This window comes from Aquila chrysaetos, chromosome 18, assembly GCF_900496995.4.
Source record: "Aquila chrysaetos chrysaetos chromosome 18, bAquChr1.4, whole genome shotgun sequence".
NCBI classification, from domain to species: Eukaryota; Metazoa; Chordata; class Aves; order Accipitriformes; family Accipitridae; genus Aquila; species Aquila chrysaetos.
Window position 1 is genome coordinate 25,926,575 of NC_044021.1, and position 281,849 is coordinate 26,208,423.

Consider the following 281,849-nt stretch of genomic DNA (forward strand, 5'->3'; position numbering starts at 1 on the left):
ACTTCTTACAAGGTCAGACAGGGCTGTCACCCCCTTTTCTGCTGAAGCATCACTGGGACCCCTGAGACAGGCTGAGGAAAGCAGGTTGTAATGTTACCCCCATCAGCACCAGGGTGTGATGCTGAATTGATTTCACGTGTGGACATTCCCACACCCTGTGCTGTCTGTAATTCTGTGCACTGAGCTTGAAAGAGCTACAGTAGAGGATTTTGCAGGAGCACGCAGGGAGGTTAGCTGTTCTGTAAGGGAAGGAGGAGTTGTGGTTTCTTGTTGGTTCCAAAGGGACCTCTCTGACTCCCTACCATCCTACCACCGTATCCAGTGCTCCCAGCAAAGCACACACAAATGGAAACTGGCCTTCAGTGCTTATCTGGGTGCTGTGGAAAACAGAATGCAGAAGATCCATGTGAAAGGTGGAACTATGTGCAGCATGCTGCACCGGAGCAGCTGGCAGCTCTGAACGGTGTCCAGCTTTTCTGCGGTGTCCAGCTATTCTGTGGAGGAGCAATGCAAGACCTAGACCTTTTTTCTGGTTGTTTTTTTCTTCTTCTTTTTCTTTTTTTTTTTTTTTTTACTTTTTAAACTTCAGGTTAAGCACCAGGTTAATTAAAATTAAATTGTAATTATTTTTAATGGAGACCTGATTCTTTTGCAGAAGTGCAAACCCCACTGTGGTTTCTTCTTGATTTAAAGGAACCTTCTGTTGTTATAGCTTGCACCTACAATTCATATAAAGACAAATCTATCAGCTTGATTTCTAGAAGTACTCATTCCAATAGCTGAAATAGATCTGCTGTATTTTATTCATCAACCAGCCCTGGAGTTCTGATGGCTTGTAAGATTTTAATCTCTTCTGTATTTGCCATGTATTACCGTCTTCCTTTTAAAGTGTATCAAAGCTTCAAAATAAATGGATGTTTTCAACCAAAGCCTTCCCCTTAAAGATGGAAGAATCTTACTTGACTGATACTCTGATTTCATTCATTCAGACTGCTACATTGGTTTCTAGTGCAGTTAACTCTTTTCAGCCTTGCTCTGGTGCTTGTTTTGGTGATTCGTTTGCTTTATACACAGTTCCTTACCTGAATTAGCACATGTTCTTTCTCAAGTGCACCTGACCTTTGTGTTGGAATCATGCTGAAAAAAAGTATTCTGCTTTGACAGGGAAAGCTAATTTATTTTTAAGGACTGGGCTATTTTTTTCTCTGTCATATCCTCGATGAGTATTACTGTTCCTCTTCAGTTATATGGGGGAGTATAAAAAGCCTCCCTGGCTCTGATTAAAATGACAAAAAGTGTTTTTTCCAGGGAAAACCTCGTCTTTCTAACAGCGCTCTCAGGCCATTCTCTGATAAGCGAGCTCCCTTGCTGGCGTGTGAGCACAGCGTGTGAACTCAGCCCCCCAGCAGCCCAGACGATGCATGGTTCGTGATCTGTATTAAGTTGAAGGGTGCGCAAGAAATTCCCGTAGCCTGCAGATTAATGTTAGAGGTGGGAAGCAACTACTGAGAGTTCTTTAACACCTCATTGATGGTGCTTAACCATTTCAGTTCCCTGCTAAGCTCTAGCAGCTCTTCAGGATAAGTAGAGGCGTTAGCCCTCTGAAAGGATCGGCACAAACAGAATTCTGGACACATTTTCGCTGGGCCTGACTTCAACGCTAGTTCAGTATCCTAAAAACTGCATGTTTGGTTTTTTTTTTTTCAGTCTGGTCTCCTCCCCCTTCACACAGCTGTTCTGTGTGATCCCATCTCCCTCCCAGCTCTTGTCGCTGCAATTGTAGGAAAAGAAATAGCCAGCTCCCCGGCCGCGGGCTCTAGCTCCAGAGCGGAGGAGCGAGAACTGAGGGTGATGACTGGGTGATGACTGGCTGCAAGCGTAAACCTCGCCGGCCACGGCTTGGCCGAGCTGAGGGTCTGCCAACTGTTGAAGGATTAAAGGTGGATGGTTCCTCCTGGAAGCACGTAAAAGCACTTTATTTCCCCCGCCTTGATCCTTCTGTGACTCAGAGTGAAACCCTGCCGTACATAGACAACTCTTCCAACTGTGTGAACTGAAGGAATTGGGCATTTTGCAAGAGCGCTCAGTGTTTTAGGGAAATGGGCTATAAATGAGTGCAGGGAATTGTTATGCATACATTTTAAATGTAATATAAAAAAACCAACCTGTTTTTGCCTCATTACCATGTTGTAATAATGGAGTCATGACTTTTCCAAGAAAAAAAGAAGATATGATTCAGCTGACCCTGGGAAATAAGCTTTTATAGTAAATTGGAAAAATAAAGCTGGATTTCACAATATTATGTTATATAATTATATCAGTTTAGTATAGTAAGTGTGATTTGCTTTTGTCTTTTGAAGGCAGCTGTCTAGTAATATAATACTCTGTTTGTCAGCAAATGAACATGTATTTCCAACACAGACTCTAGATTAAATCTTAAAAAATGATAACGTGGAGTTTGACCTCCATAGTTACTGCCTGATAAAATATAAGTAAATATGTTGTTTAAAGTATGCAGTAGACAAATATATAGGCAAAAGACTTCAGATATTACGGTGATAGTGTTTGCGAAGAATATTAGCATTTACTGATCATTCCTATCATTGCTGCTGTTATTTTATATTAACAATTCTTTAATTATGTGAATGCCAGAAGGGTAAATTCACAAATAGGAAAATCACTTTACATATAACTTAGTGGGACAACAATGTCTAAAACCTATTTTAAAGAAACCATGACAGACATCGTTCATTCAGCAGTCTGCCACAACAGGAAATGACTTCCTCTAATACGCAATGAAATAAATAAAGCTCAGATGGTTTGTTTGTCTGCATTTACTTTGCACAGTTCTACCAGTAAAACAGGATGTTTTCTATTAACATTGCTCCAGGTTTCCTGGTAACAATAGCACCAAAATAAGGACCAGATTTTGTCTAGGTGAAATTCACTCCTCCTGCATAAAGCCCTATGCCTAGAATCTGCAAAGAAAAAAGCTGAAGTAAGATGTGGAAGCTGCTAAATTTACGTGTAAGCACCAGGCTGCGATCCGTACAAGCTTACAGGAGTTAGGTACTCAGCTTCCACTGAAAGTCTGAGGAGGTGAGCACCTTTGTTCTTAAAGCTTTTTTGAAAATTCCAGCCCTGTAAGATGTAACGGCCTCCCATTATTTGCTCAGGGACAGTATGTATATATATATATTTATATATGAATAGTGCCTTGGGTATTCAAAATCTATGCAAATGAAAAGAAGAGCATAGAGCATGCAGCTTCTCAACTGTGAAGAAGCAGCAGCCTTGCTGAGCCATACTGCCTATGAGACAGGCTGCTGGATCTTCCTCATCGACCACACTTGACTTGTGCCCTTAAGTGATCTTCAGCTCAGCCAGAAAGACAAGGGGCTGCGAGTTAATTGTTGGCAAACTTTGAACCGTGTGGGGTTCAAGTGGAAGGAACGGCTTTAAGTCAGCCGCATGTGCACTGGATGTTCCACCTAACTGGAATGCGGTTTGTGTTGAGGTATGTTTTCCTTGGCTATTTTTTCCTGAAATGTGCAATTAAAAAAAATACAATATTTACATCATTACAAATGAAATTTCAGTGTCAGCTTTTCCTGTCATAAAATGGAATATTCCTATGTGCAGCAGGTGAATTATTTTCCTTGGGGATCAGATACAAAACTGTTTTCAATGCAGAGAACAATAAACTGATTACTACAGCTATATACTTTCTGATCGAGAAGTTTCCCCGTCTTCAGCGGTGATGCTTGTCCCATAGCTCCCATATCAGCTGTGTGCCAGGCTTCACAGTAGTTGCTAACCAGTCGGATCCCATTTGCAGTTGAACCATGCCATATTACTTTTTGAGGCCTGAAAGGTAATGTTAAGGAGTTATTTCCTGAAAAAGTCTCTTTTTTGCTTTATTCAACTGCACACCTGTATGTGTGGTGGTGACCTGTATTTCTGCTTTCCTTCTGCTTGAAGCAAACTAGTGGGTAGGGAAAGATGAAGATAGAAAGGAGAGGAAGAAAAGGAGAACACAACCTGAGATCCCATTCATAGGCTATCAGAAATGGAAAACAAAGATGGCATAAGGAAAGGAAGACATTTTTATCACATTTCTAGTAGCCCAAGATACTGCTACTTGTACTATCTGGTAAAAATAAATATCATGTAAAACTTATAAATGGTAATGTAAACTCACCAAGATGGATCGGTCATGATGTTCCTCCCATCAAAGGAGTATATTGGAACGTGAATGTTGAATTGTCCACCATTTCCATTAAATATAGATTCCCAGTTGTTGAAAAGTATTTCTCCCTGTTAAAATTTCAAAGCCACTTTTACAAACAAAACAAACCCCAAATCCACGTGACTTTTATAGACTTATCTATACATCTAAAACCTTATCTGCATTGAAGAACACTTAGGATTTCAGCTTTCACATCAGTTTCTGCATGATGCTCCTGAACAAACTTTTCTCATCTATCATCTCTAATAGCAATCTGATCCACGCCTTTGCCTCACGGTTGCATCTCTGTTCTATTGTTACTCTATCCAGCTTGATCATCTCCATTTCCACTGTCCTTTTCCTCCTAACTGTCTAAAGGGTTGTTTGAAAAATTGCTTCTAACTACTGTAGCTATAGAGAAAATATAATTTGTATTGGAACTTATGTTGAGGTCACAATTTTGTGAAAAGTGTTGCAAATGTTCAAGGCAAAAGCTTTGCATCAGGCTACCGCTCAACCTGCTTTTGAGTTTTGCCAAAGTTGAAACAATATTGTCTTTACAAATTTGTTTCCAAGGCTCTGTGTTTGCATGCACTTCAGAGTAGCATCCGTTCAGCGTGTTCCAAGCATCACGTGTTATTCCTGTAGGTTTCTTTGGCCGTTTGTTCTGGGAGCCAGCCAATGCTACAGAGACATGGTTTGTTTTCCTCAGTTTTAGAGTGTGTCTGTTTATGTGAGACCGCAAAATGACTCATGCTCAACTCTTCTCAGTTTCATTGGGGTAAATCCAGCACCACTCCCAAGCACAGAATTTGCCTTTATCTTTAGAAATGAGAAAAATAGGCATTTTAGCCTACTATGCTCTGTGATCATACTACAAGGTAGAACACAATAGCTATCTTTGAGAAATGAGGATGCACTTTCCCTGCTGATAGAAACAATATCCAGAAAGCCAAACATTGTACTGTCAGCAGTCTGCTCAAAGTAGGCTATTCTCATAGCTTTATTTCTACCATTACCCTTAGGATATTGAAAAAAGCAACCCTTGAAAAGGCAAAGGAAATGTGAGACAGTCTGTAACTTTCTACTTTATCGCTCCTTCTTTGGTTCTTGAACCTGACTCCGAAATACGAAGCAAAGCTGCTTCTTTACAAAATGCAGTTTGGGTTGAAACTTTCTGCTTGTGCCATTTTCCAAGATTTTGGGGCACCTACAGCCTATCCTAATATAACAAGTACTAAGCACTCATTTTTACCTTAAGATTGACTATTGGTAAATGGTATCGGTCTGTTTTTCTGACAACTGTGGCCAAATCTTGCAAATGTGATGAGAGGAAGGCTCTATAGGTGGACGTCAAACCTGCTAGTTGGGCTTGTTGAAAACACTGAAAATCTGCTCGCATGTCACCAGAAAATGGCAAGTTTAAAGCCACCAGATGCAGCTGGAGAAAAAAAGAAGAAAAGCCACTGGCTTTTTTTAAGTTTATTATACTAGGAAGACATATATTGGAAACAAACTAGACCCCCCCTCCTCCTGCCAGCACAAGAACTAGTACCTTCCATACCAGGTAGGAAAGTTATTTGCTGCCCTAACATTACATTTCTTAAAGCTAGGAGACCCACAGCAGAAATACCTATTTTTTCTTTCAACATTAAGGAAACCATGAAGATTATATACTCCTAAAAAATAAAATTCTTTTAAAAGTAGCTAATATTTTTCAGCAGAAGTCTTGGAGTTATCACACAAACAATATCCCAAATCTTACAAGTATGGAAATAAGTAGTAACAAGTGACCATATACTATTTAAAAATTCACTGTTATCAAATACAAGAAGTAGCATGCTTAAGGCAAACAGTACAGATGCAAGAACTAACCTGCATTTTTTATTTTTGGGGTTTTTTGGGGGTTTGGGGTTTTTTTTTTGTAGATATAACTCAGTTACCTTGCTTTGTCTAAAAATTTTAAAGTACTTTAAATGAAGGCTTAGATTCTAAAACGTCTATCTAAAACAAGAAACACCATGAAGACAGAAAATATTCTAATGAATATTTTAATGATTTAATTGTAACAGTATTGTTAACTTAAAAACTACCATGTGTTGTAAGTACAATCACTAAGTGAAGAGGTGTTCCTAACTCAGAAGCAGGATTTTTTTTTTTTTATTTTGTTGAGATAGGAAAGGGGCTAGGATGATGAAAATCGATCTGGAGGAAAAAATTTAAAATTGTCTCTGAGATGTCTAAACCAGTTCAGGAAGTGTAATTGTAAATTTCTAAAGTAATATCTGTGAATTTGAAGAGGAGATATCACAAGTCTCCCTCAAGATGCAAACTGTCATGTTTCAAACCACAGCTATGCAGTTGCAATACAGATCTCATACTTACTGCTGGTTTTCCATTGTTCATATTTGATACTGGAGTCAGTGCTGGAAGAGACTGAAATCCCTGTTATTTTAACACATGCAAATAGATATGTTAAACACGTTACTCAGATCAGAATTTTAGACACTCAATAATTTTCTAAATAAAGCAAACATTGAACACTGGAGAATCTGAAACCGTCCTGCCTCTGAAAAATAAACCCAACCCGTGCAGCCAGAATACTTTATCCATATATCATCAATTTGGTGTGTCACATAAATGTGTGTTTGAAAGCTGTCCTGGCCAGAGTTGCTTTGCTAGACCCATTCCCAGTGCTCTGCCAGAGCTGGTGTCCGTGCCGGATCACACCTGCAGTCCTGCGTGGAAGCAGCCTGCTCTTGGCCAGAGCAGAAAACCAGTTCAGGAAAATTAAAACTGAAAGGGTGAGGAGGATGTGGAAACCGAAAATGTAGTTGGTGGGAATATTTCTCTAGGCCTTGGTAATTCTGTTTCCTAAGCGATTGGCATGTCGAGACCAGAAGGTCGATGATCTTCAGAGCTGTTTCAAGAACAGCAGTTTTCTTCTCTAGTTACAGTAAGTATGAGTAACAAGCCGCTGACTGTACTGGTTGGGAAACTCGTGTGGTGTCAGCTGGAGGCTGCAGACAATTTCTTATAACACAAGGACTAGACATTCTCCCAGTGTGCTAAGTGCACTTCTCTCTGACCTACTCTAACTTTTTTTTATTTCTTTCTGGCCATCTTCCTTCTTGCTGCTTCTTCCTAGCACTCTCTTGCCCTTTCATTATCTCAGCAGTCAGATCAATTAACCCGTCATCGATGAGACTGTTCTCTATCCCCTTTGCCACTTGGTTTTCATCCTGTGATTTTTTGGGACAGACAGCATGGTCACATGCAGGTTGGTACAGTAACTTGCAGAATGGTGTCAGGTACAAACTAACAATTGAGGCTTTAGAATAGACCCTCGGGCATGCTGTCAGATAAGCTACATGCAGGTGATGATGATATTCCCTGAATACAGGACTATAATCTTTTAAAGAAAACCTGCTTTTCAGAAACACTTTTCTGAGTTTCCTTGAAAGGGACCAGAGCTTGATATGACTGACTTCAGTGTTACGGAACAGAATACTGTTGGGTTTGGTGTTTTATTTTTTTATTTTTTTTTTAGGCAGCCTGCTTGGTTCTGCTTTTTGTAGATGCTGCTTTGTCTCTGTAGTGTTTGGAGTCTCAGAAGATAATGGAAACAGATGAGTGGCTGGCACAAACCAATTTACAAGCTTATGTAGTGGTAGGATGCTTATTTTGAACTGACAAGTCTCAGTGGAAAATCATGTTGTGGAGGGATCTGCCTGCAACTTCTGCCAAATGTATTGCCCATTTTTGCACATCTAGACTCAGTTTTTCACAGTCCAATATTTTGTACTTACATGGCTTGATATGGCTGGAGGAGGAAGGCTGTCAGCAGGGATAGGAATTAGCTCACCAAGCTGAAAGAACGCAAAAGGAAAAGCAAACAAAACCATATCACCAGGAGCTTCTGAACTAAAAAAAGGCATCTTTGCACCCATACTTCTCCACCCCTGTAAAAAAGATCTGCAACTCCATTTTGAGTAAGGGAGTTGGAAAGGATTAAGACGCAGTGGAATAGTACCTGCAATTTTCTCCATCCATTTCGAACACGGATAAAAACCTCACTGGTTTCACTCAGATAGATTAGCGTACCTTCTACTACAAAATGAACTTTTTCCAACATACCCTCAATGTTTTGGAATGTCGTAACCTGTCAAGTAGGAAAATAAAACACGCTTCATCAGATGCACAAAACATTTTGCAAGTTAAGTTGTTAAATTGAAGTCTCATTTGAACACATAAATGTCAAGGCTTCTTCTGCAGGAAATGCTCATAAAGTCAGTTTTATATCATTTCATACAAAAAGCTTCCGTAACATAAATATCTTGCTACTTTGGCATAGTGGCATCATCATTCTCTGGATTGTAGTAGAACTACACCAATAGTTAATTTTGCAGAGTGAAAATCATTGCATCTCTACGTTGTAGAGTTTAGCATATTAGATCAAAATGGCAGAGTTCAGAAGAGATTTGATAAGGCTTATAAATATCACACATAATTCTAGATACGTTTGCTTCTGTTAGATTTTTCTTAATGTTGTTGTGATCTCTTTTCTTTAAGGGTGTTTTCTTCCATCCCTTTAATTCTGTTTCCAGATGCCGCTAGTTTACACAGCAAGTATTTTTCAATTTCTCTTTTATAGATCAACACGAGGCTTAAATTAATGTCTTTCAGATACAGATGTTGCACCTATTACCTCTGTCTTTGTGACCTGAAGACAGGAACACAGTCCTCTCTAAGACGGTTGCTTCTACAATCTGTTTGATAATTGCAGTTAGTGTAAAATCAGGGGCAAGTTTCCTGAGAGTGTATTTCTGGACACTTGAGTGTCATTTCTTTCTCATTTCTTCAGTGTCAGAAGGCATATTAATGCTTTCTGAATCATGCAGACCCTACTATAGATTTGCATATTGTTTTTTAATGCTGATTTTGACCTAAGTGGGCTTGGATCTCCTACCTAAGATGGTAGCTCCCAGCCTGTAACTACAGTCCTCTACCTTGGGGCACCAGCCTTTGAACATCTGTTTCTCCCCTGATCTGTAATCATTGTGAGGTCCTGAATTTCTATGAGAAAAGGCACTTAGCAGAGGTACGACACTATGGTGGGAAGGCATTAAGAAACTTACACTCAGATTCTTGCTAGTTCATTCGATATGAGGTAGATGATCTGAAAGTCTGCTTGTTTATTAGTGCATTCTCAAATGATTGCCAAACATATCCAGCGAATTTGCTTTTCTACCGTAATGTGAGAATATGGAAAAGGAAAAAATTGCAACGAACCCCCTCTGTTAGCTTGATTTTTTTTTTTTTTTAGAAACTACAAATATTTAATTTAGAAATTAGCAAGACAGAAGTCTTAGCTGTCATTTTTACTGCATGGATATCTGGGATACAATTCTGATTTGATTCATGCAGTAAGGAAAGGAAACAATTAAATTTGTGTGTATTCTCTGGCACAGCAATTTTTAGATTTTCTAGGGAAATCTACAGTTTTATTCTTAGAATCAAATGACCTATATTACTGGGTTTTAAACTGTTTTTTTTTCATGGAAACTGGGCATTCAGTAGTTATTCTAATATCTCAACATATTAAATTGCCACACTCTGAAAGAGACATTGCTTTGAACATGGACTATGCAGCTTGCCGTTACTTTAGCATGCCATCGATCTTTGCATTTGTTTGAATAGGCTGTTACTAATAAGGCAATGGACAGACTTCTCCTCTCGTCACTTTTCCCAGCTTATATGGATTCCCTGCTGAAAAATTATGAGGTTCAGAAAACCGGAAAACATTCTAATGAACAAAAACACAGGACGGAGCTTTCCCTCCTCTCCCAGTGCTACCAATGACCACCAAAAGATTTGAAGCAAGGTTTCAATGGCAAACCTCCTTATTTTGCTGTCTTACCAGATTCCTGGTTGCAGGTGGCCCTGGCTCTCCAGGAGGACCTGGTGGCCCAGGCATTGCGGCTGCTAAAATAAAACAAGCATACAATACATGTTGAAGGTCATCTTTTTTGAGAGAAAAGGTGAGTGACATAAAGAAAGGACTTAGTGCTGGCGTCCAGGAATAGTGGGAGCTTTAAATAGCCATAGGCCTCAAAGAGTCAAGTTCTGAATAGCTGTGTTCAAGCCAACTACAGAAAATGCATTCTAAGGATTTTTTTAAAAGCAATGGTGAGACTTAGTCTCTTCTCTGTTATTTGGGAAGTTAAGGTCAACAGATTGCAATCTGTTGTAGATACTCTGCAAATAAAGAACCAGATTCACTTAAATTGACTAGAATGCTCTTCTGCTAGCTGCTAATGGTGTGCATATGGAAGAGGAAGAACTTTTAGCTCCTGCCCATATAGGCTTTGAGGCGGTCATTGTATCTTTTGCTCTAGAAGGAAAGAAAGTGAACTTTTCCTTAGATAAAAAATTCACAAGGGTAAGCTCAGCTTATGTTTCAAAGCAGCAAAGAATTCTCCAGTGGTATAACTTGAACTTCTTAGACTGTGGTCCACAACTTCTAGTACCTAGTACCTGTCTTTACTCCAAAACTGAATTTCTTCACCTTGGGCTGAAAGTCCCTGTTTTCTGGAACAAAAACTCCTTTCTTTTAAGGAAGGAAAGAAGGAAAGAGATGGAAGACTGAAAGCAAGCATCTCGTGCAAATGCATATCATTATAATGGAACTCTGAAGCTGTCCAGAAGAAAGAGCTTCTACACACGGATCCTGCTGAGCATCACGGTGTGTTCCAGCAGGGCTCTGTAGCTGAGATCTGGGCATATCTTGTATTAACTGTTAACCATAAGTAGAAATGCCTTCTGTAGAGGAAAAGAGAGATGCAAAGCGGGGGCAACAAAAGAGGTCCAGGGGTATCCAGGAGAGTACACTAGCATACTGCTGGGAGGGAATATAAAAGCAAGAAATCTGATTAGGAACAATAAGGCATGTTGAGAGGTAGTGTGACCTGGAAGAAAGAGGTCTGATAGTTGGTGGATAGTTGTCAAACTACCTAAGCATGGGGAAGTCTAGCATGTCCTAGCCTGCTGGTGAATCTGCAGTACGAAACATGCACAAAGAATTGCAAGGTTCGGCTCCTAACCACTCCCCAATTCCTACCTTGCTGGGCACTTGAAAATGGTGTTCAGCTGCTGTTAGCTATGCCAATAGTGCTGTAATCCCAAGCATGGACAGAATTGCTCTTCAAAAGTGAAGCAGAAATGGAGGAATGTAGGAATATTCTCTGAAACCACCCTTTGGAGAGATTTTGGTGAGCACATCTGGTAGCCCTCCCCACAATAACCAAAGTCCCCTCATCCACAGCTTACTGGATACAGGAACTAAATGGACTGAAGGAGAGGAACAGAAGATAAGCTAGAGGAGCGTATCTTCTGCCTTCATGATTTTCAAAGGAATCAGGATCACAGTGACCCTCAGTGAAAGTGGAGCTATAGATTCTCTGCCACCCCTGCAAATACATTCAGTGAAGAAAAAGTATCGACTATCTTCTCTTTTATTTTATCTTTCCACTTTGAAGTAGTTTGATAGTCTGAATAAAGGATTGTAAGATACATTTTTAAAATATAGTTTGAACCATTGAAGAGTCAGTAAAGGCTAACCCTGAGAGCACCGCTGCATTCCAGAGCTTGCATTTTACTGATCTGTAACTCTTCAGTTAGGAGGCTGCATCTGTGTTCATAACATTTAGTAAAATGAACATCCATCAGTGTGCTGCCTAAAGAAGCTTCTTACAAAGCAAAGAGGAAAATGTGTAGAAGAATGGTGAAGACTAATGGCAAAGAGGATAAGTGGAAGTATAGCGATGGAGTACTAATAATAATTTGTTTTGTCTGACTGGGTCTTTTAGCTAATATTCAGAAGTGATGAATATAAATTACACAGGAAAAGGCCTGAAAGCCTTTATGGACTTTATGGATGCTGAGGATCTGTCCATATTATGATCATCAGGGGCTAATTCAGGTACAGGCCTATGTTCCAACATTGAACATATTAGGGATTTCTTCTTTCTCAAATATTCTTCAGAGGATGAACACTTCTGATAGACACTTAATAATATTTACTGGATGACAGGTTGGAAGTCTCACCTTGTCCCTAGGCAACTGTATAAACCAGTCTGACCAGGTTCAAGAAATACCTGGAGAGAACAAATTGGAGATCGAGAGGTCTGGTCCCCAAACCAGCATACTGGAGACACAGGTCTTGTGGGGAAACAGACTGATTGTTAGTTCTCAGAAATGGACCTGCCCAAATTTTAGGCAGGACAGATCTGCATTATAGCCTCTCTATTCAGTTAACAATTCCCTTTCTGTTATTATGCTGTCTTCAGCTGAGATTAAGGAATGTTTTGCTCTGGTTTTACCTGGCTGCATTCCCATGCTGGTCACAGTTCCCAGAGGGAGGAATCAAGGGTTGCTCGCTCAGGCAAACCTCTCGAGTAATGTCAGAGGAGCCCAGGACCCCATCCACCAGAACCTACTCTAAGGGCTGGACGTTAACAGTATAAGGCTTGTCACTAGCAGACCTGTGACCCAAGAGGAGTCAAAAGCACAAACGTCTTGAACTGTGACACTTGGTTTATAGCCATGTATTGCCTTTGATGCAAGTTTGAGATAATCCACCTGAAGCTCCAGTGCCACCTTGTTAGCAAAGTTTGTCCCCTGATATGACCATCTGTGTCACGTTTTACTTCTTTTCTAATCCAATAAGTTGAAAATTATTAAAGGTACAGTAACTAACCCTCCCAAAGTTTTGTTTCTATTTGGTGTTTGCATAACGACTAGTTTTTAGAAGCAATTCTCCAGCAGTTTCATTCTGGACCTAACCTCTACTGTGGGTATGCCTTTATACAGAGAATCATAGAAACATAGAATCATTTAGGTTGGAAAAGACCTTTAAGATCATCAGGTCCAACTGTTAACCTAACACTGCCAAGTCCACCACTAAACCATGTCCCCAAGCACCACATCTACATGTCTTTTAAATACCCCCAGGGATGGTGACTCAACCACTTCCCTGGGCAGCCTGTTCCAGTGCCTGACAACCCTTTCTGTGAAGAAATATTTCCTAATATCCAATCTAAACCTCCCCTGGTGCAACTTAAGACTATTTCCTCTCATCCTATCACTTGTTATTTGGGAGAAGAGACCAGCACCCACCTCGCTACAACCCCCTTTCAGGTAGTTGTAAAGAGCGATCAGGTCTCCCCTCAGCCTCCTCTTCTCCAGACTAAACAACCCCAGTTCCCTCAGCCGCTCCTCCTAAGACTTGTGCTCCAGACCCTTCACCAGCTTCGTTGCTCTTCTCTGGACACGCTCCAGCACCTCAATGACTTTCCTGTAGTGAGGGGCCCAAAACTGAACACGGTACTCGAGGTGCAGCCTCACCAGTGCCCAGTACAGGGGAACAATCACTGCCCTGCTCCTGCTGGCCACACTATTTCTGATACGGGCCAGGATGCCGTTGGCCGTCTTGGCCACCTGGGCACACTGCTGGCTCATATTCAGCCGGCTGTCGACCAGCACCCCCAGGTCTTTCTCTGCCGGGCAGCTTTCCAGCCACTCTTCCCCAAGCCTGTAGCGCTGCGTGGGGTTGCTGTGACCCAAGTGCAGGACCCAGCACTGAGTGTTGTTGAACCTCACAAAACTGGCCTCGGCCCATCGATCCAGCCTGTCCAGATCCCTCTGTAGAGCCTTCCTACCCTTGAGCAGATCAACACTCCAACCCAAACTGGTGTCATCTGCCCACTGACTGAGGGTGCACTCAATCCCTGCAACCAGATCAGTGATAATGATATTAAACAGAACTGGCCCCAATACTGAGCCCTGAGGAACACCACTTGTGACTGGCTGCCAACTGGATTTAACTCCATTCATCACAAAGCATCTTGACCCCCACTAACATCTTCCCAAATTTAGCCAACTGCTCAATTTGATAGATTTTGCAAAGCTCTCAAGGCAGCCTGTCTCTGTTATGTAGACGTCTTCCCAGCCATAACAAGGTTTTTCATGCAGTAGTGGTCCCATGGCACTAGTCGGTGAAAACTTTGCAGAGAAATTGTCCCTTTTGTGCTCCCAGTTCCAACACACCCCCCAGGAGAAATGGGTAGAGGGCAGGAGGAGAGAGGGGAGCAACCGGAGTGGGTGGGCAGATGGGAGAACAGGGATGTAAAGGAAGTGGCAGTGTGTGGGCGCATGCCTATGCACTTGCGTATACAGTGGAAAGCAAAATCACACCCTCTCACCTGAGCCATATATTGCAGGGGGTCCTGGTGGGCCTGGTGGGCCAGGTGGGCCAGGAGGTCCAATTTTTCCATAACCTGGTAAGCCGGGCAGGCCAGGTAATCCCGGAGGTCCTCTGGGTCCAACAACTGAATCCCCTTTTGGTCCCTATCAGTGATAAAAAGTATTTCTTTGAATGTATCGGTTTCACTGCTGCAGGGCCTTCATCTCTGGTGGCAACGTTTTCTGAAGGCCTGCCACCAGACCACTGTTGAGACATGAATCTGTACGTAATTTTCTTCAAGGAGGCATGGATATTAATGGAAAATTAAAAATCTGACCACATACTAAACTATATTAAAGAATTTAAGTTTCAGAAAGCTTTCTGAAGTTCTCGCACCTATTCCTGAGTAGCTGATATCTGCAAAACTCTCAACAGTACTCTCAAAGTCCTGGATCTCAACTCCGCTCATGCTGAGACTACTTGCTTTGATGCGCTTTTGATAAGAGTTTGTTGGAAGGTACATGGTGGAAAGGTTTAACATAAAGTGTGTCTATGCAGGTGTATGTCTCATGATGAATGTTGTCTTCTCCCTCCTGTGACCAAATGTCAGCTCGTATCCCTTGAGCTCTCCAGCTGCCAGTCTTCCAGATTAAAAAGGCTCCAACTCTCTACATTTCCAGTTTAGCAGTGTGTCCTCAGCCTGAAAGAGGAGGGCTCGTGCTCCCTCTGCTCAAACTGGCCTGCATACATGGAACAGTTTTTGGACCCTGGACTAGGAGAGCTCGGTCTCTGATGGATCTCAGTGGTGCCAACCATCTCCTTCCTGCCAGTAGAACAGTTTCTAAACAGGGAGATGGTTCTCAGCAATGTGGAATAGTGCCAGGGGGATTTTTGAAGGTGGGCTTGCTAACCTAATATTCGTTTTCAGCTGTGACCCACCCATTCATGCTCCTTGGCACAGAACATGACAACAGAGTAATGCAATGTACACATTTGTTGATAGATCTCAGGGATAAACTGGTTTCCAAAGGATTAGTGCATTTGATTCCAAAGCAGCTGTGGTGGCAACTACCAGAAGGTAAAACAACTAGGTAGACATTAGGCAGTGGCTGAATTTTACAGGAATGATCCAGATGGGTACACACTGGACTTTTTGTTCCTGGTTTTGGATTACTGGAATAGAAAATTAGATTAATTATTTAGATGGCCAATAATATTCAAGTCAGCCTCTGTCTAACTTTATATAGCCTATTTTGGCCTTTATGGGCATATAGGTAGTAGTACTTATACTGCCTTGATTTGTAATGCTATTAATAGCATGAATCTACATACTGATGTATTGTATTAGACAGCTGAGCATAACATTGCATCAATTTTTCATAGCAAATTAATTGTGCACAGCAGTGAAGTGTCTGTGTTTACGCCTGGTACAACTCTCTCGTATTCACCTAATGGTTAGCATATGAGTTTTTATATAGTTCTTAGCATCATCTTGATGTTTGTCTCTTTTTAGTGCATTCTAAATTAAAGCAATGGGTACCCACAAACATTCCTATTCTACAACTTGTGTGACTTACAACCAGTCCTGGTCTTCCAGGTGGTCCAGGAGGTCCTGTCAGAAAAAACCCTCCATTTGGTTCTCCTTTTTCTCCTTTCGCACCAGTGACTCCGTTGTCTCCTTTTTCACCCTTTAAAGAGAATACATTTTAAAACATTGAGCTGAAGCGAGATCAGGACTCTATGCACTGATCTTTTAAAGCTACATGAAATCTCTGAGCTTAATAAAGAAAAGCATCTGCGTAAAATATTTTTGACATCACTTCCTTCTTCCGTGACAGGGAATGAAAAGGAATGCTTTCTCTATGGAGGCTGCAAGGCTCTCTCAGGACAGGGGCTGGAGGAGGTGGGCTTAGGTGGAGGCAGAGAAAATGCCTCTGTTGCTCTTTCCTGCTATTCTACCCAGCAAAACCTTGTTCTGTGCTGTAGCTGGAGGCAAAGAGAAAGTCAGAGGAAGCATAAATCCTGGCTTTCCGCTTTTCTCCATCACTAAGGACAAAGCAAAGCAAGATTGACATGGAGTGGACAGATATTTAAACGTATGTGGCAAAGTGAAGATTACTGTGTATAGGTAGAGAGAGGAGGGCAGGGGTGTGTACCAGGATAACGGAAGAGACACCACACAAAATTGTAGACACTTTGAACTGCATGTCTGCTCCTGTCCTTCACTGTTATCACTTAGTTTGGGGAACAGAGTGATAGGTAAGAAGAAGCGTTTAAATGGTAGGTTATTATCTCTCTGTGCAAAATGAGCCACAGCATTTGTAGGTTCCTCCTCTCATTATTTCCTTCTGTTTGTCTGCTCTTTTTTTCCTTCAACTTTTTTGGGTCTACTTTGTTTCCCCTTTCTGAGAAATAAACCTGTGAATAGAAGAGGCAAAGGGCAAAGCAAGAATGGCAGGTAGCTGCAGAAAGCCAGCAGAGATGGCTATGTATAGGTCCTCCTCTGACTTCTCTTCTTTTCTGTTTCCCAGTAAACAGGACTATAAAGCTTTCTGTATGGCATGCTATTTTGCAGAGATGAAGGACTAGATGAAAAATGAGTTCTTTGTTGCTAAAGCTGTAAAGCTACAGACACTACTCTATAAAATCAAAGAAGCCGTATCAGCTCTGCCATGCATGCATGAGGCACTTTATGTCATAGGAATAACTTAGGTGCACTCAGCCAAGCAGAAACAAAATCTGAAAACCAGAACGTGCTAAGTGTCCTTCAAGGAAACTGACAGTACACTGCTTTTGGTGGCATCGTTAAATGATAACTTGATTCAATTTTTTCAGATCTACTGATAAAGAGCCTTGTTCACTTAAAAACATTTAAAATAATGTTGCATTGGTATTCATTTTTGTCACTTGAAGCAGTCAGAAGAATAATGGAACAGAGAGAGACCAAACACATCAAGATATGGGTATACTTTCTTGTAAGAGATTCCAGGAACAGTAGTTTCCATCACTTTAACTTAGTTTAGTCAATGTGCTTAAAAGATAAATAGTATTACACAGAAGTGATTTCCTGCCCTGCCATGTGTTAATTGTTGCTAAATTTTTCTAGAAGTCCTTTAGGTAATGGATGTCTCTTACCTGAGCTGGCCTGGAAACAAAAGCATTCATTTATGGCAGATAATTTATACCAACTTATGTTAGGTAACAGTGAATTATGACTCACTTTAATACCACTGGGAAGGTAAAAAGCCTTAGTAATAAAGTTTTTTCAAAAGTAATCTTTATATACTACTGACATCTGCTACCTCTATACTTGTAATAAACTTGTCTATGCAGCTGGAGTTTAAGAAATTAATATCATTTGTAATTGCTGATGCTCTTATCTGTTTTGTATATTTCAACATGCTGTACTGTTTTATGCTTAATTCATAGTGAAGTACACTTTAAAAAAAGCTTAACAGAACTCAAACACAAATGGGATATAATTACCTTTATGCTATTAATAAAGTGGCTGAAATATGATGGAGGCAGAGGTGGACCTGAAAAATGAAGAAAATACAATAAAGTACAATAATTATCTGTAATTTTCTTTTTAAAAGCACTGCTTTGGATATTACTGGTTTAGGAGCTTAAAGGAAAAATATTTACAATAATAACATTAACCTTTAAATCTAACAGATATTTTTAGTTTGGTTTCCTAACAAAGCCAGGCTTACATGTCCCATCTTGTCTGTCACTCCTTCACCTTAATAACTTCTGAATCTGATTGTGAATTTCAGACAAATTTGAAAGCAAAGAAGGCTCAAAGATGAAAAATTCCCAGTTCTCTGAAAAAATGGCAGCTGGGCAGAGGGTGAAAGAGAAACATCCAAATTAACACCTTTGATGGAAGCCCAGGTAAAAGAAACACTTTCCATAAGTTTTGCCAGCAGTGGGGTGGCCAATCAGTAGTTGTGTTATCTTTCATGCAAGGGCAGTACCATAACTGACAAGAGAAAGAAACAGTGTTACTGCCATGCTACTGATCATAGAATAATTATTTGTTTCTTGACATTTTTCTGCAACAAAAACCAGTAGCAGTATTAATGGTTATACCACCTGTGGTGTGTTGTCTGTCAATGGTGGTCAGCCAAAGCTGTCAGGCCAGCACAAAAGGTCTAAAAAGCCTTCAGATAGTCTCTGTTTGGCATACGCTTGGAAAAAAAGACTGTTTTACAGCTGCCCATAACAGCTTGATGCATTTTCTTCAAATGTGTTCTGAGTAATTTTTCAGATCTTTGGGTCCAACCCTATGCAAGCCAGAGGACTCTGGTCTCTGTGTGCTGTCTCAGATACAATTAAGTCAAATAGAGATTGTATACATCTGCACCCTGGGACAGAAATGTATTCCTTCTATGGCAGCTATTTTGATTTTATTCCAACCCTGCCAATTATAGCTCACTGCAGTGATTTGCTTGATCCATGTGAGGGGATGGGGAACAGCCAGGTGGAATGGAATGGTAGGTGTCCTTCTTGGATGTTGCTTGGCATTAGTCTCTACACTGGGCAATGTCTGAGGTCTTTCTAGGATGACCAGCAAGCAGACTACTCTTGGGCAAGTTACATGAGGAAAAGGGAGATCACCATTCAAAGTGGAAGTAAAAAATCTAAATCAGGCATTTTCATTTCAGTTTGTTTTCAGATATTGCTGAAGTGGACTAACAGCGCTTTGCATGTGCATAATCAATGGCAAAATCATGCGCTCCCAACAATCATGAAGTCACAGAACTTTGGTGACCTTTCTTTTAGAAAACGGGAAGCTACACTGCTTTCAGATCTGGGATCTGATCTAGAAATTAACTTAGCCTCTGGAGCAACAGAACTCACTTATTACCAGAGTCAATGCTTGCCCAGCGAGAAGCCATCTTTCTCCACCTCACTGATTTTCCTTTAGCTCCATTCCTTCCAGGATTCACAGAGAAAAGGGTGAAGCTTCTTCTTCATACAGAAAAGAAGGTCTCAGGACAAACAAACAGGCCAAAGCATGGATTTGGAGGAGTGTGAAAACTTGTCTATAATGCCAGGTTGGTATTTTGGGGAATGACCCGGAGGAAGGCATGGGGTTGACTATGGTCAAGGGCCAGCACACTGCAATAAACACTGCATTTTCAATTAGCAGATCTTCAGCCTTAGGCAATTGGGTGTGAGACTATGATATAGTGAAGTTTCCTCCTCTATTTCTAAATGTCTTTTGTTACAAGGCTCCAGACTGTGTTCCTCCAGCCAGAAACACTGGGGTTGCGCTGGAGCATTGCCCATGTGGTTGGAACACAGCACCTATGCTCTGGATACTTACTACACCTCCCTCTATACAGAGTAGCTAAATAAAGTGTGGCCTGCCATTTACCCACTTTTTCTGTTGGCTTCATAGTTTTGGATGCTATCAATTAATAGAACCTCTTTGTAAGGTTGGAGAGGAGACATTCTGTGAAAAGAAAAAATAAATCCACTGGTGGACAAGTAGCACAGTTCAGAAACATTTTCTGATTGCTGGAACTCAACACATATTGTAGTGGAAGGAGCTTCAGCCCTCTGTGCCTCAGAGAAGGTTTTGAAAAATTCCTGTACTTTAATCATATTCCACTACCCTGCAACTTACGGCTTGTGAATTTTCAGTGTCAATGATTATGTGGATATCTGTGAGACCCAGAGAACTGGTTTGTGTAAAAGAATATTTTAGCAACCACATAAACAAGCAAGAACCAAAAAGGAATATTTTTTAGAGCAGCAATGGAATTGGTCTTAGTCAACAGATTTTAACTTCACAAAATATTGAAGCTAGTCAATCTGTTTGGATTCAGTTGGCAAACAAATGAATAGATCTATGTTATTTTATGAGAAAGGTGAATTCAGTTTTCAGTTTAACCAGAATTCTTGTGTTATTTTCACTATCCTTCACTAGCTGCAGTTTTACAACAAGATGATAAGCATAATCCTCTCATAATCCTCTCCTTCTGAAGCACCTGAAATCATCAGTTATAGGCAAAAATACTTGTAGGACATTAGTTTTCATTAAATATGGAACCTGAGAAGGAACGGACATGTTCGTGGTGGATAAACCAGCACAGAAGAGAAGATTTTCTTTATTTCTGTTTAGGAATGCTTATTCCTTCTTCTATTTACAAGTTTATTGATGACTAGGAAGCACTAACCACTTATTTTAAGGCACTGGATATTAATCAAAATAAAAATTAATGAGCACAAGAGAAGAAAATGGATTTTAATAGAACAGATGTCCTCTTAAAAATAATCAAAATATCATCTTCAGTCAACAGAACTGTGTCTTTGGAACAAAGACAGATATATCCATATAGATGTAGTTTCGTATTTATTATCAACACATAAGAGGACAAAGATTATAAATATGGTACAGCAACATTAATTTGATATACTGCTGCTTCTATTTCAAATTATTTCTGGCACTGACCAAAGCCTTACCTCAGTATATGAGATTTCAAAAAATGTATAGAAAAGGAAGAGTTTGTAATAGCTATCTTTTCAAACGGATGCTTGCTTCTGTAACTATTTTTGAATGTTTAAGAATTAGCAATGTGTATCAACTTTTTGATACAGAAAAGTAAATCTTTGGTAAGGAACATCTGTTATGATGTTCCTACCATCAGTGAATTGGTATTTTTAGTTCACACAGACTTTTCATGATTATCACAAATAAAGCATAGAATATTAAGAAGTTGGTTGACATGGAAATCGTCTTGTTCCAGTTCCAGCTGGAAGTGGGACTGTCATCAAGAAGTGACTGCCTTGAACTCAGAATGCAGAGGTGTGTTACCCTGAGATGGGAAGCACTGGATTTTAGCCCAATTGGCTCAGAAAGACCGACAACAAAATGATGTCTCAGGAATTGAACATGATGTCCTTCTAAGATTTCAAAAAATCTCTGACCAGGCAGTTACATTTCAATATCTATTCTTGCACTTAACACTTCCATAATACTTACAAATGTGCTGTACAGATAGTTCTTTTCAGAAGACATTTTTGATAACGTTATGGGCTTTGTTGTTCTGTGTGTCAGTTCAGCAAGGAACCTAGGTGTACATCTTTAGGCAGGTAAGGCTGCCAGGGTAAGCATCAAAGTACTTTGCTGAATTGCTTTTTAAGTTAAACATGTATTCCTTTTCAGGATGTCAATGCCATATCAGATTTAGTGTACCTGGTGGTCCTGGAGCACCTCTGTCTCCCTTTTCTCCTTTTAAGTCTGCTGAGCTGCGCAGCCCCCAGGAATCTCTGTTTGCTTTAGCACCTGCCACAAAAGCATCACAAATTCGTGAGAACTTGCAAACAGCAGAGACTATAGCAGTGACAATCAAACCACCCAAGGTGAGAGCAGACTTTTCCATACATGCGGGGCACGTGGCTCCAGTCCCTTGCTTGTCTCACTCTCCTCACGAACATTGAATGGCTGCCTCGTTGTCCTCTCTTATCAAGCCCAACACGTGCAAGACAACCTCTCTCTTTCTTACAAGTCAATCTTTCACTCTCCCTTCCCCAACCACCTAGCCTAAGACCCTCTGAACAAACCTGTTCTCACTGCAGTTGTGAATTTCACTGGGGCCAGTGTAGAAACAGTTCTTGAGTTATGGCTCTGCATTTGATACCACATCTTCTAGTACCTCCAGACTCCAAAACAAACCAATAAATGATAATATCTGCAGCTGTGAATGTCAAAAATGTTATCATTTATTGCTCCTTCATGTCATAAAAGCATTAATAATGAAGAAAATGTTCTCTGAGAACAGAAATGCTTTTAGCATAATTTTCCATCCAGGTGAGCTAAGGGTAGAATTACACCCAAATACATCTGGATAAACCTATTTTTCCAGATATTATTCAACTTCCATGCTAACCTTACCCTATCACATAGCTGGGTAAAATGACCCCTGAGTATTTAGACTTCTTAGGTCTGATTTCTCTCTTTGTTCTGCCTGAGTAATTGCTAATATCTTTGCAAAATTCATGTAAAATAACATCATTCTGCCACAGTAACATCTTATAGCCACTTCCTTCAGGCAGAAATGCCTTTCAAGTTTAAGGGGAGGTGATCCTATTGTGAGTTATGGGCAGGAAGGGTACTGAAATACAATGACAAGCAGATACAAGACACATCTCTTGAAGTAATTTTTAATGGTTCCCTGCCTGTGATATCCTCAGCCCCTGTGGTCAGTTGTGGTCTATGCTGGGAGTCAGTGGATCACTAAGAACACTGACTCTTTTCTAACCTCATCTGATTACATTTGTGAATTTCACTGGGGCAAGCACAGAAACAATCTGTTGCTTGGGTACCTAGTCCATGCTCCATGACCTGGTGCCAATTCTAAATAAGATTTTATTGGTAAGAAATAAACAAAGACTTTATTGGTAAGAAAGCCTTAGTTTGAAAAATAGTTACAGCATTTTTCCTTCTTCTAGTTGTGCAGAATGGCTACAAATACAGAAGAATGAGATGGACTTCTTCCCTTTCAGAGCCCCAGGTTACAACAGAAGTTTCCAGATAGTTCCTCTCTGCCCTTCTCTTTCATCTTTTCAGTCATGAGAAGTGAAAGCTGGTCATCCTCCCATGGATATCCCCGTGATCTGTCTGGTGACCCAGCCTCCAGCTGTGAGCCCATGGTCAAAGGCCTATTGACAGAGCAGTGGGGCCTCATTTTATGTTGCTGATTAAACTGTAAACTCTCCAGACTCCTTTGCAGAGTGATGGGAACAGTGTTTTAATTCCCAGGAACATGGGAACTGGGAAACAGGTTCAGGCTGTATGTTAGAGGCTGCACTACTGCTTTTTTCCACAAAATTACACTGAAAGTATAATAAATAGGCAGGAATAAATTTTTGTTATAAGTAGTTAAAGAAAAGGAGGAAGACCACCGACTTTATTTCCTCTGTGATCTTGAGAAGACCTCCTTCTCCATTGTGTACTACTGGATCATAAGAAAAGCACTGAACCAGAGATGCAGGCTTGCCTTAATTTTAATGCCTCGTGCGCACCGTAAGTGACCACTTTGTGCTTATCTGGTGGAGTACTAGCTCAAGAATGGAACAGTCAGACCATTACAATATTCTTAAAATGGCATGAAAACTGTACATAAATGGTGACTTTCCCTCCTTAAACCAAAGAAAGAAGGGATGCATGCTGGAGTGACTTCAGTGTTTACTCTTTGGGTTGAGAATTAGTATGCATTTAGAGAAAAGAAACTATAATGTTTAATTGAAAAAAACCGACAAGTTTTAAACAAAATTGTCATAGTCAAAATCCTCACTTTCAAGCTTTTACCTAGGCTGAAAGTCTAAAAAGAGCAGAATGTCCTTTATCAGCTTGGAGTCAACTCTTAGAACTCTTAGAAAATGCCTTGAACCAAGAACTTCGGGTTCTCTGTGGACATTTATTCTGTTACATCATGGTTTCTTTGTTAAAAACAAAAATACAGACAGAGAAATTTTTTGGAGTTCCTGTGTACAGGGGGACACAAGCAATTAGGAGTCTTTGAATTTAGGAGCAGCACTGGACAACCTAGGCTTTATGGACTTAATTCTGTGGACATAGCCCTGAAGAAATGTGGACAGTTTGCCAAGCACGAGACTTTGGCTTTCACTTGTAAGAGATGAGTTAGTTATTCAGCGGTAAGGATTCAGAGAGGAAGCTCAGGGCATCATTGTACCCCACAAATTTGACCCTCTATTGTCGTGAAACCCCCTTCCATTCAGAGGAGTGAAAACTAACAAAACTTCTCCAGCCTTGTGAGAATTTCCCCAGGGTCCTCATGTGTGGAGTTTCTCATCCTCCTTCCCCATTAGTCTTACTTCCTTCTTTGTCTGCCTGTCACGTTTTTGTCCTAGCTACTCCCGAACCCCAGAAATTATTTTTCTTTTCAGCAGGCCTCACCTTCCTAGTGAAGGAGGGGATGAGAAACATTTCTTCTGTCTCACCAGAAAAATCACCACCCCCTCACAGAAAGAATCTTTAATAGCTTGTTTCTTTCCCTCAGCAATATTCTCTGGGACTCCAGCAGCCAGCATGTGTTGACCCTGCCTGTGATAATTTTCTTTCAAGCCAAAAGATGGGAGCTCTGATTACAAGCTCGTGGTTTTTGTGTATCAGTCACTCAGAGAAGGGAAGTGGTTTCGACACCATCAAACACTGGAGGAATGAGACCACCTGGCTGCTTGGTGGGATGGAGTATCAGGTGGACTTTAGAATTTGCATCTTAGGAACACTGCCAGAGCAGAGAGTAATGATTTGTCGCAGCCATGTGTGACACCTCTGCTCTGACAGAGGACTTCTAAGATTAGATCTTGCAGAAACTGTATTGCATTGCTCAATTTATGAATCTTAGTCTTCAAAGTGCAGACCTAAGCTTTTTTTCTTCTCCCTCAAACCCGGTTATGCAATAACCAAGAAAAAGCAAGAAGAGCTTAACTAAGAAAAAAACAAAAAAAACCTTATTTAAACCAAGGTATGAGAAAAGAATTACTCACCATGGACATTAAGAGCTTCTTGATTTACAGGGTAAGGAGTGCTCACCTACAGACAAATAAATCTATTAAAAATTATGCATACACATTAACCAATGGATGTGCATTACTTGGTGTGACTGAACAGCCTGGAAAATTTGCATGCTATCACAGTGAATATTATAACAACAGTCTGGGATTATCTCCAGTTTGTCAAGGTCCGAGTATTAGCTGATCAAGCTTTTTTCAGGATTGTGCTCTTTAACATGCAACATGCTCTCAGGAAGAGGGTAACAACATGCATTTTGGAGGCATCAGCAAATCCTACTCTCAGTCATGCCAGTGAAGCATCAGAAAACTCATTCTCCAAGAACAATTCTGAATTCACATCACTGCATTTGAAAGCAGGATTTGATTTTTGACTGTAAGATAACAGACTGTGTTTGTAAATTTTTCATCAGACCATGGCTATGCCTACTGTCTGATGTTGACCTATGCTCCAGATGCATTGAGACCATAACTGGGAGGCAGAAGCTATTCTAGTCTATCCTGTTCTGATACCAGCCACCTGTAACAGCGGGCATGCGACTTACCTCTACTGCCCGTCTTCAAAATAGGGACAGTGCAGGAATTAAAATGTGGCACAGTGCTTGCAAATGGACAGATCTTAGTACTAGCTAGTACTATTTATATGAATCTAAGCAAGCGTATGAAAAAAACCTGAAGGTGCTGCATCTGGCTAATCCTGTAGTATTAGCTCTTAGAAGTCTTACTCACATGGATAGCTCCATTAACTTCAGAAGTTCAGTTCACATGAGGAAAACTTGTGGGGTTCAGTCTGTAGTTCTTTACTGATATTCATTTATGTAGGCATGTACAGCAGACTTCTTATCTATACACTTGGATAGGTTTAGGAGATTATTCACAAATGTAGGACAAATCTGTCTAGCATACTCAGGTGCCTGAAGAGGTGTTTATAAGTACAGGTTTCTATTGTGCACATAAAAGTTACTGCTATTATTCACTGATTGCAACCTTCTTGAAAAGTGACATTCTATTATTATCTGAAATTCAGCTAAAATAGGCTTGTATTGTTTGAATCATTCCACAGAGAATCACAGGAGAGTTGAGGCTGGAAGGCATCTCTGGAGACTGTCTAGCCCAAAGCAGGATCGACTACATCAGGTTGCTCAGGGACTTGTCCAGGCAGGTTTCAGAGGTGAGGCTGACTAATCCATATGTGATTATGGACATATGTGATTAATATACAAGAATGTTATATGGTGGGAATGGGAAGGTTTAAGGGAGGAATTCAAAGAGGTAAAAAGCTGATGCCTGGTGGTGGTAGGCTGAAACCATAGAGATGTCAAATTACCATAGAGTAATGACTAGTTATCATTAATTAACAGAAAGATCCATAAGCTGGGATACATTTTTCTTCAGCAGGAAGGGTAGGGTGATGATGAGTATCAATGCATCTGGTATACTGCAAGTCGAGAGCTGCTTCTCTAAAGCAAGTGAAAAAGAACTGGAATGGAAATTGGAGGAGCGGGCACAATACTATTTTGAGCTATACTGCTAACAGAGAAGTAGAACAGCCATACTGCACACCACAGGATTCAGGGGAGGTCTGTGGCTCTCAAAGACAGAATTCTTTCCAAGTACCTAACCCATGGCTTAACAGTACAATATTGCCCTAGGGAAAGTACTTTCAGCACTGAGCTCTGTTCGCAGTTCATTGTAGGATGTATTTTCCATAATTCCTTAAACAAAAATGGCATCAGGGTGTTCCGAAAATGTAACCCCCCCATCTCCTTTCTTTTGATGCTATGTCTGGAATTGCAGGTTGTATTGGGTTTGTGTGGCAAGGTTTTGGTAGCGGGGGGGTTACAGGGGTGGCTTCAGTGAGAAGCTGCTGGAAGCTTCTCCTATGTCTGACAGAGCCAACACCAGCCGGCTCTAAAAGGGACCTGCCGCTGGCCAAGGCCGAGCCCATCAGTGATAGTGGCAGTGCCTCTGGGAGAACATATTTAAGAAGGAAAAAAAAGTTATGGGGCACACAGAAATGGCAGCTGGAGAGAGGAGTGAGAACATGTAAGAGAAACAGCCCTGCAGACCCCCAGGTCAGTGCAGAAGGAGGGGGAGGAGATGCTCCAGGCGCCGGAGCAGAGATTCCCCTGCAGCCCGTGGGGAAGACCATGGTGAGGCAGGCTGTCCTCCTGCAGCCCAGGGAGGTCCACGGTGGAGCAGATCTCCACCTGCAGCCCAGGGAGGACCCCACGCCGGAGCAGGGGGATGCCCGAAGGAGGCTGTGACCCCGTGGGAAGCCCACGCTGGAGCAGGCTCCTGGCAGGACCTGCGGATCTGTGGAGAGAGGAGCCCACGGAGCAGGTTTTCTGGCAGGACTTGTGACCCCGTGGGGGGCCCATGCTGGAGCAGTGTGCTCCTGAAGGACTGCAGCCCGTGGAAGGGACCCACGCCGGAGCAGTTCATGAAGAACTGCAGCCCGTGGGAAGGACCCACGTTGGAGAAGTTCATGGAGGACTGTCTCCTGTGGGAGGGACCCCATGCTGGAGCAGGGGAAGAGTGAGGAGTCCTTGTCCCGAGGAGGAAGAAGCAGCAGAGACAACGTGTGATGAACTGAACCCGTAACTTCCCCGTCCCCCTGTGCCGCTGGGGGTTAGGTAGAGAATCCAGGAGTGAAGCTGTGCCTGGGAAGAAGGGCGGGGTGGAGGGAAGGTGTTTTGAGATTTGTTTTTATTTCTCATTACCCTACTCTGGTTGATTGGTAATAAATTGAGTTAATTTTCCCCAAGTTGAGTCTGTTTTGCCCATGACCGTAATTGGTGAGTGATCTCTCCTGTCCTTATCTCGACCCACGAGCCCTTTGTTATATTTTCTCTCCCCTGTCCAGCTGGGGGGGTGGGGACTGATAGAACGGCTTTGGTGGGCACCTGGCCTCTAGCCAGGGTCAACCCACCACACAGGTCCTTTGAAGGTAACAGGGGCTTTGTCATTCCCTTTGGAAAGCAGGGGCAGAGCTTCACCTGCTGCCATTCCTGAGATAATAAACGTTTATATGTGAATAGACTGCATTTGAGGGTCAAATAAAGAACATGATCTTTCTTTTCTGATGCATCTTTCATGCCACAATGAAATACGTAACAAGTCTTATTTTGGACAGGGAAATTGAAAACACCTAAAGACTTAATAACATGGAGACAGTATTTATATATACATCTGAAAAATGTGTGTATATGTATGTATATAACATTCAGCTCCCCAAAGCAACTCTTAAACTATGGAGACACAGGCTTTGAAAGGTATTAAAAGGGTTAGGACAAGCAAGTAATCAAAGCACTTTAAGCAAAAGGTTCTAGTGCTTCTAGTTCTGTTATATATTTTATAGATGGCTAATTTTGGGTATCTAAACACTTGAAAATCTGTTATCTTGAAGACTAGGTAAAACACATCTCTGGTGCAAAGCAGAAGGCAGGGGGAGAAAAGCTGCAAAACTACCGTGGTTATGTATATAGCTACTGTGGTTATGTACTGTCATGGCCATGCATTTTGCTAAGGGCAGATTCTGTGTGTGGCTTACTGGCATTTTGCAGTGAGGTCTGGGAGAGACTGGGAAAACTGTCTAGTGAAAACAAGAAGGGAAGTTATTTTAATGAACATAGGTATAATATGGCAGATAACACACCAAATAGATCTAATAGACATGACGGGACAAAGCCTAGAAACAAAACCCAGCACCTGCGGAGCGGAGAGCCCGGCTTGCTGCCTGGGAGCTCTCACAGGTCTGTCAGCAGGTCCCACCCTGGGGGGGGGGCAAAACTCTTACATGGCAGTGGCTCCGGTTAAGAAATTTTTTTCGTATGCACACAAGCAAGGTCACCCACTGTAAACTGTGTGGCCTGAAACAAGTTTTGATGTTTCCCTTTGCAGACTGTTTCTAGAGCAGCACATTTCTGCTGCAGAGAGAGATCAGCAACTCATGCCCAGTTGTACTTACTCCTTTGATATAAACTATACGTCCTGGAGGTCCAGGGGGCCCTGGGGGTCCAGGCAAGCCAGGAAGGCCCTGGTAAGAGAAAGTGAAAGAAAGAAGATATTAGATCGTTTCATACGCAATACAACTGAGCCTACACAAGGAAGGCCAAGGGGCTCAGAGGGCCCCATTTAACCAAGAAGTTTTGCGTTAAATGGCTTGAGGGGAGACTGAGCATTCAGTTCCAGGGACGAAACTGTCAGGTGAATTTTAATATTTAACTTAAAGCAGTCTCTGGAGAACAAAATGGTCTAAGGCTTGTTTTCAGGGGAATAAAAACCCAAACCAGAAATCCCAAAGCACTAAAAATTGAAACTAAATTAAAGGCAGTGGATCTCTCATCCAAGGAAAGTCAGGTAATCCGAGACTGGTCTGGGATTCTCAAGACTGCTGAGATTCATATATTTTCAAGTGCCAGTCAGATAACTACATGCTAATTAGCACCTTCAAGGAACCCTGCTAGACTGGAGGCGTGACTGCCCTTTACAAAAAAATATGCCAACTCATTACTGTGTCATTTAAAAACCTGGCACCGTGCCATGTCCATCTTTCACTCCACATCAATGCCAGCTTCTGTGAGGTGACACATGTCATCTCATCAATAATTAGGGATCCATTACATTTTATCTTCCCTGAGCACTCCAGGAAGGACTATTAGAACATGCAGCCTGTTTTTTCACTTGTTTGCTTTAATCTCCCAGCCTGATGTACTTCATCTGGTTAGACTTGCTTTAATAGTTTTTGTTTGGTTAAGGCAGGCAACCCAGAAAATGAACCTTGACACTGTTTGAAGATATGGAGGAATGGAAAATCTACTTTAATATTTTCTGCTGGTGGCTAGTCATCTTTTCTGTCATTTTCTTCCAATTAGAATTTTTCTAATTTGTCTGTTTTCACCTTCCAGCAACTAAATTTCTATTTACACCTTTCTCTAGAGGTGTAAGCAACCTTTAGTACCTGGTCTTGCTTTCTGTGAAGATACTTAGGTACTTACCAATTCTCAGTCTCCCTGTCAGTCAGATAAAGCAGTATCATCATCTCGCTTATATTTATTTTCCAGATAGACAACATACTTGTGTTTTGCAGTTTGTGTGTCACATATTTTTTTTTCTTTTAAACAAAGTAGAACCAGAGGACTCACACCACAGAATTCATTTACAAGAAGTGCTCTACTGAAATACAGTGATATTCACTAGATCACCTTTTCTGATGCCTAGAGGATCCCTACCTTAGGACTTCTATGCTAACACAGTAAAATACCCTTGTCTTTTTTTTTCAGCGTATCTCTGATGCAGATGAAATATTATTAGCTGCTGTTGTGGTATGGGTAGCAATTTTTCTAGCACAGATTGCCCGGTGACATCAGAACGACCACACAAATTACTCTGCTATTGTGAAACATACTGCTTATGCTCAGCAATGTTTATTGTTCTGTAGTCCAGTCTTCATGTTTGCCATGAGACCACTTGTATGAAGTCTTTTCATAAGAACAGACTTGCAGCACCAGGACCTTGGTTCATCACTTGCCATTCCATAATTACAGGCTGTAGGTGGGCATGGATATGCTATCATCTATGCAGTGGTCATTATTCTGGATACATGTATATGGCAACGAAAGCAGGTAGTAGGTATTAGCAAGTATCTCCTCGTTAGTAGAGTAGATGCCACTTCACTATGATACGCTCAAGCACTGTTTGTACCTGTGCTAGATAGCTAAAAGCCTGTGGGAGTATCTTCACAACACGAGGGGTCATACTGATGGCCTGGATCAGGAAGTCTTTGATATATAGAAAGAATTGGCAATTGCAGATCATTTGCTATTTGAAACAGTTATGCTAACAGTGAATCACACATGTAACTGTTACACCCGGGAGCTGATACAACTATGTATATCTGCAAGAACTGTCCAGATGGACCCAGAAGTTGACTTTTCAATGATTGTTACCAGATAGGAAAAGTAGCAGAAACATATAATTATTTCTAGATCATTTCAGGTTTTTAGTCATGTCATCATTTTAAAGGAATTCATATAAATCAGACTTGACTTAAGATTTTAACAGGGTTTTTTTACATAAGAACTTACATAAAATGCTTCACCTCGATCACCTTTCACACCTCTCAGTCCATTCAGTCCTGGGCGGCCCTGAAATAAGTAGAAATAGTGTAGTATGTGTCAGAAGCAAGCTCCTCCATCTTTATTCCACTTGAAAGCATAATACATACTGGACGTCCTGGGAAACCAAGTTCTCCTTTAGGTCCAGTAGGTCCTATTGGTCCCTGGACAAAAAAGAAAATGTGATTATGGAGAATATATGGAACATATCTTTGACATATATTGGGTTATTTAGAATAAGAGGCACAGTTTTATATTTGCGTTAAAAATCAGTCTGTGATTGTCTGCGGAGAATGCACAGAATGTCTGCTCTACTTGCTCTGTTGAGTGATCTCAGAAGCTGAGGCCTGCATATCACAGTCAGCTCTGGCTTGGAAAAGACTGGTTATCTGAAATGAAGTCTGAGTTCTCAGCCATTTGTAGAGTGTGCAATTCAAAACTGAGTCACCACGTATCAAAGGAAGATTAAAGGTATCAATCGGTAGAAAAAAGGCAGTTGGTGATATATGCTTTGTGAATCTCCTTTTTGTTTGCTTTGGTTTTCTAATTATTTTTGACTCAGACCCTATGAGGAAATGTCTGTGAACCAGCCTGAGAATTCATATAGTGCCAGGCTTCTACATGCCTCTTGCCAGCCTGCGTATGTGGATTTATGGGGCTGATAGTTGAAACAGAACAGATCCTTCTTTATACAAGAGTGACTGACCCATCAGTCCTCACAAAGTGGTACAAGTGACTGCAAAAAGAAAGGGCGAGCAGGCTACCTGGGAAAAGTGGTCCAGGCCTCTGGATGATCTATGGCTGGGTGTTTGCAAGCATGCAACTTCCAGGCAACCAGCAAGTGACCAACAAAAAGCAGTAAACCTGACGATACCACCAACATCTGCTGTCAGCTTCCTGAAACTCAGCAAAACCACAAGGGTCTAGACAATCTCTTTATGTATGTATCAGCCTTTCTGGTTTCAATTCCTTTTTTCAGTCTGGTGAAATGCTAAGAGTTACCCCTTCTTACACTATTGGTGAAATAATCTCTGTCTATAGATCTCATGCAGATACTATTTATAGGTGACAACTGACGTGTTTCATCCTGAGAAATCACAGTACTTTCAGTATGATTATTGTAACAGACTTTCTATTGCTACCTGCAGTATGGTGGTGAACACAGACCTACGCTGATGGAAGAAAGACATTGGCTATTGCACTGCTTACCACAATTTCACCACATCACTTTAACAGTAACAAACATTTGTTGGCATTGTGACTGCTACTTCAAAGGATAACTAGCAAACAATCAAAACCCCAGAGGAAATCCCCATCTTGCCACTCACTTGTTCTTGATTATTAAGGAAAGCGGAGGCTAAGAAGGAAGCAAGTCTGTGGCAGAACTGAGTCTCCTTATTTACAGTCTAGTTCTGTTGCTGTGTTACGTCTCAGTTCAAGGCATAGAAGGAGCACGGGCAAGTGAAGAGCTAGAAAGGTTGCAAGAAATAGCCTGAAATTTATACTTGGATGATTTGCATACTCAGAGTTTTGCATCTCATCTGATCAGCAGAATATTGACACGGGAATACCATCTGGATTCAAATACCAATCTCTTACCAATCCATTTTACGAATTAAACTATTGCCATATTGATAGAATTTTCAGTTAACAAAATCTTTTTTTTTTTTGAAACTGGCAAGTGTTTGCCCTTGCCTTTATGTAATATCATTTCATTGAAAAGTCATGTACATTCATGGAAAATTTATATGATGATGATGATGATGAGATGATTTATCTTAGCATCAAGCTGAAATTCATGGATTAATTGTTGCAATTTTTATCATGCCAAAAATGAAGACTGGATTAAAGATGAAATTCAGAAATGGTTAACATGTGAACATATTGATTCATAACATCATCACTGTAATCAGAATTTAAAGCTCACTAATGGCAGCTGAAGCTGTTCGAAGATGGTAGGACCTTTATTAGACTTCTATTTCATTTCCTGTTTGAAGGTAATTTCTGCCCATATGATCAAAGCTAGTGCCTGTGTCTAAAGCAGGCAATAGATTGCAGGTGACTGGCAGATGTGAACTTCAATATTGTGCCCCCAAGCTTTCAAAATGATTCAACCCACCCTTCTGTGCTACCATATCCAATAATGGGGTTTGAAAAAATCCAACATGTTGTGGGGTATTTTTCTATTTCACTTTCTAGTGTTTGAGCCTTTAAAGAATATGCAAATCTGAGCTTTACTGAGCAATGAAGATGATTGGAAACACACTTTTTTATTAGTTTAAATAAAGAGAAGTGTCTGGATCTCATGCTTTAACTTGGACTTTAAATAAACATCAACAATGTGAGAGTTGACTGTGCCAGAGCCACCTTTACTATTTGTCTATCAAAGTGCCAGCTCACCCCTGACAGATGTCTGACTCCCTGAGACAGAAGCCAGCAGTCACAGCTAGAAGTGAAAGAAGGAAGCGAGGAAGCCACAGGAGACTGCTTACCAGAAAAGGAAATTTCATTTACAACAGCAGAGAGTCAATTTGGGCAGACTTAACACTGTGGTTCTTACTAAGGGCTCCTATTCAGTACGGTCTGCTTCACTGACAGCGAACAGCATAATCGAGCAGGTAAAAGATTCTCATTTCCCTTGTGGCAGGAGGCTGGATTCAGTCTCTCTCTTCTGCTTTTGTATTAACAGTACTAACCTCCTGACTATCCCTAGCTGTCATCTGCCAAACCACCACTTCTCTGTAGCTCCTTCTGCTCCAAGCTGCTGTGATCCTCTCTTCTGTCCAGCTGAAGTCTTGAAAAGGAGCGGAGCAATTATCAGGGAATTTTTTTTAAATTTTGGAAACTCATGTATGAGTTCATTGTGCCCTAACAGCACAGAGGAATGATCAGCATCTCCAGCTACCACAAAGCTGTTCTTGGGCCGAAGCCTTACTTTGTGCAAAGTGGAACAGAATCATCGTAAAGAAAACTTTGATAAGTTATGCCACAGAGGCTCTGGCCCAGCACTCTGAAGTCTGCATGTTTTTGCTGCACAGGACTCCCACTGACTACAAAGGGATTTTTTTCTATGGGACGACACCAAAATGAATCATCCCCATTAGCAGCGATGATCAAACAAGAGTTCTGCACTAAGAGGAACTGGCTGAGCAAAGTCTTGAGACGGGTTCTGTGTGCCAAATTCTCCTGCAACGTAATCATTCGCACCAGTGCTGGCAAGAACTGCCTCTGAATGGCCTTGTCGGCATGCTGAACTGTATGAAGCATCTCGTGGCAGTACAAAAGGAGATGTAAACACAGAGTTTGGGGCTGATAGAAAAAGGACATGTCCTGAAGGGTGCACAGCGATAGGATGACAGGCAACGAACACAAGCTAGAACATGAGAAATTCCAAATAAATACAAGGTTAAACTTTTTTTTACCCGAAGGTTGTCAAATACTGGAATGTGCCGCCCAGAGAGGCTGTGGAATCTCTATCCTAAGAAATGTTGAAGACTTGACTGGGCAAGTCCCTGAGCTAAACAGACTTGCTTTGGGCAGTGGTGTGGACTAGATGATCTCTGAAGTTCACTTCCATTCTAAATTATTCTATGATTCTATGTTGTCCTGGTTTTGGCTGGGATAGAGTTAATTTTCTTCCTAGTAGCTGGTACAGTGCTATGTTTTGGGTTCAGTATGAGAAGAATGTTGATAACACACTGATGTTTTAGTTGTTGCTGCGCAATACTTACACTAAGTTAAGGATTTTTCAGCTTCTCCTGCCCAGCCAGCAAGAAGGCTGGAGGGGCACAAGGAGTTGGGAGGGGACACAGCCAGGACAGCTGACCCAAACTGGCCAAAGGGGTATTCCATACCATGTGATGTCATGCCCAGTATACAAACTGGGGGGAGTTGGCCTGGGGGGGATCGCTGCTTAGGAACTAACTGGGCATCGGTTGGCGAGTGGTGAGCAATTGCATTGTGCATCGCTTGTTTTGTATATTCCAGTCCTTTTAATAGTATTGTCATTTTATTATTGTTATTATTATCATTAGTAGATTCTTCCTTTCTGTTCTGTTAGACCGGTCTTATCTCAACCCACGAGTTTTACCTTTTTCCTTCTGATTCTCTCCCCCATCCACTGGGTGGGGGGGAGGTGAGTGAGTGGCTGCGTGGTGCTTAGTTGCTGGCTGGGATTAAACCACAACATACATTGAGGTGAAAGGATAGACTCATCTTGCAGTCATACAAGGAGGAGAAAAGGAACTCCCTTTCTGGTAAGTGAGGCTATCCCCCTCAAGGTATTCTGGTACACAGTAATTAGGAAAGCAGTTACCCAGCACACACAGTTAGCCCCTTTTAAAGACCACAGAAACTGATGGCAAAATCTCCTACACACCTTGATGCACAGAAACAACACCACCTACTAACATTCAGTTGGGCACAACAGAGACCAGGCTACATCAAAAACAGAAGCAAAGAAACACTCAATATCCTTGATCTTTGGAATACTAGACTAGAAGAAATTAATTCCTGCTCTAACACTACTGAATCTGGGCAATTATTCTTATTTTTTAAGTAATTTCTTGTGCTTTCATACAACATTCTGTGTCCAGTCAAAAATATCAGGCCAAGTACCTGAATGGCCTCTAAATCCTGATTTTGGTAAGTGGTCTGACTCTACTGCCTGATCTGCAGCTTCCTCAGAATTCAAGGCAGTTGCAAATTATTGGCACCGACCGAAATTGAGCCTGATGTAGTCAGTTGTTTTAATGTAAATCATAGAGTTAGAGAATAATTTAGATTGGAAGGGACCTTTAGAAATCATCTAGTCCAACTCTTGCTCAAAGCAAGACAGACTTCCAAGTTAGGTCATGCCGCTCAGCACCTTGTTCCACAATCCACCATCTCTCTGAGCACCTATCTCTGTGATTAACCACTTTTACTGTGAGTTTTTTTCTTTATATCTAATTGGAATTTCCCTTGCTGGAACTTGTGATCATTGTAACTTGCCTTTTTCCTGTGCACCTCTGAGAAGGACCTGATGTTTTCTGTTCTATAATTCCCTTTCAGACAGTGGCAGGGAGCAATCAGAGCGCCTCTCAGCCTTTTATCTTCAGGGCTAAACAAATCCAGTTCACTCAGAGTCATAAGTTATGTAAGTTTCTAGCTCTGGTATTTCACTGTCTGTTTAGATAGTAACGGATACATTTGTGCTACTAGAATTTAAATTCTGAATCAACTCAGTAGTTTACAGCACCAGGCAGGTAACAACCACATCCTTTTCTGAAGGGCATTGATCATCCTGAAGCATGAATACTCCTTATCGTCCCTACTCAGAAGGAATGAAAAGCTAAAAGAAACTACCTTTACATTTACTATTATCTGTAAAACCAAAGCAAAAAAAAAAAAAAAAAGAATCCACTCATCTTTGGAAATCTCTTACCATTGGTCCCATGGGTCCCACCACTCCTGCTTCACCCTGTTGAGGACAGACACATAGAGCAATGACAAGGAGAACTCCTGCAGTATCTAGCAGACGTGGCTGGTAACAAGGCCACCAAACATTCTGGAGGAACACAACACAGTATTAGCTCACCTTCTCCCCTTTTCTTCCTAATAATTCAGTTAAAGATCCATCAGCAGCAATGATAGCTCCTGGTTCTCCCTTTTCACCCTGCAATTATCAAAGTTATTTTACAGTGTTTACAAAGGAATTCTCAATGAATCAGAAGAAGTCAAAGCAGCATTACTGCAGTTTGAAGCATGACAGATTAGTCATTCTGTGATATCAAACATAAAGTGATATCAATGTGAGTAGGGTGAAGCTTGGTTCTGGAGGAGAAAAGGGCTGATCTTTCTTAAAACATAATAAAGTACACTAAAAATATCTTGCTCCTGTAAATCTCCCTAGGATGAACAAGTACTTATTCTTTTAAAAAGACTTTCAATTGCTCTCAATAGAGTAACTATGTGAAATGTGCTGTGTTCACAAGAGATCTCTGCCAAAGGCAGACAGGCGATTGGTGTCTTCTTGTGCACCATCAGCTTAGATAGTGGTCAGGAGATCCTGCTGGAAATGTAAAACCTTGATAGAACACTAAATGTCTTGATTTTACTATCAGGAAAGCATGAATCGTTCTATGTGGCTGGCATGATGCAGCCTTTAATGAAAGCCAATTCCCAGCATTCAAATTATGACCCTCTGCATTCCACTTCTTCAAGGGGTAATTTCCATTGAATAATGGCACCAGAACCATGAATTACCATTCCTCAGTGCCAGCGCATGGTTCCCGCTCTGGATCTTTCAGCTGTAACTCTCCTTCTCCTAGCTCAGGCAGCTTGGTACAAAAGCCTTCCCAAGATCTCTCATGGAAGAAATCTGGCTTGAAACTAACAATTGCATTGCTGATTAAAACTCATTTGCATTGCTGATTCCACTGAGCAGGAAACGCTATAACTCAGTTCCTCTTGTAGGTTCTTAAATCTTTGGAGTCTCCCTGAAGATACTTCAGATACTTGGGAGTCTCTCTAAGGCTTGGCTTCACTGACTTTATCTTCCGTGATTTTATAGGCCTGAGGCTGTGACAGAAGCATCTCTTGATCCTTAAAGCAAAAAGCTTCTAGGTCTCTGTGCGGCTTTGTTGTGGTTCCCAACTTCATCACTCTTGAGCACAACCTGGTGTTCACACCTCAGTAACATCACTATGTCATTGGTGGGTACAAAATATAATTGCTTCAAAGTTTTGACTTCCTTCCAGTGTGGACAGCAGAAGCAAAAAAAAAAAAAAAAAAAAAACCCAAACAAAAAAACCCACAACCCAAACTAAAAAACACCCAACTGATTTTAAGGCTGAGCTTGATCATTTTATGCACTCCATAAAAGAACAGGAATCCTTGTGACAAAAGGGGACTGGTATTTATGGCCTGAGATGTTTCCTTCTGAGCCATGAAGATGCTGTTCTTCTACAATCCCACTTCAAACCATAATCAACCATTTCCAAGCCTTCCTATTACTTGTAAGAAAGTGAGGTCAGCTACTTACAAAGAATAAGCAGAAAGTGTTTTTGTTTTTTTTTTTGTTATCCCCAAGATTGTAATAACTTAGATGTTCCTCTCCCCTGCTTCCTGCATGTGGATGAGAAGGGGAAGAAAAACGGAACAGCTGCAATATTTACAAAACAGCAGAGTCAGTCCTCAGTCACCTCTCAGCAGTGCTACCAAATAAACACTGTTGTGCAGAAATAAGAGAAAGGACCCTAAGGAGAGAGCTCGCCAAGTCTTATTCTTCCAATGGGAATGGAAAACTGCAGTCTTCATTCTGCAGGCAAAGCCATCTGTGCCAAAGGAGGAGGAAAAGATTAATCTTTTTTTGTTTGGCCTTTCGGTTAGGATCCCAGGGTGTCAGCACAGACAACCAACTTGCAAGAAGAGGTTACCTCATGTTTCATGTTTATGCAAACTTATTCTGATAAGTGCATACTGCACGACAGAATTTCAACACTGGGGCAGGAACATTAGCTCTCAGGAGTATTATATCAAAGTATTTTGTTTAGCACTCTTTCAATTTCCACTTAGTAAATTTTTCACATAAACTTATTAACAAACCAATCCCTAGTAAAATCAGAATCATTAAACTTTTAACGTCACTAAGTAGTTGTCATCTAACACATTTTGCATCATGTACTTTTCCCTATGCATTTTCTGTTACCTGTTGTCCTTTGGGTCCTTGTGACCCAGGCAAACCAGTATCACCTTTCGGTCCCCGAGGGCCCTAAGCAAAAACAAGTACATAAATCCATGGTGAGATCTGCTAAGAATATGGAGCTAGGCCATTTTACTAGATCTAATTTTAAATAACTGGAAAACTTGAACTTGAATCACTCTGGTTGCAATCTAAGAACTCTTACAAGACTAAATTGCTGTCTGAATCAAAGTATCCCCCCAAACAAATATCATATAGGGAGAATCTGTTAAAAAGAACAAACCAAAAGCTCCCTGATGTTTATCACAGTGTAGATGATACACATTCACAGAGAAACACGCAAACATTAGTAAGAGTGGCAATTCAGCCTAAAATTCTCTATTTCCTCCCTACTCTATTCTCTCTCCCTCCATGATCATTCAGCCAGGCTGACTGTCAACAGAATTTCTGAAGCTATATTTTTAACAGTACTTTAAAATTTTTTAATCTGAAATAGAGATTACATATTTGAAAATGAGATGATTTCTCTTTCTGTTCTGTGGTGACAACATTCTGCTCAGATAACATTATGTTTTACAATCTTCCATTATAAGTGCATTCAGAAGCATTTTTTTTACCCACCAAGAACTAAATTCAAGTCTACATGATTTCTGCATTAGTGAAGAGATCAAGAAAAGACCTGAGGTAAGAACAAGAATGGCATTTTCATGTCTGTAGAAATTCTGTAAATGACAGAGAGACTAAGAATTCATTATATCACTTTCTAAATGTTATCAGCTCTTTTTCAAATGAAAAGTATTTTTAAGGAGTTTTTTCCCCCTTTCTTTGGCTTCCTATGCAGTCCACAATACCCAGGACTTAGTAAACAACCTTCTGTAGAATTTGGGGCAATTTGCCAGCATTTTGTCAACATCATTTGTCAGCTTTCCCAGTTTTCTCCTTAGTTATTCTCAGGCAATAGACAAAGGATCCTGAGACCATATGCACGCGTCTGAACTGTAAAACAATCATAACAAGGGAAAATAATTCTATCACATTATACAGAATATAAATATAATAGTATAAACAATACTATATGAAGTCACAAGCCAGATAATGTTTCTATGGTGTGGCAGCCTGAGCACAATAGGTAAGTAACATAGTATAAGGTATCTTTGATACTATGGCTGTGCAATACTTCCATGGTGGCACTGGTATGTTATTATAAAAAATCATAAATGGTTCCTAAAGGATAAAATAAAAAGGGTACACCTCATAGGGCTTTACTGTACTCTGTAGTGGTGATAAAAAAAGCCTAAAGAATAATACAATGACACATACATATGAAGATAACTTTTAGAAGTCCATTTGTTCCATTCGTTTCTCCTGGCATAGGTCTTTTCCTTAGGTAGTAATTTTTCATCAGAGTCAATTACATTTAGATTTAAACTACAGGACTGATTCTGAGATAAGCAGAAATACAAGATGTGCATATCACAGTATGCTTCATTTCCGGCAGAGTTAATTTCTACCATAGCTGTTGATTCCATAAAAACCTACAGTCTCCCATATGAAAATTTATTAGACTTTGTGTAAATTCTGTACAACATAAATTTTTTAAATATTAAACTATATTGAAAAATACTTACTTAAATCCAAGGAACATAATACTTACAGGAAATCCTGGTAGACCTGGCTTGCCATCTGGCCCCTGCAAAATGCAAAAAACTCACCCCCTTACAAACACATAGTACAGACTTGCAAAACAGAGTATGCATTTTCCATGTATTGCATAATTTGTGAATATTAACTGATCTGAAACTGGATTAAGAACTTCATTCAGCCAGTGGTAAAGTTGTGAACACTCCATAACGCCCTACGTGTCTAAGTTTTTCTGGGACATTAGCATTTACTTTCCAAAACTGGAGGGACACAGACCAGGAAACGCTGAAGAAAGGTGACATTTTCCACATATGAAAGGCATGCAACCATAATTCAGCCTCCTTTGAATCTTTTCCAGATTCCAGCACAGAGATCACAGTAGCCCTCCCACCTTTGCCATTTTGCTCCTGGTTGTCTGTGGATAGAAAATAGAGTGTGCAATAGGCTGTGAATAGAAACATGGATTTGGATTTCTACTGGGCATATTTAAGATTGCCCCACTGTGATATCTGCAGCGAGACACTTCAGTTCTTGTTCAGATCCCCTGGCTGTGTATTGCCCGAGGCACTATGAGCCTCCCTGTCTTTCCTGACTAGGGTGAGCTTACAGACTGAGGTTCAAAGACCTTCCCAATTGCAGCCGCGCTTCGACCTGCAGGACCTACTTCTTTCTGTTGGGACCGTAACTCTAACAGCTATTACAAACCAATGCATTGCTGCTGGGCTCATGAGCCCACTCATCTATATTGTTTTGAGAACCTGTCATCTAAGGCTTGAATGGCGACTATCTGCAGCAACAGAGCTTCACACAAGAGGACCCATCCTATCCTGGCATCCTATTATGTCCAGGGATTAGGAGAATCAGGTTTTTAGGAAACACACCAAAATGCTCTTCCATGAAAGCTGTTTTACCATAAGCACAGCTGGATGCAGCCACAATAATGTGATGTCATCCTACCATGGGACAAGTGGAAAAGAGGCATGCTAGGCTAACAGATAAAGGTTAAATGTGTTATTGGAGCTAATGCCCTTCTTACCAGTTCACTGACAGATTTAGTAAATATTTGTTTTGGGACAGTTGTATTAACAAGATAAAAGTTTTTTCAAACTATGGCTATGTAGAGTGAAATTCTGCTATCATCAGGTACACATGTTCTCATCTTCCTTGTTTCATCAGGGATTGAATGTGAGGGAGAGAACTGGGCTCACAAACAAGAAGACAGATAAAATAAAATACACAAACAACAGTCCACAAATGAAACTAGCTGTGAAGTAAGATGCTTCCTTTGGGGGGGTTAAAATTTTGCAAGGTGCAATATATTGTAGACTTTCGAGCAAGTTTGAATAGACTCCACAGCCTGGAAAAGGTAGCTTTCTCTTTGGATCCAGTCCTAGGAATTTGAAATCATTACCAAGAAGCATTCAGAATTTCAGATGTTTGACTGAACTATTTTGCAGCTATACTCCTATCTGTGAAACAGAATCTGAAATTTCACATCTGTTGTTCTCTCATGAAATTTTCAGCCTTTCCTCCACAGTTGTAATTGCTGCGAGACTAAACTCATACACAGGAGCCTAGCACTCCTAGTTGCAGTCTCAAGCAGAACTGAGCAAAATACTTTATCCCAACATTTTATGGCTTGAAAAACAAGCATAGAAAAAATATGGAAGAAATGCTATGTAAACCTTGGTCCCCATTATTTCATCAGTTCCCCATGTCTGTCATCCTGAGCATATAGTTCAGATTCAGAGCTAAGCCAACTCTTTTCTTTCATACTAATGTGTAAAAGCAATTCATTCACACAGAATTCAGTTTTTCCCTGAAGTACTTCCACAGAGTTTAGTGCTGAAGTTAGCAGGAACACAATTCTAAAGCATAGGGAACTCAGCTCTAGCTGATACTTAAAAGGAGACACTGAAGACAGAGCAAATCTGAAGATTTAATAAAGCAGCATATACTCACTGGAGGCCCAAGCAGTCCTTTAATTCCAGTAAAGTTAAAAATTCCATCTGTATCATTGAGTAGTAGCTAAAAAAGTGGTTAAGGAACAGGTTATTTCAAATACCAAATTGATTATCTAGGGCACACATATTTTTAGAGATGTATAGACAGTTAAAGCATCCCTTTGTAACCATGGGGAGAAAAACACAAATTAGGCCACAGAAAAGGCTCTCTACTTCTAATTTTTGTTATACATCTGGAATAACAAAACCTAGCATTTGTTTTACACTTCATATGTAAGGATCTCAGAATGCTTTCAAAACTTCAATTAACTGACTTTCATTTTTAACTTGAAAACTATGACACCAAATGTTGCAGCCTGAAGTAATTTCTCCTCAGTAAGATAAAGATCAAAATGAAAGTTTTACACTCCAATATGTCACTGCCATTCTAAGATGGTGAATCTGTCTGACCACACTCATCCTGTTGTAGAGTTGAAGTTATAATTCTATTCTGGACATATCTGCATCACACCATGCAGTGCCATGCAGCAATTCCTAAGTCAGCTCCGATCATACTGCTGGGTCTGCAATCAATGAAATGAGCTTGGATCCCCAAAACAGTGTAGTCACTTGGATGTGGAGCAGCACCTAAGCTAATAGCTCCGAGTCTCCAGAAGCCTGAACAGAGCAGTATAATAGCTATGCTGTTATACTGCTTCCTATCCTGGAATTAGTGAGCTCAGCATTAGCTCAGACATTTCTGCATAATTTAATCACAGAATCAGGATAATGGAGGTGGACAGGGACCTTTGGACATAATCTGGTCCAACCCCCTCCTCAATGCAGGTCTAATTGGATAAGGTCGCTCGCGGACTTGTCCAGTTAAGTCTTCAACACCTCTAAGGATGGAAATGCCACAATTCCTCTGGGCGACCAGTTCCAGTATTTGAGCATCGTCAGGGTAAAAAGTTTTTGCTTTATCTAATTGGAATTTCCCATGTCCCAACTTGTGTCTGTTACATCTTATAGTATTGCCGTATACCTCCAAGAAGAGGGTGCCTCCATCTTCTCTGTATCCTCTGATTAGGTAATTGTAGACAGCAATAAAGTCTCTCCTTAGCCTTCTTTCCTCCAGGCTGAGTAGACCCAGTTGTCTCAGTGCTCCGGTCCCCTGACCATCTGGGCAGCCCTGCACAGGGCTTGCTCCATTATGTCAATATCTTTCTTGTACCAAGGATCTCACAGCTGGACACGGTACTCCAGAAGCAGTCTCACGAATGCCAATCGTGACTCTCTGAGTGCATCAGTTAAGCCATTTTTCCACCTATTTCATCATCTGCTTATCCACTTCATAGGTCATCAGTTTGGTGATAGCAAGACCATGGGAGACTGCATCAGAAGCCTTGCTAAAGTCAGGGTTTACAACATCCAGTGTCCATTGCTTGTCCACGGGCAAGCAATCATTTTGGTCAGGAATGAATTGCCGTTAGTAAATCCATGTTGGCTGCTCCCAGTCAGATTCTTGTCCAGATGTTATGATTAGACCTTCATTTTGGTTTCAGATAGCTACCTTTCTGGTTTAAATAGGTGTTCCCAATACTATATCATATGGTCATACATTAAATTCAGGACAGACAATGTGTAAGTGCTTGTTCCACATAAATGTTGTAGGTGAAAAAAAGATCCTTACTCTGTTTTTGTCATTTGTTTCATTTCTTTCAGTCCAACAGTCCCATTTATTGCGTGACAGTTTAGTCTTGTTTTGGATTCAGAAATATGTACTGAATCTCCTTAGAGGCTTGAACTAGTCCACTTGTTTAGCAGGCAAGCCATGTCATCCATTTCAATATAAGGCTCTGTGTGCAGCAGTATATTCCCATTCAATGTAATGAAAATCTTCTGAATTTTGCAAGGCCAGGGCAGGGCATGCCTTTAGGCGCCAGGGATTCAATTAGCACATGAATAAGCATGTTGTCACTGAGGTATTGTGAAATCTGAATGCCTCTTTTGCTTGTAACCATGTGCAGATCAGTGCTATCAGATCACAATCTTTTGCAACATTTGTTATGAATACAGTATACAGGAACTAAGTTTGAAGCTACCCCTGCTTTGCATAGGAGGTTTGACAATATGGCCTCCAGGGGTCACTTCCAATTATCTTAAGAGTCTCTGAATACTATTTTTCTAATCTGGGATGTGAAGGAGGACACAAAAGAGGACAGACCTGCTTGGTCACACCACATATCCTATCCTATCCTATCCTATCCTATGTCAACTGAGCATGGCAGTATATGGTCAACTTTCTGTACTTTGAGGTCATGTTGGTATCATGATTCATGCTGCTAAAGCCTGTCACTTTTACTGGGTGCTGCTACCTGCTCCCTGTCCTCATGTTCTACAAAAACCACCGGAAAACTGTCAAATAAAAAGACAGTTTAAGTCCTGCAGGCAGCACTCCATCTCCCAGCCTGCATAAGCTCTGCTGCATTTGCTCCGTGGTAGTATGATGCCGTTGATCCCACTGTATCCCCAGCTCTATATGGCCCAGAAAGGGAACAAGACATGGGCTGTTACCTTAATGACAGTAATAAAAGAGTCCAGCTGCTGCAATTGTTCTGCTTTACCTACAGCTGGTGGCAGAAATCCAGGAGCCCTGGGTTTACACTGCCTTTTCATTGTGGAATTACTCAGTATTCAATCTTTTGGGGCTCAATCCAAACTGTACTGAAGTCAGTGGAAAGAATCCCAAAGGCTTTGCTGAGCTTGGATCCGGCACTTTGTATATTTTATAAATAGAGTTTCAATGCAAATGGAAATTGCGGTTGGAAGTCAGAAAACTACACAGTACTGAGGAAGATATGAAAATAGAGGGTACAAGGATGATGATTAGAGAAAAAGATTGCACTCTTCACAAGCTGCTCCAGGTATATAGATATTTATCTTCCTTTTTGGATGTGCAAGCAGCTTTAATAGCAACAATCCAGCAATGTAACATTTCAACACATTGAATCAGTTCAGAAAGTGCTGACTATGAACTAAGGACAACGTTGTTTTTCTTATTTTCTTCACTGCTATGAAGAGGAAGAAACAGTAGGTTTTAGCATGATTGTTTGGGTTGGGTTCTAAGTAAACCTTCAGCCTTGTATCCAAATGGCATGAATATGCCCTTATTAGAATTACAGAAAGAACATAGGAAACACAAAATGTTTCAACATTTGCTTTACGTCCCCAACATTAAACTTTCTCCAGGCCTTACATGCAGTTCTTGTACCTAAAATACAGATGAATAATGGCAGCAATAGATAATAGTTTAAAAGTTTTAAATTTAAATCCAATAAAATTTCTCTATTCAGAATTATTTCTGTACTGTATCCAACTAAATTGGAGCGATAAAATCGTAGCAACAATTAATATGGTTTACTGGTTATCATCAATCCATGCATGAGAATGCACTGAGTATCAGAGGCTATGCTCCAGAAGAGCAAAATAGCTAATATAGGGTAAGGAATATTGATTTTAGTATTTTGGAAGGTCAAACAGCAGCAAACTGAGGGACATTGTTTTTCAAACATGGCAGTTCGGAGCAGACTTCCTGACCGACAGCAGGAGGCAACAGAAGAGGCAGAAAGGACTGCAAGCCTCTGAGACCCAGGGTGTTGGCAGGTTCTGCAGAAGCCTGGAAATGGCTAGGTTCCAGTGCAGACCTCCATTTTATCTTACTGTGTCTTTCCACAGTGTTAGAAGTGGCTCCTGAAGGAATCGAATCCCCTCAGTTCACATCGGGACCAGGTTAAATGAGGAGGAAACCAAGGTCCACTCTTCAGTGCAGTTCAATCAATGTGCTGTTGGCCAGGTACTGGTGGGGCCTGGCCCTGAGCCACAGCTGTCCACGTCAGACCTTAATATTTCAAAAAATGCTGAAACCGCACCAGCTCTTTAATTTGTTTTATTTTGATCAAGAAGCTTAAAATCTGTTTAGTTGTAGCCACCCAGCCCTTCGTAAGAAAACTTCCTTCCAACTCTGGTAGACTGGACTTCGGTAGCCCAAGAAGTATTGTTGTCTTTGGCTACACAACAGTTAAATGAGTGAACTAATAGACCCTGACCCAGGGAGTGATCTCTCTAACTGCCCTGTGGTTTGCTTAGATCACTTCATTGATCTCTGCTGCTCTGCCCAGGTCAAGCCAATATCCACATTACAGCAGCTGGTACTGGTATTTACTTTAGTTCTGTAATTCCAACTGCAATTGATAGGTCTGCTTGCAGTAGTTCTTTCCATATCTGAAGCTAACTACAGAAGATGAGACACTGAATCAACAAAATGTATTTGCATAATTTAATCTTCTGTCTCAGCAAACGTATAGTAAGCAAAGGTCCTGTTCTTATACAAACATTTGTGAGCTAAGTAGAACTCAGTGTCATACATAGTGACACTTACACACACACACACACACACACACACATTTAATTAACTGTATCAAAATCCAGCACACCAAGTTCCCAGAGAAATCATCTGGTAAACAATATAGAGGATTGGAAGCATATGAGGATAGATGGCTCTTGCTGTACCCCCCCAGAATACCTGTTTGCCTACATTGCTACATACCTACATTGCTACAAATGTACATAAAGCCACATATACTATGCACCCTACTATGTAAGAGAGCTTACTTCTTAAACTCCAAGGTATTTAGAGAAAGAAATGGGTTTCTCTATGGGTTTAAAATACACCTAACACAATACAGCTTCTACCAGGCTCTATATGTTTCTGTAATGCATGGTGAAGGTTGTTCATGCAGAAGTTCTGGAGAATTCAAAGGATGCATGTTAGGTTTCTTCAGACATACCTACACATTAGATAGACATACGGACTGTGACGATCACAACGTGTAGGAAGCCATGCAGCCTCCAGCTAACTAGCGTCATTAGTTTGCTATGTCAGCTTCAATAATCTTTTTACATCTTATGCATACTGTCCTCCCTCTGAGGCTCTCCCAGTGTTTTTTCAAGTACTAATGAGCTAAGGAGCAACACATTCAGATTCATTATTATTGCAGAGCTGTTTAGTCACTGATAAGAGTTAAGGCCCCACAGTGACGCCGTGGCAGCTGAAACCAGGACACAGGGCTGTGAGAAAGAACATTAATTTTACACCAGCATTTCTGTCACAGCTATTGAGGAACTTCCCAGCACTCCAACAGAAACATGATAAAGTGTAGAGCTGGTGACAATCCTGCTTTGAGCAGGACTTTGAACTAGATGATCTTCAGACACCTTTTCCAACCAACACTTCCGTGAATCTATAATTCTGCTCATGCAAGATCTTAGGATCTTGGATCCTAAGATTCTGGGTGGATACCCAGTAAATTCAGTAAAAAAACCCAACTCTTTTGGGACTGGTTATGTGGGCTGCGGGATGCCAATCTATGCTGTATTTGCTGTCAGTAGCAGAAGCCTAAGTGAAAGCCTAGTTGTTTCAGTCAACAAAAAATGTTACGTGTAGCTCAGCTTCATGATAATGTTGGTGGCCAGGTCCTGCTAACACAGATATCTCAGCTGGGCATTTTCCCTTCTTGCAATCACAAATCACTTCTTACTGCTGAAATATGCATTCCCATGGATGAGTCTTGCTGTTTTAGGCACCTTCAGCTCTCAGAGGTGAAGAATTTCCTGCAGCCACTCACAGCTTCTCCAGTTCTTAATGTCATATCAAGACAACCACAAGGATTTTTGTTATCAGCTTGAAATGGGATTCATCCTAATCTCTAGCCTTCATTACTGCTAACTAGTATTGTTTTTGCAAAGGCTGATGTACACAAAGCAAAACTGACTGAAAGCATACATGCAGCTAAGGGATATTGGACAGTTTTTATGAGTTTCTAGGATTTTACCCCTCGGTACTTTTGGCTGTTGCTTCCACAACAGAGTCAGTGCTCTGGTTTGTATAGCGGACACCTGTCAGAAAACACAACGTATCTCTCTCCTACATACTGCTGTGTCTCAGGTGCCTTGCTTTGTTAAACATTCCCAGTTTTGTATTTCTCTGTTGATTTTTATTTGGTGTTCACAAGTCCTGCAGAATCAGCTGGAGAGTTTGTGAGAAGCTCTCAATATGACCCCATAATTTTCCTATGTAAGCTCTTCACCCACTTCCCTTCCTATTTCATCTTTTTAAAACAAATCCATTTGATACAGAGACATACTGAGATTTTTTTGTTTTGAGGACCTATGACCTGAACATCAACAGCAGAATTGCCAGTTTATTAATCGCCTGTGCCCTCTTCTCTGTAAGACGAGTTCCAGAGAGTTTAATGTTTGGCAAACACGCTTACCTCAGGTATTGCTATGATTGGTCCTGGTGGTCCTGGTGGTCCAGGCGGTCCCACAATACTGTTCCCGTCCTGTCCTGGTTTACCCTATTTCAAAAGCATTACAGGTGGAAAACCCATTTACTAGGTACTACATTTCACATAGGTTTCTCAGAAAGAATGAAATCCACACACTCTCACCTGAGGTCCTGGGTCACCCTTCTCCCCTTTTGGACCCTGCATGTGATTAAAAAAATGAGCATAAGTGATTTAAAAGGAAACATTGTGAAAATGTGCTTTCTCTAGCTTCACAAAAAGCACAGCAGTAAAATGCAGGTACAGAAGGATCGATCCCCAGCTCTCTCAAACCACAGACAGGGCCAGCTGATTTCAACTCCGACTCTGAGGATTTGATGTTTAAAAGTATTTCCCAGCATGTTCGACAGAGTTCACAGATGACCAGAAGCAAATGGGCACACAACATTTCATTAGCTGGGGATTAATTCAACAAGCCTTTCTTTCCCTGCACTGAAATCAGCCATGCCTGGCTGCTCCTTCTTTTTTTCAGCATTAACCCCCTCGGTTGTGTCTGGCATTGCCCAGTGGACAGGGCAGGGGAACACAGGTGAGCTAAACAGTCATTTGTCAGGCAGGTTACTTCTAAGCTCGATCAGCCCCTTGATAAAACTCACTGTGCTGAGGATGGCATGATTGAGAGGAAGGTGGCAGGGAATGAGCCGTGGGACTTCCCAGCTAAAGAGCTCTGTAATCCTCACGGCTCTTAAGTGTGAGAAATACATTAAAATCACCTATGAGCCTGTGGGCTTCCCTCTAATTAAAAGCAGAGCTGATTTCTGAATAATTAAAAGCAAAAGGAGCATCAGAGGATCTGAACTAGCCTCTGGAGATGCCTGTATCGCTTCTGACTGATGAGGGAGGCGAGGAGAAGGGACAGCGCTCCTGTGTTTGGTGTCGGAGGTAACGGCTCCAGGTTCAGCAGGACAAACCCAGGCCCAGCTGTCCGCACGCTGCTGGGAAGTACTGTTTTAGGGCTCCTGCTGAGCCTTAAGACATAGGTTTGGGAGCCAGCGTGTGTTAGGTAGTCACAGATTATGACAGCCCTACTCACCACATCTCCAGGATGTCCAGCGATGCCAGGAAAGCCTGGTTTTCCATCCATACCCGGCATTCCCTGCCACAACAAAGACACTGTTATTCTCTCTAAATTGTATTCAGTTCCACACGAGCAGGAGGCTACCACTCTTGGGAGGGACACGGTACGGTTCTGAAGGGACTAGGGGGTAGGTCTGGGGGGCTCCATGGAGTCAGCATCATCTCATTAGTCATCTGCTCTCTCCACTCCTCCTGCTGTTTCCCCCTCTCCGGAGCAGGTTTGTTTAAGGCAGCTTCAATCATTCTTCTCCGCTGCTCCCACCTCCCCTTAGCAAAAGGGTGAATTGTGTTGCTTTCCCCCAAGATACGTTTTGTGGGTTATCTCCACCGTTCAGTTACGTGACTCTCAGGCTGGAGGAAGAGGAGGGAGAGGCGTGCATGTAGACAGGCGTTGGTATGTGGGGTGAAAAGTCTGATAGCCCCTGCTCTAGTTTAATGCAGGACTGTATATTACTGCTAAGAATCTGATCAGTTACTCTATGGGAGAAACAGGAGTATCACTCAGTAATGATAATGCAGTTTGCCCACAGAAAAATGGATAAAGGAAAACTGAATTCTTAAAGGACCAGATAAACAGTGAACTACATTTTTTTGTATCTGTTTTTCTCTGTGTCGTATCAAAGAGCAAAGGAAATGACACAGAACAGCCTAACAAATAATCCAAGTGACATATTAGCCCTGCCTTGTTTTAGTAGTGGGGCTATTTTTTTTGTTTGTTTGCTTGGTTGGTTAGTGGGGTTTTTTTGGTGTGGGGTTTTTTGTTTGTTTGTTTGTTTTGGGGGGAGAGCGTTTTGGTTTTTTTTTTAGGAAAACGTTGTTTTGGTTCTTTTTGTTCTGCTTCAAGAAAATATTTTGGGGCTTTTACAGCAGATAGTACCACGAAAATTTAGTACATATAGACAATTCTATTAAAAGGTCAGCTCAGTAGCTGTCAAAAAGATAAACTGAATACAAGAAATTATTATAAAAGGGACAGGAAAACAAGAGCACAGAACATTACTATGCCACTGTATATACTTATTGTATGCCCATAACTTGAATTCTGTGCACTGGTTTGTTCACATTTTCCATCTTGAAAAGGATCTAGTGGAATGAGAAAAACTTCAGAAAAGGCCAATGGGAATAATGGAAGGTACAGAATGGCTTCTATATGAGACATGATAGCGTAAGCTATGACTCTTTAGCTTGGAAAAGAGACAAATGAGGAGGTGGGTGAAGAATATTGTAGAGCCATCTAAAAGTAGAGAGTGGTTAGGGACTCACACTTCTAATAGAAGAAATAGTGGGCATCAAATGAAAATAGCTGGAAGAGGTTCATGGGATGTGTAGTTAAGTTGGCAGAGTACCTTGCCCCAAGGTCTTGTAAACTGCAGAAGTTTGCATGAGTTCCAGGGGAGACATCAAGTTCACTTGAAGAGATCTAATTGTGGTTCAGACACCATTTCTAGCTGAGAAAGTCCCTGAGTCACAAATTGTTGGAGTCTAGGAGGTCACTCAGGAGAACTATGATGTAATACTTGCCCATTCATAAGGTCAAATTGCATCTAAGCATCTGCTCAAACTGCATATACTTTTGACATTGTTGGAGACAGGATACTGGGATGGATGGATGTGACCCAATAATACCACTGAGAATTACCTAATACTCTACAGGAGTGTCTTAAAGAACAACAGAGTATCAAAGCATCCAGAGTCAAATGGTCTTCTCTGCTGCATTTCTGGTGTGATAGAAGAAATTCAAATTAACAGTTCATAGGACACAAAATCCTCTCTCTTCTTACGCCTTTCTACAGAACCACCAGCGTAAAAGATTTAGTGTGTCCATGTCATTAAGAAAGTATATTCTCACTGTTATTTCTGGTTTTTGTCCGTGATCAGCAAAGCATGTACCTCAGGAATAAACACGCAGTTTATTAAGATAAAGTATAATTTCTGAAGCACTCTAATTTTCATTTTATAGACAAGTGCAGGACAAAAGGTGTCTCTGAATGCTAATGGGATTTAGGCAGCTAAGCAACTACTGGGATTTAGACACCCACATGACTAGTCAAAATGGTACTTGGGACGTAAGTCTCTTCAGTGCTTGTGGAAAATGATATGTATCTATCTGCAGCAAAGGTAACTGGGCAGAGGAAATAACCTTGGACCAACAGCATTTCTGCAATGGAATGCTGCCATTTCAGGCACGTTGGTACCTGTAGATCAGCTTCCTGCTATTACAAATGCTGAATAATTTCACCAATTGATTTTCCTAATGAAATTTAATTTTGAAGAAAAGATCCAGGATAGGTAAGATGTTTTACTGTAAATAATGCATCCAGAGACATCCTTATTTCTAACTCCCTCCATGTTTTAAGAATGTAGCTCATTGCTCACATATAAGAGGACTAAGATCTTTTTTAATCTGAGGATTGAAGAGATTGATTATTTTTAAAGACCACTGTAGTCACTCCACTTAAAATATATGCATGTGTTTGAAATGTATCTGTCACATCAACAATAATAATTACCAGAACAAGAATGACAGAACAAAGCACTTGTATGTATAATAATTAAGAAAAGAATCTATAGTCTCAAACAGACTAAAAAGAAGAGTTAAACAACTGTCCTATGCATCAATGCATCAGCTTTAATTATCATGCTGACAAATATGTCTGTGAAATGGCAACACTCAAAATATGTACAGCAGATGGAATTTATGGCAAGCAGAGTCCTGCTACATTGTTGTTTTTTTAAAAATAAACAAGCAGATGCTGCTAGAAGACTGTGATAATACTCTTGTAAATATTCAGCAAGCAGAAGGGTAGATGCATAATTGCTTTTATCTTGTTTCCTAGAGCAACTCTTGATTTCAGTGCTGTCCCAAATGCAAGAGAAGCTTTTGTTTTATTTATCTTATTTTTAAATCGTATTTTATTGATTTTATTTTATTTTATTTATTTTATTTTTATTTTCTATGAGTCCCAGCACCACCCTCTGCTGGTTTGTGCCTGCAAAAGGCACGCAAGTCAGCCAGGGACTGGCAAAAAGCAGCACAGATACAAACAGAAGCTTTGGGTGGGCTCCAAGAGGAGTCCAAACCAGAACGGACAGGGGTAATGATAGGGAAGATTGGAGAGGAAAGAAGGGACTCCAGCTCCATTCCTTTCAGCCCTAACACCGTGTAAAGCAGCGTAAACTGGCAGGTTTCCCTGGCAATGGGACCTCACATCTAGAAGCTGCGCCGATCCAGAGCAGCAGGTCTAGATTGCACGCTGGTGCACAGGGTGAGTTAGACAGCTAGGACAAATTACAGCTTGGGAGGTCCAGGCTGCACGTTAGGGAAACTGTCTTTCCAAAGAGGATAGTGAAGCACCAGAACGAGATACCCACAGCGTTTTTGGAACCTCCCTGGAGGTATTTAAGGCTCAGTGAGACAAACCCATTGCAGATGGGATCTAGCGTTGGTGATAATACCACTTTGAGTGTGAGAGTGGACTAGATGACCCCTGGAGGTCCTTCCAACTACCATTTCTACGTTCTTGTCCCTCCCGAGTGGTCAGGTGTGGGTTAGGAGGAGCCTGGCTGCAGGATGATGGGCAGGTTCTAGCACAGAAATAGGCAACAACAGCGGCCCCTGTGCTGAACACCGGGTGGGGGTCGTGGATGGCTCCTGAGGCCTCTGCACAACATGGCGTGGATCTACTACCGCACCACAGACGTGCGTCGTGGGGGGAGTGCTCTGGTGCGGGGTGCTGGCTACGCACCGTGATATTAAGGAGCAGGGGGGCATGCGGAACTCAGTTTTTTATATAAGCTTTGCTGATTTTTCATTTTTGTTCCGGTGAAAACGTCAACGGCCTCACAAAACACTATGGCATCATGCACCTGAGGATTTTAAATGCATTTTTAACCATATTTTAAACAGAAGCAACAGGTTACACTGGCTGCTGATAATCACAATTCAGCTGAGAAAGGGTTCTGTTTTTCCAGAGAAGCCTCCCTGGGCTTTAATATGCTGACAGAGCAAGAAATGTTCATTGTCTCCTGAGTGCATTAAGAGAAGAAAGGAAACTAAGAGGAAGAAACTACTGAGGTTTTAGATCAAGATAAATGAATTTCTCACCTTTGAACCTGGTGGACCAATGCTGCCTCTTTCTCCCTGAAACAGAGACAAAGTAGGGCTCAAATATCAAAGTGAACAGTAATTACGAGGATTTTAAACATGTATGATACCTTCCTTACAAATAAAGGGACTGAATGTAGTAAAATGATTAGCAAAAATAGGGCATATTTTTTGGTAAAGTGATGCTCAGCATACATTTATGAATTGGTTCTGGGGGTCTAATCTCCCAGTTGCCACCCACATCTTAAAGTTTCTGGTCACCACACCTGATTTTTGCTGAGCATCTACCAAGCCACATGCCTGAACCTTCATTTTGGTGTCTGAAATCAGCACATGGTAACATTCCCCAGACCTAACAATGCCACCATGACCTCATGCCTCCACAAACGACCCAACATCTTCCTTCGACACAGTTAACTCAGCCTCCCCTACAACACTGCTCTCCTCATCTGCCCAGCCACTGCGTCATACCACGAGCAATGTGACAAATGCTGCACTGTTCCACCTTTGGGACTGATTCTGCAGTACTCTAGATCTGAGCAGATATGATTCCTTGATTTCATTACAGACAGACAACATGCAATTTGGTTTATTTCATTTGAGATAGAGAATGTAAACATGAATAAATCAGCAAGGAGCTATAGCCATTGCCTCAAATGTTATGTTTATGCTTATTGTCTTTTAGGAGTGCTTATATTCGTGAACGCATGAAGACTGTAGAATGTTTTTTAATGAAAACAGTTTTTCATAATAATAAAAGTGAAAGCAGAATTTGGATCTTTACTTACTTGCTAAGAAAGAGAGAAAACTTTGATCACAGCAGGCCTTCTCTAACAGCTCTACTAGTCTGGGGTATTTGAAGGATGAAGGATGTATGAAACATAACTGTACCTTAAACTGCTCATGATGTGTTAGCTCTTGGTTTTTGGAAGTGGGTGGTTGTTGTATTTTGCCACTGTTGCCTAGTGAAGTCATTTATAACCATGAAAAGTGGGTGTAAAATTCATCCCCATGAGAATGATGGTGTATTATAAGCACTTTATATTAATTTTGCTGTGGTGTACCTGATTTTGTAAGATATTAGGCAATAGTATCTTCCTTTCTGTGTCTCCATGATCTTGGGGATGACTGACTCAAGATTAAACAACTAAGATCTTGGTGTAGGTGGTGGCAAAGTCTCTTGGCCAAGGCTTATGACTATCTTTTCAGTTCCAGTCCAGTTCCTAAATCCTAGGAATCATGTTACCTCCATTTCTGAAGTCTTTGTGAAACAGTATTTCCACGATATTTTAGAAACAAAATCTCTAGTTAAGGGCAGAGAATAAGTTTTTAACAAAAAATGTATTTTCAGCATGGAGACTTGGCACCTGCTCATGTCCATTGAGCAGCATCATGTGAGAGCACATCTATTCTAGCCAGTCCTTTGCAGTATCATTCACTAACACACGCTGTGCAAATAACTTGATTTTTTTCACTCATAAGTAATGTTGTCCTCCAGCATTAACAGGAGTAGTACTCAGAGGAGGGACTTTTCCCAGCCCTATAAGCTGAGCTCCATAGACTCTAGACACTGGGGACTGGCCAGATCTTTGATTGCTGTTGTTCTATGAAGCAGATGCATGCAGTTATTGCTGGCAATGGGCTTTTGGAATAGTCAGTGACCCATTCTGTGTGTTCAGGTGTAAATTTTAGGAAGAGAGGATGGGAGCCCCCACCTATTTTTTAAATTTCCTGCTCTCTCAATGTTGCTATCATTTCCCAGGGCAATGAAGACTTAGAATTTCTTTAACTCCACATTTAAGGTGCTGAAATGGTGTTGTCATGCTGTACTATTAACCTGAGTGCTACTCGAGATTTACATAGGAATAGAAAAAGCCTCTTCCTGTCTAAGGCCCCATTCTGTGAATCTGCCCTTTTTTCCTCTGATTTTTCACCTCTCCATTTTTTCCTTATGGCTTACTTAATCAATAGCAGCATCAAAGTGGAAAAATTCAGTCACTACTGAGCTCAAATGAAAACCAAGGCAAAGTAGTCATGACATCTCCCTTCTTCCCCCCAGCACCTTCCAGAATGTTTCCCTATCACTTTCTGGGATCATGTCAGCAGGTCCCTTCCTGCAGCTTTCTCTTTCAACAGCATACAGGTAACCTCTTGGAAACCAGAATTATGTATAAAAGAGCGACAAAGAGAAATTGCCAAATGTCCTAAAAATATTAAACAAAAATGCCATGTTACACCAAGTGCCTTGGAATGTAACGGCCCAGCTGGTATTTACTCACTGTTCTGGTGTGGATGTGCAATAATTCTATTAATACACATTCTGGGTGGATACCCAGTGTAAATGGAAACAAAATTTGTCCCATACTTAGTCAGTATATGAATGTTAAACCAAAGCTGTTTTGTTAAGGCAAATGCTGGGAATATAGAAATAAAAAAGATATGCCAAAGCAAAATAGGTTAGCTTTCAAGTGTTCCTTGTCACATAGGGTACCTTTGGTCCTAATGGCCCACGCTGTCCATGTCTTCCTGCAGAACCCTATAAAATTACACTGAATTTACTGGTAAATCCACACAGCATTTCATAATAAATTTTTTCAGGAAAAAACTGATTCATAACCACAACTGTTACAAAAACAATGTCGGAGACCAGTAGTATCAACAGAGAGTAATAAAATGTAAGCATTGTTTTAGATTTGTTGTTCTATTAAATACTGCCTTGCTCTGTATTATCATGCAAAGATCTAAGGATTTTTCTTCTTACAAAGACAACTTTATCTTGTCACTGCATACTAAACACATTTTTAGAAAATATTAGAAATAAAATTGTCCAAGTGCATTTGTTGCAAAGGATTGCTTTCAATTGCTTACAATTTTTTGAATTTGCCTCCTTGGCTAAAATTAAGATATGTTACCAGTTCAGAGGCAACATGGCATTGTCTTGCTAGGTTTAAAAGTAGCTTGAAACAAACATATGGGGATGCAAATTCCTCTCTTGTCTTTATATGGTGACATCAGTTGTAAAGTACAATTATAACCCTTTGATGGCAAAATGAAAAACAGTTCACTATTGATCATTTTAGAAAGTTAAATGGAAAAAAAAGAATTCAACAAAGTGATTGTCTTCCATCTGGAATATGAGGACAAGAAACTAATAAACCAAACACCAACAAAACTTCACACTGGTCTGTGGAAGAAAGAGAATAGAAACCCTGGAAATGATAGCTGAGCCTACAGACAAAATAAATTTGATACTTCTTCTTCAAAACATAACCGCTACTTTCTCATAAAAGATTAATAAAAAATTTCAACAGATGCAAATATAGTGCAGATAAATGTAATTTATTTCCTAGCAGCTGCTTTGAGTTACAGCCCTCTTAGAGGCATATACTCTGTTTTCACTTAAACACAATCAGGAACCTCTGGAGTTGTCATATGGTGTAAGTGGCTCACAATGCTTTCATGCAGTACCAGTAAGGATGGTTTTTCATGGTTACAGGAAAGTTCTTATGTGCCTTCTTTACTGACTCAAACTTTGTGGAGTGACTAAATAGTAACAGGAAAACAAAATTCCAGGATTTTGTTCAGCTGTAATAAGACATTTTTTCAGTATTTATAGCTGAGTGACTTGGAAACAATGCCTGTTATAAAACCAAACCTGAGAGTAAGGCTGTCATTTAGGCAGGTCAGAATGGGCAATTTTGGCACTAGTTTTGGACATCTCATTTTGGATACTAGCTGGTTTCAGCTAATGAATTCTATTCTTATTTTTGTAACTGTTTTTTTTTTGTGCCACTTTTTTAGCATCTAGGAAAAGATATAAGAGGGGGCAAAGGTCTCCAACATATTAAACTGACTCATCTATAACTTCAGTGACTCACAATTACTAGTACTTTAAACCAGCACAGTGAAGAGCTTCTCAAACTTGCTCCTGTCTCCAGCGTTCAGTTCATTTCCAATGATTCATGGAATCATAGAAACAGGGTTGTACAGGGCCTCTGGAGGCCATCTAATCCAGTCACCCCCTTGAAGTAGAACCATTGCCAGCTCTGGATCAGGTCAGTCACGTCTCTGTCCAGCAAAGTCTTGAAAACTTCCAAGAACACAGCTTCCACAACCTCCCTGGGCAAATTGTCCCAGTTCTGCACCAACCTCCTAGCGAACAGGTTTCTCCTAAGGTTTAGCCTGAACGTCTCAAGTTGCAAATTGTGAACACTGTCCCTTGTTGTACCACCTGGCACTACGAGCAACAGTTTGGCTTCATCATATTTGCAATTGCCCCTCAAAGACTTGTAAGCAGCTATTAGATCGTGCCTTTGCCTCCTTTTTGCCAGACTAAACGATTTGAGCTCCTTCAGCCTCTCCTCACCGGTCATGTACTCAAGTCCCCATGCCATCTGTACAGCTGTCTGCTGGACTGTCTCTGTCTTCTCCACATCCTTCTTGAAGTGCGGTGAAAAAAAAATGGATGCAGTATTTCAATGCAGCCTCACTAAGCCTGACTAAAGGGCTATAAAGGTAACAACTCTGTATCTGTTGGCAATGCTCTTTCTGATGTATTCCAGCACAGGGCTTGCCGTATTTGCAGTGATAGTGCACTGTTGCCTAGTATTCAATCTGGCATCTACCATAACGCAAGATCATCATCAGCAGCACTTTCTCCAAACTTGGGCAAAAAGACTTATTCTTTCAAAGCTATGCTTTGAAAGTTTGAATATTTCTTTCAGAGTGAGCACAGGGGCAGGACTTCTGAAGACCAAACTAGAAGAGTGCAGGCAGCTCTGGGAGGAGGAATGCTGGGTAATTGCCTGCTTTGGGGAAGGCATCATAGGCTGCAGTTTTGATGTTATTGTTAAGAATGAAGATAAATCCAAATGATCTGGTAAGTGGTGATGCATTGTATTCCCTTTTCCCTACTTGGTGTTTTAAAGCAGCCCACACTAGCAAAAATCTCCTGAGACATGGTGATGGAGGAAAAAACATCCCTTCCTCTGGGACATTGCTTCCACACTACTGCGAACATTTTTTTAGTTTAAGTGGTATTTCAGATTATGCACATTTGACTGTAAAACTATAACATTTCAGTTTCATTAGTGTATGTAATTCATCTTCATATGCAAAAACAGCATCTATTAGGGTAAAACAAGAAATAGAGCGCTAGATAATACAAAACACTCTATTTCATCCGTTAGTCTGTCAAAAATATACCAGAGCAGAATCTGAAAGTCATCAGCTAACCAGGTGTCAGAGAAATACCATTCAGATTCTTTGGAGGACACAGTTATTGTAATGTCATTCTAGAGCAACTGAATCCAGTGCAGTGCAGTGACTCCAACTCTATAGCTGACTGGGGTTATGCATTTCCAAAAAGCAGAGAGGAAGACACTTCTGTTTTTGAAAAAAAACCCCACCAAACCCAACAGCAAACAACACTCCCATCCCCCAAAACATCCACTTACCTTTGGCCCTCTTGATCCTGGAATTCTGGATTCACTTAACAGGCCAATGCTACCTGATCCTTCCATATCCTAATGGAAGAGAAAAAATGCTACAGGATTTAAGAATTTATCTTCTTTTTTTGTCTTTTTTTTTTTTTTTTCAAATGCTCTGTTTTCTGGAGTCCTGTAAAAAACTGGAAAGCTACTGAACACAAATATTTTTATCTTCTCTCATTAACCTTTTTTTGACCAATGCATGATGTTCTGGACACAAGCTCCACTCAAATGCAACAAGGGCGTGTTGATCTTCCTTCCAGAAACTCTGGTCTTTACAGTCTTGCCAGTTTGACACCATTTGTCCAGCACTTCACCATCAGGCAGAAGTGAGATAGCATCACAGTTTTAAGTATGTGCTATGTTTAAGCATGCTGTAGCAGTATTTTTTTCTTTAGCATTTACCTGCCACCTGGCTACTGAAATACTGTAATGACTAGGAAGGGATTACATAACTGATTTAAGGCAGGGAGAACTTGCAGGCAGTTTGTTGAGAGCAGCAATCATTATTAAAAAATAAAGGTCTTTCCTAATTCTCACAGTTGAATGCTGAACTCTTGCCTAAAATACGGCTTACTGAAATGAAATTGAGCAGAAAAAAAAAATGTTCTATCACAAAATTGTAGAATTAATTATGTTGGGAGGGGTGTCAGAGGTTACCTAGTCCAGCCTCCTGCTGAAAGCAATGTCAACACTGAATTCAAATCAGGTTGCTCAAGGCTTTGTCCCCTCAGGTCTTGGAATCCTCTAGAGATGGACATTCTGCAGCCTCTCCAAGCACCTGTCCCAACACTTGGCTGTCGTCAAGGTGAAAAATATTTTACTCATATCAAGTCAGAACCTTCCCTGTTTCAATTTATGACTGTTGTTGCTCATCACTCTGTGCACCACTGTAAGGATCCTGGCTGTGTGTCTTCTCAATAACCTCCTTTCAGGCATCAGAAGGCTGCTAAAACACTTAAGCTTTCTCCAGACTAAGCAAGCGCAGTTCCTCGAGCCTTTCCTCATAGGTCATGGGCTCCAGCCCACTGACCACTGTTGTGGCACTCTGCTGACTTCAGAAAGATCTCTGTGAATTGGAAGACCTTGAGAGCAGCATCCCTATTTCCTGAGGAGATTTTCTAGGGGTTCAAAAGGAGACTACACAGAAAGCAGCAACCTCCCTCCAGCTCTCGTTGTTCTGACCGCGACATTCCAAATCCATGGCAGAACCAGGAGCTGCCAGTTCCAAAGCAGCTGAAGAAATAAAATTGCAGGCAGCCACAATTATCTGTTTTACCCCCAGCACCATTCCAGCCACATGTTCCTATCCCTTGCCTTGTGCCTAATCTAGAACTTGTCAGATTGTGCTTCAAACCATCTGGATGAACCATGCCAGCAGGAAACTGCTCACTTGCTTTTAGCTGCAGTTTTAAATGCAGCTGTGCTGGGTTGTTTCCTTTTTCTGAAAAAGGAAAATCTTGATCTTTCTTCACTCCACTTCCCTGCTCACAGCCATATAGCCTTCATTTTCAACATCAGTGCCATGTGTTGAATCCTCTCACTTTCCTGTGAGCCACTTTAAATCACTAAAATGGCAGAAAATACATTACTTTTGGGGGGTAGGATGGTTCTCTAAAATGTTAGTAAATTAAATTGGCTTGTGGAAGGATTGATGGAACACTGGATGTTAGTGCATGTGAAGGGCACTCATGTGCCAGGAATGGCTGCAGATGGGAGGAGGAGCAGGAGCAAAGCAGAATCTCCACCTCTTTGTGACAACAAGCCCTTGTATCAGCTTATCATGTTTAGAGGGCTCATACTCCTTGCCTACTTAGCTTTCTGCTAGTTAGGGACTTGAAATGGCTCAGATTACCATAGGTCTGACGCACCCTGGAGATGGTGTAGGGAAAGGGTAGAAGACCTAGTAGATCAGGTTAAGCTGCTATGGAATGACAGCCTAATGCTGAAGTTATGGAAAACATAAATTGATCTGACTCCAGTCAAAAAGAGAGATCTTGCTCTTTTGCCCTTTTCCACCAACTCCATGAGAGCAAGAACAAGAGAAGCAGAAGGAGTGCACAGCTGGAATTGGGTCCTTCCTTTCGGGGACCAAGGAGGGAGACATTGAGTCATCAGGTTGGCTCAAGTCCTTTCACTTGAGACTGAATGTTATTCAGACTTTCATTTTGTTCCTCCATCAGCTATAAGTGTATCAAATATAAACAGAAAATCTGCTGATATTCTGTTTGGCCTGTTTAACCAGTCACTATTTAGGGTAAACCACAAGCTGTGTTTCTGAGTCCTTCTTTCCCTTGCCTCCACTGCATCAATTATTTTTCCCTTTAAGAGAGTGCTTGATGCCTGCTTTATATAACACACCATCGCTTTTGACATCTGCATGTTTTTAATGGGTTTACCAGGTACCTTCTGCAGCTCAAACTGTTCTTTTGGCAAGCATAAGTGCCAGCAAACCCCATGCCATTTGGTTTTTGCACATAGCTGACAACAGATGCTAACGAGTGCTAGCAGGAATGTTTTGCAGAAACAGCCTTACAGCAATAAACAGACTGCCAACCAAAAGGTAGCGTTGCCCTAACGAACTGGCAGACCATGGTGCTGCCTTAACAGATGGCAGGGGTGGGCATCCAAAAGATCAGCTAGAACTAGGAAGCCTGTTAACAGTAGTATTCCTCTCAGGGAAATGACAATCATGCCAATTCTGTTTGGACTAGATGGAAGTTCAAGATGAAGCCAGTCAAGATATTGTTGCTGCAGTTAGAGCTGGGATCCTTCTGTGTTTGTGTCCATAAAAGAGGGGACTTCCAGTTTTCTCTCTCTCCTGCTCATCTACTAACTTTGTTCCTCTGAGACTTAGGTATCAGAAGTGGCAGAGTTTGGTCCTAAGTACCTACCTGCAGAAGAACCCTTTGGTGGCACAATGAGGCAAAGTTGTCTTCTACTCAAATAGTGTGAATGGATGGGGAAGAGTGGAGAATCTCTTAACGCTGGATCCCCAAGGGTCGCAGAAGATGGCTCTAAGTCAGAGAAGCCATCATCCTGGGCTAAAACTCAGACCGGGCCTAGGATGAAGATGTGGCTTACCAGTAGTCCCTATCTCATTCTGAGACAAGTACATATTTATTCAGGGGAGACTCTGTACCAGCCTTTATAGTGTGCCTAAGTTAATGCAATGGAGTGTTTGTATGCTTAGACTTTATGCTGTTCCTTGCTAACAACTGCAGGGCCAGCAATTAAGAACTTGTGAACTGCTGGAGAGATTTTTTTGTCCCATTGAAATCCACTGACATCAGTGACATTATTAACCAGTAGTTTATATAGTGCAGTATTATTTAGTCAGATATCAGAAATCAGAATGTGTCTTTAAACAAGCATTAGTAGTCACCTCTGTACTTGGAGTACTCAAAGTGTCTCTAAAGAAAAGATTAATACTAAAGGGGTAGTGTAGATACTAGGAGAAATATGTGTAAGTAAACCGGTATCTTTTAAACACCACCAGTTTACTGCAGCAGTTCTCCAGATGGCCAGTAGTTTTGGTCAAACATTGCTTACTTCTTTGATGAAACTGCCCTCAGTTTCTATGCAAATTTGTATTATATCCCAAGACATAAAAAAAGACAACTCTGGAAAGACTTTCCTGAGCCAAACAGCTGAATTAGGAATGAAAAATGCATGGAAAAAGAAAAAGAGGTAAGACTCATATGTGAATATTGATGTAGGCAATTTGTCAACCTCTCTTCACAAAGATGTTAATGCAGCAGCTCTAATTCTTGAACCTGAGTGTGCTCCCTTTGCCTTTCTGTACTGCAAAGCCACTTTCTGCTCCAAAAAGATCATCTAAATGAGCAGTTCTCAAATGACATGTTAAACTCAGCTTGAGCTGGCCAGATCTCATATTTTAAAGTGATGAAGGTATTATTTTCAGAAGCAGAAAGAGTAGCATCTGCAATTTAAAAACTTTTTTTTATAGAACATTTTTCTTCTGAGTAGAACAGACCATGAGGTCAGAAATGTCCAACATCTGTCTCTCTATTTACACATTACATAAGTGACAAGCCTAAACTAAACTTGTGATTACATAAGTGACATGCCTAAACTAAACTTGTGGCCTGAAGAATGACAGCATGGGAAAAGTCATAGCTTAAGGGGGACCTGCAGTTCGAGTTTAATGAATACTGTCAGCAATCTGTGTATATTTTGATCATTGCTCTAAATTATTTACATGAAAAAAAGTGCTAAATAAGTTCTCCCTTGTAGTACAGCATTTGAGTATTTTATATTAGCAATGATATAAGCATCAAACCCAGCATCCGAACACTGTTAGTACTGAATAGTTTCATCAAAATTGCCCAAAGAAATGCATTACTTACTTGGCCTAAGCATGGCCAATTAGATGGTGAAATGTAGAAAGAATTTTGGCTACTCCTAGGCAAATTTCAGTCTAGAGCAAATGGCTCTGTCATCAATTCAGCCTTAAATAGCTGTGAAATACACAGGTGATTACACTGTCCCTCCTCTGAAGGAAGTAGATCCATAGCTACAGCAAACCCCATAATAGCAAAATACCTCAAATCCCAAACTGTAGCTCAGTCCTGGGGGTCCAGGAGGTCCAGGGGGCCCAGGGGGGCCAGGAGGTCCTGGTGGTCCAGGTTTCCCAGGAGACCCAATAGCACCAGCTTCTCCTTTGGGGCCTATTGACCCAGTGATTCCAGTATCACCCTAAAATAAAAGGTCAGTCTATTGGTATACTGAACATGCAGAAGTAGATGCAAGTAAGTAGAATCACAGACTCATAGAATGGTTTGGGTTGGAAGGGACCTTAAAGATCATCCAGTCCCAACCCCCCTGCCATGGGCAGGGACACCTTCCACTAGACCAGGTTGCTCAAAGCCCCATCCAGCCTGGCCTTGAACACCGCCGGGGATGGGGCATCCCCCTAATCATCTTCGTGGCCCTCCTCTGGACCTGCTCAAGCAGGTCCACGTCTTTCCTATGCTGGGGGCCCCAGAGCTGAAGGCAGTACTGCAGGTGGGGTCTCACAAAAGTCGAGTACAGGGAAGAATCACCTCCCTTGACCTCCTGGCCACACTTCTTAGAGAAGTACTTTGGCCAACTGAGAAGCCAAGTTTGCTAATTTCATTAGGTTTCACAATAATAATCTTTTAGACTTCTCAGCCCTTTTCAGTAACGTGCTGTATTAGAGTGATACTGTCATTGTATAAAGACCCTTTTTTTTTTTTTACCTTTGGACCAGTGGAACCAGGAAGACCTTGATCACCCTGTAACAGAAAACCGATCCTAATTACTTACAGTAAGAGCATTAGATAGGCCACAAAAACACATTTATGATATTTTTGCTTAATTAAAATACCCACAGATTTCTGTGTTGCTTAATTTGATGTCATAGCGTCCTGTACATGAAACATTAGATCTCTTAGTTAAAAAGAAAACTGTAATTCAGGAGTTATAATAACAAATGAATACTTCTGGTCTGGTATGCAGACAGGATGCAATCTTGTATTTCAATTATTGCTGCAGATTTTAAAGGTCTGGAGCACTCAGAATTAAGCATTGCAGGTCACATCCTCATGCTTCTGAACTTGAATGTCAAAACTCTCATGGGATATAACGGAAGCGGAAACTGATCCCACACAAGTTGTCTAGGGCACTGTTCCAAACAAAGGATATGATGACTACTATGATTTTAAGGCTCATCTGCAGCAATCGAGCTATTTGATTTGCTTTTATACACTTAGACACTGTTTTTTCCACTTCTAGTTCATGGAATAGACAGAAAGTCATGGCATGCAAATACTTCTTTTCCAAATTGCACTGAATCTAATGGAACTAATCGTTGTATTAGCAACCTCCTGTCCTTACTCATTCAACAGAAATATTGCTTGAGTAAAGTCTGAAAAAAATGAGTAAGCATCAGGTGTGAAATGATAACAATGTTTTCTTCCAAAAGTAATGGCAAAAAGCCACATCAAATTTCACTCCAAGGAACAAACTTACTTTACTTTCAGTGCATCCTGCAGTTTCTCCCTGTAATCTCTGGATTAATTGGGAATAATGATTAAAAATAGATATTGCAATATAGACTAAATCAAGGTTTTCAGACAAAAATGAATAGTAGAAATGGAAAAATCCTATTATCCCAAGGTGCTGGGGATTGTATTGAGCAGGTGCAAATATATAGTGCTTCATTTCTAATTAAACTTTTATCAGATATAAACAATGCAGAAAACAGTGTTTGCCTCAGTGAGGCAACACATTTGCGGTTTTGTCCTTTTCTTTGAGGATTATGCCCTTTTTTAAAGTTTAATTTTTTATTCCAATTACTTCCCTTCCCACATCAGTCTCTTCCTATAATATGTGATTCAGGTTCAGTTTACTTCAGCTAGACATCTTTCTATTCTTAGACTCCTTTATGTAAAACACGTACCATTGATTACAATGGACAGAAGTTTCCGATGCCTGCTTTGTAACATACATACTGCATTTTCTGGATAGCTGCTAGTTCCCATGCATGCTGCAGTTTTACCAACCTCAGGCTTTTGAAATCACTACTCAGATCCTTCAGTCTCCAGAGAGTATTTATAAAAAAATCTTGTGGTTTAAAAAATAAATAAATAAATATCAATATTCTGGCCATTTAGGACTTGCCTTTTCATTTCCCTTACAGTATGCGAGCTTTCAATATACACTTGGGAATCTACTTCCGAGTCCTTGTGCATGAAGTGTGGCATAGAAGCTCACTGGAGGATGAAATTTTCCTGTAGTCTTTGTGTCTGTCTTCTCCACATCCTTCTTGAAGTGAAGGTGCAAAAAACCGGATTCAGTATTTCAAATGGAGACGCACTAGCTTTCATTAAAGGGTTATAATTATATCTTTCTATCTTTTGGCCATGCCTTTGTCTCCTTTTTGCCAGATTAAATGGTTTGGCCTCCTTCAGCCTCTCCTCATCGGTCATGTACTCAAGGCCCCTGGCCATCTCCATAGCCCTCTGCTGCACCGTCTCTGTCTTCTCCACATCCTTCTTGAAGTGGGGTGCAAAAAAAAAATGGATGCAGTAATTCAGGGAAACTTAGAAAGAGTGGCAATTTTGCAATATGTAGTTTTTTGTTCTATGGCAACACAAGAAAATCTATCTGCTGGATGTTATGATCCCTTGCTTTCATTTACGTATTCCCCACTCCTCCCTTTTTGCTGGCCATAATGCTCATCTGATCATGCATGAAGCCAACCGGTGCAGCAAGTCAACAGAAAACTACGTAACCCTTTGCTGCCAGGTTAGAATGCTGAAATGTCTCATCAAGGGGTGAGAGAAGGCTGGAACTGCCACTAACGTGGGGGTGGGATATCGTAGCTGGGGCAGCAGCAGTGCACTAGTCAGCAATTAAGAGAATTACTGGCTGCTGCAGAAGTGTACAAAACTTGATGTGTCAGTGGTCCACGGAATCCAAACTTCAGTAATCCCAGTTGCCCTGGTATACCCATGCATCAGAGGGCGCGTTCTGCAGGGAATATGCCGTCACGCTAGTCTGGACTAGCTGGAGTTCTTTCTTTCCCCCTACAAACTCACCTGCGTAAGTCCAGTCGTGACTGGCTTTTTACTGGCACATCACAACAGAGTAGCTCATATTGCATTTTGAATATTGCATGCTGCAGAAAATGAGACTGTACCCAATAGGGAATTCTGGATTTCTGAATATGCCTTTTGAGATGTGCTCTAATAAGCCATTAGCAGCTGGATTCAGTTAAAAAAAATATTAAAGCTAGCCAACACTGTGTTGCAGGAACAACTATTTATGGTTTTTACAGCCTAGAATTGACAAAGATTTTCCACTGAAGTAGGAGCAAGACAGAAATTTAACTTACCTTTTCTCCCTTCTGTCCTGGTGGGCCAACCATGCCATCAAGACCTGGAGGACCTTGAGGACCCTGTAGATGATAGAAAATCTAAAGCAGGTGCCACTTGAGAGCCCTCTTCCTAGCACATGCATGTAAGTATTTTGGACCAATTGATGATACAGCATTATGAAAGACTAATGTGTAGCACCAGGACCAAACACCATTAAGTTCTAAGATTTGTATTTGTTTCCTGAGAGTTTGGCTTTGTATCAAAACAATATTTAAATATATTTTAATAGAAAATGATATCAAACAATTGCAAAATAATAAAAAAATATAAACCAACATAATGTAAATATAATGTTAGCATGCAAAATAATGGTGCTATTGAAGCAGGTTTTGACAACACTACTACAGATGCGATGGGGTTGAAATCCACATGCACTCCAGCTGTCCACACTTTTGGCAACCTCAGTGCCAGACAAGAGCTAGCTGAGAAAACGTTGGTATTGACAAAGTCAGAAAGTGGCCCAGGTTTTCTCTGTGATGCCTCACTTTAATTTTGCCTTGAAAAATATATATTTAGTTCTCCACCCAATTTCCTGCATTGTATCCATGACTTAGCATGCATTTGAGTGAGCAGCCAGGCTGGGAAAAATTGGCATTGTATGGTCAACCAGTCAGTCACTGCAGGTATTGAAGTCCAGCCCACAGTAATTACACATGCAAGAAAGGGAACAATTACATGCGTATTTGCATGCCCTATGTTTTTAAAATTGGGCTGTGAAAGCCTTTAATTAAATTTACAGGTGTGTATTCTGGCCTCTGAGAATCTTTTATCCATTTACATATTCAACTATTTTGGGGAAGGATATAAATGGTTGCAGAAGGAGATAGAAAACATCCTTTTTCTCTGGTGTTTTCAGAATGGTCACAAAGGCCTCATTTTCCCTGCTGTCCTTATTTTTTACCCCGTTTTTGCCCTTTGGATGCACTGTATGTGATAGAATAACTAATAGATTCTTTTTAATATTAAAAAGATCAAAGTATTTTCAGTATGTTTCAAACATTTTCACATTATATTTTGCCATGATGACATAGACAGAAGAGGATTAGAAGAGAGGTTGGGCTAACAATCACTGTTCTAAATTTCAGTCACTATTTCCACTATACTGATTAGCAATTTTAAGTTTCATTGCTCTGAAATTGCTTGTTTCCTTTACAGCTTTTGAATAGTCTCTCTTATGTAGCTAGCAAGCGACACCTGGAGATTTGCTATTCACTTCAGGGTGTGTTCATGCATTTGTGAGCTACTTAAAAAAAAAAACAACATAGAAAATATCCTTATACAATGCCACCAGGCAATTTAAGTTCATGTAGCATTTAGAAAATATGTATTTAATCAGATGAATATCACATCGTTATCAGATGCAACGTGGAGCAGTTAGAGAAGCGGTATTTCCTGTTACAAAAGGCAGCCTTTACCCAAACATTTCCAAGATGTTTCTCATGAGAAGAGATGTATCACAAACTTCTTGATTTAGCAACGACTTAAGCCTGCACACAACTTCAAGTAATTGGCTCGTCTTCTGAAATTAGAATTCGCAACTGAAGACTTTTAATTACACAACTATTTCAATGTGTTACTGAAGGAGGATTCCCATCCAAAAATTTCTGCTGTGAATATATCTCACTTCATTTATCCAGAGTCTGCAAATGCATGCAAATCTTTGGAGAGCAGGGCTACAGTTTCTTAGGTCATCTGAAAGTGTGGGAATGCACGGGTCTGTACTGTTCATAGCTGGAGTTTTCCTTCAGCAGCCTGCAGATTTGTCATGGTCTGATTCTTCTGAAAATGTACTTTAGTAGTCTGGTTAACATTTAACTTCTACTTCTTTAATTGATATGTTTGCCAGAAGTTATCCTGAAAGTGGACAACAATGATTTCTGTTGCATCAGAAAAATGACTGGCTATAAGTAGTTAATATTATAGCCTGTGGAATCCTAGGTTGCACAACAGGGAATACATTAATCTTTAAAATAGAAGATGAATCAATACATATTTCTCCATTTTCTTTGAATTCTTTTTACATTATGACTTTCAGTAAATTTTTAACAAACTGTCCTAGACCATTCTAGTTACTTTATCTTCTACAGGTATAGAAATGGCTACAGTCTTGATGTTGAAAGTACATTTTGAATAGAGAAGATGCTATTATAGAGGACCTTTTAATCTAACACTGCACTTTGTCAAATGCAGCAAATAAATCATTAGGGTTACTGTCTATTTTACAAGTCTTGCCAATGGATTTTCTTAAAATTGCAGTCATAATCATCAATACAATTTGATCTGTCCTGGATTCAAGAAAAAAAAAAAAAGTACTGTTGGGAGCATAACAGTTAGATGAAATCTGGCCAGCATTTCAGGCTTCTTTACTTTAGAGTGCTGTCCTGATTACAATCAGTACATGCAGAGAATAATGGCTGCAGCAAGGCCAGTATGATTTGTTGTATCAGTATAAATGGGAAAAGGGGAGGGAAACTGAGGCCAAAAGCATGTATTTATTTTAAGAGAATCACACTTCTGCATCTATTTGGTTAGTTCATGAAAACCTATCCCAATCCATCCTACTCTATTAAAGCTGTTTTGGGGGAATTTTCCACCTTCCAAACTTCATGAATCATTCTTAGGCAGGCTAAAGACCATATGCATTTAAAGTTATTGTCTCTTAATTTCTTATGATATGCTCCAAGTTCATATGGGTTTTGGTTTTGTTTGTATCTCAAGCATGAAAAGCAGTTGATATTAATTTTGATCACTATATCTCATGTTGAAGCTGACTGACTGAATGTGGTTACTATTTTTTTTTTTTTACATCTTTTTGCTTTTCTGTTATTGATCCTAGACTCTCTTTGCATTTTTTTTAGAATTTTTATCAAACTATAAAATATATCCTCTTTTGTGGGAAAATATGCCTGGTCATAAAGCAGACTGCTTCTGATAGTAAGCCTTAAGATGCTAAGCATCTCCTTTTTACTGAAAAATTATTATCAATTTTAAATATACTAGCATTGGGGAGCAACATTGGTCTGTATTAGAGGACAGAAGACCTCCACTTATTCTCTGAGGATACTGTGGTTCTGAAGATACTGTGGTTGTGAGAAATGTTGCCAAAGTAGGCATTTTCACGACAGCTCTCTGCAGGACTTTTTAGAACACTTGTTACTCTCCTATCTCCCAGAGGATGTGATTTTTTTTTGTTTCAGCCAGTCATTCAGTGACTAGATATGACTAGAAATAGCTTACCTTCAAACAACTAAAATACAAATAAAAGGAAGTAATTAACTGAAAACAAGAAAGACTGGTCAGGCGCTGCATTTATGTAATAAAGCTATGCCTTTTTCCAGGGCATGTTCTAGAAGGACTTCTGTTCATGCTTAAAGTGAGACAAAAGGTACAATGAAGCATATGCTTAAACTACTGCCATGCCATGGTCTTTAGCACTTGCTGTTCTCTTAGTCTGAAGTATTCACAGCACTTAGTGGGAAATATTTATGGCACATCTTAAAAAAACCCCACTTCAACAAGTTTGTTATTACTCTCTAACAATGTTGTAGTCTTGAAATATTATTGGAAGTCTAGCAACGTTGGATATTCTCCCCACAGTCAGGGGAGAATCTTAGCTTTTAACTAAAATAACAAGTTTCTAGCCTTTTTGGTTACAAATGAACAAACCCACAAACATGAAAACATGTTTGTCAGAGATATTAAATTTCACAATCCAAACAGCAAATAAAAAGGACTCAGTCTCATGAGACTGATCTCGTGGATTCTCAGCCAAGCTTATGGCTTTAGGGAAAAAATAACTTGACAATAAAGAAACAAATAAATAAAGCAAGTAAGCAAGCTCTGTCCTGGAGTCAAGTACTGTGATAAAGACAGTAACCTATCCAGTGCTGGTCTGGTCTGTGTTCATGGGTGAGCTTCTCATCTCCTTCTTCTTTCACTGCCAGGGAGGGAGGGTCTGGCATATTGTAAAGGAGTTTGAAGACGACTGGCTGGGTCGTGGAAATTTTTCCCCTTTGCAATCAATGCAGAAAACATCCAGGAAGGACCAACAGGCTGTGTGTACAGCAGCATAAGCAGAGCATGGGGAAGGCATGCTAGGAGTGTGGCCACTGTGCAGGACACTGGAGAGCTGCTGTCAGTCCACCTACAGCTCTTTTCAAGTAAACCATGGGCTCTTCAGGCTTTAATTCCTTGATTAGAGTAATTAAGAATAGGAAAGAATGAAAAATGATTTCCTGCTATCATAGCCCTTGGGTTGTTAATGGCAAGTTTCCTAACAAGTAGTAGGGCAAGTGTGCTCTCGATACATCCTTTTGTCCTGCTCTCTACATCCTCTAGACCAGACACTTCTTTCCTTCCCAGTCATCAGAATTTTCTTGCAAGGAAACCAAGGATGTGGGTGGAAATGCATTGCAGATAGCTGGGCCCTATCCCTTTACGCTGTCAGGATATGACAAGGTCAGCAATCTAAAACACAGAAGTACACCGAGGCCCTACAGCTTAGATATGTTTAATGAGATAGAAACCACTGGAGCTCCAGGCACATGTAAGGCTTTTCCTTGCAGGATATGTCAGGAGTGCATTAAATTAGCCTGTGCAGGTTGCCACTCTTGCTGTAGCAGCATGAAGTTCAGTGCAGGGCAGCCTTGTCGGTTTTGTGGCTGGCAGGCTCTGAGCTCCACGCTGCTGCATGAGTAACGTTGACTATTTCCATGCTTACCCGGAGTCTACAAGAACTGGCCTATGCTACTGTAACTGCAGGACAAACATGTCCTGAGTGCATCTTGTTGCTGGATCAGAGGCTAACACTGTAAATAGCACTGAGAACCAACCATCGAGAATGCAGAACACAATCTTACCACAGTTACTGCATAAAACCATTGAAAAATCCATTGTTAATTTCTAGAAAGCAAAGAATAACAGAAGAAAAGACAATGTTTACAATATACTAATTTAATAAATGTTTGATATTTATTTTCAAATTTAAGTCAGTGACACATTTTTAAGGATCTGGACTCCAACTGCTATTATGGTTGTCACAGCTCCTTTGCGTACACAGACAGGCCTTTTCTGAAACATGTCAGTGAAAAGCCTGGGTGAAAAATACTGCTTTTTGAGCCTACTTCTGTGGGACCAGGTAATTTCACCTTAGTGAAATATCTCATTACCAGGCCAGAACCACTAACTGCCTTATCAATCACCTGTAAAATTGTAAAACAAAAGGACACTTCAGTTCATAACCAAGCAAATACTCAGAACACAGCCAAAGCACGTGAGTGCAGCAAATGCTGAAACTGTGTGTAGCTCAGCAAAATAATAGTCTGTGTACAGGTGCTACATCTTCTGCACTCTGTTTATCACAGCTTTAATTTAGTGAGGTTCATAGGGATACAATTTATTCCAAGAAGGAACACTCAGAAACTTTGAAGTCCAAAAATTACCCTGATTTCTGACCTGTGTTGAGTGGACACACATCTTGCAAGGGCCTAAAGCTTGGGTGAACAAAAATTTGTGATGCTTACACTTTCTTGTAGCCTGAGAGTATGAGACCCAGCTCCTGACAGAAAAGGACTGGTTTTCAGGATAGGGCTCTGACGTATTGGATGGAGGTACCTCCTTGCAGCACTAAGTGAGATATCATATATAAAACTCGGGCTATTCTCAGCGTTTCCCTACTGGCTAATTAAGGGTACATACATCCTCAGCTCTTGGTTTTCACTGACTTCCCATGCACGTGCTTCTTGGATCTCATTTTAAAGATTTTCAGGTGCTTAATTTCTCTCTGCACAAAGGATGGTGCCTTCCACCTTGGTGGCCAGACACTTAACATTTACCATACCCACCTTTTTAGGTTTTGTATTAACTCCTGATAAAAACCAGCACAGCTGAGATGCAGTGAGATCTCCTCTTTAACATGTCTCACCAATAGACTTCCTTGATATATGCTACTTACACCTTGCCAGATACAGCAGTTGTGCCTGTCACGGTTTAACCCCAGCCAGCAACTAAGCACCACGCAGCTGCTCACTCACTTCCCTCCCGCCCAGTGGGATGGGGGAGAGAATCGGAAGGAAAAAGGTAAAACTCGTGGGTTGAGATAAGAACAGTCTAACAGAACAGAAAGGAAGAGACTAATAATGATAATAATAACAATAATAAAATGACAATACTAATACAAGGACTGGAATATACAAAACAAGTGATGCGCAATGCAATTGCTCACCATTTGCCGACAGATGCCCAGTTAGTTCCTGAGCAGTGATCCCCGCCCCTGGCCAACTCCCCCCAGTTTATATACTGGGCACGTCGTCACATGGTATGGAATACCCCTTTGGCCACTTTGGGTCAGCTGTCCTGGCTCTCAACTTCTTGTGCCCCTCCAGCCTTCTTGCTGGCTGGGCATGAGAAGCTGAAAAATCCTTGACTTAGTCTAAATGCTACTCAGCAGCAACTGAAAGGATCAGTGTGTTATCAACATTCTTTTCATGCTAAACCCAAAACATAACACTATATCAGCTACTAGAAAGAAAATTAACTCTTTCCCAGCCAAAACCAGGAGAGTGACCCACTTTGAAGGTAACGTGAACGTGTAGATCAAATCTAGTCCTGAGAACAACTGCTACTGGCAGATGGTTGATAGGGAATAAGGGAGCCATATTAGTAAATACAGTTCCAGAAAGGATTCACAGAGCTGATTAATGTTAAAAAAATGGTTTTCTTCACTGAAGAAACACTTCATTGAGGATTTATTAACATATAGGTAACACTCAAACTTTTAGCAACCTTTTTTACAGTAGAACTGTATTTCACATGTCCACAGGAATAAGTGTTTCTGAATAAGCTGAAGAAAAAGAAGGAAGATAGTTCCTGAAAGAGGAAAATTCAATTTATGCTAAAAATTTCCTGCAGATTATGTAAGTTATTTAGCAAACTTCATTTTCCTGAAAGCACCACAGGAAAAATAATCCTTAGCCTTTTTTAGTGTTGTTAAAAGCATCCCTACTTTTTATTTATTCTGGTCCAGATTCACCAGTATCTGCCTGCCAAATGTACATCCTGCTGTGGATTAACGTGCCTTGGTTAACTAGACATTTATTTTGTTATTTTTTTGTAAAAAATGTGCATAAAATCCAAGCTTTTCAATTAAAAATATTCTGCAAAATTATTAAGAATTATACAGACCGTAAGCCTTAGAACTTAGTGTTGTAAGACAGAAACAACATTAACGTTTGTGCACAAATGGATACTCACTTCAGGGCCTGGTTCACCAGAAGCTCCATCTTCCCCTGGTGACCCAGGAGGTCCTACACCTGCATCGGGTGCTGGCTTTCCTGGAAGACCAGGCAGTCCTGGAGGGCCTGGTGGCCCAGGAAGACCCTGGATAAATCAGCAGCATTGTTAGAAACGGCCCTAGCCAGGTTCATTTGTGTATACATGGAGCAGGAAAAGCTTGCACAGACTGTTCAGGTTCACAAAACTCTCAGCTTGGGCTACGATCCCCCATCTGCTTCATTAAGAATCAATTTTAGTTTCACAGATCCACTCCTTGTATAGGGTCACACTGACCTCCTCCATCCTCGCTCTCTAAATTGTGCTACCTCATGGCATGCAACAGCAAGCTGGAAGTTAAAAACCAAAAAACTCTGTGTCAGCTCCCTGTAACCCAGTAAAGACCTTAGAGGTATTCCAATGATCAACCTAATGTCAAGAAACTTCACCAAAATTAAATCAAGGGATTACCGAACAGAGGGAAGTAGGTAGTTTTTTTCTCTGCTCATTTAAAAGTGTTTCTTCATGTTATTGCTGAAGAACTGAGATTCTGTACTCAGGGTCAAGACCTGACTGTCTTAGTGCTACAGCTTAGTGTTGTAAAAATGGCCTCTGCTCCAAAGTTGTATCCTGTGTTCACACAAAAAGATCTATTTAAATTGAATAAAACAAATTAAATACGTTACTTTAGGAGAAATAGTACATTTGCAAATATTCTCTCTCAAGTGCAAGTCCATCCTTTTTACTGATTGCATTAGCAGGCAAACATGGACAGTTTGAAATTTTGGGGCATGGCACTGTAAGGCAAGAACACTTTAATTCTGACCTAGGGTCAGCTACAGGATTCTTTTAGGAAGATGGTCACCCTGGATTTTCAGTACAGTCAACAGAGCCTTCTACAGGGAGCCATTCCAAGCACTCACCCATCTCAATAACTACACAGGGCATCTAAAGAGGCTATTCTCCTAAATTAGGCAAGATAATTAACTTTCAGCACAGGCCAACTCCCTCCTGAAGAGCCTTGGGAATAAGTATTCAGCACTTTGGAGGAAAGAAGAAACAGAGAAGAAGTCTTGAGGCAGAAATCAGCCTGAGAGAATGAAAAATATCACTAGAAGTGTTGCAAAACAGAGGCCTCAATGCTATAGCATTCTGGAGTTCATAGGAGACAGGCATCCAGGGAATTCATTCCTCAGAAAGCGGCAGTATTATTCATGAAACGGCTTCTAATCGAAGGGTGGAAACCCTCCATCCCAAAGACTGCATAAAAGATTATTTCTCACTCCATCTAGATGGATCAGGAAAAGCCTTCTCATTTACGCCTCTTCATCTTCAGCCACTTGGCTTCTCATTTTCCTAATATTTGACCTTAACTGTAATGTATCACCTGATTCATTATGTATCTGACTGGTTCTGTGGATGGAAACCCACATTATTTGCAACTGCAATACCTATGTTATAGATTGCTACTTGGATTTTCAACATGAACATGGTAAAAGTAGATCTGGCTGACTGTCTAGAGATAAAGGGTGAAGAAGTGGCTCAAGAACAAAACAAAACATACAAAATAATTCTGGATCTGGCAGCAGGTACTAGCTAATTTATGTTATTTTACCCCCCAAAAGCTACATTGTTCTGTGCAGGATGTATGGAAAGATAGCCTCTCCTCTGAAAAAAATAGTCCAGAAAAAAAAAGTAGAAAAAAATCCCCACTCCAAATGTTTCCTTTGCCATTCAACAGCTCAGAAGCAGAGCAAGAAAAACAAGCCAGATGTCCCACTTTTAATCCAGAGCCATGCTCATCTGAGTATGGTCTCTCAAGATATGTCAGCTCTCTGTGAAGGGAAAGCACAAGACCAATGCACCAATTCAATACTTAAAACAAAGCTTACTTGAGGCTGTTGACACATAATGCTAAGAGTAACAGACTAAGCTAAAATGTTAAGCCAGTACTCATCATCCCAGCTGTTCTGCTCTGTTCCTGGAGCCTGCTGATCCCGAGCACAGCCGAAAGCTGGTGAATCAGCTGCATTTTACAGCACAGCCTACTGAAATGAACTGAAAGGGATGCTGACTTTCCTGAATATTATGTCTGCAAAATTAAGTAGTTTAGTAGATTCACAAGCCATATAAGCTCTTTCTGAAGCTGACATAGACACCTCCAGGAAAAGGATGAGGTGAACACCTAAGGCAGCACCTGCTTTGATTGTCCCAGTTTAACCAATGGCCAAGTGTGCGTTAATGGCCCAAGACTCATGTTTGCCTGGCATGAATACTCCTTCCCCATGGCAGAAGTCTGGTCTCCCATGTCACACAGCCCAGAGAACCTCACTCAGGAACATGTGCATCGAAGACTTATTAACATTCACTAAGCCAAAGCATCTCTCTCTGCCTTGATGTGACAGTGTTGCAATTCTTCACAAAGGCAAGGATACAGGGAAGTTCAAAAGACCATCAAAATGGATCAACAGTGGAAGTTGCAGTATAAAGTATTTCATACAGACATACTTATTTTTTAGAACAGGTACTCCAAATTTGAAAAAGCAAAGAATAGTATCATTCCCATCTCTCTCCTTTTTACTGTGTTCTCTGAATCAGATTAAAAGGATTTTCTCATTTTAAAAAGTCCTCCTGCCATTATTTCTTTGTTGTCCTCTCTCTCACACTTCTTCCCCTCTCACATACACTTAGACCTTTTCAGATCTTGAAATGAAACCCCCAGTGTCCCCTACAAAGCATTTCTGGATGCTGTGAATTAAGCATGTACACAATTTGCATTGTGAAATTGTATCACTGTCAATGAAAATGGACCTTCTACAGTCTGGATAGTAAAGTTCTTTATCATGCTAATGAGAAATAAACACCAATATATACTTACTCTTAAAATCTCGGACTCTCCATCAATGTCTCCAGAGCCAGATTCTTCAGTTTCCAGTCTATTCTGAAATGAGGAGAATTCCATTTTAAAATACTGCTTCTAAAGACAACAAATGAAAACATCACTTGCCAATTACTGCAAATACAGTTATAGTCAATATCCTTGCAGCACTGTCACTGGTGAAATAAGTTATAATACAACAAAAACATTTCAGCCATGTTTCTGGGGTTTCATACCATTTTATTTTGTAGACACTCAGCTCTGTATTTACCTGCAGATGCTCTATGAGTACAGTGATAACAATCCTGCAGGACACACATGCCACATGACTGTTTAAGCAAACTGAAGATGAAGCAGTATCTCAGACAAACTTTAACTTTGGAAAGATACCTGTCAACATTAAGAATATCCTAAAATACATACCTAACAACTAGCCACTGTTTCCTAGAATGTGCCTCTTAGTTCAAAAGCCAGATTCTGAGATTCCTACAACTGGAATCCAAAGAGGCATTTTATAAAGGGAAACTAATATACTAAAGCATTTTCTAAAATATTTTGTTAGAAAGAGTTTGGTTTTAGCATCGCAATCTAGCTGTACTCATCTATAAGACAATTTCATAGATTCAAGCTTCTTCAGCCTCAAACCATCTTCCTATATTATGAAACCTATAGTGCAAACTACAGTCAGCATACATACTGTCAAAGAATTTTTTAAAACTTTTAAAGAAAAAAAAGTATTTTTTCATGGAAAATTTGCCATGATTTGTCTGCATAGTATATCTCGCAAAGCGAAATGAAGTCCAGTTATTCATTTTTTTAAATTATAGAACTTGCTATGAAAGTTTTATAGAACTCATAATTTTAAAAATTAAAAGGAATAAACCAAGATGTGCAACAAACAAGCTTGGCAGTTGAAATATGACTTTTCTACATGTGTGAGTTCTACCACATTTAAAATGAAATAATGTCAACTCATATAAAAATAAATTAACTACAGATTCCCATTGCAAGTCCTTGATGAGTTTCATAGCTGTGTATGCTTTGTAAACTACAGCCCAAAGTACAGAGGGAATTCGTACTTGAATCAGCTATAATAGTACCAAAGCTAATGTTTCAGAAGCCCAGGAGTCAGGGATGCATTCCGTGGCTGCACTGAGACTTCTTTCAGTTCACTCCAGAATAAAAGGCCTTGAAACTTGCTACCACAGATAACCCAAAAGTAAAGGCGGTGCAGGACCTGGTGTTCACTGCTACATTGAGAGAAGTGGCCTTTGGGTGAGAAAAGCTGTTGGACTGGAGCACTTTGTCCTAATGCTCTGGAGCTGCCTTGCTGGTCTCTTGAAGTCAGTATCAGCGGAGGCTAAACAGTGCAGCCCTTCACAACACTGTTACTCTATTTTTATGCTTACAGAAACTGATTGGTATAATTTAGCAGATCCTAGATGAGGGGAGCACATAATCCATCTTGTTAAATACTCACAATACTCAGTGTGACAGATAGTTTTGTTTAAAAGTCCACCACAGGACTTCCACTGGTAGCCAGTGGTAGGCTGTGTCTACGTGTAAAATCAGCTCCCACACCGTGAATTGAAAATTCAGGCCAGATTCCTTCTTCAGCTGCATACACATGTATCCTCATGGAAACAGTGGGAAAGGTCCAAGTGCAGGAGATGAATCTGAAACATATTCTTTAACATTGCCTGAGTACTGAGCATTCAAAATATGAACACTGTCACGATGCTGGTATGTGTTGTAGTATTTAATGACAGCAAATGTAAGTGATTGTCAAACAATTTCTGTGTTCAGTAGCAGGAAGAAATGAATAATTCAGGCTTATAATGCATTTTTGAGGAAATTTTTGTTTCTTATTCTCCCATATATTATTGCTTTTGTACAGGAGAGCACACACATCGTCTGGCTTCTTAAAATGTGAATACTGGGTGTTTATGTAGATTACTGTACTAACACGCTTTAGCCAGACATTTATTTGAATTTCTGCACGAGTGTTTTAGAAAACATGATTATCTCTGTGGCAGTCAGGCTACTTTCCCAGAGGAAACCTCCTATTTAGTTCTGGATTCCTCTATGGCAAGCCGAGCTCATTGACAGAGAGCCCAAAATACTCACTAATCCTCTGGAAGGAGCAGACGGTCCTGCGGGTCCTGGTAGTCCAGGGGGTCCTGGCAATCCCTCACCAGGCTCACCCTGAAACAGAAGTGAAGATAAATCAGCAAGGATTTAATCATATAAATGCAGAGCAGGGTTTTTCAGCACTAGCTGCAATCTGTGTGGATTTCTAGTCGCAAGAAACAACACAAGTGTCCGCTTTGATGCTATGAGCAGAGTTGAACTCTGTTCATTCTGAAGACAAGCTCCCAAGAAACACGATCTTTGCACTGGCAAAGGAAGAAAGGACTTTCCCCTTTCTAACTTCTGCAATGAATTTGCAAATGTACAAGCAGCATTAGCAGCATTAGACTGTGTTTATTTCTTGTCAGAATAATGTTTTACTGTGGATCCTGCATTTTTAGGTTACATTATATACTCCTCCCCTCAATAAACAAGTAGAAAGTGTGATCACACCACGGTACTCAATTAGTAAATTTCTTCAGTAAGCAAATGTCTTCATTTTATTGCTACCATCTGTAATGTTTTTTCCAATACCACCATGTCATGATTATTCTTCTATGTGTTGACCTTTATCTACTGCCAACACAATGAAAGGGCCTGTTCAGAACTGTGTCATTTTCTCTCATAATTACTACCATCTCCTCCTCTTTGGCTTTCTTACATCATCTCTGATATTTTGCTGAGGTTAGTTTGAAGTGCTTCTGCTTAAGATATTTACGACTTTTATTACATTTTCTGCTTGACTTCAGCATTTTTCATGCAAGTCAAGAGTTGAGGTTCTGCCTCAGCTTTTTAAATCTTAAGTTGGAAGCCTTTTATAAGGTATCTTCTCATTCTCAACTATCTATATGCCTTTTTCTGGAGAATTCACGAAGCAGGATTTGGCCTTTGTGTTTTAAGCTCTTTTAGGAGAAGGATGTGCCTCAGCATGCCCTAAAATGGGGCCAATAGAATCATAAGTAACTGGCAGACCAAAACATTATGATGCTTAACATGTATGTTGTTTTCATCAAATGACTGGCACTCATCTAATTTCATTTTCTGAAGTCTTGTATACCTTTAAAAGTGATTGATCCCACTTGCTTTTTACCTGATACATCTGACAGAGGGAATGCCAGGAGAAAATAACAGTGTCCTCCTCTCCCTCCCTGGCTGTCTCACATTTCTTGCCTTTGGCATTCAATAACCACAGTTCACCATTCTGAGGAGTTCCTCGATGTGCATTTTGGACACTCTTCCTTCCTACATGGTGATCTTGATTTCAGGACAGACGTACATTTAGAGGGGAAGAAAGAGCAATGCAACTGCTCATATCCCAGAGCTTCTTTCACCGTTGGGAGTGAAAAGCTCAACCTTCCCTCTACCAATGCTTTCACGTAGCACAGATTCCTACCCATCCATCCTGACGCTGCAGAGCTGCAAGGTGTGACCTCCTTCCCACCTTGCACCAGGAGGAGAGAACCCAGACTGGTTGCACTGAGCTTTCTTCAAGGGGTAGAAGTCACAGAGGCATAACTGACACCGTTAGCCAGCCTCTACTGATCTATGCTTTACCCTCCAACCCGCCAATTTGTTATCTGGGCTTATAAGCATTTTAATTATGTTGTCTAAATTCATATATTCAGTCGCATAGCAGGAAATACTGAATTTTACCTGCCTCTTGGTCACTTGTTCTTTTTGCTTGAGAATTCATTAGATAAATGTATTCATTCATTTCTTTGTTCCCTGTGGCTTTGTCAAATGGTTCCTATAGTGATACTTCAGTCATATTCACAGAGAATGTATTTAATTAAGTTGGGGCTATTTTCACTGTCTGCCAGCAGGTTAATTTACAGATACGCTTCATTCATTTTAACATATCCTTTACTTTTTTTCAGTGATTATTACGTTAGCTCCTGTCAGTGGTTTGTGCTTGTTTTCATGCAATTTCTTCCACTTTGTGCGTACTACAAGGAAGAAAAAAACTGCCAGCTCTCACATTTGGATCACAGTCATGTCTAGGAAGCCTAATTGCATCCATTCCCAAGGAGCATCTCATGGCTGTATCTCTGCACTGAGCAAAGACCACAGTAAAAAAGTGACAGCCAGCTCCCCACTCTCCACTGACATGTAACACCCCATTCATTGCCAGCTTTCCATTTTCAGTGGAGAAGAACCAGAAACAGGGAGGTGGATCCTGCTACTGTTCCTCAAATTTAAATACTATTATGCTGAAAAAGTGCTGTCTGCCTTTAGAGAGCATAACTGGTTTGAATTTTTTTTGTGTGTGGACAGATCAATTCCTTAAGCTTTGCTCACCCTACCGACATATCAGGTCCTAGGAAATCACACTGACTGCGATAATGAAATAATTTTCTGGACAACTATATTTACATGTCTAAAAGAGGATCAGAGCAGTGTCTTCTTGTTTGTCCTTCTTTCTGCTGCAGGAATTGGGTCTGGTTAAAGTATTGCCGAGAAAAAGCTCTGCATATGAAGCTGTCAGTGTTCCTTAGTGCTTCTGAACATATTGTTAGGACTTTTAGCATCTATTTGTTAACTTATCTTCACAATGCCTCTTTCAAGTATCCCTTGAAAATATTAGCCCAATTTTAAAAATGGAAAACAAAGCTTAAGATGTCTTCAGTAAAGCAGCCATATAAGTAATCAGGAATGGACTACAGGAGTCTTTTGCTTCCAGATATAACCTTAGCTCACTATGGCTAAGGTGCTTCTCCTCCTGCCAAAATGTTCTCCTTCTGATGTCTACTCTAATCAATAAAATAAGGCTGGGAATCATTCTTTGGCCCTGAGATAACGTAGAACAGACTGGCTGTGTTCACAGCACTTAGGTACTTGGCCCTGGGCCTCCTTTTAGCCCTATATATTCAAAGCTAATGTTTTGAGTATGTTTTTTTTGTGCAACTTTCATGAATTAACATGAGAACTATACTGCAACCCATCAGCATGATGAGTATTTGAAAGTAAAAAGCCTGATGGGATAGCCCTTGGGGAGCACGTAGAATGAACAGAGCCAACCTATGCACAGTCTCTTCTTGCAGCATATTGGGAAGAGTTAACAACTGATGCTACCCCTGAGCATTACGCTGAGGCATTATCTGAGAGAGGTCTATTTGACATTATCTGAGAGAGGTCTATTTGATTGACTATTTGACATGGGCCAAACCATTGTCAGGGACCACACTTGCAAGTCTGAACCATCAGCTATTCAGCCAGTTCCCGGGCCTGTTTCATTTGGCAGTGGAGATGTAGCAAGTGTTGCTGGAGATCAAAATCGTTACCTAACAATAGTTGCAGCTGCAGCAACTGCAAAATAAAGCTTCTTTTGCTAATTTACACTTTGCTTATAAGTAGAAGAAATGTAAACAACTATAACCTTGAAATCTTTTCCATTCACTTTGTTTTCATTAAAAGCAGTCTGACTGATTTTATGGCTTACTAACATGAATTATTTACGTCAGTACCAAGCATCCTGGAAATGACTCTGGTCACAAGAATGACTAAAGCAGATTTGCAGGAAACTTGTGAAGCTTATTGTCAAATGATGTTTAGGCCATTTTTTTCAGCTTTTTCACTATGTGATTAACAAACACCATAGGGGAAACTGAGCCTTTGCTAGAGGGGCTATAGTAGTTCCACAGTGCAGAAGAACCAAAGATGGCTCCTGGCAAGTGTCCATAGAGAGGGAAGGCACTATCTGCATCAGCTCTGTATCAGGAAAGAAGAATGTAGAGAATTAGCCAAATGGGGAGGGAGGGTTATAGAGACTCATGGGCTACAGACACCTGTGTAAGTCCTGGGCTACGTCCAGAGATTCTACTCCTGCTCAAGAGGTTAGGCAAAAGTCATGGAACAGCTGACAAGTGTGTAGATATGTCATGAAGGATTGACCAATATTCCAAGACACAAAGTGTCTGAGACCAGTGCCAGCTCAAAAGAAAGCACAAATCCCTGCCACCAGTGGGGCTATGCAGGATGGTACCTTTTTCTCAGAGACTGCTGTACCACATGTTATCAACCTTAGGAGGAGGTACTATTCCTGCATATCACTGTCCCAGTGATGGCTCTCCAAGAGCAGAACAGCCATTGTTTCACCCTGCCATGCACTCCACTCATGCCAGGGAATGGCGAGTTGGCAGGCTCTTGAGTCCACATAGCTCCTGGGGCAAAATCAGTCTGCCGCTCCCACAATACGGTGAAGTGCTGTTCTCTGGATACAGTGTTGTCCAAAATGGGCAACTACCATGACATTAATTCCTAACGTCTATTGTTCATCACTCAAGATCTTGTTAAGAAGATCTTAAAAAGAACTTCTCATTTGTCACAGAATATTTTTCCTTGAACTATACTTTGCCTTTGAGTTATACCAAGATATATGAATAATTACTAATATTATATATATAATTGTTATTATTAGTAAAACCTAGAAACTGTATATGGTGTTTGTGTGATTTATCTTAGAAGCACTGAACTGGCTGGGAAATGCTGTAGAAAATCCATCTCTTTTGGAAAGTGATTGTATTGGTTACACATTTTGGCATGACATGAAAATATGACAGAGGTTATTCAGAAAGGAAGAAAAAAATCGTCTCATAATGCCATCATAAAGTGTTGTGGTATTTACCTTACAGCTTATAGTATTGAATGCCACATAAGTCATAGCAGTGACATCCACTTACAAACTCAGTAGTCATTTTGAGGAACCCGTTAGAGTAGGGACAGTTTTAGGTACATGACTGCCATAAATCTGTGCATGTTACTCCTTCTAGCTTTGGAAACCTTACCCTAGTCTATCTTGTACTCTAATAGCACAATGAGTTATGCCACACTACTTAGAGCATGTTACTGTTAAAATGTATCTAGAACTACTGTAATATTTTTCAGGTGAGATTAATGGCATTGCAGCCCTTCATGGTATCGTAATCACTTCTTTCAGTGTCTGAACTGCAGAACACTTAGATGATGCCATGCACCAATTGCTGCATTTCCAGCAGGTTGAGGGAGGTTATCCTTCTGCTCTACTCATCTCAAGTACTGTGTCCAGGTTTGGGCTCCCCAGTACAAGAAATATAGGGACATACTGGAGTGAGCCCAGTTAAAGGCCACAAAGACAACAGAAGGACTGGAGCTTCTGACTTATGAGGGGAGGCTGAGAGAGATTAAACTATTTAGCCTAGAGAAAAGACGACTTGGGGGGGATCTTCTCAATGTGCATATATATGTGATTGGTGGGAATGAAGAATACTGAGCCAGACTCTTCTCAGTGGTATCCAGAGAAAGAACAAGAGGGAATGGGCATAAATTGAAAAATAAGAAATTCCATTTAAATGTACAACCTCCCTTTTTTTACTCTAAGGGTGATCAAACACTCAAACAGGTTACCCAGAGAAGTTGTGGAATCTCTATCCTTGGAGATATTAAAACCAAACTGGATACAGTGCTGGGCAATTTGCTCTAGCTGCCTCTGCTTTGAGCAGGGGTGCTGGACTAGACAATCTCCAGAGAGGCCTTCCCACCTCAGTGATTCTGGGATTCTGTGATCCATGCAGCAGGTTTTAGCATTGACAGAGATGTAAATAGCTGTCATGGTTTAACCCCAGCCAGCAACTAAGCACCACGCAGCCGCTCACTCACTTCCCTCCCGCCCAGTGGGATGGGGGAGAGAATCGGAAGGAAAAAGGTAAAACTCGTGGGTTGAGATAAGAACAGTCTAATAGAACAGAAAGGAAGACACTAATAATGATAATAATAACAATAATAAAATGACAATACTAATACAAGGACTGGAATATACAAAACAAGTGATGCGCAGTGCAATTGCTCACCACTTGCTGACTGATGCCCAGTTAGTTCCTGAGCAGTGATCCCCGCCCCCGGCCAACTCCCCCCAGTTTATATAGTGGGCATGATGTCACATGGTATCGAATATCCCTCTGGCCAGTTTGGGTCAGCTGTCCTGGCTGTGTCCCCTCCCAACTTCTTGTGCCCCTCCAGCCTTCTCGCTGGCTGGGCATGAGAAGCTGAAAAATCCTTGACTTGGTCTAAACGCTACTTGGCAACAACTGAAAGCATCAGTGTGTTATCAATATTCTTCTCATGCTAAACCCAAAACATAACACTATACCAGCTACTAGAAAGAAAATTAACTCTATCCCAGCTGAAACCAGGACAGTAGCACCCTGTCAAAGTCCTCCACAAATACCACAGTCCTTAATCTGGAATTTACTTCTCATTAATTTTTTCCCTGCAGTCTACAGCCTTCTGATTTCTGCTGCTAAACTCTGCCAGTGCAGTCCGGGGTTGGGGATAAGGTAAAGAGTGGGGAGGAATAGAGAGACAAAGTGGAGAGAAAGAGACTCCTGGCTCAGCAAGTCCATCAAACTGCCCTTTGCTGATCTGAGACTGCTCAGAGGTTCAGAAACGAGGCTGTGAAATGCCTGTACAGAGCGCCTGTAATGCCTGTTGCCAACTGATTCAACGTCTTACTGATAATCTGCCTTCCCAGCCTGCCTTTCCTGAAGAGCCTGTATCCATACACTGTAACATGCTGGTTGTGAGCTATCCCACCATGTCTCTGTAACCTCAGAGAGGGGATAGCCCTGTAACTGTGCATGGATTCCCATGTCCTCCTGTTTGTCTCCCATGCTGCCTGCTTTTGTGAACATGTACCTGAGATGGGTCCCAGACATGCTGCTTTCACCAGGGGAGTGGAAAAGTGTCCCCCATCATGTCGTACCTGAGATGCTTCCTAACCGCCTGACATGCCCTCACTTCTCTTCAGTTTATTATAAGCCTTTGCCCAACGTATCTTCCCATTACAACAGACAGACTGTTCAGCTGGACAGAGAGATGGGGGGTTGCCACGCTGTCTCGTGACCCGATACCTGTGCTGGAGATTAATTTTGCCTTTGAAATTATTCTGGACCCTTTCAAATTGAATCTGAATACATGAGCTTTATATGGGTTACATTCGTGAATTTATGAAGCCTGAATTGTTTTGGTAAACAGATGAAACAGATTATTAATTAGGCACTTGGAGTAACTGGCTGAATGCCAATTTTATGTACAACATGTGCTTTAATGATAGATTAATCCATTATAGCTCACTTCAGCTCAGAAGTGATACAAGTTGTTACTTAAGATGGTTTAACTCATATTTCAATTATGTTAATTTCATAAGGGTAACATAATTATACTGCCTCTGTTAAATCACTTAGCTGGTGGAATCAGTTGCACAATATTTTATATATATATATATAAAACAATATTGTTATATATAACAACTGCCTTTTCTTTATTAAATGTTAAGTATCTCTTCCTTAGCTCTCTTGTGAAAGCCCAGCTTTTTCTACTGCTGAAGTTTATTCATATTCTTGAAAAATCCTTATGATTCTGTTATGGTTGCCCTTCATGCAGATTCATGGGTGAACAGCAGGATGTTTAAATTCTTCCTGTGATTCCCTATTATTATTATTTTTTCTCTCAGAGTGTACCAAATTAACACATGTCCAAGCATAAATGGTATCTGTTTGATTGTTAGTTATTTACAGGACACATACCTTTTCACCTTTTAGGCCTGCTTTTCCTTTCAGTCCCGGTAACCCCTGACGTCCATTTTTACCCTAAAAGGAAATAAATTTTTTAATTAGACATTATCTTTTATGCAGGTTAAACTGGCTGTACGCTTAGCAGCAGAGACTGGATGTAAGGGTGCTAGATTCTAACTCTTGGTTTGTGCAGTGGGAGGAGATATGGGACTTACACCTCTATGCAGTTGGCAGTGCACAAAATGTGCCTCTCACATCTACTCTGCCCACAACAAAGTGGCAGTGAAACCTGTTTGGGGGATACAGATGGAAACACTTGGCAGGCTGCATTTGGATTTGACAGGATGCCAACTGGACCACACAGCACTGATGACAAATATTTTGAAAACTATAATGTTCCACTAGAACAAATAGTGACAGCTGTCTGAAAAGTCCTCTTCAAATTTTCTGTGTCTTAGCCATTTACTTATCTAGAGATAAGAAAGTCTTCATTTATTCCAAAGTTGCTGAATATGCTTACAGCAGGTAAATTCCAGGCTAGAATTCTGCCTCTTCCCTAACAACTTTCAAACTATGAGAAAACGGACACTTGGAAGAAATCTACTTTTAATTTCATACAGAAGTGATAGTCAACATAGAACAGTGAGATATATTTGCAACACACTACTGCAAACTGTTGCCCTGACTGCACCAAATCATACCACTGGCAGTAGCCTGTTCCCACCTTGTACTGAAATCCTTTTTGCCTTGACCCACTTGAATATATTCAGTTCCTACCAAGTAGGATGCTTCCTGAGGACATGTGTCTGACAGGGATGTGTGGTACTACATAGCATTTCACCCCATTTTCCATTCTAAACTTTACCAGTCAAATTAATCCCAAATAACCTTTCTATATATGTTCATCTTATCTATACATAACACGCATATGCTCTTCCTATGGAGGCTGGATCATTGGCTAGAAAGAACTCCCACCAGCTTTAAAGTCAGTGCTATTATGGAGTGGTGTTATTTATGAATTCAGTTAGGACACTGGAAAAAAAATTCAGAAGGCAAATAAATTCTGTTTTCCCTAATGGCATTTTGGGAAGGTGGACAGCTGTGATTATGGACTGTAGTGCTCAAGTTTTAGGGCTGTACTAATTTTAAAGACGGGGTATATAAACACATCATGGAGAAAAAAGGTATCTGTAAGACTGAAAGGTTTTTTTCTCCTATTATTATTTTTCCTGTAGAGTAACTGGTATCAAGTTTATAGAAAAGTGGCAAACACATGGCCAATATAAATCTAGTGCATATTAATTTTATTGCTGAGTGAAGCCCCATCAATCCAATAGTAAAGTTGCATAGGTGTATGCAAGATCGGAACCCAGCTGCACATGGACAAAAGAGTATCTATAAAAAATAAAGGACAATAGTTCATTTCAGAAGATATAACAAAATGCCTATGATAGGATATTGGATTGTTTTACAAGGGTTTGTTTACAAGGACAAAACAATTGCTTTTGAAGCATTTGAATTACAGTTGAAGAATTTTCTATAAGACATTTCCCCATTATTTTGATTTCATAGAATTTCTTTGAAAATGTTCTGCTAGAACAGAAGTCAGACTTCTGTTAATACAGAAAGTGTAAACCTCTTGCCGGTAAACACCCTAATGACACATAATCTGAGTTGAGGCTAAATATTTGCAAAACCAGCTACATTTCTCTGAACATACTAATGTATGCAGGCAGCATTCATGCAGGACCTGAATAATGCATCCCATGAATGACTACTGAATTATTTTTTTAATATCTTAACACATACCAGTTTCATTTGAGGTTGACTTGCAGGGGTCAGGAACGGACAGGAAGCTCATAGTGGTGCATGGCAGGATACAAAAGGAGGAGCAGGCATGGTGGTGATGACAGCCTCTGGGTAGGAAGGTCTTCGAGAGGGGAAAGATGCACAAAGTGGCAGCAACAGATAATAAAGAAACAAAGAAGCCAGGTAGTAAAGCATCAACAGAAGACAGATACGCAACAGCAGCTGAGACACTTGTGGAATATGACAGCTAGGGATTTGTTATTATGTGCATCGCTGGGCAATACTTCACCACGGAGGATGTATATGCAATCTGTCAGCGGCTCGTGGTGAACTGACCTACAGATGGGAGTCATCTGAAGAAGGGAGGAAGGAACAATACAGGAAGATGACAGCAAATGTGACACAAGAGAGGGTAAAATAGAGGAACACAGAGGAGGGAAAGCAGGAAGGATGAAGCTGAAGGTGCTGTTGAATTACTGCGCAAGAGTTGAGGGGTGAGAGGTACATCTGGAAAGTTAATAGCAGCTGAGTTTAGGAGCAGGCAACACGGTGGCATGTGTCTTATGAAGGGTCAATGAAGCACTTTGTTTTTCCCTGGAAGAGGTCTGGGTCCAAGTATGTCCTCTTTTTGAAGTTCCTCTCTACAAAAAAGCCAGCCTCACCAGAGCTGGACTCCTTGTACAGCTGCTTATGGCATGCCATGCCTCTTACTTTCTTTGCAGCTGGGAAATCATAAATTTCTCTTAGAAACCTGTATCCTCCTCTCTTGGCAACCTGAGGAAGTCAACTAGAGCACCAGAGCTGCATTCGAAAGAGAGCACACAGAGAAAGCACTTTGCTGCTTAAGCTTCAATGTAGCTGAGTCTCTGATAAAAAATGTTGTTGGGGTTTTTTTCTTCACTTAACCAAAATATGTATAAAAGAGTACTTACGGGTAACCCATTTTTACCAGGAATGCCCTAAAATAAAACATCTTTGTTAGAAAGGTAAATAAAACATTGTAATAAAGAAGCAACAAAAGAGAAAAACAATTGACTATAGCTTGATGTATCATGCAGTGACAAAATAACAAACCAGAACTGTAACAAATAATATGTCACAGCGTGATCTGTTTTGCACCTCTGTTTAATTGGATACATCTTGTACTGATGGTTCAGAAGGGTATGAAGTGTGAAACATCCTGGATCTACAGAAGCCACTGAAGGAGGCATGTGAGTTCTGAAGTCCAGCAGCTTTGAACATGCTCAAACATGATAGCTGGGAGGGTGGTGCAGCACTGCAAAGGCTGCCCAAAGAGTTTGTGGAATTACTGCTCTAAGAACGTTAGTATGTTGGCAGGTCAGTTGTTTGCCCCGTGCTTTCTGATGATTGTCTCTCATCAGGCCCTTGTACAGCTGTTGACACATGTGCAAAGCAGATATGACACTCTTGAGTTGATTTGGTGGGGCTAAAAACCCATCTTGTTGAAGTATAACTGATGACAGTTATGAGGCTGTGGAGTTTGAGCCCTTTATGCATGTGTGATGGATGACTATTACCCTTTCTAAAATGCATGTATTCTTTCAATGGACAGAAAATACTCACAGGCTGACCACGTTGTCCAAGTTTCCCTGGAGGCCCAGGAGGTCCTTGATCTTTTTTCTGCACATCTTCTACTCCTGGCCTTCCTGGAGATCCTGTAGGTCCATCTTCTCCTTCCTGACCTTTCTGGCCCTGAGTAATTAAAATGTTAAATATGAAAACTGTGTTGCATTACTTTTCCCATTTTTTGCTCTTCCCCCCCCCCCCCTTCCCTCTCTCCTAGAACCCCTGCTTTGTTCAATGCATTCAGAAATCTGTTAGGCACCATACAAAAAATATACTCCATTCAGCAAAGGCAGTCCATATTAGAGGTCATTCATGCAAGTACAAAAAGATTGCTCACTGAGCTGGAAGAAAGGAAAGCTGGTTACCTAGATGCAAATGACCATGGTCTAATTCCCTATCTGCACAAATCTGCACAGTCTAAATCAGTAATATAGGTTTGAAAAAGACCAGTTTCACAAACTCAGTCTGTCTGGGAGAAAATTGTGGAAGTTAAAAAAAGATGTTTAGGAATGCTTTAGCCAACTCCCCTGAGATCTACAACTCTAACAAAAGAGGGTTACATAGCCAGCTTGGTTAAAAAGAAAAGTGACAGAAGGTGAAATGAAGAGTAATAATGGACAACAAGCAAGAGCAAAAAATTGCTAAGCATCAGTATTTGGTCAAGAGAAAGTAAGAATAATAAAAAGAATATTTTAAATACACCAGGAACAAATAAACCCTTTCAGTGGTGAAGGTCGGACAATAATACATATTTAATTCAAATCCACTATACAGGACAGAACATTTAACTCATTTTTGTATCATATTTTGAAACAAGCACTAGGATTTACTCACATTTTATAACAGCAATGAAATATTTTGTGTTCCACTAGTAGCTAATTAAACTAGGAGGGATGTAATATAGTAACTATCCAAGCATTTTAAAGTTAGCAGGATGACAGCTTTCAGCAAAGGAGCTGTTAGCTGATTTTTAAAAGATCTTTCTGGGTTTTGTCACTAGGAAAGTTCCCAAAGACCAGAGATTTTTTCATCTGGTCTCATTAGAGATTTTTTTCCCATCTGGAAAAGTGTTAGAAGAGAACCTAGTTAACTAAGCTGTAGGTAGGATCATCACCTGAGTGAGATAACAGGATTGTTGATACAGGTTGTTAGAGTACTGAAGAAGCCAGCGGATGTTATGGCAGGACCCCTCTTGATCATCTACCAAAGGTCTTGGGAGTCTGGGGAGGTCCCTGCTGGCTGGAACCTAGCCAGTGTTGCTCCAATCTACAAAAAGGGTGTGAGGGAAGACCTAGGGAACTACAGACCTCTTAGTCTAACCTCAGTTCCTGGAAAAATTATGGAGAAGATTATACTGAGTACTATTGAAAAGCATTTAAAGAATAATGCAGTCACCAGGCACAGTCAACATGGGTTCACAAATGGTAAGTCCTGTTTAACTAATCTAATATTCTTCTATGATAAGGTCACCCATCTGGTGGATGAAGGGAAGGTGGTGGATGTAGTTTTTCTGGATTTTAGTAAGGCTTTTGATACTGTCCCTCACAGCATCCTTCTGGACAAGTTGTCCAACTGTGAGATGAGCAGGTAGACGGTGCGCTGGGTGAACTGGCTGAATGACAGGGCTCAAAGGGTTGCAGTGAACAGGGCTACATCTGGCTGGCAACCGGTCACCAGCGGTGTTCCTCAGGGTTCAATTCTAGGGCCAGTTCTGTTCAATATATTTATTAATGATCTGGATGCAGGAGTTGAATGCACCATTCGCAAGTTTGCTGATGGTAGCAAACTGGGAGGTGCTGTTGACTCTATTGAGGGACAAGAGGCCTTGCAGAGAGATCTAGATAGACTGGAGCACTGGGCTGATTAATGGGATGAAATAACAAGTCCAAATGCTGGATTCTGCACCTGGGATGGAGTAACACTAGGCACAAGTCTAGACTGGGAGAGGAGTGGCTGGAGAGCAGCCCTGCAGAAAGGGATCTGGGGGTGCTTGTCGACAGCAGCTCAATAGGAGTCAGCAGTGTGACCTGGCAGCCAAGAGGGCAAACCCCATCCTGGGGGTCATCAAACACAGGATAACTAGCTGGTGAAAAGGGGTGGTTATCCTGCTGCATTCAGCGCTGGTGGAGCCTCAGCTTGAGTAATGTGTGGAGTTCTGGGCCCCACAATTTAAGAAGGATGTGAAGGTCCTTGAATGTGTCCAGAGGAGGGCACCAAAGCTGGAGAAGGAGCTGGAAGGCATGTCCTGTGAGGCGCGGCTAAGGAATTTGGGTTTGTCTAGTTTGGAGAGAAGGAAGCTGAGGGGCGACCTCATTGCTCTCTACAGCTTCCTCATGAGGGGAAGGGGAGAGGGAGGTGCTGAGCTCTTCTCCCTGGTACCCAGTAACAAGACACGTGGGAATGGTTCAAAGCTGCGCCAGGGGAGGTTTAGACTGGTCATTACGAAGCATTTCTTTACCGAGAGGGTGCCCAAACCCTGGTAGAGGCTTCCTAGAGAGGTGGTCAATGCCCCAAGCCTGACAGTGATTAAAAGGCATTTGGACAATGCCCTTAATAACATGCTTTAACTTTTGGTCAGCCTTGAATTGGTCAGGCAGTTGGACTAGATGATCGTTGTAGGTCCCTTCCAACTGAAATATTCTGTTCTATTCTAAAGTCAAAGTAGGAACATAATGAATGCTAAATCAGCATGTTTTTGTCTGACTAACACGTCATAATCTTCTTTGTTATGTGTGCTTGATAACAGTAACACTGTTGATCTGACTTCAGCAAATTTTCCTAAGGGGCATTTGTCCAAGTTCTATACAACACTGAAAAAAATAATGCTGTGCCTCAGCAGTGTCACCCATATTAATTGGATTACAAATTGCATACCTGGTACAATGGAAATCTTGTATAATGGTAAACTTACAGGAGGTAGGGCCACTTCTACCATGTACTCACAAAGACCAGTTTTCAATGCAGTAACAATTTTTAAATTATTATTTTCTAAAAGATTGTTCATTAGCATATTGTATAGCCATCTTGGGTATCTATGTAGTGAAAAGAATGTGGAAATTGGAGTAAGTTCAAGAAAAAAGTTGTAAAGATGAGGAAGTAGCAAAACTACTTGTCACAATAGATTTAAGCTTTTTATATCACACCTCTTAAATCAAGACTGGATTTTTATTTAAGAAAAATACCCCAAAGCTGAAAAAAACCAGATTGTAAGAACAATAGTTCATCTTGACATTAAAATCGCTGCATTTAAAAAAATGTGAATGCAGGCATGAAAATGTTAGAGGAATCATATTTGGAAGTCCTCCAACAAATATTAAAGCCTCTTGTATGTCAGCTCCAATGGATGATCCTTAATCTAATGTTTCACCATTTGTTATAATTTACCACAACAAACACAGAAATGCTAGAAGACCCTCTAAGGAGCAACCTTAAACACTTGAATAGAACACACAGTGTAGAACTTTAGAATAAAAAGTTCTGTCATTCTTGATGCTTTATGTTTTCTGGCAAACAGAAGCAGTCATAACCGACTGCAGTTTCAAGCAATACGAAAAACGGACTTTTGGCGTAGGAGTCACAAAGGCAAGAGGAAGGAAAGGTCGTCATTTATTTTCTGCTTAGAAAAAATCTGTGTTGGCTGTTGGATCAGGAATATTAATTAATGGAAAATGTACTGCTAGCTGATTATTTTGAAATATGTCAACAAGTAGGGCAAGTATTTGAGGAGCTGGGGCCCTCCAACTCATACAGGATTCCAAATGAGGGGCATATGTAATATTAATTTGCAGAATCACACAAAATTCAGGTTACACATTACCTTAGAAATGCAATAGGCACAACATCTTTCAAAGCCCAGTATCTCACCAGAGAGGGTGACTGCAACATATGGCATAGCCATCCCCTTTGGGGTTTCTAGAGCCTGCAGTCGTGTAGGCTGGAGTACTCCCTATTTAGGAGTTAAAAGGGCTGCAATTTTTCTTACCACTGTGTGAACCTCAAAGTAGAGACAGGCTACAGCCTTGCATTTTCTCTTAATTTCCTTGTCTAGGAGACAGGCCCAAATGGAGTATCTAATTTTATAAGGCATTTGTCAAAAAGTGATTTTGAAAATGTGACTAGTCTCAATGCTTTGCAAGTAATTTGTAGTTATTCCTGGTCCTAGTTATTCCTGGTCCTGGCATAATTGAATTGCCAATTAAATTGCAGCCCATCTTTGTCAGAGTTTCCTCTGTTCAGTAGTGTACAACTCACTTGATGGTGGCACACAGACTTCCTAGAATCTCTTTTTCCATCAGGAGGGATCCTGAAAGGAATCAGGACAGCCTGACCAGGATTTTTGGAAGGCATCTCTGACAGGTGAGAGACGTCCAAATATCACCTCTTCTACAGTACTTCTAAAAAATGTGCTGGCAGCCTAGAGAGAAACTAGGCATGGCTGTAAACAGCATTTATTCATGTAACTGCTCTGACACAGACATGAGTAATACAAGGACCCCAAACAACTTTACTGCCTTGCCTCAACTTTGATCCTTTGTAAGGCCATCTGGAGATGGAAAGGTTGTTCAGTCTTAATATTTTCTTAGTCAAAGCATCTTTTTATTGTGAATGCCAGGAAAGCTGCTGGTTACTTTTTAAATGGATTTTTCATCTCTGGGTGTTAACATACGCAGGTGTCAGGAGGCAGCATACACTGCTTTCTTAAAGAAATAACTAGGAGTGGCAGACACTTTTCCAGGGCGGTCCACGCAGCCATTCCCTTGTCAAGACATGATCAACCTCTTGGATGGTAATTCAAGTAAGATTGAGTTTATAATGGGATGATTTCCATAAACTATACATTTTCAGATTAGTCTGTGGGCAACTAAGGAAAGCCAGCGATACACATTTTAGGCATGGATTCCTCCAGAGTTGAGCGTGTTTTAGTGTTAGTCTTCTGTTTGGGTCACCCGATAATGAAGCACTGTGATAATGAAGTGCTTCTTTGCACTTGGTACTTCACACAGAAGCACTTGGTGAGCACTCAAAGGGTGTAATTTTACATCTGTTTATATGCCACACTTCTGAGAAGGAAGCAGGACTTTCACCTGCAAGGCAGTTACTGTGAGTAAGACCAAGATGCCTGCTTTTAGGGACTAAAAATTGTGGGCTTTTATGGTGAGGATTTATGTTGATTATTTTCTTTGTTTCTCACTTTCTTAAATGCAAAATGAAAAAATGCAAAACTGAAAGAATGAATTCATTTTTTTAGTCAAAAATCTCAAGCCCATCTCAATGGTTATAGATCCAAACTTCTGCGTAGTGCTAGTGCTTTTCACTCTGATGTCATGCAAGAACATTCAAGAATTTTAAAAGTAACTTCTGTTTTAGCATGCTGCTAAGGTGGAATTGATAAAGGTACCAACTCAGAAAAGCACCTAAAATTCATGTTTTCCTGCTCTTGGGACAAAAAGATAAGGCATATGATAAACCTATTGTACAGACCTCCTCTCTGCTTACTCCAGCACCAGAGCCATCTTCTTCTCGTAAGATTTTCTGTGTGACAGTGGTAGACTCACTGTTGTCTTGTCCAGTTTCCATGACAGCTGAATCTAAATAAAATAATCACGTATTAATGGGAGACAGAGCAAAATAAAACCCGCCCAGAGATATTTATCAGAGCACAGATGCTGCAAGTTGTATGAAAAGAGAAATTATTTCTATCATGACCAAAATACATTGCAAATATTAATATTAGTCATTTTGTAACTCTGAAAATTTTAAAAGGAAAGAAAAAGAGAAAAGTGAGAATAAAATTATAAAACAAAAGCATTTTTAAGACTGTATTGTATCATCTTCTTTGCCTCAAGCTCTAGTCTAATGGTTGCCTATTTTTCATCTATATAAAATAAAAAATAAGAGGTATCTAAAGAGGTAATATCTGAAGTATGTATGAAATTTAAATAGGAACATTATCTTTGGCCTTATTAAGATAACTAGCTTTATTTTTTGTTTTCTAGGAGTGCACTGAAATTGTCTTACTAGTGGAGGAAGGGATTCCTCATGCATTATGCCCTGCTCTTATTACTTTGCTGCCTACACTTGCGTCCAAAACATGCCGTTGGTGCCCTAGACAGATTCACATCCTTTCCAGGAAACATAAGTAGGATATAGTTATTTATTCAGTGGTGGTATTCAGTTTTACATGAAAGGCTGTGCTTCACTATAACAGAAGGTCATCAAAGTAAATACTCATCTGAAATTCCTTTTAAAGGTGCCACATGGCTTTAGAGCCAATACCACTATTTGCAGAGGTATGTCTCAAGAAGTGCCATGCTTCTCACTGACCTAAGCAGAAGGAAGAGAATTTTTTTTGTTTCATTTCCTTTGGCTAACACTTGCATTCTACTGGAGTGTTTTAGAGTATCAGAGCAGCAGCTCCTCAAGTCAGCTTCTTTGTTTTATCCATTTTTTTTTTTCATTTTAAAATATAATCCATAGTTCTGTGACTGAAACTTCCACACTATAGATGGGTAAATCTATTCTCTGCATGTTTAACAACAATGACTGAGATAAGCACCTATATGGAGTGAAAAGTGAGAGATGTGTTGAATGGTGGCTGTAGTTGCTACCACTTACCTTTGCTGCTATTAGCAAGTTGCAGTCTAACAGACTGCAGTTTCAAAGACCAAATGTTTGTTGAGCCAATTCTTTTCTAACACACAGGATGTCCAAAACCATAGGATTTTCCATTCCTGGCAGCACCCAAAATATGACAGTGGCTTTTCATACAAAAGGAAATGACAGGCTCAGTCCTAGAGAACGTAAATGACCACCCTCCCCGCTACCTCCCCCCTGCCCCCCCCCCCAAAAAAAGGAAAAAAAGAGGCAGTGCCTTGTTCTTTAAGTTTAGCTGCTTCAGAGGTTTCTTCTGAGCTGTGATTTCCAGAGAAATCGTTTTCTTCCAAGTAAGACAGTATAGTTGGGGGGGCTTCCACTGGCTCAGCCAACATATCTTCAGGCTAAAAAAAACATAAAATCCCAAAGAACTGTTTAGAGAGAAGGCTTATCACATATTTTAAAGCATGAATCAGTAGATTACCTTCCTCGAAGCATAGTAGTCAGAACTACCACATTTATGAAGCAAAACAGAAATCCAGATCTTTCCCACTTAATATCTTGCCAGTATCCGTCCTTACTCTTATGCTGCCCTTAGAAACATTAACTGTCATTGCCATCATAAAAACTGAAATTTGTTAATTGCCAATATATACACCCCCTTCCATTTACAAGTTTTTAATTTATTTCACCTTCTATTTAACTTTTCCTCTTTACAGTACGCATCTAGTTTTTGCTTATCAGCAGATGTCACACTAATTTGGTCAAGCTCTTGAGAAAAACTAGCACAATACCTTTGAACTCCATTCCTCCAAACCAAGTGATGTTCACTTGTCAAACCCATAGAGAGGGAGAAAAACACAAGGAATGTAAAGTTATCACTGCAGGTTTAAGAGCCTAGAGCTGGCTGGTACCCACCCTTCCCCCTGCTGGCTGTGGGTGGGCAAGAGGTGGCCATTTCGATAACCTGGTATCAGCTGCACGCAGGAATGTAAGGAGCCTACTCCCTACTGGAATTAGAGACCTGGAGAAGCGCTGTCTCAGCGTAGCGAGGAGATTACTTCATGCAAACCTGCATTTGCAATTTAAATAAAATTTAAAAGTGATTATGTTGCCATGGTAACCTGGAGCAGACTTAATGGGCCAAGCATCCCGGTCTTGAACCAGGTTAAGATGTACAAAATGGCATAATAGGGCTTGCTGAAGTAGTTCCCGAGTTGTCAGCAAAAGGAAGAGAGGTAACATCATTGGCATGATTTTTATCCTACTGGTTTGTATCCTTATAATTGAGGAAAAGCTTCAAGATACTTCTTGTTATTAAGAAACATATTGAAAATAGGCTTTAGGGCTCCATTTGAAGGGGGAAGGAAATATTTTCCACAGTGGGCTGGATCTGATCCCCACTATTTGATTTCAGTTTTACTTGCTCGACTTGAGAAAGAAACAAATGCATGTTTCTTCTGCTCTTATTTCTCTTATAACTATACACCTTGTTCTTGACATTCTGCGTAGGAATATTTCAATTAATCTTTACAGACCGATAACCTTTTTATGCAGCCTGTTTATCTGAACCATAGTAAACTTAGAGTGTTAAGCTAGTCATGTATTACAGGGTTTGGGGTTTTAAAATCCTTAATAAGACTGGGTCTTGGCTACTTTGAGAAGGGAGCACTAACTTCTCCCTTTAAACGCAATATCCAGTGACCTCCCTCTTCTGAGGCAGAATAACCAATACTTCAGATGAACAGTAGAAAATAATTCACACAATTCAGAATGTGCTCAATTGTACAGTCTATAAAGCATTCTTGATGTTTGTTTCTCACTGGAAAAAGAAATAAAGCAACAGTAGGACAAAGATTTAAGTGCTTCATTTTGAGAAATAATTAAAAAAAGCTATAAAATGGACACCTCCTCCCCCCCCCAGTATTAATAGATATCCCCAATCTAACTCTCTGCACTAGAAAACAATGGGAAGAATAAAGATATTTACTTGAAGATTGTGGAAAAGCAACCCAAACCTTAAGCTACACTCATAAGAATGTAAACTTAATAGATAATAGTGATTACCTGCCTGATAGAATTATAAGAATTAAGATAATGAAAAAAAGTACATTTGTGATTTAGTGAAGTGATTGGAAAAAAAAAACCAACAAAATATCTTGAAATAATCCCAGTCAGTTTAGACACGAAGACATACCTGTGGAATAAAGAAGTAGTAGCTAATAACCACACACAAAGGTTAGTGATCAACATCAGCCAATGGAGTTGAAAGGATGTGTCTAGTAAAAGAATAGTAGGGTGGATATCCTCTACTTGTCTACATGTACTCTGTCGTGGTTTAAGCCCAGCCGGTAACAAACCACCACGCAGCCGCTCCTCCCCCCAGCCACGGTGGGATGGGGAGGAGAAAATATAAAGAAACGCTCGTGGGTCGAGACAAGGACGGGGAGGGATCACTCACCACTTACGGTCACGGTGAGATAGAGAACGAACTGCTTATTGCTTAATGATTGTCTCTCTGTAACTTTACATACCAAGGACTGGTGTTTGTCAAGGATTAAGCCTGTCAGAGACTGGTACTTGGGAGTGATGAGCAAGAAGGAGCCATGAACGATCACAAAACTTAATTAAATGTTTGATGAATTTACGATCTTGTTGAGAAAGCACAAGCAGAGGCCTTGCTTGAACAGATAGGGCTGGAAAAGATAAGAACTCCTGCCTTTGTTCTTGTCCTTGTAGATAATTTAGCTTAAACTAGCCATATGGTTTTACACCACTAATGAAAACTTAAATAATAAGAGCACTAACAAGCACTGATGTATCAAAACATGTAAAGGACCATACTGCGCAGAATCCCCTGAGGAGGGTCAAATAGCGGACAAGTGAGGAAGACTATGGAAGACCACCAGAGGACTCCTGAAGACCACCAGAGACCTTCAATGCGCCTGCGTAAAGGACATTTACATATGCTAATGGTTTCCCGGAAAACTAATGAATATGTATAACATTTCTCGGAAATCTAGTGAATATGTATGTAGAACATGTACTTAACCTGCACAATTAGACCCGACGGTGTGCACGGTAGGTGGAGCGATCCCTCGTGCATCCAGCGCTGCCAATAAAGAATACCTACTTAACAGTTAATCAAACTATTGTGTTAGTTTCTTTGAATCAACGGGCAGAAGACAGGCTCAACGTGGGGGAGAAACAAAATCAATTTAATTTGCTCCCAGTCGAACCAAACCAAGGATAATGGGGAGTAAACCCCAACGCGAGAGCAGCTTCCCCCCCGCCCTCCCTCCCGCCCTCCCGCCTCAGCCCCACTCCCGGTTCTCTCTCCCCAGGGGAGCAGGGGACGGGGGCTGGGGTCGGTTCCTCACCCCTTGTCTCTGCCGCTCCTTCCTCCTCGGGGGGAGGAGGACTCCGCGCTCGGCCCCTGCTCCGCCGTGGGGTCCCTCCCGCGGGAGGCAGCCCTTCACCAACTGCTCCAGCGCGGGTCCTTCCCGCGGGCTGCAGTTCCTCACCAACTGCTCCAGCGCGGGTCCCTTCCGCAGACAGGGTGCGGTCCTTCAGTCACAGACTGCCTCAGCCACGGAGGCGCGGCCATTTTGGGCGGCCTCCGCTCCCCCGCTCCCCTCCACGGGCTGGGGGGGACAGCCTGCCGCCTCACCGCGTCCTCCCCCGCTCCTCCTCCTTCCCTGACCTCGGTATCCGCAGAGGGGTTCCTCTCACATCCCACTCCCCCGACTCACGGGCCGTTCCCCTCTGGAATCTGCTCTCCCAGAGGCGCGACCGCCGTCGCGGAGGGGCTCGGCCTGGGCCAGCGGCGGGTCCGGCTCCGAGCCGGGGGAGCTTCCAGCGGCTTCCAGCAGGAGCCGGCCCTGCGCACCCTCACCCCGTACACAAAAACCCGCCACACAAACCCCCAAAAACTCCCTGTGCACAAAGGCAATGGGGAAATGGATTAGGAGATTGCAGGTGGGCATTTTAGTATCTTGTCCTGCCCCATAGAAAATAAAGCAGCATGCCACTGCGTGTGGACTGCCCACAGCAATCCTCCTTACAGAGCTATGTTAGTATATTTGTATATATATACAGAGCAGTATTTGTATAGGTACAGCTGCTCAGAAGTCAGTGAAGCTCTATGAAGCACCAAGTCTGTTTGCTTTCCCATCTGCAGCTCCTAATGAATAGGAGGACACTACAGAGAGGACAGCCAGTTACAGTCTAGGTCCTGCAGGGGAGTGAACTCAGAAGAACATCCAAAAACCAGAGTTATAAAAGGTTATTCCTGCCTCTCCGCATAAAATAAGATTCAGCGTATTCTCCTGCTGTCCTGCCCATCTCAAAACTTTTCCTCAGGAGAGAATGCTTCTTGGGAAACTCACAGATATAGTTTTCTCTAGATTTTTCTGTCCTCTGGTGGTAAGGAAAGGACTTTCTGTGTCACCTAGACCATCTCCTTGCAGTTTAGGCTTCTCGTTTGACAGTTCTTAGCTCCCATACATACACCGCAATTCAAACACTGAGGGTTTTCCTCCCTCAGGAAAGGTCTAGAATCTACAGAAAGCCCTCAGTAACAGGAGAGGGGTCTGACATGTGTGCAGCAAGTGCTGGGATCTTAATCACTTCCTTCATTACATGCCGTTTTTTCTTATGTGCGCCAACTATCAACACTTGTTTTAGCATTCCTTAACTGGGAACACAATGGCTTCCGCACTTTCTGGGAGATAACTGTGTGGCCTAAGAACTAAGCGCCTAGGCTGTACACTTGATTTTCAAGGAACATGGTAGGCACCATATTGCCCAGTCTGTTAGGAAATAGAAAGGGTGTCACTGGAGGATTTACACTGTTGAGGACAAGCCTTCATTCTGGGCCAGCAGGTCTTCCCAGGCTCTCTGGTCTCTGACGTCTGCCTTTTGTGTTCAGGATGAGGTTCAGACTGTAAGAATGGAATTTCTTGAATGTAACCTCTGCCACCACAGGCACAACAGCAAGATAAAGCTTGCGTAAATGTGACTTAGGAATCACTCTCTTGGGAAAGAGCAACTTCACTGTAACTTTTTCCCTGATGGACTTCATTCTCTTGCTCTAATGATACATTTTCTTTGGTATTCTGTCCACTCTATGTCCAGCCACAGGGGACTTGAAAAGACATAGAAAAAATGGCCCCCAACCCATGTCACTGAGTCAAGATTCACACAGGCTGCATGGGCACGTGGAAAAAATTTTAGTTGGGAGGAACCTCTTGAGGTCATGTAAGTAGACCACTCATGTAAGTAGATCAGCTCAGCCATGACTTTTTCTAACCAAATCTTGCAAACTTCTAAGGACAGAGATTTGATATCCTGTTTGGGTGACCTGTTCCAGTGCTGCACTATTATCCTATTGATGTGAGTTTTCCTGAAATACAGCTTGTACTTCCCCAGCTACAACTTGCAACTTTTGTTGACTGTCACCACTCAGACAAGTCTGGTTCCATGGTCATTGGTGTCAATATGTATAAAAGTGTGTGTGTCACTTCTGTAAAGACCACAGATTAAACAATGAAGGACTAGGTTATTGAAAGGTAAAATCTGTTAGTGGATTTTATATTTAACTCTGAATGAAGAAACAAGGATAAATACACACTACTAAATACTAGTATGCAATCCAGAACATAGTTTAGAATCCCCATAAAAAGAATTTAGAACTTTTTAAATCTCTTGTGATCGGTGTGTGGATAACAGAAAATTAGTTAAAAAATGGTAAAACTAATTTGGAATGTTTACTCTCAGATTATTACATTTACTCTAAAGCCAAAGGAACAATCCACATCACTACAGACTGGCCAGGCTCACTTTGATCTCTGTGAAAATCGTGAGGCAGGTCCTCTTGGAACATGTTTCTAGGCACATGAAGGAGAAGGAGGTAACTGGGAACTATCAGCATGGATTTACCAAGGGTAAATAACTCCTGACCCACCTGATTGCGTTATGTGATAAAATGATTTGATTTGTGGATGAGGAGAAAGCAGTGGATGTCATCCACCTTGATTTTAGCCAGGTTTCAACACTGTCTCCCACAATATTCTTGTATCCAAGCTAGGACATTACAATCTGGGTGGGAGAGCAACAAGATGGGTAAAAAAATAGTTGGATGATTGAACTCAGAGCATAGTGTTTAATGGGACGCACTAATGGGTCCATCCTGGGATCTGTTGTGTTTAACATCTTTACCAATGACCTGAGAGGCAGCAGAGTGCTTGCTCATAAAGTTTGCAGGTAATGCCAAAGCAGGAGTTGGAGGTGCATCAATTAAGATGCTCAAGTGCAGGACTGCCGTCCAGAGGGACCTGGAAAGGCTGGAGGAATATGCCAGCATGAACCTTATGAAACTCAGCAAGGACAAACACAAAGAAGTCCTGCACCTGGGAAGGAAGAACCCCTTGCAATGACACAGGCCGGGGACGGACAAACCAGGAGGCAGCTCTGCAGAGAAGGACCTGGGGATTTTGGTGGACAGCAAGCTGAATGTGAACCAGCAGCGTGCCCTGGCAGCAAAAAAAGCTGTGTTAACAGGAACTCTGGCTACATGCTAGTAGGTCTAGGGAAGTGATTATCCCCTTTTATTCAGCACTTCTTGGACAACATCTAGAAAACTGTGCCTGGTTTTGTCCCCTATTACGAGACAGATATCAATAAACTAGAGTGAGCTCAGCAGATAGCTTACAAGACAGACAAGGGCTGGAGCACTTGTGCTGTGAGGAAAGGCTGAAGGAACTGGTTGTCTTCAGCCTCGAGAAGAGAAGGCTTGCGGAGACCTAGTGGCAGCCTACCAATACCTACGCAGGGTTCATCAATGATACGGAGCTAAGCTCTTAACAATGGTGCTTGGCAGTAGGACAAGTGACAATGGGCATTAAGTTGAAACAAGAGAGGTTCTGACTGGATATAAGGAGAAACATTTTCACCAATGAAGATAGACCTGCATTGGAACAGGCTCTACAGTGAGGTTGTTGCAGTCTACATCCTCAGATGTTTCCAAGACCAGACTGGAAAAAGCTCTGAAAAGTGTGGTCTGACCTGACTGATAACCCTGTTTTGAGCAGGAGGTTGGACTGGATGACCTTCCTTCCAATCTGAAATATTCTATGATCCTTGATTCTATTTTTGTGATTGTTAGTTCATAAAGATGTAAGGCTAATGAAACAAAATAGGTAGTATTGCTCCTGGGGGTAGGGAGGGGGGGGAATCACACAAACCCAGTACTGCAACACACATGAAATGGCTTGAACACTTGTGAACCAGCCATTAAAATTATTGTTCCCTACTTTTCCTTTCTGGCAGTGCCTTTCTGACGTACAGAGTAGTTCAGGCTATATTTTTCTGAAGATCCCTAGAGATAAGACCTGCAAAGGACAGTTTTTGGCTGAATAATCAGTTAGCATGGAATCCACAGAAAAATTCTTAAGAGACACCTCTTCTACAAATGTTAAACATGCCTTTTTTTCTGATTCACTGAAGCCTTTTTTGCTGATTCACAAGGCCCATTAAATGTAAACATTCTGAAATAGTCCAAAGAGTCCTATCCATTCCTAGTGCACAGTACTGAACTACTTAGCAGACAAACACAGATTAGAATATGCACCATCAACATTGCTAAGTGTCTTTATTCAGAGATTGCATTTTCAAGTATTACCTGTGACTTGTTTCCTTCCAGCTGAGCATAACAATTTACTTCAGAGTGCTGATTTGGAGAATTTGTTCAGCTATTTTTCAGAGTAGAAGATAAATAAAAATTTTCTCAGAAACATCTGTCAGGGACTGTACTGATTGTTAAATTGTCATTTGTTTCTCTGTCTCTTGTTTTCTTTACTCTTTCTTTACTCTCTTTACTATTTCTAAAGAGTAAACCCACTAAAACTCCATGGGCAGTCACTCTGGAAGGCACACAAATCCCACGAGATATTTGCATTTAGACATTTCTAATTTGGCAATAGCATTAAACATTTTGCTAAAGGAGACTACATATTTATTGACATGCTGGTATGGCCTTTTGAAGTCCCCAGGCATTTTAGGAAAAAATATGTGCGTCATCCAAGGAAATACTTCCACCTGAAGTTCTTGCATTTTGAAGAAAATAGCCATTTACTGGCCTTTCAGGCTTATGACTATTTGGCTCAGAAACCTAGGTATCATCATCCATTCTGTGATTGGCTCATACAAAGAGTTACTGTAACAGTAACTGGACTGCACGCAGACACAATGAAGATTGTTTCTACACAGTCCAAGAAATTGATAATCCACCACCAAAAAAGTGTCTGTAGAACAAAAAAGAGCCACGAAGAGGCTTCTTTCTTTCTTGTTTTCTAAGGGTCATAATCTGCCATATATACATATTTGCTTTATTAATTTTGTGGTGTAGCACTTCAGAGAAAACTATTTGTGTACTTAAAGCCAGGTTCAGTTTCCCAGACAATCTTAAAAATGTTTTAATAAGAAAATTAAAATAACATCAAAACAGACAATAATTTGTGGAGAAATTAAAATAAAATAAGTAAAAGCATTACAGCTAAATGGAAAAATTTTAACTGATACAATCATTGATGAGCAAGTGTGTCTTTGAGAGGCGCATCAGGAAAAGGTATACTTTGCCTCCTCATTTACGACAACCACAACTTCATCATTACCACATAATAAATTGTATTCTGTAATACTTTTTCTGTGACATTTTTCCTTCTGGGCATTGATTCTAGCTTAATTATGGAATTCAAGTTAGCTGTAGGCAACTTCTAGGTCTTCTGAAAAAGGTCTGACATTGCTGTATTACCTTGACATTGTCAGATCTTGAAATAACATTTTGGCACCCAAGACTGATCTCACATGTTTGGAAAATCAAAGGAAAATGTCATGTTTTTACTCCCTGGGAGAGGTATATAGTGATGAACAAGAGCTATTACAATTTTACATCCCTGTTTGTGTAAATCATAGATGTATTACTAATTTTTTAGCAATGTAACAATAACGCTTGCTCATTAAAATAGAAATTTTCTACCTTTTGTACTCTGCAACAGTGAATAATATGCTGGGATTATGCTGGGAAACAACATTATTTTGTGCTGGTTTTGTCTGGGATAGAGTTAATTTTATTCACAGTAGCTGGTACAGGGCTACGTTTTGAATTTGTGCTGAAAACAGTGTTGGTAACACAGGGAGGTTTTGGTTACTGCTGAGCAGTGCTTACCCAGAGCCAAGGGCTTTTCTGCCTCTCCCCCCACCCCACCAGCGGGGAGGCTGGGGGGGCACAAGGAGTCGGGAGGGGACACAGCCGGGACAGCTGACCCCGACTGACCCAAGGGACGTTCCAGACCATAGGACGTCATGCTCAGCATGTAAAGCTGGGGGAAGAAGGAGGAAGGGGGGGGACATTCAGAGTGATGGTGTTTGTCTTCCCAAGTCACCTTTAGGCGTGATGGAGCCCTGCTTTCCTGGAGGTGGCTGAACACCTGCCTGCCCATGGGAAGTGGGGAATGAATTCCTTGCTTTGCTTTGCTTGCACACACAGCTTTTGCTTTCCCTATTAAACTGCCTTTATCTCAGCCCATGAGTTTTGTCACTTTCACCCTCCTGATCCTTTGCCCCATCCCACCGGTGGGGGAGTGACTGAGTGGCTGCGTGGGGCTTACTTGCTGGCTGGGGTTAAACCATGACATCTTGCAAAAGGAGGAATAAAACCCCAAAATTCTACTATTGCTGTGTGCAATTTTGAACAGTGTAGTAATTACGATTGTTAAACAGAAACTTAAAGCAATAGCTAAAAAAAAAATCAATTTTTTCTGGATAGACTAGAGAAGTTAGACATCTTTCCTGAATTAGCTGCAGTTGTATCCAAATGAGAAAAAGTGAAAGCACAAAAAGATTTCATGGTTTAAATTTTGTGGTATGATGCAAAATGGAGAGGAGCCATCAAAGCACCAGGTGATTTTGCTGCCATTCAGAAGAACCCCAGCTGGCTGCAGAAATAAGCAGACGAGTATGTCCTGAAGTTCAGCAAAGTAAAATGCAAGTCCTGCATCCGGGGAGGAATTACCCCATGCAGCAACTGGCTGGAAAGCAGCTTTGCAGGAAAGGATGCTGGTAGACAAGTGGAAGAAGAGCCAGCACCGTGCCCTTCTGGCAAAGGCAGCCAGCAGCATCCTGGTCTGCGTTAGGAAGAGTATCACCAGCAGGTTGAAGGAGGCAATCCTTCTTGTCCTGGTTTCAGCTGGGATAGAGTTAATCTCTAACCACTGCTTCTGTATTAAGCAATGGTGAGACCCCCATCTTGCGTACTGTGTCCAGGTCTGGGCTCACCAGTACATGGACATATTGGACCAAGTCCACCAAAGGACCACATAGATCATTAAGGAACTAGGGCTTTTGACCTATGAGAGGAAGATAAGAGAGAGAGGACTGCCTCAAGAAGAGAAGGCTCAGAGCAATCTTATCAATGTGTACAAAATCCTGATAGGAGGGAGTAAAGAAGACAGAGCCAGACCCTTCTCAGTGGTACCCAGTGAAGGGAAAAGAGACAAGGGACACAAGTTAAAATACAAGAAATTCCAGTTCTACATCGGAGAAAAACTACACTGGATCAGAGGCAGTGGAGTCTCCATCCTTGAAGAAATCCAAACCCCACTGGCACTGAGCAACCTGCTCACTGAGCAACCTGCTGTCCTTGACTCTGCTTTGAGAATGGAGTTGGACAGGACAATCTTCAGAACTCCCTTTCAAACTCAGCTAGTCTGTGATTCTTTGAAAAGCACAAGGCAGGCCAAAAAGAGTTTAATGAGCTTTATGTAAAAGGCATAAAAATTAATAACAAATCTCTTTTCAAATGCATCAGGAGCAGGAAGCCAGGTCAATACACAATTAAGTTGTAAAAAGAGTGCTCAGAGAATTTTCAGCCATAGCAGAAAAAAATAGGGGTTTTTTGCATTCATGTTGACCATGGAAGAGTTAAAATTCCTGCAAAAGAATATTCTTGGGAAACTCAGCAGAGGATGTGTCTAAAACTGAAGTCTTTGTAAGAAAAGGGTAGGAAACACACTGACAAAGTGAGTGGCAACAAATCATCACAACCAAACAGTATTCACCCACGAGTTCTTAAGGATTCAACAACGAAAGAGCTGAAGTATGTGCTATATCAGGGAAAGGTGAGCACGGTTTCTGTAAAGTCATTTCTCACAAACCTACTGGCTTTCTCTAAAGGAATCAATGAGAACTTGGATAAAAGAAGAATGCTTGATATAAGCTGCAAGGAAAGCTTCATAGTGAGGAGTGGACTGGAACATTTCAGCCTGGCACAAAAAGGGAGGGGGAACATGATGTGATAGGAATGTCTAAAATCACAAATGTTATGGTGAGTAAGGAACAACTGTTTACTCTGTCTTGTGCAGAGTAACCACCAAATGAAAGTTGCAGTTAGCTTGTTCAGAAGGGCAAGCAAAAGGTGAAAGTCCGTCACAAAACATGTCATTAAATAAGCTAAATACCTCTGCAGCAGGAAGCTGAGGATGGTAAAATTCCCATGGGTTAAAAAATACAAAGCAAGAAATTCAAGGGCGAAAAACTCAGCGGAGGTCCACAAAACACAAACAGATACACTCTTGGCTCCAGCATGTCCTGAGATGGAAATTGTTGCAGACTAAAAGAGTATTCCCGGTAAGTGTCATATTTATGTTCCTGATCTGTTATTATACTCTTCCCAAAGTACTGGTTGCTGATTGTTGTCAAATATACCAGATTTTTGATCTGATGCAGCGCAGTCATTCTTATGGATGGGTGCATGTTCTCACAGGTGCCTTTGGAAGTTGTCACATATGAAAAACTAGTGACAAAATCCAGACCTCGCTATCTAAAAAAGTAATATTAAACCAAAAATGTAAAGCAAATAAATCAAATATATTTACCCTTATGGGAAGATGAGAAGGCGCAAGGACTTCTTGTGTCTCAGAAATACCTTCATGTTCTTGAATGCTGCCATTGCCACTGATGTCCCCTGAAGCCTGTGCAAAACCCAATCATGATAGCAAGTTCATAAAAGTCAGGGGAAAAAAAAAAAAAAAAGATCTTGATCTCCAAGGAATTGGCTACTTCAATGCAGAAAAAAACTGTCTTTTTTTTTTTTTTCCAGTTGGTGAAGCCTCAGTGTCATTATGATGTTAACTTATTTCAGTACTTACAGCATTTCATGAAAATAACCCTTCAAAAAAAATAAAAGTCAGAGTTCATTTTCTCAAAGGTGTTACAGACAACAGAAAATCATACTTTTTGAAAAATCACGGTTTTAGGGGCTGTGTAGTCAAAAAAAGAGATTCCCACACACAGATAGTTTTAAGTATGATACTATGTTCCCAAGAAGAAACACTACATTTAGTCTTATGAAAGATGTCTAATGGCAAATGACTTTGAAATGTCAAAGTGCTCTGAGGCACTGAGGATAGATAAATAAGTGTTTATAAGAATACTCACATAAGGGTCATCATCTTCACAATGATCTTCAGTAGCCCTTGGGTCAGATTTGATTGTCAGATGTTGAATTGAGCCCTACATGGAACAACAAAAACAGTTCAAGGAAGTAATATTTTAAGTAGCATGTGTGAAGTGGGGGTGGAGGAGTGGGAATTAAATCAAGAAAAAAACCCTCAGATTTTGTTCTCATTTGCTTGGAAAATGATCTGAAGCATAAAATTTTATGATAATATATCCAGTTTAAAAACGTAAATATGTTCTTCTGTTTTCCTTTTGCAAGATACAGAAAAAATTGAAGCTGCCAGAATACAATGACTATCATGTCCCAATGACAATACAATTGCTACACGGTATTGTTAGTGCCCCAATTGAAGGATCTAATCCTAGATTATGTCCTAGAGTCTGTAAAGCACTGGCTGCTTTTTCTAGTTAAGTGCATTGCAGCTCCAAAAATGGCATGTGAAAGACCCTAAAATTGGAGACAAAGGATGGGAAGGAAATACCAGTAAGTGATGAAGTGGGTCACAGAGAAGCCAGCTTAAAACATTCCAAAGGGGAAAGAAAGGAGATAGATTTTCTGATAACAAATGTTTGTTTTTTCAGAGTTACAAATTATATTTCTCAGTCTGACATGCTGAAGGAGCAGCAACAATTTCATTTTAAACATTTAAGTCTTGTTTCTTAGATTACAAAGACTCAAAGTGTTTTAAGAAACACGTGGGGGATATTTCCTTGTTACGAGGTCTCACAGAGTTAGGCATGATGCACACGTAGGACACAAAGATGGGTATTGAAATTAAGAGCCATCTTACCTAACACATAGGACCTGCCTCTTCCCGCTTTGCTGACTGTATATTTTGTTTCTCTGCTTTTGTATTTTCTGTAGAGAAGAGCCTGAAGAAGCTGACAGATTTAGTCTTTATCTCTAGACCGACACAGAATACTTCTCAGTCCAGTGATTTACTTCTCTTCAGGGAGCTAGAACGTTTACACCATGCAGTGATATCTTGGTTGTGCTCTGTCTGCTGAGTATTACCACAGACACGCAGCAGATCTGCTCACTCAGGTGTATAGAAAGCCTGAGTCTCGGTAAGCAAAACTGCAACTACTGTTGAGATGAGAAAAAGTAGTACGCTTTGCTGCTACTTAATGCCACCAAAAATTGCAAACTCCAGACAAGGAGTAGCTACCATTTGTATACACTGCTACATCTGACTTTCTACTCGCTCTTTCCCTCTGCAGCGGTCCTCTCTCTCCCTGTCCTAGAAGCATTGGGGAATTATAAGCAGGGAAGTACTTTAGAAGCAATATTTCTGGTGGCTTCTAGAATATTTCAGAAAGGAAGAAAATCTGAGATTCTATCTTTAATGATCCTCTAATTTCTGTGCCTTCAAAGACCACGAAACTCCTGCAGTTGGTGCCTCCTGAGTCTGCAGGCAACCTGAGGTAACAGCTCAGTGAACTGAACCATCCTATTTCTCTCAAAACTTAATAATGGGCAACTCTGATATTGCGCAATGTCAGACTAACTGAACAGTTCACTGAAAAATTATACATGAAACGAGGCACAACCAGACTCTTAAGCAGTCTCTTGGAAGCGATGCTTTGTTTTCACAGTATGAATGAATCACATTTGCAGAATGTGTTTTTCTCCTCTTGCTGTAATCTGCTGCCCTGGATGGTGGAGGTAGCAAAATGGAGAGCCCTAATGTTTCCCAAGTGTTGCTGCTAGCCAATTACTCCAACCAGGAAAGTCATGGCCAAGTCTGCCACGGTAGGAATGGTAGGTATGAGGTTATTGTAGTTCCCCCCTGGGTCTTGTGCCTTCTGCTGCCTTACCCGTTAAATCTGGTTTGCAGAGTCGAGCATCGTCACTGATTCAGCTATATTTGGTTGTTGTCTGATTTCTACTTTTCTTTACAAGCACCAGGGCTAGAATTTCCTTTTGTTTCCATAAAATCTGATGATAATTATGTCCTTTTGCGCCTGGCAACCAGAGCCTTAGACACACAAATTCCCATTAGCCAGAGCAAACCAGCAACTGACATCTATTCAGAGACATTTGCACAGTCTGCTGTGAATTGTTTCTATTTTGGGCAATCGATGGAAACAGTTCTTATCATACAAACAGAACTTGATGAGGACTCAACCATTTAGTATTTCTACCCAAAAGCAACTGTGACATATGATGCACAAAGAAATAAAGGCACAAGACCTAGAGTACACGTCACAATTAATAGGACTGAAGCAATCACAGTATTGACTGATATGTATGTACTTGATATAGCATACAGAACAGCCTATTTCAGTGGAAATGCCTTAAAGTGTAATCCACCATGCATTCTTGTCACTATATTTACAGATTTATCAGTGATAATCTCAGCAACTGATCATCACATATGCATTTTCCAGGTGGGGTACCAAAGTGGTCTCATTTTCTTGAATGTTTCTCATTCCTACTTACTAATCAGGCATCCCCAATACTCCAGTCATCCCATCTGTCTAAGCAAGGTAGTACCAGCAGGTAGTTTTCCTATATATCCCTTTCCACCACTTATTTGCTGCTAATCAATATATTCCTGTAATTCTAGGTGCTTAGACTAGTCAGATAAATGATAAAAGTACATTGTCCTTGTTGCTTACCAGATGGAGCTTATGACCTGCCAGTACACCTGAACTTTGGAAAGAACATCTTATTTCTCTAAAGCAAAGGTTCCACTCAGTTTTGTGCTGCTGCTTTACTAATTTAGGGGAAGAGATATTAATCACACAAAATACTGTACAAGTTTTGAAATACAAGGGAAGTACAAAAACAAGACAGAAAAAGTGTGACATTTCCCTTTCAGTTTGACAAGGATTCAACCTCACACATATTGACAGCTCTCACATTTCCATTTGGAAGCTCAATGGCTGAGAAATCCAGTCGGGATGCAGCAGGAAGGATGCTTGCACTCAAGCTAAGAAGGCTTGGGAGTCTTGTAGTAGTGGTTTTAGTCAATTCTAGTTTTCTAAAGCACCTGACAAGCTTCAAGTAATATATAAATTGTAAAAATACAGCTTTATCTTCCAACTGTCTTTATCTTTGATGAGGTCATTCTCTTCCTTATGTTGAATGTGAAGTAAACATACCTAGCTAATAAGAGTTTAAAATATTGACTTTCTACTAAGGTGTTATTCTCAGAAGTTAAACAAATGGTTACTCTGAAATCTGCCCTTCATAAAAAGGCCAAATAAAGTTATGGGATATATTTCTTTTGAAATTCCTAGTATTCAAACTGAGCATTGAGCTTAATGTGTGGACCATTGATAAACCTCTGAGGTTTTAGGAACATTTGCATTTTAAGCCAGAGTTTATAAATCTGCATTGCCTGAATCCTAGCCAGTTATGGAAAATACAAGCTATATAATTCGTAACTTCATTTGGGATATAACCATCGTAAGCAGACTTTCTTGGGTAAAGAGTACATGCATAAAACACTGAGGCACGTGAATTTATCAGACAGTACTTACTGTGAACTTTTCCAATCCTGTGGCTCCTGCATTACCAACAAATATCCCAGAGCCGGATTCAAATACCAAGGCTCGAGCTGACCTTTGAAACTGAATTCTCTGATATTCTTCACAGTCCATGAACAAAGCAATATCATTTCCCTGAACAGTCACTGTAAATCTATTCCACCTGTTAGTCATCACTGGCACTTTAAATGAAGCAGCCTCTCGGGAGATATGGGAACCAGGCTCTGTGTAGTACATAATTATTCTCTGGGTGCTGTCATCAACCGGTGAAAGTCTCATTCCCAGGTAAATAGTTTTCTGGAAGGCATCTGTTATTGCAAATAGCACTCCTCCACGATCACTGTTTGGTTTCACCGTAACTACGATGGCAAAATCTCTATAGAAAGGCAGCGGTATTACAGCACTTGTCAATCGACCGATGTTAGCATCTGGACCAAAGCTGTAGGCTGGAAACCCTCCATAGCCGGTAACAAAGTAGACAGAAGGTGGAAGAGGAACTCCTATTAACTCCGTGAGGTCAAGATGTCCTTTTGAACCTCGTTCTGTAAAGTGTGTGAGAAAACCCATGTTATTCATTCCTGAATTTATTTAAACCATTTAATTTAAATGATTTAAGAAAGGCCTTAAAAACTGTAATGCAGTGTTATAATACCAGGAACATACTTCTAATACTTTAGGCCCCAGTTCAGTTAGTGCTTAAACACATCTAGCTAAGCACACATGTCCTTCTTTGTCATTTAACTAACTGAGGTTACTCATATACTAAAGAAAGGCTCATGTAAACATTTGGTGAAATTGAGTGGTAACAAGTAGTTCCTGCAACATATATTTTACTTCAGCTGTCCATAAACTACAAAGAAAAGTGCTGAATGTGCTTGCAGAGTGGATTCAGTGAAGATTGAGCAACCTTTTGTTTTCTCAAATAAACTGAGATCCTTTATCCTTCAAACTAAGACGACAGCAAGAGTTCTTTACAAATGGCATGACAAAGTTTCACAAATACAGGATAAAAATTACAGTGGATTTGCTTTAGCCCTTGCAGTTACCTGCTTCTACAACAGATGTTAGATTTTATTTATGCCCTTATTCTCAGATTTATCTCCTCAGTTGCACTGTGTACATAACAAATACTATTCAGCAATCAAAATTCAGTTTTGAAATGGGAGTATTTTTGCTTTGGCAAACACACGGAATTAAGTATCCCAGAGAGACAGCTCCTTCCTGGCAATGAAGGAGCAATAACAACAGCTAAGTATCTACACCCAATTTTAACTAGAGCCTTGGGAAGGCATACTCTAGCAGCATAGAAGAAACAGAACTTCTACCAATTTTCTCCTAAGAAGTAAAAACAAGCAAAAAAAGATACCATTTTTAATCATAATGCATGATTCAGATCTGAATTTATACAGAGCTCCCCTCAAATCTGAAGCCTTTCCTCCCTTTGCAATCTCCTCTAACCTTACATTTTTAAGTTTCTTATTTTATCTAAAAGTCTCAATTCTTACTCGTGTACATTTTCACCCTTTTGAGAATATCTGTGTTATGCAGAAGCAAACAAAATGCTAGGGTATGTCTTAATGTAGCTACATCATGTAAAACTATAATCACTTGTAAACTCCAGTTCATGACTAAGTAACTGCTGGCTTTCTCAGCAGACATGAAAAAAGATCTCCATGACCCAAGAAACTCAGATTTTTAAATCATGTTCTCGATCAAATGCATCCTAGCCTCTCTCTACATTCTTCTTTGCTGAAAATCTTCAGATCCTGGGTGTAAGAAAACATGTATTTGGAACCTTTCTTTATCTAGTTCCTTTCTTTAGCTACCTCACACACCAGTCTACCATGGTTCTCAGATTAGCTCCATCAGATAAAAAAGTACCGTGGAAAACAGAGGTCTTGTGGTAGAACCGTACAGATGAGGCAAACGGTCTTGAAACCCCACTAAGAACAGATTGAATTCATGTCTCATGCTCCACTTTTCCCCCTTCTACCACAGCAGGTGTAAATAACACGTCTGGAAGAGAATCTGTGGTGGTGAGGTACTTCTTTGTACCTACACAGCCTGTCATTTGCGAGGGCTCCCACTGCTGGCATTCCCAAGGCCCTTCCTTGTGATGACACCTCTGCATCAGGAAACTTCCTTAAGATGATGTCTCCAGACAGCATTAAGCAAGGTTAGCTTGCTCAACGGTCAATTTTCAACACAACATGGGGTGAACTGATGTCACCTGTGGTAGTCTAATGCTGCAGACATTTACAGGGGACAGGAGCTAAACCCAGCCTATCTTCTTATAAGTACATTAGGGACAACAGATATGAGTCAGTCCCCAGATCTGTTTTTTGAACAAGTACTTGCAGAAGCTGAAAACAAGCTCCCTGTCTGCTTAAAAGCGAACAGTGGTGAGACACATAGAGCTGGCTCCCAGCTCAGCCTACCTGTCAAGGACCAAGTCATCCCCAGATCCTGATGCGTTCCACCCTGAGATGACCTGCATTTTACCAGCAGCCTGTACACTCCAGTCATGGAACGAGCTGGAAGTTTCCTGATTGCATATAAAACCATGGGATGTACACACGTAATTACAAACAACTTTTGCTTCAGAACTTGTAACACCTGGTTTCCTAGGGTCTGTGCTCTGCATCATTATTTTCATTTCAGCTCAGTACATGCTGCCAACCTGGATTACCTCAAGCTCTTCCTCATATACATAGGACCTATTTCTGCCTCCAATACCTGTAGCACTCCTACCTCCCTCCCTCCCTCCCTCCCCTACCCCAGTATGTGCTAAAGGACAGTTCCAAGCTGCAAGTATTTGTATTAACTGGCCAGTTCAGGCATTATAATTGGCCATCAAGAAGCAGAAATTGGATAATTAACCTCACAGCTCTCACCATAGCTTTTTCTCATTAAGATACTAATGTGCCACTCCCACATCGTGAGGTCGGGGGTTTCAAGAATATAACAGGATGGGTGCCCATTAGCTGCTTATATAGAGAGTCCTCTGTTACGGGGAAGATAATGGGATGAAATTAAACTGAGAAAAGGAGAAAATGTTCTTAATTTGAGGAAAATTGTATGAACAATGCCATCTGCTTGGCTATAGACTAACCCCTCAAGGGAGAGAGTGACCTTCCCCCAGGCTGGTGATTTGAAACAAAACTGTACAAAACAATTAAAAAGGACTGTAGAGAATAATTTCAAAGTTTTTGGTTATAATATGACTTTTAATCTTTGTTGCATGATTTGTAAGCATTCCCAAGTCCGTCATAATGTATATATTTGTGCAGTGTGGATTGATGAAGTATCTTTCAATTTTTAAACTTACTCAGTTACTGTAACTGTAATAGCTATATAGGCTGAAAAAATCCAAATGGAATAGAAATGGAAAAGGTATGACAGTCCATCTGAATACTGCAAACAAAGTGAACTGCTTAAAACTTTGCTTAAAATACCTGAGTAAAATCAGGCAAAATAAAAGAATCTTGCACTTTGCTCTGAAACCTGGCAAGCCAGTTCTGATGAAGAGCTAGAGAGAGCTTCTTCAGCTGAAATATACTTCTGTTATTCATTATTCATATGCAGTACCATCCTGGGCTATGTGTTGCAGAGTGGTTTCCATTGTCCTAGTGGCTTTGCAAAGAAATGGTAAAATGTTCTCCGTGCGCCAAAGATGTTATGGTCCAGTTGAAATGAATTCTAATCTATCATCTTCTCTGTACTTTAGCTTCGGCACTTCCTTGCTAAGGGAACTCATTAACTGGAAAAAAGTCTGCTGTGCTCCATACAGAAAAAATGTCCCTTACATATTTTTAGAAAGTATAGAAGCTATGTTTAGAAACAGAAAAACTAGCTCCTTATTCAGAAACTATTTCCCTTAGGCACTTTTAAATGCTTTGCTTGATAGATTTTGCCCCTTCCTAATAGTTTGAAAAGTGGACAAATTTTTTTTCTGGACAAGCAAAGCTAATGATTTTTTGATTGTGGATCTAATATAGAGTCATGTTTTAAATTCACACATACATACACATAAAGGAACCTCAACTACAAATAAAATGCATAACTAAGTCATTACTCAAGAGTAAAAAGGTAAGGAAAGTAGTAAGCTTGAAGGAGAATATAGGATCTGTACGCACATACCAAACAGTAACATATAGAACACAAAACGCTTGCTCTTTTCGCATAGGCTCTGAGATAAATGAAACATAGTTGCAAAAGGTGGCAGCAAAAGACAGTAAAGAAGAATCAGGATTTTCATTTGAGTAAAATAAGTCAGAAGTCTCAGCAAATATCTGAACTTCAGTGAGACTGGGGTAGAAGCTTGCACCTATCCACTACAGAAAAGCAAAATATGAAGCTTCTAGCCAAATTCTGTACTTACAGCTCATCTCCGGCTCTTAATGGATTTATCAGGACCTACAGTTACAGTTAAGAGCAGAATATGGACTTACAACCACAGGTTTTGTTCCCATTCAATTATCTCTGATAAATCGATGTCCGCCTGCTGCAGTTACGTTAGAATAAAAATGCCCTCTTGTTCCCTTAAATCAATAGGTAAAAGCAATGCTATTTTAAGTACTTTTAAGCCAGCAGAGCACTATGGTGCACCAGTATAATTTTGTTTCAAACATGCATTGCTACTAAGACACTGGATATTGGGGAGCATCCAGAATTCATCCCATTTATGTCCAAGTTTCCTAGACCTGGGGCACTGGAAGGTGTGGTATGGAAGCAGCTTTAGTATTAGCTGTATTTTATCTCAAAAAAGAAAGTAGTAGAATACCATGAATTGGGATGGTATTTTTATAATTCTAGAGTTATGAGCTGTGCTACACTTTGCATTTGTTATCATTTGTTGCTGTATGTTGTAGTTGGAATTTTTATAGAATTTGTAGATAGCTGGACATTCCCACTGAGTAGCTTAAGGGACCAGTTGAGAAGTATCAGTGTGTTGTAAAAATCAACCTGTATGGATTGCTTCAAGAATGCAGATGACAATAGTAGAGGTTTTTTTCTTCTTTTAATTATATTTTTTGCATGTAATTACCTCACTGCTTCACTACTGAAAATAGCGTAACCATAAAAACAACAAACCACCATTTTGGCATTGGAAGATACCTGGTTTCCCTATTGTGTCTTTAGCACAGCAATCAATAACAGTGGAAGATCATGAAGCTCAAAATGGACTGGAAAAAAAGGCAATGCTCTTTAGAAACAGGTATGAGAAGGGTTTAGTTATTAGACAGAAAAGGAGACCAGAAAGAAACATGGTGTTGACAGTAGAAGGGCAGCAGTTGGAGAAGTTCCTGAAAGCGGAGTTACCGGTGTAGAAAGGGCATTCATGGGAGCATTTTGAAACTGCAGCCGTGAAGTGACAGATATTGTGACTTAAGCCTCGGTGTTCATCTGACCCCAAACGGTGCTACTTTGCTCCAGATCGCTGTCAGGTACGTGTAGCAAGAAGAGAAACATACCTCGCCTTCACCCTGCATGAGCTAGGCAGGGTGGAATCACACACCTGTGGGATCCAAAACACTTTTCCACTGCTCACAAGGGGTGAAGTACAGAGGGAAGAAACAAACCTGCCTGTTTGGAGGTCTATTACATTTGCTTTAATTGTTAAAACACAAACCCTGTATTTATATCTTATAAATGGGAGTGGAGGCAGAGGCAGAGAAAGGCTCAGATTCACATAACTTCGCTTATTATACCATCAGTAACTTTTAGGTTAGGAGCTTTCTTTCACATGCAGTAGTTGTCTTTACAGAAAGAGTGCAGAGAGTAATCAGTGACACCAAAAGGCAAGTTACTCCAACCTAACAGCTTTTGCAGAGGCATGTCACTCTCTGATAATCTAGATGCACAGATTTATCTCTTATCCTTAAAGGAAATGGACCTGAGTTCAAGTCCATGGATGCAGATGAAGGACATATCCAAAGGTCAGGCTGTATCTGTACCACGTAACTGAGAGCAGTAGCAAAGATCCCTGAAGCATTGAAAGAACACAGATGCAGAAAAAAAAATGCCTGGTCAGTTTAGGTGGGGCACAGAGCCTGGCTGGATCTACAGCTTCTGGACCCCAGAGGACTGCTCTGGGGACTGCGGACAAGCATGACTTCATCCCCGCTGCCTCTTCCTCACGCTTTCCCATGTGGAGCAGGGTTGTCCCAATGCTGGGCCTGATCCAAAACCATTGGCTGATCAAGCCTCATCAGAGCAATGTCAGTCCACTGAAATTAGGGGAAAGACTCCTTGCGAACCTAGCAGGCTTTGCATCAGACTAACAGAGTCTTTATCACTGGATCCATGTACTTTTTTACCCATTTTTAACAGTTGCAGGTGAAGTGACATATGCCTTGTTATAAGTGTATGCAACTCCATTACCAAGTCTGAATTTGCCTGCCTTTTTTTTTAAATGCTATCAGGAACTTAAAGGTTTGTATTAAAAATTATTTTAGAAATACGACTTGGTCTGGGCCTTTCTTACAAAGAGTAATTATAAACCTGAGATCTTCTGACACCTGGAGTAGAGCATGTGTATCTCCTGTTGTTTAGCAGAGCTCATATAAAACATGAAATACCTACAGCCCTTGTTTCTAGCTAATATGCTGCACTTCCACACAACCTAACTTCTAAGGTGGTATAAAGTATACTAGCATACATGCTTTAGGAAACCTACTACAACAGAGTCAAAGGCTACAGGGTTACCGATAAGGACACTGTTTGTCAGTGTACTTTTATCCTTGGTTTCACCACTAGAAGATATACCAGAAGCAGAGTTCAAAGGCAAAGCTGTCATCCCTGACATAGACAGAATTACCCATCTTAGTCCCATTTTAAATCACACAGTTCCAAAGGCCCAAGTCTGAAAAAAAGAAAAGAAATATTGACGTCAAGTCCTTTGAGCAAAAGAAAATGATTAGCATTGTATGGTGAGGCCAACCCGTGCTGCACTACCGCAAAATAAACATGCTGCTGTTCTCTTCCATGCTGTAAGAGGGTGCTTGAGCTGGACCATCTCAACTACATGAATGCACAGACTGAAGTTGCGCATAAAGGACTGTCATATTCGGCCCTAACCACTTAATTTTTAGCAGTAATATTTTTTCAGCTGATATTTTAAGGATTGTCACATTTATTTCATCCATCATGTTTTTAGCTAGAAATGCCTTTTAACACAATTATTGAGGTACGTCAGCTGCTACATTTAGCCAAATTCTGCTCCAGGTTAATGAGCCTTGACAGGTACATAAAAGAGTCAGAATAACATGCTCAAGCAGATGCTATTTGCTAAATGTAAGAAGCCAACCACCCTGTAGCTAAAATCATGGCAGCTGTTTTTAACTCAATCAGGCGAGGGCTTGGATGGCTCCAGAGGTCTGGGGATGGAAGTGGGGTGGGTGCTGGCTTTGGAATGCAATTATTACTTTCCCTTTCTTTTGAATTTATAACTTAAGCTCACCTAACGTTTCCCCCTGTTCCTCTTCAGACACTCTTTATCAGAGCTGCTGTCCATAATCCTTTCCCATGCTTGGAAAAGCCCATTCGCTCCACGGCTTTGCATGGTTGGCTTTGCATCCTGTGAAAGAACGCCTCCTGTCACTGCTGTTCACTGCTTTTTGCCTTTTCATGTTCTTTTAAGGCAATGGGATGAAAGCAATATTCTACGAAGGCTTTCAAAACCAGACAAGGCTCAGAGCAGCCAATGTCAAGCACTTCTGTGTCTGTAAACTTGACCAAGCTGACCTCGCTTCTCTGTCCTCTTCCAGTGCAGATAATCATAACCTAGGTTGTAAGCTCCCTTTCCAGCAGAGTAAATAATCCATCTCTGTCTCAACGGCACAGTGCGCAGCCTATGTTGTCTCTACTCTGCATTCAAAGAAATTCTGTAACTGTAATAGAACATTATTTTATACTGGATGCGGTTGTGAGATGCAGTAAGAAAATTTCATCTTTCCTGCTGCCAAAGTGTATTTATTTTCCAGTTAACAAGAAATATTTATAGCAATAACATAAGGCAGAGAAGGATTTCCACATCTACAAAATAAAAGTTGATCAAGTACTGCGAAGGGAAAAATAAGGGAAATATTTTAACACAGTCCCAGATGAGCTACATGAAATAGAGGAGGCTAGCGTCATTGCTGCTCTCAGAAAAACCAGCATTTGCTCTGCTTACGCGGCTTGAGCACATTTCTAGCTGCCATTGATACACTGCTGGAAAACATGGATAGAATCTATTGGTATTCAAGGCTGGAGCATTTTCTTCCAGATGTCTAAGGAAACCTCAGAAGCTCTTTTTTGTGGTGTTGCACACGCAAAAGTAAGACTGCAGTCAGTAGGAGCTGCAGTACTTACTGACACGCAAAATCAGGCCTGACGTTCTTTTGTGGAAATCATTTTCCAACACTTTCTGCCAGCTCCTGCTTTTCCGTCATTATCATTCTGCCCTCTACTGTACAAAACTGTATGTAGTTCACCTACCGAAATAGTTAATTAAATATGCACCTATACTGCACAAAATAGTCTTCCTTTTTTTCCATCTTATCTTGTTAGAGAAACTTTATTTCACTACAACACTTTCAAGCTAAAAAAAAAATTTTTGTCCTCCATACAAGCCATTTTTTCAGTTTTTCTGATCTAATACTGGACTACTTTCTTATTGTTTTGTTAGCTGCTTGTCTAGAAGATCTACCATATACATTCGGGGGCACATGACTTTTTGTATATAAACCCAAGGCCTTTTAATGTGTACTTTTACTCAATGAATGGTTCTTCTTTAATGACCAAAATCTGTGTTTAAAACACATCCGTTTCTTTGAGTGACAGCAGTATAGAATATCAAATATAGAATAGACGTTAGTTATTGTCCTTCTTTCCTCAGAAACAGATGAGAGGTAAAAGTGGGAAATATTTAGCAATTCAACTACAGGAAAGCTAACTGAGCTGTTAACCAGAAGGTCAATAGACTGAAAACCATCCATTGCCTGTTGCATGAGCCAGGGCAGCCTTATGGCCCAGACTATATTTAAGGTCAAACAATCACAGTGACCCACTTAATTTGCAATAATGAACAACTGTGTGCACAGATGAGTAGGCATACATGTGACTGTAAAGAAAAAGAAAGAACTTATGGACCTGGTACATCCCCAAAGGCTTAGCACAAGAAAAAGGAATCATCTGTGAAGGGATACCTTTCATGGGTAAATAAATGGCTCAAAAGGCCTCAAAAGAAGAGTGTGAACCAGGTATGGAAGGAGCACAGAAAGTACAGAGAAAAGTGTCAGGGGGCTGCAAGGTCAGAAGGAGAAACAGGACTCTGATTTCCATGTCCCCTAGTGCAAAAAGCAAAGGCAAATTAGTAAAGATGCCCTTCATGGAAAAAGAAGATTTCTAGACTTGCAGGAATACTTCTCTGTAAAAAGACCTTCAACCAAACATACACACACAGCCCCGCCCCAACATTGCAAAATATTTACTCTGCATTTAGAAGCCTGCAAGGGCAACACAGCAGGGCACAGGCAGTCCAGGAGACTTCTGGGGTGCGTTCATGATAGCCTCCCGATAGCGGTGATGATGGAGCCACTGAGGGGTTGCTGGGCCTCACACTTACAATCAAGGAAGAAGTGGGCGATGTGAAAGTTGAGGGCAGCCTTTGCTGTAGTGATCATAAGATAGTGTTCATGATACGATCATCTCAGGATCCTGAGAGGATGGAACAAGGCAAACAGTCGCATTACAGCCCTGGACCCTTGAGTAGCTGGCTCCAGTTGAGCCTGCTTTGACTAGATGATCTCCAGACATCACTTTTAACCTCAATGATTCTTTCATTCTATGAGTCTAAGCATATTTATAATGCCATAGTAATAGTTTCACTGCCTTCTGAAAGGAGAATTTTGAAGCAACCTGCTTTTATAGTATTCGCACCAGTATTTGAGCAACCAAAGAGTGACAGTGACAATGCTAAAGAAAGAATTGTCACAAGCATGTAGCAGATCTATACCTGACTGCACAAACAATTTCTCTAAATACAAAGTAGGGTTTTTGCTCTTTATATCTGTCAGGATTGCTATTTGTCAGCATCTGCTTTAACAGAGATACAGACGTGTTTCTGAAAATGGCGGGACAGGAGTCCTCCATGGTTCCTTTCAGCAGATATAGTCATATGACACCTATACTCACTTAACAAGTTCCTCAGACAGATGCAAACTACCATGCTGAAAACTTCTTCCATGCACTTTTAATTCCTGCTGTCCTGGTTTCAGCTGGGATAGAGTTAATTGTCTTCCTAGGAGCTGGTATACTGTTATGTCTTGGGTTCAGCACGAGAAGAATGTTGATAACACACTGATGTTTTCAGTGGTTGCTGAGTCGTGTTTAGACCAAGTCAAGGATTTTTCAGCTTCTCCTGCCCAGCCAGCAAGAAGGCTGGAGGGGCACAAGAAGCTGGGAGGGGACACAGCCAGGGCAGCTGACCCAAACTGGCCAAAGGGGTATTCCATACCGTGTGACGTCATACCCAGCACATAAACTGGGGGGAGTTGGGGGGGGGGGGGGGGCAGATCGCTGCTCAGGGACTAACTGGGCATCAGTCAGCAGGTGGTGAGCAATTGCATTGTGCATCACTTGTTTTGTACATTCCAATCCTTTTATTATTATTATTGTCATTTTATTATGATTATTATCATTATGATTATTTTCTTCCTTTCTGTTCTATTAAACTGTTCTTATCTCAACTCATGAGTTTTACTTCCCCTTCTTCCCCCCCCGATTCTCTCCCCCATCCCACTGGGGCTGGGGGGGAGCGAGTGAGCAGCTGCGTGGTGCTTAGTTGCTGGCTGGGGTTAAACCACGACATGTGGCTAACATAAAATATATCCTAGTTGGCCGATTCTATCCTGAACACATACTTTGACTGATCAGATACCTGCCTTTAACTACCTGAAGCCTATTACGAAGCTGATGAAGCAAACTCTTCCCGGTAGTGCCAGATGCCATAGGAAGGATCAAGAGCCAGAAGCTGCAGTGTGCAAGTTCAGTTTGGACTTCGAGATGAGCCTGTTTGTCGGAGGGTGGAGCAGTGCTGACACAGCTTGCTCAAAGAGCCTGTGGAATCTTTTCCCTGGAGGTTTTCAGGACTTGGCTAGGCAAATCCATAGTCCTAGTGCTGGTGATAGCTCTGCTTTGAAGAAGGGACTGGATCAGATGACCTCCAGAAGTTCCTTCTAAATGGCATTTCTTTGATGAAACATAGACTTCTTGGCTATCATAATGGTGTAGTAGTAGAAATACTCAGGATGAATGGTTGATTACTTCTATGTACCCTGTCAGGTTACACTGATGGAGAATACAGTCATTTCCCTATTCTATTTTGGAATATTAAGAACAACGAAAATGGAGTCTTTCAGAAATCTGATAGATCTTTCTTAACTCGTGCCAACTTCCAGTATTTGGGACTATTGATTCTTTACCCACTCTCAATACTTCAGGAAGGTTGATCAGTGGCTTTAGCAACAGGCATCCACAAACCTTTTCAGCTTGGCTGTTACATCAAGAGTTACCATTTCAATTACCTCCTCTCTAATTTTTATCTTAACTGACTTCATGCTTTGAGCTGGTGGAGCGCATGAACTCTCTGGCTGAATCAATCTGCCTTTCTCCAGCCCTTAGAGGCTGGAGGCATAGAGGCATATGCCTAGAGGCATAGATCGGACAAGAAACAAAACTTCCTTTTCTCCATCACCTGATTGCATTTAGATGACATTTGGTGCTGGACGGTTGGCAGCCGTGCATCATGGGTCGTCTCTGTGTGTAACTAGTAGTAGTTACTTGTAACAGGAATAGTACTGGTGTACCACTCAGCCGAATAGTCAGATCAGACAGAAGATGGACCACAGAACTTTAGCCCAGACAAAGTAAAGCTGCTTGTCAGCACACAAGAATGCTTGTTGCATTGTAGCGTCAGGGCATGTCTATAGAGATTGGAAGATTTCTGCTTAGACCAATCTCACTTTGAATTAGCAAGCACTCATTTTCTTCCTCTGGTTTCTAATGAATTGCTGTGAAGCACAGGCTGGTGTTGACAGCCTGTACCCTGCATAATAATTGAGCTCTGTGCAGAGATATTTAATATCTACTTGTTTATGATAAAATCACCTACCGCCTTTCCACTCCTATGCATGGTTGAGGGAGATACTGTGCGGCAAGATCACTTGGCTCCTTTGTGCATGCACAGTTCTGATCTGGGCAAACAGCAGCAAACGAGACGTCATCTGCAGCGCACGGCAACCTCACTCAGCCCTTTACAGAACAGAAACCGTGAGATGCATTCACATGTGCCATCTGCTGCGAGTTTTTCTCTTAGGTAATTGTTTACATCCATGAAAACAGCTGTCCTTACATGACAGATGAAGGCACAGGAATGTGCAGAAGGCTGCTCCACAAACTTCTTTCTCTTGTTCCACAATTCAGTTTAATGCTGAGTCTTAAATGTTTTCACCAGCTGGTACACAATATAGGCACAGTGTCATGTCATTATTCACATTTATTAAGATTTCAGTAGGAAAAAATATATTCCCAGGATAAGGTTTTGTGTATTTTCTCACAGTTGTTAATATATTTGCTAAATAAGATTTTGCTTTTAAATTTCAAAAAGCGCATTTAATCCTTTTCTGCTAGGATATATCGTTTATCACAGGGAAAGAAACATTTCTCAGTGGAAGTTACTTCGTAAAACATGGGTAGCACATAACTGCATCCATCTCCCTAGTAGTACCTCAGATGGGTTCTGGCAGCACAGCAAAACATTTTATTGAACTTTAAGATCAAGAAGGAATCAGAACCGATCAATGAGTTTTCTTGAAGCTTAAATTTACAGTGCTTTCTTTAAACATTGCCCTTTTAAAAAAGTCAGATTTTCCTCAGGGACCTGTTACTGATTCTGACATCAGTAGGAATGTCCTCATCAGTTTCAATGGATGTGAGCTTTGGTCCTGCACTATTTTAGTAATATTTATTCTCTTTAAAAATGTGTGGATCAGGAGCCAGCAGAATATTGAAGCAGAACCCTAAAGTAGGGCACAGCTTTGTGAAAGGGCTACCCAGATCTTCTGAAAGTGAACAAAAAAACCCCTCCAAATGCATGAGCCGTGGTTCCTCCGGTACTAAGCAGCATTTACAGTCACAGCAGCATAACGTAAAACTAACTTCTCTCGTTGCAGTGTAATGCAATTCACATTTCTTTGTGCCCAGTGCTGACACTCAACAGATCACAATAAGGAGCCTTCTTTGCTGGATGTTGAATCAAATTACTAGATCTGACCTGATCAGGTTATCTGTAGAAAATTATGCCAAGTTCTCCATGAACGTGAGGTAGATGAGTAGTGCCTTCTTTCTCTGAACCACCTGGTTGTGGGAGGGGATATTTTCAGGGATATTTTCAAGACAAAGGCTGCACGACCAGAGCTTCATGAGTTAAAGGACATTCTCAGAGCTCTATGTTGAGAATTCCATAATCCTGGCTAAGGTACTTGGACAAAGAGCAGCAACAGCAGGAGGGAAGGAGAGAAGGAGGATTAGCTGGAAGAGACGCACAAAGGTGTGATGCTGGTATCCGTGGCAGGAAGAATATGGAAATAGGCTGGATGGAAGGGAACAGAGTCCTGGGGGGGGGGAATTAGACCAATGGAGCAGAACTTGAACTGCTGAAGGGTGGTTGGAGGCTCAGAAGGGACAGGGCTTGGGATAAGCAGGAGCTCATCTGAGGTGCTCATCTGAAAAGGGATTCAGCACAAGGTGGTAGAACAAAACCTTATACAAAAATATAAGTTTGAGCAACTTTACTATTTCTTTAGAAATACAGAACCCTACCCCAACTACTTCCCTGTGACAAGGTCGGCACTGAAGTGGGTTTTGTGCAGTTCTTGCACTCAGAATGACGCAAAGCTGCTATTGCATCCAGGCTTGTTCAGGTAGGGCAGGTGTGTGTATGAGAGGGAAAGAGCAGGCTTTGGGGCATCCACCTCCCTGAAGATAACTGGACAAAGTTCACCTCTATAAGAATTACAGAGCCTGCATTGAATATTGCAGCTCTCCAACAGCATGCCCCCGTGGCGAGGCTGGCCGCTGGCTTTATGGATTGAAATTTGTGCGTCGTGTAAATATGTAAACTATGATATGGGCAATCTCACTGCCAGCTGGAGGGACAAGTAGCATTTAATGATTGCAGGAGAGCAGGAGCTTTTGCCTTTCACCACTAGGCAGCAACACAGCGCTTCATAAATCAGGTTGGAGCTTTGGTTTAGGAAAGGAGAAGATTGCTTATGGATCACCCGTGTCAGTGTCTGCTGCGTGTGCTCTTTTACATCTAAGCTAGCATATGTTTTAATTTCCTTTAAGTTCATAACAAAACAGATGTGAATTATCACTCTGCCCTCCTTCTTTCACAATGACCTTGGAAATCAGACAAAATACATTAAACTAAGTCTGCTGTGTCTTTTCATGGGGGGAAAAAAATTACACTGCTCTTCTTGTTTTCTCTCTTTTTTTATCTTGCATTTTAAGGGAGAAAATTCTTGCAAGGCCATGACCAACACCCTCATTGCCAAAATATGTATTTCTAAGATGATGGAGACAGTTCTCTTTTAAAGCACTGGGAGAGAAGGCTGACACTTTCCTAGATTTAACAGTTGTACGTGCCAGCAGAGAGTCTCTGCCCAAATGTGGAAAAACAGACACCTATTTAAAGACACTGACATAGTCTGGCACACTGACCTGGATATAAATTCTCATCCCATATAAAGAGATTTAATGGGAAGCCAGGATAGAGAACACATAATCGGCGGCTCCTGCAGTTGCTCCTGCTGTCTTTGCTAGCCCCCATCTCCACTACAAGGTTCTGTCCTTGGGCCAGGGGTGTAAGAAGGGTATGAGCAGATGGGAATTGTGCGTTACAATTTGCTTTATGAAAATCGGAAACCTTCACCCAGAAATGCTCCTTCCTTCCTCACACCACATCTCTTAGCTCAATCAAACGATCCGAAACCATCTCCCTATATTTCCCATGAGTAATTTAGCACACCTTCCCGTTTTTCCTCTGACACTGCGAAAGACCCAGGATTCTCTCTCCTGTCAGAAAATCCTGCTCCAGACCATCACTTGCATAGTCAGTGCTGCTGTAAGAAGGCAGATGTCGTGCTCCCTGCTCACACCGCTTTCACGACATCTGTCCCATCGCAGCGTTAAGAGCCAGTCCGCATGTCTAGGGAGGTTTGCCTTCGGGCCAAATTTGTATGCTGTGCACAGTTTGACCTTGCAAACAGAGCCTCAAGCCTACCCAAGAACAGCCAAGGGCAAGCATTATCCCAAATATTGCTGGAAAGGCTGCCTGCAGCGAGTCTTTGAGTGGGACATGAGAGGAACAAGTAGCTGATATATTTGTGTAGCTTCTCCAGTCTGGCACGGTCTCTGCATGACGGAGATTGATACGTCTATAGAATATCATCAGAGCTTTAGGCAAAGCTTTATGAGACCTTCCACTAATCTGAGAGTGGAAAATCACTTAATTCCAGGTCAAGTTAGATCAGAACAGAAAAATAAAAATATTACAATAACTGTTTTTTTGTTTTTTGTTTTTTGTTTTTTTTTTTTTAAATTAAGGGCTATGGGCCTATTAAGATAATAAAAACTAAAGGATTTTTTTATGTATCCTTGACTGTTACACAGCGCTTTGAGACCTAGTGGACTGTATTCCTCTCTCAGATGACTAAGCTACCCCTGCTTTTATGTTAAGCAACAGAAATCGATACTTTGTTACTAAAATTTTGCTTTCAAGCCCTTAGGAGGACTTTCGTTGTCTTCCAGGAGTATCCCTTTCATAAATGTTCTTCAGTTTATGTACCTGACATGTATTATTGCTTTTTATCCTTCTAAGTATGTTCTCATATGTTCTCTACACTGTTGGATTTAGTAGCTAATAGATTTGATATTATAAAGGGCCGGGCGTCAGAGAATTTGAAAAGTGATTGTGAGGTAGATGATATGGGAACAGTAAATCTAAAAATATGTCTTCTGTTGGACATTAATATTTCTTACAGCTAAATGATTTTATAGCATGAATGCACCAATAAAAATATAGGAAAAAAATCCAGCCAATGTAATCCTACTTCTTCCATCTTCCTTTTCCCAAGAATTTCATTTCCCAAGAGCTACATTACACTACTTTTATATCTTAGTGTAAATCACATATGCTTTTATTATACTCATGTTTTTTCATTTCCCCAGTGAATGCACAGAACGGATTAAACAAAATATCTTACAAATGTCATTTCTGGTACAAAAAGTTCTAAGTTAAAATCCTGGCTAAAGTCCTAAGTGAAAGACCTTCTTGTTTTAAACCGACTCGTTAGTATAAATGATCACGTCCCACAGCACACTGTTAAAGGCAGCCTAGGGCCGGACAAAGCTTTCACAGTCAGAAACAGCGTGAGTGAGTACAACTTGCAAAAGCATACTCTGCTGCTGTGGCAAATTCAGCCAGGGACCTGTAGGACCAGAACCACCGAAATCTGGTTTAGATACACTTCTGTCAGAAAGCTCAAACCACCTTGTTGATGGCATCGTATTTTTTCTCTATTTGTGACATTAGTTTTCTGAATGCTGACCAACTTCACCTGCCATAGCTTTCACATTGAAACTTAAAAGGCTAAGAAGGCTGGGACAGAAATGAATGTGCTGTTCAAGGGCTTCTTTTCACCTCAGGACAGATTTCTTTGAGTTATTGTCCCCTAACAACAGATCACAATTACAGAAGCAGAAGCATTTTCATCTTGCTTACAAAGGTCAGTTGGAGTTTTGCCAATTTAGTTTAATGTTCTCCTGATACTTTAGACTAAACTTGGAAAAACCCTCTGTACGGAGTCTCTCAGTTCTGTAGGACAGGAACCATCCACTATAACCTGTTGTGTGTGGAGAAGGAGCTGGCTGGCCACTTTTGCATTTACTCCAGTGGAAGGAAAAGTCAACTGGCCACCTGAATAAGAAACTTCTGTGAGCACCAGAACTGCCGAAGCCTCATTTTGACTAGAATTTTTGTCCTGTGATTGGATTCTGTTGTCAGGAAAGGGTAAGCACTCTCTAAAGCTTCGCCAGCCTTTAAAACATGTTATGCAAATCTGCTGGTTCTCCAAACAGTCCCTCTTTTAGCGGAGACACGAACAGCGGTTCCCACCCTTACTCTGCTCCTGTTGCTCGAGACGCGTAAGAACGTAATGGCCATCAGGCCTCTGTGTCTTTGCCATAGCTGGAGCATGCAAGCTCAGACGCAAAGCAGACTCCGAAGTTGTCGCACAGTCTCATGCTGCAATTATATATGCCTCGTTTCCTTGTGAAACCAGGTTAAACTCAATGCACCGCTGTAATACGTGCCTACAGCTCTTCTCTTGAATGCAAATACAGCAGGCTCTTTCTTCAGCTCAGTGGAGTAACTGCTTTTACTACTTACAAACCACAGATTTCCCACTGTGGACCTCACACACGATCCTATGCAACAGCAAGCTAAGCAAATCTGATTTTAGCTACACGACTTCACAACCAAATATTCTGCAAAGCACCTATTAAGGGAAATGTTATCTTCATTAAGAAGAACACAAAAGTTTTCTTTAGAAGAAAAATGAAATAAAAAATAAGTCTACTTTAACTTAGCATAAGACATATTAATGGGATGGATGCTGGATATAGATATTTCAGACTTTGCACCCCATTCATACAGATGGAGTAAATCAGTGTAGTGACTTTACTTTCACCTGGCTTCAGATGCGCACGGCCTCAGACATTACATTATCCATGTTTCACAGTCTTTCTTCACAACCAGAATTACTACCAGTTCAGAATAAATCCTCAGGTATAGACCTATAGTGGCCTCACTGCTGGTTCTGTCAGATAGCTCCAAAAAGGCCATTACATTCTCGACAAGTTCTACAAACACGATTTATCATCATTTTTTAATGTTAACCCCCCACTTTTAACTGAAATAATACCATGGAACACCAATAAACTGGTGATTTTTTTCCAAACAGGCTCCATGCAGAAAGTGACCACGCTATGAGATATATTATTCCATGTAGCTGAAGCCCAGAAATCTTTCCTCATAGTGTAGCTGCATTTGCAGGCACACATCCCCCTTCTCACTCCATCCTTATCTGCCCCCATCACATCACCCCAAATGCAGTCTCACGCGGTGGCTTGAGAAACCTGAGAGCGCTAAACCAAACTTTTTCTCTGATTCAAAGCTACATTTCCCTCATGCTATTTCCAAGGAAATTTGACAGGAGCAGTATGACAACATCAGAACAGCCACATGGATCAGATATTTCATCAATGCAGTTCACTATTTTAATCAGAGTATAGCATGTAAATAAGATTTTTTATGTATACCAAAGCTTGAGCTATCTAGCTATGACAACATTGATCACTGCCTGGTGACTAAATCAGATAGACTAGATCATCAGATAGATCATAATTAACAGTAAGATCACTGACTCAAAATGAAATAGTAGATAATACATTTTCCAACTTGCTAACATTCATTTTAACAGCTCTACTATCATGTTTAATTATTGAACTAATTGTTTCGTCTCTGCAATTTATTGCCCTCAAGAGCAGATCTCCACTGCTTGTATACAATGTGGATTAATCAATAGATTAGGTCTAGAATAACTAAATTGTCCATTAGATTTTATTCAGGATTTGAAGTTGTATGACCAAGGGGAAAAAAAAGAATTTTTTTGTTTTTAGCACTAAGAATATATTATGTTTTACATGTGCATGGCCAAAACCAACTTAATTTCCTCCAGAGTATGTAGAGAATAGCAGAAGTCTTATTTTTGGTGAATATTACATTTTTAGTTCACTCAAATGTTATTTGATCCAAGAGCTGGGGAAAAAAAAAAAAGACAAAAAGATAAAAGTAGAACACAACAGTTATTCTGAAGCCTTAATGCTTGATACACAGTTCAAAGTCTTTCCCAGATAAGTCTCAACCGCATGCTATCCCAAACTTGAAGAACATAGTTGATTTGCATCTGTATCCAATATTTATAAATCCATTTAAAGTGTGTTGGCAAGTTGGCTTTCTGCTTTTAAAAAGTCAGTTGACAAAAAATGTTGTACTTTTGGCTTAAATTTCAAAGGTTACTTTCTCAAGGCTGTTATTGTTGTGACGAGAAGAAGAGAAAGTAATGTCCTTAAAATGTGTTACATTTTTGTTAATGCTCATTTGAACTGAATATTCAGAAAGTCAAAAAAAGAAACCCACATAATAAAAACAACAAACCACAAGGTTGTTGGCATTTTTGGGGTTTGATTATAGAGTTTGCTCTTTATTTTCACTGTCTAAACCCTCACTTGTATTGTAAGACACTGGGTTCACCAATTTCACTGGGGATAAGCACAGATGAGTGTTAGTAATAGCATGTTTTAATCATGTCTGAACTAAAGCAAGCACTTTGATGTGTCAGGACTTCACCAGAAGTCTTCAGGTATTGGAAATTACAGCAACACGCAGGCTAAAGGCTAAGCTTTCCAAGTTTTGAGCAGTGAGTTCTCCAGATCCTTTCAGTTGTCTGCTCTTGCGTCCTGTTTCTTCCACCATCAGCTGGAATCACTTTCCTCCTCCACCATGCCATATAGAGTTGAATATGGCTTCATCTTTGTTCTGACTTTCAGTAGTAGCTTCTTGACAAAAACACTGGACAGAGATGTGCCATCCAATGCACTGAGCTCCAGCTCCAGGAGGCATTTTTCAAACCTTAGGTTTTTTGAAAAATATTATAGGTAGTGCTGCAGCCGTATTCCCTGAGAACATACCACAGCTTAGTCTTGTTCTGTGGCATATGCTGTGCAAACTACTGCCAGACCTGGGAACAGTAATGAGCTTGTATAAGACCAACAGGCATCAAAGTCTTCAGTCTCTTCTGAATGTGTTGTCATTCGTATCAACAAAAATGTCACAGTAATCTTTCGAACCTCTCTCTCTCTCTCCCATTCCCTACCTGCATTTGCACAGCTATCAAGAAAATGTAAAGTGAACAGGATCTAGATGTTCCCTCTCTCTTACCAGTCTTTGAAAAAAATATTAAGCTTATTTTTTTGTTTTGTTTTACAACCTGTCCTAGCAATTAAATAGTAATAACCCATGTACACTTTTCTGAGCATGCACCAATTAGCATGATTGCTTTCAAATCAACGGACATAACCTATTCTTCTGGCCAAAGTATCTGAGAAATAAGTATTCTCCATAACTGAGTAGATTACCCTCCTTGCACACGTGTACGCATGCATGCATACAACATGTGAATGTGAAGGGATGATATAGCTTCAATTAGGGTCACATTTTCAGCTTGACTTCTATGTGAGAAACCTAGAAGCTGAGGCATCTGGATATAGTTTTGCTAAAGCAGTTTATCTTGATAAATCCATTTATTGGCAACTCCACTGTCAAATCACAACTTATGCCTTGGAAAAATATATCTTAAGAAAAGACCAGGTACCAGAAAATGTGATTAACAGTAGAGAAGCAAGTGGAAAAATTCAAAGCTGTCTCAGTCAGTCCTCCTTCAAAGTTAATGGTTCAATAGATAAACATGGGTTGCTTAGAAAACAGAGCAGGTACAGCTCCCTACGTCACAGTTTTACAGTGGGTAGCTTCACTGATATTTCACTGGCATCCAGCAGGTCATAAAAGTCCTGCCGACAAAAAAACTCAACATGTTCAGGTTCATCCCCTGAAAGCCGAATGTTAGGACTTCTGGTGGCACTCAGTGAGCTTTGATCCTCTTTTTATATGCTGCTCTGTACATCAAGTGCAGCACTAATAAAGAACATTCAAGTAACAGCAGAACCATATTGTAATAGGTTAAACTTGAAACAGTTCTGAAAATTGAGGAGGAAAGATTGTTTTTAAATTGGTTTCTTGGTCCTCAAAAGCTCTGCAGTTGTGAGAAAAACAAAGTAATGTAACTAATTTTCAGATGGGATGAATTATAGTAGTTCTGCTGCTGTCGGTACAGCTGTGACAATTTTATATAATATAGTAGCTACGCCCAATACCCCAACTGAGACTCCGCAAATGTAGAAACATATGGTTGGCGGTAAAATCAAAGTTGTATTCATCAGTTATTTCATCACCCTCTTGTTTAATCATCACCCCCTTGTTTAAATACTAAATATGTTCCATAGAAACATAAATTACAATTTTACATGATCATTGCAGCTGAAAATAGAAGGTATACCCAGAACATTGACATTTACAATACAGAGATCGAAAGTATCAATTTCCCTACACTCTCCCCAAGAACTTTTCCATAAAGATTAACTTCCTTGTGAGCCAGGTCAGTTCCCAGTGGTCTATCTGGCAGCTGCATCGCTTGCTTTGGAATAACACCAAGGACCTAGCTGATATAGCCTGTGGAGTCCTATGTAGGGGGTTTTTATGTTATTTTAAAGTAAGGAAAATAATCACACAATGATTTTGGCTTATAGAATGCAACTGCAAAACTTCAGACTCAACAGGGCAAGACATTTATCTTGGATTTGACAGGATGTCTCTTTCTGCAACTGAAATTTTGTAGTTCTGTTGCATGGCCGCACAGCCAAAGTCAAAGAGATGTTAATGTATTTGGCTGCACTCTCATATCTGGTATGTGAACATCTGCGGTGACCTGAAGTGACCTAGTGAATTCCCATAAGCAAGAAAATAAAGATGGGTTTTCAAGAAACAGTGAGTAGATACCTAAAGTTGTGTCCCAGTGGTGGGGTCTGTGCCGGTCTGAAAGGGAACCAACAGAAGGATACACATTCTGACTTGGAGGAAAAACAGTGTTCAAAAGAAATACCAGCAATACTGCCACTATCTTTATACTCCTGTCTTGCTTTGTATCTTTTGGTGGTTAATAGTAACTGCTATTAATTACTAGAAGTAATAGCTACTTAGTAATACAGTTCATGGCAGCAGTCTGTTAATAACAAACAATCTACTTATGAAGTACTGCTGTATTTGAATGGCAACATAAAATACGTAGTTAAAAAAAGGACAGGTGTTTTCACCGTTGTCCTTCCTTTTGTGCCTTTTCCTTGCCTTCACGAACACTTTTTGAGCAAGTGGTATCCTGGTCCATTGGTTTGGTCATACTGGCAAAGACTTCATATTGTGGCAAAGAGTTCCTTGTAAGCAAAGGAATAATGAGTTATAAGGAACCAGACAGAGCTTCTTTATATATATATACATATTTTTATATATATATATACACACACATATGTGATTTCCACAGGAAATGTGGCTGGAGAAAAGAGAGCTTGGGTCCTTTGAAGCCTCATATTTTGGTAGCTATCAGAGGCAACTTTCTCAAAGGAGTGTCAAGGACCTGACTCTTATTAATGAACATTAATACCTGAAAGGAGGGTGCAGAGAGGACGGAGCCAGGCTCTTTTCAGTGGTGCCCAGTGACAGGACCAGAGGCCATGGGCACAACCTGAAACACGGGAGGTTCCCTCTGAACATCAGGAAACACTTTTTTTACTGTGAGGGTGATGGAGCACTGGCACAGGTTGTGGAGTCTGCATCCTTGGAGATCTTCAAAAACTGTCTGGACGCGGTCCTGGGCAACCAGCTGTAGGTGGCCCGGGGTGAGCAGGGGGGTTGGACTAGATGATGATCTCCAGAGGTCCCTTCCAACCTCAGCCACTCTGTGCTCCTGTGGTTCTGTGACCAAGAGGCAGGATTACAACGGATGGTCAAGCCTACCTTTACAGTTCCTTCGCCCTTTGCCTCCACCCAGAACTAACAGTACAACAATTACAGAACGGTTTTGCAAGTGTCTTGAAAAACAAGGGGAACAGAAAATATTCAAGCACAACATTTTGCAGGAGAGGAAGTTAAATTCTTGAGAGACAAAAAACGTGAAAAGGGATCCAGATAGGCCACATATTAATAGATATTAAAAATAATCTATATCTATTTAAAAGTACCAATAAATAGATTCTAACGTGGGTTTTTTCCCCATTTTTTCTTATCCTTTAATTTCAAAATGTTTTTCACAGTGAAGAGAGCCACTGACTGACTGCCCACTTGGAAGTCCCATTTTATTTTCAACAAAACATGCTACTAAGGAGAAATTGTCTAAAACCCGAGGACTGAATAACTCTTGCTGTGCAAACTGCCAGGCTGCTCAGGTAGTTAACCATGATGGCAGGGTGATGCACCAAAAGCCTACAAGCCTCTACTCTGCTCTCAATCAAAGCTGCTGAGGTACGTGTGTGTGTGTATATATATATATACACACACACCCCCACACATGCACACTTTTCTTTTTTTAAATGTAACTTACACAGTTGTGACTTTATAATGATAAAAATTTTCATTCTGGGACTACATGATCCAAAATGCACAAGTATGACAAATTCATTTGAATTATGCAACCACTCTGGAATCCCCATAAACATTAAACCACTATGTGGTAACAGATTTTTTTTTTTTTCTGAACAAGAGCTGCTCAGTCTAGTTTTGAAGCCGTTGGTGAAGTGTTTGCTAACAGCAGGACCTTATGCTGCTTGATCCGGCTTTGCCTATGTGGCAGCTACAGATACTTCAGACTATAGATTGGGTATTTATTGCTCATTTATTTCCATTAAGACAAGTCTGAAATAAGCATTTGTATTTGTACTTAGTCCAGCAGTGGGACAGAATGAAAGTACAAATCTAATTCTCCGGCATGCTTGCTGCACCCAAATACAACAAGCACCAAGATGTGGAGCAGTTCGGGTAGGAATGGTTGTGGTTTACTCTCTTGGAGAAAAACAAATAGTGGACACAAGGCAGAGGAATAATAAGCTGAAAAGAGAGAAAAAAAGCACATGCCCTTCACAGACAACTGGAAAAATAATGTATTTCCCTTTGGAAATGAAAATATATTTTACTGATGGGTCATTAACTGCTAATAGGACTGTAACATTTATTTACCATTAATTCATTAAAGCAACACAACAAAATTGTTATGATACACAAGTAATTCTTTTAAAAGATGCATTGATGCACGTTATCTCATTGTAAAATAAAAGATGAAGCCATGTCAAATGTCTTTGAATTATAATTGTAGGATAGTTTAACAATACAATAAATTTAGATTCCAGGGTTTCTGGAATTGTATAAAAATATCATCGCCACCCAGTGTTAAGGCAGCATTTTCTAGTTTAGCTTTGTATAGACTGCCTTTACAGTCTGCCAAGAATTGTTTGTCTCCTCACTGGTACTATAAAGCCAATTAGGTAGAATCGAGCATTAAATTGAAGATTGTGTATTCGTGGACCATCCAGTTCTAGTACTTGATCTAAATGAGATGCAGGCATACAGCAAAATTTCATCTGAACCAGTGAAACATCCCGCCTGATTGATATCAAAGAAATACTTTTTCATTAATGGATAATGGACAGATGAGCTATTAGTGATTGTAGAACCACAAGTTTTTGTGGTTCATAATTACTGAAGCAGAATACATTTCTGTAGCTTGTTCCTAAAACATTAAAAAAAAAAATCTATTCAAAAATCTTGGCTGCTGTCCAGCACATCTTAAAATATGGTCCCAGAAATTTATTTGATGATTTCTCAGCCACGTTTTAACTGCATACTTCCATAAATTGGACAGTTCTTGGAAAACACTTATTCTACTTCAAAAGATATTGACCACACTATTATTCTCCTTTCTCATAATACAAAAAATGTTCTTGCATCCAACTAAACCTAGATATGCTAATGCTTATTCAATGATGCAGCTGAATGGATTGGATTTTGACAATTTTTAAGCCAGTTTGGTGACCTTCCTTTAATCCACACACGTAAAATTATCTACAGATGTCTCCCTCCTATGTTACAAACAGTTTGAAGCAGAGAAAATTATGTACTACCGACTCTGTAAATAAACTTTGCAGACTGACTCTTCTTTTACACATTTGAGTGTATCAGTGAAGACTCCCTAGTCTGTAAATACTTTAGCTGTTTTTTTCTATGATGGAAAATGAATACAGTAATAAAAAGTTGCTTTCCGAATATCCTGAAAAAGGAAAGTGGAATATACTGTTTGGAAGGAATAAACAGCAATTGCCTCTTTCATTAGTCACTCTGCACTACTCATGTAATTATTCACTTCGGTATGAATAACTGTGTGATATATCTTTGTCACTTTTTGTGGTAGATGTAGAAATATTCCAATATTTGTAACTCTGACTTTTAAACCATATATTAGTGTTTGCTGTGTAGGGGCATAGTAAGAAAAAAAGTAATGCCAGATATGTTTATCATATTTTGATATAACTTCACAGCCTGTTTGTTCAAGATCATAATTATCTTTAATTCACACGGGCCTCCTTCTACATGGAATTAGAAATTCTTCAGCTCAGCCAGAGGGTTGGGTCCTGACTGCTGAAATTATTCTAGTTGTCTGACAGACTTTCAGTCTTTTCTTTCAATTTCTTTTCTGTTGAAAACTGTGAAATCTGATCAAGACCACAGAAGATTTATACATTACACATATTACTCCATCTTTATATATTGAGGTGCTAGGAATATTTCCAGACTTCACTCTCTTCAGTGAACTAAACATCCTCCACTACAGAAAAGAAACAGTGCTTTACAGAATACACGTAATTTCAACTTTTGGAAATTTAGAGCTAGGGAAAGGTAAATTGAAACTACATTTGAACACTTGTTACATTTTTCTACTTAATTTCCAAGAGGATCCCAAGGTGAGAGAGGAAGCCAATTAATTGTGTGCCTAAACATGATCCTCCTCCACTTTTTTCTTCATGTCGTTGTAATTTCATCTTACATATTTATGACAGTCATGCTCCTGACAAGCAGCTTTAAAATTCCCTTCTAAGTCTTCATTTTAAAGGTGAAAATTAATGGGAATTTATTGCTTAGCTTCTTAATCAAATTCACTTATGACAAAATGTGGTTTAACTCTCAAAATGAAGCCCAGCAAAGTATCATCTGCTAAATGTATCATCTAAATGCTTAATGCATCAGTCAGCATCCTATCTAAAACATGATTACAAAATAAAAGGATTTTTTCAAAGCACACACTGCTTGACTGTTTTCTTTATTCGGACTGCTCTAGTGGCTACCTTTCTCTTTCTACAGCTTCCTACATTCCATAGGAATTTCTTTCATTCCATACATTGATCAATGGAGTTACTGTTTGAATTACAGCAGCCTGGATTCACAGTTTGTGAAAGATGTTTTTCTAGGTGCAGATCTTTAAAAAAATCAGCCACTGTCATGTTTTAACAATTTTTTTGTGCAGCTCCACTTCATTTGTCCCCAGCATGCTAAGGGTTATGAGAGGCCATGAGAAGTGAAACTATTTAAGAATCACATTTAACAACTGTCACATTTTTAAGCATAGATTTTGCAAACCATATTTAGAACTGAGAGCAGTCAGAATTCTATGCTTATTTAATATACTCTCCAGACACGTATTTCACAAGAAATTGTTTTCTAATGCCAGTGAAACGAGTACATAATGTAGGAATATCTGATTAAAGCATAATTTTAAAAGTAGCCCCTTAAAATATTTACTTCATTTATGTATCTATCTAAAACGTAAGTTTATTTTTCATTCCTTTCTCGTCAAGGCTCACACCAGAGCTACTGAAGATAATAAAACCAGATAGAGCTCTTCCTTCTTCCTCGGCCATACGGGACAAACCCTTCTAAGTACAGACTCCAGGGACTGGAATCCAGTGTTACACAGGACAGAACTGAGTAACAGCGGACACAGAAGAGAATGACGTTCCCAGTGCTGCTTGCAGGATCGTCTTCCCAAGAAGCACTACGTTTTGCTTTCAATTGCCAGGCTATAGGCAACACCATGTATTTCAACCAGTCAGAAGTGTTACAAGATTTCTCTCCAAGGAGGTGCATCACACTGAGGAAGTTCAAGGCTAACCAACGCCAAAGCTGATCTAGCGATGGTCATGACCCATTTGAGTGGGAAGTTGGAACAGACGATCTTCAGAGCTCCTTTCCTTCCAACCTGCATTTCCATGATTTTGCTTTACAGGTGGACGACCATCTTTTGTAGCTGTCATTACTCACTGATACATTACCATGAAAATTACCGGCATTTTAAAGGTGACTCGGAGGTAACAAGTCTGCCCTGAGAACTTCAGGGCCAGGTTGCGCAAACTTTTATGCATGCACTTGAAGTCAAGAACCTGTTCCACTGAATTCCTAAGGAACTAACATGCCTTTAGAAAAATCTTGGAGGAGTGGGAGAGTGGTAGACAGCATTTATTTTGAAAAAGACACTTAAAAAAAAAAAAGATCTATAGAAAAGTACATGAGGGTGCGAGAGAGGTTTAAGCAGTAAATGCTAGGAAAACAGGGTGAGTAGGAATTGCAATAAAAAAGAACCATGGAAGATGTCTCAGGCTCCTGGAGTGCTATGAAAATCCCTGCCATTAATTTTATGGTAAATATCAATAATACAAGCACCTAAATGTTCATACAGCTTCGCTTGCCAGGCATTTTCCATCCTACTAATTTTTATGATCACAATCCTGGGAAGTTTGGAAGAACTGCTTCCCAAGTTCTGCTTGAGATGCTTCCCAAGTTCTGCACATGAGATGTGCCTTTTGGGACATGTCACCCCACTGATGTGAGTTTCTAAAAGCAGGGACATACTGAAATACTCTCCTGAACTGTGGCTGTGCTATCTTCTTCTTCATAATTATATCATTATTAGAAAAGTAATGTGAAATTTCCAAAACAGGTCCCTGAAATATCAAAACTAATGGTGTAGTTAAAAGGCTGAACATCTTGGTGCTTTTAAGAAAAATGAGAAAGTTTTCCTTTGTTATATGGTGATATCCTCATTGTTCCTGCCAACAGTCATTTTTACTTTCTGGCTAAATTTACGTTGAATACACATCTCATTGAAACTTCACATAGCTCTAGCAAAAGAATCCTACACGATACCATTACAGTAAAAAGCTAACAGAAGTCCTACTAATAGGTAGCATTAAATACCCCAAAAGTAAAGCTGATGACTAAAGGATCATTTGTCTAAAAGGGAAAGACAAAGCACCTTTGCGTGAAGAGTTACTAAACCAGATGTTTCTTAGACACAGACAGGTTTGTCCCACTCCGTGATACAGGGTAGCAGCGGACCTGTCTGTTGCTGTGCTTCTTACAGAACTGATTTGTCAAGTCCTTGTGTATTCTTTGACCTGACTGCAATCAGTAGGAAATCAGACTTTTACATCATCACTGATCATATATGGAATGGACCATACAATGAAAAAAATTTTCTGTGCAGCAGGGAGGGTTTTTTTTTTGATAATTAACATGCTTGATATGGCTGTAAATACTAACAGCATTCTAAGTGATATAGTCCAGAACACTTTGTAGAAGCAAATAATGACAGACACTAATAGCATTTATGTCAGCCTTCCTTTCACAAATAGCATTATTCTAGAAGGACTATGGAGTAAAATTTTTCCTTTATCTTGTTAACTGTAACGTTTCTAACAAGCAACTCTCCTATGTTAACTTTACTAAATGATATGGGGTTTTTGCTGATATACAAGCTATATGAGAAATAATCTTGGAGTAATACAGTCTCAAAAGCCTCAGAATAGATATTCCTCTGTCACCTGTAACAGAGAACATAAAAACGAGCACATGACAAAGCAAATACTTTGTAAAAGGTTCCCAAGAACTGTAAAACTTTAAGTCCTTGCAACAGGATTGAAGGCAGCATGAGGAGAAAGTGGATGAAGAAAAAAAAAAGACAAATGAGGTAAATGTTACAGAAACAAACTCTATAATACAGGCCCTTAAACTAGCAACTCCCAGAAGTCCTGCAGAATCTTGCAGAAAACATTGCAAAGTGTTATTTCAAGCGAGTCATGATATTATAATACTCAGACTACTTTTGCATTTTAAGCGTATGTTGTTTTTTTAAAAAGCAAACAGTGAGCCTAGCAAATGTATTGCAAAACTATTGGCAATAGTTTACCTTCTTGAGATAAATCAGGCTGCATGTCAGCACCCATCCCTGCGGTACTAGGATTTACTATGACATTTACCATATTGCAAGGGAGAGATGGTGGATCTGTGAGATGTTGCTCGATATCTGACTGCAGTATAAAATTTTTTATTATTATTTTTATACTGCTCAGTGGCAGTATAGCATAGAATCATAGAATGGTTTGGGTTGGAAGGGACCTGAAAGATCATCCAGTTCCAACCCCCCTGCCATGGGCAGGGACACCTTCCACCAGCCCAGGTCGCTCCAAGCCCCATCCAACCTGGCCTTGAACACTGCCAGGGATGGGGCATCCACAGCCTCTCTGTGCAACCTGCTCCAGCGCCTCACCACCCTCACAGCGAAGAACTTCTTCCTTCCATCTAAGCTAAATCTACCCTCTTTCAGTTTAAAGCCATTACCCCTGTCCTATCACTACATGCCCTTGTAAAAAGTCCCTCTCCAGCTTTCTTGTAGACCCCCTTTACGTACTGAAAGGCTGCTCTAAGGTCTCCCCTTCTTCTTCTCCAGGCTGAACAACCCCAGCTCTCTCAGCCTGTCCTCATAGGAGAGGTGCTCCAGCCCTCTGATCATCTTCATGGCCCTTCTCTGGTCTGCTCCAACAGGTCCATGTCCTTCTTAATGCTTAATTTTATGCTTTTGAGTATTCTGATTGATCGTAGACTATCATCAGATAATTGAAACACTGACAGTCCATACCTTTAGTCTGCTTATTTTTTATCATCCACTTTGTAGACATCATAGAAATGTTTTCCCTTTGGTTAACTGCTTCTTACATAACTTCTCGTAACAAAGACAGCCACAACAATATCCAAATTCCTGCCCAGTCTGCCTTTCCACGTCCAACCAAATTCACAAAATACAACACCTTGTACTGAAAAAAGAAATTGCACATTGTGGATCTGGATTGAACTCTTTGGCCATTAGTGTGCTAAAGACAAAAGCTATGGGATTTGCAGTGCATGGCATATTTCTCTCAACTGAATGCAATTAAAATTGTTTGTGCTTCTTCTTATAAGAGGTAGAAATACAAATCATGTCGCAATTCTACCAGTGATTTCACACTTCCCATATAAACCAGCTAAGAGAGACATCTCACAGACTTCTGGTTATCTTTATGGTTATTGTTACCCAAACACAAGGAATCAGTTACTTGGCAAATTTCATGACGTAGATTTTCATTGCAGATAATAGAAATAGAAAAACTTACAACTGGTCAAATCAAAGTCCCCTTCGATATTTATAAAGTTTGTAATTTAAGCCATTTTTTTCTCCTTAAGGCCCAAAATTTTATCAGGTCTTCTGAAAACAAAATTTTGCACCAAATTCACAATCTCTCCATATAGGTGTTTGAAAATCCATTTCTGTGATTTAGAGCTTCTATAGAAGTCCTTTCATTATCAACAGTTCTTACAATGTTCCTAGTTATTTTAAGTATTTTCCACATGTTCAAAAATCTGTATGTGTGCAGTACACCAAGAAATCCATATTCATCTGTGGAATTCATAGCAATTTTTATAAAGCATTCAGAGTTATTTTGGACATCCTCTAATTTCTGGGCAGTGAAGCCAACTTTCAGTGTCTTGACCCAAAGATATTGACTTCACCCCAGTGTCTACTGAACATTTCCAACGCAAGCACAGAATGGCTGAACCACACGTCATATATTGCAGCCATTTGGTCACTCCCCCGGTCACTAATGTTGAGAAGAATGTTGACAAGATTCAGTACATTCCACCCACCCTTACACTTTTCTCTGTGCAGTTTCTGTTTTCAAGGCTGTGCTGGGTCTCCGTGATGCTACTATGGCCTTACCTCACTGCATGCTGGTTTAGGATCCAAGCAAAGATTTCAATCCCTCTGGTCCCAGTTTTCCATTGCTTTTGTATTTATTTTCGCATTCAGCTTGCCTGAATTTTCTTTTCTAGCAGTAACTACCACATACAGCTACTCCTATTATTCAGGTACATAGCTCTGATTTTTTTTTTTTCCTAATTGATGTGAGAAGGAATTTTCTAATGAAGTGAGTTTCCCCCCAAAAATCCTGACTAAAGATTTTTAGAAAACGTGTTAATGTCAGTGAACTTCTGCCAAAACACAAGCATACTTCTTTTGACAGTTCTGACATGCTACGTAAAATCAGATACTAAACATAAAACTATAAGTGATTCCTTCAATTCACTTGGACACCTAGAGTTCATGGCTTCAGGACAGTCCCATAATACAGAATTCCCTAGAGGTAGGGACTTCATGGCTTCCAAGGTTCTGCTTTCAGCTCCACGATAAGAAGCAAAGAAGCCCTGAGACTAAGCTGGGAGCAGGGAAGACCCATCACTTGGACCAGTAGAACCTGGACTAACCTTGACTTCAAAGCAGGGAGCATGAAAAGCTCAGGAGGTCTTTCTATCTTCCTCACCTTTGAGCCAGTACCTTAGAAGACCTGAATCAAATCCTATGAGCTTCTCACATCACGGGGAGGACTTCTATGGCTGGTAGCCCTTCTCAGCTCTCTGCATCTTGCGACTGACACAGAGCGGGGAGTTTGACTGTCAGGAACCACAGCTGAACTGGGACATGTTAGAACAGGTTTCCAAGGTTCAGTAACATTTCAGAATTTACTGAGGCAAGTGGGGGAATGTTGAGAAAATTTCAAAGTTTCACTTTACATTTTAAAAAAACCCAAATTTTTATTATTGCTATTATAATTTTTAAGGGTGTGTCAGAATTGCCTAAGGAATGCAAATGCTGACTTTTGTCCAGAGTAATGGCTAAATTTATAGAAAGCTGGTTCTGCAGCTCACTTTCACTTCTGCAGTCTTTCCAGAATGAAACTTGTAAGCAAGGCAAACATAAGTCTTTTTAAGGAAGGCAAAGGTACAAGCTAAAAAAATTTATGTTTAATCATAGTAGGTATGCCTTGGCCTTGGCATAACTTCAAATGCAAGGATATATCCAGCAGTAATTACACCCAGTTTGGTCTGCAATAGAAAAGAGGTAAATGAAAACCCTAGCATGGCCTCAGCAGGTGGCAACTTTTTTCTGTACACCGAGTCATATGCTGTTAGCAGCAAAGACGACACCCGCTTCCTATCTCACAAGACACCTGCGTGCTTCAGTGATGGCTGGTACCCAAAGCAGAGTACAAGAAAATCTGAAATGAGCAGTTATAGAATAGACTGCCCATAGGGAAACCTAAATCCTTCAAATCTTGCAAAATCCTTGCATCTTTTCACTAGTCAGCTTGTGCCTGGAGGAACAAGAGCTGTATTCCTTTCAGAATTTTAAAAACAGTCTTTCCTAGATCTTGCATTCATTTTAGCATTTCAGTTCATCTGAATGAACGTTGATGTAGGAGAGTGGAACAACTAAGCCACTATTAGTACAAAAAAGTTCATTTCCTTTAGTAGTAACTGGAGACCATCTGCTACAACCCCAAATTATTAAAAGTTGACAGGTATCCAAAAGCAGTTTTTCTTCCTTAATGTCTGTAGATCAGCTGCTGCTCTCTGCTCATACGTCTTCACTGCGGGTACAGAGAGCACCTCCCCTCACAAATGTACTGGTTTATAGCCAGGGGTCAGAGGTGTTACAGAAACGCCTAAGAAAATAAAATCACTGTCTCTACACAACGCATTGCAATTAACTGTCTTGAGAAGAGTTACATTCAAGTACTGCAAAACTGCATTCACCTGTTTGGAATTCAAAATAATCAGGGGGAAAAGAAGCCAGTACCAATACTGAGTTCCGAAAGTGGAGGGTAGTTTCTTTTGAAATTATCTAGGCTTCAGAGTAAAGTGTCAATGTTCTATATACACAGAACTATAAGATGTTTGAACAGCTGGCCGTAGCATAAAATGTTTTAACGTAGACAAAAAGCAGGCTGGAAGCAGTTATAAATAACAGTTTCTCTCTGAACAATCTGTTCTGCCTGTATGCAATTCCTAACTTACAGTTTAATAAATGACAATTACAATGGACTTTGTCAGCCCTTGGCACAAAATAAAGACGCCGTGAACACAGACAAAACTGATCTCTGAAATACTTCAGGTTTTGCAGTTACAAGGCTGCTGGGTGTTGTCAGACACAGTACGGAAAACTTCAAAACCCTTTTTTTTTGTCTGCCAAGGAAAGAGATTCTCAAGAAGCACATGCCATTCCGTCTCTCAAACTTCTTCTCTTGGCCATATTAAAATAACAGACACAAGGCAGCAAAGCTAAAACCAAATTATTGCTAATAAAATGGCAACATGGTTTTCTCTGGACAAAACATCACGCATCTAAGTGGAAGCTATGCTGCCCCAAAATCATTATGAGCCCCACACAGCTCTCACTAGATTTTCGTATTGGTAGTCATTCGATTAGTTATTGCATCAATTATTGTTTTCATGTCAATAGTTAAAATGGCATTGAAAATCTAGAGAATATCTGGTTCTCAGTTTTGGGAAATGGGCATATATTTCCTCAGTGTGTAAGTGTAAATAGGGCAGTAAAATATGACGATCCCAGGACCCAGAAAGAATTCATCGCCAGCGATGGAGTAAATTCTGGCGTACCTGCAATACAAGCTGAAAAGAAGAGGGACATTTGCATAGTGACACCTCTAAGCTTTTCAATCTCCAAACCGTACAATGCCCACCCTACCCTGGGGCTCTGCTCTGTACCACAAAGCCTTGCAAACCTTCCTCTAAGCCCGAGGTGGGACAAAATTCAAATGGCACAACCACACCACGGATATCACAGGAGGACCAGCCATCAGGGCGCAGATTCCTGCCGTTTTGCATCGGACAAGAATTGCTGCTGGCACACCAGCGGTTGCACCATTGCTTCTGCGCAACGAACTCACCTAATATGCACATATAGATGAATAATAAGGCTACATCCTGAAGTGAAAGCCTGGATCAAAAGATCATGCAATGTAGTTACGCGTCTCTGTGAGAAAAGGTTAACCACACCACCAGTGATGTAACCTCTTCAGCTGTAGTAAAAGCCAGGAGGAGCTACTCGCTATTCTGCATCCAGGAGATAACCAAGACCGTGCTCTCTACTGTACGTTAAAATGTGAAGACACCTCCTTTACAAAGAGGTTCATTCCCAGAGCAGGGACAGGGGTATTATTGTTCTGCGACACTTGTAGGTCTTACACGTTTAACACCCTCTGCAAAAACAGTGCTAAGAACCCACAGCAGGGTCTCCCCTCACTCCTTCTTTTGGCAGTTGCCTTTAAACTGAGGATCTTGCCTTTGGTCCTTGCCTGTGCTATGCTGCAGCTCCGGTGCAGCGATGTCCATGTCCGCCATGGATCTTCCCTATCCAGACCCAGACCTCTACCCACAGACTTGAATTCCTGGCTTGACACTGGACCTGCCTCATCGCTGCGGACCGGTGCGATGCTTTGGACTCTTGGCTGGACTTGGTGACCATCCACAAACATACTCTGCTCATTTTGCTTTGCTGCTGTGGGACTGTGCCCGTGTTGGCGAGGTCAGTTGTTAATATGGTTGACTTCCAGCTCCCCGACCTCTACGGAGCAGCCCGCCTTTGACGCCTCCTGACAGTCTGTACCTGCTATCAAGAAAATAAGAATTACGGTAACGTCTTCCTGAGTATATATTTAGAGCACAGACATACTCATCAAATGGCTTCTAAGTGAAGAAAAACTATGAATGAAAGAAAAATAGATTCATGTAATTAGGTGTCAAAATTTTCTTCTGGCTAGAGAAACATGAAATGTGTTGTCAGATTTATATAATGACACAAAGAAATTTGTAAGGCAAGTGGTTCTTAGTCTTCCAAGACAGAATTCTGCCAAGTAATTCTTTGCAAGGTCATATAGCTGTAAAAGTTTACACAATGAGGAACACACATAAGAATTTATTAGTGATTTATATCACAACTAAGACAGGCACAAGCCTTTTCCCAGCAGTGATTGATTTCCAGTTTGGACAATGCACAGGTATTTGTTTCTGAATTAAAATTACAAGAAAGTAGTATAGACAATGAGTGTACACCTGTGCTAGGTTTGATTGTGTTTTATGAATCTGTGGTAACTAAGGGAAGAAATATGTGTTTGTTTTCTTAATCCTCCCACATACTGTTCTTTGTTTATTCAAGCCCTGATCCTACAATCACTTAAGTATGTGACTAACTTTTAGCAGCTGAATAAGCCCCAATTTCAGCAAGGACTTCTTTGTCTGCTTTAAGTTTAAGAAGCACATAAATATTGCAGGATAGGAACCTTTCATAATGTTCAGTGATTATCCTAAACTAGAGTGCTGTCTATTTTCTGTGACATATGCATATGTGTATAGCAGGAATAACACAGAATCAGAACAATAAATCACAGCTTAGCTCACAAAGTCAACAAAACTGGTATTTTAGGAGTCTGACCCATGTAGGACAGAGTCCTCCGGGTCTGAACTATTATTTGTACATTTAAGGTAAGCATATCTGGCAGAATAAGACAGTCTTTTAAAATAATTGACTCCAGGTAACAAATTATGTCTTGGAGTTAAACAGAGGGGAAATTCTCCTCCGTACTCTTCTGTACTGCAAAACCAAAAAGGTATGTAAACAGAACATCAAGAAAAAGCAATTGATCTTATGTACTATATTGATCCTGTTAGTGATATCATTAATAATTTCAGTAGACAGTTTTTCGTTTTCTGCCTTTAGACATTTTTCCATGCTCAGGACCCGATTTTTTTTTTTTTTTTTTTTTGAGAAATACTTCTCGAAATCAGAGACTTCACTTTTTATAGTGAGAGTTTAACTTGCGCAGTAGTAGAAGGGCAATAATCCAGGAGCTAATGTCATCATAGTCACTGTAGTAACAGATTTGCTTGTATTAATGCGGAGATACATTCAGCCTCTGTCCCAAACAGCTGAAGTTGTTATTTCATGGAATTTTCATGGAACGTTTAGGAATTCAGCTACAGCACCTACGTAATTCAAAGCCTATTTAAGTCACTGGAAAGCCTTTCATGGACTTCTGTGGGTCCTGGCGCGTATGTCAAATGCTTGCGGGATATGCTGTGGATCCTCATGGCCCCAAGAGCCCTATGTGGGTTTCACTTTCAAATTAAGTTGTAATTTGAGGCTAATCATTTTGAAAAGAGACTGCTCCAGTTCCGCAGTGTTAGGGTACTGGCCTCCCCACTTCGCTACTAGAATGAAAAGAGGAGGATATTTTACATGTGTCAGGATTATTCAGCATCATGCTGCTGAGCAGAAAGTATGGTCCATGATGAAACAATACTTAAGATTAACAGAAAACAAGTGAGGAGGTTACTAAGGCCTTCTGGGGCAGATTGACGGACTGGACGTGAGCTGATTAGTCAGATACTATAATAAGCACATGCCCAAAGGCCTCCCTTCCTGTAAGTCGTTTAATACTACTGTAGTTGCTGTGATAGGGTCTGTCTGAAGCAGAGTACAACAGCTGCGGAGAAGGATGGACCACAGAGTTTGTGGTCAGTATGGTATGCCTGACCACGAGCCCCTGAAAGGACAGAGAACAAGAATGCGCTTAACATTTCAAAAATCCTTCACCTCCGCCCCTAAGAAGGGAGGACGAGCGCCTTGTTTACTTAGCTTCATGATCAGCAGGGCCATGAGGAAAGAGGAAAAGTCATAGGGTTAGCGTAACATATTCCTGTGTTCTGCTCCAAGTTTTCTTCTGCCAAAAGCATTTTACGGAACTTCAAAACAAAACAAAATGAGAAAGGGAAGTGGAAAGGGAAAGGGAAAAGGGAGAGGGAAGAACAGAGAAGGGGAAGGAGGAAAGGAAAAAGGGAAGAGGGAAAAGATAAGAAGGAGAAGGGAAAAGGGAAGAGGGAAAAGGAAAGGGGTACATTCTTTGACCCACCTTTAGACAAATATGTATCCCATAGAGCTGCTAAGTAAGTATTTATTCAACGCACACACTGTAAATACTCAGGGGTGTCTGCGTTAACTCCTAGTTGGAGCAGCACTCTTTTCCCACTGGTTATGTCTTTTCTCAGAAATAAAAAGCAACTTTGATCAACATAGAAAAAATCAGTTTTCTGAAGGGTAATATTTCAAGAGAAATGATGAAAACCTCCTTGTTGAACCATTCAAAGCTGGGGTGGGCAAAGCAGTTACAGAGTTGCCACAGTTCTGTTCTATCATTTGAAACTCTGTAAGAGAAGTGTAAAAAGGAGGTACAATACTTCAGGTCACCAGTGATTTGTTTATTTTTCCACTGAGAATGCATCCTTTAAATTTTAAGCATGTTCAGATTTATATTGAACACCATGCCCACTCACCCCCCCATTCATCATACATCTGGGCCGGGAAATTGCCATGCAGTACTTATTTGTCAGAGTCGCATCTCAGGATAGATATGTGTTTCAATGTAGGTGCATCGGAAAAAAAACCACAGCAAGAAATATACATGTAGAATCAAGGTCTTGATTATAATATAAGGCCACATACACTAATATATCATATATTATAGAACTCTAATCAAAAATTCAAAACTCTTTCAGATTGGTGTTTTTACATTAATACCATTTCACTACAATAACTGACAGGTTATTTTGATCAAGAGCCAGATTTTTTCAGCTGAGAAAACTTGCATGTGTCGTATACCTTTCCTGTTATTACATCTGAAAAAAAACCCTAAAGACAGAAAAAAAAAAAAAAAAAATCAGGCCATGTGTGTTAAACCACATTCACAACTACCCTGAAAAGGATGAAATGTTTGCTTGTTTTTTACAGTGAATGGCAGGAAAGGGTTAGATTCACACATACATGCTCACAAGCACCGCAAAATGGCAGTACTACTGTGGAGCATTCATTGTAGATGAGTGGTTTCTCCTACCGAGTCAAGAGCTATGTTGGTTTGGCAAAGTGTTGAAACAGATAGAACTGGAACAGCTTGTGAAAAGCTGAAGACTAAGAAAAGCTAACACTTTGGCCCTCTGAGAATAAAAAAGAATCCTATTCACAGAAGTGATGCAGTGTATTAAGTTAGTATGTAGTTAACCAAAGTGGAATGGCAGAAATAAAGATCCATACTGTGGAGAGACACTGTTCCCTCACACCTCATTCTGTGATGCAGCCAATGGACTGGCAAGGAGGATTATTGAGCCTGATCAATGGATACTTTGATATTAGGAATTCCAAATACGAGAGAATTCCTAGAAAAGCCTTAGGTTTTGCATAATTTTACACTCATTTTCTTCACCATTACATACTTTGCTTTGTAGACCACCATATACACGTTGCTGCCTAGTAATTAAACAAGCTACTGGTACATTTGTTTTGGTTGTCCACAAAAGCCCTCTGCCTCTTGAAGATATACCTTCTAATGAAACATAACAGCACTGAGCCAGAAGTATTCTGTGGGACAGAAAGAAACACAGGGACAAACAGCAACAACTCTAAATAACGTATTTCAAGAAACAATGTACGCTGCAATGTATGCTTAAGTATGACAGCTGTTAGTTATCAAATTAAGACATCAAATGTATTATGATGCAGTATATGCATATAATGGTGGGGGAAAAAGGACTTGATACCCACTATCATCTGTTCAGTTTCTTTGGTACCATCAAGGAAGAGAGAATAATAGATCTAGAAAAGCTACATAGTTGCTCTCCCACCCCAAACAGATCTGCTCTTTCTAGGTGCCTGTTTTTCCCATGAGCATGGCTCATGGCTCAGCAAGTCTTAAAATTTTTGCAGGGATCACTTTTAATTATGGGACTGCATTCTACCTGAGATGTTCAGGTAAGTCTGCTGTCAGGTAGTTATTTGCATTAACAGGCACTTCCAGTTTGGTTTGTTTAGCTTCAGTGAGGTAGTTCTGGCTTCTTACAAGGCAATTTTGAGCTTCTCTTGGTCTTCCACCATTGCTCCCCGGGACAAAACTGGTGTCTCTTACTTTGTATCCTATAAAAATCATGTAGCATTTTCTAGTTAAACAGCTTACCTAAGTAGAACACTATATAATGACAGTCTGAGAAAATAATATTTCCTAAACAGAAACTGAATGCACATAACAGATATGCTCTGAAGTTTCAATGACACTTTGTTGAAAAACCAAGTGGAAAATACTTGGAGCAAATTGTCCTCCACAATCTTCTTTCCTTGGGGGAAGTGGTAAGCGCTTCTTTTTCAGGTATTTATTACTTGTATACATACACATTTGGATACATAAACAAAGATACTATTGTCAGATTGACAGCCTTTAGGTCTTCTGCAGTATTCTTGCCACAAAACTGATGACGGACTTCTCTGAGCTAAGAGTGCTATTTGCCTTCTGTCTGCCCATATTGCACATATTCCACTGTCACTTGCAAAATAATGTAATCCAAATGGCTTACTCTAAGCTTCATCTTTCTCAGGCAAACAAAGCACTTTTAGGACCTTTGATTCTGAGATCTACACATAAAGTTTTGGGGAGCTGTGCCTTATGCACTAGGAGAGTGCCGTCCGCACGTACATTTCAGTCTGGACTCAGAAATGTCCGTGGTCTGTCAGTTTTGATTGCATTTGTTGAGTTCTAAATCTGGCTGTCTTAGTTGTCAGAGTATTTCGTCTTAGATACCACTCACAATTTTGTCTCACATGGAAGACTCAGTTCTCTGTCACTTCAGAAATTTGACTGTTTGGTCACTGAAAGAAAGAAAGAAAACAAAGCTCTAAAAATAAAGTGTATCTTCTTATGCATATAGTGACTCGTTGCAGCTTGTAGAAGCCTATGTTTGCAAGAGGATAATGCAGCTGAACTTCAGGTTTTTACACTACCATGTACTGTAACATTAAGCTCCAGGTCCCTACACTGATATGAATAGGTACGCACACAGAAATCCAGAAGTCTAGCTCGGTCCTTTGTTCTGAATAGCACAGAAGAGCCAGTCTTGGTAACTCTTATTTAGATACATAACTCAATAATTAACCAGATTATTAACCCATTAAAACCAGAATGCCACTCAGCCATTCTAACCCTTCTGCAAGCATTGATACAATCTTCTTCTATCCAGGTTAGGAAGTGTAACTCTGAACGGGCAGGCAGCTACACGGGTAAATAACTGGTTGGATGTCTGGGCTCAGAGGGTAGTGATTAATGGGTCATTCCCTGCCTTGAGGTAACAGGCGGACCACAGGAGTCTGCTCTGGGTTCTGTCCTGTTTAACGTCTTTACCAGTGACTTGAGAAGGCAATGCAGTGGACTCATGAAATTTGGAGGTGACACTGGGGGGTGGAGGTTGGGAGAAGGGGCAATTGATGAGCTATGGGGCAGGGCTGCCATCTAGAGGGACCTAGAAAGGCCAAAGGAATGGGACAACAGGAATCTTGTAAAATTCAACAAGGATAAATGTAAAATCCCGCACCGGTCAAGGAAGAACTCTTATACAGGCTGAGCAACAGTTCTGGGGAAAAGGACACGGGGGTCCTGGTAGACAGCATGCTCAACATGAGCCAGCAAAGCCCACCAACAGCATTGTTGGCTGTAATGACAGGAGCACAGCCAGCAGCGGGAGGGCAAAGATGATTCCCCTTTCCTTGACACTCATTGGACCACATGTAGAATACTGCATCTGGTTTTGGGACCCCAGTAAAAGAAAGACATTGATCAACTGGAGCAGATTCAGCAGACTGCTGCTCTAAGGCAGACATTCCAAACCTTTATTTACTTCAGCTGCCCTTTGCTGGACTTGTCCAGTATGTCCATGTCTCTCCTAAACTGGGAAGCCCAGAGCTGGACACAGTACTCCAGATGTGGCCTCACCACTGGGAGGAAGGGAAGGATCACTTCCCTCCTCCTGCTTTCTATGCTTTTCCAAACACAGCCTGGGGTCCTCCTGGCCTTCTTTGTCACAGGGTACATTGCCGGTTCATGATAAGCTTGTCCACAAAAACCTCCAAGTCCTTTTCAGCAAGGCTGCTTTCCAGCCAGTCCTACCCCAGCTTGTACTAGGTTAATCCTCACCAGGTGCAGGACTTGGTATTTTCCTTTGCTGAACTTCAGGACGTTTCCATCGATACATTTTTCCAGCCTGTCAAGGTCTCTCTGAATGGCAGCACAACCATCCCATGTATCAACTACTTCTCCCGGTTTTTGTGTCATCTGCAAACTTACTGAGGGTGCAGTCTATCACATTATCCATGTTGTTAATGAAGATGTTAAAAAGTGTTGGTCTCAGTACACACCACAGGGTACACTGGCATCCAGCTGGATTTCATACTGCTGATTATACCCCTTCAAGTACATATAGTTCAGACAATTGTCAATCCACCTCACTGTCCACTGTCCACTTATCTAGTCCATACTTCATGAGTTTATCAATGTGGATGTTACAGGAGACAGCATTGAAAGCCTTGCACAAGTCAAGACCACAAATATCAACTGTCTTCCCTCACCCACTGAGCTTGTCATTCCATTGCAAAAAGCTATTGAGGTTCTTGGGCACGATTTTCCCCTTCACAAATATGTGCTGACTACTCCTAATCACCTTCTTCTTACTGGCTCTGGGAATGGATTCCATGATTATCTGCTCCTGCACCTTCCCAGGGACTGAGGTGAGCTGATCAGCCTGCAGTTCCCCAGATCCTGCTCCTTGCCCTTCTTGATATTAGGAATGATATTGGCTTCCTTCTCATCCTCAGGAACTCTCCTGATCACCAGGATCTTCCAAAGATAATCAAGAGTCCTATCTCAATGACATCAGCCAGCTTGATGAGCCCTCATAGACACATCCCATCAGGTCCCATGGACTTGCGTATGTCCATCTGGTTTCAATGTTCCCTCACTCAGTCCTCCTCGATGGAAGGTAAATATTCATTGCTCCAGACTTTCCCAGTGGGCACAGGGGGTCAGTTTCCTGAAGGGAAGTCCTACCAGTAAAAAGCGAGGCAAAAAAGGCATTGAGTTCTTTGGGTGTTTCCATGCCCCTGTCACCAGGTTCCTCGCCCCATTCAGCAGCAGGTCCACATTTTCTCTAGTCTTCTTTTTGCTGCTGGTACACCCGTAGAAGCCCTTCTTGTTGCTTTTCATGTTGCTTGCTAGATTTAATTCCACATGGGCTTTGGCTTTCCTGACCTCACTACTGTAGTCTCAGACAGTGTCTCTGTGTTTCTGCCATGTCACCTGAGCCTGTTTCCACCTCTTGTATGCTTCCTTCTACTGTTTGAGTTTAGTCATAAGAAATATCACCAGAGATGAATCACAACTTGGATGCCACACTGATTGATGTTCTGAAACTGTTTTGCAGTAAACCCCAGTTATGGGCGATTCAGAATATCCACGCAACACAGCTAGTGCTTATAGGAAACTCTGAAGCATGTCTTGGAGCAATATTCTTTTCTCTCAAGAGTCATCACCTTACTCTTTAGCAGGCAGCACAAAATTAAAATTATTTCTAGGTGGGTTCTGTTCTTGAGTTAGGTAATGTATGTCAGTTGTAAGAAGGGAAGTGGATATAAAATGCAATGAGCAATGACCATGCAATATAATGCAATATAATGTCACTGACCACCAAAAAAAGCAGAGAAAGTCAAAAGCTGTATTCAGATTTCCAAAGAAGCAGAGTCAGACCTCCTGACTATGTATGGAACTGTGATTTCACAGTTCAGAGAAAGATATGCCACAAATAGGACTGGAAGTTAATGCTAACTGAGCAGTTATAAGTTGTGATGGTAGGAACTGATCACAGCAAAAAATGAATTCAGTGGCAGCAGTGGAGGTAGACCTGGAGTCATAAGACCCTGGAGATACCCAAGCATAGGACAAGCTGGTCAAAGCCCATTCTTGTTAATATTCTATTTTCTGTACTGAAGATGAAGCAAAAGACCATAAATGATAGTGCAGTTCAAATTAAAATCTTATCACTGAATCACCATTAACAGCTTCAGGCCTCCATCGATTGAATGTTTGGAATGAAACATGCTTGAATGCCTCCAGAAAACCCTGGTTCCTCGCAGAACCCCTCAGAAAAAACTTGGTTCAGACCCTGGTTCTTCTATGATTGGGCTGTAAGACAGATACTCATTTAAAATACTGCAATTCTTTGGCAGGGCACGTTCAGCCCTGTCTGTTGATTTTTCCAAGGCTTTCTCACTAGAAGGTATTCTGAATAATACATCTGTTGTTTCACACTCCTCATATGCAAATACATTAAAATTAGCATTTGCCCATTTTACTCATTCTTCGAGAGAATTCTACCTGCACTCTACTATCTGCAATGTCTGTGACTTTCCATGTTTGGGAACAGGAGCTACTAGAGACAGGAAGATTACGTGGATGGAATTCACCACAGTCCAAATTGCTGGCTAATCTTGTTGGTTTTTAAACCTGCTGTAATTGTGTGGCTTGGCCAAATGGGAAAAGATTGCTTGGTGACCTAGAAATAGTGGTGGTAAATAGACATCCTCTCTCAAATAGGAAACATTAATGACATCTGAAATAATCAGATTTCACCAAACTGCACAATTTGCTGCCTTTTTAGCCAAGGCACACTCTGTAAATTGGCAAAGCTACTGCATGAATTTGGTCAAATTTGAGATACCACTATGAGAAAAACCAAACCAATCCACAGCTCACACACCAAAGGGGAAGAAATCACAGCCAAAGGGACAGGCAGCCTCCAAAACAAGTATTTGATTTGGAAATCAACATGTTAGAATAAGAAAAAAGTTCTCCGGAACCATTTGAATATCCCAAACAGAAATAGTGCAATCAAATCTTCCCTTTCACTGCTCATTTACTGAAATGGCAGCTTGCAGCTGAAATCTGTATTTGTGTCTGTGTTCACCTGCTTGAACCAAACAAGCCAAGGCTATTCTTATGCACACGGTGTAAATCACTGTATTCTGTTAACTACTCCTAGCCACTTCAAGCAGTATTTCTTGTTCTCTCCAGTCATCCATTCACTTCTGTAGCAAGGAGCGGGTAGTTCAGTACCTAACCGAGATCATGAAGATCAGGCATTGTCCTTAACATGCAAGAAATAAATCACAGATGAAACATTTTAATTAAATTGATGCTTGTTAGCGGGTACTACCAGAAGTACCTGGGACTAGCAGTTTTTACACAGCAGCTGCTGCGTAGGACACAAAGTGAGTAACAGAGCTATAGTATAAGGCTGTGGGAAATCTGTGAGTGGGCATGGCAGTGCCCAAACAGATGTATATGCATTTAAACACTCAGGAGACCACTAGGACTTCTTTCAAGAAATTCCTTGTGTTGCATTGTCTACAGCTGAGCCAGAACAACATAGCATGGAAGTATTTTGGTATGGCCTTTCTCAGCAGAGCAGGTCCTTCAAACACCATTTAGTGGCAAATGCAAGCACAATTGAGATTTTCAGTTCTATTCGGATCATGGAAACAACTGCTTACTGTGGGCTTCCAGTGTGACCAGGACGCCTTCAGAGAGGACATGAAGACAGCCATTATAATGCTATAGCCACCCCAGCTGGTTTTCCCTTCTGAGGCCTCAAAAAAGGCCCCCAAAAATCTTCTCTTTCTTGGTAGAGTAGCTTTGCAACCATGTGTTTATTGTCCAAGAGAATTAGCATGTAGAAGGTATTACACAGAAAACTAATCCATTTAGAAAAGTGACAAAATGGAACAAATTTACTAAATCAAGTTTGTTCTACTGGTATTTTCAATCTCTTCAGCCACTCATACAAATGACCCCGACTGAACCCAACTGATTTTCTATAATAAATTAACTATGTTTTGCATGGAAAGGCATTTTATCAACTATGAAATCAGGCTTAGCTCCACATTAAAAACATGCACAACAGCTGGTAACAGCCTGAAGACACCTCTGAAAGATACACAGTGGCTTCTACAATTTAGGCTCAAGTGCAGTTTGATGATGTCCAAATGCTCAGCCTGGTACAAGAGGATATAGTGCCATCTAAGTTATCTTTACAAAATACTGCACTCCATACAGACCAGCACTACTGCGATTGTGTCCTGTCTTAGGAAAGAATTGACTGAGCCGTCCCTATCACCACATAAGTCAGAGTGATTGTACACATTTCACACTCAAAACACATACAGTAATTACTTGATAGAAACAAGTTTTTAAATGTATGTACAAATTTATTTACACTCATTATGTTGGTTCATTGTGAAGAAAAGTGTGTGAATCACACCAGTTGACCAACAGCCAATGAACGTCAATAATTCAGGATTCCTCCATTAAACTCAGCAGGTCACGAGTGCAAAGTTTATGTCAACAGCCTAATGACAGCCATTCTGTGTACAGAGAGCCAAGGAAAGACACAAATATTTACTTTATGTAAACTGTTACTGAGCATGTTACTTAGGGCTAGAAAGCGCTGTTCAGCTTGGCTAATAATAAAACCCAGATGTCAATAAGAAATTTGTAAAGCTTCTTTTAGAGCACATAAATATAATACAAACTGCAGAACCACATACATTTAAACAATTTTTTTCTATATATTTTTTTAAAGGCATGCGCTGATTTGAATGCCAAGAACTGAAAAACACTAACTGCCTAGGTAGCCTGGAAGAATAAATGTGACTTTTGCGAGAGGCTAGGGCAAGTCATAGGGACGACTCTCTCATTCAGACCTCAACAGGGTTAGCATTCAGATTTTATAGCTTTAGTTCTGTCCACAACCTGAGTACCAGCATGTTCAGGACTATGTTCTGAGCACCTTCTATTCATTAACTTAATTTGTGGTTGAAGATGCAAAGCAACATGGAAAAAACAGCCAGGGTAATCAATGTAAATCAAGATACATTATCAGGTGTAATTAAAGGCCAAGTACATGCACCGCAAGGCAATACCAGATAGAATAAGACAGACTACACTTTTATGTACAGATAGATATATGCTTAATTGTCATTTGAACAAAGGAGAAGTGATGAAGTAATTTATTAAGACACCAACATATCTTTAACCCTCCCACAAAAACCCAAGTAGAATAGGGTACTATATTTGGGCAATTTTCATGAACGCAGGAGAAAAACTGCAAAAGCGCTCCATAGTTCACATGACACTGTGTTTGTGTGAAGAAGAAGAAGGCATATTATTCCTTATCTTTTTGTACATGTGCAATGTTAGCTGCAGAGAAAGGGACTAAAATCTTCCAACAGAGTTAGTAAAAATTCAGAATTCTAACTCACAGGAACTGCTGAGGTTTCAGAACTTCTGTTCAGTTTCACTCTAAAGCAAGATCCAAGTATTTCTTAAGAGTTTTGGTGAAACAATGACCAAATCCCATCAAATTACAGAACGTGCAAGAGACTTTTAAAATTCTGAACGAAATATTTCAATTTTTTTTCACATTCTGTCACAACACATAGCTTGATCTACAAATTACGTAACAGATATCTAACTTCATTTTAACACGCTAAACAGATGTCATTTTGATCAAGAAGGCATTTCAGCTGGCACTGTGAATTAGTAACTCATGATTTTAAATGTAAGGTTTTAAATACTCTGTTTTATTGTCTGTCCCATTTTACAATGAAAGCAGTAGTCAGATATTCTAAATTTGGAAATTAAAACAACACTTCTACTGAAACAAAAGTCCTAACTTCACACAAGTTCACTGAAGCTAAAGTAAAACCCAGAAGTTCTCGAACAATTTCAAAGACTGCCATGTGAATTTCCCCCCCTGCACTTTCCCACCATCCCTTCAGTTTGTTTCCTCCTTCTCTGTAGGAACTGTCCATAATTATATGATTTCCTCAAGAAGAACAAGATTTGGTCAAAACACTTTTTCTGATAGGAAACTGATCAAAATTTTCTAACTTATCTTTCTAATATCTCTCACAAAGACGTTGGCAGAGCTCAAGCCCTCTGCCAGAGGGCTGCCGAGGCTTTCGTTTTTATCTGCACCCTCCAAACCCCCTCCCCAATTTGGTGCTCCCCTGGGGAAAACAAGAAGACAAGGCTACAGCTGCCTAATCACATACCAGTAAGCAAATTCACTAGACCTCACTGAAGCGGTTCTCTTATTGGTGAAGGCAAAGATGACAAACTTTTCTCCTCTATAGTCTCTGAAGGTCACTGTTTTGTCTGCAGGTCTGTAAAAAATAAGTTACTCCGTCCCCATCCCTCAGTGAATAATATAATCCATGAGCCATTTTCTTGACATTATTTAACCAACTCAAGAACATCTCAAGGTACTTTTTTCCTTTTGCATATAGCCTGCACAAGGCTACAGCAGAAGGCACCTGCGCTGTTCCTCTAAAACCATGTTTACTCCTTCCCAGTTCCTCTTACATAAAAAGGAATTTAGAGATATAAATATGTGCTACGGGGAGACAGAGGAGAGGTCAGCCATCAGAAAAGCAGAGCAACAATATTCTATGGGCTGCAGAATCCTGGAAAGCAGTAATCTTAAAGGAGACAGTGACAAAATGGACACTGGACAAAGCGTCAGTTTAGCAGCAAAAGGCCTGAATACCAGAGGGGCAATTCATCTCCCCGTGTCTCCAAACATTTTCATCTTAAATACACAATTTATTTCTGTGCACTCTATTACTAAAAGGAACTGTGGGAAAGGAAAAAGAGGTTATTTCTGCAATAGTTAGACTAAAAGGTTTGAAGTATATACCTCTTCGCTCTTCAGTAGTTACAGGGAGAATTTATATCGTTCATGTATTTGCAGCACTAGCAAGAAAGGAAGATTATTCCTATTTCTAGCCCTCAACACCTGATTTCAGAAGGTGAAAACATTTAAACCAAGCATCAGGAACACATTGCTTATAACATAGTCGACGTGGAATAGAAAGCATGAGATCCCTATGACACCAGGCACTTAAAAATCAGGTGTTAAAAAAAAAAATTAGTAAACTTTTGGGAACAGACAAACGAGTAGGAAAGAGTATTAGGCTAGGACAATCATGCAGGAGCACATTCCCGGAACTGTCTCCAGGTCTCTAGTGGTCTAAGGAGACTTGCCTAACCCCACTTGATCTTCATTCCTGGTAAAGTTAGGAGTCCTTCCAGCAGTAATAAGATTCTGCACAGGAAAAAACTGTCCTGTATCAGTAGGGGTTATCTTTCCTACTTCTGACGTCTGATATGACTTTCAAAGGGTAGGATATTTAAAGAACCAAAGCTTCAGGTAATAGAAACTGGCATAGATCCACCAAAAAAGAAATTGTGTGTCAAAAAAATATTTGTTCTTTTTAACACTGTGCTTGTAGTTTTAATGAGCTTCTGCTTATTAACTTCTACGTGCCAAAATTTGGTTCTCTCCTGTCCAGATGTCACTCACTGCACTGTCCTGGTTTCGGCTGGGAAAGAGTTAATTTTCTTCCTAGTAGCTGGAACAGTGTTGTGTTTTGGATTTAGGATGAGAATAATGTTGATAACACACTGATGTTTTAGTTGTTGCTGAGCGGTACTTAGAGCCAAGGACTTTTCAGCTTCTCACCCCACCCCACCAGCAAGAAGGCTGGAGGGGCACAAGAAGCTGGGAGGGGACACAGCCAGGACAGCTGACCCAAACTGGCCAAAGGGGTATTCCATACCATGTGATGTCATGCTGAACATAAAAAATGGGGGGAGATGGCCAGGGGGTGGTGGCCACTGCTTGGGGACTGGTTGGCCATCGGTCAGCGGGTGGTGAGCAATTGCATTGTGCGTCACTTGTTTTGTATACTCTTTTATCATTATTATTACTATTTTCCCTTCATTTTCTGTCCTGCTGAACTGTCTTCATCTCAAACCAACAAGTTTTACCTTTTTTCCGATTCTCTGCCCCATCCCACTAGGCGGGAGCGTGCGAGCGGCTGTATGGTGCTTAGCTGCCTGCCGGGTTAAACCACCACATGCACTGTCATTCACCAGCTCAAGAAAAAGATTTTCACCTGAGGCAACAGATTTATCTCCATTGTATATGCAATATATTGTATTTCTGCCACTGTTCAGACATACATTAATATTTTCCTCATTCTAATAGCTTGTTCCGGTTTGTTTCCTTCATTAATGATCTGTAATATGGCATTACATATTTCTCATCTCAGCCCATGAGTTTTACTTTTTTTTCCCAATTCTCTCCCCCATCCCACTGGGTGGGCAGGGAGTGAGTGAGCAGCTGCGTGGTGCTTAGCTGCTGGCTGGGGTTAAACCACGACAGCACTTACAGCATTTGTTAGTGATAACTAATTTGTGGCTTTTTCTCCTACTGAAATAACTACCGAGAGCTTTGGCTCTTAGGTGCACCATCTATTCTATGGCAGTGTCAGTTAAAAAGGAAAAAACATTCTGAGTAACATTAAAGTCTTCATGTGCAATATCTACTTCCCTTCAATAATTTCTAATGCTCCTATCACATAGTTATCTAGCAGTCATTTACATAAATTCAGACTATTTTTCATAAGATAGTAAAAAACCTCTTTTTGACATAGGTATCATTGCTCATAATGGAGAAGTAATATACGAAGCAATTTCACTTTCCTCAAAATTACATGTAAACTTTTAAATCAATGTTCTCTCTCTTAAGTTAAATTTGAGGTTATGTCTTCCAGAGATGCTGAGGGATTTGGCTCTGTTACAAGAACATACGATCTGCAAACACAGAAAGACTTTTCACTGAAAGTCCATAAAGGCTAGGCTGGTACAACTAAACATTTAACTCAAGAGATCTGAAAATCACAATTTGCTCAGACACTTACCAGGAGAAATCTCTGCGCACTGGAGCAAGCATCACATCTGTGTCTTTGCACTCACACCGTGCCTGGCACATTCCTGATATCTCCAGAGTGACACATACATCTATCCTAATTGCTTTCTGCTACCTTTCTCTGACGTGATATACCCAAAACCATTCAGTATTCTTCTTTTCTTTGAAGTACTTTCTCTCGATTATTACACTCTGAAGAAATATTGAGAGAGCAGGCATGAGAGGCTGCCTTACAGCTGGGGAACCAACATACTTATTTTCCCTGTTCCAGAATGAATGGCAATTTAAGTTCTTAACTTGCAGCAGCTTCCCTATATGAAATGAAGAACAGTAAGCAGCAGAGAAAATGAAGATCTGAAATGTAGAGTCTCTTTCCATATTAGGAAAGCATATCTTAAAATTAACCCTTACTCAATTTATAGATGTGATTTGGAGAAGTCTTACCTTCTATGATCTGAGCTGCTGAACCAGCATGGATTGACAAGCCAAAGAGCAGTAGCAGCAAGTCCCAGGTCCACCAGGCATGCCTGGAGCAGGTGTGCCAAAAAAAAAAAAAAAAAGTTGGGGTGGAAAAGAATGAGACCAAAGAGTGTAATACAGAAGCACAAGGGGGTAAAAACAAAAAGCAAAATTTAGAAGTGAGAGTTCTTACCATGAGAGCATTTTTTGAAAGTCAGTTGAAAGACCTCGAGTGAGGAAAAAGTTCAGTGCACATGAGTTTTATGCTTATGAAAATAAGAAGTTAATAAAAACTGGAGCCTGCTGTTTCTCCTCCAACGTTCAGACACAAGTGGAACAAAGGCAGCTCTCAGGCTCTCTGTGTGACTCACTGCAACTCAGTGCTCCAGCTCTGAAATCTGACTCCGGGTAGACGTTCCTGTCAGACCGCTGCCGAAGAAAACTTCCTACTTTATTTTTTGATGGACACCCCTTACTGCTGTACATCATCCCAATGTTGTCATTCTTCAGCCTTGTCTTTAACTACTGTGTACCCTGACAGATAGTAGCTGAGCTTCTCCAGCTCCCCCTTTCCCCCCCCGCTCACTCATAACCTCCGCTTACTTATCCAATAAAACAGGACCTCCAACATCCTTCCATCCAGCATTACATAGCCAATGATACGCATTCTTATATGGAATAGGACGTTTCTCTGGCCATTTAACCAAACTTGAACAGAAGCAAGGTTTAAGATATGGGCAGGACAGAGCAGTCACGGTTAAATTGCAACACAGACCTGGGCACCGCCGCCGTACTGTCGTAGGGATTTTCTGTCACCTACAGAGACATTTCGAACCACGTCCTTTCCTCTGACAAATTCTCTAATAATCCCATTTACAAAGATTTACACCCTGCATGCAGATTAAAAGGGTGTATCTACCTCAGCAGCTGTACCTATATGTGTCTGCTATAGAGATCCTGTAGCTAAGCGTTTCAAATAGTTTCCATTAAAAGTGTTATTTCACCCCTCCCTCCTAACTTCATGAAAAGCCTTTTTTTCCACATGTAGCTCTTCAAAGCCAATTCTTGCTCAAGGATGAATTTTTGGAAGAATAAGCTTGAGCTTAATCAGACAATTTTTAAGTCATGAGATTTTTAACAAAGACTGCAATTGTCACTTTTTGACTGCGACAGGAGGGAGCCTGGAAAGCATTGCGTGTGGAAAGAGATCAGCGGGCTCGTGGTAGTTCGAGGCTGGAAGGTGCCGAAGATCACTTTAGAAGATTCAAAACTAAAACCAGATTTACCTAGGATGGGGTGCAGGGGACGGACAGGAGTAAAGCTTTTTTGCAGTAATGAAAGGACAATGCCAAGCGATAAACAGAATTAAGAAGAATTTCATTGTACCGTGAATAAAATGCTTGAGGTTGGGAGGTTTGCTTTGTTGACTAATTTTGGGGACTTTTTTGTTGTTTTTTCTTTGGTTGGTTTTTTGTTTGGTTGTTTGTTTTGTTTTTATTTTTTTTTTTTATTAAATAAGGAAACACAGAGGTTAGGGCTTTAAAAGCTAGAATCTTGATTCTGCCCCAGACTCCCCTTCTAGGTTAGAAACCACAAGTCAGCTCTTTTCATATTTCGAGCTGAGGCACAGACCAGCATTATTTGCTATCCACCTTCTGCTTAGTGTTGAGGAAGCAAGAGATCGAACTATCTTTTAATCAAGCTTCTTATTATAAACACACAGTTTTATATTTGTCAGAGGACCAAGGATCCCCCTTTTTCTGTTCCACAATACTATATCAGGGCTGAAAAAAGTTTCATCATTCACCTTTTCTGTGTGAGGCTGTCAGCTCTTTCCTTTCTCTCTCCCTAAAGTTTCTCCGCTGTTATCACCACCAGCAGTGCTGCTTACAGGAGTGGTGTTTGCAACATTTGTGCAAATCATATACTAAAAGCATTTATTTTACGCCTTTATCTAGGACACTAGATATATGTTATCCCAGGAGAAAATACTGGTTTCTAAAGCATTCTTCTAAAATGTATGTATTTACAAGCCTGGCTTACTTTTCCATTTTTTTACAGGTAATCTTTAGCAATTGCTACCAAGAGCCATTATTAGTCCTGTCAAACTATTTTTTAACTCAGTTCCTTCTTTCAACAGTAATTCTTCTATCTCTCTATACATAAAATGTCAGAGTCTTACCTGCATAATGCCTTCTGTTGCAGTACAGTTTTTGTCTGGTATATATGGCCAAAACATTCATCTGCTCTGACGCCTTACAGTAGACTAACATACTTAAGAGACAAATGTATGACCAGACTCCAGATTTATAAAATTTAGATGACTATTTGTTAAGGATTTTTTACAGGATAAGCTGCAAAGATTTCATTAAAAAATAATGTTTCTTCTATTGTTTACAATTTGATGGATTTTTCCTCTGATTTTTCGAAAACCCCTAGAAAAAAGGAAGTAACACCCCTCCTTCTCCCATAGGTAATATGCTGTTCCTGCAGATGATCTACATAAAGTGCTGCTGAGAGAGCCTTTAGTTTCTGCTGGATATTTTAACATGGATGTCTGGCCAATGCTGAATATTTTTAGTGCTGCTGGATAAAGGAAAGCAAGGCAAAGCATGTTCTTGACCTCTGCATTCCATTAGTTTTAAATGGACAACAGTGGAGGAATCTCTAAATACAGTTTATTACCCCCACTCATGTAGGGCCTTGAGATTTCCTGAGTTTCTAGTGTTCATTTGTAGTCCTAAGAATTACAGAATATTAACAGGCTCTCTGTATCTGCTGTATCTATCTATGTATGTCTATCTTGCTCGCCACAAGGGCCGTGACATTTGTACACATCCACTTAGTTTTAACCTTGCTGTTTGTCTCTTCCTTTTCAAACACAGCAGGATTCCTTTGAATTAGGACATAAGTGCTTTCCTTCAGTACTGTCTCCAGCTGTCTTCAACTAAGCTGGAGTTTTCCTGCTGGTTAAAAATCTCCATTTTCCAGGCAGAAGTTTTGTTTACTTTCCTTAGCTCTGTCAACTGATTGCATTCCTTAAGATTTGAAATGGCAGACTACAATTCTGCCGCCGCAGTTCTTACTCGTTCACTGAGTTAGCCTGGCTGGGTGTTCTTTTATTTCTGGTCATCTCTGTGTTAAGAAGTTTACTTTTTTCCTCCTGACTGCAACACAGATTTCTTAGCTGCACACTTCTAGCCTCTATAATCATAGGATTTAAGAATCGTAAGACTGTTCTTGTGCAAGATTAGTGTTAGAGAAGCAGTATGCACCAAGGCCTGAGTGAGTTAAGAGCCATGCTAGAAAAGAATAAAAGATTTCTCTTGCTTAGACTTCTCCTGAGCATGTATAAATGTTTGGCATTCATTATGTCCTCTGGCAAGGAGGTCTGCGGCTCAGTTATGCCTTTCATAAAGAAGTCTCTGCTTCTTTGTTTTCAACTTAGGTCCTGCTGATGTTCTTTGATGCCGCCAAGATCTCCTAGGGATCACCTATTCGCTGTCCATTGTTTTCTCCATGCTCTTTGTGATTTCAGAAACCTCTTTTATATACCCCTTCCACTTGTCTGCTTTCTGTACTGAGTGTGAACTCACTTGGTCATTTCTTGTTCTGCAACCATTCCACACCTTCAGTTATCTTTTCAGCTTTTCTCAGAGTTTCTGTGTTCTAGTACATCACTTTTGATGTTTGCTGGAGTCCAGGGAATCAGGACTGCACATGGTGCAGAGAATCCCAAGATCTCTCTACTGACATAGCAATGTTCTCTGTATTTTTCCTGATGAGGAACACGACTGGTGTACTTTCTTGACTGCAGCTGAGATGACGCTTTCATGGAACTCTCATAAGCTCAATAACTTGCACCTATGAGGTAATTTTATGTGTAATTAGGATTTCTCCTCCCTCTCCCAATAAATATATAACAAATGGTAGAAATTAATTTCATCTACCATTTTGTTCTCCAGTAAATCAGTCTTGGAAGATCTGTTTGTGATTCTTTACAATCTACCCCGTCCTTATTAACCCCCCCCCCCCCCCCCCAAAACTCCTATCATCACCAAACTTAACTGCTTGCCCTCCCTGGATAAGGCAGGCAGTGCAAATCTCTGTAGAATTACAGCAGTGACCTTTCTCTACTGCAAGGGGTGACTGTATATTCCTCACCTTTTTGCTTCTCTTTTAACCAATTGTTCATGCACAGACCTCGCTTCTTGTGCCTTAGCTTCCTGAAAAGCTACTATCAATCATTCTGAGTACATCATTTAAGTGATGGATTGCTGCAGGATGTATCAATTCATCCAGAAACTCTGAATGACGTTTTGGCTTTGAATATCATCAGCTAACTGCTGCTAAACAGCTACTTTCGCAGCAGTTTGATAATACACTTTCACAAGCATAACTAATGCTTCAATACTCTGTTTTTCTGCTTTTTCCTCCTTTAAACAAGGCACCTTTGAAAAAAAATATTTAGAAGTCTATAAATGCTGTTTTTAATATATACTTATGAAGGAATAAGACTGTACGTTTATGCACCAGAAGACAGGCTTGTACCATATCCTACAGAAGGGTACAAATTAAGGTCACAGAGGCAAAGAATTCTGGCATTTTCTAGCTCTTTAGTGCTTCATTTCACATAATTTGAATGTTTCTGCCTCCTCTACCCCTCCCTCACAGTATTATAAAAAGCATTGGAAAAAAAATGTTAAATCTTTCACACAGCTGGCGCTGGATGGCCAAGAAGGGAAAGAGGAATCAGGGACCTGAGGTTTTGCAATGGGAACACTAGGGAGAAAGGAATCTCCCATCAATACTGATATTGGAAGATGATTTTTAAAAAAGAAGAGACCAGGTCTGTTGGGCATACGGATGGGTCTGAGGGGAATCAGACTAGTGAGGAGGGCGGATGAATACCTCGGAGAAAAGTGTGCAAAAAGGAGAATAAGACTGAGTGAAAAGCCTGGGACAGGAAGGTGGGAAAAGGCGAGGACAAAGCTAAGAAGAGCACTGAAAGCCAGTTAGGAAGCAGAAGGAAAGGGAAGTCTGGGTATGTTACCTGACACTAGGTGGCAAGGAAACCAAGAGTAAATGTTTAGACATACGTATTTCCCCTCTACAAACTCTGACTCCGTCTTTCACTAGGCAGCATGACTAGAAGAGGAAAACCACTGTGGTACTTCTGCTATAGGCAAGCATCCATGAAACCTACTAGCAAAGCATGTCCTGTGCAATAGTCTAATAGTTCAAGTGGTATATGCTGGGAATCAGGATATTTCAGCACTTCTGATGGCACATGCAAGTGTCGGTATGCCTCTATCAAATTTTAAGTTTGTGTTCTAAAATGCAAAAACATTAGAGCTATTAACCAATTATTTAGCAGCGTCACAAAAATTATCATTTCCAGAAATGCCTGAGCTGTTTCTGATGAAGTTTATATTATTGGCATGAGACACAAAGTCAGAATTCCAAATGGTCAGTGTTCAGAAACTGAAAAAGCAATTGAAGTTATTCAATACAGCATGTGGGACAACTGTAAAACCAAGCATAAGGAGATGTTCTGCTTGTAATTCAAACTCACTTGCATGTCAACACTGATCCTATTGCTATATTAAATTAATTTATAATTAGCAGATGGGTACACAGTTTTAAAGCATATTTAAAAAATAAGTTTTAACTATATTAAGTACATGCATTGCACTGAAAGGCTCCATTCAGACTAAATGTCATACATTCCTTTTATATGAATAAACCCAGAAAGAATTATGTGCAGCAGTTTCGATGTCTGTCTCCATGTTCAGCTGAGCTGAAGAAACATTTTCTCCTACTCACACACACACACACACACACAGAGCCTACCACAGGGTATAGAAAGTAAAAAGCTTCACCAGAATTCCTCTCCCCATTCTGTGCAAGCTAACTTGACTCAAACATTTTCCTTTTAAAAATATTTACAGATCTTGACCCAAGGAGTGACCTCACGGACTACTTTTTACACTGCCTTGAGACAGACTTGTAAAAAGCATTCTCGCCTACACTGGGACAAACCTCTTGTCCCACTGGTTTATATGTAGCAGGGGTTTTCAGTAGAGTAAAATCCTACTTTGTAAGCCAACTACAAGGTGATGCAAATGCCAAATCTTTGATCACTATTAGATTATTGTCTCAAAATTCTACTTTGTAAATCATCATGATAACATGGACAGGACTGATAATCCACCTTTACAGGTAAAAGGAGTACAAGTACTTTGCTTAGATAAAGGTTAAAAATCTGGCCTTGTTGAAAAAGGTTTACAGATGCCTACAGTGTGAGGAATTTACCCAACATACTTGCCCTAAATATACATTTAGATCAAGGTAATGATCAGGATGAGACCTGGTATTTATACCATGTGCATGATAGGAAAGAACACAGCAACATTTTTTTTCCAGATCTAGTTGTTACACTCAGAATCTTGTTTACGGGCAAAGAGGCAGCACACATCTTAAATTGTAATAAATAAACCCAAGAATTTTGGGAGACATGGGATCCACCTCAATAAGCAGGGCAAAGGTATCTTTGCCACCAGGATGGCTGCCCTGGGAAGAAGGGATTTAAACTAGGAATGACAGGGGAGGGACGGAGTTACCAGCAGCCCTGTGAGGGAGGGATGGATGCGGTTGACAAGCAAAGGGCATGGGGTGATGAGTCAGAAAGGAAACACAAAATCAGAAAAACAAGGCTTAAGCAGGGTCACCTCCAGCATTTGCATGCAAGCAAGGCAACGGTATTGGAAAAAACCCAGACCCTCTCTGAAGTGCATGTACACTACTGTACACAGCACGGGCAATAAACGTGATGAGTTACAGCTCTGCGTCCAGCTGCAGGGCTATGACCTTGTTGGAATCACGGACACGTGGTGGGATGGCTTGCAGGTCATTCCTGTTGCCAGCAGGTCGAGGGAGGTGATCCTTCCCCTCTACCCGGCACTGGTGAGGTCACACCTGGAGTCCTGTGCCCAGTTCTGGGCTCCCCAGTACAAGAGAGGCATGGGCATACTGGAGAGAGTCCAACAAAGAGCCGCAAAGATGATTAAGGGTCTGGAGCATCTCTCCTATGAGGAGGGATGAGAAAGCTAAGACTATTCAGCCTGGAAAAGAGAAGGCTGAGGGGGATTTTATCAATGTCTATAAATACCTGCAGGGAGGGTGCAAAGAGGACGGAGCCAGGCTCTTTTCAGTGGTGCCCAGTGACAGGACCAGAGGCGATGCCACAACCTGAAACACGGGAGGTTCCCTCTGAACATCAGGAAACACCGAGCACGGGGACAGGTTGCCCAGGGAGTTTGTTGAGTCTCCATCCTTGGAGATATTCAAAAGCCACCCAGACAGACGTAGTTCTGGATAACCTACTCCAGCCTACTCCTGCTTGAGCAGGAGGGTTGGACCAGATGACCTCCAGAGGTCCCTTCCCACCTCAACCATCCGTGACTCTGAGATTGTTAGTATAATGGAATTTTTAACAGTCTAATTCAAGGATCACCATAAGTCTTCATCTAATTATTGCAGAAAAAGAATGAATAAGAAAGTAGCTAGAGTACTTATATACAGGAAAAGATGCAATAACAGCAACAATACAATTAAAGATTTAACACACACATTTCTTAGCTTCTACCCCTTTTCTGGTGTTATGCTCACCTTCCACTGCTCCTCTGGGTCCTAATGTTGGTGGTTTCACTCTGGTGTTGCCCACGGGGACGAGGTCTTACAGCAAGTTGTCAACATCTGGAGTCCTTTACTGGGAGGAATACTATATTCATGCTGATTGTTTCTTCTTCATCTCCCCTAAGATATATTTGCTTTGAATTTAGGACTCTTAAAAGATTTTAAATAAAATCCAGCACATGAAAAAATGAAACTAAGATGTAAAGTAAGACTAAGATCTATTCAGAAATGAAGTCATCACATATTAAGCTGAAATGTCCAAATAATAGAGGTAGAAGAACAGAAGTTCCTGATCTTATGAAGTTTAACAGGCATAGTTCTCACCAACTGTCAGTGGAACGATGTCAGTCAAGCAAGGCCACTGTGTATGATGATCTCAGTTTGATGGCTACATTTGCTGGCAGGCTGACCTAATCATATTTGTGCTGTAGAAAATACATTTCTGATGAACACCAAACTTCACTTCCAAAGTGACAAAAATCCGTGTCACAGAGAGGCAGCTTTATTTGCCAACACAGGGCAGCAGTATCACAAAGATCTTTGAAATGGATTTCTCTTCCCGCTTCAAACCTCCTTTACCCAATAGCTCAGCTGCCATTATATTACTTAGAGAAAATTAAGGCATCCGACTGCCTTAAAATTGGAAGATATTTGTAATGATTAGGAGAACTAATCATAGCCAAAAGAAGAAAAAAATCAAAGCATTTTCAAATCATCTTTAAAACAGTCTGTTGGCAAATTATTAAAAAAAAAAAGTCTATACCATCTATTCTTAAGACTAAAGGGACACAAATAAATAAAAACTTTCAAAGCAGAAACCACTTTAAATAAAAATGTCACTTTTCAGTTTACAGAATGGAAATTTTTCCTTCGAGAACAATTTTCTTTAAGATTAGCATCTGTAAAGAACTTAAAAATAAGGACAGTACATGACCACCTTAGTCTGGCATCACATTTTAGCAGATAAATGCATTCTTCACTCTTATCCAAATCATGTCTCTTTCTGCTTCATCAGGTTATTTTTGGAAAATGCTTCCCAAGTGGCAGACTACCTTCATGCAATTTTGTGAACTGTTCTCCCTTTCTTCTCAAAATACAATAAATTCTGCTTTTCACATTGCCTATCCTCCCTTTACCAATTGTGATTTTTCTTCTTTTGATCACTTTCTAGCTGAGACCTCTGGAATGCCTGCTCAGGATAAGGCAGCAGAGGTTAAAAATGAAACTCGCCCACAGGTAGTGAGCCTGCTACTTATGGGAGCAGGGGAAAGAAAAGTTAGGCATTTAAGTACCACAAAAAGGAAACACAATACCAGCAAGGCAGAAAGTGTGTTTATGCTGCCTGTGACTGTTATAGGATAGCTACCGCCCACAGTTATGAGACAGAAATAAACACATTACCCATGTGCTCGACTCTTTTTCCAAAATTTAAAATACAGTTAGTTACACATCTTAAAAATAAGATGTGGGCAAAATCAGCTTTGTGAGCCACAATAGGATTCACATGTTGTAAGTCTGACTTTTTTTTCCATTGTTTTTATTTTAGGAAGAGTTGTTCGGCACACAAACACACCCAGTACTGCTTTACAAAAAACTATTCAAAATGAAAAAGAAACCGTCTTCCTCCCTCCGCTCCTCAGTTTAAACAAATGCATGCCTTCTGACACACCAGCAAGGATTGTTCAACACTGCTAGAAGAATTCACGTGGATCAAGACGAGGCTTATAACTAGTGGTGATTCTTATTAAATGAAATAGTGATTCCACAAAAGAAAAGAAGTAGGCATGTTATCTACGTGCCCAAAACCACCGCTAACTATCACCAGTTGGACTGTCTCCAGGAATGCACCACATCTACCTACAGAACACGAGGCCTTGGTCCTGGGACCACTACGGCTACAACTCTGCCAGTTACCTAGACCGCTCATGGTTTGGGTTTGGTTTTTTTTTTCCAAACAGAGGCCCCAGAGCCGACCCCAGTAACCACACCGATGCTCCTTGGGCCACCCTCAGTCGCAGCTCCAAGGTCAGGAGTGCTCATTCCGCACTGCTGGCCGGTCCCAGAACCTCTGGGTCCTCTGTCCTGGATGCCCCAAGAGCAGCAGGGACAGTCCCCTCTAGCATTTGCCCAAGCCTAACTCATCCGCATCAGCTCTACCCTGTAACTCCCCTGCGCAGAATGCATTGCTGCGTTCCGTTCTGGGGCTGATACACCAGCAATGCACTGGTAACCACAGGGCTGGGAAGGGCAACAGAAAGAGAACAGAAAGCAGAAAAGCCTGAATATATCCATGGGCAGTGCTTCATATAATGGCACGTGCATCACTGCTAAAGGTCTCTGTCTAAACAGACTGTAAGCTGTCGTCATCAAACATAAAATTAAAAGGTTATGTTCACCTGCTAGCTCTGGAAACAGCAAAGGTTTAATCACAGGTTGAAAGGAATAAATTACCAGTGAACAAAACCTTTAGCCAGGTAAATTATGTAGTCCTTGAATACACATTTGGATACATAAGAGTGCATCTATTTCTCTTACTGTCTTCAGATAGAGACAGAGTATTTTTCAGATTTCCTAGAGATATGCATCCTATATATCCTCTAACTGAACGACTCGCATCCCGCAGTTGCTGCTTCCCACCACACCTTCTGCCAGTTTTGCTGTGCTGCAGCAGCTGCTCTGAGCAACATGCGTACACTGACGGACCTACGTACGTTCAGAACAGACACAGAGCTCAGTTCTGCTACCTCCGTGTCAGTAGCAGCACTAGGTTAGGGGAAGGGAGAATCTCATTCCTACTCAAGCCATGAGAACAACTATAGGGATGGGAAATTTCTCCCTTTGACAGCTCTACTCTGTCCATTTTGGTTGATGCTAGCCAAAAGAGTCTAAATTGTCTTGCCTGTCCATCAAGACTCCCATGACCTATAATTGCCTTGGTCATTGTTAGTAAATCGGCTTAAGTGTTCATTCTCTTTTTTCTCCCTTTGCTGCTGAGACGCAATGAGCTTCACCTTGTTCATGGCTTAAAAACAAACAACTGTAAAAGCCTAGCTTACATTTTGATGCTACAAATTCTTTCTGCCAGATGCATTGCTTGCTTCCTAAAAAAAAAACTTCTAAAAAATTACTTAGAGATAGTAAATGAATTAATGCCATGCCAACATCCTCCATCTGGCTTTTTAGGTCTATTTCTGATGGCCTTTATCTACAAAATTCTTTACCATTATTTCCCTCCTTGCTCAAGACACATATTAGGCAGTGCTGACTCCCTCCGCATCGGTTTTATACCTGTCTGACATACAGGTCTTGTATTACCCGAACCCTAACCAGCCTCTCTGCTGAATACCCTGTCATCATATTTCATTGCTTCAGAAACCAGCTAAACAGCGAAGAGAAGCCTGTACTAACCTCCTGCCGTCCTGAGTCCCACTCCCCTTACCCACTCCATCGCTGTCTCACCTGATTATAAGTACGGTTTTCTCCCAGCTCCCAGTCCCTGCCTGTGTCTCAATGTTCTCGCAGACCGTAAATCCGGTTTCTGCCCCAATTCGTGCCTTTCAACCATTTCCTCCCCTATGTTATGCAGTCCGACTGCCACAGAGACTCATCTCTCGGTGATCATTGGAAACAGATGACTCCCTCCTCCATGCAGTGAGGCCTCGGAAGAGTAAGCCGTAGCAGGAGTCTGGTCCTTCTGCTCTCAGTTCCGACACAGTCCTGAAGTCCGCTTGGAGTAATGAGCCAAGAACAGACAGACACTTTCAATATTTTAGCCATTCACTTCCACTAAGGGTGTGCAAATATTAGTTTCTAATGGCTTAAAGTTTGCATAGCTTATTAAGGTTTTCCTGATTTCTTATCAGACATTGTGGAATTATTTTAAGCTTTCCATATAACACAACCTAAGGCAGACAACCTGGGTAGGAAATTGTAGTAGCTAATTAGTCAAAGCTTAGCAAAATATGAAGCATTTAAGGGCAGGAGCAATACTGCGAATGCTGAGCACTTTGACAAGCAGTTCTCCTCGGCACACACAGCACATCCCTAAAGCCAGCTAGAAATCTAGTCAGCTCTCAGATGGAAAAAAAAATCCATTGTCCTTCACCGCCAGTGTTTTCTTTTTATCAGTTTTAAGTTAACATGCTTCAAGTTTCCGCTTGTGTTGATGTGGTAGGAGTGAATTAACAGAACACCTGAAGTAAGCCTAAGACACAGAGTTACACCCGCTAGCGTGGTGCCCTCTGAGATACTGGGATACCCGCTGCTGTGGTATAAATTGAGTGCTGCTATACTAACGCTGTCAGTCACTCCTCAAGACATCAAACATTAATTCCTTACCTACAACACATTTCAAGAAAAGCTAACCTTTTCATATTGTTGCCTAGCCAAACTGGCTGATTACACTTCTATTTTTACCATCCCTGAAGCACAGGTACAGATCTTTTACTTGGGTTTCAGGGTTCTATTCTAACTGCCTTGCTCAGCTGGAGCAGCCACAAACCTCAGATCTTCCACAACAGTTGTGTAAAACCCACTTCTTTGATGTACTGGTTACACAAAAACACCAACAAAAAGAAAAGAAAAAACCTTCAAATGACATGCTTTGCAAAGAGGAAGTCAAAGAGGGGAAAACATATTTTTGCACATGTTACTTTTACATCAGTCAGGTTCATGTATGAGAGGTATGCACTGTAGAGCAACAGAGGAAGAGAGAAGAGATATTTCTCTTTCTGTCTTCCAAGACTGAAGGCGATCTCAACCTTTTTAAAAATTGAACAGCAGTTTAAAGTGATATATGTAACAAATAATCAAACAAAACCAACAGGATGTATTTTCAAGAAAAGCTAAAGCTAAGTTTCTGCATCTTAATTCTTAAGAGAAAGGAGGAGAAGCAGCTTGTAGATTTTGGACTTTCCAAAAATAAAGCGTGGTAGTTATTTGTAGCTTCTTTCATCCTCTCTGTCAGACTTTTTGAGTCAGACTGCCTAGAACAGTTCTGCTTCTTGGAAGAAAACAAAACAAACCAGCACAAACCAGAAGACTCACTTAACAATCACATTTGCTAACTAAAGCAACAAAATGCTAGTCTTCCAGACTTCTATCCTTTTCAGTCCTGCATGCCCAGCTTCTACGTTTTCCTGAGTATTGCCAAAAAAAACTGGGCAGTACGTATCGACCAGTTACACCTGCGATGGCAATGACGGCAGTACGGGAAGTGCCCAGACGAGAAGTGGGATCTTCCAAGAGTAGTTAAGGATTTACTCTGAGACAATTTGGATAGCTGGTAATACGCCAGCAAAGAAGAAAAACTTGGCTGGATTTTTGGCACACAGGTAAACTTGCAAAAAGCAGAAAAGTGCTACATTTTTAATTTAAAACTGCATTTGGTAAGGTGTGACCAATATGCAATTGATAGAGAGCCTATGTAGATTGACAAAGTCCTTCCACTGATCAAGGATACATGCTGATCACAGGGCTTCTGCTCTGTTACTCAGGAATTTTCTCTTCTTTCCTTTAGAAGTGCTAATAAACAGCAGGAGAGAGGGCACTGAATAAGTCAGTTCCTGGCTATAGTAGCTGCTGCTGCAGAGCACAGGGATTGTTTCAATTAAAGTTTGTGTTTACAGAGGTGACTGCTCAAAACATACCTGAAGTTTTGCATTCTGTTTCGTTGTTGTTATTAGCCCTGATGCTAGCATATATAAAAATGGGATTTCACAAGCACTTGTTTGCACATCTGGATGGTAGTTGTCCTAATAAAGAAACTGGTGTTTCCTTGGCTCCAAGAAAGTGTAAACAAAGGAGAAATGGAAAAAACAAGTAAGATTAACAGAGGGTTCTTTTAGCACAGACTCATTTTAGCTTTCCTGCAGCATTATAATCCAATGCAGATGTTCATTTGCCTCATTCTTGGCAGCTGTCTTAGATGAACTTCCTCTCTTCAGTAACATTTTCTCAGGGGTTTATTATCCCTTTGTTAGTCTGCCCTTAACTTGCTCGTTCCTTTCATGTGACAGTGAAAACCCAAAATGGTGAGAAATCAAGCTAAATATATGGAAGAATTACAAGACAATAGTAACACTATGAAGAAGTAAATACAATATTTAGGTGATTTAAGCACAAACTATGATCTCTGCTTTTGTTTTATCATTTCTGATAGTGGTAATGGCTCTTATTTATTGAGTCAAAACCAAGCAAATAATTATATAAGAAAATAAGAGAGATGGAGCAGTAGTAATAAACCTAATGGCATGGCCAACATTTATTGGCATTATATGGCCAACTACTACATTTAATAATAAATTTATACAAATGTGCTTTATCAGAATTTTTTTAAAAATAGCCTAATGCATTAAGCTCTCAGACAAATGATTTTTATTCCCAAGACGAGTATGTCCAGACAAAGAAGGACGCTTAGGGTCTGCTCACCTCTGAATTTCCTGCGTAACATTGAAGCCTGACCTATTGCTAAGAAGCAGCTTCTGGTAATGTGAATAGGAAGGAGAAGCCAGTGCTGCCATTCTTAGCATTAGCTAAGTTCTTAGTTCTTTAGCATTCGAGTTGTTGTTCTTTTCATTTAAAACCTTCCCTTGAGTTTGATGCAAAAAAGTAGCAGCTCGTCAGGGCCTTGAGTGCACCAATAGATATTAATTGCCCTAAGGAGCCTCATCAGGGACCTCCACTCAAACCGTCTGCCCGCCGTGCCGGGAACTCCATCAAAGATGAGGCGCGGGGTTTCAGTCTCCGAGGTACGTTGCAGGTGTGCCTATCTGCGGTCCTGTCTCTGGTACCACCTCCTGGGAGGTCTTTGGACCTATGCTGCAGTTCGCTTGTCTCCTGGATGGACTCAAGACCTGCACTGTAGCCTTATCTCCAGCCCTGACTCCATTCGTTTCTGACTACGGACCCTGGATCTGAGCGATTGCTTTGCCTTGCCTGGGACGGTCGACGGACCTCGTTACTGGCACCCTGCTCTCCTCGCCCAGCTCGGGCGCTGTGGGACACTGCCCGGGTCGGCAAGGTCTCCTCCACCGGAGCTGCCATCGCTCTCGGCTCCTGGCTCACCTCCCCTTACGGAGCAGTCGGTCTTAGCCGCTCCGTGACGCAGACTCCAACAACCCCGTGCTATTGCATCACAGCTCTCTCCGTTAGTGCTAGCTGAAAAAAGGCCAAAGCGTTACGAAAAAAATGCAGCTGTTAGGGTACTTTAGGAAAAATGCCTATTTTGATGACATTCTGTCGGAGAAATATATGGTTAGGAATCATTAATTCTCCTTACTCTAAAACTAGTTTAATCACATCTTTTTCCAAAAAAATCACAGGCTTTTTAAAAGCTTTGATTTTATGAAACTCTAAAAGGAAAACATTTTAGGTAAAGGAAGTAGTAACAATAATCTCTCTCTTACCAATTTTTCTTGAAAATACTAACTTGAGTCCTGAACCCCAGAATCCCTCCTATCCCTTTTAAGTGACTGAAAAAAAGCTACTTTGCATGGTGACTATTCTAGGGGTTTAACAACACGAATATCTGTACCTGTCAGGGGTTGCCAAATCCGGTAGCCTGGGAGAGGCGAGGCTGCGGAAGCGCCATTTCCCCAGGTCCTGCCTGTAGTAAGCCTAAGCATGTATTCCCAGTAGGCACACAAACATATGTAATATATAAGTACACGTGGCTGGCCGCACGGATCAACACAGACAGAAAACACAGCACTCGCACGAACACAAACAGCACCACCTTGTTCCCCTCCGTGACTGGTCAGGATGGAAGCCCATTAGTGGATAATATGTAGAGATACATACATACTGTGTTCCCCTCTTTAGACACTTGGGTCTATCCAGTAGCTGGCCCCTGGATTCCCTTGTCTCTCCAGTTGCTGGCACTCTAGTTGCTGGTACTCAGACTTACACACACACTCGCACACTCGCTATCAGTCCATCCATTAACCAGCCTTAACCACGCAGCCTACCCCCGTGCTGTCCCGTCGATCCCCTGGTCTTCCAGTTGCCTCCCACATAGAGACACACAGATGAAAACCGTTCTCTCTGATAGCTGGTCCAGACCTATGGCCCTACCAAAAACCAACCCCCAGACCCTATGGAGTCTCCAGTAGCTGGCCTGAACCTCCTGCTCGCTCCAGTAGCCAGCTCGCACACCCTCTAGTCTCTCCAGTATCCAGCTCAGACTTACGGTCCCCACTCCGGGTGCTGCCACTCAAACCTCCATACACACCCACCCACACAGAATAGAGTCCCTTAACCCAGGTGATGGCCAGAAATCAAGTTTAATTAGAAGACACAACAGACTGCACTGACGAGGAACAAGGCATGGCCAGAAAAACATACTGACCAGCCACCTGTTCACACATGACCAGTCCCTTTTTTGACCCTTATCCATCTATTTTCCCATGCTCGTTCCTCCCCAAACTATTGCGATCCCCCCACCTTTCTCCACCCTTAGTTCTTCCCTTAAGCAAGATGCTTCTGCCCAGCGTCCCATCATGAGTCCCACACTGCCGTAGGCAGCGACCTCCTCCTCTGCCTGTCAGGCGGTCCCGAGAGCCTCTCTCATTGACTCACGTTGACGAGTTCCATGTCCCGACAGCGGGCTGCACACTATCCCATGGGATGCCCTGGGAGAAGCTTAGGTCAAGGTGGTCTGTTCCCCCTGATTTAGTTGTTGGAATTCCTCTGCCTGTCAGGACGTGGTACTCTAGCAGACCCCCCAGGTCGCTTTGACCTCCCCAGGTCATGTTCTTGGAGAGGTGATCGCTTGTGCTAAACTCGGTTCTGAGCTACAGGCACGCTGACGTACCAGCATGTGTTATTTGCCCAGATGATCTCTGCACGTTGGATTGCCTGAAAGGTGGAAACTCTCGCTGCCTTTCCCTCACTGTAGGCATGAATTTAGGATTCTTTCATCCAATTCTCACAAAACTTGGAGCAACATCTTTGCAAGTCTATGCTTCTCCATCAAGCGTGGTTGAAATTGCCTAAAAGTAAGCCATAAGACATTGGCACATGGATAGAAGAAAAGGTGTGGATAGAAGAAGTATTTCTTCTGTCAGAGGATAGAAGGAAGGTGTGGAGCGGAGGAGAGAAAAATCAAATAGTTGGGCAAAGAGGAAGTACAATGTGTAAGCTCCATCTTCTTAGAAAAAACTGGTTAAGAGCGCAAGGCATCCAGCTACTTCAGATCTGTATGTAGAATCATTAGCCAGCAGCAGACAAGCGGAGAGGGAGTGAATGCAGCTAAGAATTATTGCCTGGGACACTGGTAAGGACAGAACAGCAGTAATAAGGATTTGCCTGAGCGGTACAGTGACCAAAAGTAAAGGAAAACCAAGACTGCAGGGACCCACACTGCTCCCTCCTAGCCACTTGCCATTAAATAAATCAGGTCTTTTATCTCTTGCTGCCTGTCTGCGAAAAGTGTAGGAAACTAATCTGCTGGAGGCCCTACTGGTACCAAATGGTTGAAACAAGCCAACAAACTAGCTAAAAAATACAGGAAGGATGTGGATGTGGAGACACACATAACGTGACACGCACACAAAGGCAGGAGGATTGCGTAAGCCTCATTTCCTTTGGAGGTTCTGGGATAGTTTTGGAACGTATTAAAGGATTTGAACCTGATTTTTAAAAAACTCTTAATTGCAACATTATTTCATGAAATAACAACCAGCAACACATTTGGTTCCTTGCCACTCTGCTAGAATACAGTGTTCTCTGTCTTTGAAAGATCAGGAGGAGTACAGAAAGGGAGAAATCAGGATTTATATACCCATTCCTCAGCATCTTCTAATTAACAAACATGACTATCTGAAATTCCAGACCGCGGCCCAGCACACCAGTATTTCTAGACTTTCTTCACCATCTCAAAGTTTTTGATTATGTCACAGCAATAGCTGTTACAGTTGCAAGGACTTTTGATACCAGAGCTATCAAAGTACAGATAAGCAAAAGAAACACTGATTTTTTAAATGACTCCATGAGTAGTTGCCATCGTCTCTGTAAAGGCACTGGGCAGTGCTTCACCTTGGTTCTTCAGTAATTAAAAGACACACATTTATCCTCAAACTCCCTATCCTGGGAGACAGCTTCCCCTCTCTTGACCGTATCTCAATCCATTTATTCCCCACATACGTTAACTGTATAAGAAATCTGACTTTTGATAGTTCTTATTTTTGTCCCATCTTCCCAACATGACTCACTGAGCATCACCTTCCTTCCTTGAAGCATTTGGATAGAAAAGAATGCTTTGAAGGCCATATTGTCCCCAGTTTGGTGTCTACTGTTGTGTCGGACACATGGCCAGCTAACCTGCTTTGTAGAGCAGCTGAGTTTCAGCAGCCTGAGCAAAATTCAGGTGACTGTCTTCTCCACTCTGCACTATCACTATGTCTCTGAGAAGTCAAAGGGGTCAGCTCGGGATTCATTCTGAGTTTATTCCATGCAAGTTTCAGGATCATATCCAAACAAGCCATAAAGACTATTTTGAAGCTCAGTTATTATTCTGTTTTATGTACAGCAGCTATAATAGGTAATATTTTCCTGATAACAGCTAGAAGCAAAAGGAGAAAAAAAAAGAGGTTCATCTGGAAAGGAAATCAAGAGATATTTCCTGGTTCCTTTGTGGGACTGAATTGTTCCATTGTCCCAAGTGCTGATGGCTCCATCGTCACCTCATTTCTGGAAAGAAAGGATCTTTGCAGGACCACTAAGGCAAAAGGAACTGGAACATTTTAGTCTGGCTATGGATAAAACACAGACAGCTAAATATTAGTCACGTAACTTTCCAAAAAATTACCAATACTGTTAGTATCATAACCCAAGCCTAAAAACATGAGATTTTTTAAAAGAATTAATTAGGAATACTTTTTTTTTTTCTTCTGCATTTTTTCTCCTCAAATGAGTCTGAAATAAATGAGAAATTAGATATTTTCTTAAAGCTTTTCTCCCAAAATATTGTCAATTACTATTTTTAAAATGGTATGACTTCAGGAATTGTGACATGAAGAAATACATGTATAAATAGTATAAGTATTGCAAGAACTGCAAATTGTAGCTGACAATACAAACTAACACAAAAACAAAGGATGACAAAAGTATCTCCCCATATGCAGGGACCATGGGTCTGACAGGCATGGACTTGGATGGTAGCTTGGAAAAGGAAAGTTTTCTTTGTTCCTGGAGAATAAGATACCTTTCCACTCCACATTCCTTAGTTAGAGATATCTTGACTCACCTGGCATCATCCAAGAAGAAGTCGAATGTGACTATTTAATGTGACTCTGGTGCACTCATACTGCAAATTCTGGAGGTTTTTTTATAGACTTCTGAAGAGATATATACAGAGAATATATCTTTTTGCCTATAAAATGCACTGTTTCTTTAAAAGATCTGAGCCATAACAATTTCCACAGAAGATGTGGGTTTTTTCTTGGTTATCTTTCACATATCACTTGATGTCAGCATATGCCACCAAGCTAAGAGCCATTGATTGAAAGTATATAAAATATAACTGGAGCTTTTTCTTAAAAGGTGATGAGACATGTAAGTGTCCAGATCTATGCTTATTGCAAGCACAAAAACCATTTGAAAACTACAAAATGCACTCAAATAGGCCTTTTCTCAGAAACCAGTTGCCAATAGTTGTTCATCTGAAATATCTGGATTATTCAAATGGATGTTGCAGAAGAAATTAATATCTGAATTTTAAACTTAGTCATTCAAATTATTTCTCTTTTTGAACAAGTAACAAAATGAAGAATCAAATGTTGACTCTCCTATGAGGCCTGAAGTATCTTACAAACTGATCTTTTTGATTATTGCAGGAGGCTAGGGTAGTGTGCCTTTGTAAAAACTTCGAAACACTCTGCAGAAGTGTGACATATTTGTAATTCACACTTTCAACATTTCTGTTGAAAATGCCATGCTGCCTAAGATGGAAAACTTGCTAAGAGATACTTTGCTTGCCATCCTCTACAGCTTTAGTGAGGAAGCAACCATGACAGAACATGGGAGAAATTACACGAGTGGGTATGAAACGCTTCCTGAACAGTTAGTGTCAGCAGTGCCTGGTAAAACTCATGAGGGAGAGAAAAGGTAATCCTTTTCTGTATAAACAGACTCTATTTTTCTCAGTCATTGCTTTCCAAACACATTATGAAATCATAAATGCACATAAACACCATTAACTAATAGAATGTTCTACATCACTTTCTCAAAAGGCTTATTTAATGTTCGATAATAATAAGTATCTTGCTTTTAATATTATTCTGCCAAGCAAGTCTTATGAAACAACCAGAGATGTAATACCTGTCAGGAACTACAGTTTCATCAGTACTTTTGAGACAAGGGAAATATGCTCTTTTCAGGTAAAATCTATTAACATTTCATCCAGCTTTTTTAACATCTTATTAACTTTATGCTAGTGTAAAACTGGTGGCCTTGCACTCTAATACCATGCTGCCACAGAGAGTGTAGCATTTTCCCTTTCTCTGAGAACTTCAGGTGACAGCCAAAGGTTCCCTTTGGCCCCGTGAGCACTTTCAGAGAAGGGAGCTGACTGGTGTGGGCCAGTCTTGATCGGTATGTACGCAACTTTGGGGGGCATTTCTCTTAAAAACAGCTAAGCTGACAGTTGGAGTGAATACAACCATTACATTCTTCTTGGGAAAAGAAGGGGTAAACCAAATGGTTGGTACGTTCATCTTTGCGTCTCAGAACCATTGCCATTGCTTGATCAAGATGGATCCCGACTACTTATAGCAATTGGCAGCCATAGAGGAAGGAATCGGGGGAAAGGAAGACTTAAGAAAAGTCTGTCAATATATTTTTTTGGCTAAGGTTCCATGTGGATTGTGTATGTCACCAATAGCTTCCTGAAAGAGTTCAGAAGTTCCTGAGGCTACTTGAAGTGGTGGCCCAGAAGAGCAGTAACAGACCGCTCTCCTGGAAATAGGACCAAAAGCACTGGTAGTGGATACAGAGAAAACAGATGGAAATTATTGTGGCTACGAGGAAACTTGGACTGCTGAGGGGAAAAATTCCCATATCCCTCTGAATCATAGGATCGCAGGATAATTCAGGTTGGAAGAGACCTCAGGGGATCATCTAATCCAACTTCCTGCTCAAAGAAGCATCAGCTAGACCACATTATTCAGGGCTTTATTCATTCTAGTCATGAAACTGCCATGGATGGAGAATGCATAGCCTCTGTGCAACTTGTTCCAATGCTTGACTGTCTTCATGGTGAAAATGTTTCTCCTTATATCCAGTGGAAGCCCCTCTTGTTTCAACTTAATGCCCATTGTCACTCATCTTCCAACCATGCACCACTATGAAGAGCATAGCTCCATGTTCATGCTGATCACTGCCTAAGTATTGGAAGGCTGCTATTAGGTCTCCCAGAAGTTTTCTCTTCTCCAGGATGAAGATGACCCGTTCTTTCAGCCTCTCCTTGTAGGGCAAGTACTCCAGCCCTTCTCTGTCCTGTTGACCATCTGACGAATGCACTCCAATTTATTGATATCTTTCTCATAATGTAGAGCCCAAAAGTGGATACGGTATTCTAGATCTGGTCTAACCGGTGCTGAATAGAAGGGGATAATCACTTCCCTAGACCTTCTAGCCTGTAGCCGGTGTTCCTGTTAATACCAGAACAGCCCAGGATACTATTGTCTGTCTTTGCTGCTAGGGCACACTGCTGGCTCATGTTCAGCTTGCTGCCCACCAGGACCCCTTAGGTTCTTCTCAGCAGAGCTGCCCCCAGCCAGTCTGTCCCCAGCCTGTATCACTGCAAAAGGTTCTTCCTTCCCAGGTGCAGGACTTTGCATTTGTCCTTGCTGAGTTTCATAATGTTCCAGTTGGCTCATCCCTCATCAAGAAATTATCACCGACACCCTCCAGAAGTCTTCACTGCTTGCTTCCCATCACGTTGCACTTCCAGCAGGTGTCAGCGAGGTTAAATTACCGCCTAAGAATGAGGGCCTGTGATTCAGAGACTTCCTCAAGTTGTTTAAAGAAGGCTTCAACCACTTTCTCACCCTGATCATTTGCTGTGAAACAAACTCCCACCATAATGTCACCCTTAGTGGCCCTCTCCTCTGGTCCTGACTCACAAGCTCTCAACCAGACTGTCATCTCTCACCGAAGCACTCCACTTATCTGAGCTCCTTCACATAGAAGACTGTCCTCTCTGTCTTTCCTGGCTGTCTTTCGCAATTATCTTGTGTTGATCACTGCAGCATTTCAGCCTTGTGAGCATCCCACCATGTCTCAGTCGTTCCAATGATACTGCAGTTCTGTGACCACACATGGAGCTCTAGTTCCTCCTGCTTGTTTCCCAGCCCGTGTGCATTTGTGTACAGACACTCGAGAACAAGAAAACAGAGTGGAAGGGGGGTACATCTCAAGATGTCTCTTGTATGTCTCACCCTGCACCCTTTGCCATCAATCAATAGAAAAATCAAAAAGGAGTCAATCTCCTTTTCGTCCTCCCTGATGCAGCATAATCTGTGAAGCTCCTTTAACTTGGTATCACAGCTTCTCAACTAACACACAGACACGCTCCCTGCAGCCTCAGATGTGGAGGGTTTGCATCCTTTCTCTGGAGCTCCGTCTGGGCTGAGGCTACTGATGTGCGAGGACGCAAGCCTGGACACAAACTCCATTTGGTGCTGGGTACCATGCCCTGTGGCACATCTCCACCGCGGTTGAACGTTTATCCACTGTCTTCATTGGACAGCCCTTTTCTGCAGGAGCTGCCCTCTAGATCTTGCAGTCAGACCAAAGCACATTTCATAAAGAATGGTTGACAGAAGTGATTAGAAATACTAGAGTTTGTTGCTGGCAAATAGCTCTAGACTCTAGCAGGCACCCTGAAGAAGAAGAGCTCCTAGAAGTTCTTTGAAGATCCCAAATGTTCCCACAAGATCTAGGGCTTCTACAAGCAGAGTGAGGAAACTGCTTCATAGATTCCTGCAGCTGTTAGCTCCCTCCATTTTTTGCACTCCTATAGGTCTGATTCCTCTGTCTGCTGTCTGACACTTCACTGATTTTCACTGACTTTGTTAAAATTAGGCTGTTCCTACAGAGTAATTCCTATCTGACAGATCTGCATGAAGCAGGAAAACAGGTGGAGCAGAAAAATACTTTGAATGCAGAACATGGTAGAGCAGTGCCTGTGGAGCAGGAGACGAAGGCCAAAAGTATGAGATCAGGGCTGACAGTGCGTGGCATTACATGGCTGCGTTAGAAGTACAGCTTCCTTTGCAGACAACGTCTGATCCGGGATTCACGCAACCAACACAGAGTTTGATTCTAACATAAGCAATGCCTGCAGTCACTCAAATGAAAATATTTGACAAGAGTAGTCGTGGCTGTCTCAGTTGCAAGTTCATTCCACTGTTGAATATAAACCAGACTTAAACAGGTTCAGGAATGCCTACATAATGATGTTTAGCATTTTAGTAAAAATATTTTTTACAAACATCCTGTGTGGAACTAATGTGAATGTTTGTCTAGAGTAAGATTCATTTATCATTCCAATATTTATATGTGCCTACATTCTTTGGCCTTCAAAACTAACAGGACCTGAGAGGGATGCATGGTGTTCTCCAGGATACAGAAATTACTGTCAGTACTTACTTTCCTTTTTTTTTTTTTTTGCTTCTGCAGTTAAGAAGAATTCAGATTCCTAAGCAAATCCTTACATTTTATGAAACGGTTGTGCTGCAGCATGTAGAAAGCCATCCTTGTCAGTGGAATTTTAGATCTTGAAAATTTACCATGTCTGAGAGCACTTGCTGAAAAGCAAAGGGTGACAGGAAAAACTTGGAGAATTTTGTCATATATAAAATAAAAACTTTAATCTTCTCTACCCAAAATCCCATGTCACATTTCAAATACAGAACCTGCAAGCAAATTAGTCATTTTAATCATAGAGAATGTACAAGCAATTAATTGTTGGAATCAAAATCTATATTCACTCTTACCTGGGGAATTTTTACTATTCTCTCCAGAATACTAAATCTGGATGAATATTTATTTTTTGGACTTGTATCTAATGCTTAAAGTATCAGCCAAAGTAGGAGAACTCTTCGATCCGGTTTCCTGTCAGTGGAAGAGTATTCCCCAAAACATATTTGCAAGACAGGCTTTTTTGGCAGCGCTAACTATACCAAAAATAAAGTTTGCATTGCTTGTTCCACAGTCTGATACGCATTGGCTGTGCCTCCCGCCTCTTCATTATTGAAAGTCTTGATTCAAATAACCCAAACCATTACATTTGGTCTAAAACTAGTGAGCAAAAATTTTCTACAGAAATTAAAATCTCCGCATACAGTTGCCTTGTTACTCCACTGGGCAATGTGGGAGCGCCCCGAAAGAGCAAGGGCACTGTCAGAACTGGGGCCGTTGCAGACGAGGCCTCAACAGCGGGAGATACAGGGAGCCCTCGTGACTTCTTCTGTCTTGTGTACTGGGTGGCTCTGGGAGAGAACATGGCTCCAGTGGCTCTTAATTTTTTTTGGCTGTTAAACAAGAATAGCACAAGTGTATAAAACATTGGGTTCATATCTCAGAAGCAGATATTCAGAATCCTGGTAAACTTCTTGTTTCATTAAAATAAGAGAAGAAGCTAAATTAACCTTACGAAGCCTTCTGCAGGAAATAAATCCTGTGCTGGCAAAGGAATCGCTTGCAGGGGATTCATGTACTTTCCACTCAAAGTGGTTGCGTGACTTCAGTACACTTTTTGGTTTTGATTAAGGAAAATAATGGCAAAAATGTTCATACAGCTTAATGAGCACACATCCCAGTACCCTGGGAAAAACCAAGCTGTCCCATTGTGTCTCCCCGTTGCCCCCAAACATTTCCTGTCCGCTACCACCAGCTACGCTGCAGCCTCACCGAGATTTGGGATCAGGGGTTGCACTAAGCCAGCAGGAAAACTGATCCAACAAAAAACGTGCAGTTTCCCAAAGACTTTGGCAACTGAAGACTCGGAGCAAGATCAGAGTCCGGTGGAAGGTAAGGAGAGGCATTCACAGCCAGGGCCAGCAGATGGGCAAGGTCATGACAGTCAGCACTTGGTTTGGCTTCAACTGCTGTGAAGCCGAAGGCTGGAAATGAGGTTTTTCCAGCAGTACAATTCTGCCCATGCTCTTTCATCAGCTCTCTCATCTTCCCGATAATGGTGCCAGAAGAGGGGCGGGAGGCGTTGTCCAACAATTGCTGCTGCTGGCAATCCCTTCTTTCCTCTCTCAGTAGCAGCACAGCTCCTTCACCCAAACCTTCCCTCAACGGCAGCGCCCCGACTGCCAGAGACAAAGCAGGTAGCGAGGTCTTGGCCGTTCCTTCTCCTCCAGCCCACCACCGCAGATGGCTTTATGCCCGATACCTTGGTGTTTAGAGTACGCCCTGAAATCAGGGAATTAAACCGCAGCTGTCCCAGCCCACAACGTTTGGCTGTTCTTTGACGTTTTTCAGCTACATCTTGGCCAGAACCATGCTGGAACTGAAAAGCTTCAGGTAAAACCACTTTTCTGTATTTAAAAAAAACCCCCAACTTTTAAAAAAAGTATTTTTGCAAAGTGATGATTTGACAAAGTGATTGATTTTTAACAAAAAATATTTAGCTGAAATAGCTCTGACCAGCTGTGCTTGGTGATAATAATAAAGGTTGCCTGAACAAAAGCAGTATCTGTCTCAGGAATGCGTCTATCTGCACAGTGGACAAAAGACATGGGAAGCCTGAGGAAGTTTTCTAAAGGTCGGACTTCACCTCCCCAGAAGACAGGCCTTCTTCTCAAAAAGGGAATGAGCATCCTTATTCAGGCCAAATGCTTAAGAAAATTGTCAGTTTTCCCCAGCCCTTTTTACCTTTTAAACCTTGGTATAAATCCCACTTTGTTTTAGTCCAAATTACAAGTTGTTCCCAATTAATGATGTGCTTTGGTGATTTCGAAAGAGATTAATCTGACCGGTCGCACCGTCACAGCTCTCTGTCACAGTGTGTAGTCTATGCCAGAGAGAGGAAAGATCTCTAAGAAATCAAATAGTTTTTGGGGCAGATGGACGTGCTCCTGTTAAAAGCTGTTCTCCCCAAGCTCACACCGAGGGACAGGAGCAAAGCAGCGCGTCAGGGTTGCTTGCCTGCAGACAAACAGAAGGTTTCTTTCACTAGAGCTAATGCCTCGCATTTCCTTGATATGAATATTAAGGGTGTAGGAATTTACTTACCATAAGGCAGACGTAAGTACTGGCTCCTTTGCATAAACATGTGCAACTGTACTAAATATGGCAACAGTGCACAGAGTAGAGCAGTTTTATTTCGTTGCTCAGTAAGATGTGTTACCCGTGTATAAATTACATACAGTCAATACATTTACGTATTATATAATGCATTCTTTATGACAATAATCATAAGCGGATCATATTAAATAATTATACATATGCACTCACACCTGTGTATACTGCATATGAATTAAAGATTTATTCATAGAGGTGTTTGTGACCAGAAAAATCCAGGCCTATGAGTCTGGGTCATTCAGTCAAGAAATGCAGTGATAAAATCACAGGCATGTGGGCTAAAAGAAAAGTGATTCTTATAGATTAGCTCTTCCTGTGGATCTATAGAAGCAATATCCTATAGCTGAAGTTCTGACAGAACATCCAGTTATTCTGTCACTTCTCACTGGCTTGATATATTTTCAGGATCTGAACTTCTAAGACAAACCTCAACAGGAAAACCAGATATTGTTTCTTAACTCAGTAGCAGTCTTTATATTCTAAAGGAATGTCGACACAAATCTACTTGTAGTTTTTTGCAAGAAGTGAGAAAATCCTCACAAACAGATTGATGCTGCTGAATATACTCATTATTATCAATAAATATGTCAATCAAACTGATAACAATATACCTGCACCTTACTGCTGTCATACTGCAGTCAGACAAAGATTCAATGTAAGAAAAAAATAGATCTAACTCAATGTTAGAGTCAGATTTCATCTTGAAATAAGCAATAGCCAACTATGGATTTTCTTTGCATAGAGACAGGGAGGAGATTTTAAACAGCGTTTGAAGACATTAGGTCTTCCTCCTTCCTCTGTCCAGGCTTGCCCTGGAGAAAAACTGTTCTCTTTCCATGACTGCGAAAAAGAAGTTCCAAAAAAGCAGATGAGTGCAAAAATAAAGATCAAAATAGACAAGATTTCTTTGAGACAAGGTCTTTTCATTAAGAAATGCGTTCAGAAAAGGGCACAGTAGTCAGAGTCTGCCTCGCAGCCTGCAGCTCAGGTAGCACAGAGACAACATGCTGAGGAAGAAGCTTTTCCTCCATCTGTGTTCCATAGAAGAGTGAAATAAAACTGTTTTTCCTGCAGGCAGGTGACTGCAGAATGCATCTCCTAATTTCCCTCATGGCCACAAAATCTGACCGCGGTAAAACCCTGAGCCCCACGCCTGTGCTTCTGCTGTCTGAAACCTTACCAGTCTCAGCTTTGGCAGGACCAGCATATTTTAGTGTTAGCTGCAAGAAACTGGCCCAGGACTGCTCCTCTGTATCCACCTAAAGACAACGTTGGGTTTTTTTTATACTCGTGTACCCGTGCATTCATAATTGTGGTACCCTTGTTGAAAGACCCTGAGCAGCTGAGGCTGTGTTCCACTGCCTGGCCTCGGGGAGGGCGGCAGGGGCACGTCCAAACGGGCTTCACCCGTAGGCATGAATAAAAACTCCCAAGGAACACACGACCATCAGGCAGGTGCGTGAATAGGACGCTGGCCAAGAAATCGTGCTGTGATTAATTAGTGTCATCCTGACCATGGCATCACTGGTTGCTAGGCAGATTTGAGCCTAATGTAGCTGCTAGTGTGGCCCAGCCAAGATTTCCTCTCTACTGGTGCATCCCTGTTCCCCAGAGCTGGTTTTGTAAAACCCCAGATGTGTTTGAAAGCATGGGCTTTACAGAGATAGGAAGGTTGATCTCAAGGGCACCCACACGAATGCTGCCTCAATACACTTTAGATAAATCTTTAATAAGTTGCTCAAAACTATCTAACAGTCAGTAGCAAGGCCAGGAATAGGCTATTCTAAAACTAGGAATGATCTGGCTCAAGCACGTCAGTCACATTTTCTGATTTTCTTTTTGTGAAAATCCTTAGTATTATGTTGAACAAAGCTGGGAAAAAAAAAGAATGTAATAAGCGCTGTGCAAATATCCACACTAAGTGTCAACATTTTATTTCAGTAACTCAAAAAAAATTTTCAAATATTATAAAATGGAACTTAGTTAATCACTTCAGTAAATGCTTGCTGAGCACTTCAGACTCTCAGTTAATGGATGCGGATGATTAAAAAGAGGAAAAGTAAGAGAGCACCCATCCACACTACATATTATGCTGTTACAAGTATTGAATGCAAACTAAAGAACAACATTGACCGAAGTGGTAGAAGAAGAACAAAGCTAACAAAGGGAAGAAAAAAACAGTATTTACAGCCTAAAGAAATAATCCCACAAGCACCTTCAGAGAAGTGAAACCTGGCTCACCTCCCATTTATGAATCCGACTAATTGCCTTCAGAAGGTTCCCAAATCCAGCCAAGCATGTGGAGAAGGTTTTACATTAGACAAGAGTCCAAGTATTTAAACTATTGCAACAGCTGCAAAGCAGGTTTGCAGGCAATCCTACGCTCATCCAAGTCCCATTTTGTTTCAAAATGCAGAAACAACACTACGAAGTACATTGGAGGTGGCGTTACCCCAATTATCTTTCAGGGGCACGTGCCATCAGCCGGGTGTCGGGGCTCCGAGCTTTGGACCGATGCTCTGCGTAGCTTGTCTGCTGGGCGGGCTCCTTGGGCGTGCGTTGTACCCTTGTCCCCAGTCCTGCTTCTGGCCCCGTCCCCTGCTGTTTGTGGTTCTGACGGGTTACTTTGCCCTGTTGGGGACCTCCGACAGACCCTGTTCTCGGCACGCTGCGCTGCCCGCTCTGTTCAAAGCCTGTGGGATTGCACCCGCCTTGGTAACGGTGCCTGTGCTGTGATTCCCTCCCACCCCCGGCTCATGCCCCTTCAATGAGTTGTCCTGCTCTGGCTGCTGCCAGCACCCAGGGATTTCAGGAACTTCGGTCCATTGCAAAGTGGTCTGGGCTGGAACTATCACCGAAATGGAACTGAGGTCCCTGAGCTCCTCCATGCACTAGCAGGCAGTGTTTGTCCCAGAAGGAAGAACTATATTCTATTCTCTGGTTTTCCCCAAAGCCAATAGGCTGAAAATTGCCGGTGTAATGTAGCATGTAGGTCTGTATTCAGTAACAAGGGAGGATGAGTTGTTTCTCAGTATGACTGCTCTGAGATGGGCATAATTTTTTTGAAGGGAAAGGTTTTCTTGATAGAAGTCTGCCTAACTGCCTAACTCTCTGCCTCTGGCTCTTCCCTTGCTCTCTGTTGGCTCTCTCTGGGTTCATATGCAAACACAAACGTGCCTTTTTGATTTCATGAAGTGTCTGGGACTGCACAAGGTCGTGCAGAATCTTTGTCTCTGATGCAGAAACTGATGTACCCAGGGACCAAGTGATTTGTTGGCACGGTGCAGCTAAAACCTGGTTGCATCTCACGAGGAAGAGACCTCACTAAATCAGGAGCACTCCTAAGATCCCAACCCGTGCCATGGGAGCAACCTCCAGGACGAGCACAGCTGTGGTTCTGCCTGCTTGCGTTCTTGCTCTTCTACACGGCACGCGGTGATGCCTCCGCACAGGCAGCTCTTTCCAAACGCTGCCAAGGTGGGTGCTGATGCCTCCATAGCGAGATGGAGGTAGCTAGGGGCACAATTTTCTGGTCCACACAAATTGGATTTAGGATCAATACTTCCCCCAGGTACCTTCACCCTTGAGTGAAACCCGCTACGATGGAGGAAAGAAACTCTCTCCCAGAATGTCTTGTGGAGGTTGTTGCCCAAAGGGGTATAGGGCTAGGGTATAGGGGTTATTGGATACAGGGGGAAGAGAATTTTAGGATCATGTGAAAATCATTACGGGATGTTTAAAGGGAAGGGTCAAAGGTGAGGAAAGGCAAGGACCAAGATGGATCGGGGAGGAACAAGTGTGGCAAAATAGAGGGAAAAGTGGATAAGAGGTCAGTTGTGTGCAAACAAGTGGCTGCTCAGCATTCTTGTCTGACTGAGCCATCACCGTCCTCTGTCCTGACTTATTAAATCCTGTTCCTAGCCAGCCACTGTTTCCATCTGTTGTGATCTGTGGGTCAGCTGTGTTAATGGTCCTATCGGGCGTACATGCTCTGTCTCGCTGCTGGCTGGGCTTGGGGACACGGAGCTGCAGCAGGTTTGTGTCTGGCAGGCTGGGGCAGCAGGTATCCCCCCGGGTTCTAAGAACTGCCAAAGTTAGCTACCTTCTAGCACCCTCCTCAGAAAAAGGTAAGAAAACTAGCTTGGGGATGGTGGGGTGGCGGGTTTTTTTGTTTTGTGCGTGAGGTTTTTTTGTCCTCCCAAGTCAAAGATTGTTGCTTTTGTCTTCTCATGTCTTCGAGCAAAGCATTAGCAGAAAGTTAATGCTTCTAGGACAAGTTTACCAATTCTGTTTCTGATTACTCATGTTTTTTTGTGAGAAACTTGTTCATAGTTAGTTTCTTCAAAAAGGAGTAACCCCTGATGCAGATAATGAAATTCAGATTTCTGGTATGAAAACTTCAGAATAACTGCACCTGACTCTTGGTTTCCTTGTCAAAGGAGCCATCAGGTTATGCGAATCTTGTATTCCATTTAGAGCTAGATCACACTCCCCAAAGGTTCAGTGATTCAGCTATATGAAAACTTGACATAACTTACTGTTCAGTTACAGAAGTGTTGCTCTATGTTATGTTTAATATGCAATCTACAAATAAGAATTGAATGTTAGAACAATAACTGGCAGCAGGTTAACGCAGAAAAGTGGGCTTCCAGAAAAGCAAATGCTGTTCTAGTTCCCATGGCACCATCCCAGTATTTGTTTTATATTCCTGAGAGAAGAGAGGAAAGCAGAACAAATGTTAAACCTCCCACACAAAAATCTCAAAGTAATATTATTATTCCCCCTAAGACTCCAGCCTTGCTGTCAGACTGCTTTTTCTGTCAAGTTTCCAAATGCTTTTATTGAGAAAGGATAATAATTATAATTATCCAAAGTTTAAGTCAGTGAGTTTTTACTCAAATAGATTAGCTGCACACTCTGTCATTGAAAAATCTTGTACAGTCATTCATCTAATTTGCACAGTATGATTACCACAGAGAGACTCATATATATGCTTGTGTAAATGGGTTATTTGCCTAATCATCACCTTTATGGGAAAATTCCTGGTTTGTATCAGCAATCTCAGTATTTATTCATACAAATGATCTCAGTATTTATTTCTACAAAGAAATATTCACTTGTGCAGATTTTTTGTTCTGCACTTTCCAGTGATGTTGTACAGCTTCTGATGTACTGCCATACCCTTTTTTTATCAGTCCTGGTGTCAGCTTTGCATAATTCCTTGGGCTTAGCAAGAACCTTCCTAGAATGCTCCAGAAATTTTTTGTTTGTTTGTTGGTTTTGGGTGTTTTTTAAGATTTCAGTTCAGCCATGCTTACATGCCTTTGGGGAGAGGCAATGTTATAAAAGTTCCTTTTATCATATTTTATTTGTAAATGTTTTAAAGGCTGCAGACCTTGGCATTCCTAGAAACTATATTTTAACTTGGCACCTAAGTGGTGGTACCACAGGTGCTTAAACACTGAAATAAGGCCATACAACTTATCTGGTAATGTCAGAATGGATGCACAGTGACGTAATTCGAGAAACAGAAAGCCACAAAAGCAATACAATTAGGTCAATAGTTGGAAACACTTAGCTTCTCTGTGCACATGTGACAATTCTTCTGTTGTCATTTATTTAGATTCCATTAGAAACTCAAGCCTTGCCTGGACTACGTGGAAGAGGAGCAGGCAGAGCAGCTCAGATGAGATGCTTTACAGCAGATGTGTTAATTAGACAAAAGAGCAGCTTAAAAAAATTCTACTACAAGAAAATTCTTCTAGACAGTCAAGGTCTTTGGACCTATGTCCTTTAAAAACCTAACTTTGACACCAAACTTCAAGCACAGAAGTAGTCTCCTGCACCCCTGAGGAACTCAAGCAAAGGACTATACTGAAATACTCCAGGTAAATGCTTTTCTGAATTAGAACCTGTCAGAGTTTTTGGAGTGTTCCCAAGTCATCAACCCTTTCGACTTTAAAGCTGCTTGCCAACACTCTATAACCCACGCACAGGTGTTTATTTCACCAGATCTGGTTGCTGCTAATAGCACCCTATAGCCAGCTCTTTGCGATCTGAGGAAGACGAGTCCACAGGCTCTATCTGAATAGAATATGTCAGCTGAAGGATAAACTGGCATACACTAATATCTTCACTAGTGCAGGAGATGTGTGAGTATTTGCCAAAGCAACATGTAGGTTTTAGGAGTATTTTATGTGTATTAACAGGCTAGACAGAGTTTAAAGGCAAGATTATTAAAAAAACCCAGCTTCATACCAATAAAATGTCATTAGGAAAATAACTGCTAGACCTGGAAATGGTCAGAAAAAGTTAAGTGATAATACACCTTAATAAGCAGCTAAATACTTGAGTTCAGTTTCAAAGTTTGTTCTGTATTTCATTCAGCTGGTAGAGCTGACAGGATAATCTCAGAGCCATCAGATCCGGGACCTGCTTTCTTAGACAAACTAGTTGTCCCTAGACAGCTTTTTTCTGAGTGGGAAACATTAGCTGGGACATTGCTCCCCTTTAGGTGCACTTCTACTTGCGGTAGGTGCCAGCAATTGTATTTCTGCAGTAAATGTGTTGAAAATATCAACCTTTAGAGTGAGTTTAATTAAAACGTTTACCGAATTAATTTGATGACTTCCCAGTCCTCAAAAGAAAGGCTGTTCTTCCAGGGTTAGTCTTCACTCTGAAAAAAAATGTTTTGGAAGCAAAATCTCTTACCTGCCAGCGCAGGAGGTTGCCAATGAACAACCTACTCAGGTGCTCCTCCAGCAAAACTGAGAAAAGCCTAAACACCTTCAAGTGGGCACCTCTTTTGGTAGCCCCACTGAGAAAGGCCGGTACACGCGGCATAAATGAGCTCTTAACGGCTCTTCCTTCCTCTTCGTCATTCTCCTTTCTTAGTAACTCTGATTGAAGAGCTGCAGTGGACAGGCGCAGGGAAACTTCAGGCTACCTCTGGCTCTTTCTTACATCCTTTCCATGGACCAAGCCTGATCCCACAGCCTTCTGAAATCAAAAGAAAGACCTGAGCCTTGCAGTGATATTAAGGGTCTTTCAATCAGACTGAAGAAGAGGTATTTGTTATTCCAGACAACACTGGCTGGCACTTCTCGCCACCCATGAACTATTTAAAAAAAAAAAAATCCTACTCTTTGAAGCATGTAGGGAAATGGATTAGTATTTATTGTAGTCAGAAAGTCTCTAACAGTCTGAAATATACATAAAGGTAAGAGCTACTGTAACTGGTTTATTTGTATCTATCTGTAACTGTAAGCTCATTTTTACATTGAAACATAGCAAGCTCCTGTCTACATGTAATGTCAAGACATTAGAAAAAATGGGATTCTGCAGTTTTGTTGATAGCAGACCGTTAAAATCAGGCAGGCCCATAACTGAGTGACCTAGGTTTGTGTTTTGCTCTGCTTTAGGCATGGCCCCCAAGCTGTGGTGCTCACATCACAGTTTGACACAAGGCCCACATGTTTGCAGGTGGGTTTAAGATGGTGCTGAGCTCTGTTCAAGCAAGAAATTGCCAGCCCACAGTCCCTCAAGCAGAACTTGCTGTGCCAGAGAGAAAATAGCAGCATGCTCCTCCAGGCCCTCTTGAATGGGAGCACAACTGTGTAGTTTTAGGATGAGGGCGTTCCCTCGGAACAGAGCGATTTTTTGGCTGCTTCACCCCTGGATTGCTAAGGAGGCTGAGTACCAGCCTAGCGTTATTCCTAGGAGATTACCAGCTGGAGTAAGGCAACTGCCCTATTCAATGATTAATGATTACCTCAGATGGATTAATTTGATGATCATTTGCTCTAGCAGCAAAAATCCTTAAAGACATTTCCATGACACCTCTTTGCTGCTTCTTCTACAGAGTTCTACAAGCAGTGCGCCAGCAAAATGAAGAGATAACAAACTGCTGCAAGAAATAAGAATGGTCGCCTGGGGATGGAAACTTAAAGCATATTTGCAATCAGAGAATATGCAGCATCATGCTATTGCTTGAGACCATGCAAAATGGAATTTCAGAGCAAATTACTGTACAAATATTTCTACAGTTCTGATGACTACAGCTTATTTCTATACCATAACAAAAGAAATCCAGGGGGAAGGAAAGCTGCTTGGAAAACAGCATCCTCCCCAGTCTAGCTTGCAGCATATTGCTGAGTACATTTTGATCTAGCCTCTAAAGAAAGATAGTGCAGAAGATGGCAATAGTCAAATAGAAAACAAAGAAAAAGTCAAAACCACCCTACTGTCACTTAAAAAGGATACAACCCCCCTCCCAAATTTTCCTACACAAATTTAGGAAATCTAGGGAATAATATAGAGTAACTGGAATGCCTACTTTTAAATGAGAATATTGGTAAATAGACATGTCAAGAACGAAGGAAAAAAAACCAGTGGGAGGAAGTAACATCAGAACAAAGTGTGCTGGAAAGGCTCCTCAAGGAACCTGTAAGAGAAGAAACAGCTCTTGGCTTGATATTAAGAAGTATACACGATCTGATTCAAAAAGTTACCATCTAAGTTTCCATCTGTAACTGTGACACAGATTGTGACACGACGACGACATGAACTGTGACATAACTGAGACAGGAGCTTGTATTTGGCTGCACTTCGCAAATGGCAGTTCTTTCCCAACAGCAGCTCTTTGCAAAGGGCAGCCCTCTGCCCACGAATGCCGGCAAACAGCAGCTCTTTATGAACGGCAGCTCTTCAGTAGGAAAAAGACTTCAGTCAGGAGGGTTTCTTTTGTTTTGTTTTCTGGCTAATGCCAATTCATCCAGGCAAGATGTAAATGGCCTCAAGATATAAAACAGAAAAAAAAAAAAAAAAAAAAAATGGTTAAGAAGCATACTGGAATCATCTACCTTACTTCGGGTCACTCTCACCACTATTCTGTGGGGGTTTTTGTTGTTTACGGGCTGGACTTTGAAATTACTGTCTGGCATTTTACAGCATTTACAAAATTCTGAGTTTTGGATTTGATCCCTTTTTAGGCACTATCGTTTTCTTGTTTTCAGCCTTTCATTATAAATTGAACTCCTGTAAACTACTTGGCTACTTTGAGATCAGCAGCAAGAAAAAAGATGTTCTCTCCTCTGGCACTGTCTGTGGTCCCTGCCTGAATCATGCCGTTGTTCAGAAGCATGGTAAGTCAAACCAGCAACTGGTTATGAGGAAACATGCCCTATCCAACCTCTACTTACTACATTAGTGCCTCAAGAATCCATGCAGAATTAGAAAGGACGAAAACAGATTGTACCCTGCTTTTCGGTTTAAGTCGATCTGCAGCAATGTGAAACATAGAAGGTGTTTCACTATAACTGCTAGCGTTGTACTCAAGCTGGGACATTCCACTGGAAATGCAATTCCCCCTCCCAACTCGTATAGAGATGGTAAAAAGTTGAAAACTTCTTCCCAGAGGGTTTATCTGGGCAGCAGCAGAGAGGAGACACTATACGGCAGCCTGGCTAGTAAAAGACAATGCAGGGTAGTGACAATCAGTGCTAGAAATTCCGTAGAGAAATCATATCGCCAAGCATCCTAATTCCTGTCTTTCTGTGGAAGGGGATGAGAGTGGCACAGACCACTCCTGTCCCTGACCGACTTAGCAGACAAAAGAAATATAAGCAAATATTGACTAGTCTATCCTTTGAACACACTTTAGGAGGGCAGATGAATTTAAAATCACAGGTAAGAAAATTGGGGCTACTAAAAGATAAGCAACTTGTCCAGAAAAGCATTCAGAGGCTGTCAGAGCAAAGATGAAAGCAGCGGATTTCTTTACATGGCACAGAACAAATGATAAAAAGATAAAAGGATTATGATTTAAATATAATTTTTACTAAGTAAAAGGAGACAATTATTCCAAATTTGTACTACTTAATGGTCAGAACACCACAGCTTTATATACAATGCTTTTATTTACTCAAGTCTACCCAGAAGACTTCACCGGACCTTCAATAGTCGTTCCAATAAAGGCTCATTATGCATGAAATATAACTTCATCTGGCGTGAAGTTGAGCAAAGAAACGTTTCTTTAATTCACTTCTTTAATGACCTTAATTATCTTTCCTTTAAACTCAGAGATGATCCTTAGAGAATTCAATGTACCATCATTAAAATTTGGAGACAAGGTATTTTGTCTCAGCCCCAGCAGTTTTGACATACAACCCCACATGCCTGATTTAAAATGCGTGCATCTACATCTTCATTCTTTATCAAATTACCTGACACTTACTTTCCAGCAGACCACATCAACTACATTCTCTTCAATTCTTACAAACACATATATAACATATAAATAAATTAAACAAACACAAATCTTCTGTTGGTTTCTAGAAACTTGCTTTAAAATCGTCATATTGTTGTCAGTGTCTGGCCTTGGCTCTCCTATCCTGGGTTCTCATCCCTTGCTAAACTGAAAATTATGGAGAGCAACACTGTGCTGACAGTGAGCCATGAGAGTAGGATCATTTGAAATTAATTTTGTATTTCCACAGGTCCAAAGTTTTAGACAGTTATTTAACCTTTAAGATTAATTTTAGAAAAACCACTGCCTTTGTATAATTTCCAGTGGATAAATTGGGTAATAAAAGCCATCCCTCTTCAACCTCCTCTCCCCCAATTTTGAAAATCATGTCATAGGTTCTGGATCAGAAATGAACACTTTTAGCTGCTTGGAAAAATGTTAGTCACAGTAACATCTCATAAAATAAGCAGTGCTCAGCTTGGCAAAGGGTCTACATTTGCTTTTTGCAAGCAAAGAAAAAAAATTTTACGTCGCTATTTCAGGATTACTTAAATGTTATAAAATCCCACATTCCATGCACTTTAATATGCTAGGCTGAAAGTCTTTGCCTTCACCAGGCTCAAAATTTCATCATCTACGCTTATAGTGACCTAGATGCCAGATATTCTTCTAAACCCACCACCCAGTGGATGAGACGGTTAAACTACAGTGCAAAATAACTTCTGCCATAGCATGGAAAACTCACTGTTTTTCATCTTTGGATCAAATTCTGCAACAGCTTCTTTTTATTTGGCAAAAGACTTTATATCCCAGAATCTCTCTTTCTGTAAGAATTTCAGAGAAATTCTGTGGTGTTACATTACAGCTAACATTACATTTTGAGAAGGGATTTTCACTGCAGCAAAGTAAGTCTTGCTCGTTAGGACTTTTGAAACTTTCAGTCAGCATTCCCATTTTCCCATGACTTGCTAAAACTCAAGGATCCATGCTTGCCACCTAGTGGCTTTGAGCAGAATTAGAAGCAATCTGTTAATAACAAAGCAGAATTTTTTTTTGTGCTAAAAGATGGTTTTTCTAATTTATGGTTATGTTTGAAAATAAAAAAAATTGTTCTGGAATTGTACCTGGAAAAGAGGACTATTCCCTCCGTATAACCATTAACTGAACACGGCAAGAAAAGAGGATTCATGTGTGGCCACAGGGTCTCCTGTGAAAAGCACAGCCATGGTTACTGCATTTGAGCATGGGCTAGACGTGCCCTGCCTGGGGGAGAAGGTTCCTCTGAGGACTCTCCACATCCAATGTGTCCTTCCTCATAGCAGTCCTGCAAATCTATAAGACAATCCAAGCAGAGCACAAACATTCTTTGTCTGCCTTCATTAAAATAAAATTGTTACCTGTTTGCAAAAAAAGGCTAAACAAGATTCCATGGGGCCTGATACAACCATGTGGTTTGTTGCACAGAAAACGTGCGTACTTCAGAGTAGATGGTCATTAAATGCAAGATAGAAACTGTTCAGTCTAGAACCTCTCAAGCACCCTCTTCCAGCTGAATGGCCGAAACCCTAGGTTGTCCTAAGGCTCTGCATTTTATGTTCTTTGTCTAGTTTCATTTATTTTGGACTCTTGGATATAAAGGAACGTATCTTCAACAAAAGGAACGGAAAATACTTCCCTCCAAACCAAATACAACCTGTTCAAGGTGATTCTCTTCAAAGATACAGATTCAAAGTCTTTAGAATTTAAAATTGTGTTGAACTAAAATTCTCAAGAAAAAAAAAAAAAAATCCCAAATGTCCGTTCTATGCAGGGCAGTGCTTTCCACACAACTGGAAAACAAGGAGAAGTAAGCCTCCCTCATTGTGTGAGTTTTCTTGCTGGAACTACCACCTAAAATAAATCACTCATCAGAATTCGTTAACTAGGATTTTAATAAAAGATTAAACTATGGCCAGCCATAGCACAAATCCATGTATTAGCAAAATTGCACATACTAAAAATGGTCTCTAAATTCTGCTCAACTCTCAGAATACTAGTGTGTTCTAGTTTGAGCAGAAATACTTAGAATATCTATGAAATTCTAAGAAAAAGGTAAACTACATGGCTGGGGAAAATGATATCACCTCAGATCAAGGAATGAGGAGGGGAGACGGAGTAAACTGCAGGAACAGCTGGTCTTCACAGTTTTTATAAGTCTTGATAAAATCAATGAGTCTACAGAAAGACCAAGCAAGCAATGCTAGTGAGGTCTGCTTTCGAAGCAGAGGAAATGTATATACCCTCAATGAAACATACACACATGAACTTGCAACGTGTGGAGCTTCTACAGTTCTTAAAGAAATCTCAAATCCAGACCAGCAGATAATTCCGTGCTTTTGCATTACCATGGAAGTACTCCAGTATCTATACATGGATCATCAAGACAGGCACACACGACAATATACACCTGTATTGAATGAACACTCATTTTAAGTCTAAATCTCCTTACTTCAGAAGCCACAAATCCACTATGGACTAGAGTCTCTATAAAATTTTGCCTTTCAGTAGTCTTCCTATACCTGCCTTTTATGGAAGTTTCTTGCATGCACCAGTATTTCCAAAACAATGATTGTGGGAAAAATAGAGTACACAATTGCAATTGACTGAATTTGGGACAATCTTCTCCTGCCCAACCCCCTTTCTTTTTTGCAGAGTGGATAGGGAAGAATATTTAAAAAGTTATTTTCAAAAGTAATATAATGAGGCTTATATACTATATATAAAATATATATAGTATATAGTAAGGCTTAACAAAAGAGACTCTCTTTGCATAAGTATAGATGCCATAATAAAAATTTACTAGCACTTGACAAGTTCTGTGCAATTTTTTAATGCACAGTTTATAGCGTTCATCAATAAAAATAGCTCAGGACAAAATAATTCCTCTCATGAATGTATAGTATAACATTGATTTAAAAGATACAAACAAGGAAGTAACAAAATGCACTATCATTAAAGTATTTCCAATACCAACAGCTAGGCAGCATGCATTAACTGGATATCATCAACTTAAACCTCACTATTTCATCTTCCTTTAAGAAAAATTAAACTTCTGATCTGGAAACTCCCCTAACATTTCATTCCTTCAGCTGACTGTAGATAAAATACTTGTCAATGTAAAAGAAAAAGAAGAGCTGATGGTTTTGTAACCACTATTATATAGGATATGTATTTACCACATAAAAGTTGACTCTGTTCCTTTAGGAACTGGATGCATACATTTCCTGGCTTTTGCACTACAAAATATTTTTCTCCACAGATCATTTGTAACTTTTATGTCATGTTTATAAAACAAAACCAAACCAAACTTCATGCATTTTAAAGAACCTTTCTTACACATTGTAGCTTCTCTTTAGTGAAAAAACACAGACTACTCTGGTTCACGTCCTTGCTACAACACAAAAAAGTAGTACTATAAAACACAGTTAAGTGGTCTCTTATTTTAAACTTTTGAATCTGGTGTAATTAAAAGAAGTCATACTTGATATTAAATTTCAAGATAAAGAGACGTCAGTATAAAGGGTCTGGGTCATCAGTGAGCACTTCAAATCCTTCCCGGTTCACACTTGTTATTTCAGAAGCAATAACAAATAGTGCATTTATGGCACAAGTATCAGATCCAAAGACTGAATTTCTATTGCTATGAAAAATATGAAATAAATCAGAAGCATAAAAACTGATGCATAGATAGAAAGTTAGTGACTAAGAAACAAGGAACAGAAGTCTGCCCACTTTTAATAACTGCAAAAGATGAAAACTGACTTTTAGCAAGAATTTTTTACAATCCTCTTACTGGTATTTGAAATAAGGCTTTTAAAAAATATGCTGTAAAGTTTCTTAATTGTTTATTAAAGAATGTTTTGAAAAACATTAATCTAATGTTTTAGATTAGGCATTCCAGGTTTTTTAAGGTGTTGACAATCTACTTTACAGATGCATAGAAGTTGCACAGTTTGTATGAAAAATATATAGCTTTCAGTGTTTACAATACAGACAACTATAAAACAGTAGAGTATCACACACAGTCTGCAAGTTTCTTTCTTTCTTCGAATTGTTTGTCTACTGCAAGTGAAAGAGCCTGAAGAAACGTTGTCATTGTAACACTGGGGGACTGAAAATAAGAGAACATTTTGTTAGACACACTACAGCAATAAGCATACATAATATTTTACATACAAATCACAGTGTTTAAGGGAAATATTTGTCTTCCATGTTACAAAGTTTTCAAAATGCTACAAAATAAAAAACTGAAGGTTTATTTTAAACCAGCTAGCATAGTAAAGTCAAAGTCAAGCTATGCAAAGTCTTGAGTCAACGACTATCACTGTGGATTTGCTTCAAAAAAAGTTTTTAATGAATTAATATTATTTATAAAGCGGCAGAGTGTTTTCTTTCAGCAGGAAATTATCAGAGAACCAATATCGATGTTCTGCCACAACATTTAATTAAAATAAATGTAGAATGCTATTGGACAGGTTAACCCCACCTGTCTTCAATCACATTTTAAATTATGGGCAGCACAAAATTGTTTCAGTCTACAAAGCTGCAGAAACAGTGCAATTTAGATTAAAAGGGGGATTTAGGCCCAATCTTTTAATTTGGGAAGTGTCCAAATGTCTTCCCACCTGTCTTAAAACCAAACCAAAATATAATTAATAGAATAAACTTACTTGAATATAAAGTGCATGTGCTAGGAAAGGAAGTTTTCTCAGGGCCCGGCCACTAAGACCTTCACTTTTTCTACAGTAAAACAGAGACAAGTGCTGCTTAAATGCTAAATATCCACTCTTAAAAGAAGACCTTTCCTTTTTCTGAGTTTCTCTCATAAGTTGCTCTAAGAAAACCTCAAATCACAATTCAGCGGGTCACTTGCAGCATTTTTAGCAGAAGCAGCAAGTGAACAGACAACTTCAGCCTATGGGAGGCTGAAGCGAGGGTACAGAAATAGCAGTCACATTTGCCTGCCAACGCTTACATCACGCCCTTCACATCACTGTGCCATATCTCATGAATATGGTGGGAATGTCTACACTGGAAGGGTATGGTACAGACATAACCTTCCATCCACTCTTGGAAGGACTTGAAAAATTTGTTTTCAAGGCTGGACCTCATGGCTACTGCTTATCTCCTCCTTTCCACCATTTACACACAGCTTCCTTTACCTCACCTACTTGATACATGTTTCCGTCTCCTCCAAGCACCACTCTGTGTATGTAGAACGCAAATCTCTACGCCTGGCAAAAATTACTTGCTTTCTTGCTTTTACTCCACTCCTCACTGGTTAAGATTGTATACTTCAGGAACAGAAGGAAAACACACTTTTCCAACTTTATGAATGTTATTTTATTTTGTTCCACAGGGCCCAGCACTTTGGAAAAAAATATTGCTTGATATTGTGAATATAATTTTTATTGTTTCAAGAATTGTTATGCTGCAGTGAAAGACTATTTGCTCTACTAGCATACTCAGCAAATCATAACACTCTGCATTTACACTTCAGTCCTTTCCCCTTTGCTTTTGTCCAGTTAGATCTCAATGCTAAAAACTTAACTTTGTAGATTGCAAGGCGTTCCAAGATGCTCTCTTAGTGGGAACTAAGGCCAATGATATTTCCGCTAAACTGCATTACAATTCACAACGTCCACTGAAACCTCAGGCATCTCACTAATCTAGCTGGCAATTTGTCAAGAGGACTTCAAAGGGCAGAGGAGAAACCAGAAGCAGTACTAAGCCAAGCCAGATGGGAGACTAAGAAATGTTGGCAAAACCTGATCGCTTCCACTTTTTGTCCCCTGAAAGGTTTTGCACTAACCCTAACAGAAAAAAAATGAGATGTTTCAGAACTCTAGCCGTTATAAAATTCAATTACTTTTATACATCATTCTACAACTCATTATATATATATATCTATATGCAGAATTTCAGAATCTTACCTTGAGATTTCTTTTAGTACAAGGCTTAACCTTGAGACGTTATTTTCTACAAAGCCTATCATCTCTAGCTCTCTGAGTGTCAGGAGCTGCTGTCGAGGATATATTATTTGACACTAGAAAGAAGAGTTATACACTGTTGTATGAAAAACTTTAATACATTCAAAATTAAATTCTACAGTGAAAGTGGAAATACACAGAAGGAATGAAATTTGTGTATTTTTGTTATTTAGAAAGTATGATTAACATGTCAGATTTATTAAAATAGGACATTTTAGTCTTGCTTTCAAAATATTACCTTCATCAGTTCTTCCAAGCAAGAAAGATATATTCTAAATATTGCTGCAGTGGATGGAGGTCCAATGTATTGCTTTATGTCAGCCCTGTCTACAAAGGCCATGTCAATTTTCTCCGTAATATTTGAAGTAGTCAGGATAACTACATTGGGATACCTTCAAGATAAAATCAGATTCTTAGGTCATATGTACAAGAATTATGTCCTTTTGTGACTGGCAAATTGATACCTTCCTTCTTATGACTCAAATGATTTCACGCAATAAGCAGTCGCATCACTCTTGTCAGCAATTACATTAAATAATCTGAAGCTCCTGGCCAGTTATCACCAATCTAGTTCAATGCATAGTCTCTTTCTTTCAGCTGTTTGTCAAGTGTCCATAGTTTCTCCAACCCTATTTTAGAAGTGATATACATTAACTATCAAGAGCCTACTGGCATAGTTTCTGCCACAAAAAAAAAAAAAAAAAAAAAAAAAAAGACGACTTGTAAATGTAAACATTTAATCTACACATTTTCCAATTCAATTCAGTAGAAAGTATATAGTTTCACTGGCAATGTGACACATTCTAACCACGGATGACATTAGAGTGAGCTTAAAAGAGAAGTAACATCTCCTTGCTCTAAGAAATACTGAAAGAACATTCCTAACCATAGCTATTTTTAGATGAAGCCTGTGCACTTTTATGTATGAATAAGCCACTTACCTTTTAAAGACAGGGCCAAATACTAGAGCACCTTTCTTGCTGTGAACAGAGCCAAGTATGCGCAAAAAGGGGAGGCAAGTGGCAGGAATAAAACAAAAGATAGTATGCTGCACTAAATCCAGCACACAAAGCGGACCAAGCATCATTAATGATTGCTTCTAAACCACGTGTTGTGCAAGTCTGCTTTCAATTGACATCCAGAAGCTGTAAATAATTAATGAATTCTTCATTGATCTTATTCTTGTCTCTCCAAGCAGATATCATGACCATCTATCCTGTATCTCTCCCTAGCTTTAAAGGAAGTATACCATCTGTAGATTTGATTGTTCACTTAGTTACATGCAAAACATTCTGTTGGATTACTCCTATTTCTTTTCACAATTAGCACCTTTAACAAAGAATAATTCACTAACCAATTTGGTTTAGTATTCCAAGTACGAATTAAGATTTAGCAGGAATCCCGAAATTGTCAATTACCTTTTGCTGTTGCAATAACATGAGTTTACCTTTTAATCTGATCTATTTGTGTCAGTACAGCATTCACCACACGAATAGCATCTGAAGGCTCTGTGCCTGCCTTGAAGGCACTGCGGGCTGCTGTGAGGCTTTCCACCTACAAAAAACCAAATGAAACAAACAAACAAAAAAACAACAACAAAAAAATCACCAAAAACCCATAGAAGATTGCACATTTGGAGCCCTGGCAGCAAGCAATAACCCAGACAATACACCTTCAGATCCTTGTGTCTGGTATCTAAAGCTTCACCTTCAAAATCTTTTGTTAAGTAGGAATTTACAGGGAAAGGGAAAGGAATGTCAAGGAAGCAAATTGTAGTGAGCGAAATTCCTGTTTAGACAGCAGAACGGAGGCTGGTTTTCATTTTAACTAAATTTCAGGGCCTGAGGGTGGGTATGGGGATACACACAACAGAAGAATGAATACACTGAATTTAGAATGAGCTTCCCCATAGGAACTCCAACATAACAAAGCTAATAAGGTACATGCTTACTAAGTTGCTTAGGTATGCAAGTCTGAAGAGAATCTTGACAATGAACTGAACCATAATAATGCTTTTTAGAGCTTTACAACATACATAAGAGCACAATTAATACAAATCTAGGCTATTCTGAAGTTTAAAACAATACTCCATTTGTAAACACACAGCAGCAAGGCAAGTTCACCAAGAAAGGTTTCGCTTCATTTTCAGCTGGAATTTGCCTGCTAAATCATACTGTGTTCCTCCCAAATCTCTCAAATCTGCAGCAGTCAAGATTAAAATTCACTCTTCTGCACCAAGTTATGTAACTTACACAAAAGCATAAATACGCTTTTATTGTTCTTTACAAATGAGCATTATCACAGTTCCCTCCCATCAATTTACTTTCTGCTAAATTTTACGTACATCAATGCTATGAGAATCATACCTCATCAATCAGTACAAATACAAGAGCATCTCTGTCATCAATTAACTCTTGAATCTTCTGGAACATCTTGGTTACAAGCTTGCCACTCTAGAAAGACACCATATGCATATGTTTAACTATTTCCTTATCACACAACTTTCCAAGCCTTACCATATTTAAAGACGGAAATACCTGGTTTTTTAAGGTAACTTGCTAATATAGCTTCTATTTAAGTGTTCTCAAACACATCAATTATTCCGAGTAATCTTTGGTGCACACACTTATTTTATGAAACAAGCTCAACAGAAAGTCTAATTTCTAAAACACAAAGTCTACTTAATTAGCTACATCAATACATACCTCAGAAAACCATTTAGAGAAAAGGCTATGGCTGTTTATCTCAATTAACTGTCCATACCTATACCTAAAGTAAGAAGGGAAAAAGAAGTATCAACTCTATTTTAAATAAAAGTCAGTTATATCATTGATTTCTGTAAGTCTCACTCCCTCCATTTCAACCCTGGAATTCTGTGAATTAGCACTTTAAATTACTTACTTTTCAAAATATAACACCTGTTTTGAGTTTGTCATTTTCGGAAACATGTCTCACTAGAATTCCTTATATTAAATTGCTGTCAGAATTTCTTCATTAGAACAGGTGCTATTTACATATGGTTTAAGTAACAGTTACCATGCTAATGGCCTCATTCTTCTGCTCCTGTAAGATTTTGTTCAGTATAGCAAGAACACATACAAGAGCATGACGTTTATTTACTGAGCTCTGCATGGATATCCTTAGGACAAAATATCTCAACCACACATTATACAGCCCATGTTTATCATAAATTCAGCTTGGGCTAGAGTCAGATGACTCCAATAATTACACATTACTTATGTTACACCTAATATTTTATATAACAACTATTTTTTTATATACATTTGTTAAGTTGCTATGAAGTTTAAGGCTAACTCTTATTACTTATCTGATATACAGACTGACCTCTGCAGACAGTGGCATTCAGACAATCCAAGTACAAAACAAATTGGTTACAAAATCACTACCTATTAAAAACAGGCTTTTGTGAGCATGAAAATATAAATAGCAGGCTCAATACTCTGTGATCTGTTGTCCTTTAATATTCATTGATATGCAGCATAAGCACAAACAAATTACTATATTGCCACTGGAATTTGTTTTACATACCTGGGCACAAATAATGACACATTTTAAAAGGCATTAAAATATCCTAACCAGTCTCTCTATCAGATCAATTTTGTTGCTAGCCAGGCACACTACAAGAGCTATGAACATTAGCACTTGGCACTAGTTACTTGAAATCAAATACTAAATATCTTTGCACTACTGAAAAAGAACAATTAACAATAGTAAATGTAAGTGAAACACTTCCAAAAACAATCACCTGTACGACAGTCGAATTGTCAGTTTCTGAGCCAATGCTTTACACAGAGAAGTCTTCCCAGTTCCAGGAGGGCCTGGTTTGAAATCAAATCCATACATTACACAGAATCTGCATCAGATTGTTAATGACATGCAACATCTCTTTAACTACATTTCATTACAGCACTAATTGTAGAATAAAAACACAGCAGACAATGATTGTGAACACTGGGGTATTTTCAGAAGATTGCTTACTCTGCTACAGTCCTAGAGCTGCGCTTTGAATTTATATAATTTTCAATTATTAGTACAGTTAGTGTAATAGTTTGTATGCAGACACCATGAAGTTAAAATACTCAATGGCCACAGAAGCAAAGTCTATCACCCTAGCAGGGCTTATGCTTATCAGCATTCTCAAAAGTCAGTGCTACGCTTAAACTTGTATCTTTCTGAAACATACTCTTCTAACATGCAAAACAGAAAGACATGACGCCCAGTTTGATCAGCTGTCTGCTTTCCCAGAAATCTCTACCTTGGGGCAACCCAGAGCATCTTAGGAAGTATGCTCTGGGACAAACCTTTTGGATCTGGCTTGACACCCTATGGAAGAGCCACACAGACTTTCTCCAAACAGACAAGTAGAAGTATAGTTAAACAGAGTACAAATGTATGGAAGATGACGTGTGGGTGCTAAACAAACTAGTAACATCAACCAGATGACAGTACTTTCACTCAAAGCCAGTACTGCCATTACAGCATAAATGTATTTTGCACTACAACAGTTGTAAATTTCCCAGTATTAACTTCTTTGTGATCGCAATAATGAGCTCACTACTAAAATTAAATATACCTATCATAAATTTATTAACAGTCTGAAATAAAGTTTTCCAAACAAAAACATTCTGCAGCTTCTAAACTGATAGCTATAACTTACGTATAATCAACACTCATAACAAACATTTCCACTATGACCTTTTATTTTTTAATACCAGTCTTGATGACAAAATTGTAATTAATCAATAGCAAGCTGCATTTTGCAAGAAAATGGATTCAGCTGATGTTAATCTCGTTTATGGTATAACCTCCACAGTAAACTAGGACTGACTGAAGATTACAGCTTCACTGAAATAGTAATAACTAAATTAGCGAGAGTACTGCCTTCATACTCGGCAATAGAACACACAGTAACACAACACACATTGGTTTCCCAGTTTCCTCAAAAGTTTTTATAAAGCCGTAACTAACAAATTTTTAAATACTGCAATGGAACTGTGACTAGTATATGGCTCCTAAAGTTCTCAGCATCTGCATTATTTTTGCACTTTATACAAAAAAGCAGTAATATCACTTTAAAATGAAAATTAAAAAAACAACTACTGTCACTGCATTATAAATTTTAGAATTTAAATTCCTGCAAAACATAGTACATGTGAACATTGATTTGATTCTGACATTACATTTCATCTAAATTTGTATTATAGAAAGAATACTTCCCTGCTGCTTTTGGATCATCTAATTTCACTACACAGAAGTGCAATACAAGTTTTTCCAGAAGGAAAGTATAAACAGATGGCCAAAGAATCTACTTGATTTAAGACAGATCATTTTTACCATGTAGCAAAACAACTCGGTTCCACGATATCAGGTTGCTGTCAACATTTTTGTCGGAAAATAGTAATGTTGTCGTCACATAATCAAGTAACTAATTGAAGAAGAGAAAAAGACACAAAAATTAGAGACATATTAGAAAATACAAACAGAAGCAATCTCCTAATTATATCTATTATGTACTCTTAACAAAATTAAAAAAAAATGGGCTCGTCTTTTAGTCATAGGCAAATTTTCTTTCTGCAAATGTTGGAAATTCATTTCCTTCCTGCCCGCAGGAAAAAGAATAGCATGTACTGGGCACAAATGCAGTTCCAGAACTTTACATGAATAAATGAAATGCTTTAAGGAAGTGAAATTATATTCATTTTCCATCATGCCACTTACAGCGTGTCTTTAAAACACAAGCTGACCAAGCACAGAGAGTCAAAGACTCAAACTCCAGGTCCTGTTTAGATGTCGTGCAAGTATACATTTGTTCAGTTTGTTGTAGTCAACCCACTAAACAAAGTATTTTCTGTCACATTTTACCTCCTTTCTACTGAAGCATTTGTATCAGCTACTGTAAAGAATTTGTAGATTGGTTATCCTTCCAAATAAGGGAAGTTGCACGTACTTCCCTGAATGCTTGCTTCTAAAAATAATGCTTCATTTTAGAATTATCTAGAACTAGGAAGTAGATAACGCTTTCAACAAAATGAATATGAACCTCAGGTGTGAATCAATACCGATTTTTACCTATAATAACACCTGATACCATATTACTTTCTGTTGCTGTTACCTCCAATGTGCTTTTGATCCATGTGTTAATAGGACAATACAATAGTATTCCTGCAATATCTCATGCCCAAGATGGAGCAATTACACAACAGCAAAACACCTGAACTTCATCCAGCATGTCTTTCAATATTATATCGACACTGTCTGTATTATTTTGCAAATTCACAGCAGCCAATTCAGAGTCTGTAGAACTCAACCGTACCCAGCTAGTTCCATGGTTTAAAGAATGAACATTCATCACAGTTACTTTTACAGAAGTAGTTCCAGTTTTAGTCACTAAAAGCTACCACTACTTTCTACCAATACACACTTACAGTCAACAGTGATCAACTTGCTGTTATTTAGTACATCAGTAAGTCTAATTAAATAGTCTTGTCATTTCACAGATGATTTGGAAAGCAGTTCCATAAATTAGAAAAATGTTGATATGTTAATTGATGTTTACCTTATAAATGAACAAGTACAATCACTGGAATGTTTCACTTTACTATAGATGGTTATAAAGACTTAAGTGAGAATACTCTATCTATGGTATTATAAACAAACTAATGAATTAGTTATTTGTGTCCAAAAACTTCAGGTAGAAGCATTTTTTTTTAACAAGCACGATAAACATCTTAATGAGTGCTGTCATAAGAGCAACTGAATTGAATCACTTGTGGTTTTTACTCACATCACAATTACTAAATTTCAGATTACAGTATTACAGTTCTACAAGCTCTGGCAGTTATCATCGCAACCTTTGATGAACGCACAGAATCTTCATAGAAAATGACCCCATGGAACTGTTTTGTGTCTTCTGAATGTCTAACCAGCTTCCAAGTGGGAGCGCACTCACTCTAGTCAAATCATTCAATATGAGTTTGTATGAACAGTAACAGTGCTGGCTGACGTTACTGCTAAACCAATGAATTGTCTAGCTGCTGCCAGAAACATACAGTTAAACTCCCATTCCCTTCCACCTAGCCGCCACCCACCACTTCTGTTACATGACCATTAGCTGTGGTCACAGTGGACCAATTAATGGGACAACACCAGGTGGAAATTAGCCTATCACACAATAAGTTGAACACTTTCATTAATTTAGTTTCCTCAGTTAGTTTACTGCAAGGTAACAAGAATGCCAGTAGAAGGGAAACACTGCAAGTACAGCTGAGAGCAACACGCGTCTCTGAAGTTATATTTTTCCACCAATTTTCTTCTTCCCTTCTAGAAAAACAAGCAACTAATGAATGAGCCTTAAATGTTAATAAAGTATTTTAATAAAGTGAATTTGTACCCTGTTCTACAGAATACCCATTGTTTTCTTCACGCAGGCTGATGAATATGTCTAAAGCAACAGTGAATATCTTCTGAGAAGTTTTAAGTTGCTACTAAAACACCTCCAGCTGTTAAACTTCTGATTTCTGTAAAATAAGCCAATGCATATGAAGAAATTCTTTATAATTTGTGGCATAAGCATCACTGAATCCAGTTTCACAGGGAAACTGAGATATTTTGCAAAGCTGACTTCACAGTAGTACATATTGATATACATCCGAGATATGATTTTAATCTCAAAATGTCAGTTCTGCCTTCTTTTGTGAAGTGTACATCAGAGAAGTATGTAACTATCAAAAATTATCTAGAGGTTTTTCGAGCTGGTGATTTCCAAATAACTTCTCCATGGGATGCAGCAAACATCAAACAGGCTACATTTCAACTCTTACTTCTCCTCGAGCAATTTCAATCGTTACTCATTTTCAACTTACGTGTGATTTTACTTCAGTGTCATATATGAGACTTTCCCAAAGGCCATGGAATTCAGCTGCAAAAGCAACATATTATATACCTGTTTAGGAAAAATCAGTCTGGGAACTTGTAATCTACCACTGTAACAAAAAGCAGTTTTCAAATTATTCTCAACTAAAATTAAGGATTAAGAACAGATATACGAGAGCAATTAAAATATATGGAAAAAAATTATGAGTTAATTTTCTCAAAATGCAAACACTACTTTCTAACAGAAAAATTCAGCAGTTTCACAACTTCTGTCTCCTCAAATAATTCTGAGGAGAAATTAATCTTCCTAAATTCTTAACATGAAAGGAAAAATATCATTCTTGCCACCCTCAATAGAGGATGGACCTACATTTCCTCAAGATAGAGAGCTATGAAAAGTTGGGGTGGGAGGAGGGTTCTAAGCCCAATTTTATCATTCAGCTTTTTTTTTTTTTTTTTTTTTTAACATCAACATGTAGAGGACAATAAAAAGCATGTAGCTGAATAATACACAAAAAACTAAAGTTGTGATTTGTGTATCAATCATTTCTAGCAGTTAGTTTCTAGCTTTCAGCAACGAAAACCAAAAAAGACTAAACAATTATAAACCACAATAATATGGGAATAACATCAAAGTATCAGATTGAATTCTTCCCAAAGAGAAGTGTAATGGATAGTTGGGCTTTTCGCAACATGGAAAGAGCAAGAAACGTCTCAGAATCACTGTCTCTTTGAGCTTAAGCTCACACCTCTACTACTCCTTCCAGGCACAGAATCCAACTTCCCCAAGCACAAGATAGTAACAGGCAGGCCACGCTCTACTACAGAGCAAAGCTTTATTCTTCTTTTCAGAAGACACTCTGAGGACTCTAAATCTCTTTAGTTTGTTTGTTTGTTCCAAATATAAGATCAGCACTGTCTTGGGGGCTGGAAACCAGCAGTGGGCTCTGGAAAATGAATGTTTAAACTGATGAGTTTCTAGCGGGTCTCCACATAAAAATTTGGAATGCGGCTTGTAGGGTTAAAAATTTGCATGCTTCTGATTATGACTATACTTTTTATTCCAGAAGACCAGTTACTTCCACCCATCCACAAGTATTACAGAAATAAATGACGTGTTGTGGAATCACCTATACTAGTTGAGTCAAAACCATAAAGGAGAAAGTCCAGATATATTGGTTCCATTGACACAGGACAAAGTTAAACAATATATACAAACAATACCTTTAAAAAGTAACCCTATAAAAACTCCTAGCCTTTCCAAGATTTTCTTTCATTGTAATTGCTCTACACCTTCCAGAAATATCACATGGGTACCTGCTGGTAGCACCCAGTGGTTAGCTGCAATGATATCCTCATTCTCTTGCTCCAGGTTTTCAGAGCTTGGTCCTTCTTCATTCAGATGAAAAATATGAAGAGAAAGACTGCTTTTGCTCAAGTCGATAGGCTAGAATGGACATAAAAAGACTTTTAATGCATCGTATTTCTCATTCAAAGCTAATTATAACATAAGAAAGTTACAGTTCTCAGCTGGCATTCAGCTTCAAAGCCTGCTACTTCTGTTTCAGACCTTCCTAAGCGCTGTAGGCCCAAAAACTTAGCCACCTTTTCCTGGTTATACCAGTCAGCCTAATAAAAGATACTACATCGTCCTACAGACCTTGCCTTGCTTACATCTTCAGGCTATCACTCGTTTACCTTCAACTAGTTCACTGGCACATGAACAGAGCTGTACATTCTTGACTGCGAATACCTGTCTGTCTTTCAGTTTCAGCTCCGTATCGACAATCGACACAGACTGCACGTTGCTGTTAAGGAAACCATCATCAAACTCAGTCCACTTGTAATCACCAAACACGATGTTATGTCTGTTCAACAGCTTTAAGACACTCATCCTGATATCTTCTTTCTTGGCCACACTAACAAGAAAGAAACAGCATTATTTATGGCATTGACATTTATAAGGAAGTATGAACTAATATCCGAGTGCTTTATTTCATACACTAAGCCTACATGGAAAACAGCTTCCATCTCACAAAAATAAAGAACTCAAAAAAACCCCAAGAAAAAAACCAAGAAAAACCCCCAAAATCCCCCAAACCAACCACCCACAAAAAAACAACCCCCACAAAAAAAACCCAAACGCCACTCAACCCTCCCCCGTAACATTCTGCAGAAAAAAAACCCTATCGAATTCAGTTTGCTTGCAAAAGCAACAAGTTTGATACTTGTTTTTAATTTGTGCTTCAAAAGACACAAGCCAAAGAACACTATTTGCTCTGTTCGCAGTCATATCAGGGGACATGGAATGACACAGCTAGAAGATTTCAAGAATGGAAATCGGTTATGCAATCTGACTGCGTTTCACTAGGAAAAACAGAAAAACTCATAGCCAAGCTACTAGATTGAATTTGGTACACTTAGCTTGGAAGCTCTATTATGCTTTTGTGTCTGAGGACAGCTGATACCTCAGGATGGGAACATGCTATAAGGAGAATTCCAGTAGAAGAGACAAAAACTACAGGAAAAGGAATACCATTTTAAGATTTCAGAAAGGCTTTAACGTAATTTTGCAATTTCAGTGAAGCATTCCCAGTTCCTGACAAAAAGAGAGCAGTGGATATTTTACACGTTGACTTTAATACCTTGGACACACTCTCCCATAGTATCCAGATAGTCATATTGGTAAGCTAAGGACTGGATAAATGGACAATGACGTGGCTAGACTGTCCAGCAAAAAGGGTTGTGATTAGCAGTACAAAGACTAAGCAGAGCTGCCAGTATGTCGGGCGCGGAAAGGCGGAGTGGTGCTATCAATATTGGGACCAACACTATTTTTACATCCGCATCTACACCCCGGACTATGGGATGGAGAGCAACTGCAGCAAGTTTGTGGATAATACCAAAGCAGGGAGAGCTGCCAGTATACTAGAGAGCAGGGCTGCCACTCAGAGGGACCTCCACAGGTTGGAGATATGGTTTGACAGGAACCTCTCGAAGGTCAACAAAAGTAAACGTGAAATCCTCTCTCCATCTACTGCCCGGACAACAGTACAGACCAGAATTCCAACCGGATGAAAAGCAGCTTTGCAGAAAAGGACCCGGGGATACAAGTTGGCAACGAGTCAGCAGCGTGCCGCTGCTACGAATAAGGCCAACCTTATTTTAGGCTGTGCTAGCAAGAGCGTAAATGTTAGGGAAAGCGGTTCTTTCTGTCTACTGGCTGTTTGCGAGACCACATCTGGAGTACTGCGTGCAGTTTTGGGGTCTGCTGTAGAAGAGACAATGATACACCGGGGCAAGTCCAGAATATGGCCACTAGCTTGATTATGAGAGTGGATCACATAATGGAGAAGGAGCACAAGGAGAAGCTGAGAGGAACAGGTTTGTTCAAGCTTAGGAAGAGACACCTGCGTGGGAACTCATGGGAGAGCACAGCGAAGGCAGAGCAGAGCGCTGTGCCCCCTTGTAGGCGCAGGGCACGAGGTCGCAAGGCAGCAAGACACAAGCTGCAGCGAGTAACGTTCGGATCGGAGAGACCTGCTTGGTTTCTGGTGGACTTCCACGTGTACTTGGACGCTGTCACACACGTTGGGGAGCGCTTGCTTCAAATCCCCAGCGGCTTCGTCCATCCTCTCTCGCTCCTAGGGGGGGGAAAAGCGATCCCGAGGAGAAGCAGCTCCCGGCGACCGTTACGCGCCAACGGCACAACGGGAGACGCCGTGTCCCCCCTCCCGCTCCCCCGCGGGGACCGGCGCTTCCCTCCCCCGGGAGACAGCGACGGCAGCCGCGGGACACGGCGCGACGGGCGGCCCGCTCCTTCCCTCACCCCCCCGCCGCGGGCCTCCACGGTGGGGACGGGAAATCACCTCAGGCCAGGCAGGGCCCCCAGAACGGCGCGCTGCGGTCGGGACACACACACGCAGGTCCGCCCGGGGAGCTCCTCCGTCCCCCTCAGCACCCTGCCTGCTGCGAGGGCTGCCCCTCCGCCGACACAGAGCGGGGAAAAGACACCCCCTCGCCCGCCCGGAGGGCGAAGAGGACGGGAGGCAGCGGGACACGGCTACCGCCTTTTCGTAAAAGGCGGGCTGGCTGAGGGGAGGGCCGGCCCTCCCGCCTTGACCTGGATCTTCCTCCGCGGCGGGCGGAAGGAACCGCGGCCGCCCCGAGCGCTTCCGCCGAGGGGAAGGCCGCGGCTGGCGGGGGCCGGCTCGGCCATGGGGAAGAAGCACAAGAAACACAAAGCGGAGAAGGCGGAATGGCGCTCGGCCTCCGCCACCGCCTACAGCGGTGAGAACCGGGGGCGGGGAGGACGATAGAGGCGGGCGGAAGGCGACGCGAAGGGAAGCGAAGCGGGGCTCCTGAGCGGGAGAGGCGAAGCGGGCGGCGGCCTGAGGGAGGCGGGAGGCTGCCGGGGCCGGGCGAAGGCGGCTCCGGAGGGGCCTGGGGCGGGCGGTGGTGTCGGTGGGCTTTGAGACGGAGCGGTGTCGGTGGGTCCTGCGGCTGTCGGCGAGGGACGCCGCTCTCTGCCCTTGCTCGGGTGGTGCTTGGGTTTCACCTTCCTCTGACACGGATCTCGGGAGTGTTTTCCGGGAAAGCCGAGGAGTTAGTTCCTTACGTGTTGCAGGTCTGTGGAAGAGCATGATGCAAAATGTGCTGAGCGACTGTTTCTTAACAGGGGTTTGTTAGCCCTGGCTGCTATTTTTCTCTCCAAATGTATTGCGTGTATTTTCAACCTGCAGCAAGTGCTAGTACTTCTAGAAGACGCAGCAATAATTGCTGTTTGTTATCACTTCCGTGTGCGTTCGTGAGATGTTTTATTTTTTTATTTCAGATTATGTGGATAAGCCTTTGGAAAAACCTTTAAAGCTGGTGCTTAAAGTCGGAGGAAGTGAAGTGACTGAACTTTCTGGGTCAGGGCATGATTCTAGTTACTATGATGACAGATCAGATCATGAGCGAGAACGACATAAAGAAAAGAAGAAAAAAAAGAAAAAAAAGTCTGAGAAGGAAAAAGAAAAGCATCTAGATGATGAGGAAAGAAGAAAGAGAAAGGTAAACTGTGATTTTTAGAATTCAGACATACCGGTCTTCATGCTTGCTTATCAGATCTAAAGTCTGGTGTGGAGTATCAGAACTTTTTTTTTTTTTTTTTTTTAAATCACTGTTGCAAGAAGCGTATTGTTTGGAGACAGCCCTTCACCAAATGTGGAAAACCCCTGTGTGTGTTTTGGTGTATTTCTCCCATTTAAAAGAGATATCCCTGTGATTATTTTTTTTTTTAACAAAGTAAAAGCTCGTTTCTTGTAACTGCTTGTTTTTCTTATTCATTTGCTCTGTCTGTAAGTATGAATAGCTCTGGTTTTAAGTTGGATGTTTTGTATTTCAGTGAGGTTAGAAACATGTTTTGCTACCCTTTTAAGGAGGGTATTTTCAGCTTTTCAAATCTAGATTGCATTTCTGTTCCTGAGATATGCTAAGTTATTGGACATTGAAATTGATATGTTTACTCAAAACAGCTTTCTGAAATCTGATCTGTTGAGTACTGTGGTACAATAGTCTTGTTGTCTCTTGTTTAGAATAACCTGCAGGCTAGGCTTTGCGGCTTTGTTAGTAGCAAATGGTATGATCACCTTAGCTGTCTATGCTGAACCTTTAGGAGTTAGACTGAAATCAGCAAGAAGAAGACGGTACAGTTACCTGTACAGTTTCATTTTAATGGTATTTCTTTTATGTGCTAATGATTCTCTGACGTCTCTGCTTTTTAATTCTCTTCTGTCATGTAGGTTTATTATTCTCCTATGACAGTTTTTTGGTACTATTTTATATGTGTGTATGGCTAACATCTGTCATTTTGAATTGATTTATTTGTTAGGGTTGTATTACTTGAAAGTGATATATCTTGTAGGATTTTTCAGAAGCTCTTGAATACGAGGAAAATTTTCTTCGTACAAACATTTTAAATGTTTCAGTTAAGAGTATGGCTGTGACTTGAAATGTAGCAAAACAACTGTCTTTAATAGAAGATCTTGCAGCATCAAATCAAATTATTTGTTTTGCCTTTGCTAAATTGGGGGTGGGGTGGGGTGGATTTCTTTTTCCCCAGAACTTCATTATTAGTGCACGCAAGAGAAGCTAACGAATAGATAAGTAACAAAACTGTAGTCTGAACAAAGTTAATGAAAGTATGGTTTTCTGTGCAAACATGAATAATGACTGTGAGATTATAGGAGTGACTCAGGCATGCCTTTGCTTTGAAGCTCAGGAAGAGATCATTAATTGCCACCACTGTTACAAAGCATTTCTTACGGTTCTTTTGTAGATCGTGTACTTTATTGACTCCTGTTTAATGCACCAAACAACAAAAACACATTGATCAAAGCAGAGCTACAGACTGATTTTTACTGAATAGTAAATTAACTTCCTTCAGTCTCTGGTGTAGCTTATTATCATGCAATATAAATATATATATGTAATATAAAAATAGCTTCAGTGTTTAACATTCTTTTCAGTAAAAGTACAGTAACTAATGATAGAACAATAGTATATTGAATACAAAGAAGCAAAAGCTGAACTGTATTAGTTTTAATTGGAGAAGAAAATTGAAAATGTGACAGTGCAAATGTATGCACTGTTGTTTAAACCATATTATGGCTCAGATATAGAATGAGTATTCCAAACGAAAAATCACTGTCTCTTACCTTTTGGTATGTGGGATTGCATATTCCAAGTACATTCTTCAGAAATCTGTCTTCTTCCTGCTGTGCTAGGAAGAGAAAAAGAGGAAAAGGGAGAAAGAACAGTGTGACACTGAAGGAGAAACTGATGACTTTGATCCTGGGAAAAAAGTGGAGGTTGAACCTCCTCCAGATCGTCCTGTCAGAGCATGCAGAACTCAGCCAGGTGAGCAATATGAAAAATTAAATCACCTTGGGTGTTTCTAAAAGCACGCACAACAAAGCTTTTGTCAAAGGTACCAAAATGTAAAATTTCCATGAGGATTTGCTGAAATCTAGAGACCTTATTTTTTCCAACATTCAGAACTTTCTGCTATCTGAAAAGTCAATATGCCTCTTGGTGCTTTTGGGTTTTAGTATGTTTGTTTTCATGTGACTGAACTTGCCAAGGACATCTGTCTCTGGCTTCTGTTAATTGGCAGAATAAAGCTAGTATAAAAGTATTACTGTGCGTAGTGTTCACCTAATTCCTTTTCCTTAGCATTTACAGAACAATGGTCAGAATGTCTGAAGCGAAGTTTTGCTCAGTTCAAGAGAAGAGAATCTTGCAGAGACTGCTTAGCTGTTGTTATGGTCTTTTTTTATGACCTATGTGGAATTTTAATTTTAGTATCTCTCTTTTCATCAAAAGTATGGCAGTAAGTTGTGATAGGGTGTCTCTAAAGACCATAGTCCCCCCAGTTTTCATTTACCAATCTTTAATTCTCATCACCAGCCAAAATACTTATCAGTTGCGTGTGGTAACTTCTGCATGTTTAATCCCTTCAGATTTTGTCATGCTTTCTCTGCCTGTAGCCATTGCTTGATAGTTAAATCTCAACATTATCCAGTGGAAACTTTTACTTACAAGAATTTTCAAATACATCATGATCTCACTACACATATGGCTGGAAAAGGAACTTAGTAGCAAAATGTTGGGTCTTTGGAACACTGCCCATTGACTGGTCAAGTAATGTATTGAGGAATTTTCTAATTATGACTGCACATTAAATTGAGGAATGGTGTCCATCAACTGTCAAGGTGACCTGATAGGGGTAACTGAAATTTTCTGGTCAAAGCTACATGTCTCTGGAGCCTTGAAAAACTGACAAGCTAAAACCTGCTCTCTATATTGACAAGGCTTCTATTTTCATCTGCTTGGGAAATGTTGTTCAAAAGCATACAGATTACCTTACCTCTTCTGGTTAAGAAAGGAAATGTCTCTGCATTATCATGTTGAAGAGTTGGGGTTTTAATTATAGATTTCAGCATGCTGCTGCTTTAGTTTTTCAAACTTCATATTAAAGCCAGTCTCTCTGACGTATGTGCATGGAACAGGTAATAAAAATGTAGTGTTCATTGCTTAATCTGTACAGGAAGTGAAATCGTAATCAGTACCTCTCTTGGTACAAATCTGCATCTATTTGTCACTCTTCTTTTTGATTGAAAAGATTCAGAGAAGCTAATTGCATGGGTGTTATGGTAAAGAAACCATTAAAATTGAATGGATAACATGTTGCAAGAACATGGATTTCCCAACTGCAGTACATGAGGAACCAAGTTGCACTTTTCTTTTCCTGTAAAAATACATAACACCTTACTTGCACCTTGTTAATACATTTTCTTACAACTACTAGACTTAGCATTACATCTGATTTAACACCTACTAGTTTCTAATGTGATTAAAACTCAGTAAGTAGTAAAGGAGAAGAAATAGTTACTGTATGCTTAGAAATCTGATGTGCTTCTGCTTTGAAATCCATGTCTCATTGACCTTCAGATCAGTACAAGCTGTACTTGTAGTTAAGCTTTTTCTGTCTGGTATTTATCTTTTAAAATGAATAAATATACCTATATTCTGTTTCATTGCATTTACCTGTGTTTCCATCTCAAAATGCAGCTGAAAATGAGAGCACACCGATCCAGCAGTTACTAGAACACTTCCTTCGCCAGCTTCAGAGGTATTGAGCATCTTGTATCTACAGCTGTGTCAACAGATTCTAATGCATATTTGTATGTGTTACTTTACAACTTCTTATCCTGGTTTTCTGTTTGAAAATAGTGCCTAAAGACTGGCTGTAATATGTTTGGTAACCTTTGTAACAATGTCGGACCTGGTAGTTTTTAAAGATTAGTTGAGGAAAGTTATTACCAGCTATGCAGTTCTAGCTTTTGGTGGGGAAATGTTTTGGGCAGGGGGTACGTTGCCATTATAAATGTATTAAATATTAATGACTTAATTTATGAATTAAAAAACAGTTCTGAATTTTAATAGTTTAAAAGATTGGACTGTTCTCATGAAATTTTGTTTTATTCTGTGTCCTCTGTCAGATACCAAAGCAAGTTTATACCTGCTTACTTGATAATCCTCTTAATTTGGAGAGGCTTTTTATTTTATTGTTTTCCATAAGATTGCTAACGCTGTACGTCATGTTTTTAAAAAAAAAAAAATTCATTTTCCTTTTTTATTACATAGCAATAAGCTGAATTTGGAACTAATTTGAAAATATTAAACACTGTAGTTATCGTTAGAGAACCTCATGAACAAGAAGAATTGAAGAGGTTATTACTCAGTGAAGCCAAAAGACCCATTTGAAGTGTAGATAGAGACACAGAAAGCATACAAGAAATAATTAAGTAATTCAAGAACTAGCTGAATCTCTTTCAGAAAGTCTACATATGCATAATCAAAATTCTCTCCTGTATGAGGAAATTTTTCAAATATGCTTCTGTTTTATGAGAGTGCATTTAGTGTTTTTTCTTTTTAAGTAGTGCTGTTCTTTTTATACCATGAATGTGGTATAAAAACAATGATAATTTTGTTTGCTGATATAAATCTAAATGTATTGTTTTTATTTTTAGGAAAGATCCTCATGGGTTTTTTGCTTTTCCAGTCACGGATGCCATTGCTCCAGGATATTCCATGATAATAAAGCACCCCATGGATTTTGGTACGATGAAGGAAAAAATTGCAGCGAATGAATACAAATCAGTCACTGAATTCAAGGTGAATTAATAGATATTTAGTTATTTCAGAACTCTTTAGTAAGAAACTGAAGATTCCTTTTAACTATAGAAGCCTTTCTTACATTAATTATTTTAATGTGCATTTTTTCAGAACTGAGCACTTCTATATGTTCTGTGTGGTAGAATGGGTTTCTTGCTTTGTTTTTCACTGTGGAAGGTCTGTATTTGTCAGATTCTACTACAATCTACTACAAATTACTGTGGAAACCAAGAACATGCTCTAAAGTTCTATGGAATTCATGCTGCTAGACATAAACAGGAGTAAGACTATCACAAAGACTTAGGTAGAATTCCAGGTTCTTCAACCACTTATTTTTTATCTTTAATTATCCTGTTTTCCATATAACTTCATTTGGAATGGTCTTTTGGCAGAAACTTACTTGGCAAGTTTATTGGCAACTTGCCTTGGCTATTTTGTGTATTGCTATTGCTGTAATACTTTACTGGATGCATTGTGGTTTTACAGACAGTGCAGTAAGAAATCTTTTCATGGTATTGCCAGCTCCTGGAAGGAAAGGAGTTTTCTTTAACTGATTCATGAAGTTCTATTAGCTGCCTTCAGTATTATTGTTTTCTAGAGTGGTGTTGATATAACAACAGACTTGGCAGAGAGGATTGGCTTGCTTCTCAGGGTTAATTTCTTCTTTTGAAAGGTCCAGCAAGGTGAGCAAAGAACGGCTTTTATTTTCTATAGGTGCTTTGACAAAGATTACTGTTTTGTTATGTATGCTTTATTTTTTGAAAAAGGTATAGAGATTTATAGGAAATAGTAAAGTAGGATTCATAATAGCATTGCCATCAGCAATGCCTTCAGGTCTCTAAATTCTGTTGGCTCGCTGGATTGTCTTATTCAGCAACTTAAAAAGGAAGTTTGAATGGGAGCTCTGTGCCTCTATTTAGTTACAGGCAAGGTTGCAATATTGAAACTGGTGGGATAGCAACCTAAAAAAAAAAAAGAAAGAAAATTGCAGTACTGTTTAGACCAACAGATTCTTTTTTTTGTGAAGGACTTAGTTTCTGCTGATACTCTGAGGAGCAATAAATAGTTGCTAGAAGTCTCCAGCTTACGGTGACACAGAGGTTGGGCTCCCTTTCTAGATATATGAGTGTACCTAGTTACGCTTATGCCTTTGTAATTCTGTGTAATACAGAAATGAAGTCTATAGGTTTTTGACCTCTAAAACAAGGCCTACTCAAACAATTATCCTTCATTTCTGATATAACTGTTATAATCAGCTGAGGCTAGTCACAAGCCAATAAATAATCTGTCTAAGACTAAATCCACAAGAACCATTTGCTGCATTTAGAAGAGGGGAAATTGCTGCAGGAGACTCATCAGTTTTGCTGCTGAAAAAAGGGTCTACTTCAAAGTTGGGCGAGCAAAAGACTCTTCTCTGTCCTTTTCTGCAGCACTTCAAAGGCCATCGCTAGATGTATAGCTCACGTGGTCTTCATCTGCTTTTTGGCTCATAGTTTGCTCCTCCATGTCACCTTCTCAATTTCTGTTTTTGTGATGGTGTCGTTAAGTGAAGTCAGATGGCTTAAATGCCATAGAAAGTCACAGACTCTATTCACCTACTTGCTTATATGGGCTTGATGACAACTACTAAATGATTAGGAGAGCACTGCTCTGACACCCCTATATGGAAACAGGAAATAAAACAATTTTTTGTTGTTACAGAATCTGATCAGGATTGCAGTAGGGCAAGGTTATTTTTTGTAAGTGTTGGGTGCCAGAGAAAGTTTTACAAAGACTTTTATGTCCAACCACAATAGTAACCTTCAAAAATCTTTGTCTCAGCAAATGTGTTCACTGGTCTGTAAACTCAATGGGTTAACTTTTGAAAAAGCATACCATTCTGTTTGCATACACTTTTGCACATGGTCAAGTCGTCATCAAATATAGTGGACTCATGCACAAAAAACATCTGCATTTGTGTCTACAGAATAAGTGAAACCTAATTGCTTGAATATTTAAATATTTTTATATATTTAAAAAAATATATATTATATATATATATAAAAGTTTAAATATTGAAAAGTTATTAAGAGATAAAAATACATTCTTAAATCAGGTACCACTTGAATTTGTTAGGGTCGAATTTGTGAAGTGCCCGGAAAGACTACTGCATGAATCTTGATTATTGATTTGCTAACTTCAGAAATTTTCAGAGGCATATAATAATGTCATCTTAATTCAGTGTTTCGTAGAGCTTCTAATAATGCTTTCTATGTTTTACTCTACAGATCAGTAGCATGTGACTAGAAAAAAGGCACTCTAGAAAAAGCTTTTACAATCTGCAACAAATTTTTTTGGTTCTGTTTACAGTGGACCGTGTTGCACCTTTGTTTTGGGACACCAGGTGCCCACCAAAGCCGTTCTATCACTCCCCTGCCTCAGCTGGACAGGGGAGAGAAAATATAACAAAGGGCTCATGGGTTGAGATAAGGACAGGGAGAGATCACTCAACCAATTACCATCATGGGCAAAACAGACTCAACTTGGGGAAAATTAACTCAATTTATTGCCAGTCAACCAGAGTAGGGTAATGAGAAATAAAACCAAAGCTCAAAACACCTTCCCTCCACCCCGCCCTTCTTCCTGGGCACAACTTCACTCCCGGATTCTCTACCTACCCCACACAGTGGCGCAGGGGGACGGGGAATGGGGGTTACAGTCAGTTCATCACACGTTGTCTCTGCTGCTTCATCCTCTTCAGGAGCAGGACTCATCACTCTTTTCCCCTGCTTCAGCATGGGGTCCCTCCCACGGGAGACAGTCCTTCATGAACTTCTCCAGCGTGGGTCCTTCCCACAAGCTGCAGTTCTTCACGAACTGCTCCAGCGTGGGTCCCTTCCACGGGCTACAGTCCTTCAGGCACAGACTGCTCCAGTGCGGGTCCCCCACGGGGTCACAAGTCCTGCCAGAAAACCTGCTCCATGGGCTCCTCTCTCCACAGATCCGCAGGTCCTGCCAGGAGCCTGCTCCGGCGTGGGGTCCTCCCTGGGCTGCAGGTGGAGATCTGCTCCACCGTGGACCTCCCTGGGCTGCAGGGGGACAGCCTGCCTCATCGTGGTCTTCATCACCACGGGCTGCAGGGGAATCTCTGCTCCAGCACCTGGAGCATCTCCTCCCCCTCCTTCTGCACTGACCTGGGGGTCTGCAGGGCTGTTTCTCTTACATGTTCTCACTCCTCTCTCTGGCTGCTGTTTCTGTGCCCCAGCAACTTTTTTTCCCTTCTTAAATATGTTCTCCCAGAGGCACTGCCACTGTCGCTGATGGGCTCAGCCTTGGCCAGCGGCGGGTCCCTCTTAGAGCCGGCTGGTATTGGCTCTGTCGGATATAGGGGAAGCTTCTAGCAGTTTCTCACAGAAGCCACCCCTGTAACCCCCTGGCTACCAGAACCTTGCCACACAAACCCAATACAACTTGCATCAGTAAAAATTACTTGAAATTATGTGTAACAGATAACCATTCAAAGGAGAAGACAAAATCAGGCTTGGCTGTTCTGTTTTTTGTTGCATGCAATGAGCATCGAGAAGACTGTTTCTTATGCTTTGAAGTTTTCTTTTCTTTTTTTGTTTTTGTTTTAGTGCAAGCGACTGAAGAAGCGGTCAAATTACTAGAATTAAAATTATATGTAAGACACTTTGTATCTTTCTGATGTCATTGTATTTCTTGAGTCCATTCTGATTTAGAAGGTGGGAAAAACACTAAAAAGTACTTACCTTCGTACCTCAGTCCTATTAATTTCTCCATTTCTTCTCTTTGGTCTATTTGCATAAGGAGGAGATGTTACATCTGGCATTCAGGGAAAAGTTGTGCAGTTTGGGTTTTTTTATAACCAAAAAGCCAATTCCAAACAAAAGTGAGCATCTTGAAGAAGCAAAAGGGGCTCAAACCTTTGCAATTCTGTGTGACATTTTGGCTTGCATTTACTCCATGAGCCTGCTGCTAAAATACTGCTGTGCTCTTCACAGAGCTGCTGTGATGGATTGGTATCTTCCAGTCATTTAACAAAGGAATTAAAAATTTTAACAGTTCTTTTGTTTTGTATTTTACAGGCAGATTTTAAACTGATGTGTGATAATGCAATGACTTACAACAGACCAGATACTGTTTACTACAAGCTAGCCAAGAAGATACTGCACACAGGCTTTAAGATGATGAGCAAAGTAAGAGAACTATTAAAAACAAAAAGCAGAAACTCTTCGGGGGGTGGTGGTGGTGTGGGGTGGTGTGTTGTCATACTTAAAAGGAACATAATTAATAACAATGATAAATGTTATTTCATCCATGATTAATTATAGCAGTGCCTGTTAGTGCTGCTGTATTTAAGGGCTTGATAGCATTCTTGTTATAACCATACCCTTATTTCTCAACTTTATCTGCACCACTGAAGTCTGTAGGAGCGTCTTCCACTGGCCTCAGTGGAAGCAATTAAGATCCATGTTTATAAAACCCAACTGTAAAATACTGCTTCTGGCTGAAACTTTGAAAACAAGATCTCTTTTAAGTTTTATTTCTGCATAAACAAGAAAGCTTCTTTTTTTTTTTTTTTTTTTTTTCTTTGAAGGTGGTGGGTGTAGGGGAGGTTTCAGGGGTTTCACAAATGTGTGCGTGCAAACACACTTTTTACTCATACAGTTGTTGGCTTGTAAAATGAAGTTATGTTGGTGAGCTGCTCTGTGTGGGTGCGTGTGTGTGTGTGCGTGTGTGCATGTGTTGCAGTTATGGTAAGTTTTGTGTAAAATAGGCAGTTGTCTTTGCATATGCAGTTTTGTTTGTTTGTTTGTTTCTCTCTTGATAGTTGGGCTGCAGAAATTCTGATGCCATGCTACCATGACCAAATCATGTTGCATCGCCATTGGAAACGAGGCATTAAGAACAAAATAAGGCCATGGCCATTCCCATCCCATCCCATTATCATAGCATCTTGGCTATGAGGGAAAGGTTAAGTCCCTGCCGCTCTGTCCTTTCTGATTCTAGGAACGGCTGTTAGCTTTGAAGCGCAGCATGTCGTTTATGCAGGACATGGATTTTTCTCAGCAGGCAGCTCTTTTGGGTGATGAAGACACAGCAGTTGAGGAACCTGTCCCTGAAGTTGTTCCTGTACAAGCAGAGACTACCAAGAAATCCAAAAAGCAAAATAAAGAAGTTATTAGGTAAAGGTTTTCATGGGCATGCTTACTGGTTTGTTGCAGCTTTTGTAATATTAGACAGCAGCAAAGAATTGAGCAAAAAACCTCCTTTCAGCCTTTCTCCTTGTGGTCAATAGGATAAATGGTCAATTTTATTGTATTTTATTTGTTTGTTTATTTATAGAACTAGTTTAATAACCCAGTGATTCCCAACTTGAAACAAACAATTCAAAGAATCACTGCATATTCTTTTAAACACTTACAGTTAATGTATATATAGCTATTTTTATCCTTATTTATATCTGTGTTAAATAATGAGAGTTGCTTTTCATGATGCTTTGAAATGTACTTTCATTTTTAACATAGCCACAAATACCTTTTGCATCTTGTCCTTTTTTATAAAATGATTGACTGTATCAAAACCTAACAGGATCTTTCTGGGAGGCAAAGTGGCCCCAGATCAGTAAATGATTTTATTTAACTTTAGTCTTATCTGGCAGGTTGTGGAGATACAGGAGATTATTTCTGGAGCAGATGATAACATCTTCCCAATGAAATCTTACTAAGCTTCTTCATAAAATACACTGCTAGTGCAATAGCTGTCTTCCAGCTAATAGGCACCCCTGTGTCGCAAAGTCATGTTTTTATAGTTAAAATCTAATTTTAGTCTAACTAAAGGGTTTTATTTTCTATTTTATGAGGAGATTTTAGTGGAAACTGTGATTTACAAGCAAAGTGTGTTGTTCAGTGTACTTACATAGACATCCTAGGATAGATGGTGAATTTAAATTGTAAGGCATTATATCAAGTGGAATTTTATGAAAATAAAACTAAGAGCATTACTAGGCATGTCTTAAATAATCTGATCATGTAGATATGTTCTGCAGGCTTCTTTCTTAAACATCCAAAGTAAAAAAGTGAAATGTAAGTTGTTATTCCAGGTTCATGCTCTCTCATTTTTGTTAAAAGTGAACTTTAGAGTTCTAATCAGCCACATTTTTTTTATTACACTTCAAGCATTTTTGTAATCCTGCTTAATATCTGATGGAAGTAGTAGTATTTTAATGTTTTGTGGAAATAGGAGACTGCAACATGTATCTTCAAAAACAATTTTAAACTGAGTAATTTTTTTGGCTGGAACTATTCTAACGTCAGCATACAGAAACATATCTGTTGCTGTATCATGGAGAGTTATCAAGGTGCAATTTGTTCTTTGTTTAATGGATTGTGTATAGGAATTAACTGAAGGTACCTTTCTGTAAACAAGAGTTGATTGGGGGGGAGGTGGTTTGGGTTTTGTTTGGTTGTTTTTTTTAAAAGATGATGATTTGGTTTGTATGGTGCCCAGAATAATAGATTTTCTCTTCTGATTAATTTTTACATAAACTCCATTACAGGAGTAACTTTGTACTTGGCCACTTTTTCTGTACTCATCTTCAAACACAGTTAGCTAACAGAGCAAGAAATTGAGACTGCCAAGCAATATAGTACTGCTCTGTCTTTAATATCTACCTTAACATACAATTCAGATAGTTAAAAATAACTGACCTTTAATTTTATCCTGATACCAGTTTCCTTATAATCAGTTGTGGTATAAATTTACTTTCCTGTTCTTTTCAATGTTTATGTAACTGTAGTAGTTGGAATTAATTTGTTTTTTCTAATTAACTTGACCTTTTAAACACTTGTATTTTGGCATCAGTAGGATAGATGTTATTCTTTTTGATGTACAATAAGAGCTTTGGGGAGAGAATCGAACCTAACAGCAGGTACTTTTGCCTTCGTATTTCACAGTTAAAAACAGAGAAGGAGCTGACGTCAATGTTTGCAAAGTATTAAAGCAGTTTAGACCTCTATACTGTACTTTAAAAAGTGACTTGATCGCTTGGACATCCTAATATCTAAGTAGTTTTTGAAAATTTTGTCCAGGATGTTGCAACCTTCTGAACATTCTTGCAAAATTCTTGTCCATGAAGTATTCTGTAGAGTGTGTTAGAAAGTGTCAGTTGTTGAGGAGTTTCCTGCTGTGTACACCCTTTCTTAAAGTTTCAATGAAACAAAAATCGTATAACACGTTTGTCTCATAATAGTATGATCCTGTGATCTTTTTATTGTCTTTAATAGCAAAACTTTCTTGTGTATCGGATCTGAATCTCTATACAGAGAGAAATTCTTAGCTAAGCAAATGGAAGAAGATAACCCACGAGAGAGAAATGGATTTGGTGTGAGGAGATGCTCTACCCAGTACCTAAGGTGTTTGGCCCTAGTGTCTAATGTCCATATAATGCCCTGAAAGATTTTGATGTACAAAGTTTATTTTAAATATATAATATAATGAAGACTGCCATGTCCTATGATATCTTCGCACTTCCCCTTATAATACTACCTTTCTCTGATTTTATGTAATAGCTAAGATATGTCCTGTTCCATCTTAGGTATGCTTGTTTGTTATGTTTTTACTGTTTTGGTGCTTTAATGAAAATGGATCTACTGAAAGATAAATGTTAAATTCTGTAATTTAAATAAGGAGGAATGGCATGATTGATACTGATTACGAATACTAACTGCCAATATTAACAAACATAAAGGACTCCCTGTTAGACTGGGAGCAGTGTCCTACTTCTACAAGCAACTAAATGACCTAATACTCATAAATGCAGCCTGTTGGGTTTTTTTCTCAGATCAGAGTTACACAGTCTCCATTCCTTCATCATGTAATTTCTTTTCTGCATTTTTCTATTTGGAATTTGTGAAAATAGCATATTCATGCATGTGGGAGACTAAGGACACATACAGCATTCACCTTGTATTAATGCAATTTTCCTCCCAATCTCTGTTTTGTAATACTTCCTTTATTTTCATCAAGGTACAGAAACAATTAAATTTTTGAAGTTTGGTAGTTTTCAGCTTCTGCTGCAAAACTTCAGTTTCATAATATGATTATAATTCCACTTAAATGCTAAAGTAGACTGACACTGGGAGAGGAGTGGGACTGGTTGTTTTATTTAGCAAACCCAGAATTCAGCCCTTTGTTTTGTTTTAGCTTTTAATTTCTACAGCTACTCCTCTTCTCTTTCTTAGTTGCATATTTGAACCTGAGGGAAATGCGTGCAGCCTGACAGATAGCACCGCTGAAGAACATGTCCTGGCACTAGTGGAACATGCAGCAGATGAAGCTCGGGATAGGATCAATCGATATCTACCCAACAGCAAGGTCTACTGCACAACAAAGTTCACAATTCCATTTTGTGTCTGACTATTGAATGCTTTGTCTCATCTTAGGAAATAGGCTTCAGTATTAATGTTTTCTGAGACTGACATTTAGGATGTATGCTTTGTGTGGAATACCAATGTGACAATTGTCTACAATTTAGTTCCCACTGCAGCCCATTGTAGGGTGTCCTAAATGGATCTCAAGTTGTATGGTGTGTTGAACTTCTTTAGAAATTCACTTGCAGAAAACAGTGAAATGTTGCTCAGTCTTGAATCTGGCTTCCTTAATTGCAACCCTTAGCACTGAAAGTGATTAAAATAGCATCATGCTATTTTTATTGTTGCAAACCTCAGAAAAAGCAAACTTTGGCATAGGTTGAAGGGTTATTAGGATTTCTGCCCCCAACCTAAGGAATTCAGGAATTTTTTAAGCGTTAAATTACTGTTTTCAGTGAGAAGTCCAGAACCTCTTGTAGTTTTGTACCTACAAGTAGTAGCTGTTCAGCTATAGTACGTTGTGTGCATACAAAATACAGACGTCTTTCAGTGACTAGGAGAAGATAGCAGTAGTTTGTCCATGTTGGAATTTTGGACAGTGCTAACCACAGGTTTGATCATCTTGATCGTGATTCTGATGCTGTTCCATGTGTTTGGTTTTTGTGCTGTTCCAAGAGTTGGAAGGAAAAGCTGAGTGATACTGTTAGTGCAGTTTCCTCAGCACGACCTGTTTATGGGCTGTGTTTTTCTTAGGTATGTGATAATACTGGATTCCTTCATTACTTCATGCTAGGGTTGGACTGAATGCTACAGGCATTTGCTATAGGCCTGTGTTGACATACATTTATTCTGTTTTGCTTGCATCATGTGGAGTCTTATGACCACCTTTGTCATCATTTCTCATTCTGTCACATACTCTAGTGACCACTGCAATCAAAAAAAGAATGAGGATGTTGCTACATCCTGCATTTTCCACCTATTTTTTAACAACTGTTGCAGAAGAAACTCTTGCTTTGAAGCATTAGTGGTAGCAGTTGTGTCTTCAAACTTAAATGTCTATTTCTTGGACAATGGCTCTTGTTATGCAGTCACCTTAGGCTCAACTGGGTTAGGAAGTAAAGCCTCAAAGACCAGTGCGAGAAGGTTTAGCTTCTTCAGTATATTTCTGTTTCTTTAGATAATTAGAAGACTTGCTAGGATTGAAGGCTATTTGAGACCTCCAAAGTAAAGGTGGCTTTTTAAAAAGCCTTTAAAGCAATACCAATTTTCTGCTATGTGCTAGCTTTACTGAAAAGGCCTTTCATGCTGATGCAGTCAGTTTTGCAGTGTTCCAAGAAACAGTTGTTCTAGGTGTGCAGCTCTTAATTGTCTAGGCTGTTAATCAGCTAGACAACCCGCTGCAGATCCCACTGAATCTAGGTAACACTGACACGTTCTTAAGAGTTCAGCCGTTGTTAACTTTTGCCATCAGTTGAAGGTATCGATCCTGTTTATTCCTTTTCCAGCATTTGTCACCTCTGTTTTTATTGTATGCCAACATTAGCTTTGGCCTTATATATTGAGAGCTTTAAACTTCTTCCCCTCCCTCTTAAAAAAACAAAATAGGGGAGAGGTTTATTGTTCAATTTACTTGAAAGTATTTACTAGTATTTCTTTAGGGAGAGCATAGTTTTCATTTTCTGTCTTTCCTGAGAAGTTACAGTCTTTTTTGCACGATTCATGTGTAGTCATTTTCTGACATCAGCTTAGTTTGTTGCATCAGTTCTGGCTCTATCTTTACAGACCCTAGTGTGCTCTATTGTCTTTCACATCTCTGGCTGTCTTTTTAGCATTGTGTTTGTGTGCTCTGCTAGGTCTGTCACAGCACTTCTTCCTCTTTAAGAATATGATAGCATGTTCATAAAAGTACTTGTAATTAGAGAAAGTTGTGGGTGAGATATGAAAACAAGCAGTTCAGTCTAGATTTGAAAATAAACAACGAGGTAGATTGTGGATAGGAGTTGCAGTTCTGCTTCTAAAAAGAAAGTGTGTTCTAGGCTTGGCAGTCAGAATGCCTGGCTCCACACTAATTATAATGGAATTGTTTTTGTGTTGGATGAATACTTTGGATCTGATTTAGGAAGATGAATAAGGTGTTGTATATATGACATATGAACTTTTACTCCTAAGTCTTCTGTTCTGAAGCATTTGCTAGGTGGTGATAAATAGCTGTGACCCAAGATTCTATGTATTAAAAAGGGAATACCAGAGTGTGGGATCTGAATACAGCTAAAAATGCTTTTTATAGTTTTCTGTGTAAGTGAGCAACTCCTTGAGTTTGGACTGTTTTGAGTGATTGCTTCTGTATCTTTGTGGTTCTATTTACAGATTGGTTATCTGAAAAAAAATGGAGACGGAACTTTATTATTTAGTGTAGTAAATTCATCTGATCCAGAAGCAGAAGGTAAATGCCATCATCTTTCAAGAAAATGTTTGTAATGTTCAATGTTCTAGCAGATTTTGAAGTCTTAACAGTACATACAGATCCTGGGTAGTATAGATGAGGGGGTAGTTTTTTGTTTGGTTTTTTTTTGTTTTTTTTTTTTAAATTATTCCCCAAACCATTTTCCCCAACAGCTATATTTAGTATCTCCAGTATAAGATGTTTCTCTTTGCCTTTCAAATTTTCACTCTTCTTCTACTGATGCTAACAGTAAGAAGGTAAAATAGTATCTGTTTATAAGCACTTATACATTGCTACAACTTTATAGAGAACTTGGAAGACAGGCTTTTGCTCCAAGTACCTTGTAGTGTTAAAATCTAATAGGCAAAAGGTGAAGGAAAGTGCTTTAATCCTATGTAAATGTGCAGTGCACAGATGTAAATTCAGAATTGTCTTTCTTACTTTCATAATTTAAATTATTAGCTACATTTCAGTTGTAAGTTAATTAGGTTTTGCTTAATTGTTTTTCTTTAGTTCCTTGATCTTTTCTGTGGGTTTTTGTTTGTGTTAGTACTATACAATATTTATATTGTCTTATGCTTTCCACTTGTTTTAGTTTTGAGCTCAAAATGCAGAAGTTTTGGAAGTTTGTAATGAATGAAATGTCATAGTCTTTATGCTGCTGTAGGTCATGTTGATTTAGCACTTCCTTCTCTGCACCTTTTGAGATTGGAATTAATTCACAGCTTACCTACTGTTGCTCTGATGAATGCATGAACCCTTTTGACTAGTCACATTTCTGTTGATTTTTTTGATTCGGAGATACAAGCCTGTAACTCTATTACTGTCTAAATTTTCATTTGGAATTTTTCTGGAATGAAATTGAGCATCTCAGCTGCCATCATGTCCTTACCTATTTCTGAAAAAAGTAGTAAAATTAATGTGATTTAATACATCTGAAATCATGCCACTGAAAATTTAGACAGTGATGATAATGAGAGCAGAGCAAGCTTCTGCTGTGTGCTGTAAAGTACTGTACTGCTTCCTGATGTTTCTGTGCTCCAGAATCTTTTTTTGATTGTTTGTGTAGTTAATACTAGTTACACTGAATTTACAGCTAATAGTATAATCTGAATTTTTGTTGTAGTTTGTTTTTTGTTGTTTTGGGTTTTTTTAATCCTAGTAAGGTTCTAGGGATAAACTTGCTTTCTGTTGTTCAGTAATTGAGCATAATTACTATTAGGTTCCAGAACAGCCAGAGAGATTTCCAATAACTGGGATGCTGTTGGGATTTTTTTGTTTGTTTGTTTTGTTTTGTTTAAAAGCATATTCCAAAGTATTTGAGCCATTGTAATTAAGCAGTTCTCAGAACTTTAGAAGAAAGAAATATTGCTATAGCCATAATGGTAATTATCTTAACAAGGTTCTTTACATGGTATCTGGGTTTCTATAGACAAACTACCACTTCGTCAACAGAAGAAATTGCTTTCATCACCTCATAATATCTGGATCTTGAATGTTTGTGAATCAGCTAGTAAAAGAATTTCAGATGCTGCTGTATACTTTAAAAGTGAAATAACTAAGCAAGCCATAGATCTTGTGAATAAGAGATGGAAACATATTTACAGCATCTATTTGAAATTTAAATGGAGAACCTGAATTACACTACCTATCCTTAAAGTACAGATTAAAAGACATTTAGCCTTTATGGTAACTGCATTGTTTTAAAATTGCAATATCTAAATATTCATCATAAATAAATTTTAAACATTAAAAGTTTTTCTAAAAATTATTACCTTCTTTTAAATCAAATTATTAGAGGAAGAAACTCACCCAGTGGATCTGAGTTCACTGTCAAGCAAATTATTACCTGGCTTCACTACACTGGGCTTTAAAGATGAACGAAGAAATAAAGGTAATTGCCAAAGAATATGTTTTAACTTTGTGCTAATTAGACGTTTGAGCCATTTCTTGATATAAAATAATTTCAGATTATACCTGTCTCCAAAAGAAAGTTCACTTGGTTATTTCTGTAATATACAATTATTCCATTTACAGCAGAATGCAGTTTTAATTAAATTGACTTTTTTGCTTATTAAACATAACTTATTTAGGAGTTTATGGATTAATGTTTTGGCTTAGTGCTATAGCCACACTAGAAGCTTTCCAATAATGGTACTCCACTTTCTCTGGAGGAAATAATTTTTCCTGAGCAACTGTGCTTAAAAGTTGAGAAAAGAACCTTTTGGTCATTTGCATTTTTGTATCATATGACAAGGATTTCACAAACTGTGGTTTTTTTCTAGTATTATTGACATTTTTCTTAGTTTTTAATCTGCTCTCCAGAAACTGACTGGCAAACAACAGTGAAGTAGACATGTGCAAAAAGCAGAAATATAAAAGCAGATGGAGGGATGAATCTTTTTTTGTGGGAGTGGGGTGGTTAACTAGTTCTTTATTTTCCAGTAGTGTAAGTAAGTTTATTTATATGGTTAAAATAGTTGCGCTGATTCTAGAATCTAGAAGTGTCCTTGAGATAATGGCTCTTGATTTCAGTTGGAGGAAAAAATGCACTGCACTTTCTGTATCTGTTTCAGAAAACAAAATCTTTTTTTTTCCTTTTTACCCCCAAGTCATCTTCTACACTTGTGCTAATCATTTGCCATCTCTTTCTTCTACCTGTCTAGTAACCTTTCTTACAAGTGCTAGTACAGCACCTTCCATGCAAAACAATTCTATATTTCATGATTTGAAATCAGATGAAGTGGAACTCTTGTACTCAGCATATGGTGATGAAACTGGGATACAGTGTGCCTTAAGGTAAGCGCTTCCTTATTAGGAGGCCTAACTTCTCATAGCAATTTTATGAAAAGCAGTTTGGACCAAATGTCAACTAGGAGCCTCCAAATCCTGATACTTTTTTCTAAAACTTATTTTAAAAATAACTCACTATAAAACTTGAAGCTAGCTTTCATCCTGGTTGGTTGGGTTTTTGGGGGGGTTGGTTTATTGGTTTTGGTTTTTTCCCATTTGCACTTTTAAGTTACCCTGTTTTATTGCAAGGCTGTTATGGATCTTGCTATTAGGGCCTTTGACCACAGGATATTGTAGGTTGCTAAAGATTTAGCATTTTGCTTTAAACCCAGCAGTAAGTAGGTTTAGATATGCAAGTAATAGATTTCAGTGACTTTAACACAGTGATATTTTTCAAGGAGGTTCAAAACAGAAGTACTTGAAAAGGAAAATCCCACTTTTCATTAAATTGTTAATTTTGGAGGGAAAGAATTAATCACAAGCTTTTTGCTTCTCTGTGCTTTTTTTAAACCCACTACCAATGACAGTTCAAGTGAAAATTTGCTGGTAGTTGTGAAGAACAAGTTTGCACGTACACTTACTTCCATTTAAAAAAAAAAACAAAAAAACCCAACAACCAACCCTTCTTGAAGGCCTTAATTACTTTTCTGAAGAAGCATAAAAAAGTAAAAGAACAAGGAAAATGTAGGTGTAATGCAGCATAGTTGGGGAAAACCATATTGCAAGTTGAAATATTTTTTACAAAAGTAAACATTTTCTATAATGCTTATATCTCCATTCCTATTAGCTTACAAGAATTTGTGAAGGACGCTGGAAATTACAGCAAGAAGATAGTAGATGATCTTCTGGACCAGATCACTAGTGGAGATCATTCCAAAACTATTTATCAGCTAAAGCAGGTGTGTCCTTGATGCACAGAAATGTCACAAGTTCATCAAAACAAGAACGGGCCTGTTTGTTTCTGTTTTTTAATGTAGTATGAGATGCTTTGTTCCACTGTCAGTTTAAGCAGTGCAGGCTTAGCTGTTCATGCAACCATGCGGTGAACCAAATTAGAAACTGAATTAATCAGCAGAGAAGTAATCTTTTTCTTTTCTTCAGCAAGATCAATTCTGCAGTGTGGTTCAGTATGTGACTGCAGAAAGGAAGAGGCAGGGGGGTGCAAGATAGCAGTGGGGAGAAAGGGCCAACCAACTGAATGGTGTTTGGGCAGCCCTGTCACTCAATGTCATGATATGTATCTGCTTCTGAGTTATATTGCAATGCTTTTGTTAAGGATTTTTTTTTTTCTTAATTTAAGTGCAAAATATATTCCTTGTGGAAGGATTAATTATTTGGAACATTGAAATAATGTTGGAGAATAGATTAATACCACTGTACAGGTATCTGTTACCCAACAGTGCTAACTTCTAAATTCATGTAGTATGTCTGAAGGAAAAACTTTTAACTTATTTCCAAAAGCACTTTACCGAGGAGATTCATACTAAGACTGGAGAAGATATTTTTCTCAGAAGTGTGTATAATTCTAGTAGGAATCTTTGTATTCCCAAGACAAAATAGACTACCAGAAACTGCAAAATCTTGTTTCATATTATCTTCACTCTGAAAATCTCTCTTAGTTTGAAATAATTGTCTGCTGTTTAAGGTCATGACATTCTGAATGATTCAAGAATAAAGAAAGGGATGCGGGGGGGGAGGATGGAAAGTACTCGGACTTCCTGACATGGAGGAATGAGATTTAGCATAATCTCTGCAGAGTTAGAAGTAGAAAAGGCTAAGTGATGTTTGGCGAAAAGGAGACAATACAATGAAAAATACAGAGGATCCTTCAGAATTTTCTGGGTATTTTTTTCCAGTCCCTACTGGAAAAAGATTGTATATGAAGCAGGAAGAAATGTAAAGGTTAGTTAAAAATAATTGGAAAGTTCAAAAAGTTCAAAAACAGTATTTTGAATATTCTTCTACATTTAGAAACGTGTGTATACAACATATTGAACTTAGCTTTAAAATAAAACATGTGCCTTTCCCTTTTTGCCACCCTGTTCTATGAATATTGTTCCAAATGAGAATTTCTGAATACCTTTCAAATGGTTAATGGCTATTTACACTTAGAAATGCCGTTCAGTTGTGACATATGTGGATATGTACAGATTTTGTACAGTTAAATGTGTTTCAGTGATGATGTGCCATGGTGTTTTATGCTAGAGTATTTTGGGCTGCTACATTTGAGTAAGGATGAATAGCTCTAAAAGCGCAACCTTAAATGACTTGGAATCAGAAGTTACTGAAGTAATGACTAAGGTACCGCACCTGAATATAAAATGCATGGGCAGAAGAAATAGTGTAAGGGGACTCAAAGATTAGTTAAAATGCATAATACTAAAATATTTCAAAACAGCAACTGCTACATTGTAATTGCATTACAGATATGTGAAAAGGTTAGCTGTCTCTCATTTTGTGTTTGAATATACTTGAAATTGTAGAAGAGAGAGGTCTCTCCCTTATGTTGAATAAAACTAATTGTTAGTATTCTTTCTTTCTAGAGGCGAAACATCCCAGTAAAACCGCTGGATGAAGTTAAAGTAAGTTATGCTGATACTCAGTCCGTTTGGTTTTTTTCCACTGGAAAAAGTGTCTTGTCATTTAAAGTAGAGAAAGTTATGTCCTCTGGGCTTCCAACGTTCAAATCCCTGATTTTATTTAATGTGCATCTGTTCTATATAATAATACAGAAAAGATTGGTAAGTGGAGTATATGATAAAGAAGAGACTGTTAGTTAGTCCTAAAGACGCTGTCCTAAGAGGCTGTCCTGGTTAGTTCTAAATTGTTTATACAAATGTATATGGTCACCCTTTAGGGAAGAGCTAGTCTTTATTTTTTGTGTAAAGGTTCTATGCAAGCATCACAAAACATGATAGTGTTCTGTGGTGGCCTAGGATCTGATCATGGTAAACCAGTAAATTACACAGACTTAAGAGTATTCTTAGGAAACAAGTATAAGCTATGAAATGCTAAGATCTAAAATATGATTTCGTTCTTTAGGTTCTGCCAGTTCTCATAAAAGAAGAACACAAGTTGCGTAATACCTGTCCGGATTCTTCCAAACAGATTATGGTAAAGTGATTTGTGTTTAAAAAAAAAAAAATGCCTTGAGACATTCATTTTGTTTCAGTGCAAGGATGTGCATGCTGTATGCTCTGAGGTTCTGAGGTATAAGATTAAAATTATTAAGATTCAAGTATCTAGAATAAGCTTTCAGTACTTAAAATGGATTCTCTGACACTCAGTCTATTTTAGTTAGTGGCTTTGTTTGTCCTGTTGTTCTGTATTCTCTACTTTAATTCAGCATGCATAACTAAAATCTCAGAGACAGGAAGACCACTTAGGAATCTGAAAGATACTTGATCTGCTGATGAATATTTGAGGTTCAATCTGCTGTAAAAGTGTTAAAAAAAACAGTGCTATTTATCAGTTTTACCACATCCATTGAAAATGTCTTTTAGAAAGTAGGGGTAAATAATGCACATCTTACTCTTTCATGGTTACTAATCAAATCTTTCTTTAAGTGGTACAGGTTTTATCTTGCAAATTATATGTGACAACAGAAGATATGCACTGTATTCCATGGCAATTCACATAAAAATTATATAGATTACATTATAGCAACTAATAAAATTTATAGTTTTACAAATATTCCTTACATTTTGTGGAAAGGTTTGTATCTCTCTAGAAGGTAACTGGTTAAGTTAATTCATGGAAGTGCTAAGTTTCATTTTCGTATTTCTAAAAGTTAATACCTGGTTGTGTATTTACCTGCATGTCTTATTCTTCCTGCTGGAATAGGCAACCTCAGAGAGTTCTATTAGAATGTGTTTTGAAGCTTAAGGACTTTTACTTTGATCTCTTATTGTTTGCCATTACATAGCAGTATTGCAACAGGTATTGAAAAAATGAAACTGTTGTAGTGCAGGCTGTATTTCATTATCCAAATTTACAGAAAAAATACTTGAGAGACCAGCTCCAGCTGATGCTGTGTAGGGGGAGGCCCACCTTACTGGTTTTATTAGTCACATACTAAAAATTTCAATAAATCCAGTGTTGCATTGAGAAGGTGATGTTGCATTGAAGAAGGTGAGGGAAAAGAGGATTTGGGAGTGGTTCATGATGGGGGATACTGATAATGCTTCCCCCCACCAGGGTTCTGCCATGGGACAGGGATGAGTTGAGCATGTAATTGAGTCCCAGACGATTCGGTAATGTTGGTTTCAACAGTCCCGGATGATGAGATGAAAGATACTTAGACTGCCGTGCAGATCCCTTGCTATTCGTATGACCAGTCTGTCCTGGAACCATGTTTGAGCTGCCTGTGAGCCGCAGGTTAGCCAAGGTGGTTATGGATGTTCCAGTCTCAAGTGTTGTGGTACACACTTCTGAGAGTATGGATTCATGCATTTACCTTAAACATTAAAAAGTTATTATGACAGCTTGTCACTGTTGCTAGTCTTTGTTTCTTGTATTTTAATAGGTTGGAGAATCTGCTGGAGACAGCAACACTTCTGACTTAGACTTTCTGTCTATGAAACCATATTCTGATGTATCTCTTGATATTTCTATGTTAAGTTCATTAGGTAAGTAATTAAATATACAAGCCATCAATTATGGTTTAGTTGTACCATTTAGGTAAAGTAACAGCTGGATTTGCTAAGAATAAAAATGTGTTCAAAAAGTAGTAGTAAGTCTACATTTGACATGGGTAAAAGTCTAGGGCTGGTACAAGATAAATGAAACCTTGGTCTGTTTTTCCTGAGACATCCATGTGCTAGCCAAGCTAACTTTTCCTGTACCACTGAAGAAACCAAAGTATTTGTACTTCACAATTTTGATAGCTTTGCTTGTTTTTTATGTGTTCATAGTAATGCAAATTTTAAGAATCAGTATGGAGCTTTGTCTCAGAAATGTTACTGCTTCACATGCTGTCTTTTGAAATAACTTGAGAAGTAGTTAAGTATGTGAAGCTCAATCATATCACCACTTGGAATGTCCCAAAACAAAAAGCAGAAGAAACTTCAGGTGTTGGAAAAACTTTACCTTCAAATAAGGCAGATGTGTATTTGAAAGTATCCTAATACTTCTATACGTCTTTGATAGGTATCCTCCTTTAAATAGTACAGGAAGTAATGTTCCCATTTCTGCCTGCTGCTGAGCTGGTCAAATGTCTTAAAAAATGTCATCACAAAAAAAAAAAAAAATAATACTGCTTATGGTTTAAGATAATTGTAATTCAGAATGTGAAAGATGCGAAACTGTCTATTATAAAACATAACTGAGGTTATTGAAAGCTTAAAGAAAAAAAAAAACATTTCTATAGATTTCTCCCATAGGTGCAGTATTCTTTGAAAAGCAGTTGTAAGCTCTGATTATGCTGTCACACACTAATTTTATTGCAGTTCAGTAAAAAATTAGTAAATATCCATTTTATAGATAATGTTTAGCCATATCAGTCTTACTATGATTGCTCCACTGAAAGCTGCTTATATTTTTCTTCTTCGATCTTTCTGTAAATAATCATACTTATAGATAACATAGCTTCCAGAGAGAGTTTATGACATTATTTCTTATAATTCTTGCAAAGTTAGCAAGGTCTGCATTGAAGACAGCCCAAAGAGAGGGGAAAGAGTTTATTTTCCAGCTTGAAGTTGAGGGAAATTTTTTTAAGTCTTCAGATGAAAGAGCAGCGTATGTTGGCAGATACTGGCAGTTCTTTCCAATTTTATTTGGCTTACTGTAAAATCAGTGTTGCTGGAGAAGATACTGTTCTAAAAACCTTCTGTGATGGGGATTTCTTCACCTCCATAAATTACATCTTCTATTTTAACTGTATTTTAAGTTAGATATTTAAGTAATCTTTCTACTGACTTACTCTCCTTTGCTGCAAACTAAATGCATTATTTCATGTCTGAAGTTTAACAGATGAGGAAGACAAATTAAGCTCTTATAGCTGTTTAAATACTGGGAGTCAGTTCAGTTTGAGCCATTTCTCGTGGCACTCTCCTTCATCGTCCAGTATTGCCAAATGCATTTCAACATGTGTCTCTTGAAACTGAAAACAGATCTGCAGCTGTTGCCTTTTAGAAGTGCAAAGGACAGTGCAAAGCTGATGTCATTTGTGTAATAGACAACACTTGTGTTAACTTATTTTAGAATTTTTTTATAGTGACTTTGTAATTCATGAGTCAATCTGCATGTGCTAATTATGGGGTTTGGTTGGTAACTGGTGGCCCTTAGGGAAAGTGAAGAAGGAGCTTGATCATGATGATAACCATTTACATCTGGATGAAACAACTAAGTTGCTGCAGGACCTTCATGAAGCTCAGGCTGACAGAGTGGGATCCCGGCCATCATCCAATTTGAGTTCCCTTTCCAATACCTCTGAAAGAGACCAACATCATCTTGGTAAAGTTACCTGTGTCACAGAAGTTGCAATACTTCTGCTCTAATTGAAACTGGTTAAAACTTACATTTTGATTGACATAAATCTTTGCATGAAACTACTCTGATAAAACAGTGTGCTGACTACAGGATCATGTTTTAATTTTTAAGTATGCATGGCAAAGGCAACTAAGAAGGCATACTTTTGACCTGCGGAATTAAGAACACTAATTGTAGTTAGTTACTTATTTTTTGATGAGGCATGATTGAAGTAATTGTGAAGTAAATTGATACTGAGTGGCAAATCCCTATGTGCACTTGAATTTTATGCTCTTAGAAATACTGAGGAGTAGATAATGTTTATTTTACTTTGGCATATGCAGCATGTAACAGGTGGGAGTCTACAATAGTCTTCCAGCTGTAAAATTCAGTGCTAAGACAGGATGATAGGGTAACATACCCCTTAACAATTTGGTGCTATTTCTGAGAGGGTAGGAGATGTTGGTTGGATGATACTCAATTACATTTTGTATAATTTTTCAACTCGGAGTAATAGAATAATGACTGCTTTTTTAAAAAGTATCTAAATTACTGAAGAACCTCATAATTTCTTTTCCAAAATCTCCTGTTTAAATATCATTTAAATGTCTGTTTTGCTTTAAAAGTCTGAAAGGAACATGTGAAATAATCATGCTGTTTATATATATCTCTCTCCATTATTTTTCTGTACTTTTAAAGGTTTTGTTTTTTTTTTTCCTGTATTCTACAGGAAGCCCCTCTCATCTGAGTGTTGGAGAACAGCAAGACATGGTTCATGATCCCTATGAATTTCTTCAGTCTCCAGAAACCTCAAATGCCACTACTAACTGATCTGACATGTACTATATATATTTTGTATTTTAATTGTATTATGTTTTTATAAAGTTTTTGTCTATGGCAGAAACCTCAATTTTGTCCTCTTTTTCTGTGAGGATTCCTGTATAGTATTATCATATATGCTGGATTAAGCAACAACAACAAAAAAACCCTATTTAGTACATCATGTTGTTGGTAATGTACCAAAACCTGCTTTTGATTTGTTTGTTGAGGGAGGTCATTGTCTACTGGTGTGTGAATCTTGACTTAAAAACAACAAATAATGTGCTAGAAAAATTTGTATTTTATAGAAATTTAAAAGTGATAACCTTCCCAGTATCACAGCAGCAGTCATTAAGTGTTTCTAGTAGAATTATCTACCAGTCCTGTTCAGGTCCTAACTTGAACACCTTCATGGAGGAATATTTTATTTCAGCAGTGACCCAACTGCATGAATTGTGATCGTTACGTTTCCCATCTCCTAACCCTAATAACCTGTAGAAGTTGTTTCTGTTTCCCCATATTTTAAAATCTTTTTAATCACTCTAGAGAATACTTAATTCGAGAGTAACAATAGTTGGTAGTTGCATTAAAATGCTCACTACGAGAATTCTACCCTGGATCTAAAAAAGATGGATGTTTTTGTGATCCCTTGTGTCTTGAAACACAAAGAAGATACAATACTTATATTTTTTAATTTGATTTGTATATTTACTTGGATGGAAAAAATACTGGATAAGGTGTGCTTTTCAGTAATTTTGAAACAAAACTTTTATAATTCAGTACTGATGTAACTGGCGGCTTTTGTACCATTGATATGTGCAAGGTGGACAAATATTATGAATTTTACAGTATTTTGTAAATAATAATAAAAATACAAAACCACTTTAGATGTTTGCAAATATCTTGTTCTTGCCAGGAGAAAATTTGCTTCCTTATCTTTACTAAGTCTGAAATACTAGGAGTTGTTGGTCTAAATTTTTGTGCTGCTTCAAAAGATAAATTTCATCGTGCCACATGTAGCCGTAAACAAAATTAACTGTGAATTTCTAGGAACCAATGAGGAAGTCTGTCAGATAACTGATGATAAAGTCTAAATAGGAATCTGTGTTCACTCAAACTAGGTATTTGGTCTGGACTGTTTTCCTCCCCCTCCGAGTTGCCTCCTCCCAGCCCCTCCCCGACCCCACTCCTTAGGGATGTGTGTTTTCTATTTGGCTGTGACATGTAATTCTGTGTTCAGCCAGGTATGATACTGGCGGCCGCCTTTTCCCCTCTGTGCGCTAGTTGCCTGCTCTTTCTGTTGCCACAAGTCATTTGTGGGACTTGCACGTGACCTGGATCAAAAACTTTGGAGTTTCAAACATTCTTCTTTGCTTCCCCCCAGTCAGTCAGTTTTGAGAAGCAATTAAGGGAGCAGTGGCCCACCTAAAGGCTGGAAGTAAAGAGTGAGGATCAGGAAACAGGAGCTCTGGAAATCCACATCGCCTGGCAAAGATGGTTTGATAGCACAGCCTTTATAATTACGAGCTGTCTCAACTGCGAAGGATCTGACACCCATGCTTCTCTCGGAACGAAAATCTGCAGCATACCCCCACACTGCCAGTATATCGTTCTTGTGTCTTGCCTTAATACTGAGCAGAAACTTGGATTTTGATAAGATACTTTGATAAATCAGGTAAGTATCTTACCTATGTCAGCCGCCTTTGATAGAAGTATCTTCTTGTTGTTGCAGTTCATCCTGAGGTGAATAGTTTTGGTCAAGTAGAAAGTTTGCTGGCTAATGGTGCTCTTTATCTGTTACAGCTTTAAATGTTAGAGTGTATTTTTAATCATTAGTCTGGAAGCTCTTTTTTTTTTTTTTTTTTTTTTTTTTACAGAGTGCATACGTTGTGTTGGTCAAAAGTTGGGATGGCACAGCTAGAATGGGCAGGAGGAGAACTGGTAGAGGATGTGGCAGAGCCAAGGTACTCATCACCCAAATTATTGAGGGGTGATGATTACTTTTGAGTATATAGTAAATGTAAATGTGTAATTCTGTGGGGAACGATTTTTTTTTTTTTTTTAACTTGGACCAGAGATTTGCTATAAAACAACTTCTGGGATGTTTTTGGAGAGTCAAATTAAATGTAAATACTACTGTATCATAGATTTTGTGTAGTAATGGAGGTTCAGGTTTACATTTCGGTTACTATTCAGACACCGTACTTATCCCAAAGAAATGCCAAACCTTCACAGTTAACACTACTAGAAGTAACCTGTGCCAACTTTAAAGGATTGGGTTGATTCCTGTAAAGCACTCCAGGTAATAGTTACAGTTGGTGAGGAAATCTTTATTGAAACACTTACTGTTGAATTGCCTACCTTAGCTCTTCAATAAAATTCCACAGTAGAATGTTTAAAATATTCCCCTAGAGGAATGTGCTGGTTTGGTTTGGGTTTTGCTCAAACTTCTGTGTATACTATTGAAAACTGAAATAACGTGCAGTGTCTTATTTGATATCTTCATCTTGGGTTTCAGACAGAATGCATTCAAACTTTCTGAAATTTTGTAAATCAGCCTTTATGGGCTCCGTGGGTTAGATGTATAAAAGGCTGTATATTCTTTCTATCACTGCCATACCAGGAAGCTCTTTGTGCCTGGGGAAGGTTTGCTTATTTATTCAGTCTATCAGACCCTTAAGCAATGTCAGGTATGCACTGCAATCTCTAACTGCAGTCCTAAGGATGCTAGACAATCCTTTTAATAGGCCTACTGCCTACATTCTCCAGGAAAAAAAAATGCTTTTAAGAAAAAGCTTCTTCCCAGAAGCAAATGTAAATTTTTTGCTTGCATGCTCTGGTGTCTTCCCATAAATGGCAGACATTGACTTGTAACCTCTTTACTGATACACATGACTGGGCGCACTAAATGCCTCAAGAAAAGCTTTCACTTTTCTTTGAGAAATCTCATTCTCCTATATTTTATAGAAAGAGTTGGACTCTGAGTTTGCAGCCTCTGGTAAAAAAAGAAAAAAAGAGATTCCTGAAGTTATTTAAAATAAGTGGTTGAAGTGACTTCTTCCAGTTTGACTTGTTTGTAACAGTGCATTATTATTTGATTCTCAAGCTGAAAGAGAATCTCTTGCTCCTATTCCTTGCGGCTGTTTGTGTATGTGCCTGTCCTTGTGCCGGTGGTACGCTGGCTGTTGCATTTTCCAAATGATTCTGTTTTACTTCAAGAAAAGATTTAGGAAGCAATTCTGCCAGTCCTGTTGCTACTTATGTGAAGGGGAAAAAATTCCGAAGCCATGTCTCATTTGCTCTTGGCTATGCAGGTTGTGAATTCATATTAAAATACATTGAAAAGCTTTGAAATAATCAGTAATCACCTGTAATCTTACGGTCCCATATAAACATTAAGAATTTGAAATAGTTTACTCTGGAACTGTGGTTTTATTTAACATATACCTACCTCTGTTTAACTGTAATCCCAGATATGCTAGAAAGGGATGCTTTTTGAAGTTTATCTGGTAGACATTTCATCTTTAGCTCATTTGGAGGAGGACTATGTTTATGGCAACACATTTAAATCTGTAATACATGCCATGCATAAAATCTTCTAGCTAGGTGGCACCATATGTCAACAAACTTTATGCGAGTTACCATCAGTTTGAATTCATGTTTCTGATGCTGCCATTGAAATAGAGTTGAATTTCCCAGGATGTTTTTTAAAACCAACCCAGAGTTTCTATAACAAATTGAGAAAATGAAATGCATTTGTTCTAAATGCACCAAAGGATTTTAAGGAAACACTGAAGACTGATTTGCAATTTATTTTTTCCTGTAATAACTGCTGTATCAAAAATTGTGTTGAAGTAAGGATGTGAGCAATGGTAAGAGAAATCAGCTTAGTTCTGTTCTTCCGCAGGGTAGAAATACATCAGTGAAAACACAGGATTGTCTAAATAACTGTGATTTTTTTTTTTTGACACCTATCATCAATATCGTGCTTCAGTGGCAACAAAGGGAATGTTGAGAATGTATTGCACACATTTGCAAACATCTTTGTAAACAGGGATTCAGCATGAAGCAACTTTCCTTCACTGTCTGTTTTGAGATACACAAATACAGGGACAGAATTTACATGGAAATATTAGGAATAAATTAAAAAAATCTTTCTAATGTGCCTCCTTTGCTCTTTATTAAAAAAAAAAAAAAAAAGGAGAAAAAACACTGGGATGTTTTTTAAAAGCACGTAGTTCTTTGCTTTCTGGCAGATGAATTGCTATGACAAGAGATTAATGTAGACAAGACCTGAACAGCTGACCAGCAGAAATAACCTGATTTCTCCACCCCTACATTCCTAAGCGAATGGTTGGTCTTTACCACACCACTCCTTTTTGAGTTTGTTGCTTTGCTGCTTTTTATCTACCTGGCTACAGTAGGATTTGGAGTCTACATAGCATTGTAGCCACCTGGATGGAAATATGCTGGGTTTTCTGTACCTTTTTTTTCTAACCTTCTACCATCCTGCTTGAGATATGTTTTATTATAAATGCTAATCTGTGTCCAAATAAAGGGAGGGGGAACCCCACCCACCTCACTAATTATGCTACAAGTAAGGGCTAGGGCATCTCCAAAGGGATGACATTTATTCCCAGTGAGTTTAAACCATCAGTTGCATGTTGTAGAACTGGTTTTATGTGGATTAGCTGGATTTATATTAGTTCCCATCTTGCAGGAGGGTATGTATGTATGTAACTGTGTCTGCGTACATATTATTTTTAATGATGTTTTGGAAGATCCTTTAACTAGGTGGTGGCTGGAAGAAGAGGGGCATGGGGCAGGAGAGGGAGAAGAACAACAGTTGTTGGGAGGCCACGAGGCAATGCGTTGCAGTTGAAGGATTTTTCCTAGACTGATCAAAAATTACTAGGAGATGTCTTAATCACAGAAAATACCATCCTACAGAGAAACGCTGGTCTTTGAACTAGTAAAACAGGTGTACTTTTTCTGGCTTTTTTTTAAATCATGAGTCTTTCAGATACTGGGAAAATAATATGCTAGGAAGAAAGAGTATCCTTACATGAATTAAAGAAGCGTTCTTCACTGTGCACCCTTTCACTAGCTACCCTATAGCCCAGCAAGCAGTGCAGGAAAGAAATGAGTTCTAAGCAGCTGTTGTCCCATTGCTTGACTGCAGGTGAGGGCTTGTCTTGCTCACCAAGAGTCTGCAAGAAGCCAGGGCAGAGTAAAGTTCCTTCTCCACATATTTGATAAAGGAAACAATACTCCACGCATCTCCGTGACTGCCCATCGTGGTCCAGGTCTCTGGACTCCTAGGACATCAGGGTATCCTACAGTAATTCCATAACCAGGTTATGCCGTTAGGTGTTTGGGAATGCATTCGGTGCTGCTTTGCAGGAGTCACGTATGACAACCCAAGTAGGCTGCCATTGTTATGAGGGATTTATTATTGAAAATAGAAGACTTGATGAAACATTCTTTATACTTAGTGCTTTGGCTCACAAAGAATTTGAATGATAAGACTGGATACTATTTTTGCAGGCAAAAACTCCTCAGAAGCAGACCTCTGAAAAGCAGAATGCCCAGCTCTTTATTTGCTTATGGGGCACTCTGTTCATTGCAGGATTAAAGATCAGTGAATCTGTAGTGGATTTATGAACTAACACTAACTTTATTTTTAGAAGGATCGACTTGAATAACATGAAGCACCTTGTCATCTGATTGCTTGGTCTTTGGTAATTCAGTACATTACAGAGCATGGTTTGAAGTTCTGCATTATGTCCGAATAAGACTCTTTTCCTTTTACGTGGGGGAGGGAGAAAGGTTTAACAGCATAATGAGAAAGAAAACACTGATAGGCAGTATTTCATCCACTTTTTTATGTACAAAACATAGATTGTTGCTAGGAAATGCTAGGGTGTCAATGGAGCACTCTTATGACAGCACCGTAATTATTGTTGAAACAGAGGTTGAGTAGTCAGCACAGCTGTAGGTCTTATGCCTAAGTATTTTTGCAATGTGTTTAAGAAAACAGTCTATTAATTTGTGTCCCTTCTTTTTCTTCTTTTGAAAAAGAAAGAAAAGTTTAGCATATGCTGGAAAAAAACAGGATGCCGATGAATACCATGTCTTTGTATCTGAGTTATTAACAGCCTTGCTGAAGCTCTGATGTGCCTGCAGTCCTGTTTTTTCAATCATGTGCATCCTCTGTATTATCAGTTGAGGATTTGTGCTTTAACTATGTTATGTCTGACAACTGTTTGATTAGTCTTTATGTTGTGAGGAGCCACAGTCCCAATAGCACGTATCACGTAACCTATGCTTTATGTAAGCTTGAGTGAAAGAAGCTAAATTCCTTGTATATTAATGTCTGCTTTGTATTTAAAATGTCATAAAAATCTACAAGTTAAGGTGGATGTGAAGGACTTGACTGTGAAACATATGTGTTAGTACAAGTACAGTTGCATTTAGAATGCAGGAGAGATCTAGGAAAAGCAGAGAGAGATCTGTAAGCCCAGTAGTGTGTTGTGTTTCTTGCTCAGGAATTCTCGAAGGAGATGGCAGATCAGGTTGTCCATTCAGAGGTCTTCCCACTTCTCTCTCTCTCTGGAGGAGGAGATAGGTTTAAGCTGGGAAGACTTGAAGAATCCGACTAACTGTTCTGAACCCTGATTTTTATGCCATTTTCAAAATATAGTTGTTACGTACCAAAGCGGTAGAACATAGTAAGAGGTTTTGATTCTAACACTAATAAAAGCATAAAGAAAAATGCAGCCAAAACAGGCATTTGTCACCTATTTGGCAAAGTGGTTTTATGTTCTGGCTGACAGATTTAAATCTAAGAAATATTGAGACTTTTATTTTTTCTTAAATTTTTGCTTCTTTTAACAGGTATTTGAAGAGGCAAAGTCCTAAAACTGCTGTATCTCTGCATTGTTCCTTTCTGAATTAGCTTTTTTTCACCAGCTTAGCTGCTGTTCTGTTTCTGTTGAAGAATAACTTTGCCTAAACATCATAGGAAATAATTGCATTTGGGCACACAATGAGGCTTCCTGGACTGGTGAAGAAAACACACCTTCCCATTGTCCTTTTGTTGTGTCAGTGAGCAGTCATTCTCTTCAAAATATTGGTAATTGCTGTCATGGCAACAAAACAAAAACATGGTGTGGCAACTATTTTCAGCATTGCACATGTGATATCTCTTCTGACTGTAAACCACTTCAGTTTTTAACCAGATCGAGAGGTGTCCTCTAGTTCAAACCTAGCATAGAATGATCATTTTTTCTGAATGATGGTCCAGGTGCGTGGCGGGGGGGTTGTAGTATTCTTTTGGTTTGTTGGGGTTCTTTTAGGCAGATGGGTAGCTGGTTAATTTTTAGAGGTGGGAGGGGAATGACAGCCCAACCAGTGCAAAGGAATCGACTTGTTCCTAGTAGCTGCTGGCACTAGTCCTGAACACCTCTGCAACTAACTAGCTGGGACGGGGTTGGCACCGAAATTCTGGGGGCTCCGGCAATAACCAACCTAGTCCTTGCGTTCTTCAGCACAAGAAGAACAGAACAACAAACTAACACAGGAGCTTCACAGAAAGCGGTGGTCACAGTGCAGCTTCTGGAAGAAGGGTTCCTCAGATGACTCGGGCAAAACAGCCAGGAGAGCAGTGGGGAGGAAGGTGAGAGGAGCTGGCAGGGAGGGAACGCCTTTGTGAAGAGTGGGGGCAAATTAGGAACCAAGAGTTGGACAGCCTTCGTGTGTGACTTTTTTCTTGGCCTTCTGCAATAACGATTTAATGGTAATGTGCCTTTTTTTCTCCGCCTTCTCTGCACCAGCTAACAACTTGTAAGAATTTTAACACCTGGCTCTGAGGAAGGCAATTCATATACTTCTGGATATTAGAGAACATTTCATTGTAAATGATTGTCTTAGGATGTCCTTCTACTGAGTTAGGGAAGAAAATGGAGCTCGAGATTCTTTTTAGACTGCAGATTTATTTCCTGCTCTGAGAAAGGCATGCTGACCTTGTCACATTTGGATTTGATTGGAGGGAGGAGGCTTCAAAGAGGTGAAAGAAAGAAGATTGTAATGGGGGTTTAATTAGTTCCTAATACTGTTCATTAGATTTTTAATTCACACAATTCTCTGACGTGTCACATGCTACCTAAAATCTGAGGAAGGGCAGAGAGTAATATTTAGCTTTCAGTCAGTAAGTATAAAGAAATTTGAACAAAATGTTTTCTCCCTTCATAATATCGAAAACACACTCTTGCCAATTGAGAGGGGAAGGTGCAAAATGAACACAGGTCTGACTTGCACAAGAGGAAGATAAGCTATGCTAGCTGATGTTTTTCCTCTTCCCTTATGGTACTGAAGCTCTCGCCAATAAAACAAACATTTTAAGTCATATGATACAAAACTGTTAAAAGGGGTATCACACTTGATCACAGTTTGTTTTCCATTGAGTGAGTTTGTCATTAAAACACCTGATGCCTTCTTAACTTGTTTTAACACAAGTCACTGGTCTACTTTTTCTTCATCCCCTTACTTGCTCACCTTGTTGCTGCTACAATTGCCCAGCAGTGCAAAATGTGCTAAGAAAAGGTTGAATAATCCTGTTCCAGTCTTCAACAGAAATAAACATGTCATCCAGAATCAGCACTGTTATCTCTGCAAAGCTGATGTGCAAATTATTAGATTAAGGAAACAAGTAAGTTCTGGGTTTTAGGGGGAGGGGATGGGTTTTTCTTTTTTTTTTTTTTTTTTTTTTTTTTTTTTTTTTTTTGGTGGCTTGGCCATAGTAAGAAGACTTACTGGTCTTCTCTACATGTACTGTCATTATACATTTCCCTATCTTTTATTAGAGCAACCTTTTACTAAAATTCATAAACTCATAAGGAGACAAGGTATACTGCTTTTAAATGTTTAGAAGTGCTTTTCTTAAAATAATTTTGCTGTTTCAAGGAACAAAATTGATTAAAGCACTATTTCTTTCTATGTTATGGATCCCTACAAACTTTTTTAAGTCTGTCACACTGTGTCTTATGTGTAGAATTAGGGCATTGCAATATCAAGAATGTATCTTTTTTCTGTCTGCCTTGAAACTTGCTGAAATTTAGTCGTATTTTGATCATACTTGTTAAACTAAGGCAAAATTCCCAAATATTACCTGCATTGAGTGTATTTTTCACCTTCCTACAGTTACTGCACAGTATCTTTGCTAACTTCCTTCCCTAATTTAGCCAGTGTTATAAAGACTTGGTAAGAGACTGCCTACTGCTTGCCTTCCCGTTGCTGCCGAGGCAGTAAGGAGAAGAACAGATCAATATATATTGGTTGAAATGTAGGTAAGGAACCAAAGTGGGGAGAGTCCGGGGCTCTAAGCCTCTTATGAGATTGATTGATTGATAATATAGTGCACAGCAAGCAAGTCTTCCAGTCTTTGAGATGTTTGTCTATTCAATTAAAATATTTCAAATGTGAGGTTTTTTCCTCATTCCTTTTCAGGCAGGCAAAAGCCAAGCACTTGCAAGCCAGTAAGTGTATTTCAGACTTTGATAACCACTGCAAGTGACTGAATAACTGTGTGGAAGTCAGAAAATACTGGTGTGTGTTTTGCAATGAATGAGAGATGCTGTCTTTCTTCCCAGTGGTCTTCTGGATAATATCTCACTTCTCAGCAGGGTTAAACACCTTTACTGCAAATCAAACACCATCAGCCTTTTTTCAGTAGTTTATAAAGAAATCAGCTTAGAAATTTTCACTTCCCTTCCACATAAAGGTCAGGAATTCCCAACTCTTACTGTGCTTCCAGTTTGTTTCTAGTCTATCTGTAAATATCTTTAAGTTAGGTACCAACTACTTTGATTTCTGTTTGGTTTAGAATAACGTTAACTTGTCATCGGGTTTTGGAGTTAATTGTTCTGAAAAGCAGGGACTACGTAACTGACTAAGAAGCACAAGAAAAGCGAGCTGATGGAATTGCTTCTCTTCAGGTAAGTTCTGAATTCAAAACCTTGTCTTTTCCCTGATCCCTCCAGTACTGCAAATGGGAATAGGCTTGGTATTTCTAATCTAGCATGGTTGCCTGTTTACCTTGCTAAGCAAAACTCAGTACCTTGTGAAAACACATGGACTAGCACAACCCATGCTGGGTTTGCATTCCAGGAGTTCGCAGGCGTCCTACCCCAGTCCTGTACATCTCCTGGCGAGAAAGATGGTGGGGTTTACTTACCACGGTATGAAATATAGTGAACGGGCGTGTGTTATGATGTACCTCCTTCACTAGTTGAGCATTTTTCTTGCACTATACAAATATTTGTTCTGTCTCATTTTCTGGAAGATACATGAAAATATCTTTAAAATAATAATACTCCTGGACATGTGCAAATCTTCAAGTATAATTTTTTGAAATGTCTTTATATCTTATCTTCAGCATAGTTGCAGAAGAAATATGAAGTTCAAACTTTTAACTTTAGGTAAGCTGAGTGTTGAATGGATGTAATATAACAAAGCTACAGCTGCTTGTAATTTCATGTATATATTTGGTTTATATAAAGAAAAATTGGAAAATATTCTATATTCTGTTAGTGTGCGTGATATCAAATCTAAAAATGTGTATGTACAGGGCTCATTCTTTAAAATATTAAGTCTACTGAAATATCTATTATATCTATTATGCAGATATTTTCTTGAAGATCCAAGTTTGTCTTTCTTTTTTACCTAACTGAAGAATGCTAATTTAATAAAGAAAAAATATAATAGTCTGTCAAATGTCCACTGGCAAGATTTGTATGAATTGCAAAACAGCTGAAATTGGTATCTTATGTATTTTGTATGTTGCTTGATCTTTTTTCTGCTAACACTGTGGACAAAGTCCTGATTGCAGTGAAGATGATTTGACTTAAGTGGAAGCATAATTTCCAGCAGATACCTAGAATTCTCTTTTCTGTCCTACCTATTGTGAAGCTATGAACAGTAAGAGGAAGCTCGTCAAAAGAATTTGAAACTAGCTAAGAGAGAGAGGAGGACAAGACATTTTATTAGGAGTCTGCGACAGGGAAAACGGGGCAGGATGTTCCTTGGTCTTCTCGTTAAGTCTGACTCATTTTTTCTTCTGAGCAACCGGATGGCGTTTCTTCCTCACTGCCTGGCCTCCATCGAAGGAGACCAGCAGTTGCTGGAAGTAATAAGGTTGTGTAGATCAGTAAGGCTGTGGAAAGTGATTGATGCTCTTATAAAAAATGTAGGAGGGAGAGAGAGGAGGAAAAAAGTGAATATTTTGGTTAAATAACAGTGGACAATCTCCCCTTTCTGCCATGCTGTGCAAAGGCAAAGCCGAAACTATTTTATTAGAGTTTACTAATCCCTCCATTTTGACACTTGGAAGTGAAATGGCAGTTCCTCAAATTTCTTTGAGATCTTGTGGCTTTGTATATTTCCTTGGACATGTTTAGGCCTCTGCCCGTTGGGCAGTGTGCCTTTTGTTGCATATGGTACATTTAGCGAAACTGAGTTGGCACCACACAGTGCTCGAGAAAGCTGGTTCCTTTTCTAGGTCACCGGTTTGCTTTGTCATTTTGGTTAATCCATGTAAATGGCTCTGAAGTTAAATATCCGCACCCTTAAGTGCGTATACGTAGGGTTGCATTTTGAAATCTCTGGACAGCACTGCACTCTGTTTATCAGCCACAAACAGGTTCTACCTTTTGGAAGTAGTGGCAGATCTTCCAATTAATACATTTTACTGCCATTATACACTAAATGAAGTGCTAACAAAGGTTCTTTTGTGCTTTGAGAACAACCTGAAGTTTGTAATATTTTTTGGAGGTTTTGTTTTGTTGTTCTTTTCCACTTTGTTGTTCTTTTTCTGCCACCTCTGGAGCCAGAGTTCTGAGAGGTTTTTTTCTTACCTTTTGGTCATTAAACTATGATGTGAAACCTGTCCTATTGAACTCGTGCAATACGGGTTAAACTGCTTCTGACATAAGACACACGGAAAGCTTGTAATATCATTCCTGATTAATGAAATTACTGCATAATTTTTGGAGAATTAACATTTCATTGCTTCTTTTAAAACAAAGTTAAAATCCTCTGGGTCATGCCAATGAATGAATTAACAGTCTAATTTGTGTGGACAGGCTTTCTTAACCAGTAATGTGTAGCTTCTCTTTCAAATTATTTGCACCTTGTGTCCTCTGTTTTAAGGTGTTTCCTTTGTCTTAGGGCTTGGCCTATATTAATAAAATATAAATATTTTTACTGGCCTTTGAATTGTTAACTGACTCAAACAATAGCTTAGCAACTGAGATAACGTAGGACGTTATCTCTAGCATTCTGTTCTTACATGCTACTTTGCTGCCAGAAATGCTAGGAAAGGCTTCAGAACAAATCACCTCCTGGCCCATTCTGGTGTACAGGGACTAGAACGTTGTTGACGTTTACTACTAAACAAACTGGCTTACAGTGTGTCGAGATCCCTCTGTAGAGCCTTTCTGCCCTCAAGCAGATCTCAAGCAGGTCAACACTCCTGCCCAACTTGGTGGCATCTGCCAACTTACTCAATCCCCTCGTCCCGATCGTTGATAAAGATATTAAACAGAACTGGCCCCAGTACTGAGCCCTGGGGAACACCAGTTGTGACTGGCCACCAGCTGGATTTCACCCCATTCACCACAATCCTCTGGGCTCACATCCCTCCAGCCAGTTTTTACACCCGTCCAAGCCATGAGCCACCAGCTTCTCAAGGAGTATGCTGTGAGAGACAGTGTCAAAGACCTTACTAAAGTCGAGGCAGACAACATCCACAGCCTTTCCCTCACCCACTAGGCGGGTCACCTGGTCACAGAAGATCAGGTTGGTCAAGCAGGACCTGCCTTTCATGAACCCATGCTGGCTGGGCCTGATCCCCTGGCTGTCCTGCACATGCCACGTGATGGCACTCAAGATGAACCATTCTATAACCTTCCCTGGCACCGAGGTCAGGCTGACAGGCCTGTAGTTCCCTGGATCCTCCTTCCAGCCCTTCTTGTAGATGGGCATCACATTTGCTAATTTCCAATCAACTGGGACCTCCCCTGTTGACCAGGACTGCTGATAAATGATGGAAAGTGGCTTGGTGAGCACTTCTGCCAGCTCCCTCAGTACCCTGGGGTGGATCCCATCCTGCCCCATAGACTTGTATGTGTCTAAGTGGTGTAGCATGTCACTAACCATTTCCCCTTGGATTACGGAGGCTCCATTTTGCTCCCTGTCCCCGTCTTCCAGCTCAGGGGGCTGGGTACCCTGAGAACAATTGGTCTTACTATTAAAGACTGAGGCAAAGAAGGCATTAAGTACCTCAGCCTTTTCCTCATCCTTTATCACTATGTTTGCCCCCGCATCCAATAAAGGGTGGAGATTCTCCTTAGCCCTCCTTTGTTCCTAATGTATTTATAGAAACATTTTTTATTGTCTTTTACAGCAGGAGCCAGATTAAGTCCTAGTTGGACTTTGGCCCTTCTGATTTCTCTCTGCATAACCTCACGACACCCTTATAGTCCTCCTGAGTTGCCTGCCTCTTCTTCCAAAGGTCATAAACTCTTGTTTTTTTGTGAGTTCCAGCCAAAGCTCTCTGTTCAGGCCAGTCTTCTTCCCTGCCGGCTCATCTTTTGGCAGATGGGGACAGCCTGCTCCTGCGCCTTGAAGATTTCCTTCTTGAAGAACATCCAACCTTCCTGGACTCGTTTGCCCTTCAGGACTGCCTCCCATGGGACTCTGTCAACAAGGCCCCTAAACAGGCCAAAGTCTGCTCTCCAGAAGTCCAAGGTGGCAGTTCTGATGTCCCCCTTCCTTACTTCTCCAGGAATCAAAACCACTATCATTTCATGGTCTCTGTGTCCAAGACGACCTCCAACCATCACATCACCCCCAAGTCCTTCTCTGGTCACAGACAACAGGTCCAGCGGGGCACCTTCCCTAGCTGGCTCCCTCACCAGCTGTGTCAGGAGGTTATCTATCTTCCACATGCTCCAGGAACCTCCTAGACTGCTTCCTCTGCACTGTATTGTATTTCCAGCAAACATCTGGTGAGTTGAAATCCCCACGAGAACAAGGGCTAGCGATCGTGAAACTTGTCCTGGCTGCTTATGGAATGTTTCATCTGTCTCTTCATCCTGGTTGGGTGGTCTATAACAGACTCCCACCACGATATCTGCCTTATTGGCCTTTCCCCTGATTCTTACCCATAAACACTCGACCCTTTCACCACCATCATCAGCTCTAGACAGTCAAAACATTCCCTAACATGCAGGGCTATCCCACCACCTCTCCTTCCTTGCCTATCACTTCTGAAGAGCTTATAGCCATCCATTGCAGCACTACAGTTGTGTGAGTCATCCCACCATGTTTCCGTGATTGCACCTATATCATAGTTTTCCAGCTGCACAGTGGCTTCCAGCTCCTCCTGTTTGTTGCCCATGCTGCGTGCATTGGTGTAGATGCGCCATGGTTGGGCTATTGACCCTGCCACCTTTTTCGGGGGTGAAGCCCTAATTCCTATGTGACTGTTCTCAGGTGTTCCCCGGTTTCTAACGCATCAACAACCCTTGTGTCTTTGCTGCTGCATGGATCTCTGTCCTCTACCACCACTGAGATGGCAGGCAGATCTTGCTGTGTGCAAGGAATTTTTCTTCTTTTTATGGAGGGAAAAAAGAAAAAAAAAGGAAATTGCTTTGATATTTAACTTTTTTACTTTTAAGAAACTTGAAAATATTCTCACATTGTGAGGAGGGAGGGCTAGAAATAACATGTCCCACCTATTTTTAGAATAAAGTATTAGAAGGCCATGTTCAACTCTGGTGCATTTCTGACTTTGGTGGATTTGTACTCACTTCATTAAAGATTTTGCCAAGCTTGAATATCTGTGTTAAGGTGATTCCATCGTGTGCCTAACATTATTTTTCTTTGGAATTTAACTTTCAGGACAAGTTTGTTATTGCTGTCTCAAAAGAAGCTGCCACAGTTACATCTTTGGACTAGGCAATATGAGATGGAGGAGCAAGTGTTACAGGAGAGATACACTTGTGATGTACAAGGATGTATTATATATGTTTATTGCTAAGGTGTACTTATGGTAGCTAAACAGCAAAAAAACCAAAACCATTTGTATGTTCAAAGGGTATCTTTCAGTATTTCTTGTGATTACAAGGAATAGTTTTGCATCTGAAAATTAAAACATTGCAAATTATCAGAAAGATACTGATCAGAAAGTGTATTTTCATCACTTACAAAGTTAGAAGAACAATACAGCAGGGCACAAGCAATCTAGGAGATTTCTGGAGTGTCTTGACCACAGCTTCCTGACATAGGTGATCCCAAGGCTGACAAGGAAAGGTGCTCTGCTGGACCTGGCACTTCCACACGCCCAACAGTTCTTCCTCATTAGTAAGGTGGGGTCAGCTTTGGCTGCAGTGAACATGAGATGGTGGAGTTCAGGACACTAAGAGGAGGTAGCAGGGCAAAAAGCAGGATGAACAGACCTGGATTTCAGGACAACAGGCCTCTTCGGAGATCTCCTTGGAAGAATCCCATGGGATATGGTCCAAGAGAAAAGGGGGGTCCAGGAGAGCTGGTTGGTATTCAAAGATCACATCCTCCAAATTCAAGAACGGCCCATCCTGACAAGTACGAACTCAAGTAAAGGTAGCAGAAGGCCTGCATGGATGAGCAAGGAGCTCCTGAGTGAACTCAGATAAAAAGAGAAGGTACAGGAGGGGGAAGCAGGGGCAGGTGACGCAGGAGGAGCACAGAGATGCTGGCTGCTGATGCAGAGATGGGGTTAGGGAAGCCGGGGCCCAATGACACAAAACTGTGAGGAGTGAGTGATGGACCAGACGGACGTGCTGCCACTCAGAGGGACCTCGACAGCCTGGAGAACTGGGCAGAGAGGAACCTCATGAAGTTCAGCAAGGGGAAATGCAAAGTCCTGCACCTGGGGAGGAATGACCCTATGCACCAGCACATGCTGGGAGCCCACCGGCTGGACAGCAGCTCTGCAGAGAGGGATATTGGCATCCTTGGAGGACTACAAGTTGTCCACGAGTCAGCAACGCACCCTCACATCTAAGGCCAGCTATCCATGTTCTGGGCTGCATACAGCATAGCCTTGCCAGCAGGTCGAGGGAGGTGATCCTTTGTTTCTGGTCAGCACTGGTGAGACACATCTGGAGTGCTGTGTCCATTTCTGGGCTCCCCAGTATAAGTGAGATATGGACTTACTGGGGCAATTCTAGCACAGGCCAACAAGGGTAATGAGGGGATTGGAGCATCTCTGATGTGAGGAGAGGCTGAGAGAGCTGGGACTCTTCAGCCTAGAGAAGAGGAGGCTCAGGAGCGATCTCATCAATGTATGCAAATACCTGGTGGGAAGGAGTTATGAAGAGGGAGCCAGACTCTTCTGAGTAGTGGACAAGAGAAAATGAGCTCAAATTAAAACATGTTTTATTGATTAATTAATTAAAACAGTTTTGATGCTCTATGTTGGGCTGAACCGTATATCCACTTCCCTCATGCTGGTCTGGCTAGTTTAGGAAGACATTACTCTCCAATAGTCATCCCAAGGAAGACCGTTTATACAACCCCATGACCCACTGGTACACTCATGTACCTAAACCAAGGATTACCCTCCAGTCCCCCTTGTGTTGAGGTGAGTTCAGCTTTTTTTACAATAATTGGTGGTCATTCTTTATATTCTTCCTGAGATAATTCTTTTAGTCATCTCCTCTGAGCGTTCTTCCATTGTGGGCGTGGGGTTGGTCAGTTATACTGGTTCAAGATCAGAGTAACTAAGTAGTAAGGAAGAATAGTCATCCACTAGTAAAATGTCAGGACTTGAAGATACATAACTTAATTTTTGTTAAGATTCAAGTGAAATAAAATTCTTCAACCTGCAGATATATATCTTGAAAGTTGCAGCTGCAGGCTGTCATATATTGGCCTCCTTTTCCATGTCATTTTGCTGCTCTTCTGCTAGATCTCTTTTGTTGTATTCTGAGCAATTAACTCTCTTTAGTAGTTTATTTTAAATTTTTATCTTATTTTTGTTTACTTTTAAAACTTCTTAATGAACTCTGAATTCCTATGGTTTTGTATATTCCGAATTAGGAAAAATATTCTATCTGAAAACATGCAACAAAATGTAATTTAGACATGGGATATGGGGATGTTTGACTAAGCATTGCTAATATTTCCCCAAAATTGAGAGTTTTGCTGGCTGATTATTAGATTCTATGAGTTGACATCAACTTCTGTTTGATTGCAAACAGAATCGAATTAACTGAATTTGCTCAATTCCTGATCTATGAACATGAAGAAAAAACTTCAGTTCAGACCATGATTCTTTTTTTAAAATGGGCTGGGGGGAGGGCGGGCAGAGCAGAGAGAATGAAGAGGAAGATGTAAAATAATGTATTCAACATGAGATTTCTATATGTTGACTCCCACACACTTGTATGAAAACTCAGCTGAAAGCAAGCTGGTTTGTCACATTTCTAAACCAAATCAGAAATAACAAGATCTTTTTGTAGCGAAACATTCAGTTGAGGACAGGAAGAAAACAAAATGTGAAACTGTAAAGGCATGACTTCTTTGACTAAGAATTTGTTTTCCAGCTTTAACTTATTAATATCAAAATTATCTTTTTTAATCTGTTTGTTATGATCTTCTCTGTGTTGCAAGGATTTCCTGTCATCAGTTCTAGATCTTTCTGTCATTAAATAATTTTTAAAAAATCCCTTGTCAATTTGCATTTCCTTCTAGAAATCAGAGGTTTAGAGCTCTTGAGTGCTGAGAGAACTGATGGAGATTATCAGTGCATTTTAATTTTGTTGATTTTGAGGTACAGGAGCATTGAAGGCTCTTTAAGTCTTCCTTGCTGAACTGCTAGCTATATCCGGGGGGTGGTAAAGACAAATTCTCAGGAAAATCCTCAGCTGCAGTATAGCAAAACACTAAAACTCAACAACCAAACCCTGTAGGAAAAGTCAAGATGTAAGCTAAGAATTTCATATATGTGTGTGGCTAAAATAGGATATAAATGTGTGTTTTAAAACAGTATTTTTTAACAAAAAGGAGATACAGCTGGTAATAAGTTAGCACAGGATTGTCTTTAACTTATTAACTCAGTGTTTCACTAATCCATATATGAAGGAGAGATTTTGAAATTTCAAAATGAAAGGGAAAGAATCAATTTTAAAAACTATTAAAACCACGAGGTTTAGGGAGTCTTTATTTTAAGTTTTCTCTGGAAAGTGGAAAAAACAAGATCTTGGATCAACCATAACTGTAGATCAACCTTGCTATGCTATTTGACTTAAACCAAAAATATTTAGTTTTGATTTAGATAACAATAAGGTTTGCTGTTGATATTTAAATAGAAATGTAAATTTAAAGCAAAGTTCAGATTCTATGAATTGTTCTCGTACTCCCTTTTCCATTAAATAGAATGAATGAAATTCCACTCTTAAAAGCAAATATACTCCCTCTTTCATCCCCTTATATTCTCAGATTTTCCAGGGTTTAACTTCGAGACAACCTGGAATTTGCCTGAAGCCGGACATGGGGAAAACATTGTTTTTCCTGATAGGAATGGTAACATTTTTTGAAGTTATGACTCTGTTTTTGTAAATAAGATTTACAGCAGGTTTGAGGAAGCAAAGAATTATTTTCAACACTTGACAAAAGTTATGAAGCTTAGCTTTTTTTTTTTGCTTTAAACTATGTTCTACAGGGAAAACATAGCACAGAGAGAGAAACAAGCAATCTGTATTTTCTTCCCTTAAACTGATGCAGCACTTTGAAATGAACCTAGTAGGAAACATGTGCATGATCTCATAGTAACTTTGTGATCATTGCACAAAACAATAAAGCAATGAATATTTTTAATAAGACCAGAAACCTTAATTGCTCTAAGGTTTTTTTTCCGTTGCTATCGTGATTCTGAGAAAACTCTAAAGCAACAACTGAAGCAACTTCCTGCCATGGAAGCAATCCAAAAATCAGAACAAAAGCCTCCTACAGACTGGACATGGCGTCCTGGATTGTTATCATTCAGCATTCACGTCTTAGTAAATTAGCAACCTTTCCTTGTTCTAGTGCCTAGAATGCTTCAGCTTCTTGTCTAAGGGTGAGAGAGCAGGTAAGTGTCTTTGGGGGAAAAGTATTCAAATCTTTTAAATCACCGAGACTACTTCCAGTTTTACAACAAGTTAGTGGGTAAATGGTTTTGACATATTTAAAGCAGTCACTCACGTTAAAAAGCATGAGACAATTACACTTTTCATCCACAGAGAAAAATGACTGTGCCCCTCTGAATAACTTCTCCTGATGAAAATTACTGACCTTATTTTCGTTCCTCCTCTCTTTGGATGAGCCTTCTGGTCTTTGGGGATATGTCCTTTATTTACTTATTTATTTTTGTTTTTAAAGCTCTGGGAGGCTTTGAAATCTGCACCAACAACTGCGAATCCTGACTGATGAAAACCTCCCGCTCGGTACGCAGCCAGATTTCGTACTTAAGCGTGCTCACCAATCCTATTGATGTGCGAGAACTGTGAACTGAGAATTGTGAAAGTCACACAACTCGGGGGCTGCTCCAGACTCTGCAAATGAGAGCATGGGCAGAGGCTAGCAGCAAAAGCATGCTTACGTTTCTGCTACTTGCTTTGTTTATAGCAAAGACTCCCGGACTCCTGAGCGGGAGTTCGCCTGCCGCTGGAGGAATGGCTGGTCAAGGGCATGGGAATACGGTCTGGCAAGGAAAGGGTGGGAAAGAAGCAGGTTGTTGCCCCCTCTCCTAGTTTCCTTGTCTACCAAACAGCAGCAGGAAAACTAAGCCAACGCTTCCAGGTCTTAGCCACATGTTTGCCTCACGTTAAGCCATCTTCTTTTGCTGTTGCAGAAGCAATTTGGAGCCATCCCGCTCGTCCTTCGAACAGCAGCGTTCAGTCTTGCCTGTGCCATTGAGAAATCTCAAGCCAGTTTGGAGGCAATTAAATGAGGACACAGTAAGAGGACTGACATCATGGATGTGCAGGTTTTTTATGTTACTGGTTCTATGGTAAACTGAGAATTATTTTTATATGTTTTTATATGAGACATACCCCTATTTTGGTGAAAAGAACAGATTTATTTTCAGGAGGGTTATATATTATTTGAGGAACAATTCCCAGCAGTCTACAGTTGCAAAGGAAACCTGCAGGCATACTGTCGAGTCATTTTCAGTGTTAAAAATCAGGTTTGACACTGTCAAACTATACTCGTACCTTTAGTTAAATACCCTCTGTAAAGGGTAAGAGAAACAGGGAAAATCATCTGGGTATTAGCAGAAATGTTACAAAGATGTAAATCCATCTTCAGAGAATTTGAAGCTAAACATATCATTCACTAAATTAAGTGACGCTGGTCTGCTGCTTTTTTTTCCCCCTGTAGCTACAGTACCAAAATGGTTTGACACAGGTATAAATATTCTTCTTGGCTGCCTTGATGCAGGACACTGGACTTGTGGGCAGTAATGCTTGGAAAGATGGTTGTCTAAATAATTGCAGGGCAAGGGAAAGAGAAAAATGTAAAAACTATGCAAAAGCATTCTTGCACCCAGGTAAAAAAGAGTAGGAACAAATTCAGAAAAGTGTGTTCAAAATTTAGATTAAGTTTCATGTTATTTTTACTAGAGAAAGCAGTGGCAGTGCTGCAGGAAAAAAAATGGTATATTTTGTGGTTTTCCAGAAAAGATTTAGGTGGTTCTTGAATTCAGCAAAGCCTGGAAACACTTTTTTAGCCTATGCGAGAGATCTTCATGGGCCTTTCAGCCTATAGAAATCACTTTATACCACAGAAAATTAAAGAGATGGTGTTGATGAGCTATGGCAGGCAATTGAATTGCAAAGGTATGTTCCAAAACACTGTGCTTAGAATCTGTAATGGCTGTTTCATCTGTATGTGTATACAGGACAAAGGCATTCCAACAAAACAAAATCTTTCTACTCGTTGATGTTGTTCCTACTGCATTATATGCTGAAGATCTGAGAGGACCCATTTTGTTTGTTCTTTATTCTGCTCCTAGATACTGGCAACTGTTTGAAATTTCCTTTGTTAAATTGAAGGAATGTTTCATGAATTATGTATTTTTTTTCTGAAAGAGAAATTGTGTGCTTTACATTGATTTTTTTTTTTTTTTTTTCCTACCTTGCCTAGTCCAGGACATACAGAACTGAACAGTTATTTTAAAATGAGAAGTAAATAACCACAGAGAAGCTTTCAATACAAACAGTGTAACGACAATGGCATGTCAGATGCTGAGCTCTGTACTTGCTTGCTAGTATTTAAGAATACATATTTTTTTAATCTGTGGAATTATAACAGGTTCTGCATGTTCTTCCTACAAATGGACTTGAAGCAGCAGATGAATTCACTTCCAGATCTTTGATTCAAGATTAAAATCTTTATGTTAGAAAAATTATTAATTCTGGAAACCACGAACATAATATTTTGTAAATGCTCCTTCGTTCAGGATATGTTCTTTTAACTTTGAAGCTGCAGTGAGTGCTTGTATAGGTGTTTTCTGGAGTGCTAACAAAGTTCTGAGAGGAAAGGAAGTTATACTTTTCTGTTATAGCCTTCATTCTGGTTCAGCATTGTTTTGTTCGCCTAGAAATTCCACGTAGCTTGTGGGGAGGGGGACATTGTTCCCCCAACAGATGACAGATGCCTACGGAAAGAAGTGGCAGAACTTGTTTCTGCAACCTGGGTTGCTGCAGAAGGTACGGAATGTCTTGTCCTCCACTTTTGGCGAGGGGGTATTGTGATACACTGTGGGTGTGTTGGGGCACACACACCTAAAATGAATGTATTTTAGCCCACGCTAAAATGAAAGTATACTTCGAGCATTGATATACCCAATAGGTAAGAGCCTTGAGCGGGTAGAAATACGCTTTTAAATTAATGCGTTTCATTAATTAACAATTTGGATAGTAGGAAGGCCTGGCTGGCTGGGGAGCAACTGGTCCGCTTCCCTAAACCTCCAGTCTGGCTGCTACTTCCTTTCTTGTTCTGCCCATGAGCGAGAACCGTAAACTTTGCTGATCTTTAGATCACGGTCTTGGGCATGAGGGAAGAGTTTCATCAGAGTAAGTGTAAACTCTTTCAGAAGAGTGTTCGTTAAAGTACAAATTGCAACTACAAACTTCTTACGGAGGCATCAGGCACCGCTGAGTGTGCCCTGTAGTTCGGTCTGCCTTTTTTCCTGCTGCTTTTTCTACTCCACATACTTGGTGATGGAACCAAGGAGATCAATTTTTTGTGTTATGAGGATACATAGTGGGTTTCTCTGCTTGACTTTAAGTACCAGAAGAGCCATTTCAGTCTCATGTGAGCTTCATTAAAACCTCGTGTAAAACAGAGAGAGGGATCACGTGGCTCTTTGTTGCCTCAATAGGAATAAGAAGGGAGATGTTCTGTCCATGCTGATGAAAAATTGGTGGGACTGGAGGTAGACGGTTTTGTTTGCTTCTTTTCAATAGGGACCTATGTGTCATCCATTCCAGTATCTTCAACTTGGGAAATACCTGCTGTGGGAATGAGGGAATGGATTCACACCTCGGTTCCCCACATTAAAGGCTGTTGTCCGCAGTCAGACCCTCACCAAACAAACAGCCGAGTTTGCTGTGTTAATGCCCCAAAACTATGCTTGAGTTGTTAGTGGTCACTGTCCTCCTTTGACTGCCCAACTGTTTGCATGAAATGATCTTGTAGCATTAAAATTTTTAGTGGGTTCTGCCACACTTTACCTATCATCGGTCACTTTTGCCACAGACCTGGAGAAAACCTGCTGGCTCAGTGGAACGGGGTGGAGCGAGGGGTTATTTCAGTGAGAAAGATCTGGAGATACTGAACTAAGAATAGGGTAGTGACAGGTTAGTTTGCAGGATCTTTCCTTTACATTTCATTCCTGCCAGTCCTGATTAACCCTAGCGAAATGCTATTTTGAGGAACAAACGCTGCATAAGTCACTTGCAGACTTTGTGCGCTGGTGAAGGGCAAAGAATTTGTCAGCAGGTTACAGCCAGTAAAAGATTGCTTTGAGCATTCTCAGTTCAAGCCGCTTTGATTGGATAAGGGTCAGGATCTTAATTAATTTCTTCACTATTTAGATGTCTACTTAGGTATTTACACCATTATTACGTGACTAATGTCATGTAACAGCTTTCAGAGTTTAAGCATGAAATGTACTTTCTGTATTGCCCAGCTCTTTGTAGTCTTTGTATCTGTTTTGATGGGGCTTTCTGCCAAGGTCTAAGTGGCTGGAATATTCACTGAATTGAAAATTGCTGTCAATTTTTGTTTAATTATGCAAGTATTTGTTGTAAATACCTGTGATAATTGGCTAACTGTAGCACTTCATGTAGTATCTGCTGAGATTAAGGACACAGTTTACACTGGAAAGACCTTTGTTTTAAAAAAAAAAAAAAAATCCAACAGAACAAACCAGTGTAACTTTCTTTGTTTCCTAATGTCTTTTTCCTTTAATTACTTTCATAGGAATTTCCAATGTCTTTCTTTTCAACATTGATCTAGAATGAAATTTTGTTTGGCAAGGTTTTTTCGTGTATTTCTTTTTGTTGTCTGATTTTTTTTTTCGTCCAAGTACTGTGTGCCCTGAGTAAGACTGTTAGTGCAAGGTGTGGATTTCTGGCAGTATCTCAAGTAAATACATCATGGAATCATCTGTTTGTTGTTCAACTGATAGCACCCATATTTCCCACAAACCAAGAAGCAAATAAGCACTTTAACAGAATTTTAGTGAAAAATCCTGAGATGGAGTAGATATTGGTTTTAAACGTTGGGTTTTGATTCTCAGGATTCTTGTCTTAGCATCCTTACTTGCACTTCAGAAATATTGCCTGCAAACTAAGTAAAAGCAGAATGGTTTGTCAGAAAATGTGGAGGCACTGGAATGTAGATTTTGTCATTCCAGAAGGAGTTAGAGGAGAAATTTAAACTACAGCCACCCATTGAACAGCTGAGTTAAGGTGTTTTCAGCAGTTTGAAGGTATGTATCACATGGATGTCAATAACGCCTTTGTGTGGCAACTGTTAGAATTTATTTCTTGTTCATCGGGAAAGGCACCTGGCAGGTGAAGTACTGTACAGTATGATTGGCAAAGCCCTTAAAGAAGACAAAGCTAAATACAAAAATGAAGGTGTGTTATTTTTAGTTGCAACATTTATTGATACTTGTTTAAATAGAGACTCATCAAAGAAGATCTAGTTGTTTGGTATGAATAGTTCTCAGAGCCTTCAGATGGAGTCTGCAAGGCAGAACAGTAATGAAGAGCATTTACTGTGACATTTTTCTCAGCATTGCTCTTAAAAGTAGCCTTTGCCCAGTACCCTCTGGGACCGTAGGTACAGGCAAGGTGCTTAGAAGGAAGAATTATTGATCAAGGACTTGAAGTAAAATCAGTGAGCCAACAAATTTTTTCAAGAACTGTTTAAGGGAGACCAGAGAATAAATAAGAAGTTGCTTGCAGGTTTTGGGTTTTTTTAATGAACTGTTTATTGTTGCACTGTATTGTGACCTATTGAGATCATGGTGTGTTTCTACATAGCTGGGGCAGCAGAAATGCTAATTTTCTCTTGTGTACACACATACTGTCTCTTACAAAATGCCGCTGGGGATATTTGTACGTCCAAGATACCAGTCTGACCGTCTTTTCTGCTGAGTGCTTGGGGTTAGCAGTGTCTGGAAGTGGATTGCTGTGGAATGTATGTAAAGAGAATGACGATTTCTCTATGATGATTATAAAATAGTCCAGCTAGCTGTCCGTTGCTGCTTTGTGTGTTCCCAGTACAAAGCAATGAAGAATTTTTCTTTTTTAAAGGCCTTGTAAAAGCATTAGCCTCTCTTCTGCACCAACCCCTGGTGGCTTACCCTTCACTTACTCAATTGTTTGGGTTATGTTTACTCGTCATTATTGACCTCTTTGTTAACATAGCTACTGTTGACATCATTCCTTATCCAACAGAGATAAGGCCTTGTGTTCTGTTGCATCGTTACAGGGCAGCTCTCCAAGTCCAAATTGTTCATCTATATTTGAAATATTTGTCTTTTGAGCTTTGTAATGAGACTTGTTTACATGGGGGAGGGAAGGAGAAAAATCCCTGTAAATGAAGGCAGTAGTCTCAGTGTAAAAACAGCAATTCAGTGAAATAATAAGGAGAATGTGTTTTCCAGCTGCTGTTTGTAGATCCTAGTTGCTAGGGTGCTTGATAACACGGAGTATAACCTTGTCCCATGGTTACAGATTGCATATCTTTGCTTTACTTGACAACGAGGTTAAAGACTATATCCTCATCACTTATTTGATTAGAACTGGCTCAGAAAATGAATGCTGAGAGAATAAATTCTTATGCAGCCCATGCAACCATCAGGATGTTGGATTTCATTAATGAGCTGTTAAACCTGTGAATGACTCATTAGAGGGGTGGACATGAAAGTCTGCCTTGCTTGCATTCATTTTATTGACTCTAATTAAGGGAAACATGTCCTTCGATGTGATAACTTGCTGCTGTAGGCACAACGTCTCTGCAGGAAAGGGAAGCTTTTACTCTTCAGAACAAGGCTGTCTGCTTGCTTCTCACATTAAAAGAAACAGCCATTTAACCGTGTAGTCACTGGACAGCCAGATCGTACATCTCACTGTAGATTGCTCCTTCTCAGTTAACTCAAACATCTCTCTGGTACTGATTAGCCAGTGTCAAAATGTGTCCTGCACCAAGAAAGCAAGCAAGAGTTTTTTCTTGAAAAAGCACACTTTCTTGTGCTTGAAACAAGACTAAACCAAAACAACAACAACAAAAAGGAAGAAGGTAACTAACACCTGTGGCTGGAGGAAAAGAAAGCAGAGGTTGGAGGAGATGCCGAAAGTTTATTAGTGTTCACAAGCTACCAAATGCTCTTTTGGGCTTTTATTTTTCTCTACTTGGTAATTGTGATCCCATGTCTTCGATGGTAAACCTTGTTTGTTCGTGATCTGAATCAATCCTCTCCTGAGCTCATTAGTCTAGCTGTTGGCTATATTCTAAGCTATGTGGCTGCTTAGTTGCATTTGACATGCTGTTCTTTGTTTTTCTACCAGCAGTCAGGACCAGAACAGCCCACAGGGCTTTAAACTCCCAAAGAAATCTAACTGCTGTTAGTTTGGGCTGTAAATCCACTGACTTGTTATAATGACTCAGTGTAGTGACCTGCACAGTACTTGAAATCTTGAAGACTGGGGCTTTCATAAAGCTGAGAAACACGCATGCAAAAGGCCTTTTTAAAATAAGCTAGATAGGATGTTTTGATTAAAAATGCTTTAGTGTGTTTCTCAATTTTTCATTGCATTAATGCATTGGCATTAAGACAAAGAATTTTCATCAATAAATTAGCCTTCTTTGAAAGATACTAACTTAAAAAGGAGATTCTGACCAACACCTTTCAGTTACCTTGCCATGGCTCCTCTGTGCTGGGAGGGATATTGGCCTCAAATTCCTGGTTTGTAACAAAGCAATCTCAGGGTTATTCTTGTTTTTACATGAGTATTAAGAGTTCTAGAAATGGCTGTTAAGAATCATTTGGTTGTTAGCCTCCTTGGCTGTGCTTTCTCTTTTTCTGCTTATGTCCAAGCATGAAGGCAGGAATGAAAAATTAAGATGCAACTGGTCACCTGCTCTGCTTTCTAGTTTTCTTCACTTGAGTTAAGGAAGCTAAGCTGCTCCGTATGGTTGATGTAAAGGGCAGCTAGTACGAAACTGTTAATAAAGTTTGTAGCTGTGAATCTGTCATACTGAGCACGTTTCAGTTAGAGAGCACCATTGATCCTTATTCATTTATCTCTTCCATTTGCTTAGGCAACTAAACTATTTGAAGAGAAGAATTACGAGAATTACTGGCTAGAGTCATAATGTGACCTACATATAAATGACCAAACAGCATGGTCCCCATTTCAGTAGGGACTTGCAAGGAAAGCTGTTTAATGGGCAAGTACAGGGTCCAACTTCCACTGCTATCAGTAACTTATCAGTCTCCTGTTTTAGATAAACATAAAATGTCTGTAAATGAGCTTCAAACATTCACTTAGCTGTATGTGAATTATAACCATATGCAATATGAAGGTAAATTTAAAATGTAAATGACCAGTGCTAAGGAGGCAGAATATTAGTCCAGGACAATCATTACCTGGTTTGACAGGAATTAATCGAAGAGTATCAAGGAACACCAAACTGATCATTCTACTAGAAAGATGCTCTAACCACTCCTGATGTTCCAATATTCATGACTCTTTTAAAAATACTCTCCTGAAAAAGTAGAAATTGAAAGAACCACCATCAAAACCCAAGCAGTTCTGCAAGAAGGGTACTGAAGATTTAAGTTCCTATAGTTCCCTTAAAATCCTTAGCCTTAAATTGGTCCAATTCCTTACTAGCAGTCCTATGTCAAATCATGAGTTACCAAGTTCAATTCCAAAAGAGCTCCTGTCTGTACAGATGTGGCTAAAAATAGGTGATGTTACCAGTTCTTAGTCTTATCAGGAATCTGTCAAACTAACCAAACCCTAGATGTGAGAGAATCCGTATCTGTTCCTGGAGGCTCCTGGGTGCCGGCATGAGAGCTCTGTGGAATTCCCTGGTTTGTCAGTTGGATTGTCTCTTCCCATGCCCGTACTGTAATTTTCTTCCTTGTTTCATTGCTGTTTGTAATGTTTTTTTTTCCGTTTACAAAAGGTCATACAGGGCAGACGTCTTTCTTCAAATGATGTCCAGAGCTTTAGCTATCTGTATTTTAAAGGGGAAGAAGTGGGACGTATTTCACACCAACATTTATCCAACTAAACAAGGTGAGAATTTGTACCGGGTTGAAAATTGAGCGTATCACATTAATTTTGCTGTTTTCTTCAGGTGAAAATCTGCCAATCCTGAAAATGGAAATTCACTTTCTTTTCTCCTACCCCACCTGCCACCTTTTTTTAAGGATTTTCTAGACACATTCATGGCCATCCTTGTAGGACTCATTGGGAAAAGCATGCGGACTTCTGTAAGAACTACTTCATTATTAATATCCACTGATAAAAGAATGCTCTATAAGGAACTGTATAAATCATGTACAAGCTTCCAAATCCCTAAAGTGGGCTTAACTGAAGAAATATCTTTGTGCAAAAGCACACTCTTTTTTTTTTTTTTCCTGCATGTGAGATACTTCTTCCCTTCCCCAACCTCCCCTTTTTACTTAAAATCTGTGCTCACACTGCCTTTGACAGGACTGTCATGTGCCACGCTGCACATTCTTTTTCTTAGAAATGACAGGAAAACTTTGTTGAGCTCTGTCAACCTCCTTCAAATCATTATGTGGAAGAATACTGTTGTCTTCTTTTTGCAGTCGCTGTTGTCTTTGTGGGTGTGGGGGTTTTTTCAGTATTTTAGCTTAAAATGAGTTTTGTGGGGAAGTAATAAACATGCATTTGTATGTTTATTTTATAACTGAACATTAGTATGCTGAAGACATGATGAAGCAGATTATGTTCTCTGCTTTGTTGCCTTTGGGAAGGACTCAGGCTGTCACAGACTGGCAGCCAAACAGTTTGTTGGAACAGCAGCTTTACAGTATGACATAATGTGCTTTCGAATCACTTCTAAGTTGGGTCAAAGGAAAAAAAACCAGAGGATTGACCACAGCGTTCCTTTGAGAGCAGGGATTTGCCTGCCTGTCAGGCTGCTGAGGGGCTCTGGCCTGTACACCTAGTACAAGTGGGACCATGGCTTTTTCTTTGCAGTTAGTACAAAAACATTTAAAGAGAAGATCCCACTTCCAATTTGAAGTGTAAGATAGCGAGGGATCTGATCAAATTTATTTTAAACCTTTTTCATCTTCTTACCAGTTCTAATGAGCTTGGGTATATGAAATGGAACATTGGAATTTTATATTCTTAAAATTAAGAATTTAAGGGGCTGAAACACCTCTCCTATGAAGAAATGCTGAGAGAGTTGGGGTTGTTCAGCCTGGAGAAGAGAAGGCTCTGGGGAGACCTTACAGCAGCCTTCCAGTGCCTAAAGGGAGCCTACAGAAAAGCTGGAGAGGGACTTTTTACAAGGGCACATAGTGATAGGACAGGGGTAATGGCTTTAAACTGAAAGAGGGTAGATTTAGCTTAGATGGAAGGAAGAAGTTCTTCACTGTGAGGGTGGTGAGGCACTGGCACAGGTTGCCCAGAGAGGCTGTGGATGCCCCATCCCTGGCAGTGTTCAAGGCCAGGTTGGATGGGGCTTGGAGTGACCTGGTCTGGTGGAAGGTGTCCCTGCCCATGGCGGGGGGTTGGGACTGGATGATGTTTCAGGTCCCTTCCAACCCAAACCATTCTGTGATTCTGTGATTTGGTAATTAGTAGCAATTCTCATCACCCTTGTACTGGTCGAGTTATCTGCTCCATTTGATCTTGTGCAGTATTTCAATATCCTATTTTATATCTTTTTAATATTCTGATTAAGGTGTATATTTTAAATAGCCATCATGGTAATGAAAGCTATACTTGGGGAGATTTTCTTTTAAATATTATCCTTACTGCTGTATTCCAGTGCATGTCTTCTGTTGCTTAATAATGTTATGTATTTCTTTTATGAACTAGCTTTCTGAACAAATTAGAGGTGGTAAGGACCCATATCATGGAAAACACATGCTCCAGCTTTCCTATGGCTGATTGTCAATGGTTGGGTTTCTTTTGGTCTTTAATAACACCTGAGAAGTGTATGTACCTGAAAAAGGTTTTCCATTCCTTTTATATGTTAACAATTGTGTGCGTGTGTTGAGATTATAGCTGGAGAAGTTTACTCTGTCTTCTTTGAACAGCATAGCTTTTGGTAGCTGTGTTCCCACAAACACGTATAGAATGTTTTGGTTTTGTGTGTGGATACTATGTATTTTGAGGATAACAAGTTATGTAATGTAATACTGAGAGGATACAAGTGAAAAGGCATGAATCCAAACAATTACTTAGTGGTTGGAACTATTTGACAATATTTATGATCTGTTTGTTTACTGTTGGTGATATTCCTGAATAAAATGTAATACGTATCAAAACTGAGTATAGGTTTTTCCATCCAGCACCTTTAAACAATATATCTGAACACATTCATCCACCTGCCCATTTTTGCATTAGTTCTTTTCAGATTTTAAAGTCTATCTTCTAGGTACAGGTTTTAATATTCTGCAGTGTGTTCTACATGCAGTGGGTTCTGCTGCCAGTATTTATAATTGCCTTGCTGTTTGGTACTTAATGAAAAAAATGCAAGCAGAATAAATTTTAATTTTAAATCTTTAAAATTAGTTATTATTTACATACAATTATTTTTATTTTAAATCTTTCCTTAATCCAAATTTCTCCAGTTTTAGCCTTTAGTCTTGTGGAAAACTGAACTATTTTAACAAAGGCTGTAACAACTAATTAAAAGAACTAGATGAAGAATGTCAAAACTCAAAGCTTCATATTGGTTTTAATTTGTACTACTCTGCTGAAGAATTTGAAGGGTAGCCATACAAAACTAGAAAGAGGGGAAGATGCAGTAATTCAGGGTTTCTTCCCAGCAACTGAATTTCACAGAGAGTGTACAAAGTATTGCTGTTCTGTATGCTCAGAACTGGCTGATCTAAATCCGTAATTTTTCCATAGCCTTTGGCCATTTTGTATCGGTGTTTGGTTTTAATCCGTAATGGTTAACTGGGTGGCTAGAGACATACAGGTTATGCATATGAAATTCTCCTGTGGCAAAATGACCAAAAGCTTTTGAGGATCTCGCTCATAGTGGCTTACATGAGGAAGAACAAGTCGCACTAAAGGCAACTGGACCAACAGGTCTGTTCTAGAGACATGCAAAACAGGCAAGCGCTTAGCAGATTACCAGAATTGTCAGGAAATCTCTCTTTTTGTCTGCTACAAATAGAATGTAATACAATATTATTTCTCAAATACTGCAATTTAACCTCTAGACATTTCTTCACTTTTTTTTTTTTTTATTTCTTTGTTCGCTTGGTATTCTTGGTTTGGAAGAAGTTACATGCTAGTCTTTGTTGGGTGAAGATTTTTAACTTCCTGTGTTGGGTCTTTGTGTCACAGGAATGAATTGGGATGGAAAAAATAAGAGGCACACCACCCCCCAATTTGTCCTATATTCACTGTAAATAGCCAATGGAAGAATCTGCATTTATGTGGTATGAAGAAAAAAAACCATAATGTACTGCACAGGTGTGGACAGCTAAGAAAAGCAAAAGGGGAGAATTAGCTAATCTTGTATTGTTAATTAGAAAATCTCATTCTGACCACATTCTTACCTTTTTGCATATGGGACTGTGCCCAGAAGATGTGGTCTATTTCCCATTCTGTTTTCTGACTGTGAAGAAGTTACACGTGCCTTAGCTGTAATAAGCAGCGACCATAAACTGCACAGTCCTTTTCATAACGAGACTAAGTTTTCAGTAGCTTGTAACTTTGAAATAATTTGGACTGAAATCTTGCATGAGAAATGTTTCAGCCACTAATAGAAATCATTCACAGGGGGAACCTAGCAAAAGAGTTTGGCTTTTCCACGGTTTAAAGGAGAGAGGATCACTTGCCCATGTTACACGTTTTATCTTTTTTTTCCTTTGGAATACAGCATTCATCAGTACTTTGCTGGCTGGGGAAACGGGAAAGGAGGGGAAGTTTCCAGATACTAGAGTAATATGTTTTGTTCGTGCTAGAAGACAATTGCCCAATGATGAGATGTCTGTTTCTACACGTTCAGAAGACTCGCTAAAGCTTGAAACTCAAGGCTGGAAGATGTTCATGGGCTACAGGGGCTGAACTGGCCTCTCTCTGATGGCTTGGAATCCTGCTGTGCTAATTGCCAGCATATGGAGACTTTTCAGTTCTTCCTCCTCTCTTTTCATTGGCACCCGGGTGCTACGGGACAGGGAAGTTTGACTGACCTGAATACAGACCTGAAACTAGTAGAAAGGCAATGAAACCTGGGAAGAATTGAAGATTCCAGAGGCAACGTGCAGTTCTTCTGCAGCACGATGGGTTATATGTGTATGGACTCCTCTCTTGATTCAGGGGTCAGAACCAAACTCCTAATAGCATGAAGGACCACAAAAGTGTAGAGAAGTAAGCTGCTGTCAGCAGAGTCCTGTAATCTTTGGTGCTGGCGTTGGGTGGTGACTAGGGCAGGAGCATTCGTGTAGGGGAAAAGAAAGGGAATTCTGCAAGAAAGCAAGTGTTCTCACTGGTAGGTAGGTCCTAAAACTAGCCCCTGGAAACTATCTGTGTTTTTTTAAATGGGAAATTTTAAACAAAGCTATTTGGCTTTGCATCCATGCTGTGTCATTGTGCCTACTTAATGGATGTTAGCAAAAAAGCAGTAACTTGAGTTATTCTCTGTGCATAAATCAGTGGAGAGTACTTAATCTGCCAAGCTGAACATGAACCAGCGATGTGCGCTTGTGCCAAAGAAGGCTCGTGCCATCCTGGGCTGCAGCAGGAGGAGTGCTGCTGGCAGGCTGAGGGAGGTGCTCCTTCTCTGTAGGGCTACTGGAGCGAGTCCAGTGAAGGACCACAAAGAGGATTAAGGGACAGGAGCAAGCTCCGGAGGGAATCTCGTTAAAGCCTATAAATACCTGAAGGGACGGTGCAAAGAGGACGGAGCCAGGCTTTTTTTGGTGGTTCCCAGTGATGGGACCAGAAGCACAAACTGAAACGCAGGAGGTGCCACCTGCCCACCAGGAAACACTTTTTCAACTGTGAAGCTGACCAAGGACTGGCACTGGTTGCCCCAAATCATCACGGATTCTCCATCCTTGGAGGTATTCAGAAGCTATCTGGACGTGGTCCTGGGCAACTGGCTGTAGGTGGCCCTGGTTGAGCAGGGGTGTTGGACCAGATGACCTCCAGAGTTCCCTACCAACATCACCCATTCTGTGAGTCTGTGATATCACCTAGTAGAGAGGAATAAGGGAAAAACGAGGGCAGACCTTTATCAGTGCTGCTTTCTTTAGTTCGTTTGAAAAAGTAGAACTGGGCTTGGTGGCCTTGCAGGAGGACGTGAAGGGAAAGCAGAGAACAGATGTGCGAGCGCGCATGTTCGCCTGCGCGAGAGCAGAAGCGCTGAGACGTGTCTGCACTGTGTCCTCTCAGCGCGGGAGCGTGATGTTGTCAGGCACCACACGAGAGTGAAGAGCCAGCCTGAGCCCGGCATCGCGCCGGGACGGCGAGCACGGAAAGCACGAGGCAGGCATGGTCAAGAGCGCAGCGACAGCCCTTATCAGGCCAAATAAACCTTGTGGAGCCACATCAGAAAGGTGTGCCCAGGTCTCAGCTCTCTGGTTGGGAACCGTTTTTCTAACAGCTGCCTAAATTTTTTCACAGTCAATGTATGCCTGATCTGCCAGCGTGCCACCTTAAAGAGCTCTTCTATCTCTGTCTTTGCATAGGGGGAAGCAGTCAGACAGCTGTTTCAATAGGTTAGTCTACTGAAACTTAGCCATCTTTTTTGTATTATTCTCTTGTAAGACAAGTTACCCATTCACCTGAACATTGTAGTAGCCCTTCCTTCTCTCTGTGCTACTTGGATTCACTTTTTGTTTCTCTAATATAAGCCCGAATGGTCATAAATACTTTCCAGTCTTACTGGAAAACATTGTTTAACACAATTTTAGAATGTGTTTGCCTTTTCAATAACCTCACTATGGTTTTGGTTTACTGATAGCTAATACATGTCCTTATGTTTAGTTTCCAATTAATTTTCAGTTTTTCTTCAGTTAGTGCCCAAGTTTTCATATTTTACACTGTCCACTTGTAAGGTGTTGGTACAGTTCTCAGTCATCCGGTTTTATCGTTTGATATCTTCCTCCTCTAAACTGTGTCTCCCAGCTGTGTTGCTTATATGAGTGTTCCCATTTTTTGGGCCCTAGTTAAGGAACATGTTAAACCAAAGGCCCAGATGTTAAACCAAGTACCCAGGACCTTTAACATCCCTCTAGTTATGGCACGGAGCAGGAAATACAATGTTTTGGGGTTTTGTATGATCTTGAAGAAATAATTTTATCTCTCTTTTTTTTCTTTCTCTCTTTATTCTGTACCTTTAATATAAGACCTAGCCTCTTCTTTTAATGTGTTTTGATGTCTAGGAAATTTAAAAAAAAAAAAAAAGGCAAGTACAACTAAAAGCAAGCTATGGGTGTATGGAAAAATTCAGGCATGGATTACTGTATGCTGGGAGGCTGGCATCATTTCAGTGATGATACCCATCACTGAAATGACCTGGATTTGATTGTTCCGATATTCTTGGCTGCCCATGGTTCCCGGCACTGAGCGTGACTGCCAAGGTTTCAGCAGCGGCGGGGCTGCAGGGGTGACCCGTGCGGGAGGAGGTCAGGTCTGGCCCTGTGATGGTCACAGCCACTCGGCAACGGACAAGAACCAGTTTATGGCACCTCTGCGGAACCGTATTTAAGAGAGGGTGGTAACCACTGGGAGACGCGGGAGAGGGATGCCAAGCAGGAGGGATGCTGAAGAAAAAGAGAGAGACGTGGGAGTGGAGAGGGACAGAACAGGGCTGGACGAAAAAGGTGCACAGGGCAGTGCTAAAGCACAAGCAGCTGTCTGAGCAGGGGCTAGGGCAAAGAGCCACCCAAAAAAGGCCTGGAGCGAAGAGCCACTAATAAGAGACAGAGGAGACCCGGAGTGAGGTATGGCTCCAAAGGTCCTGTGGGCGGTGGAGGAGCCCATGCTGGAGCAGCTGAGTAAGAAACAAGTAGCAGCAAAAGAAAAGGAACGACAACGCACTGACCCCAGCCCCCTGCACCGACCGTCCTCACTGATGGGACTGAACGTAACTTGCGGCAAGGAGACTGGAGACCTGAAGTGGGGTGGGCAGAGGTGTCTGGAGGGAAGCTGAGGTGTTTTCACTGAGTGTTTGTTTGTCATTGTTTCTCAGTATTGGAATCAATAATTAACTTTGTTAATTGCCAGTTAACTACATTAGGTAAAATTCCATGACTTGAAACTGTTGTTTTTAACTGTGGCACTCCCCCATGTATAGCACAGTTAGACCTGTTCTCCTGTGTTAAACCAGACCAGGAAAGGGTGCAGAAGCCTGGCTGGGGATATATACTACTTTTTTTATTGTAGACTGTTGTGTCTAAATTAGTGACGTTCAGTGCAGGACCAATTGATGCGGCATCTAGTGTAAGAAAACTCTATGCAAGACCATACAGGAAGGGATGGTGATTTTTATTTTAAAGCTCATCTCACTTACGCTCACTCTCTTATCTGCCACCCATTCTTTCAGACCTCTTCTTTCATACTCACATATTCAGAAGTGCCAAGGTGTGCGTATCCAAGTGGTCTGGCCAGGATCGCTTCTGGTGACAGACCAAGGAAGACTGGTTACTAAGTCCAAAACACACCACCTGGATTTTTCTTGGTCAGTAAGCACATCCTAGTTCTCTGGGTGTACCTTTTGCACCTTTATAAGCTCACAGTGATTGTCACCTTTTGCTTTTTCATCATGTCCTGCCTCTGAGAGTCATTAGGCAACACCACTAATTTACTAGTTATCCTTTTGCCTCCTTCTCTGAAAATAGCCTGTGCTTTGTTTCCTTAAACTAGGTATCTCGGGAAGCTGCATGTTTATGTGCTGAGATTGTGCTGACCTGCTGTTCTGCACCAGGGTCTGGGGTGTGGGTGAGGTGAGAGATACAGTGCAGGGCTCGTTCTGCAGCTCAATAAGAAAGGCCTGACAACAAATGGCTTAATAAATAGCTGTTTTGATAAGACAGAATAAATAAGACAGAATAAAAACAGGAATACAGATAGCAAGTAAACCTTTTGTCCCTTCAGATGCTGAGCAGCACACATGCATGAAGCATCAGAGGGACCCTGGATGGATTTTGCCACGGTACACTGTGCAAATACCATCTGCAGAGAGAACTTCTTCCTTTTTGGTCCTTTGAAAGGTTTTTATTTGAAAAAATACCTATTTGTGAGACTAGATCTCTTTTAAATTAAAATCCACTAAAATCCAAAATATGGTACTGCATCAATCAGTGTACCCCACCTTTCCCTCTTGTTATCAGAAGCAGCTCAAGAATGGATTATCAGACTGGTGGCCATGAGACACAGTGCTCTGATTTATTATACAAAAAACTATTCTGGACATGAATAACTGGCGGAAGTGTTCTGAGACAGTCGTCATGTAACCTGAATTTTTTTAGATGCTTGTGGGTGTAGTTCAATATACAAAGAATGCTAGTGCAAAATTTAGTGGCTTTATTGCTGACTTATTTTGTTGGAAAAAAAAGTAGTCTGTGTTGCATGTTGTAAAACTTTGCCAAATATTTTTCACAGATATTTCTCTCTATAATGCACGATGCTGTCTTTTAACCCTTATATTTTATTTTGGTTTTTTGCTTAGCACTTTTCTGCTTTACCTAACTGGTAGACCAATGGTGCTTTTAAAAAATATTTTCCACTTGTACTAATAAACCAAAGTAATATTATTGTAAGCCAATTATTTATTAATCATTGGCTTGCAGGGGAATGTAACAATTCATCGAGCCAGAGCTCTTGAAACTGAGCTATATAGCTCAGTTGAGATGGTAGGTAGCTGTTAAATCACAGCTTTGAGTACATTGCAGTCAACTGCCGTAAGAACTGATGACCTTAGAAACCTGAAGAAGATGACCCTCTGATTCCAATTATTCTCACATCTCTCTGCTTTATGAGACAAATTCATTTTTCTGGCTCACATTAGAAGTTCTGCTGCCGTAATAAATGAGTGTGGAAGCATATTAAACAAATTTCCAATGTTGAAACTTTTTTTTTTAATTGATAATTTAGATAATTTAGTATTAATGGGGGGGGGTGTTGGTTTTCTTTGTTTTTTCCCCAGCACATCAAGTATTATCCTGCTGCATCTCTGTGATGCAGAGTGTTAGTTATTGTTCTTCTCCCAAATAGGAGATATATCCAACATAAAAGCACAAGGCTGACAAACTATGTACTGTTTGCGCTGGGTAACGCAACTGACATGATTTTAGTGATCATTTAACCATGAGCATTTAAATGTGATCTGAGACTATTCTAGGAAAAGCCTGATCCGGTGCTGGAGTCTGGTACTGCAAACAGTGGAGCCTTGCTGTTGTCAGACATGGCTTGTATGGCTGCTCCATCTGCACAAAAAAAAAAAAAAAAAAAAAAAAAAAAAAAAAAAAAAAAAGGGAAAGAGCAAGACATAGCAAACCTTCAGATTTGAGGCTTAGAATGTCCTCTAGCAATTTGTGCCTGATTAAACCTCAGTTTAATGCCTGATTTCTTTTCCTCCTTATACCTATCTGCTCTTGTTCACTGCAGGAGTTTTGCACTCGTAGAGCAGAAGCAGCAGAGCTGTCTTTCCACCTCTCAGGTATTCCCATTCATAGTCTGACATAAAGTAACCTACCTGTAGCAGGACTTTGACACGTGAGAGTATGAAATTGTTGGAGATGTGGACAAATACTCCCCTCGGACATCCTG

The 281,849-nt window shown here is 40.2% G+C and overlaps 3 protein-coding genes and 3 long non-coding RNA genes across 23 annotated transcripts; 4 read left to right on the top strand and 2 right to left on the bottom strand.

Annotated features, from left to right (window-relative positions):
- Positions 1–2,556: 2,556 nt before the first annotated feature.
- On the bottom strand, positions 2,557–163,836 carry LOC115353022 (collagen alpha-1(XV) chain-like). 6 transcript variants are annotated; one of them, XM_030041934.1, is made up of 43 exons: positions 163,628–163,836; positions 163,420–163,502; positions 113,226–113,773; positions 109,716–109,790; positions 109,154–109,249; positions 97,498–97,624; positions 96,108–96,208; positions 90,624–90,752; positions 89,972–89,998; positions 87,243–87,305; positions 79,681–79,758; positions 77,554–77,616; positions 74,658–74,783; positions 67,364–67,426; positions 64,725–64,760; positions 64,048–64,200; positions 59,449–59,517; positions 56,484–56,528; positions 53,993–54,028; positions 49,844–49,906; positions 48,916–48,951; positions 48,739–48,822; positions 42,426–42,491; positions 40,477–40,512; positions 38,829–38,891; positions 36,717–36,794; positions 36,564–36,599; positions 31,249–31,302; positions 31,109–31,168; positions 28,990–29,058; positions 28,573–28,614; positions 24,996–25,041; positions 21,679–21,768; positions 17,958–18,007; positions 16,049–16,159; positions 14,491–14,635; positions 10,149–10,213; positions 8,262–8,390; positions 8,038–8,097; positions 6,614–6,673; positions 5,484–5,669; positions 4,202–4,317; positions 2,557–3,867 (listed from the first exon to the last, which is right to left on the bottom strand). In XM_030041934.1, exons 1-43 carry the CDS (start codon positions 163,636–163,638, stop codon positions 3,651–3,653), a joined length of 3,891 nt encoding a protein of 1,296 aa, XP_029897794.1. In that variant the 5' UTR covers positions 163,639–163,836; the 3' UTR covers positions 2,557–3,650. The 6 variants fall into 6 exon arrangements, with proteins under 6 accessions (XP_029897794.1, XP_029897795.1, XP_029897793.1 ...); XM_030041935.1 differs by having other exon boundaries at positions 6,614–6,664; positions 96,108–96,214; XM_030041933.1 differs by having other exon boundaries at positions 96,108–96,214.
- LOC121232426 lies at positions 19,311–24,884 on the top strand. The gene is made up of 3 exons (XR_005930821.1): positions 19,311–19,531; positions 21,649–21,845; positions 22,935–24,884. It is a non-coding gene; the product is annotated as an uncharacterized LOC121232426 (long non-coding RNA).
- Positions 163,837–203,464: 39,628 nt separating the features above from the next.
- TRIP13 (thyroid hormone receptor interactor 13) lies at positions 203,465–217,721 on the bottom strand. Of its 4 annotated transcripts, XM_030041738.2 has the most exons (15): positions 217,485–217,721; positions 217,156–217,259; positions 215,369–215,534; positions 214,933–215,062; positions 213,606–213,661; positions 211,078–211,168; positions 209,489–209,561; positions 208,428–208,491; positions 208,089–208,175; positions 207,170–207,276; positions 206,664–206,702; positions 205,961–206,114; positions 205,666–205,778; positions 204,403–204,472; positions 203,465–203,843 (listed from the first exon to the last, which is right to left on the bottom strand). In XM_030041738.2, exons 2-15 carry the CDS (start codon positions 217,245–217,247, stop codon positions 203,748–203,750), a joined length of 1,338 nt encoding a protein of 445 aa, XP_029897598.1. In that variant the 5' UTR covers positions 217,248–217,259; positions 217,485–217,721; the 3' UTR covers positions 203,465–203,747. The 4 variants fall into 4 exon arrangements, with proteins under 4 accessions (XP_029897598.1, XP_029897597.1, XP_040974236.1 ...); XM_030041737.2 differs by lacking the exons at positions 217,156–217,259; positions 217,485–217,721 and adding an exon at positions 216,910–217,148; XM_041118302.1 differs by lacking the exons at positions 206,664–206,702; positions 217,485–217,721 and having other exon boundaries at positions 217,156–217,372.
- A 22-nt stretch (positions 217,722–217,743) lies between these two features.
- BRD9 (bromodomain containing 9) lies at positions 217,744–245,120 on the top strand. Of its 8 annotated transcripts, none has more exons than XM_030041728.1 (18): positions 217,744–217,905; positions 218,450–218,670; positions 220,386–220,518; positions 222,232–222,292; positions 223,194–223,338; positions 227,424–227,534; positions 228,349–228,524; positions 230,625–230,753; positions 231,582–231,714; positions 234,078–234,153; positions 235,952–236,047; positions 236,820–236,952; positions 237,734–237,845; positions 239,490–239,528; positions 239,989–240,060; positions 241,472–241,574; positions 243,232–243,399; positions 244,145–245,120. In XM_030041728.1, exons 1-18 carry the CDS (start codon positions 217,833–217,835, stop codon positions 244,243–244,245), a joined length of 2,082 nt encoding a protein of 693 aa, XP_029897588.1. In that variant the 5' UTR covers positions 217,744–217,832; the 3' UTR covers positions 244,246–245,120. The 8 variants fall into 8 exon arrangements, with proteins under 8 accessions (XP_029897588.1, XP_029897589.1, XP_029897590.1 ...); XM_030041729.1 differs by having other exon boundaries at positions 230,664–230,753; XM_030041730.1 differs by having other exon boundaries at positions 228,409–228,524.
- Positions 245,121–251,626: 6,506 nt separating this feature from the next.
- Positions 251,627–259,466, top strand: LOC115353161. Of its 3 annotated transcripts, none has more exons than XR_003927460.1 (4): positions 251,627–251,911; positions 254,117–254,228; positions 257,890–258,299; positions 259,195–259,466. It is a non-coding gene; the product is annotated as an uncharacterized LOC115353161 (long non-coding RNA). The 3 variants fall into 3 exon arrangements; XR_003927461.1 differs by having other exon boundaries at positions 258,077–258,299; XR_003927459.1 differs by lacking the exon at positions 257,890–258,299.
- An 11,682-nt stretch (positions 259,467–271,148) lies between these two features.
- LOC115353162 lies at positions 271,149–274,381 on the top strand. Its single transcript, XR_003927462.2, has 2 exons — positions 271,149–272,147; positions 273,930–274,381. It is a non-coding gene; the product is annotated as an uncharacterized LOC115353162 (long non-coding RNA).
- Positions 274,382–281,849: the final 7,468 nt, after the last annotated feature.

Bases quoted from the DNA above. Each gene is read 5' to 3' on its own strand.
- LOC115353022 (XM_030041933.1), bottom strand. The intron at 97,625-109,153 runs GTAAATATATTT...TGTTTTTTTTAG, and splicing joins CTTCTCATCTTCCCATAAGG to CCTGAAGATATGTTGGCTGA. The intron at 25,042-28,572 runs GTAAGCCACACA...ATTTGTCTGTAG, and splicing joins GACCTCACTGCAAAATGCCA to GTGAGCACTCCTTACCCTGT.
- TRIP13 (XM_030041738.2), bottom strand. From the start codon at position 217,247: ATGGACGAAGCCGCTGGGGATTTGAAGCAAGCGCTCCCCAACGTGTGT. The intron at 208,492-209,488 runs GTGATTGTTTTT...TTCTTACTTTAG, and splicing joins ACAATTCGACTGTCGTACAG to GTATAGGTATGGACAGTTAA. The intron at 203,844-204,402 runs GTAAGTTTATTC...TCTTATTTTCAG, and splicing joins CACATGCACTTTATATTCAA to TCCCCCAGTGTTACAATGAC.
- BRD9 (XM_030041728.1), top strand. From the start codon at position 217,833: ATGGGGAAGAAGCACAAGAAACACAAAGCGGAGAAGGCGGAATGGCGC. The intron at 227,535-228,348 runs GTAAGAGAACTA...TTCTGATTCTAG, and splicing joins GCTTTAAGATGATGAGCAAA to GAACGGCTGTTAGCTTTGAA. The intron at 231,715-234,077 runs GTCTACTGCACA...TTCTATTTACAG, and splicing joins GATATCTACCCAACAGCAAG to ATTGGTTATCTGAAAAAAAA.